Here is a 212547-nt window from a genome sequence, read left to right as displayed (position 1 = left end):
TGATGACTCAAGAGGTTGAACATATCTTTTAATATGTTTAACAGCCATTTGTACATTTTATTTTGTGAACTGTCCTCGTTTTGCTCATTTTTCATTGTGTTGGTCTTTTTATTATTGATTTGTAGGAAGTCCTTATTCTGCACACAAGCCCTTTGTCAGGTAGGTCTTTATTAACGTCCATAAGAATTTAAGGAATGTATGCATATCCGTGCATTTAGGTTTTAGTGGCAAGGATTCGAGGCAAAAAATTCTGTCATTGCAAACATTCTTAACGTAAGCAGTGTTTGCTAAAATAAGTTATAGTACTATATTTTCAACCGTCTATCTCAGAATGCTTTTTTCTTTTTAAATTTTATTTATTAGTTTTGGCTGCGTTGGGCCTTCGTTGTTGCGCGCAGGCGTTCTCTAGTTGAGGTGAGTGGGCTTCTCATTGCGGTGGCTTCTCTTGTTGCAGAGCACCGGCTCTAGGCGCACGGACTTCAGTAGTTGTGGCTCACGGGCTCTAGAGCGCAGGCTCAGTATTTGTGGCGCACAGGCTTAGTTGCTCCGCGGCGTGTGGGATCTTTCCAGACCAGGGCTCGAACCTGTGTTCCCTGCATTGGCAGGCGGATTCTTAGCCACTGCGCAGCCAGGGAAGTCTCTCAGAATGCTCTAATTAAACTACTTGTGTAACTGTCCCAATTGGAATATTTGGAGAATACAAAAATTCTGTTTTCCTAAAAGGGAAAGAGAATCACAGCAACATGCTTTGTGAAATGGGCGTGGTACTTAAAAATGAAAAAGATGGGGCTTCCCTGGTGGCGCAGTGGTTGAGAGTCCGCCTGCCGATGCAGGGGACGCGGGTTCGTGCCCCGGTCCAGGAGGATCCCACATGCCGCAGAGCGGCTGGGCCCGTGAGCCATGGCCACTGAGCCTGAGCGTCCGGAGCCTGTGCTCCGCAACGGGAGAGGCCACAACAGTGAGAGGCCCGCGTACCGCAAAAAAAAAAAAGAAAGAAAGAAAAAGATGAATGTCACATCCATATTTTAAAAAGCATGAAGGGAAGAAAGAAAAACCTCGACTTGTAAATCTGACCGGCTTAAAGGCAAAAAGCTGAAGTCACTGAGTAAGGGAAAAAGAATAGAAAACCTGGACAGGTACAGTCTAATCAGGGATACTACAGATGGAAGCCCTGTTGAAGCCATCTGAGTCCCTGAATTAATGACAACGAAGGCTGGAGGTGGTGAAAAGGAGCAGTTTGTCCTTTAGAGGCATCTAGAAGCTCTGGCTTTCTGACATAAGTTAGCACTATGGTGGAAGTTTCACGAGGAAACATTCACTGAGCAAAAGTGTATGCTCAACATGGAGGCAGACAAAAATCCAGTCCAAAGACATCACTAATTCAGAGGGAGGGAACAGGCTGATGCTGGCAAGCAGGTGAAGAGCAGGAGACCAGCTGCCTTCTTGTGGAGGGTTGGTGTGTGGGTTTCTTTGTTTTTCCGTTCGCTTGTTGTTTTGTTATGTTTAGCCCTCCCCAACACAATCCTGAAAGAACTCTTGCCTCAGAATTGCTCTGTCTCCACGTGGGATAAAACAGCACAGCTGTGACGCAGTCCCGTGTTCCCCTCTTACCTGCCCTGGAGCCTCTCACCTCAGTGCACCCCCATGAGTTTCAGAGTGGAAACAAGGTTTCCAGCCACTGAAGACTGCTCATACTAAGTGAGGTAAGTCAGAAAGAAAAAGACAATGCCATAAGATATCATAAGATATCATTTATATGTGGAATCTAAAATACGACACAAATGAACTGATCTACTAAACAGACACACAGACGTAGAGAAGTAGAGAACAGACTTGTGGTTGCTGAGGGGTGGAGGAGGGAAGGATTGGGAGTCTGGGATTAGCAAATGCAAACCTAGTATATGTAGGATGGATAATCAGCAAGGTCCTACTGTATAGCACAGGGAACTATATTCAATATCTTGTAATAACCTATAATAGAAAATCTGAAAAAGTATATATATACACACACATATATATATAAACTGATTCACTTTGCTGTACACCTGAAACTAATACAACATTGTAAATCAACTATACTTCAATAAAATAAAATTTTTTTAAAAAGAGTGGATAGGGTTTATGTAGCCAGGAAAAAGAAAAAAGAATCATGTCCCAAGCAAAAAGAAAAATGCAGAATACAGGAGTGGGGAAGTATGAAGCATGCAAATAGACCACCTTGGCTCTGTGGAGAGGATTTGTGTAACATCAAAAAAGATCCACATTTACTAGCATGAAAAGACGTTCTGGATATGCCAAATGGGAAAAAGCAAGTTGCAGTGAAGTATTCTTAGCATAATTTCATTTTTTGCAAACATGTGTTAATACATGTGACTTAAAAAAGACTGAAGGAATATATAGGAAGCTAGGTGCAATCTCCAGGGGCTAAAAATGGCCAGGGTCGCACATGAAGTCCCAAAATTTTTAAATTCTCTCTCATCAGAAGAAAAGGAAAAAGTTGAAATGAATATAAATTAAGAAATATTCTAAATCAGTAAGCTACAAAGTTGGGACCTAATTTGGTAGGCAAGAGTGAGCCGTGAGTAAATAGTGGATTTTGAGAAGCCTTAAGAGCTTTTGAGATTTGTAAATCTCTCAATAGCCCTTGATAGCCCTTTGCAAACATCTGCCAAAACAGCATTTTCTCTTAGCAGGCGGGGTGGGCAGTTTCCCCAGAGGTTTGCTAGGCCTCCTGTAGCCCTAGGGACCTGAGCCTCGGAAAAGCTTGCTTGGGCGTTCCTTTTGCCTGGTGGATTCACAACCGTTCATTGCAGAAGGAATTATAAGTATTTTATGAACCCAGAATGGAACAAAACAAAACAAAAATAGCCTCAAGATTTTCTACATTTCTTCTTGTTTAAAACAGGAAGAGTTGAGAGGCCTTTGGAAGTAAGCGTTTTCCTTTCCCCATTCTTTTGAGAGCTTTGCGGTAATTCCCACAACAAAGCAGGGAGGGAAGAGGTGGGGGAAAGGGTGGAGGAAGGAGGTTTCTTCCCAAAGGGCCTTCCATCCCTAGATCTTTCCTTCCACACCACAGGCTGCCAGGCTGTTAGATGTGGCTCCTTTAGTTCAAATCTGTAAATCGAATCAGCTAATTCAGCTGAGTCTCTCAGATGGAAAGCATTAAGAATGGGACAGTGGATTCCAAACCATAATCCCCAAGCTGCCGCAGTCAGCCGGTTCCTTGGGACACAGAAGTCTTCCTGTCTCCACAGGCTGAAAGGCGCACAGGCTGGACGCCTCCTCCAGACAGGCCCGAGCAATCCCCCCCCCTTCGCCCCCCCCCCCCCCCCCCCGTCCAGTCCCACCTCCGGCAGGGCCGGGGGCTCTGCCCGTACTCCTGTAAGGAAGCTCAGAAGTGGAGAATCCGACCAAACTGTAGTGCTTAGCAGGGGCACCCAACACCTCTGTCTCGGGCTCCCATTTTGCTCCCTGTCTTCTGGGGTGAATTGGCTGGGGTGAGGGGAGGCCCAAAGGTGAGAGTGTAGAAGGACCACCTACAGGAGTGAGTTCACAAACTACAATTGTCCTTGTTATCTCTCTATGCTGGGCAGGATAACACCCCCTCCCCTAGCTTCACTCCCTCTACCCCAGCAGTCCGCAACCTTTTTGGCACCAGGAACCAGTTTTGTGGAAGACAGTTTTTCCACAGATGGGGCTTGGGGGGAGGGGAGGATGGTTTCGGGATGATTCAAGTGCATTACATTTAATCAGTGCGAGCCCTGAGCTTGTTTTCACTTGCCACTTACTGATAGGGTTTTGATATAAGTCTGCAAGTAATTGATTTATTATGGTCAGATCTTTCTGCTAATGATAATCTATATTTGCAGCCGCTCCCCAGACCTAGCATCACCGCCTCAGCTCTACCTCAGATCATCAGGCATTAGATTCTCATAAGAAGCCGCACCCTAGATCCCTCACATGTGCAGTTCATGGTAGGGTTCACGCTCCTATGAGAATCTAATGCCACCGCTGATCTGACAGGAGGAGGAGCTCAGGAGGTAAGAAAATTAATTGTTGTTTTATGGCAGTAAATTTACAGTAATTTGTTAGCAGCAATAGGAAACGAGTCACCTCTACACTGTAGTTGGCTGACGGTCAACCACTGATGCGTCTGTATCAGGTGATTGACTCTTACGTGAATCAGTGACATTTGACCCTTTCATCAAACCCTACTAAGAGGCTTTATCGCATTGATCATAAAGGCTTCTGGTAAAATAAAATAGCCACTACAATAACCCCTGCAGCTCTCAAATTCCCAAACCCATTCAGAACAACTTGATAGCCACCTGGAGGCTCAACGGACATTTGATCTTCTAGAGCTTATCAAAGAGGATCTTTAAATTAAAAATAACTATTTTTTATCTTATTACCAAAGTAATACAGGCAAAGACATGAGAAAATGCAGACAAGCACAAAGAAAAAACATCAACACAAATCGCTCATAATCTTCATTCTGAAAATACACACACTGCTTTAAAAGTTGATATATCATGAATATCTTTCCATGCCAATGGTATTTCTCTGCAACACCAGTTCTCCAAGTGTGATCTGGAGACCCTGGGGGTCCCAGGACATTTTCAGGTAGTTCATGAGCTCAAAACTATTCTTATTTTAATTCTAATGCATTATTTGCCTTTTCAGTCTCCTCTCACACTGTAGTTTTTTTAGAGGATATAATATATATTGCAACAGTTTGAATGCAAAAGCAGATATGAAAATCCAGCTGCCTTCTATTAAGTTTGACATTCAATAGCACAAATGTAAGACAATGCCACTCTTCTCACTATTTTTTTTTTGTCTTGGAATATATATATATATATATTTATTTTTTTATTTTTTCTGCGGTACGCGGGCCTCTCACTGTTGTGGCCTCTCCCGTTGCGGAGCACAGGCTCCGGACGCGCAGGCTCAGCGGCCATGGCTCACGGGCCCAGCAGCTCCGCGGCATGTGGGATCTTCCCGGACCGGGGCACGAACCCGTGTCCCCTGTCGGCAGGCGGACTCTCAGCCACTGCGCCACCAGGGAAGCCCTATATACTTATTTTTCATAAAATATGTATTCATGTTACCATATAACAGAGTCTATTATTTTTAAATGAGATAATAATTATTTCTTAAATTTCCGTTTTAACTTCAAAAGTTTTGATAGATGTAGCACACATAAACAAAACCTCTTTGGAGCCCTCAATAATTTTCAACAGTGTAAAGGGGTCCTGAGACTACAAAGTTTGAGAACCTCTGATCTACAATATTAGTTTTTAATATCTGATTTAGCCCATTGCACTGTATCATAGTTCATTTAACCAGTAAGTAATGCTAAGAATAAGATCCTTAAAGTTAAATTTGTGTACACTCAATTATTTCTTTCGGATAATTTTCAGGGGTGGTTTTTGAAATGTATACTTACTTACTGTACAAAAATGGACTAACAGCAATAATGCAGTCCACCCCGTCAGCCAATCAACTCTTTCCATTCTTTCTGTTTTCTTCATCAACCAAGGGGAATGTGGGCATTTAAGATCCTACCAGCTTAAGACATTAGTACTAGGTCTAAAATGGTCTAGTACCATTTCCAAAGGAAAAGTACAATGGGCTCCAACTTAATAACTCTGGAAACTTTTAAAAAAGCAAATTCCCAGGGTTGTGGGAAAGAACTGAGTGCCATTCTCAGTCGCCTTTATCTACAAGCTAACTGTTGGTCACACATGCTTGGGCAGGCGTCTCCTGCCATCTGTCCAGGTGTCCATCCGTCCTCTCCCCTGGCCTGCGACCTTCTGGACCAGCACCCATGGCGCCCCTGCCCTCTTCTAGCGCTGAGCACAAAGCCGGGCGCCCACGAAGGGCTCGGCATTATAAGTGCACTGCGGGACGAAGGCTCTACTCTTGGAGACCCTTATTCAGTAGGTCTGAGGCAGACCCCGGAAGCCTGCGTTTTTAATAAATCCTGTCTCCGACGTCAGTGACGGGATTCAGGTATGAACTGCACTGAGTACCAGCGGGGTGCGTCAGTCCGGCATCCCCATAACGGGGCCGAGACCAGCTCCCAGGGTGGCTGTGAGGAGGCGAGGAGCTCCTGCACATCACGTCCCAGCTCCGGGACCAGGGCAGGGTGAGCCCGGAGAAGGGGCCGGGCGGCAGAGTCTGCGGGAGCCCGAGGCGGGCGGCAAGGCGCCGAAGACGGGGACGGTGAAGAGGAAGGGGGACAGCGCGCGTGGGCCGGGTGGGCGCGGCCGCGGTCGCGGTCGGGGCGGGGCCGGGTAGGGGGTGGGACCCTGGGCGCGCTGGGCCCGCGGGGAGCGTGGCCTGGGCGGGGCCGGGTCGCGAGCGGACAGGAGCGCCGGGGGGAGTGAGAGACGCCTCCTGGCGGGAGCTGGCGGCGGCGGCGGGAGCCGAGGGGGGCGGAGGGAAGCGGGGGGCGGGGGCGAGACGGCGGCGGGCTGGTCTCTCCCTGTTTTACGGCCGCGGCTCGGGGTCGCTGCGCGGAGGACTGAGTGGAGGCGCGGCCTGCCTCCCTCCATAGAGCGGCGCGCTCGCTCGGCCGACCCGCGGGGAACGAGAGCCAGGCTGCTACGCGGCGCCGCGGCGCACGGTGAGCGGGCGGGGGTGGCTGGTGCCGCTCTGGGACTGGAGGCCGCGGCCGGGCGGGAGGAGCGGGAGGACCGGGCCCGCGCGGCCTGGGCGGCCTCCGCGGCTACGAGGCGGGGCGGGCGTGGGGCGTGGCTCCTCCGCCGGCGGCCGGGGCCGCTGTCAGCGCCTCCCGCTCGGCTGCTGCGCTTTGTTCCCAAGGCCCCGGAGGGAGCCGCTCCCCTAGGAGGAGCTCGGTTACCTGCCTCTGCGTGCCTCGTTCACCTGGACGCCTGTTCTGGGGAGGTTCGGGGAGCGGGACGCAGACGGCCGTGAGGTGGGGGAAAATATCCCATTTTCAGTTGCTGTGGGGAGAAAACTAGCTCTGGAAGAATCCGTTTTCCGATGCCTTCTTTGGCCTCCATGAATACGTGCCGGTGGCTCCGGAGTCACCGGACTTGGGCGTGCGGTTCAGTAAAGCGGGCGGTGGGTCCTGACGGTCCCAGGAGGGTACCCCCGGCCTCGGCCACGGCCCCTGGGGCTTTCTCCTACAGAACCGAGCCACACGGGCACAGAGCCCGGTACTCTTCACCTTCTTCTTGCCTTTGCTTTATTGTTCATGCTAACACTTAGAATACAGGTTTACAGCAATCATAAAGGCCCATAAACGCACCTTTTATCCGTCTTACATCACTAGTCGTTTATTTAATTGATTCTGTTTGGGGGGTGTGTTTTAAACCCCAAGAAGTTTTATCTTCTCCTTTTTAAAAGTTTAATGACTGTTGGTTGTTCAGCCACTGTCAGAATTTGTGCTGGTCTTTCTTTCCTTTTTCTTTTTGGACTGTAATATTTTCTTCAATATCTTTGAAGAATCACTGGTACCTAAGGTAGAGAATTAAAAGAATATCTTCACATTTTGGTAAGTTAGAGTTCTTAATGCAGTTAATAATTTACTATTCCCTTTGTTATTCGCTAAATTATTTAAGGAGCAACTGTCCACTCCTTCCGCTGAGCTGCTTCATTTTGGCTAATTATGTTAAGAGACAAAATGAGATAGTAACAAGTAGACACTAGAATAATTTGCATTTTTAAAATTTGTCTTAATTCTAAGAATTAAAATATTGATAAATGTTTTTTAAATTATAATACAATATTAATAGTTTTTTTTTTGTTTTGCAAAGCAGTGCAGCGTTGAAACTACTTATTTGCTTTACATATTGATACTTTCAGGTTACTGATGGTATGTATACCTACACACACACACACACACACACACATATTCACTTTAATTTTCACAGTCACCATTTCTCGGTACTCTGAGGAATTTCAGAATTCTATATCTTTGAAGATGGCTAACAAGATATTACTGTGTATTGTAGCTTTTTTTTGAGTGTTTAAGTAATCTTTCATTGAGAATAATCTTTAAACAGTCACTCAAAAGTCTTTTAACACAATGAGTCTTGGTTTATTTATTTGATTTTCATTTTTGTATTTGTTTTTACCCTAGCATTTGCCTTTGAATTAAAGTTTTTGTTGTTTTTTTTTTCTTTTTGTTTGTTTGTTTAGCGTCCTGGGAGTTGGTGATTGTCTTTGAAGAAACATGAAGTCACGCTCTGTTGTTATGCTTACTGTAGCCATCCTGGTGTTCCTGACATGGGTCCCCATGTCACTGAGTTGTAACAAAGCACTCTGTGCTAGTGATGTGAGCAAATGCCTTATTCAGGTAGGACTAAGAGTACTTTTTTACTATTACAATATACTGTAGCGCAGACACAGAGCACATATATACAGATAGAGCATGTAAGGTCTGAGGTAATGAGCCATGACACTGGTCCGGGGTTTTGCCCCCATACTTCTCTTGCATACAAGCAATGTCAGACTCAAGGAGTCCAGTACGGAAAGTGATATCCAGCTTTGTAAACATGCTGTTACGAGGTGATGAGTAGCCTACTCGGATGAATTAAAGGGCTCCCTTGTATAATCTAGTTTACATAGCAAAGAGACTCACTATACTTAGAAAAAAAAATTTAGCTAGTCAAATCATAGACAAACTGTTCCCTAAATATAATACACTAATTGTCTGTGCTAAGTAACAAGTTACCCCAAACAGCAACTTAATGCAGTAAACATTTATTATTTACGCAGTTGCTGAGGGTTGGGAACCTAGGAGCAGCTGAGCTGGGGGATTCAGGGTCAGGGTTTCTCAAGGTTGCAGGTGTTGGAGAATGTGCTTCCAAGATGCTTGACAGTGATCTCTCTCTCAGCCATCAAGGCAAGCCTTTCTGAAGAGAAAAGTGAGGTTAAGTAATGGCTTAGTTTACAGAGCTATTAAGTGGCTGTGGAAGGTGGCCTGTATTTGAACCCGAAGCCTGTGGCCTTTCCATACACATACTGGTTATTACTGTTCTTAAAGTTGCATTAATTAGTGGTGAACTTCATGTCTTACACAGCTGTTCTCTCTTTTCCCATCCTGTTAGACCGTCAGCAGTCTTGGGTCTGTATTTATTAGCCTCTCTTCCAGCTGTTGGCTAAGAAATTCAGTAACCACACATATTAGAATTCTGTATAAAGTATGACTCAGCTACCTCTTAGCTGTAATCCTGACATGAGAGCATTTGTATGTACTAGAAGTGGTAATGATTTTTATAGATGAGAGGCATTATGTGCTGATTTGTGACATTTTGGTCCTCATTAATAGTTAAAATTTTGGGAAGCCTGGCCTTTATGTGAGTGTGGTGGTCACCATCTCATACTCTGTACCCTCACTTTGCATTTTAACCAAAACATTTAACTAGAGAGGTTGGTTGGTTAGGGTTAGGGTTTTCACTATGGATGTTTTTAAGCGTAAATAGAAGAGGGAAGAGTATAATGAACAGCAGTAATAATCAGCAGTTACAGCCATCATTCACTCGGGGCTACCCTTGCTTCATCTCTGTTCCCCTGCGCTGTTCACCCTATAGCTCTGTTTAGTGTCAGTCAGACCCCTGATATTATTTTATCATAAATGTATAGTCTATCTCTGAAAGATAAGAACTCTTGAAAACATAGCTATTAGCACTTTAAAAATTAACAATAATCCTTTAACATCACGTAGTTTTATACATGGAAGTTTTTTTTAATTTAATTTAATTTTTTTTTTTGGCTGCATTGGGTCTTCATTGCTGCGTGCAGTCTTTCTCTAGTTGTGGCAGACGGGGGCTACTCTTCGTTGCGGTGCGCAGGCCTCTCGTGGTGGCCTCTCTTGTTGCGGAGCTCGGGCTCTAGGCGCGCGGGCTCAGTAGTTGTGGCGCACGGGCTTAGTTGCTCCGCGGCATGTGGGGTCTTCCCGGACCAGGGCTCAAACCCATGTCCCCTGCACTGGCAGGCGGATTCCTAACCACTGCACCACCAGGGAAGTCCCTACATGGAAGTTTTGATATGGTACGTCTGCTTAGGCTTGTGCTGGCTGAAAATTTGGTAGTTTTCTCATGAAGTCCAGCTTTGTGCTGTGGTCAGAGGTGAATCTGTGCCACTTACCACGTTGTTTCACTGTATCTTCATTATTCATTATTGGAAATAAAGTCTCATAACAATTGCTATATTCATGTTTAGGTAGAAATTTACTTAAATCTCAGATTATTTTTTGACTCTCCAAGTCTGTAATTTCCATTATTCAAATAATTAAAAATTGGATTTTATTTGAAAGACCTTGCTTGGTAAGGCAGTATTTAAAGAAGAAAGCGTTTGGTTACTATAGATAAAAACTCTCAGAAGTTTTTGTTTGTTTTGCTTTTCAGTTTCAAATTCTGTAATACTTACAAAATGCTTCAAAAAGTAGAGTAAAAATTAAGTGTAAAAACTGGAAAATCAGGTGAAGCTTCACCTGCTTGTTAAATGGTGATTTTAGTAAACTCATTGGAAAGAAGGTAGGACTCTTTTTTTTTTTTTTTTTTAAACCACTAATTCACTGATGCAAACATTTCTGATTCCTGTTCCTTCAGAACTAGGAATCATCAAATCTTTTTCTGGAATAGTAGAGACAGTGCTTCTGGTGCATAGTGGCAGGGTGCTTGGGGTTAAAATGATAGAGGCCTCGAGTATTGAGGGTTTTCTTGTTCATTTATTCCTAAGCACTTATGACATTGTGCTAAGCACTTACTGGACATTGCAGTGAAATGTGATTGGTTCTACCATTTACCTGGTTTTATGGACTCCGCTGATTATTTCACATTCTGCCCTTTACTCTCCTTGCATTCCCTCACTGTGGCTGTGTGACAAACCACCCCAAAGGTCAGTGGCTGGAAACAACAACAACGTTTATTTTGAGCATGAATTTGCATCCTGTGTGGTGCTTGGTAGTTCATCTGCACCACACAACATTAGCTGGGGCGGCCTGAAGGCTGGCAGCTGAAATTACCTGAGGCCGCGCTGTCCACTAGAACTTTCTATGATGATAGAAATGGTCTACATCAGCCCTGTCAGGTACAGTAGAAACTAGTCACGTGGTTGTTAAGCACTTGAAATATGACTAGTGTGGCTGAAAAGCAGATTTTTAAATTTAATCATTTGAATTAATTTAAATTTAAACAGCTGCATGTGGCTAGTGACTGCTGTATTGGATATCACAAAGCTGGGCTAGGAAGATTGTTTGTTCTCTCTCTCTCTCACCCCCCTGGCCCCCTTTCTCTCTCCCCTCCTTTCCTCCCTCCCTGTCAGTAGTCTCTTTGTATGACTTCTCCAGCATGCTGGCTTAAGACTAGCCAGATTCCTTATATGTTGGCTCAGTGCTTCCAAGACCATGTGTCTCACGAAACACAGCAGGGGAAGCTGTATTGCCTTTTATGGCCACGCCATTGAGGTTATGGTGTTACTTCCATCATGGTGGTAGGCCCACCTGGATTTAAGAGGAGGGTACACAGGCTTGCCTCTGATGGAGAAGCACGAGTGTAACACTAAGGCGAGCTTAGTGGATGGGGTGAATGACGTGGCCATGTTTGGAAAATACAATCTGCCACATCTTCACTGTGACTTGACCGGCTGCGTGATCTCAGAGTTTCCTTCTAATTCTACATAGTTCTAGAGAAAGCAACCAACTATTATTATGTGTTAAATATATATTTTTTGTTGTTGTTGTTGTTGTTTTTTTTTTTTTTTTTTTTTTGCGGTACGCAGGCCTTTCACTGTTGTGGCCTCTCCCCTTGCGGAGCACAGGCTCCAGACGCGCAGGCTCAGCGGCCATGGCTCACGGGCCCAGCCGCTCCGCGGCATGTGGGATCTTCCCGGACCGGGGCACGAACCCATGTCCCCTGCATTGGCAGGCGGACTCTCAACCACTGCGCCACCAGGGAAGCCCAAATATATATTTTTTTAATCAGAGTATCTCTATATGCCTATTCTGGACATTTAATATGAATGGAATCATACAATATGTTGTCTTTTATGCCTGTCTTCTTTTATTGAGCGTAATGCTTTCACAATTCATCTATATTACAGTATGTATCAGTACTTTGTTGTTTTATGGTCAAATAATATTGTACTGTATGGATATGCCACATTTAATTTATCCATTCATCAGCTGATGAATGTTTAGATTGTTTCCACCTTTTGGCTATGCAAGTAATGGAGCTGTGGATATTTGTGTATAAGTTTTTATGTGGGTATCTGTTTTCATTTCTTTTGGGTATATACCTAGGAGTAGAGTTGCTGGGTCATATTTTCTATGTTTAACATTTTGAGGAACCACTAAAGTATTTTCCAAAGTGGCTGTATACATTTCCACCACTGTGTATGCAGGTTCCAATTTTTCTACATCCTCACCAGCACTTGTTATAGGCATCTTAGTGGGTGTGAAGTGGTTTTGATTTGCATTTCTCTAACGACTAATGATATTGAGCATCTTTTCATGTGCTTATTGGCATTCATATATCTTCCTTGGAGAAGTGTCTATTCAGAACCAATGCCCATTTTTTAATTGGCTTATTGTCCTTTTATTGTTAGGTTATAAGAGTTATTTATATATTCTGGGTACAAGTCCATTATCAGATACATGACTTGCAAATAATTTCTCCCATTTTGTGGGTTGTCTTTTCACTTTCTTGATGGTATTATTTGCAACACAAAAGTTTTAAATTTTGATGCAGTCTTATTTATTTATTTATTTATTTATTGTTGCTTTTGCATTTGGTGTTGTAGCTAAGAAACCATTGCCTAACTCAGGGCTATAAATATACTTGTCTATTTTCTTCTAAGAATTTTGTAGTTTTAGCTCTTATATTTAGGTCTGCAATTTATTTTGAGTTGATTTTTATATATGGTATTAGGTAGGGGTCCAAATTTATTCTTTTGTGTATGGATATCTAGTTGTCTCAGCATCATTTGTTGAAAATATTATTTTTTTCTCTGTTGAATTATCTTGACACTCTTGTTGAGAATTATTTGACCATAAATGTAAGAGTTTATTTTTGGACTCTCAGTTGTATTCCATTGATTTATATATCTGTCTTTTTGCCAGTACCACACTGTCTTGATTACTGTAGCTTTGTGGTATGTTTTACAGTCACAAAGTATGAATTTTCTAATTTTGTTGTTTTTCAAGATTTGTTTTTAATACTTTGGGCCCTTGCATTACCATATAAATTTTAGGGTCAGCTTGTTGATTTCTGTAATAAAGCCAGCTAGGATTTTTATATATAAATATATTTGACTTTATTAATTGGAGTAGTTTTTGGTTTACAGCAAAATTGAGCAGAAAGTGCAGAAGGATCCCATATACTCCTTTCCCCTACACATACCCACTGTTTCCCCTACTATTAACATCTTGCATTAGTTTGTACATTCGTTACAATTGATGGACCAATATTGACATACTATTATTAACTAAAGTCCACATTACATTACATTAGGGTTCATGCTTTGTGTTCGACAGTTCTATGGATTTGACAAATGTATAATGTCATATATCTGCCATTACAGTGTGACACAGAATTGTTTTGTTGCCCTAAAAATCCCCTGTGCTTCCACATGGCCTCTGCATCCCCCACTGCATTTTACTGTCTATATAATTCTGCTGTTTCAATATGTTATACAGTTGGAGTTATACAGTATGTAGCCCTTCCAGGCTGGCTTCTTTTCATTTAGCAGTATGCATTTATGGTTCCTGCATGTTTTTCTGTGGCTTGATAGCTTACTTATTTATATTCCATTTTATGGGTGTATCACAGTTTGTTTTCTGTTCACTCATTGAGGGACATCTTGATTACTTCCAGGTTTTGCAATTAAGAATAAAGCTGCTACAAACATCCATGTGCAGGTTTTTGTGTGGACATAAAATTTCAACTCATTTGAGTAAATACCAAGGAGCACAATAGCTGGATCATATGCTGAGAGTGTGTTTACTTTTGTAAGAAACTGCCAGACTGTCTTCTAAAGTGGCTGTACGGTTCTGCATTCCCACCAGCAGTGAGTGAGAGTTCCTGTTGCTCCACATCCACACCAGCATTTGCTGCTGTCAGTGTTTTGAATATTAGCTGTTCTAACTGGTGTATATTGGTATCTTGTTGTTTTAATTTGCAATTTCCTAATGACACGTTGAGCTTTTTTTCATATGCTTTATTTGCCGTCTGTATATCCTCTTTGGTGAGGTGTCTTTATGTCTTTTGCCCATTTTTAAATTGAGTTGTTCATTTTCTTCCTGTTGAGTTTTAAGAGTTCTTTGTATCTTTTGGATTAACAGTCCTTTGTCGGATGTGTCTCTTGCAAACATTTTCTCCCTGTCTGTGGCTTGTCTTCTTGTTTTCTTTTTCTTAAGATTTTTTTTGATGTGGACCATTTTTAAAGTCTTTATTGAATTTGTTACAGTATTGCTTCTGTATTTTTATGTTAATGGTTTTTTGGCTGCAAGGCACGTGGGATCTTAGCTCCCCAACCAGGGATCAAACTTCACACCCCCTGCGTTGGAAGGTGAAGTCTTAACCACTGGACCTCCCAGCAAGTCCCCTGGCTTGTCTTCTTAATCTCTTGACAGTGTCTTTTGCAGAGCAGAAGTTTTAAATTTTAAAAGTCCAAATTACCCATTTTTTCCTTTCATGGATTGTACCTTTGGTATTGCCAGCTATGATTTTGAGTGGGTTTACGTTGACTCTGTAGATCAATTTGGGAATTATTGCCATGTTAACAGTATTAAGTCTTCTGATTCATGAGCAAGGAGTGTCTTTCCTTTTGTTTAAATTTTTCTTTCATTTCTTTCAACAGTATTTTGTAGTTTTCAGCGTACAGGTCTTATACTTCTTTTGTTAGGTTTACTCATAGGTATTTTATTCTTTTTGATGTTGTTGTAAATGGAACTGTTTTCTTAATTTCATTTTCAGGTTGTTCGTTGCTTGTATGTAGTGTCGTAAATCTTAAGTCTGTTTTCACCTTATTCTGCTTTTTGGGAGAGTTCCTTGACTTTACCTTTGAACACTTTCTATTGAATTTTTAAATTTTAGCAATAACTTTAAAATTTTACTTCTTATTTTCTGCTTGTTAATTTTTCTTTTAACACTTTTACTTGTATTTGAATGCACTGTTTTCTCAGATATCCTGAGAATACTTACTGGAAGTTTTACTGATGGAGATGGAGGTGTGTCTCCACCCCTCACCTCCCCATTCTGTTACGTGGATTTCTCTTTCTTCCAAGATTATTTTTTTCTTTCAATTTATATCTCTTTCATGCAGGAGGCTTTCCTCAAATGTATAGTGTTCCTTAGTTGTCCATTATAGTTAGGAATGAAGCATAAAAGCCTGATTGGGGGCTTCCCTGGTGGCGCAGTGGTTGAGAGTCCGCCTGCCGACAGGGGACACGGGTTCGTGCCCCAGTCCGGGAAGATCCCACATGCCGCGGAGCGGCTGGGCCCGTGAGCCATGGCCGCTGAGCTTGCGTGTGCAGAGCCTGTGCTCCGCAACGGGAGAGGCCACAACAGTGAGAGGCCCGCGTACCGCAAAAAAAAAAAAAAAAAAAGCCTGATTGGGAGACTGTGTTTGTGGGGAGGGCTGACATACACAGACTGGAGGGTATCGCCTGAGGGACAGGGAAGCCCTCGATGCTGGAGTGTGTTTTCTGCTCTGAGGCTGATCATTTTCCTGCAGAGAAGTTTTTGGTTTGTTTGTTTTGAACGGCTGGTGTTCTTGCTGTGGTCTGGGTGGTGGTTGGTTGGTAGATGCTTGGTTCTTGTCTTTGTGCCCTAGTGTTGGGGGTTGCCTCTGTGGTCTGATAGAAACTTGAACTTTAGTGCCCTCTTTTATTCCTGTTCTCTTCAGTTGAGGAATAGATTGGCTATTGGCGTTTCATGTGCCAAGAACTGTCAGCTGGTGTCCTTAGGCCTCTTTGGTGCTTCTCTTAAAGGGGATCCCCAGAATTATATTCAAATTTGCAAATGTACTGTTTTCTAGGAGAAAAGTCCATAGCTTTCAGGAGGTTCTCAAAGTGGTTGATTGCCCTGAAAAGGTGAAGAATTGCTGGGGCTTTGTTTGCCATCACACTACTAAGTTATTAAAATTCCACTTTCACATTCAACAAAGTACGAGGCACGTTGACATTTTAGATGGCAATGATAGCTTTTCTCCTTAAACTTAGAGACAAACATGCACAGAAATGAAGGTGGGAGATAAGAACTTTAAGAAACGCCATGCTATAGAAGTGTAAAGAAACTTCCCTCCTAAGAGGGAGTTTCGCTTTTCTTTTAGTTATTTGGTTTGAACAACATCTGTAGTGTTGAAATGCTGTACTGTGAGGATAAGTTAGAACATTTGTTTATGTTGAGCCCTCCGCAACTCATGAAGTAACTAAATATAAAACATTTTCCCTGGAAGCTCAGGCTTGTGTAAATGTTTTTTACCAGCACAGTCATTCCTGCCTCTCCTACAAGTTGCTACGCAGAAGGGTGGTCCCTACGTAAATATTTATTTTGTGCTTCTGACAGGAAAGAAATGTAATTTTAACATCAGGAAAGTAATATTTTCATCTTGGTGTGTTCCTTTGCTCATATAATGAGTGGTTGAGCTGTCTTCTTTCAGGGGAAAAATGGTAAAACAGGATTTTGCTTTTAATAAGATCTTTACTTGTTTTTTCTTCTGCTTTTGTGAAAAGAGCATTTAAAATTTGAATCAATATTATGCTTCTACACCAGAAATCTCAAGACCCATTTTGTATTAACTGAAAAACCAGGGCTTCCGTGGTGGCACAGTGGTTAAGAATCCACCTGCCAATGCTGGGGACATGGGTTCAAGCCCTGGTCCAGGAAGATCCCACATTCTGTGGAGCAGCTAAGCCCGTGTGCCACAACTACTGAGCCCCGTGTGCCACAACTACTGAAGCCCTCACGCCTAGGGCCCATGCTCTGCACGCAACAAGAGAAGCCACCTCAATGAGAAGCCCGTGCACTGCAACGAAGAGTAGCCCCCACTCACCACAACTAGAGAAAGCCCATGCGCAGCAACGAAGACCCAATGCAGCCAAAAATAAATAAATAACTAAAAATTATTAAAAAAACAAAAACTGAAAAACTCCTTACTGATTTGTGAGTACTTTTAGGTAATATTTATGGTCATATTTAGGATGATGTAAACTTTATATTTCATGAAGATATTCAAACTTAGGTTCAGAGATCATTGATGCATTCTTTTAGCACTTTACTGGTTTTCTGAATATTTATTTAGTGCTTTTATATACTAAATCAACAGTCTGCTTTTTTCTATTCTAAAAATTGATTTAACTACTAAAGAAATCTTAGATTATCTGAAATAAGTTGGGATTTCAAAGTAGTTTCTCATTAATAATTCTAGTTTTTTTTAATGTATTTTGTTTTAAGTTAAAAATATAAATAGTTCAGGGAACATCAGGAATTTCTTAATCACAGCAAACTAAAAAATTAACTTTCTCTTCCTTTTTCCTTAATGAGTGCTAATTAAATTCCATATTAGTTTTTTTGCTACAGTTATCTTTTTTTTTTTTTTTTGCGGTACGCGGGCCTCTCACTGTTGTGGCCTCTCCCATTGCAGAGCACGGGCTTCCGGACGTGCAGGCCCAGCGGCTATGGCTCACGGGCCCAGCTGCTCCGCAGCATGAGGGATCTTCCCAGACCGGGGCACGAACCCGTGTCCCCTGCATCGGCAGGTGGACTCTAAACCACTGGGCCACCAGGGAAGCCCATACAGTTATCTTGATTTGTTACTCTACTAGTAATACTTTGGCATATAGTATACAATGTTCCCTCTTTCCTTTTATAAACACTACCTTATTTTCCTATAGTGTATTCTCTCTTTTTTCTGCTTCCCTGCTCTTAAAAGTTGTGACTCTAACTTATTTTTGTCCTGTTTTGCTTCAGTTAATACCTCATGAAAATCTCTGAAATTAATATCCCAAAGTAATGAGTTAGGAACATCCCTGGTGGTCCAGTGGGTAAGACTCCACGCTCCCAATGCAGGGGGCTGGGGTTTGATCCCTGGTCAGGGAACTGTATCCGGCATTCATGCTGCAACTAAGAGCCCGCATGCTGCAACTAAGAGCCCGCATGCTGCAACTAAGAGCCCACATGCTGCAACAAAGATCCTGCGTGCTGCAGCTAAGACCTGGTGCAGCCAAAATAAGTAAATAAATAAATAAATCTTAAAAAAATAAAAGTAATGAGTTAGACCTGATGTAATTTAAGGGAAGAGTAAGTTTTGTTTCCCTTCAAATGTTAGCAGTTAGAATAGCTGATAAGTTTATAAGTGGAGACTAAAATTTATTTTCACTGGCTGTTTCTTCACCTGTTGAATTATTACATTAAAACAAAGATGAAGGGGACGTCCCTGGTGGTACAGTGGTTAAGAATCTGCCTGCCAAGGCAGGGGACATGGGCTCAAGCCCTGGTCTGGGAAGATCCCACATGCCGCAGAGCAACTAAGCCAGTAGGCCACAACTACTGAGCCTGCGCTCTAGAGCCCACGAGCCACAACTACTGAGCCTGCATGCCACAACTACTGAAGCCTGCATGCCTAGAGCCTGTGCTCCGCAACAAGAGAAGGCACCGCATTGAGAAGCCCGCACACCGCAACTAGAGAAAGCCCGCGCAGCAACAAAGACCCAGCGCAGCCAAAAATAAATAAATAAATAAATAAAGTTAACAAAAAAAAAAACCCAAGAAAACAAAGATGAGGGCTTCCCTGGTGGTGCAGTGGTTAAAAATCCGCCTGCCAGTGCAGGGGACACGGGTTTGAGCCCTAGTCCGGGAAGATCCCACATGCCACAGAGCAACTAAGCCTGTGCACCGCAACTACTGAGCCTGTGCCCTAGACCCTGCAAGCCACGACTACTGAAGCCCGGGCGCCTGGAGCCCATGCTCCTCAACAAGAGAAGTCACCACAATGAGAAGCCCGTGCAACACAAAGAAGAGTAGCCCCCGCTCACCACAACTAGAGAAAGCCCGCATACAGCAACAAAGACCCAACACAGCCAAAAATAAAAACAAATAAATAAATAAATTTATTTTAAAAAACCAGAGATGAAGTGAAATCAAGAAAACACTCCCATTTACCATTGCAACAAAAAGAATAAAATATCTAGGAATAAACCTACCTAAGGAGACGAAAGACCTGTATGCAGAAAATTATAAGACACTGATGAAAGAAATTAAAGATGATACAAATAGATGGAGAGATAGACCATGTTCTTGGATGGGAAGAATCAACATTGTGAAAATGACTCTACTACCCAAAGCAATCTACAGATTCAATGCAATCCCTATCAAACTACCACTGGCATTTTTCACAGAACTAGAACAAAAAATTTCACAATTTGTATGGAAACACAAAAGACCCCGAATAGCCAAAGCAATCTTGAGAACGAAAAAAGGAGCTGGAGGAATCAGGCTCCCTGACTTCAGACTATACTACAAAGCTACAGTAATCAAGACAGTATGGTACTGGCACAAAAACAGAAATATAGATCAATGGAACAGGATAGAAAGCCCAGCGATAAACCCACGCACATATGGACACCTTATCTTTGATAAAGGTGGCAGGAATGTACAGTGGAGAAAGGACAGCCTCTTCAATAAATGGTGCTGGGAAAACTGGACAGGTACATGTAAAAGTATGAGATTAGATCACTCCCTAACACCATACACAAAAATAAGCTCAAAATGGATTAAAGACCTAAATGTAAGGCCAGAAACTATCAAACTCTTAGAGGAAAACATAGGCAGAACACTCTATGACATAAATCACAGCAAGATCCTTTCTGACCCACCTCCTAGAGTAATGGAAATAAAAACAAAAATAAACAAATGGGACCTAATGAAACTTCAAAGCTTTTGCACAGCAAAGGAAACCATAATCAAGACCAAAAGACAACCCTCAGAATGGGAGAAAATATTTGCAAATGAAGCAACTGACAAAGGATTAATCTCCAAAATTTACAAGCAGCTCATGCAGCTCAATAACAAAAAAACAAACAACCCAATCCAAAAATGGGCAGAAGACCTAAATAGACATTTCTCCAAAGAAGATATACAGAATGCCAACAAACACATGAAAGAATGCTCAACATCATTAATCATTAGAGAAATGCAAATCAAAACTACAATGAGATATCATCTCACACCAGTCAGAATGGCCATCATCAAAAAATCTAGAAACAATAAATGCTGGAGAGGGTGTGGAGAAAAGGGAACACTCTTGCACTGCTGGTGGGAATGTGAATTGGTTCAGCCACTATGGAGAACAGTATGGAGGTTCCTTAAAAAACTACAAATAGAATTACCATATGACCCAGCAATCCCACTACTGGGCATATACCCTGAGAAAACCAAAATTCAGAAAGAGTCATGTACCAAAATGTTCATTGCAGCTCTATTTACAATAGCCCGGAGATGGAAACAACCTAAGCGCCCATCATCGGATGAATGGATAAAGAAGATGTGGCACATATATACAATGGAATATTACTCAGCCTTAAAAAGAAATGAAATTGAGCTATTTGTAATGAGGTGGATAGACCTAGAGTCTGTCATACAGAGTGAAGTAAGTCAGAAAGAAAAAGACAAATACCGTATGCTAACGCATATATATGGAATTTAAGGGGAAAAAAATGTCATGAAGAACCTAGGGGTAAGACAGGAATAAAGACGCAGACCTACTGGAGAACGGACTTGAGGATATGGGGAGGGGGAAGGGTGAGCTTTGACAGGGCGAGAGAGAGTCATGGACATATACACACTAACAAACGTAGTAAGGTAGATAGCTAGGGGGAAGCAGCCGCAAGGCACAGGGATATTAGCTCGGTGCTTTGTGACAGCCTGGAGGGGTGGGATAGGGAGAGTGGGAGGGAGGGAGACGCAAGAGGGAAGACATATGGGAACATATGTATATGTATAACTGATTCACTTTGTTATAAAGCAGAAACTAACACACAATTGTAAAGCAATTATACCCCAATAAAGATGTTTAAAAAATAAAAAAATAAAAAAAAACCAGAGATGAGGGGGACTTCCCTAGCAGTCCAGTGGTGAAGACTCTGTGCTTCCACTGCAGGGGGCACTGGTTCGATCCCTGGTTGGGGAACTAAGATCCCACAAGTCATGTGCCATGCCCCCCACCAAAAAAAAAGAAGACCAAAGATGAGGATTTCATTGGGACACTTGGAAGTTTTCAAATATAATTTTAATAGGGAGAATAGTAAAGTCCCTATTTACCCGTCACTTAGCTTCACCAGTGGTCAGCATATGGCTGGTCCAGTCTGATCTCTTCCTGCCCCTATTTCACCTCACCTGGATGATTTTAAAGAAATGCTTTGGGGTACTTTTGTAGTAAGTAGGATTAAAATTTTGTTACAAGGTTTATATAAGAAATGGGTGTCGTTTGATATATTTTGGTAGATCATGTATGTACATGAACTTGTATGCTGATTTATTTAGCCAAAAGGATAAATTCTGTTTTCTGTATTTCACTTGTTTATATTATTTTCAAGGCAAACGTTTGAATTTATAAAGAACATGGTGATAAGATTTGGTTTAGATAATTCTGTTCCGAGTCTGAAAGTCTGTCTGATGGCCTCCTTAAAGAGTATTAATTTGTCAAAACAGATTTGTTGTAACGTAATTATAATTATGTTTATTGTTTTGAATAAAGGCTAATTGTTCGAGGGTGTGTTGTTTATATATTGGTTTTTAAATACCCATTTGACCTATGTAAGGGTTGTGAAAATAGTATCAGCACAGGTACAGTCTTGTTGGTTACCGATGCTTATACAGTGTTCATTTTCATAATTACCTTTGTTCTTACATTCCTGGGGGTTTTAGGTCAAGATATTATAAACATTTATAGTTTGTTTGATTTAATATTTAAGAACATTAATTTGTTTTTGAGTGTGGTTTTTTTTATTGTATGAAATTAAACTGGATCTTCAGAAGTCCTACTGCTTAAATTTAAAATGTTTACTTGCCATTATAAAAATATTTTGTTCTCAAAGGAATCCACAAAATACATAGAAGTAGAAAAAGGAAACTAAATCATTTATAGTCCTGTTTTCTAAACACAGACTACTCTTAATATTTGATATAGTCCTTTTTAGGTTTTTTTTCTATGTTTAGGTGATTTTTAACACCTAAACATAGAATAAAGGTTGTATATTATATATACAGCTTTCACATTTTGCATTTTTCACCAGCATTGTTTTATGTTTCTTTGTTTTTAAAAAAAGTATGTTAGTTTAGAGAAGTTTAGTTTTAGCTTGAAAGTAGAATAGAGAAATATATTTTCTGAACTACCTTCTGCACTGTTTTCTTTAATAACAGTTAACATTTATATAATGCTTTATGTTTTTCAGTTCAGATTTGTTAAAATAATAAATTTATGGACCACAGTGTACCATACTGGTCCTTCAGAGATGAGATGAGGTATTCCCTAATCTCCCAAAGCATTTTTGGGGTCACATTTATTGAGGTATGATTCACATACAGTATATTTCACTCTTTTTAGGTGTACATTTCTGTGATTTTTGATAAATGTATGCTCATGTAACCACTGCCACAATCAAGATAGGGAATATTTTCATCACCCGTAAACGTCCCTTCGTGCACCTAGGGAGTCAAGACTAGCCTCCTCCCCAGCCTCAGTACTTCTCCACCACTGATTGATTTTTGTCCCTACAATTTCACCTTGTCCAGAATGTCTTAGAATCGTGCGTTGTGTAACCTTTTGTGCCTGGCTGACTTCTTTCAGTTATAATGCTTTTGAGATTGACCCATGTGGCTGCGTGTCTCAGGGTCTCCTTTCCTTGGTCTTGCTGAGTAGTAAGTAGTTGGTTGTGTGGATGTGCCCCATTTCTTCATCCATTCACTAGCTGATGGATGTGGCTTGTTTCCAGTTTTTGGTGATTATGAATGAAGTTATTTACTTCCAGGTATAGGTCTTTGTGTGGATGTATGTTTTCATTTCTCTTGATTAAATACCTAGGAGTAGGATTGCTGGATCACAAAGTATCTGAAAAGCTGAGATTTGGTGTTACATGCTGCAGTTTACGGGCCAGGACTTGAATCCAGATTCTGTAAATCCAAGTCATTTGCTGTCTGCTAGACTATAACGTTGTTTTCAATGGTGATATTTCCCTGTTTTAACAACATTGCTAACAAAGCTCTCAGATTTTGGCAACAGTTAAAGAATGGAGATATTTATCGGCAACTTTACATCAGAATATAAATAAAAATTTCCCTCAAGTTATTAGTTTCCATCTCTGACCTGGAAATTTGGAAGCTTATAAAATAAATTTTAACTCTTAAAATCTAGGCTTAGTCTTAGATGAATAATTACCCCCCCCATTTATTTTGCATGGATTAAGATCTCACCAGAACCTTAGATGTATAGAGAACAAGATTTTCCATTAAAGTTGATTTAATAATTATATAAAATCTGTCTTCTGGCATAAAAAAATTGAAATTCTTTGTCATATTCAAGATTTTCAATAATACAAATGTAAAATACTTTTTTTTAAATTTATTTTTGGCTGTGTTGGGTCTTTGCTGCGCGTGGGCTTTCTCTAGTTGCAGCGAGTGGGGGCTACTCTTCGTTGCGGTGCGCGGGCTTCTCATCGCGGTGGCTTCCCTTGTTGCGGAGCGTGGGCTCTAGGCGCACAGGCTTCAGTAGTTGTGCCACTCGGGCTCAGTAGTTGTGGCTCGCAGTCTCTAGAGCACAGGCTCAGTAGTTGTGGCGCACGGGCTTAGTTGCTCTGCGACATGTGGGATCTTCCTGGAGCAGAGTTCGAACCCGTGTCCCCTGCATTGGCAGGCGGATTCTTAACCACTGTGCCACCAGGGAAGTCCCTTCATATAAGTTTTTAAAGCAAATTGCCAAATTATCTCTAAATACTCATTCCGGTCAACGTAGGATAGCTCAAATGTATAAATTTCTGTTTTCTGTTTAGCATAATGTTATCATTTTTTCCACCATAAATGTATTGAACGGTGTGATTGCACTTTAAGAACATCTAGCGTGGTACTTCACGATCCACGTCACTCTGGCTCTGACACGCAGAAGCAGTGGTGGCAGGAGCAGCCCTGTGGCAGAAGATCTGACGTCGGAGCCCAGCTGGGCTGGATCACTGACCCATCCCTTCCAGCCTTTCACCTGTACTCGGAGCAGCGCCCATACTTTCCCTGGACCTTCCAGACCAGGGAGGCAGATGATGCGATCATTAACTGGCCCAAGCAAAAAAAACAATTAAGTATTAAATCCCAACACACCGGTTTTGCAACTCTTGCCATTGATACTTATTTTACCTTTACAAACGATGATTAAACTTTGGCAATAGCACTTGTAATTGTATTCAGGTACTGAGAGTGAAAGATATAATAGTGCCTTTGATTAAACAACCTGAAGGGTTAGCTAAGTTTAATTATGGGCTCATTCTCTCTAAGAAAGTAATAACTATAATTATTGAGATGCTAAATTAATAAGAAATAAGCTTTATATTTCTCATCTCATTGTTTAAAAAGCAGCAATAGCTATCCAAAACTGGGGTCAAATCTCAGCCACTTACTAATTGAATGATGTACAAATTCATCACCTTATATGAAAATGAAGGTGAATAATACCTTGATAAAGGCTTTATGAGCTCCAAGATAATGCATATAAAACAGCACAGTGCCTGTTAATGTTACATAAAACCCACTTAGGAACTTTGGGGGAGGCTGTGGCAGGAAATAAGTGGAGACACTGGATCCACCTTTCTTCTGTGAACGCTGTGTTTGCTTGGGATCCCACGTTCAGCCGACTGAGCAGTGCTCAAGGTTAATCATAGGAAGGTTAGTGAATTATGTAAATAGCCAGTCCACACAGGAATCCCACATCTCAGCACAACCCTCTTTCTAGTTAATACGGAAGACTTTGAAGTAATAGTGACATGGAATATAATAATGGCGTTTCTGAAGGCGGTGATACAGAATGAGAACATGGACAAGCTGTGAAAGAGATGAAGTATTTAAGGCCTGCTTCTGAACTTTGGTACATAATATGTTCCATTATGGAGCCGTTATGTTGACAGATTTTTATTGATACAATAGGGAAATACTTTTTAAATCAGGAGAGTGCGCCATCATTATTTTGTTAGAAACGCATAGGAATTTACCGAAGTGGGAGGAACTTGGGTGCTTTTTCCTTCTACTCTGGTAGCTTTTTTTCAAAGTCTTTTATGATTTAAAAAAAAAAACTCTTAAAAATTTAAAGCATTCCTTTTATCTTGACTCTAGCCTCTTTAGCAAAGCCTTTCTAGTTATAGAAGATTCATTTATGTTCTCATAAATAAAACAACTAAAGTAAAGATTTCTTTTTAAGTGTCCTGAAGAAAAGATTCTACTTAATTTAAATGGAGTAATTTTTTATGTTTTTCTGTGATCCTTGATTCTTCATAGTTACATTTTGGTGTGTTTTTTTTCTTTTGTATTTCCAGTATGTGACTTCAAAGCACCTTAAAAATTTTTTTTTATATTTAGAAACATTCTTCCCAACCATAGTTTGCTAGCTGTCAAAAAATTTAAAATGTATTTCCAAATGTGTTTATGACCAAACTTATTTAATAGTGTGATTCTGAAGTACACATAAAGTGAATAGAAAGTAATGGATTTCTTGATGAGCTACACGTTTGTTATTCATAATTATTTACACATAGAAATTCATTGTTTCCTTTCCTTTTTTGACTTGAGAACATAGAAACAAAACAAATCATTTCCGCAAATTTTTTCTCTTTAGATTTGCAGTGAGGTTTTTGAGATCCAAAATGCCATATGTTAACTTTGCCTGTGTATTATTTTTCTCCTGGAAATTGAGAAGTTAAATGTGTAATACTGGCTAAAAAGTTTGTTTGAGGAGCTCGTTTTCATTATTTTCCAATCTCCTGGAAAGAATGCTTGCGTGAGTTTTGAAGAATACAGATTGTTTGGTACATTTTGAAGCTTATTTACTCTCTGAAATCTCATAATTTATGAAATCAAATTGGCTTTATTAAGACAGATTTTTCATTCTATTTTGTAGTAAGATGGAAAGAAAATATTAGTTAGCATTCAGCCAGTTTTAGCAGTAATTTTTACCAATGAAGTCTTAACCTGGATTTTTGTCTGTTTAATGGTATAGTAATAAAGCCTGTGTTTCAGTCATTTCTCCCATGTCTCGGCTTCTTAGAGCTTCTCACTTTGTATTCTATCAGTAAATTAAAAGTCATTAAGCATGTTACTTCAGTGCATTGTTCTGTCACACTGACATGTAAAAGTACAGGATAGGCATCTATTAAGAGGGTGTGAAATACATTTAATCTTAAGGGGTAGATAAGGCAAGTTCAAGTACCTTTTAATAGTCTGAGTTTTAACCTTCCATTAGTTAGCAGTCATCTGATGTTATCGTCCACCCTTTCATTCCAGTTTAAAACACCTCACAAAAACCTGACAGTAAAAGGTAGAATGAATGCTTTAAAGACTCAGATTTCTCTAATGTCCATTAAATCGACATTCATTTTAAAATTATTTAGCATAATATACAGTAATTAATTTAACAGGCTACCATTTGAAAGCTGTGATAGGAAAAAGGAGAGACTTATTCTTTGAATAAGTTTGTTACTTTCCTAATATGTTTCTCCTGAGCTATGTAGATAATGTAAATTTACACAAGATAGTAAAGGAATATTTTCTATGGATAATGTAAATTAAAATTTTAAAAAACTTTATTTCTTGTGACTAAGTTGCAACCTTTTTAAAACTTAAGAACAGGGCTTCCCTGGTGGCGCAGTGGTTGAGAGTCCGCCTGCTGATGCAGGGGACACGGGTTCGTGCCCCGGTCCGGGAAGATCCCACATGCTGCAGAGCGGCTGGGCCGGTGAGCCATGGCCGCTGAGCCTGCGCATCTGGAGCCCGTGCTCCGCAACGGGAGAAGCCACAACAGTGAGAGGCCCGCATACCACCAAAAAAAACACAAAAAACTTAAGAGCAAAAAGTATCAATATCCTTAACTCTGATGGTATTTTTTAAAAAATGTGTACTAAGAAAATGTTCTCTCACTCCAAAGACGACAGACAGGTTTTTATGGAGCAACAAGTCACAACATACAGCTTTGGCAGCTCTGTTTTTCTAAATTTCCAAGTAAGTTTGAGTTGGTGTGAATCAGTCATCACCAGTTTTATGATGAAGCACCTGTACTTCTCAGGAAGGCCGTGCCCTTTTAGTCCCTCTCTTTCCATCAGGCCTAGCAAGGTTACTCAAGGTGTGCATTACATGCATGTGGCCCGAGTATAGAATTCCATGGTACTAAAATATTATAATTTACATATATTAGGTCACAGCTATATACTGACATCAAACTAATGAATTAGAGCATAGCGCAAGTGTTTGTTTTTTTTGTTTTTTTTGGCCATGCCACACAGCTTGTGGGATTTTAGTTCCCTGACCAGTGATCAAACCTGGGCCCCCTGCAGTGGATTGTGGCGTCTTAACCACTGGACCACCAGGGAATTCCCAGCAAGTGCTGATTCTTGAAAGTGCTGTGTAATTGTGTAATAGCTAGGGGACTTTTTGAGAAAAGGAATTAAATGTCAGTGTTGCTATGTCTGATAAGGGGTTAATATCCAAAATATATAAAGAACTCATACAACCCAATAGCAAAAAAAAATAGAATCCAATTTAAAAATGGGCAAAGGACCTAAACAGACGTTTTTTCAAAGAAGATATATGAATGGCTAACAGGTACATGAAAAGATGCTCAATATCGTTAATCATCAGGAAAGTGCAAATCAAAACTACAGTGTGCTGTCACATCACACCTGTTGGAATGGCCATGATGGCCATCATTAAAAAGATAAGAGATAGCAAGTGTGGGTAGGGGTGTAGAGAGAAGGGAACCCTTGTGCACTGTTGATGGGAATGTAAATTGGTGTAGCCACTGTGAAAGACATTTTGGAGGTTCCTCAAAAAATCAAAAATGGAACCATCACATGATCTGGCAATTCCACTTCTGGGGATATATTCAAAGGAAGCAAAAACCTAACTCCAAAAGGTATCTGCACCCCCATGATCATAGCAGCATTACTTACAATAGCCAAAATATGGAAACAACCTAAGTTTCCATTGGTGGATAAATGGATAAAGAAGTTGTGGTATATGTATATAATGGAATACTCTTCAGCCATAAAAAATGAGGAAATCCTACCATTTGCAACAACATGGATGGACCTTGAAGAAACTATGCTAAGTGAAATAAGAGCAAAAAATCCCCAACAAACTCATGGAAAAGGAAATCATACTTGTGGTTACCAGAAATGGGGTCATGGGGAGGGGGAATTGGAGGAAGGCGGTCAGCAGGTACAAACTTGCAGTTATAAGATAAATAAGTACTAGGGCTGTAATGTACCACATGATGACTGCAGTTACTACTGCTATATGATGTATAGGAACGTTGTTAAGAGAGTAGATCCTAAGAGTTCTCATCACAAGGAGAAATATTTTTTCTTTTCTTTTTATTTTATCTATATGAGATGATGGATGTTAACTAAACCTATTGTAATCATTTCACAATAAATGTAAATCAAACCATTATGCTGTACACCTTAGACAGTGATGTATGTCAATTATTTCTCACTAAAACTGGAAAAATACCAGTTTGCAAAAAATTATGTCATATTAGAATGATTATCTCCAGTCGTCTAGAAACATAATAAGATGAATTTAATAGGGATAAATATGTGCATGTTTAACTTTTTAAAAATATATATAATATCTCATCAACCAGGGAAAGCCAACTGAGCCGTGTGGCCATGGAATTTCCCTTTAGGTTGGGTTTGTTTAGCAGTGACTCTCTGGTGGCCAGGGGAGGGGCAGAGGGAAGGCTAAAGGAATTACCTTGAAGCTTCATGTACAAAGCAAGCCATGTGGATTAGTTTTCGTGCAGTAACAAACCATCCCAAAGCTTCCTGACTTGAAACAATAACTGTTTATTTTGCTCTTGTTTCTGTAGGTCAGCAATTTGGCCTCTATCAGCTGGGTGGGTTTTCTGGGCTCATTCTTGTGTCTGTTGTCAGCTGCTGAGTTGGTTGGAGGCTGGCTGAACTGGGATGGCTTCAAGATGGACGGACTTGTCCATGTGGCCCTCTCCCAGGCTTCACATGGCAGCTGGGCAAAGTTCTAAGAGAACAAGTGGAAACACTCCAGACCTCTTGAGGCCCAGACTCAGAACTGACACTAAATCACTTCCACCAAATTCTGTTGGTCAGAGCAAGTTTCATGATCACTTCCATTCAAGGGGTCTGGAAATAGACCCTGTCTCTTGATCAGAGGAGCTTCAAAGAGGGTGACATGGGGAGGGGAAGAATCACTGCCTTCTTTGTAAACAGACTGCCACGCCAAGCACACTGTTTCAATATATTGTAGATCAATGAAAATAGTTTTTAAAACATGCTTTTATTCACACTTTACATATTGAGAAACCACAACTCCCACTACAGGTCGGCTGGCCATGCATTTAGATTAATTTGGACAGTGAATCTAATAGCTGGAAAGTAAGTTTTGTTCTTATGCTGAATTATTCGTTGAGGTAGTATGGGGGGTAAAGTTATGGGTTATAAAGTAAAATGTTTTCATTTTGTTTCAAAATAAGATAAAAGGATCCAAAATGTGTTTTCTGAATGTGTCCAAAAGAAAATCTAAATCTACTTAGATCTAGTAGTACTTAAATGTAAATCTGTCTACCTTGTAGATATTTATGTTCCTACAAATAGTTAATGATGTTGAATAAAAAAATTGTGCCAAGAGTAAATTACTATAAATGTAAATATTATGGAGTTTTTATGCTGCAGAAAATTAACAATTTTAAATATAGTTATTTGGAATTTAAAATTTGAACATCTGTCTCATTTCTAGGAGCTCTGCCAGTGCCGACCTGGAGAAGGAAATTGTTCCTGCTGTAAGGAGTGTATGCTGTGTCTCGGGACGCTTTGGGATGAGTGCTGTGACTGTGTTGGTAAGTTGACATACAGTAAAGTTTCTTAATATTTCACATCACAGAATCCTTTACTTTAAGAGACTTTAAATAATATAAATGTATTTTTTGTGCCTAGACTAGGTTTTTTGTAAGATACTGTAGGTGTATAGAACAATATATTATTGCATTTGCTTGTATTTAATAGTATTTACATATATCTGTATTTTTATAGAAAAGGTCTGGGAGGAAATTAAAAGCTCTTATTCTTGGGAAGTAGGAGTGGAGGAACAAACAGGGTTTTTTTGCTTTTTCATTTTTATACTGTTGATATATATATGTTTTTAAAAGCCATGCAAATTAAATTAGATTATTTTTTTTAATGAGAGGGGTCAGGGAGGGGGTGGTTTCGGGGGGAGTCGGGCTTGGCAGAGAGCAGAGTTGTTTGTTTGTTTGTTTGTTTGTTTTTCTTTTGTCTGCACATGTGGGATCTTAGTCCCCAACCACGGGTTGAACCCGTGCCCCCTGCAGTGGAAGCGTGGAGTCTTAACCACTGGACTGCCAGGGAAATCCCCTGTTGATATTTTTTTATAAGAAGTATGTGGTATTGTCACAAGTAAAAATAGGTACTTAGCATAATAAAAATAGACTATCTTCATTTATATACGACTTCATTACAAAGATCCTTGAGAAACCAAAAGCTGTTTTAAGGGCTTTCTGAGGAGCAGTCTCTAAGATGTATTACGTAAAAAAAAAAAAGCAAGGTGCAAGAGTATGTTTATAGAATGCTATCATTTGTGTTTTGGAAAGAAAATTTACGTGGACAGACTGTTGCTGGGAGAAACACTCATCCTCTCTCTGACCAGTTAACTCTTTAACCCTTTAAAACTGCAGTTCAGCTGTCCCCTTTTCTCAGAATCCTTCCTCATTTGACTGAGATAGGATCCTCTGTGCTATAAAGAGAATCTGTTTCTCTTTTCTGATTTTCTCTTAAGAGTAACAGCCGTAGCGCATTTCATCTTTGCTGTCCAGCATATTCCTCAAATCCTGTGGTTTTTAGGTCTGGATCTCTACCCTCAGGCTTTGTTTTGGGTATGTGTGTGTTTGTTTTGTTTTTACTTTTCCAGATGCACACAAAAATAGAGAGCACAGTGGACTACTATGTACCTGCGCCCCAGCACCAAGGCCATACCTGTTCCACCCGTCATCTGTGTGTCTATCCCTGCCTTTTTTGGTTGGATGACTATAAAGTAAATAAATAGTTTTACTACAACTCCAAACTACTTTAGTTATTCATCTCAAAAAAAGAGTAGATTTCCTTACATAACACAATGTCAGTACCACACGATTAACATGAGTAACAATACTTCCTCAGCATCTAATACCCGGTCCTACTCAGGTTGCCCTAGCTGCCTAAAGGTTGTTTATAGTTGTTTTAGTCAAAGCAAGATCCAACAGAGTCCACTTAGTATATTTAATTGTTAGGTTTCTTTTATTGTTCCTCCTCCCCTCATCACCTTTTAAAATTCCATTGACTTGTTGTAGGAACTAGTGAGTTGTGATGGAAAACATGCCACTTTCTGGATTTGCCTGATTGCTTCCTGTGGTTATTTAACTTGTTACCCTGTCCTCTCTATCTCCTGTAGATCTAAAGGCTGATCGGACTCAGGTTTAGTTTTGGGAGGTGGGGTGCAGTGTACAGTGTCCCCATTAATAATATCTCGTTGTCCCGCTTTCAGTGTTGCTAAAATTGGTGGGTGGGTTCAGATGGCGAAGGTTTGACAACTTCATGGTGAGTCCCCACCAGTCTTTCACCCAGTGGTTCCACCCATGGCTTTTTTATATATATTTGGCGTTTTAATCAGTTGTTGTCATTATTATTATTTTTTGCTCAAATTGTCCCATCTTTGGTTAGTAGGAGCCTCTTCAACTTGGCTCTTGAGTCTTTTTGACATGACTTCTGTCATCTTTGTTGGTTTCAGACAGGCTGTCCCGGGCTCATCTTATAAATATACATCATATACATCTTATACATTTATATCTGTTGTACAAAACATTCACTTGTTACATAAAACATTAATGCGTCTTGTTTTTTCTTTTTTCTTAATTGAATGTTCTGGAATTTCTTCCACATTAATATCATTTTTTGGTAGCTACCTAAAGCCCTGTTGTCGGCAGTAACACTTTATATACTCATTCATCCCCAGGTGGACATGTAGTTGCTTCCAGTCTTGTACCATTACAAATAATAGTATGATGAATAACCTCGTATAGATAGTCAGTTCTGTTTAATATTGCTAGATGTTGTCACATTCTCCTTCCAAAGGGGTTTATCGTTTGCATTCCCCCCAATGAGGCACATCTCTTCATCTCCACTGGTATCACCCTAGACCAGTTCTCCAGCAGATTTTGACTGGACTTGGAAACACTGTATTTTTGATGGATTTTGAACTTCTTCCTCTCTCCTTCAGAAACTCCAACTCCTTTAAAACACATTTTGTTGGATTTTTCCATCTCTTATCCCTCCTTTTGCCTGTTATCTTTGTATCCTCAGTCACTTCCCCCTCATTTATTAATAGCTTCAGTACCTGAATCAATGTCTCACTTCCACCACTAGACCCACTGCCCCTTTCGACAGTTCCAATGTGCGCATTGAAGATCCACCCTGGCCTTTTGTTCCTAGGCCTCCTTAGTGATGATGGTTTTTAAATCCACCCCACCGTCATTTACCCAACCCATAGGTTGGTGCTTAATTCCCCTCTTTCCTCACATCCAACATCCAGTTCAAACCAAACGATCCTCTGTTGCACTTTTAAAATATGACGTGTGAGAGGCACGTTTTAAAGATGTAATAGGGGATTGATCAAACAAGATAGGGCAGAAGACCAAGAAAGAGGAAAACATGGGTTGAAGGAAACAATAGCTTTAACCAGGAGTTAAGGATGGTTGTAGAATGGTAACTGTTCTTTCATATGATGGTCAGTCAGGTGCAGCCATAGAGGAGACACAGGAGAAGCTGAGGAAACAGCTTTCATCATGCTCCCAGGTCTCAGGGAGGGGTCACTGCATGCCACGCAGGGTCCCAGGGGAAGTGCCAGGTTTTGGTCAAGTGGGAAAGACAGGAGCAGAGGAAAGTGTTGGCAGTCTTCTTTTGGGGTTTCTGCAGGAAAGGCAGGGTGGGGCAGGGCAAGCAGTGTAGAAGTGGCTAGTCTGAATAATTTTGGTGGACTCTAAGCTGTAGGGGTGGTCCCTAGTTGTCTGGTACATGGCCCCAGGATGGTGAAGGCAGAGGAATATATTGCCTCCCGGGGTGTACTGGCCAGAGAGAGGAGGTCTGGCTCTGCATTGGTTCGTTTGCTGGATCCAAGAATTGCCTACCCCAGGAGGGGCAGGCTCTCTCCCACCAGAAAGGCTTTTTCTGTATTATACAGAAGATTTAAAGCATCAATGATACAGAGACCTAGGAGACAACTAGCCTGACTAAAGCAAGAAGTGAGGGTTCTGAGGGGCTTATCTCTGAGAAGGAACTGAGTTCCATAGGATATCAAGCATGTACTTGAGAAGCAGAATGATTTTTCAAGATATGCTGAAAGTTTATGTATGGTCCTCAAGAAAAGAAACTTCCAAGCATAGAAATTCCAAGAAAAAACAAAAGTTCAACAAGAAAATATTAGTCCATAAAGGAATTAAATATAGCAGTTCGTTTTCTATTATGAAAATTTTCACACATACACAGAAGTGGAGAGAATAGCATGATGATTCCTATATACCTGTCACCTACTTCAGCAGTTGTCAAGAATATGCCACCTTTGTTTCATCTATCCTTTTTCATTCCTTTCTCTTTCTTTGTGTGAAAGTGTTTAAAAAGCAAGTAACATTGTGGTAACCTAAATGGGAGGAGAGTCCAAAAGGAAGGGGATATCCATATGTGTATGGCTGATTCATTTTGTTGTGCAGTGGAGGCTAACACAACATTGTAAAACAACCATACTCCAATAAAAATTAATTTAACAAAAAAAGCAAGTTAGGGGCTTCCCTGGTGGCGCAGTGGTTGAGAGTCCGCCTGCCGATGCAGGGGACGCGGGTTCCTGCCCCGGCCCGGGAAGATCCCACATGCGGTGGAGCGGCTGGGCCCGTGAGCCATGGCCGCTGAGCCTGTGCGTCCGGAGCCCGTGCTCCGCAACGGGAAAGGCCGCAGCAGTGAGAGGCCCGCGTACCGCAGAAAAAAAAAAAAAAAGCAAGTTAGAAACAGTAAATAATTTTTACTCCTGCATTTTTCAATATCAATCTCTAAAGTAAATACAGACACTTGCCTTTTTAATCATAATGCCTTATGACACCTAACAAAATTAACAATAATTTCTTCGTTTAATCTAAAATTCAGTTCATGATCACGTTTCTCCTGATTTCTCAAAAGTGTGTGTATAATTAATTTGTTCAAGTGGATCCAGACAAGGTCCTTGTGTTATATCTGGTTTCTGCGTCTGAGTCCTCCTTTAATCCAGACTGGCCCCCTCTTTTTTTTCTCATGCCATTTGACATACTGAAGAAATAGTATCAGTTTTCCTGTAGAATATCCCACATTCAGGATTTGACTGTCTGCTTCCTTGAGATACCATTTAACTTGTGCCTCTCTCCGTATTTCCAGTAATTTGGAGCTAATTATGAAAGTTTGATTAGATTCAGGTTTAATCATTTTTTGCCAAGAAGACCTCATAGGTAATGGTTTTCAATATTTTATGGAGTTCAAAGAAAAGCTCATTTCATCTTGAAATTAGAAATATTTTCCTTTGGTTGTGTGACATTGGACAAGGAAATTCTATCATAGTATCTGTTCTGCAGTCAGCAGTGTTCATGGGGTCATGTGAAGGTAGCTGCTGTTTGCTGGTTTTCAACGTGCAGAATCAGTGTTTAATAAGACAAGATTTCATTATGCATAGGCAACAGAATGTGTAATAGTTATAAAATTTGTTGATGTCACAGGAGAAGTTGGGTAGGGAACGTGGAAAGGGCAACAGCATCCTTATCTGCAAATGAGGGAACGAAGCAACGTGGAATAAAAGTGAGAAGGTTAAGTGTATTTAAGATTACAAAAGAAACAAATAATAGTATTAGAATAATATAATTATTAGAAATATGGGAGAGAGATGGGGTTAGTATAAATGAACTTAATCTTCATTTTTCATGTAAGAAGATTAATAGGCAATGTCTATGGTTGTTTTTACTGCTACTTATACATTAATCATTTTTACTTAAATTCTTGTAGCAGTAACCACCAGAGAAACTTAGAACAGACTTTAAAAGTACAGTTTCGGGTGGGAGGAGGGGAAAGGAATGCTCTTTTCATTGTAAGCTCCTCTGGACTCTGTTGTTGCTGTCTAACCAGCACACTAAAAGAAAGGAATAACCCTTTTTCCCCTTAGTCTTAATTTCTACCCTTAAAATGTGGTTTCATTGAGTAAATTCTAACTTGACATATCCTTAGTTTTCAAATGTATGATGAAACAGGTCAGATTTATAAAAGAATTAAGCACAGATTTTAAAACCCCTTCGTATTTAGTTGTTGTAGACCAAGAACACAATAGTCATGAATTCTGGCTCACTGAAAGAAGTCGCATCGGGATTCTGGGCACTTAAAGGATTTGAGATGCTTGCCTTTTCAGTTGTTGCCATTTGTTTCCTGGTTTTTGGCCTCCCAGGCTGTCATGTGCAGAGCCAATTTCTTGAAAAATTTTAGTATAATTAGTATGTAAATTTTGGTAGTGAAACAATGCCACAAAGGAACAAACTTTCTCAAGTAAATGATAATGAAGAGAAATGACAGCTTCCAAAATAAACTTTATAGTCAGCTAAACAAAAGCTCCCTAACAATGATAAACTTCAGGGCAGTGGTGAGATGCTTCCCAGAAAGGTTTTACTAACCAGTTTAAATTATGGGTGGTTAGTAACTCCAACCAGAAAGTGATCCATTTTACATAGTGAAAATGGACAACTAAAGAATTTCCACAAAATGAAAAGGTTACTTTTACTGAGCAGGATAACTTCCACACTTCATTCGAAGAGCAGATTCCATGGTTCACCACCCTTGAAAGAACGCAGAACCTGAAGAGTGCTTTAGTGTGGAAATAGAAACAGAATCCGCTTGCCTAGGAGAACCTCTAGTGATGACCTCTGGACAAGAGCCTAATTAAAAAGAGAAGATAGATAAAAATTTTATAATGATACCATGGAAACATATTACCTAGCAACTGTTTACTTCAGGCTTCCTGGTTTTAATGCAGTGTATTGAGATTTCAATGAAAAATGCTTTTGGCCTAAGTTTGTTAAATGCACAAAACTCCAAAAAAGTTTTTTTTTGTTTTTTTTTTTTTTATGTAATGGAATCCCAGGATATGAGCACTGAAGTTTTTTCAAAGCCTCAGTAGATGTTGAGTTTAGCTCTTCTAACAGTTGGACTCGTTTCTTCACCCTTTCCTCTCTAATTACTAGTTTTTATTCATTATAGAGTCTGGCAGAAGAATATATTATGTATGTTTGCATAAAATAAGTATTCTAAGTATTATTTGCTTTTCAGTGGCACTTAAAGATTATTTCTAGAATGTGATTATTAGAGCAGTGGACACAAAATCAGGCTGAATCATAATCTTGTCTCTAATCCTAGATTATATAACATTGGACAAATTATGTAACTTATCTGAGCCTTTTTCCTCTTTTATGAGTAAAGGAGTCCGATTTGACCATTGAATCCGTGATTCTGTCACACAATCTAAATCATAAAAGTTGAGGTATATTGAAAGATATTATAAATGGTATGCACAACCTGTTATCCTCAGCTCTTGCCTTGTTCCTTAAACTAACAAAATGTGGAACACACATGAGAGAGTTTTTCCTTTTCCCTAAATTTATAAAGTACAGGAATTTATAAATTTGGTATAACTTTTCAAACTTTTAATGTGAGGAAAAGGAAAAACTTCATATTAGACCTAGTAGTTGCTAAACAAAAATGAAACATAATTTAGCTTTTAAAAGTGAAATGTTTCACAAAAGGAAATCCAGAGGGTTCTGTTTCAGTTATTATTGCTAGTAAACAACCTACCCCAAAACATAGTGGTTTAACACAGTAGTAATCATTTAGTTAGCTCACAGAACTGCATTTTGGGTGAGGTTCTTTGGGGTCGCTCCTTTCTGCTCCACACAGTGTCAACCGGGACAGCTCGAAGGCTGGGGCTCATTAAACATTTCCACAGCTCTCTCCTTTATAGAAAAACTCCTTGGAAAAGTTTTCTATAGTGACTAATTCTCTTCTGCTGTTTCCTCTTTTAAAAATAATTTTTTTAATAATTCATTTTGAAACAAATTCAAATGTAGAGAGAATTTGCCAAAAGGGTAAAAAGACTCCCCAGTTATTAACATTTTATTGCATTTGCTCCGTTGCTTGGTACCTCTGGCTCTCACCCTCTCCCTTCCCCCTGCCCAACACACACACACACTCGCACACTCATGGGCACACACTCCCATGAGACTCTTTTTTTGAAACTTTAGAATAAAAGCAAGCTTTACACACAATGTCCCATCACTGCTAAACAACCTTGATCTGGGCACATTGGTGTCTGCCAGATTTTTCCATATTGAAGTCACCATTAACCCCTTTGTAATTGATTAGTATTTTGTAGAGTTTTCCAAGAGTACATCAGTATGCTCCTCATCCAACCTCTACCCACCAGCCTTAGCATCCATTGACAACTCCCATCTGATCAAACACCTCTATGATGATTGCCAAATGGTGCTTTACTCTTTCCTTCATTTCGTCTACATTTATCCTTTGGCACTCTGCTAAAAGGAAGAGCTTTCCCTTCTCTTCCATTTTTTTATTCTTTTATTTATAATATAAGGACTCATCAATCCCTATTTTATTCATAGGGTGGTAATCCATTACTATCACTATTTATTTTAATGTTAAAATTGTCAGTTTGGCCAGTGGGAGCCCCTTCAGGTTGCCTCCTGTGTTGTTTTGACGTGTTCCATCATTCATTGATCACTTCCTTACTTTCTGGCACAGAAAGGTGTTCCAGGGTCATTTCGGACGTTCCCTAACCCAGCCCTGGAGTCAGTCTTTCCCCCAAGGAGCTCTGTTCCTCTTAGCCAAGGATAGGTATTTAGAAAACAAGATCTGGGCACTTGGTGTGCTCAGTGCTACTAGGGTGTCATTGCCTCTAGGCCCTCTCACCAAAAAACCTAGGAAGGTATCTATGTACAGTGTTAGAAGGCACCTGATTTTAATATGTTGGAGCTTGGATTGCAAGGCAGTACCAAAGAATATCTCATGACAGTCAGTGAGAAAAAGAAATTTTATTCTCTTTGCCTTCCTCGCCACCCCCCCCCCAGGTATGTGTAATCCTCGAAACTACAGTGACACGCCTCCAACTTCAAAGAGCACAGTGGAGGAGCTTCATGAACCCATCCCTTCTCTCTTCCGGGCACTCACAGAAGGAGACACTCAGTTGAACTGGAACATTGTTTCCTTCCCTGTTGCAGAAGAACTTTCACATCATGAGAATCTTGTTTCATTTTTAGAAACTGTGAACCAGCCACACCACCAAAATGTGTCTGTTCCCAGCAATAATGTTCATGCACCTTATTCCAGTGACAAAGGTAACTGCCAAAGTTGGCTTTTTCTCTCTTGCCCCCCTCACTTTCTCTGTGGTCTGTGAAGCCTATATTAACATTATCTTTTAGAGTAGCTTTTTGGTTTTGAGTGTGTATAGTCTTAAGTAAGTTCTGGACTTTAATAACCCCAATCCACGAGTATACAAGGAGGAGTTGTTCTCACAACTCCTTCAGACTTCTGGTGATAGAAGTTCTGTTGGAAAATAGATAACCAGGTTCTAATTTTGATATTTATTTGCATTATGCTTTCATTGTTCTTTTCATGAGATAGCAACAAGGCTGCTTACCTTATGCAGAGTTGTTCATCGTCAGGTAACATCCAGAGTGTCCTAGGAGGTAAGGTTTCTATAATAGCATTAGTGCCACGAATGCTGCCAGGTCATCAGCTGAATTTGTTAATGAGCAAGTTGGTATTACATTCACCTCATTTCCAAGTGTAGCCTTACCCCAGGCAGTGCTCTGCAAATGAGTGCTGTTGGTCAGAAGGGACACTGAATGAGAGAGTGACGTGTACAACTTGGAGAAGCATGTTAAGGAACATTTGTTAGTGAACACAGGTCATACCTTAACTTTGGAATGTGTAAAAGGCATGTAATTTTCATAATGTCTGTGATGTTTTCAAATTAAAGGCTCCACACAATTTCACTGTGGAAGAATAAGACAATTATGAATATTGCAGTTATTTCTTAAAATATGAGATGAGTTATATATAAACAGTATAATTTGTGCTTTTTTATTTGGCTTTTTTGTTGTGCCCTCCATTACAACCCTGTCTATAAAGTCGTATGAACTTTGGCCATCAATAGTAAAAGTAAAACAGCTTTTGTTGATAAAGAATAAGAATCCTTATTTCCTCTCAGGTTAAAGTACTTTATAAGACAAATTATAAATCTTGGGAAACATCAGAAATGTACCGAAATGTGTTTGCTACCACTTTCCCATCATTAAAATGTAAATAATCAACATGCTAGGTATTAAATAATTCATAAATTTTTCTCAAAGGTTATTCAAATTCATGATCTAATAAGCAGGAAGATAATTCCTGGAAACACCACCCAGGATAATTTCTAATAGCTAATGCTGAATTGTGCCACATTGCTAATCACATTGCATCATTTGAATTACTTTATTTTATTGTAAATTCTCAGTATAAATCTAGAACAGTGTTTTTCAAACTTGTTTTAGCTGGAGAATTCTCTCCTTATGGAAATCTTATCAGAAATGCCCAGACCCAAGTCTGACATCTGAGGAAGTGGTGAAGGAAGCCCTTTGTGTCCGAGCTGGAGTGGGAAACTCCCTTCTCAATGTGATTAACAGATGTGATCTTTTTTCCCCACACCTCACCTGTTGTCCTAGGCAGACTAGCAGCAAGAGAGCTAAGATAAATAACTGTTAATAATATTCAGCTAAGTGTTAAAGCCTTTCCTGCTTTTCCTATTTATTGTGCTAAAATCTTAATCTTTTATTTTTCAGAACACATGTGTACTGTGGTTTATTTTGATGACTGCATGTCCATACATCAGTGTAAAATATCCTGCGAGTCCATGGGGGCATCCAAATATCGCTGGTTCCATAACGCCTGCTGTGAGTGCATTGGTCCAGAGTGTATCGACTATGGTAGTAAAACTGTCAAATGTATGAACTGCATGTTTTAGAGAAGGAAATGGTATGCACACCAAAGCAATTTAGTCAAGGGTATGAAAAGCTATTCAGTGATGTCTACTGGTTGCACCTGAATGCCAGCAGGTTAGGAAGATGTGAAGAGTTTGGATTGAGTTACTTCTAAAGTATGACAAATCCGGGATTGTGTTAAATTATGTTTATAACTGCTCTTATTGATCTTACTGCCCGCTGGTAGTGATAAACCCTTTCTTCTAAACACATGTACAGCTTTGATCACGTGAGAAGCAAGTGCATAGAGAACACCTTGAGAGAGGAGAGGTTTCTAACACAAAGCCTGGTGTCATTTTCTTGTCACATTCCAGAAGCCTTTTGTGTCGAAGGTTTACAGCATGTTAACATAGTTATGATTTCTTCATTGTAACTACTCCTAGGACACTGAGTTTTTAGAGTTGTTTGCCATTTTTCACTGTGCCTGGTATTATTTACCTGTTCTATAAGTAGGGTAGATATCCAAATATATCACCCTGTGTTCTCACCAAAAAATCACCATACAAAGCTTAATTTCAGACCTCTTTATGTTGGTTTTAGAAGGTAAATGCTTACTGTATTTTACAATTTAAAACACTTCCACAGCCGAATCCACCCTACGCTACACATACCGACAAAGCTGTAGGGAAAGTTTCTCCTCCTCCTCCATCCCCGGCCCAGAGTACTGCTGTGGGTAGTGATGAAGCATCCTTACCAAGAATTGCAGGGCACACCTGTGAGGCTCTGTGCAATACACTGCTAGGGTATATAAGAAGGGAGAGCTTTCCTCTGACTTAAGGTACCAGCTTAAATAGCTCCAGGAAAGGGAAACCACTGCCAACCGGACTCCAGGGAAATTTTATGGAAATGGCAGGGCTGTGGCTAGCTGGACAGTGGGGATGAGGCCGCTCAGCCTTCACGCCACGTTCTCCAGTGGATGGGTGGTTGGAGGGGATAAAGCAGAGAATTCCAGGAATGAACGGGGAGGGTTGAAAATGCCCGGTATTCTAGTGGAAGCAAACTTAAAACTACTTACATTCATTACGTTGTTATTTTGTAATCTTTCCTTTAGGTTTGTATATAGATCAGGTGTTCTTGTTAAACAAGGGTTATCACACAGTAGGAGGTTAAGACTGTGAACTGCCGCCCACCCCCGCAAAATTCCCTGTTCAAGATGACATTAACTCTAAACACACTTCAGAACATTTGGGCAGCTTTTTATATAATGTTTCAATGAAGATAAGTTTAAATAGTATGTGCCCTTCGTGGTAATAAAATCTCCATCTTCAAGCATGAACCTGAAACGTACATATTTATATTCAGAGACTCTTAGCTTTACAAAATTACTAATTTCTCAAATAGTGTGTATTTGAATTCTAAGTAACTTTTAGGAATACCTCTTTGTATATCTAAATACTGTAGTATATAAAAATAAATAATGCTCTTTGTATTCATTATCTGGACAATGGTTAGTTACAAGATCATATGTAATATTATGATTATCATAAAATGTAAAGACTTGACACCTTTTCTGCTCTTTCAGATAACTCTAATGAACACTCAAGGTACTTTTAGCCTTTTAAAAAGTTGAAATTTAGCTCATGGATGTATTTTTTGGATGGGAAAACATTGGGATGTCCTTTTCTTACTTTTACCTAGAATGCCTTTTTTTACGAGTGCCTTGAAAACAAACATTAGCTCCCTTTCTTCATTAATACCTATAAAACTGAAGGTTTTCTTGAACTTACGAGATAATTTTAAGAAGTCTGCAGCCAGCTGCTTCATTTCAACTTTGCTGTTTTTCAGACTCATTTATACTTAGGAATAGAGGAATGCTTTTGTGTTTATTGACAACATACTTAATGTTTCCATAAATATGTCAACAAACTTTTTTAAACTGCATTTATCTTCCTTTTTAGGTATTCATTATTAAATTTTAAAATGTAATATCTCTTGTTGGGAGAATAATTTCTTGAGCCATGTTATGTTTTAACTGATTTTTCTTTCCTCTATTTCTCCAAATAGAAATTATCCCTAAATATAATGGTAAGTTGTATATTCAAATTTTACTTAATTTTTTGTCTTATGAAGGGGTTAAAAGAAAGTGTTCACCTAAACGATTCCATTTCCAGTTCTATAATGTACTTCAGGTTTTGAATAACAATATTTTTATAAATTAAAAGTATAACATTTGGGAAACTGATAGCCCCACTAAAATTTAGACCTTCTGTTACCATTCCAAGCACAATTCACTTCTATACTGAAGCTCTGATTAAAAAAAAAAAAAAATTAATCAAAAGTTAGGTTACCTTTCTTATAACTGGATCCAAAACATTAAATCTTAAGTCTGTAGGTATTATAAAAGCCATATACAAAAGGTTCTTTCCTCTAGTAAGACATGTCCTTGCTTGTTGGTTTTCCTGTCTCTCCCATCACATCTAATTATTACTGAAACTGTACTCATAACAGTGGCACCAAATCAAATGATAATTCAAATGCAATGTCTTTGTTTACAGAGATGCTATAAAAGAGAGGCCTCCATTTAGAAATATGATTTCTAAAGTTTCAGAAAACAAAATTGATAAAATGTTAGAATATTTGAATAACTATTTACAAATCAGAATAACATCAAAACGGAGAAAAGGAACTAAGACTTCTGAAAAATGAGGTAAATATAAATAAGCCACATATTTAAAGTTTGTTTTTAATAAAATCTTCGTTGAAGATTTTTTAATCTATTCTGCATTCCCAAGACTTTATGTGTATTGTATTTTACATGATCTACAATATATAAAATTATGTATTTTTTTCTCTGGTTGTTCCTATAAACAAAAAAGTATTTTAATAAAAAAATTAAAATGAGTGTGCCATGTTTTTGTTAACTTCAGCATAACAAACCAAAATAAGTTTGCCGTTTCTGTCTAGTGAGGTTATTGTTCAAGGGATCAGCCCAGGCATGCCTCCTCTCTGGACGTCCCTACAGAGTCTGCTGAAACAAAGGATCTTTCACAGTTTGCTCTCTGTTTTTTCATGGGCTTTATTCCAATATGGGGAAACCTTTGAAATGAAATACGTACCTTCTCCTTGCTTGCTCTGTGGGCCTTGTGATGCCAGCCAGCCTCACGAGAACTTCCTGGTGGTGGAAGGAGTCACTGAGAGAACAAGGTGGGAAGAGACTCCCGGCCGTTCCGCACTGACTCTCAAAGGGCAGTGTTACTGGAATTGAAAGCCCTCAGCTGTACACTCTTGAAATCAGTGTTATTTCACAGAATGTTTTGACAGCCTAGTGGAGGAGGAATCTGGAGAGGGGAAAATTCAAGAGGACAGGTTCCCCGCCTGAGTGACTTCAGGGATGATGGACCTGAGGGGTGGATTAGTTTCAAGAACGATAGTTCATTTGATTCGGAAAGATGTTCTTTCCGAATGGCGGGCAGTCGTGTGGAGCCGAGGGGAGAGAGGGTCAGAGTTGGGGGTGGAGGGGGTCTCTGAGCTTGAGGAGTGAGCAGGGGCCAGACCGTGGGCAGGCTGGTGCCCATGCCCGTCAGCTCCACCCCCGGCGTTTTAGTCCATGGAGCCGGTGGGCACGCCTGCAGCCTGTGGTTTAGGAGTTACGGCTTTGAGCCCTTAGAGATTTTTCCTAACCAACAGAAAATAAATTCATTTTACATCTTTTTATTTTGAAGTCTGTGCTGGAAGGATGGAGGCAGCAACAGCTGCAAGGTCTGGCTTGTGAGATGAGAGCCCTCAGTGCAGAAGCAAAGACAGAAGAGACCTCTGCCCTCCCCCGGGCGTGCTGTGACTCGCAGAAGGAAGCTGGGAAAATGCAGCAATGCCCTCATTTGACTGAAGGTAGCACAAAAGTTAGACACAGTCACCACTGCAGTATCTTTACAGCAGAAAGGATTGTATTTCCTGCCCTCTCCGCTTACCGCTTCACACTGAAGTCGGGGTGGTCCTGCCCCGGGCGGATAGCAAGGCCTCTGTGCTCCTTTGCCCCAGAGGGTTGAGTTGCCCAGTAGGAGGTAGGCACACAGACAACCTGCTTTTGTTTTCCAGAAGCCTTACCTGCTCCCAGGGATTCTGCTGGGGGAAGGGGAGAGAGTGAGCGCCTTGGCAGCCTGAGAGTGAAGAGAGGGCCTCGGAAGAGGCCTGGACCTCCCTGGCCGCGGGGCTGTGCCAGCCTCCACTCTCCCTGGACGAGGCTGGAGCCCTGGGCGGGCCCGCAGCTCACACAGGGGGCCGGGCTCCTGAGCCTGCAGGTGCCTCTTTCTCGAGGTTTCAGCTTAGGGATGTGAGCAGCCCAGCCCTGGTTGTCCAGGGCACCCACACTGGCCCCTAGGGCTCTGTGAGATGCAGGACAGGTGACCGCCTCTCAGGCAAACGTTGGATGCTCTGGGGCTCAGAGTCAGACTTTGATTTAAAGAAGTAAGGAGGCGCGACACGTGGTGCCCCGGGTTTATGGCCTCTCAGCCGCAGCCCTGGCAGCCTCGCTGCTCACACTACCTTCCCTCCTTCCTCCAGCCTCCCACCCCCACCGCTGGTCCTGCCCCTCAGCAGCACACCAGGTTCACTCCACCCTGGGGTTTTGCAGGAGCTGTTTCCTCTGCTGCGCCAGCTCTTTCTGCAGATTTCGGCTCCTTGTTCTGACTCAGGTCTCAGCTCAGATACCATCTCCACCACCATTTCTAAAGCAGCAGCCCCAGCCTGTGACCCCCATCCTGTTCCAGTTTTTTAATAGGCGGTGACCCCCCAAAGTGTCTACCAGCCTCTTGTTAATCATCTCTTCTCCTCAGCTAGCGTTGGAAGCCCATAAGGGAGGGGCCTTATTTCTCTGTTCATTGCCGCCCTAAACACAGTCCCCTGCGCCCTGGAGGGCAGCACAGACTGTGTTATGGATGAATGAACTCAGCAGATCCTATCAGATTTCTGCTTGAAACGGTGGCTCCCCGTTGGACTCAGATAAAGGCCCAGCTCCTCAGCAGGCTCTCAGGCCCGCAGTCTGGTCCTGCTCACCCCACCAGGCCCGCCTCAGGCCTCCTCATCTCACCCTGAAACAACAGAAAATCTGCACGCTAAAACATTTAAGTACCTGCAATTTTTCACTCGAGGTCAGGCAGTTAATATTCTGTACTTGCCTGACATGGGAAAAGTTCTTACTAATGTAATTTAGTAAATCAGTCAAGAAATAGTCCTTCAGCCAAAGTATGAAAAGAACTTTTCTGAAAGCCGATTTGACTCTCAAGCACGTGATATATTTTCTGAGGATAAAAAGATGTGCTTTGAGTTTTAATAAAGGGCATTATAAACATTCATCAACAAGGACTTATTCCTCAATTGCTGTATGTTGTACTGTCTGTTATTTTAAGCTTATTCATAATTCACAAAAGGGTAATGCAGTAATAATTTGTTATAATTTTTAATTTCCTGTATCCAGATAGATAGTAGGTGCTAAATGTGGGCGGCCAAAAAATTTAAGAACTTTGTTAGATCCAATACTTTGGCTGCAGGGAACTCAGGAAAACAGGTTATTTATTTTTACGTCCTTGGTGTCAAGTACAAGCACCTATGTTGAATGTTCCTTCTGAGTCTGATCTTGTATTCCCTGCCTTTGGACAAAGTTCAGGATCATGTTCTATATTTCTCTTAACGATTTTGGGTTTGCCTCTTGTTTAAGTGGCCTTTCCCCCTGGATTGTATCTGGAGATCTTCTTCCAGATACTGCTAGTAGATTCTTCAGGTTTGGGGTTTTTTTAAGAAAATAAGTTGGAGTATTGGTAATTAAACTTTTGAAACTCATGCCTATGGGTATTTGGGGAATAAAGCACGCACTGGTAGAATTGATGGCTGAGCTGGTCTGGGGCACAGACCCTCGCTGACAGGAAGCAGCAGCGTTTCTGAGTGTTATCGCCAAGGACTTTATTCTGAGGGCCCCTCAGCGTGTTTATGAGTCGGACGGACAAGGACATCGGCGGTCAGTAAGGCAGCGGTGATACCACAGGTGGTTGTAGTAGCCAAAGATTTTGCCAGAGGAGCGTTCCAATGCATTTAATTCCAGCGGTTGAACTTTTTACGTCTGGTTCACTCGTGGTGGCCCATTTCCACCTACGTTTTGTCCTTTTGGAGGAAAAGCTTGTGTGCATTCCCAGGAGACCTGGGTTACTGGGGAGATTTTCATTTGCTTCTGCAGCTGCTCCAGGGGGCTACCAACCGAGAAACCCTAGAACTATGTATGATATTCTACAATGTGCTTAAAACAGTAAAAGTTTATGTTCACATTTCCTTGTAGACAAATACAATATCTGGAGGGATTCACAGGAAGGTGAAAACCTTGGCTGCCTCTGGGTGGGCAAACGAGAGGCTGAAGGACAGCGTGGGAAGGAGACCGTGTCATCACCTGAACTGTGAGCCATGAGCATGAGTTTACCTTTTCAAAAAATACATAACTAAAACTTCAGTTTCAAAAAAGACACGAACAGAAGTATTTTTCCTTAAAAAGTCAATTTTGTAGCACCCCAAAGCTGGGTCCCTCTCAGTGACTAGCTACCCAGTCTCTGGTAAACATGCTAACATATGACGGAGACAAAATTGTGTGCCACGGGGAGTCTTGATAGTAACTGAAAACCCCCAAACTGTTGATCTAGTCACATTTTTTGACGGACGGACAATGACATATATTCAGTTCTCAAATTCTAATAAATTGCTTCCAAACAGGATCTAAGATTTGAGGGATAAGATTTTAGGACAGATAGTCCTGCAGTCTGTGTCTTTTCCTACCTGGGATTTACTTCTTTGTCCTTATAAGGGACTTGAAGAGTGTAAAGTCAGGCCACAGTATTCATTTAAACAGCCACGTCTCAACTCCCTTAAACTAATCAGAACCAACAAAAACATCAGCAAGAAACTCCAAACCTCGACTTTAAAATCCCATGAGAATGCTCTTGAAGAAGAATGTATTTGTGATTGAGTAAAGCTCACTGACCTAGGACTGGCCTCCGCTGCCACGTTTACCGTCTGTGAAACTACTGCCTTCGGGGCTTTTCTCCATTCCCTGTTCCTCCTGCCCTGATGGTGGGGCCTCCATGACATTCTTGAGTTGGAATGTCTTTGCTCGTGCCAGTTTATAAAGAGTTCAGTACACTTGGCAGGACCCGGTGACCCGGGGGGAGGAGGAAGCACCAGAGTATGATCGTTCTAAGGTAATTGTTGATTTATTAAAGCAAACCGTGCCTCTCAGAGTGTCTACAGCCCTCCTTTTGTTGAGTTGTCTGAGTCGACCTACCCGATTTCCTCCCAGGGACCTTCTGACACGAGTACAGACCTCGGAACATAGAGCTCGTTCCAGAAGGCCCTGGAGCACAGACTCTCAAGGGATTCCTGGGCCCTGGCAGGAGGCCAGGCAGGCTCCTGCTCCAGGCTCCAAAAATGGATCAGACCCCTTGAAGGAACACATTCTCTTATTGATCAGGAATCTTGAATGAAGTTGAAGAGGTGCAGGTGTTCGGCAACTCTGGAGACGAAATTCAAACCGCAGAGCCCCTGCCTTCCCCTCCGCTGCCCAGGGATGTGGGCTGCTGGGGGCCCCGTCTGCCATGCAGGTCACCTACAGCCCTGTCTTTGTGCCCAAGGCTCTCCCATTCTTTTTCTCTCTTTGATTTCTAGATGAAGAGAAAAACAAACATCCACTGAAAATAGGGGAAAGGAGAAAACTATTATGCATTTACTGCTTGATTTTCCTGATAATGATTTGCAAAATGGATGGGAAAAAAAACCCCATGATTCGATCATTTCTCAAATTCATATATTTCTCTTGAGAAATGGGTGCACTGAGCAGACAGGCCTGGCAGTCAGGGCTGGGGCTCTTCTGGATGCTTTCAAGGCCAAGCTAAATGCAGAGCAAGGCAGCGGCAGGAAGCTGGCCTCACAGCATGCTCTGCTGGCCTCTTTGGTGCGTGAGGGGGCATCTACCTGCCAGGTCCGGGGCCTGTGGGTGATGACTGCCCTCCGGGGGTGGTGCCACGGCACCATGTGGAGTTGCACCCCCCCCCATCATCCATGTTATAGTTAGGTTAGCATGTGTGCATTATCTGAGCACACCTGGAATTGCCCCACCGGTCACAGCGCTCAGAGGCCAAGTCACAGTAACCTCGGGACCTGGGTCCCTTGCTGGCTGGACCAGGGAGCATGGGTGTCCCAAAGCAGCCTGCTTCCCAGCAGCCGGTCTGATGGTGAGGTGGACCTCGGCTCTTCTCTCCTGGGTGTGGGGACCAGGAGCTGCTCAAAGAACGGTGGCTCGCGGTAGGGCCCGACCGACAGAATGACGTCAGGAGGACCAGCATGGCCCGATGGGTCCTGTGCACGCCGGAATTGTGAAGGGACAGAAAAGGGTGTTGCAGGCTGGCCAGTCCGAAGGCAGAGCAAAGCCTCCATGGCACAGGCTCTGGGCCTGCCTGAATCCAGAATGATCTCAGCCCCATGTTTTTGGCTTTTCCTGTATCCTTGTGTGGGTGTTTCCTTGCAACGAACCAATTTTCTTGAGAAATTTCAGTGAGTCTCTGTTCTTTACAGCCCCAAATCCCAAGTAATCCAGTGTTCTCCTAGTATTTTTTCTCTACCCAGATGTACCTGTGTACTTTTTCTTACAAAACCGGATCAGTGAAATGCTGTCTCTTTAAACTTGACAATATATTGTGAGAATTCTCATAAATATCACTAAAACTTCGTAGAATTTCCTCACCAGGTACCCAGACTTCTGAATAGCTGTCATCAACAGCGAAGTCCGGTCTGCTGCCCTCCTACTGGAAAGCGTCTGCCACAGAAACCCAGCACCCAGTTGGGTGAAGTTGGCCCCCCGAGCCCATCCAGCCCCAGTCCTGGCCACGCCTGGCCCGCCTTCTCCGGGCCTCCGAGACTTCTAGCAACAGTTCTCACTGTCTCTGGCCAAAACCAATTTTTCAAGAGCAGAAACATATTGGAACTGTCAAAAGAACATGAAATGAAAAAAAAAAAAAAAATGAAATGAGCCACAGAAAAGCATGAAGCATAACTTAAACAGTTCTACTTGTTTTGTGACATTTCAAAAAGAGCAAATCTGTCATCAAGGTAAAAAACTGAAACGGAAGCCGAGCACTTTGGTATCAAGTGCTTCACATGGTGAAGATGGCCCTAAAGCCAAACCATCTCAGTGGGCTGTCAAGTGACATGGGTCTTTCAAACAACAGGTGGTCACCCTCTGCCCATGCCTCTCCTGCTCCAGGGCCTCTGAACATCTGCTTCTGTAGCACCTTTGGTGGCAGCTGCACCTCCCAGGTGCCTTGGTGTCCCTGAAGCCTGGGACCCAAGGACCCTAATGCAGGGCGCCCCAGGGCCCCCTCAGACTCCGCCTGGCGGCCCTGCCTGTCCCTCGAGCCCTCGGCACAAGCTGTGTGGTGGCCTCTTCCCCAGCCACCATTGACCTGGGCCGAGCTCCGTCCTGATCCCTGCACTTGTGGGTTGTGGCCAGTATTGCTAAATGCCAAGATACCGGCACTACCGGCACTGGTGCTCATCCGTGTTTGTTCCTGACCCTTGTCGCTCTGGGATCTCTCTAGGGTCATCCAGAAGATTGGAGAAAACAAACCTCAAGGCTGTCGTGCTGGCTTTGTCCACGGCTGTGTGTCTTAGGGACACGGCAGGAGAAAAAGAAAAGTTGCTCACTCCCCACAGTGTCTGCATCTGCACAGCATCCTGGTGCTCACACGGTCACATAACTGTCAAAACTCATCCCAAAAAAACAACAACAAAAAACAAACCAAAAAAAACTCATCCTGCTGAACACTGAACGCCTGTGCGTGTGGCTGTGTTCATTATATCTTAAATTTTTTCAATAAAAAAGTGAAACCAGAGAGTAGCGCCACATAATATCCTGCCTAATAATATTAGGAGAGGATGCAAATAAATCAGCCTTTCCCCTGGGCTCTCTGAGTCGGCCGTTGGGCCCTGTGTCCCATCCCGCCTCTCCCATCTCTCACTTGGCTGACGTGCAGCCCGCTGGCTGCTCCTTCCGCCTCTGCTCCTCACACCTTCAACCCATCCTCCTCATGGCGCACCCCAGGACCTTTGTAAAATGGAAATATTTCCAAACTTCTGGCTTAAAATCCACAGTCACGTCTCATCTGCTCCCTAGAGGATAACATCCAAGCTCCTAACGGTGCACCACCCACCTCCGTGAGTGGCCCTTGCCCACCTTGCTAGCCTCTGCTCTCACCCCTGCCTGGCTCCCATTTTGTGCTCCAGAAACTAAACTGCTTCCAATTCCCCACATGCCCTGCTTGCCTCCTGCCGGAAATGCCCTTTCCAAAACCACCAAATTAGAATTGGTGCCAGGAGAAACACACACTGTGCTTATGGGCTTCCAAAACAGCGGTCAGGTTTTATATTTTCACCTTAAATCAGGACAGGTACCCAGTTTCACCTGTGAGCCAGATGTGATGTGAAGATGGTGCCCCAGGCGCGGGCCTCAGGCTGTCGTTTAAGCCCCAGCTTTGCCCTTGACCGAATGCACGTCCTGCCCGGGTCACTGAGCAGGTCTGAATCTCATTCCCTTTTATGTAAAACCAGGGTTACAAGCACCCGCTGTAAAGGAGGAGGAACCCATGAACTGTTGGGTGCAGCGAACTCTATAAACTTTTCAGAGACGCACAAATGGCAGCTTAAGGCGAGCTGCCTGCCGTGAGCGCGGGGCAGGAGCAGAGCCCACAGTGGGGCCTTAGTGACATTTTGTCAGATGGGTTCTGTTCGAGAATCCTGGGAAGAATTGTCTATGGCTGGCTCTGGCACGTGAAACACTCTAGTGGCTGCTCCATCAAATGCCGTAAGGATTCCTTCTCCAAGGGCATATTTCAGAACCTGTAGCGTCTGCCCCCAATTATGGGTCATGGTAATGCCCATCACACAGACACAGTGTGCTCCAGCATAGACAGGCTGTGGGAAAATTTTAGGGCACACGGTGGACAGAGCGCTGGACGCAAGAGAACCAGATTCTGAGCCCTCCTCTGTCACCAGCTCGACCTCCTGGTCTCAATTCCCTCACCTCCCAGGGCTCCACAAAACTAGTGCTAAGGGCCCTTCTAGTTCTTACATTCTGTGTGTGGCCGAGGTAAAGGTGCAAAATGGGTGCTTTAGAACTGAGTTTTGATTAGCATCTGTCTTTAGGTGACTCCAGGATCAATCGAGCCACAAATATTAACTGATTTACAATTATAGTCCAATCTGGCCATTCTCACCATCAATGAAATATACTGAGCTCAGTCTACCAGTTCGTATGCTGATTTCTTAGGTGAAATCTCCTTTTCGTAGGACTAAGAGGTCCTCCGTTTAAAAGGAATTAGTTAGAAACAGTTACAGTCAATGCCTCTGGGGAATGGGGCTTGACTGGAGGGGGACAGGGAAGCATCATGTCAGATCTTCCGGACTTTGCTTTCTACCTTCTGAATTTTGTGTTTTCTGTTTATACCAGTGGTTCTTTAAAATAGTCACATAAGTAGTTACTGATGAAGTGACTCTGTATTCGGGACTTGCAGGGTGGGGGGATGAAATGGGACCGGCCATGTATGGAGAACTATTGGGTGGGTGATGGTTACTCGGGGAGTTCCTTATACTGTTCTCTCTACCTTTGGGTATGTTTGAAATGTCCCGTAATGAAAATTTTAAATAGTAAACATTTCAATTTGTTGAAAAGCACACTAATGTCATAAACTGCAAGATTTTGCATTATTTCACCTTTTCCTTGAAAATTTTGTTACTGTAATAAAAACACACAAAAAATTCCTTGTAATGAATCAGTTAAATTATTCCATGAGGAATTAGAGTGAGAAACCAGGGATGAGACTAGAGTCAGAGGCCAGCCCCCACTGTAGATGAAATTTTGCATTCCCCCCAAATATATGTGTTGAAATCCTAACCCCCAACTTGATGGTGCTGGAGGGGGTGCTTTGGGAGCTGATTAGGTCATGAGGGTGGGGCCCTCATGAACGGGGTTAGTGCCCTTGTAAAAGAGGCCCCAAAGAGCTCCCCCACCCTGACCACCATGTGGGGGACACAGCGAGAAGACAGCCATCTGTGAGCCAGGAGGCACCAAATCTGCAGTCACCTGGATCTTGGACTTCCAGCCTCCAGAACCATGAGAAATGAGTCTGTCGTTTATAGCCGCCTGCTCCGTGTACTTTGTTGCAGCAGCCCCTAGTCCCTGCTGAGTGGCAGAGCAGGTTAGTCGGTCACTTTGGGACACGAGCTACCCTCCCGCAACCTGGTCTGTGCCAAGGTAGACACTGTGTCAGTCTGAGCACGTCCTCAGACACCAGGACCCCTGTGTTACTGACTGAGCAAAGCACCTTCGTTTGGGGGCACTTTTCCTGTCTCACTGACTCTTCCTTTAGGGAAACGTGGAAGAGATCGGGCCACTGACCACACAAGGACAGTAAAGAGGGGTCAGACAAGCACCATGAAGGGTGTTCTCCTCTCTGAATTGAGAAAATGGCTTTTATAACCACACACCTGAGCAAAAGCTTCTGTTTTCTGATTATCTGACAGTGAGTGAAGGAGTGAACATATAAACAAGGGTTTCTGGCATTGGGGGAACCAATGGAAAACCTGGGCTTCAATACCACTTGGAGCAGTTTCCCGCTGCTGTTGTTAAAAATTACACCACAAACTCAGGGCTTAAAACGGCATAAATCTGTTCTTTTCCAGTTCTGAAGGTCAGAAGTTCAAAATCCATGTCAACGGGCCAGGGTCAAAGTACCAGCAGGGGAGGTTCCTTCTGGAGTCTGAGAATCCCTTTTCTCGCCTTTTTCAGTTTCCAGGGTCTGCCTGTGTTCCTGGGGGCTCACAGCCCCTTCCTCACCTTCAATGTGCCTCACTCCAGCCTCACAAGCTCAGATGGCTTATTTGAAAACAGTGGGTTTGACTCTAATATTGGTTTTCCTTTGGAAGACCATGTCCTTCAGGATTTGACACGTTTGAGAAAGAAGGAAATCCACATCCTGGGACTCCTCGTCCTTCTCTTTTCCCTCTCCTCTCCAGAAGCTTCAGCATCCCTTTGCTTCTCCCTGAAGCAGTGATCCTCAACCAGGGGAACGAGAGTTTCTTTCTGGAATGAGATCTGTCAGATTTATTTAGGAGAGAAATATGTAAAAATGCAGATCAGGCTGTGACAGTATAAATCACAAATGGACACAAGCCTAGGCCAGTGGGGGCCACCCCCTACAGTGCACGATTGCCTGGGTGCATTTATTGTTTGCTGGTTATTTTTAATCTAACATGACTGATACCAGTGTGTTGTGGATGACAGAATCGAGCAGGGATGAGCTGCTTCCGTCCAGGTGGGTGGTCAAGGCTGAGTTTGCCTATCCACACTCAGGTGTTTCTGTGGCCCACACACAGTTGCGTGTTTTGGAATGCCAAGGCTTCCTTTGAATTCAAAGAGTCTGAATTCATTGCTTTGGGAAAATTTTACTCCCTCAAAAGGACTCCACATATCTCCAGGCAGGACCTGTACTTTTTGTGTGTCAAATAAAAGACACACACAGAACAGTGACTCTGGTTATCATGGTACCAAAATATGGGAGGGTGGGAGGCAAATCGTTATGATCCAACACCACTCTCCAACCAGGGCAATGCTCTTGGGTCAAGCATCCTTTCAAATTGCGTATTTGTGGGGCAAAAAAAGGAAGCTCCATTCGACAGCTGGAAAATTACTGAAAACTTGGACATTGGCACATGGCAAACAAAAAAAAAGAGAGAAAGAAAAACTGTTTGAAGTAAGAGGACAAAACAAATTTTGACCAGCTTCCTTGTTTAACAGCATGAGCCACCTCAGAATTTATGAGGTCCCCAAAACTAGGTTTGCATAATGAACAATCAGAGCATCTGTAAAGCAGCAAACACATGGAAATCAAGCAAAACCACATCTGCATAACAAATGCTGGAATATTGCTCTAAACAAAGGCTGGTCCCTGACACTTGATGAAAACCCAAGAATGCAGAACAGTGTGGGTGCTTAAAGCAAGTGGGGTCAATGGCAAGATGGTGAACAACCCCAAGTAAGCAAGTCTTCCATTTTAAATGCTTCTACCCCTAAATATGTTGTGCACATGTTGCATTCTTAGCCCAGGGAACTTGGCCATCCCTATGACAACCCCATGAACCACTGTGAGAAGTGTGAAGCCAGGGCTGTACGGTTGATATATCTTTTTTTTTTTTTTTGCGGTATGCAGGCCTCTCACTGTTGTGGCCTCTCCCGTTGCGGAGCACAGGCTCCGGCTCAGCGGCGCAGGCTCAGCGGCCATGGCTCACGGGCCCAGCCGCTCCATGGCATGCGGGATCCTCCCGGACCAGGGGTGAACCCATGTACCCTGCATCGGTAGGCGGACTCCCAACCATTGCGCCACCAGGGAAGCCCCTGATACATCTTTAAAATGGCACATCATGTCGGGTCTCTTTACTCTTAAATCTCTCCATGTAAGTGGCGTATTATCAGACAGTCCTTTTTTTTTTTTTTTTTGCAACATCTGAACATCTGATACAATTCATGACAATATTAAACTGGCAACATTTGTAAATCACTGATTCAGGCTCTTTTTTTTTTCTTTTACTAAATTTATTTTATTCACCAAGTGGGTTGTGGGCCCTCGCCACTGACCCTGAGTGGCTGGGCCACCTAGACCGAATTTGCCTAGAGGGTGGGCTGCCGGGTTCCTGCTTCCCCACCACGGTGCTCCAGTCTCCTCAGAGCTTCTTGCACTTTTGAGAAGAAACAGCTCCTGGATCAGATGTCTTCAGGGTGAGTAACCTTGTGAAAATGCACCTGTGCCTAAATTGTCTAATAACCTTGTCAGGCTTGTGGAGTCCCACCCTGGAGAGATAATATAATAGGTCACAGCTGCTGAGGTACTCAGAGGATCTGGTTAGAGTCCCGAATCCTGGGTCAGAGTCCCCGGGTTTTGGGTTTCTGCGTTTGTCTATGTTTGCCTATGTCTGACTGTTTTATTGCTAGGATTGGCCAATAGGGGTTGGCCCTTGGATGACTTTAGCAAAACTTTATTAAACCTTATAGTAATGAGTCCCCTGACTCAGGAGATAAGACATTGCTCCTGTCTAGAAACCTTGCCTTATGGAGGTGTCAGGTTTTCACCTGTGCCTAATATGATTGTCTGGTGGTATTGATACAGGTGTGTATTATTAATGGAACCAGACCTGATTACCTTGTTGGGGTGAGAAGGTAAAGGAGAAATGGGAGCTAGGAGAAATCATCTATTTCTGAATGGGTGGTCAGCATGGATTAAAAAGCACAGCTGTGTGTCTTTAGTGACTTAATGAAAGGCAGAGATGAAAGAGAAACAAAACAGGTGGGGAAATGTTATTAGACATTTAAGGAAGGTTGAGATTGTAAAGGCAGTAACAAAACAAACAAGGATTTTATATAACTACTTTCAGTTTAAATAAAAAATACAGTAGTCATACTTGGCCTACATTTAGCCAAGTGTAAAACAAACAAACAAAAAAATCTTCCAAACACAAACAAAACTTGTTAAGAAAAATTTTAGAGGGGTTGTTGAAAATAGATTCTAAATGGTAAAGAGGTCTAGAGGGTGGCCTGAGAAGGCTGAAGTATCTTGAAGTTGGAGACAATGTTTCTAATGCAGGTAATGTCTAAGAAGCATGTGTGTATGGAACTCTATCAGCAAGTTCAGTGCTTTTCTCTGTTTGTACCTGTCCTTTCTGGTAACAATATGGTTCTTTTTGCTATGTGCTTTTATTCTGTAAATTTTAACATACTATGTTCTTGGTCTGTATGACTTCCTACTGTAGATGGTATACTGGAGTTATGAAAAAGAAAATTATTTTCTTTTGTAGCATTGCCTGGCCCCAATATCAGCTGGAGTCAGGGGAAAAAATGGCCCAACATGTGTCTTTGAATTATAATACTATTTTACAATTACACTTGTTTTGCAAAAGAGAGGAGAAATCAGGTGAAATCAGCTTTATCCCCATTTCTTGCAAGGGAAGAGCCTTTATACAATTGGACACATTTTGGGTTTTCCTCACTGAAAATTTTTTTTTAAATTTTATTAAAGTATAGTTGATTTACAATGTTGTTAATTTCTGCTGTACCACAAAATGACAGGTATATTATATATATATATTCTTTTTCATGTTCTTTTCCATTATGGTTTATCACAGGACACTGAATATAGTTCCGTGTGCTGTACAGTAGGACCTTGTTTCTTATCTTCACTGACAATTTTAACACTCTTTTGTATGAGCCAAACTCATACAAAATTGAGGGAGTTAAAATTGAACTGCTTAAGTGTGTATATATATGCGTATGTTAAAAAGGAAAGTTTGCTGGGAGGAGCAAACATTGGCAATGGTACTAACGGCCAAGGGCTCAATGGAGACCTTGGGCTGAGTGTATTCTACCTGGAAATTGCCCAGATGTCTAGATTATCTTGTCTGTGATCTCTGCTGGGGAGGTAAAATATTTTGGTCATCTACCAGGAAGATTATACCCGTACATGCTCAGAAAGGAAGTGAGGGCTTGAGTATTTTACCCTGTATCTTCCTGAGTTCCTCTCTCAAGTTCAACTTTGGGTCTAAGAGAGCCCCTCACTTTCTTCAGGGTGATACCGTCACCTCTCCCGCCCTCCTCACCGTCCAAGGTGGTGAGTGACGTGGAGCCTGGACTCCCCGAGGCTCCTCTGCAACAGGCAAGCGTGCACTCAGCACACGGGGGAACTATTAGGAGGCTGTGGCCGCATCGACTGCAGTCCTGGAGCTGCCGGACAGACAGACCACTAGGCCACAGCTCTGGACACTCTCCTCTAGGGGAAAGCTTTCCACTGTCCCCTCGGTGAGCCTCTCGTCCGAGCTGCTCATCGTTGGGACGACCGTTCCCCAGTCTCTTGTCCCGGGGATTCTCACGGCCAAGCTGTGGATAGACGCCACCACATTTGCCTGCTTCTTTCCAGAAACCAAAGTAGGAGACAGAATTGGTTCCTAAATCCTAAGGTTCTTGTTTCCCCTCTGCTTTTGTGGGGAGTGAGGGAAGGCCATTTTCCAGAGATTTGCAGTCCACAGATTGAAACCCGGGTATCGATGAAGCCTTAACCTAGGGGCTGCTTGCTTGCCCTCTCTCTCTCTCTTTCTCTCTCTCTCTCTCTCTCTCTAAATGGCCATCCTCGGAGGGGCTCGCTCAGCCCTCAGAACCAGCGCTGAGGGTAGAGGGGTGGAGGGGCAGGCCCGGGTGTACCCAGGTGCTCCCCATAAGGAGCAAAGCATGCTCTGAGCCGCAGATGGGCAAACCTGGTGCTTCCCTCCGTCTCCCATGAACACAAGGGTTTCCCAGGTGCAGCCAATGCTGCAGCATCACGCAGACCTGGAGTTTCTGATGAGACTCTGGTCAACGTCGGGCGCAATCCACAGAGGCCGGGCAGAGGCGGCAGGTGTTTGTTAAAGGCGGTTGTTCCAGGCTCTTCTGTGGTTTTGCTGCCCAGAAGTAAATTGTATCGAGCACCACAATGGAGGAACCCGGTGGGCCTTCAGAGGATGGACTCCCCGGTGGAGACCACCGGGCTATCCTACCATCGATGGTCAACTCCCCTCGGGTCAAGTGTAACAGGTGCAAGTCCTGGGCTCCTGACATTTGACCTCAACTGGTTTTTCTAGGTTATTTTGTACATTTTTCATCAGCGGCAGAGGGAAGACCCTCAGAAAAAGCCTGTCTTGCCTGAGCCAGAGCCTAATGACCTCGACTTAGCACATCTGGCTCCTCCTCTTGCGCCTCCTGCAGCTCCCACACCATGAGAAGGGGGATCCCCGCCCGCGGAGTCCAGGCTTCCACCAAAAGTCCTCCAGGGGTCTCAGGTCCTGCCCCAGCCCTGCACCTTCCTTACCAGACAGTCAAGGGGATCAGTCTCCCCTCCCTGAACCCACCAGGGTATTCAATTCAGCCCAGGGGTCCTCTGCTTCAGGCAGGGCCATATCCGTGGAGACGAGTTCCTGCAGGTCCAGAGGATCAAGGTCAACCAGGGGTTTTGTATGTGTGCACACTCCCCCCTTCCTACCTCTGATCTATATAATTGGGGAAAACGTATTTAAAGCACAGCTTTCTGTATATGCCTCAGTGCCCTAGTTCCTTCTGGGAGTAGGATCTCCTTCTGGGAGATCCCTTCTGGGATCTACTAACAAAATTAAATGATTTCCTCACCAGAAAAAATAGACATTAAAGTATTCTCAGATCAGGCTTCCGCCCTTCAAGCTGCACTATTACTCCGGGGAAACAAGCCTCACCCAGGAGCCCCTGAAGAAATTCTACAAAAGGTAAGAGCATATGTTTGGGCTGGTAGGAGGCCGGGAAGAGCCTGGATGTCTGACCCAACAGTAGTAAAACTCCATCCAGGTGCCCAGGCTCCAAATTTAAAGCAACACCCTTTAAAGAGGGATGCAAAGGAAGGAATAAAGCCTCTGATAAGCACCTTTCTTAAATGCCAATTAATCGGACCTTGTCAATCCCATATAACACTTCCATCCTGCCGGTACAAGAACCTGGGACCAGAGATGACTGGTTTATACAGGTTTTAAGGGCCGTTAATGTGTAGAGGATACACATGCGGTGGTGCCAAATCCTTATACTTTGCTTACAACTTTATCTGGAGACTTTTATCTGGACTTCTGCTGGACTTAACAGATGCCTTTTACTACAGACCCCTAAGTCCCAAATTCCTGTAAGTATTTGCCTTTGAATGGGACGATACAGAGACTAATATAAAGGAACAAAATTGTTGAATGGGACTCCCACAAGGATGGAAACAGGCCCCCACCATCTTCAGGGAAGCCTTAGCCCAGGACTTAAGGGATCTCCAATTATATGAGGGAGACTTATTCTAATATATGGATGATATACTCATTGCTAGTAAAGCTAAGGCAGTTTCAAACCAAAATACAATCCTTACTTTAAACTTTCTGGCAGACTGGAGATGGAAAGTCTCCAAGGGACAAGCACAAATGTCTCCACCAATTGTAAAATATCTAGGATTTGAGTTATCAAGAGGACAAAGAGACTTATTGCCAGACCGAAGGGAAGCATGGGCTAGGGTGGCTGTACCCACCACCAGAAGGCAACCAGGAGGATGCTGGGAATGGCTGGGTTTTGTCATACTTGGATTCCTAACTTTGGACTCATGGCCAAATCCCTATATGAAGCTCTTAAAGGAAATGACAGTGAGTCATTAAGCTGGACTGAGGAAAGCTCTGAGGCATTCCCTACCATACAAATAATTGAAGTCTGTTCTAACAGAGCTGACCTGACTGATCAGATTAGAAAATTCAGATGTGGAAACGGTTACAGACGGAGCAGCTTCATGGACGGGGCTGTGCAATCATAGCTCATCAGGAAGGCCTAGGAGCAGAACGCCCTCCAGGTACATCTGCCCAGAAGGCCGAGCTCAGAGGCCCCCACAGAGCCCTGCATCTTGGAGCAAAGAAAAAGGTTTTTATACTGATTCTAAGTTTGCATTCTCTGTCGTGCATGCACATGGGGCCAGATGGAAAGAGAGGTCTACTAACATCAGGAAGGAAAGAAACTAAACACACAGAGGGGATACTGGCCTTACTAGACTCTGTTACAATGTGGGAAGAATAGCCACAGGACATTGCCTGGGCCACCAAAAGGCTGAACAGCCAAATTATTTCCTTTGCTATGTAACTATCAGGCCACAAAACAGGTGGCCAGAACCCAAAACCCAGATCCTCAGGCCCTAGCACTCATCTCAGGTGTGGACCTCTCCCTGTTTAAGGCTTAGCATTCAGACACAGATCCAGAGAGAGCAGACGCAGGGGGATTTCATGCTGACTCTAACTTCATGAGATTTAGATGGTGATCAGTACCGAACAACCACAGAGGCCCAAGCATTTAAGGGAAATAATTACTAGGGGTCTACATCAAGGAACTCATCATGGGAGGGATGCAACCTCTCATGAGCTGTGCAAGTTTATTATTGCTCCACAAATGCAAAGGACCATCCAAAAGGTAACACAAAATTGCCTGATCTGCACCAGAAACAATCTTAAAACCGGGCCACCCCCGATGATAAAAGAGGTGCAAACCTGAGAGACAGAACCAGGAGACGATTGGTAAATAGACTTCACTGTTATACGAGGGGCCGGGGGACATTGTAGATATTTGCTGGTGTTTGTGATACCTTCACAGGATGGGGTGAAGCTTCTCCACCCAGGACAGAGAAGCCTTCCTAGGGAACAAAGGCCTTACTCAAAGAAATGACCCCTTGTTTTGGGTTGCCTCTTTCAATTCAAAGTGACAGCAGAGGAGCTTTCAAAGCCAAGGTGACTCAAGGCGTGTCTCGGGCCCTTGGAAATCAGTGGAAGCTCATGCTTCCTGGAGACCTCAGTCTACGGGAAAGACTGCAGCAATGAATCATACCTTGAAAAAGACAGTCACCAAAGTGGACCAAGAAACCAACATAACTTGGGATACGGGCTGACCAGCTGCTCTGCTGAGGGTCAGATCAGCCCCTTAAAAGCAAGCTCCGATTGAGCCCTTGTTTGATGTTCTATGGGAAACCCTTCCTTAAGACCAAGTATCACTGCAGTCTTGAAAATGCTCAAGTGGTGACAGAATTAGATTTGATAAAATGTGTACAGTCTCTCGGTGCTACCTAAAACTTAAAAGTTTTTCCTCAAACTTGGAAAAATCAATGCCTGAGGATCAACAGGGCACACTCTCGAGGACAGGCTGAAGCTCTGTTTCATCTTTTTTTTTTTTTTTTCTGGTATGCGGGCCTCTCACTGTTGTGGCCTCTCCCATTGCGGAGCACAGGCTCCGGACGCGCAGGCTCAGCGGCCATGGCTCACGGGCCCAGCCGCTCTGCGGCATGTGGGATCTTCCCAGACCGGGGCACAAACCCGTATCCCTTGCATCGGCAGGCGGACTCTCAACCACTGCACCACCAGGGAAGCCCCTCTGTTTCATCTTTGTAATTACACAAGTGAAACATGAATTCATGTTCGTTGTTAAAAAAAAAAAAAAGGCAACAATATGGAAACACATGGAGTGAAAAGTTAAAGCCCTTCACACGCTCTTACCCCCTCCCGCTCCCTTCCTTACATCCCGAGTCTCTCAGAGTATTTGTACATTTGACAGACAGGACCCCCCAGTACCCCCTCCACTCCTAGGAAAACTGGTCCTGCCTTCCGCCTCCTCACTCACCAAGATCACAAAACCCAAAAGAATTTGATTCTGGAGCACTTCCCAGAGTGGAGAAGGAGGTGCGATTTTACAAAGGAAAGTGGTCAGGTAGACCCTCAGGAAGAGAAGGGGGACCTCAGCCCTGCTGAGCAGTGGAGGGGCAGTTCAGAGAAGGCGGGCAATGCGGATGCGGTTCTAGTGGAGGGGCCGGAAGATGGAAACTTTGGGGCAGGTGAGGAACATCTGAGGGGTGTCCCCTTAGACGAAGTTGGGGGCACCTATGGTCCTCCCAGAGAACAGCCTCCTCATTGGGATCAGCCTTTTCAAATTCAGGGGAATTTGTGTCTAACTTCCTCCTGTGATCGTGTCCATCCTACACCCCCATGGGTGGTGGGCTGGGGAGATCCCCAGGGGCCCCCCTCACTGGGCCTGTAGGCAGCTCCATGGTAGCCCCAGGGCAGCCCTGGGGGCTCAGAGAGGACCTCACAGAGTGGAGGGCAGCATGGGGCCTGGGCTACCCTGGACGGAGGGAGGGAGGAAGCCACCCTCCACGAAGTCCTCTATGGATTTGGTTAAAAACCAAAGTGCATCTGAGTAAATTTGAAAGATCTGTTGGCTTTATTCAACGATTCCTGAATCTAGCAGATACAAAGGAGTTCCGAGGAGCTGTAAAAAATGAGAGACTTTTCGAGGCAGAAGGGAGCAGGACAAGGAGGTTATCCATGGTGGGAAAGTGGGTTGATCACTTTCCCTTAGGTGACAGATGGCAGGGGTCTACAAGGCAGGTCACCCACCTATCTAAGCCATTCCTGATTTTTTTAAAAATAAATTTATTTTTTTATTTTTATTTTTATTGGAGTATAGTTGACTTATCATGTGTTTCAGGTGTACAGCAAAGTGAATCAGTTATACATATATCCACTCTTTCAGATTCTTTTCCCATATAGGTCATTATTATTATTTTTAACATCTTCATTGGAGCACAGTTGCCCTACAATGGTGTGTTCGTCTCTGCTCCACAACAAAGTGAATCAGTTATACATATACATACCCTCCCGTATCTCTTCCCTCTTGCGTCTCCCTCCCTCCCACCCTCCCAATCGCACCCCTCTAGGTGGTCACAAAGCACGGAGCTGATCTCCCTGTGCTATGCGGCTGCTTCCCACTAGCTATCTATTTATTTATTTATTTTTGGCTGTGTTGAGTCTTTGTTGCTGCGCGCGGGCTTTCTCTGGTTGCAGAGAGCGGGGGCTACTCTTCGTTGCAGTGCACTGGCTTCTCATTGTGGTGGCTTCTGGTTGCAGAGTACGGGCTCTAGAGTGCAGGCTAAGTAGTTGTGACGCACGGGCTTAGTTGCTCCATGGCATGTGGGATCTTCCCGGACCAGGGTTCGAACCCGTGTCCACTGCATTGGCAGGCGGATTCTTAACCACTGCGCCACCAGGGAAGTCCCCTGATTATTATTATTATTATTATTATTTTTTGCGGTACGCGGGCCTCTCACTGTTGTGGCCTCTCCCGTTGCGGAGCACAGGCTCCGGACGCGCAGGCTCAGCGGCCATGGCTCACGGGCCCAGCCGCTCTGCGGCATGTGGGATCTTCCCAGACCGGGGCATGAGCCTGTGTCCCCTGCATTGGCAGGCGGACTCTCAACCACTGCGCCACCAGGGAAGCCCCCCTGATTTTTTTTTATATCATTTTTATTCACTTTTTCTTTTTGAAAATAGGAGTAAACATGCAATGTATAGTGTCTATTTATATATTAAGATTCCATTCCTGGGAGAGTCAATCCTTTAATTAAGTTGTGTCTTGGTTTGGTGACATGGGGCTTAGCATAAGTGACTCCATTTGGGGCCTGTTGTTTTTATCAGCTGACATTTGTGTGTGTGAGATTCCATTTATTTTTTTTAAACCATGCATATACACACACATCTTCTTTAAAAAACGAATGGACTCATATTGAATTTACTTCTCTGTGGCTTGCTTTTTGCACTGAATACATTACAGTATTCCATGTCAGCATATGTAGAGCCGTCTCACTCTTTTTAACAAACATACTTTTATTTATTTATTTTTATAAATTTATTTTATTTTTATTTTTGGCTGAGTTGGGTCTTCATTGCTGCGTGCAGGCTTTCTCTAGTTGCAGTGAACGGGGGCTACTCTTCATTGCGTTGCGTGGGCTTCTCGTGGTGGCTTCTCTTGTTGCGGAGCATGGGCTCTAGGCACACGGGCTTCAGTAGTTGTGGCACGCAGGCTCAGTAGTTGTGGCTCATGGGTTCTACAGCGCAGTCTCCATAGTCGTAGCTCACGGGCTTAGTTGCTCCACAGCATGTGGGATCTTCCCGGACCAGGGATCAAACCCATGTCCACTGCATTGGCAGGTGGATTCTCAACCACTGCGCCACCAGGGAAGCCCAACAAACATACTTTTGAAATTAGAAGGTGGCTGGTTGTGCTCTTTCTGCTGCTGCTGCTGCTGATTTAGGTGATGGTGATGATCTAAATGGTGATAATTTAGAATTAGGAGGCAGGTGATGAAAATGATCTGCAGAGAGACTGGTGGGGCCTCCTACCTGGACTGGATGTGTGGTGACCTGTCCAGAAGGAGCATTGCTATTAACCAGGCTGTGTCCTGGGGGTGGACGGGGTCCCCTAATATCACTTGGCCTCAGCTTCTACATCTCTGCAAAGGAGGTGGGGAAAGTTGTGGAAAATCCCCAAATTCATCCTTTTGAAACTACTTCCGTTTTGTTTTAGGTGTCCATAGCACAAGCCTGTCAAACCTTTGACGACGTTTTAATGATGTTAAATGGCCTTCCCTTCCCTTTTATGCCTTATTCTCTTTTCTGAAAGAATCAAAGACAGACTTAGAATGTTTAGAATGTCAGTTTTACCCAGTTCAGTGCTTTTACAAGTGTTGCCAAGAAAGAAATTCCCAGATGCAAACATGTCAAAATGATCTTTGTGAAAGGGGGAGCAAAAGCATATTTCAAATGTTGGTGATCAGCAATATTCTTGAGATATAATTATAGCCTTTGAAATCACGTGTCTTAAAATTAATTGTCCCAAGATCACGGTTGGGCTTTTCTTTCACAGAACTTTCAAACAACCTCAAATGTAATGCTAACTGGTGGTTTGTTTTTCATAAGAACGGCACAGAATCTCCTTCCTAGTTAGCTGGTGTAAGTTACTAAAATGGACAACACGACGAATGTGGGTGGGGTCAGGCAGGGCCGGAGCGGATGTGCATCTGAGGTCCTGCCTCTGGCTTGGAGCTTCTCCAGGGCAGCTCTGCCCGCTCCCCCTATCCCCCCATCCCCCCACCCCCGCACCTCAGCTTTCATCGCTCTAACAACTGCTGAGACACCAGGGGAGACCCACGAGCCGGAAATGCAGACTCGAGGTCTGATTCTTCCTCAAGTTAGTGCAGAGGGGATTTCACCAAGTGTAGTTCGATTGACAAAAAATACCGACGTCATTTTTAAATTGTAAAATTGTATTTCCAGATTCTCACCCACATGGGGGTAACAAAGGACCCACGTGAATGGGTGGCTCAGCCCATGGAGTCTGAGATGGAGGAACTGACTGGGGGAAGAGGGAGACCTGAAAATTCTAGAGCACCTCCCACTCCTGTTTGAGTCCTGGATGACGTCACAGCAGCGACTTAACAAACCAGATTCATTGCCGCAGGGCAGCGCTTCCCAACTGAGGGTTGCAGGGGTTCAGTCTGTTAGAAGATAGTTGCAGTGAGCGGGGTCTACTCTTAGCTGCGGTGCTTGAGCTTCTCATTGCGGTGGCTTCTCTTGTTGCGGAGCACAGGCTCTAGGCATGCGGGCTTCAGTACTTGTGGTGCGTGGGCTCAGTAGTTGTGGCTCGCGGGCTCTAGAGCATCAGGCTCAGTAGTTGTGGTGCACAAGCTTAGTTGCTCCGTGGCATGTGGGATCTTCCTGGACCAGGGCTTGAATCCGTGTCACCTGCATTGGCAGGCGGATTCTTAACCACTGCGCCACCAGGGAAGTCCCAGTATTTGACCTTCTGATTTACTTAGTATGATAATCTCTAAGTCCATTCATGTAGCTGCAAATGGCATTATTTCATTCTTTTTTATGGCTGAGTAGTATTCCACTGTATATATACACCACATCTTCTTTATCCATTCATCTGTTGATGGACATTTAGGTTGTTTCCATGTCTTGGCTATTGTAAATAGTGCTGCTGTGAAATAGGGGTGCATGTATCTTTTTGAATTATAGTTTTGTCTAGATGTATGCCCAGGAGTGGGATTGGTAGATCATATGGCAACTCTATTTTTATTTTTTTAAGGAACCTCCATACTGTTTTCCATAGTGGTTGCACCAATTTACATTCCCACCAATGGTGTAGGAGGGTTCCCTTTTCTCCACACCCTCTCCAGCATTTACTGTTTGTAGATTTTTTGATGATGGCCATTCTGACTGGTGTGAGGTGATACCTCATTGTAGTTTTGACTTGCATTTCTCTAATCATTAGTGATGCTGAGCATCCTTTCATGTGTTTGTTGGCAACCTGTATATCTTCTTTGGAGAAATGTCTGTTTAGATCTTCTGCCCATTTTTGGATTGGGTTGCTTGTTTCTTTAATATTGAGGCTCAGTAGTTGTGGCACATGGGCTTAGTTGCTCTGCAGCATGTGGGATCTTCCTGGAGCAGGGCTCAAACCTGTGTGCCCTGCACTGGCAGGTGGATTCTTAACCCCTGTGCCACCAGGAAAGTCCCTCTCTCTTTTTTTTAACTCATTGATTTCTATTCTGATCGTCACTATTTCCTTACTTCTACTTAATTTAGGTTTGATTCACTCCTCTTTTGCTACTTTCTTGAGCAAGCTTTTGTGGGAATGTAAGTTGGAAGTTTAGATTATTGTCTTCCTTCTAGCGTAAGTTTTTAAAATGACATTAATTTCCTTCTAAGCACGGCTTTAGCTGCCTCCCTTAAATCTGACATTTTTCTTCTCATTCAGTTTTAGATATTTTCTAATTTTCCCTGTGATTTCTTCTTTGGCCCATCAGTTATTTAAAAATGTGTTAATTTCCAAATATTTGGGAATTTCTCAGATTTCTTTCTGTCGTTGATGTCTAATTTAATTCCATTGTAGAAGGAGACATATTTTGTATGTTCTCAATCCTTTTAAAATTTTCAGACACTTGCTTTGTGGCCTACCATATGATCTATTCTGGACAATGTTTCATTTGTGCTTGAAAAGAATGTGTATTCTGATGTTGTTGGTTGGTTTTCTATAGTTGTCAAATATTTCAAGTTGGTTGCTAGTGTAATTCAGGTTTTCTATACCCTTGTTGACTTTGTCTTGTTCTATCAATTGCTAAGAGGAATTTTAAATCTCCAACTGCAACTGTCATTTTCTCCTTTCTATTCTCATGGTTTGTTTTACATGTGTTAGAAATTCTTTCTTTTAAAAGGCTATATAATATTCCATTGTATGTATATAGTACGTTTTATTTACCCAATCATCCATCAATGGATACTTGGGTTGCTTCCACCTTTAGGCTATTGCAAATAATGCTGCTATAAACATGGATGTACAAATACCTCTTTGAGTCTCTGATTTCAGTTGAGTATATACTCAGAAGGGGAATTGCTGGAGCAAATGGTAATTCTGTGTTTAATATTTTGAGGAACCACCATGCTGTCTTCCATAGCAGATGCACTATTATAATATTCCCTTCAGCTGTCAAAGCCATGGTGTTTGACCTCCCACCACAAATCAAGTCCACCCCCTCCAGCAGCAAAGCTACTAGTTTTCTTGTCTAGCCCCACCTACACTAGTTAAAACTACACTAGTAAAACTATAGTTCTGGGGCAACAGGGCAGGAAAGAAGCAGCCTCAGGCAAGCAGTTCACAGACATCTAGAGTTCCTACCAGAATTTTTAGCAGTTTTCAAGAATAGATGTTTCTCAAATTGTTTGATTTCCAATGCCCTGAAACAATCGGTTGTGTTTGACAATTTTGTCCAATTTTATTTATACTTTCTTTGTGTGCAGAGGAATTGTTGACTGTGTCATATAACCAGCGCTGAAAGTCTTTTCCACAGTTTCTCTTTAAGTAGGAACCTGTATTAGTCAGGACCTTTCAACATTTAGTAAAAGAAATCCAACTGAATTAGTTATGACTTTTCGAATTTTGAGACACAAAAAACCCCCCAATAAAACTTATTTAAACAATACAGGAAATTTATGGCTCACAATTCTAAACAGTCTATAGGATCGTCTACAGGACAGGTCAGACAGGTGAGGTTTGACAGTGCAGCTCTAATGATGCAACAAATGCAAGGTTCTTCTTCTTAGTGCACATTTGACAGTACTGACTTCGTCTTCAGCCTCTTTTGGTGCCTTTCTCCTAAACCCTGTCCCTTCAGGCTTTCTTCTTGTAGGAGCAAAACAGTTGCCACCTTTCCAGACCTCATAAATTTACACCATACCAGAAGAGCAAGGATGCTGCAGTTTACTAGAAGCCCCAACCCAAGTCTCGGTGGGTCTCATTGGTTCTGATTGGGTTACAGGACCATCCCGGAAAGGCTTAGCCACCAGAGGGAACGATTATGCTGCATAGCTTAAATGGGAGGAATGAACCTCAGGAGGCAACCAACAAATTTGTGTTAGGCAACACAAATTAGCCCTAAATAATAAATAATTGCATTGGCTTACCCAGCTAGGTTCACATCCTCAAAGCACTTTAAAAGAGCTATACAAACCATGGCCTCTGAGGCTGAAGCCAGTCTTCATGCTGCCAACTCCCGGATTCTCTCCCCCTCCTTTCCCCAACCCCACACTCCCGTTTTGGCCTCATTCATTGTTGCTGCAGAAAGCCCTCTTTACGTTGTGAATAACATGGCCATCAGCAGTTACCACAGTAAAACTCTATCTTCTCTCCCTTTTCTGTGTCCATGCAGCAATTTCCAGCAAGGGCTCAATAGTGCCCGACATGGGTCAGTGCCCATCCCTTGGCCCAATCATTGTTGCCAGAGGCAGAGTATTGTACCTGGCAAGGTAACATGCCCATCCCAGTGGTCACAGGACACCGTTCTGTTGCCAGAGGGGCAATAAGAAAACTTTTCAAAAAGTCAGAAAACAATGGCTACCACACACAGACCATCTTGGTATCTAATTATAGGCTCTTCTTGAATGTCAGGCGGAGGGGGCTGAACTTGACCGAGTAAGAAATGCAGGGTACAAGGGAGAGACCTATTGTCAGAATGGAGGCAGGCTGCTTTGGGAGGAACTGGGCAGGATGGAGTAGAGGTCAGTCTAAACACGTAATGAAGTTGTAAAGAGAGTATCGCACGCAGGAATGGAAGTGATTGGGAAGGCCCATCCATCCCCAATCTTATCATCCCCGTAATAAAACTGCCAAACTTTATGAGACAAGAACACGTAAAAAGATCCCTGATTTCCAGCCATGCATTAGCAGGACAATTCTTGAAGCCTTTGTGAAGGGAAATGCGGTCATTTCCATATTCCTTTAGATCCAGTTCTGTCTGCAAGCTAACCGTGCAGAGGACCGCTCTGATTCAGGACCTCCTCGGTACATGGTGGGGACCCCGCTGCGCCGCAAGGACCAAGAGAGGTCCTCGTCGACACCCATTTTAGGAACGCTGAGGCCAGTCCCGATACAGAGTTCTAGACAAGTTTCTCCTCGGAAGCCCACGGCGCTTCCTGCATCCAAGCCCCCAGCAAAAGTCCCCACCCCAAGCCAGACTCCCCTCCCAGCCTGGGCCACGGAGAGCCCCACCCAGCGGCGGCTGGGCCGGCCTCCGGGCCGGTTTAACTGGTTAGGGCTGAAGCCCGCGGTGCAGAAGGTCTGCGCCTCCGTAGCTGGGGTTCAGGCTGCCCGGAGCATGGACAGGACTGCGTCTGCCCTTCTCCGGACCTCGACCGGCTCTGCCCCCAACGGTCCTCGCGGAGCTCAGCCCCCCGACCACCAGAAACTGCGCAGGCGCCGGCGGAGCTCTGGTGCGGCGCGTTCTCTCGCGCGCTCCCGGGTCTCCCCAGTTGGCCCCTCGGCCGGGCAGGCGCCATGCTTCCTGGGTGTTGTAGTGCGGCTCCCGGCGGAGGGCCGCCTGCGGACTGGGCGCTGGGTTTCCGAGGACTACCCATCCCAGCATGCCCCGCGCGGGGGCACAGGGCGCCGGCCCTGGACGGCCCCGGCCGTCAGCGCCGAGAGGAGGACCCGGGAAGCAGGGTGCAGCGGGAGGAGGGAGTGCGCGTGCGCTCTGGGCCGGCTCGCCCGGTTCTGTCCCAATCATTGTAAACAGGCGGAGGCTGGGGCGGGGTGGGAATGGGGCGCCCGAGGCCGGCCGGGGGCGCAGCGCAGAAGGCGGCCGCGGCGGCGGGCGGTCGCGAGGCGGCGGCGCAGGTCAGTGGCGGGCGGCGGGGCGGGCGGGGGTCGCGGCGGGGCCCCGCTGTCCGAAGCCGTCCGCGCGCCTTCCCGTGGCGTCTGTCAGGCGGTTGCGGGGCCGGGCTCTCGCGGGGCGGCTGGGCGGGGGCGTGGCTGCCGGGGGCGGCTGGTTCTGGCGGCTTGTCCGCTGCTCCGGCCCGCCCTGCCCGTTTCTCCCGCTCGCTGGTCGCGGCTCTTGGGTCTGGGCGGGGAGGGTGGGGAGCCGGGCCCTACCCGGGGCCCGGGCCTCGGACGGGGGAGAGGGACTCGGTCTTTTACATAATCGCGGCCGGGATGCTGACGGGTCTCCGGTGCGCGCCCGGTGAGGAGGGAGGGCTCGTGGAAGCGGCGGGGCTCCTGGGTGCTGCGAGGGCATCGGCAGAGCCCAGTTGGGAATTCTTTTCACAACTCCTTGTCAAGCGGGCTGGCGCCCAAAGGCTCTTATGGAGGTCAGCTGGGTGCGTGTGTGTGTTTGTTTATCGTTGTGAGAGTGAAACAGGTTTCGCCAGATATCCCACACCTCAGCCTTACCTGAAGTCCTTATGCTGCTTCAGGTTTGGGGATTCATGACTCCAGAGCCTCCGTCTTGAGCAAGCAGAGCATCTTTCCTCTAAGGCCTGATCGAATGCTTGAAAATAATTAAAATGTTAACTCGAGGGGTTTTGAACGTGCAGGTGCAAATACCGTCGTTTGGACGCTGAGTTAACACACCGACGAGCCTCATTAGGAGAGCTTTCACTCAACGTTCTGTTGGGTGGAGCGGGCTTGTCCCCGCGCTGCAGTACTTTGGGTGGCAGTCCATCATGCTGGGCGGTAGTTCACACAATATTCAAGTAGCGATGATGAGGAACAGGCCCACCTGTGGTTTGCTGGCCACGGAGGCAGCGCTTCTAAATGAATAAGTGGATCTGGGAATGAGAAAGGTAACTTCACTTTCTGCCTTCCGAATTATCTTGGTGACTTGATAATTCCTTTCTGAGTATCTTCCTGAGAATGAGTAATTGCTGTAAACTGTATTGGCAAGTAGTAGAGGTAGGAAGGAAGTTAGTAGAAGGGTTTCCGCTTTTCAAAGTGACCCATAGATGTAAGCGAGGTGGGCTAGTTTAACTGACCGTTGGGAAATAATTCTTTAAACAGAGTATCTTGAAGCTATGCGACATAATTTACTGTCTCTTTAAAGTAGTATTTCTCATTTTAAATCTTCCAGGGACCATTTCTCCCCTACTTTAGAAAAAACAGAAGTGGTATCAGAAAGTGCATATTAACTTTAATTTGTACAGGTGTTTGCTTGGCAAGGAGAGGTTGGGCCCAGAATGTAACCAAAAGTATGTTCTTTCTTTTTTGAACGAAAATGTCTGATAGGAACTTAGGTTAGTATATGTAGAGGGAAAAAGGGAAAATGCAGGTCATTTAGTGTAATTTCTGTGCATCAGGTACTGTGGAGACTTACAGATGCATGAGGCAGTGCCCCTGCCTTCAGGGTGGTAAGACTTTCTCACTTACTTGAACTTCCGCAAGTACAATATGTTTTTAAGGTTGCTTTGAGCGGAGGAAGGACGGGGAGTGCAGTGGGTGTTCAAAGGAGGCAGTGGTCTGTGTCTTGAGGGAAGAGGAGGAGAGACTGAGCAAGGGGCAGTGGTCAGGAAAAGTGTATGGGAGAGGAGGAGAGCAGTGAGTATACAGGCTTAGAAAGGATGGGCATTTAGGCGGGAGGAGCAGTGTGAGAAGAGCACGGGAGTCCGAACAGAGTGAGTTGTAGGATCTGCAGGTACGGCTGACGAGGGCCGAGGGTGGTGGCAAGATGTGAAACTGGGGACGTAGGCAGAGACCAAATTAGGAGTAGTCTTGTAGACAGGTGACGTAAGTCAGCCTAACCTCGAAGCAGACAAGAGTCACTGAGACAGGATGAAGAAGAGGTCTAAGCCTCTCAACCCATTGTAACTCCTTGCTGTGTGTCAAGCATTGTATTAGGTGCTTTATACTTTATGTCCTTGAACCCGAAGAAGGTTTAGGCATGACTGAGGCAGAAATCTTGGGAAAGGAAAGGAAGGCCAAGGGAAAGTTGGACAGGAGGAAAGAGAGCATTGCAAGAACGGGAAGTTGTTCTCTGCAGCTGTAGCATTGGGCTTACAGGGTAAGTAGCATACGAGGAGGGTGCACAGATCAGTCCTCAAGTACTTTGTGCCATTCTGAGGATTCTCGAGGGCTTTTCCTTTAGATAATAAGAGAGCTTATGGATTTTAACCAGGAAAGAGCCATGATAAGGTTTTCATTTTAGAAAGACCATTCTGGTTATTGTAGAGTATACATTTCAGAAGGGATGGAGGGACAAGGAGGATGCAGGAAGACTGGTGAGTTTTTGTAATAATTGAGGTGACAGGTAAGGGCCTAAACTAAGGTAGAATCAGTGGAGATGCAGAGGAATAAGTTAATAGCACAAATATTTAAGAGGCCGAATTAATAGGGTTCAGTGGCACTTGGATTTGGGGAGTGAGAGAGAAATAGTAGGATAAGATGACTTGGATTTTAACTTAGGTGATTGAATAGACAACAAACAGTAAAGTATGCTGAGACAGGGAATTCAGGAAGAGGAGCAAATCTGGGGAGGAACAGTATTTTAGCTTTTGGATACGCTGAGTAGGAGTTATCTGTAAAACATCCAGGTGGAAGTGCTTGTGTGTGGGTTTGGAGCACAAGAGAAAGGTCTTGATAGGAGAGTCATCAAGCTATCTTATAGGTGGTTCCTGAAGCCTTTGATTTAGGTAACACGGCGTAGGAAGAGTTTACTGATGGAGAATGGTCCTGGAAATAGGCCATGGAGGGCAATAGCATTTGAAGCCAGAGAGAAGAAGAACTGGAAAGGGAAATTCCTATGTGTTGAGAAACGCCGAGAAATCATGAGGACATGTTGTAGAAGCCCAAATGGGATCATTTCAAAAGGAAGCTATGCTTCACAACTGCCTCTCCAGAAAAAATAAGGATAAAGGAAGCTGTATTTCAAATGCTTTGAGAACTCGAATGAAACATGGATTTTTAGGAGTCTGTTGAATTTGATAACTAAGTGAGAGCAGTTTCGTAGCATCCTACTTAATGCTACCATTTGGGGAGGGAGCTAAGTTTGAGTTGAGTTAATGGGAGGTCAGAGAGTGGAGAAAGCAAATGCAGGTTATTTCAAGAATAAACAAATCTTAGCTGTGAAGGGAAGAATAGAAAAGTGTTAGCAGAGGGTAATAAAGGGTTAAGAAGGGAGTTTTAACTTGGCAAAGACTTGAGCCTGCTTTTCTTATGACAGCTTTATTGAGATATTCATATAACATAAAATTGATCCTTTTAAAGTGCACAATTCAGTGGTTTTTCGTGTGTTAAGAGTTGTGCAACCACCTCTACGATCAGTTTTAGAACCTTTTCATTACCCCTCTTCTTCATTGTCAGCCATTCACCATTCCCCCTGCTTCCACTCACTAGCAACCACTAATCTACTTTCTGTTTCTGTGGTTTTGCCTGTTCTGGACATCTCATGTACATGGAATCATGTATGTAATCATTTGTGACCGACTTTCTTTACTCAGCATCATGTTTTCAAGGTCCGTCTGTATTGTAGCAGGTGTCAGTACTCCATTCCTTTTTATTGCTGAGTAATATTCCACTGTCTGGTCATACCACATTTTGTTTATCTGTTCATCCATTGATGAACATTTAAGTTGTTATTTACTTTGTGGCTATTATGAATATTCCTAGTGTGAATGTGCAAGTTTTCGTGTAGAAATATATTTTCATTGTTCCTGGGTATATACCTAGGAGTAGAATTGCCGGGTCATGTGGTGACTTTTATATTGAACAGTATGAGGAACTGCCAAACTGTTTCCCAAAGCAGCTGCACCATTTCACTGTCCAGTGTAAGGACTCCGATTTCTCCATATCCTCACCAACACTTGTTATTTTCTGGTTTTTAAAATTTTAGCTATACTGGTAGGTGTGAATTGGTATCTCATTGTGGGTTTGATCTGAGTTTCCCTGGTGGCTGATGGTGTTGAATATCTTTTCATGTGCTTATTGGCCATTTGTATATCTTCTTTGGAGAAATAGTTATTCAAGTCCTTTGCCTATTTTAACATTGGGTTGTTCATCTTCTTGTTGTTGAGTTGTAAATGTTCCTTTACATATTCTGGATGCTGGACCCTTATCAGTATATATGATATGCAAATACTTTCTTCCATTCTCTGGGTAGTCTTTTTACTTTCTTGTTAATGCCCAAGGCAAAGGTTTTAAATTTTGATGAAGTACAATTTATTTTTTCTTTTGTTACTCATGATTTTGTTATCATATCTAAGAATCCGTTGCCAAATCCAAGGGCTTGAAGATTTACACTATGCTTTCTTCTAGGAGTTTTATTCTTATATTTAGTTCTTAGTTCTAAAACCTTAGTTTAGGTTTTAGTTCTTATATTTAGATGTTGATTCATTTTGAGTGAATTTTTGTATATGGTCTGAGATTGGGTCCATTTTTTGTGCGTGGAAATCAAATTATCCCATTCCCATCTGTTGAAGTGACCATTCTTTCCCCATTGAATAGTCTTGACACCCTTGTTGAAAATCAATGGACCGTAGATGTTTGGGTTTATTTCTAGACTCTTCAGATCGACTGTATAGGTCTATATATTTATCCTAATGCCAGTACCACATTGCTTTGGTTATGCTAGTTTTGTAGTACCTTTTGAAATCAGGAAGTGTGAGTCTTCTAACTTTGTTCTCCTTCGTTATTTTTTTGTGGCTATTCAGGGCCTGTTGCAATTCCATATTAAACTGAGGATCAGATTTCCATTTCTGCAAAAAAGGCTGTTGAAATTTTGCCGTGAATCTATAGATCACTTTGAGTTACAGCAATACATTGTTGTCTTAATGATACTGAATCTTTCAATCCATTAAAAAGGGGTTTATTTAGGTCTACTTTAATTTCTCTCAGCAGTGTTTTGTAGTTAGCAGTGTATGCCTGTTTCACCTCCTTGGTTACATTTATTCCTGTTTTATTCTTTTGGCAGCTAATGACCAGTCATTAGCTGATCAGTAAGCTAACAGAACAGAGGCTTCAGCTAATGATTGGACAGAGATTTCCTTAAACATTTAGTATCAAAAACATCTCCCGATATTTTCAGAGGGGTGCTGTGCATCTCTTGGGGGTGTACCTTCAGTACTCAACCACTTTACAACTCTGTCTTAGCTTTCATTTCCTGTTTGTACAGAGGTCAAGGTCATCCAGAGGTGAGGGTGGAGGGCTTTCTCCGGTAGGATAAACTCAGTGAGATCCACCGGAGACACATCAACTAGTTTAAGGACAAAGACAAGGAGAGAATCTTCAAAGTAGCAAGAGAGAAGTGACTCATCACATACAGGGGATTCTCAATGTCATTATCAAATACCCTCTCATGAGAAACGGTAGAAGCCAGAAGGCAGTGGGATAACATAGTCAAAGTATTGAAAGAAAAAAACTGCTAACCAAGAATTCTTCGTCTGGCAAAACTCCTGAGCATGTACATAGCCCTGCGCGCACACGTTTCTCCTAGATTTCCAGGAATTTGTTGAAGCTGTTCAAGGTCCTTGTGCCCCAAAACACCTCTCAAGGTTTTGGTCGTAGTGTTTGTCCCAGCTGTTACCTGATGCTTCAGGTGGAAGCAGCTAAAACCTCTGCCAGCCCCCTAGTGGCCTTACCCTGGGGGGGGGGTGGGTGGTGGTTCTGAGTTAGCATTTAGGTGAGATAAAGCAAGCCTTTTCAGCAGGCAGGTCTTCCAGGGAGCCTGGAATAATAATTTCAGTTTGTTTGCAAATGAGGTTTGTTCTGTTGAACCAGTGCTGGGAATGTGGGCTGTTAGTTTCAAGGGTGCCACTGATCTGGGAAGCCCAGGATAGGACTAGAGAAAGTTAAATACCACAAAGTTCTATGTTCTTAAGCAAGATTCAGCTGTTTTTCTTGAATAAGTGCTCCCTGGATTGCTGCAAGCTTTTGCTTAGTTTCCAGTGTTGTGAAAAAGTTGCTTCTGACCAAGTTTAGGTGCTTTTATGGAGGGGTGCAACTTTTGGAGTTCCTTAAGCTGTCGTTTTACGTCACTCCATCTGTTTATTTAGTACTCCATTTATTTTTAGGCTGCCTCTGTCACTATAGTTCAAGTGAATTTTTTGTAGACAGCATATAGTTGGGTTAGTATTTTCTCTTTCTCTGTTCTTTGCTTTTTTTTCTAAGGAATTTGAGGTGCTTGTAGAGATGTAACATAATAAAGGTTTTTTGGCTATCATAAACAGTGCTTTGCTTACTTTTGTGTATTTGGGGGCTAAGGTTTTTTAAAAATTTTTATTTATTTATTTATTTTTGGCTGTGTTGGGTCTTCGTTTCTGTGTGAGGGCTTTCTTTAGTTGCGGCGAGCGGGGGCCACTCTTCATCGCGGTGCGCGAGCCTCTCACTGTCGCGGCCTCTCTTGTTGCGGAGCGCAGGCTCAGTAGTTGTGGCCCACGGGCCCAGTTGCTCTGCAGCATGTGGCATCCTCCCAGACCAGGGCTCGAACCTGTGTCCCCTGCATTGGCAGGCAGACTCTCAACCACTGCGCCACCAGGGAAGGGGAGCTAAGGTTTTAACCTTAGGTCAGAATATTAATTTTTGGTAGGTGTTGCTAAATTGTCCTTCTAGATGTAACAGTTTACACTTTTACCAGTAGCGTGTAAACGTGTCTCTTTCTTCACACCCTCCCATTGTTGGGTATCAAACTTGTTCATCTTTAGAAAATTGGTGGGTGAAAAAGAGCTTCTTTTAAATTCCCTGTTTTTTCATTTTAAAAGTATTTGTGTGCTTCATGTTCAAATCCTCAACCGTTTTTCTTTTTTAAAAATTAATTTTGAAAAGTATTTGTCATGTCTAGTGCCAGTATTTTTTCTCTAAGTTTCTTCTGGGCTTCTTACATTTGTTTATGGTGTTTTTTAAAATGTGCTTACGATTTTGTGAAGGTCTTTTAAAATGGGAGTCAAGGAAGGAAAAAGCAGTAAAACTCTTCCTTTTTCACACTTTTATGGGGTGGGGGAGGATATAGTTTATAAAATCTCAAGTTTTGTCCAGATATTTTTATAGTGTTTTGTATAGTTAATAGCAAAGTTAAATATTGATTAATAATTATTATTGCTACTTACTGAGTACCAGGAATACCATTTTGTTTAGTCTTGGCAGTGCCATGCCAGGTAGATGTCAGTATTTACAGATAAGGAAGCCCAGCCTATGAAGGGTGATGGTACTTAGTCAAGCCTACGACTGTGCTGTATTACTTCCTGTTTACTGTATTCTCTCTCCATCAGGGTATCTCCCAGTTTCTTTACTGAGGAATAGGGGCCTGGGTGAGATGGAAATAATATGATTGTGTTTTCCTCAGCCATTAAAGAGACCACACCTTAATATTTTCTTGTATATTCTTCCAGAGATGTTTTATACACATACAGGCAAAGAATGTGTAAGTATGTATACATTCTGTTCTAAACAGTCATGATGTAAATTGTGGAACAAGGCATTTATTTGTCGAGTGCTTACTGTGTACCAGGCACTAGGCCTGTTTCTTTACATTTGATCAGTTTGAGTGAAGCCCTTCAAACTGATCACCTTGAAACGTTGTACAGATATTTAAATATGAAGCTTTTGCCTAAAAGGTAACTAAAAACAAAAATGCTAGTAGAACTCATTTGGAATTGCTTCAGAGCTGATACCTTGATGTAATGAAGCATGACCCTTCATTCCCAATTGAAGGTTAAATTAATTCAAAGGCACTACAAATTGAAAGCCAGATACTGTGACAGGTTGAGAATAAAAGTGCATGCCATTGCCATTGTTTAAAAATAAGGTGTGTTTTTCAGTTATAAAAACAGTGTTTTTGTGTGATTGGGACTTTCTCCTTAATCTTTTTATGAATAAGCTCTTTCGCCAACCTGCCAGTGATAGGTGCCTTTAGATAAATATATTTGGATAAGTAACTACTATTGAGAAAAAGGAGGGAGAGGGAGATGAGGGAAGAAAGCTCCCCTCCCCCCCACTGGGAAGAAAGCTTTTAAAGGAAAACTCATAAATTGAAGCTGTAATTTTAAGATGTTAGCAATTTTCAGTTGTTCCTTCCAAAGTAGAAATAGCGAATCAAGAACTTTGACTTTCTAGGGAGTTTCCTGGTGGCCTAGTGGTTAGGATTCCAGGCTCTCGCTGCCATGGCCCGGGTTCAGTCCCTGGTGGGGGAACTGAGATCTCGCAAGCCACGTGGCATGGCCAAAAAAAAAAAAAAAAAGAACTTTGACTTTCTGTGGAAAACTATGGGAGAAGAAAGTGTGAATATAAAAATGAAGAAAAAGCTCACTGAAGTCCATTTTGTTATCCCCCTAGAATGGTAACAAGCAATTAAAAAGCAGCAGATACCATGCTACATTTTTCAACTAAGCTTAGCATTTTAAGAAAATTAGCATATTATGACATCAGATTTTGCTTCCTCAGGTTACTTTTTTTTTTAATTCAGACTTTATTTTTTTAGAGCAGTTTTGGGGTCACAGCAAAATTGAGAGGAAGGTACAGAGATTTCCCATATGCCCCCGGCCTCACACGTGCACAGCCTCTCCCGTTATCAGCATCCCCCACCAGATGGGACGTTTGTTACAAGTGAGGACCTGACATTGACATGCATTGCCACCCAAAGGCCATAGTTTACATTACAGTTCACTCTTGGTGTTGTACACTATGGGTTTGGACAGATTTATAACAACATGTATCCATCACTGTGGTATCATACAGTATTTTCACTGCCCTAAAAATCTTCTGTGCTCTGCCTGTTCATCCTTCTCTCCCCCTCCTCCCCCAACCCTTAGCAACCATTGATGTTTTTGTTCTCTCCATAGTTTTGCTTTTTCCAGAATGTCATGCAATTGGAATCATCTGTTATGGAGCCTTTTCAGACTGGCTTCTTTCACTTCGTGATAGGCATTTAAGTTTCCTCCATGTCTTTTCATGGCTCGAGAGCTCATTTCTTTTTAGTGCGGAATAATATTCCATTGTTTGGATTCTAGCACAGTTTTATTTATTTATCCATTTACCTACCAAAAGACATCTCGGTTGCTTCCAAGTTTTGGCAATTATGAATAAACGTACTTCTGTAAGTTAGCTGCTGCCAACATCCATGTGCAGGTTTTTGTAAGGACATAAGTTCTCAACTCCTTGGGCAAATACCAAAGTCACCAAGGACATGATTGCTGAATTGTATGGAAGGAGTATATTTAGTTTTGTAAGAAACTGCCAAACTGTCTTCCTAAGTGACTGCACCGTTCTGCATTCCCACCAGCACTGATAAGAGTTCCTGTTGTGCCACATCCTCGCCAGTGCTTGCTGTTGTCAGCGTTTTGAATTTTGGCCATTCTAATAGATGTATAGTGGTATCTTATTTCTTTCTTAAGGTCATTTTTTAAAAAATTTGAGGTATAATTGACATGTAACATTATATTAGTTTCAGGAGTGCAACATAATTATTTGATATTTGTATATATTGTGAAATGATCACCACAATAAGCCTAGTTAACATCTGTCACCACACATAGTTACAAAAAAATTTTTTTAAATAATTTTTTAAAAATTAGATTTGTTGGGCTTCCCTGGTGGCGCAGTGGTTGAGAGTCTGCCTGCCAATGCAGGGGACACAGGTTCGTGCCCCGGTCCGGGAAGGTCCCACATGCCGCAGAGCGGCTGGGCCTGTGAGCCATGGCCGCTGAGCCTGCGCGTCCGGAGCCTGTGCTCCGCAACGGGAGAGGCCACAACAGTGAGAGGCCCGCGTACCGCAAAAAAAAAAAAAAAAAAAAAAAAAAAAAAATTAGATTTGTTTTAGTCACATTCATTGTTGTTTTAGTTTGTAATTCCCCAGTGATATATGATATGGAGCATCTTTTCATATGCTTATTTGTCATTTGTATATCTTTTTTTGGTGAGGTGTCTTCAATTAGCTTGTTTTCTTATTGTTGAGTTATAAGAGTTCTTTGTGCATTTTGGATAATAGTCCTATATCAGGTATATCTTTTACAAATATTTTCTCCCAGTCTGTGGCTTGTCTTCTCATTTTTGGTCTTAAGTCTCTTAATTTTTAAGTTCATCCCCCCACTCTTCCTCCTTCCCCTCTCTTTTTCTTTGGTATTAACTAAAGAAACTAAATTGCATATCCCCAGATTTTGAGGCTTAATCAGATTAAGTTTTCATTAGTTTATTTTTGCGAGGCTGGTGTGATTTTCTCTCTTTTTTGTCTGTGTTATTAGCAGTCATTGATCATTCCCAGTATCTATTTTTAAATTGCTTATTAAGTGGTGACAGTCTTTTATTTCTTTCTTTATTAGATGGAAGATTTTGATAAAAAGAAACTTCACTGAACAACACTTTGTATAGCAGATTCAGGATAAAATAAATGCTTCCCCCCCCCATTTACCAGTTATTCCAAATAATTACATGGTTCTCTAGCATCCTCCAAAGTGACCAATGAATTTTATTTTATTTTAGTATTTTTTTTTTGTGGTAAGTGGGCCTCTCACTGTTGTGGCCTCTCCCGTTGCGGAGCACAGGCTCCGGACGCGCAGGCTCAGCGGCCATGGCTCACGGGCCCAGCCGCTCCGCGGCATGTGGGATCTTCCCAGACTGGGGCACGAACCCGTGTCCCCTGCATCGGCAGGCGGACTCTCAAACACTGCGCCACCAGGGAAGCCTGAATTTTATTTTTGAGTATCATTATGAACTCATGGATTTAAATATACTTGATACTTTAGTTCATGGCAGTTATTAATTTTATTGGCACTCATATAGTCCCATCTTTGGCCAGTGGGAGCTTCTTCTAGTTGACTTCTGAGTCCTTTTGTCTTGATTCCAAGCATCTTTCATAACGTCTTTCTTTTGTGACACGATATCTCAGCCTCATCTTGTACATATCTTGCTCTTAGACCTGGTATCAGCCTAATGGAAATGCTTAATAGGATGCTGAATCACGTTGTTAGGCCCACACAGCTAAATTCGTATTTATGGCTTGGCAATTTAGCAACCATTTGAAAAAATAGTACACGATAGCTGAAAGAGAAAATAAATTATTTCACTCTTAAATAAGTAAAATTAGTGGTCTGTGTTTGCCTATTGGACACCACACAGCTTATAATACTTTGCAATCAGATTGGACAGCACCACCCTTATTTCTTGTTCCATGTTGATTTTTTTAAAAAATTAATTAATTAATTTATTTATTTTTGGCCGCATTGGGTCTTCGTTGCTGCGTGTGGGCTTTCTCTAGTTGTGGGAAGCGGGGGCTACTCTTCGTTGTGGTGCGTGGGCTTCTCATTGTGGTGGCTTCTCGTTGCAGAGCACAGGCTCTAGGTGCGTGGGCTTCAGTAATTGTGGCACACGGGCTCAGTAGTTGTGGCTCTTGGGCTTTAGAGTGCAGGCTCAGTAGTTGTGGTGCACGGGCTTAGTTGCTTTGCGGCATGTGGGGATCTTCCCAGACCAGGGCTCGAACCCATGGATTCTTAACCACTGCGCCACCAGGGAAGTCCCCCATTTTTTTTTTTCTTTAAATCATAGCTACCCCAGAAAACCCAGCTTCACAGAGGTATGCTGTTGAAAGGAATGTGCACAGTCTAATGTTGAAACTGAACTTCTTTTAGCTGGTAGTTTGTACAGTGTCTGGCAGATGTTGCATACCGCTCTGTTTCCTTCAAATGCAAGCTCCCCGTGGCCGGGATGAGTTTGCTTACAGCGCTCTGGGTGCCTCCGCGCACTGTCTGGGAACCATGGACTAGATACTTTCACCCAGTTTCTGTTGTAACCAATGGTGTGCATTTTAAAAATTATTAAATAACGTTTGTTGGTCTCCCCCGGCCCCAAGTTAACTTCTAATTTACTATTTACTTGAGAATAGATTTTGTGATTATGAAATGTGGCAGGAAAGACACCACCCTCCCCCCCAGCCAAAGGATATGTCATTCCTTTAAAAATGTGCTGTTTTACTGATAATACCAAATGATATTTACTGTTTTTTTCATAAGAAAACTTCTTTTTTGTCCTCTGAATTAGAGTGACTGCTGATGATAGCACCTTTGATTTTGTGTAAAGGCAATGTGGACTTTTCTCCCCATACTTAATACACATACATACTCCTTGATTTGGACAGCTGTATGTAGAACTGGATTGTGTCCTCTGCAGCCTTTCATCCCAGGCAGAAGGTGAGATTATTTCTGGCTGCTAGATCCTGTATGTTTTGGCTGCTCATTTTCCAGCACCTGGCATTCTGATCCTCAGAGTTTGAACGTTCACTTAAGTAATGGACATAATCTGTGCCCTGTAGATTTCTGTTTCATCTGGACATTGATTTTTACATTTTGCATTATATCGGTGTCCTAAAATAACTTGTGAATTTTTCATGTAAAAGTTATTGTCAGCCTTAAAAAGACATTCATACGTTCGTATTCATTATGATGAACTTCTGAATTTCACATCTTTTAAACTGATTTTACACACATATCTTATCTCAGGCATATTGTTTTAATCAGTGACACTGAGAATGTTGAGTGGAAAACATTAAATCACTATGTCATTCAGTGAATTTCTGTGAGTGGCATGTGAGATGCTAATTGAAAGTTTATTTGTTTGGATAAGCCCCTGGGGGTAGGGGAGAAACTAAAATAAAGATTAAGTTTGATGATCTATAAGGAGAGTACAGAAAAGAAACAGTAACCCAAGAGTAAAATCTCTACTGAAGTATAGACCTAAGCAAATGCTGGAAGATTTGAAAGGACTAATTATGTAACAGCCTAATGGGCTGACAGTTGGTCTGTGGGAGTGTGCATGAGAAATTACTCAGTCCTGTAACTGTGTATACTGGTCTGCATCACGGGGCACACGCCATAAACCTCGCACATATTTGCATGGCGAGGATTTCACTGTGAATGATAGGAAACCCTCTAAACCTTATCTCCCTCGTCTGAAGGATTATTTGTCTCACCTCAGTTTATAAACTTAACATTTTTTTTCTTGGATAGTAATATTCATGTTTTAAGAAAAATCCCTTGATGGGGATTTCTCTTTATATACCTGTTCCCTAGAGCATATAAAACTCTCTCTAAATGAGAAGAGCAGCTTACTGGGCCTCAGTGGTTTGTAAAACACCAGTGCTCTGGGTGCCTCCGCGCACGGAGGTTTACGCGGCAGGTTTACGCGGAACACCTGCCGTCTTTCTGGCAGTCTGGGATTTCGGTACCCGTCCGGCGGAGAACACCAGTGGGACCGGGCTCCACGGGGACCTCGGGCTGTGAGTGAGGAGCTGCCCAGCACACGGTGCTTCACACGTGTCCCTGTGACTCCACTGCCCGGGGACTCCCGGGAGCGTGTGCCTGATTCCTTGTGCCTTTTCCTTTGTTTTTTTGCTTTGTGTCCTTTCTCTGTAATAAATCGCAGCTGTGAGCATGACTGTGTGCTGACTTATGTGAGTCCATCTAGCGAATCGCCGACCCTGCGGGTGGTCTTGGGGACCCCCAGCCCAGTTTAAAGACTTGCACTGTTCCCCGCCTCGCTCCTGCACCCCTCTCGGCCTTAGTTTTTTCCTTTCAGCTAATTTTTTTGGTGTTTATTTCCTTTATCTAAATAATATCCTTAAGCTGCTGTTTTTGAAGATAGCAGTTCTGGATGTCTTGTGTTAACCTAGGTGTTAGGGTAGATGAGGATTTGGGTGTCTCAGACCTTCGCCGGGCCCCCTGCCCCCAGCCCCCCAGCATCATCCTACCCTGCACAGTGTTTGATTCTGTCAGCACCCATCGTTTTCATGGTGATGGTCACACAAATACTGTGTAACCCTGAGCCAGGCAGTAGACTACAATTTCATTTTCTCATCTACCTTTTCCTTTTTCTTAGAGTTAATGGTTATCTCTTATTTTTATTTGCTTTTTACTCTGTTCTCATGACAGATATATTCCAAAAGCTCCAGCGGTTCTTTACCAGGTCTTACTCTTCTTTTCCGCAGTCAGATGTCTGTGACTCCCTTTGTCCTTGGAGCCCTTCTTCCCCTGGGTCACAGGGACTGTGTCACTAGCTGATCACAGGCCTGCTTTTCATGGGGTTCCTTGCTGCCCATCAGGGTCTCATTTCAGGGCATCAGGATTCTTGAACAAGTGTACGGGGGGAGTACAGTCCTTGCCACTGTGTGCCTGGAACGTCTTTATTCTACCTGTGCACTTGAATGGTCCTTGGAACTAGCTGTCTTGTCAGAGGTTTGAAGATATTCCTTTATTGTCTTTAAGTTTCCAGTGTTCTTGTTGACAAGTTGATCGTGATCCTTTGTATGTAAGTTGCTTGCCCTCTTCCCTGCCCGGCAGGAGTCTTTCAGGATCATCCTTCTGTCCTCTGTACCCCAAAACCTCATGATGTGCTTTGGCGTGTGTCTCTTCATGTATGGTGTGGGGTGGTCCCTTGTGATCTGGACACTCTTGTCCTTTAATTCTGAGAAAATTTGAAGAATAAGAACGTGCTGGGCGTGCAAATACTGCTTACAAAGTTGGACATTCCCAGATGGTAGGTTAATGCTGGTTAGTGTTCAGTATGTGAGGTACTAATGAATCAGTGTTTGGATTCCCTTGTAGAGATTTGGGTTAGAGACTTAACTTACAGATTATTTTTAAAAACCGTAAAAATGAGGAAAAGCTGCTTCCAGTGACTTACAGCCTGGTATTTAATAACGAAAGTTTATAAATACTGGATTTGCGAACTAGTTAAGCAAGCTATGGGTTTTCTGGACGAGGCCTTTTTCTGTGTTGAATTATCAAGTTTAATAAATCATTGGAGTTATTCTCAAAAGCTCATTTCAGGAGACTTTAATTTAGCAATCTGTCTTTCCTACTTATATTGTTTGGTCCCTTTGCATGGGTGGATGATGATGATGATGTGTGCCGATTAATAGTGGCACATGAGCAGAAAAGACTATTTTAAGAACAATGCATATCCTAGTTCTTTGGAGGAGTGGATGTTTTTAAGCAATTGTTAAGTTTGAGTCTAGTTTTATGACACTTTTTTTTTGGCTTTACCTCAGTTATAACTGTCATAACTGTTCTTTTTATGTGAAAAATTTCATTTCAACGTTATAACTTTGGGGGGTTCTAAAGTAAAATTCTAGATGTATGGTTTTTGCTGTATACTTTTAATAGTTTTTGTTAGATATTGCAGAAGTAACCTTTTATATCTTCAGTTTTCTCTGGAGAGAGATTTCGCACAGGTACCAGCCACAGGCTTTCAGTTGAGAAAGACTGAAAGTAGACATTCCTGTTGTAGTGATTTTGGGTGTGGGGGGAGGTGGGATGCTGAAGGTAAAGGTGGGAGTAGCAACGTTTGAGAAGGAGAGTTCATATTTTTTAATGGCTCATGATCATCTCTATATAGCTTCCATAGCTTTTTTTTCCCCCCCATCTGAGGGATTTTATTGATGTTATTAATTTATTTTCAGTGATATGTGACGGCTTGGGTGGATCTAGAGGGCATTATGCTAAGTGAAATAAGTCAGACAGAGAAAGACAGATACCGTATGATCTCACTTGTATGTGGAATCTAAAAAACAAGACAAGCAAAACAAAATGAAAATAGACTCATAGGTACAGAGAACAAATGGGTGGTTGCCAGAAGGGAGGGAGGTGGAGGGTTGAAATAGGTGAAGGGGATTAAGAGGTACAAACCCCCTGTTATTAAAAAAAAAAAAAAGCTCCAGGGATGTAACATGCAGCATAAGGAATATGGTCAATAGTATTGAAATGACTTTGGGGACAGGTGGTCACGAGACTTACCAGGGTCCTCATTTCCAAACGGATGTAAATGTCTAAGCCATGGTACACCTGAAGCTAATGTAAGAGTGGTGTTTCAATAGAAAAAGTTTCAACAGATGTATACGTGCATGTAGCCCACGTGCCTGTCAAGAGACAGAACGTAGCCATCAAACCAGAAAGTTCTCTCGTGCTCCTTCGTGCTCAGTCCCTGCCTCTCCCCCACATCCCCACAACCACACGCCTCGATTCTTTTGACAGAGGTGAGTTTGCCCGTTCCAGAACTTCCTATAAATAGTCACACCTTATGTAATCTAGCGTGTCTGGTGTGCTGTCTTTTGAAGTTCATATGTTCTCTTCTATGTATGAGTAGTTTGTTCGTTTTAAAAAACGCTAATATCCCATTGTGTGAACATATTACAGTTTGTTTATCCAGTGTTACTGGAAATGCAGGTGTTTCTAGTTTTTATCTGGTATGAATAAAGTTACTTGGATCATGTCTGTGCATGAACATATGTTTCCATTTCTCTTGGGTAAATGCTTAGGAGTGGAATTGCTGGATCATATGGTAAGGGTTCAACTGTAAAAGATGCTGCCAAATATTGATGCTTTTCCAAAGTGGTTAAATGGTACATTCCCACCAGCAATATATTTAACTTTCCAGTGCCCCACATCCTCACCAATGTTAGGAATTGTAGTTCTGTTTGAATCTTAGCCCTTCTAGATGGTGTCTGTTGATAGCTCATTGTGGTTTTAATTTCCATTTCTTTGATGTTTAGTGATGTGGAGCTTTTTTGTGGGCTTATTGACCAGTCATATATTTTCCTTTGTAAATTGTTTGCTCAACTCTTTTGCCCATTTTTGTTTTGGATTGTCTGTTTATTGTTGAATTGTAGGAGTTCTTTATATATTCTGGGTGTAAGTCTTTTGTGAGGCGCATATACACAGACGGACACACACATACACACAGTAAATTGTTCTCCACGTCTTTGCCTTGACTATTCATTTTCTTCATAGTGTTTTTTTTTTTTTTTTTTGTGGTACGCGGGCCTCTCAATGTTGTGGCCTCTCCCGTTGTGGAGCACAGGCTCCAGACGCGCAGGCCCAGCGGCCATGGCTCATGGGCCCAGCCGCTCCGCGGCATGCGGGATCCTCCCAGACCGGGGCACGAACCTGTGTCCCCTGCATCGGCAGGCGGACTCTCAACCACTGCGCCACCAGGGAAGCCCCATAGTGTCTTTTGATGAGCAGAAGTGTTTGCTTCTGTTAAAAAGTCTACTTTGTCAATTTTTAATTTTATAGTTAATGCTTTCTGGTCCTGTCTGGGATATTCTTCTCCCAAGGTCTCAAAAATATGTTTTATTTTAGAAGTTTTACAGTTTTTAGCAGTTAAGTCTCGTGTCTGTGATTTATCATGAATTACACTTTGTGGGTGATGTGATGGAGGAGCTCACCACCTCTCTTCCCCACATGGTTATCCATGCCACTTGTTGAAGACTTTCCTTTCCCCCCGAATTCCTTTGGAACCTTTGTTGACAAACAGTTGACTGTGTACATGTGAGTCCCTGTGAATTTTCTGTTTTGTTCTTCTAACCTGTCTGTCTGTCCTTGCTCCAGTGCCATGCTGTCCTGATTACTTTTCTGTGGTGTTTGTCTGGAGTAGACCACTATTATCTGAAAGTTTTCTGTCTGGCAGAGCTGTCCCTTTCTGGTTGTTCAGCTGGAGAGGGCAGGCTTCTGTTGTTGTTTTTATCTGAGCCCGCCCATCTGTCTGGCTTCTTTTGCTGTAAGTCTGAGATGTAGAGACAAAAAGAAAACTCAGGGACCAGTGTTGGTCCTCGGATTCCGAGGTCCCTAGCCTGTCTGCCTTCTTGCTCTACCTGTCAGTCTGTTGTCTTCTCTTAGCTGTGTTCACCAGGAGGAATAGGGATACGTATTCTTTCTTAAGTGTTTACAAATTTACATCATTTCTCCTTTTGCCTCAGGAGTAGGAATTCCTAATTTTTTAATTTGTTTTATTTTCTTTCCTTTGGCTATTTATGCTGAAATTTACTGTGGACCATTCGAGGCCTCCCTCTTCTGCCCTCTTATTCATCGAGGTTCAGGCTTGCTGTGGCTCTCCAGTGCTCAGAACTGTCCCAGCGCCAGTGTGTTCTTTCCTCTGAAATCGCCCTCTATTCGGGCCTCACTCCTTCCTGTGTGCAGATAGCCGCTCCCCTTCCGTTCCTCCCAACTGTGGCTGAGTCAGGTCAACAGCTATTTCTCTGGAGTAGTTTTTGCAAGATAATCTGTTCAGTGCATCGTGAACAAAACTCTCTTCTTTGTCGGTTCAGTGTGGAGACTGAACTGTAAGTCACCAGCTGCTGCAGCAGCACAGAGCAGGGAATGGTCCAAACCTGCCTGGCATTCTGTTGTTCGCGGTCCTGCCCTCATTCCTCTTAGCCCCAGTGTTGTCACTTCCTGGCCTTGGACTTGGTGATGACCCATGCGTGGTGCCTGAGCCCCTCAGCTTGGCTCCAGTTGGCTCTCAGTTCAGAGCCACCTTGTCTTTCAGTGTCTTTTCTGTTGCTTCTTCGTGAAACTGCTCCTGTCCGACTTGTCTTCTTGCCGTTCTCATAACAAGCCCCACATTTCTGCTTGTGTCTGTAATGCCCTGCTCCTCCTGGCATGTGTGCCCTCTTGTGTGTGTGTGTGTAGAGGGCAGGTTACTGGAAAGAATGTGTGTTTCGAGTCAAGCAGATCCCAGTTTTATCTCTTATTGTGTGGCATAGGGTAAGTTACTTCACTTCTCTGAGCCTTAGTTCTGCAGTTTGTAAGCATGGAAAAACACTTTTCTCACAGGACATATAAGGTTAGTTAATGTATATGAAAGTTCCTGAAGCCACAGGAACTCAAATAAAATGTGAGTTTCCTTTCTTTATTTCTGTAATTAAAAGTTGAGGCTAAGGGCTGGTTCATTTCTTCTCATCTTTGTGTCATTAGCCGACACAGCCTGTTGAGAACATAGAAGAGACTAATTAGATTGTTAAGTAAACAAACATCTGACTACTTCCTGTGCAGCCTGTGCTGTGTGAAATGCTAGGACTCAGCGAATTATTGGGCAAGAGGGCCCTGTGCTCACAGGTCATTAAAGCCCAGCAAGGCCTGTGCAGCGCTGGAGGTGTGCTCCGCGCATTCTGCGGGCACAGGAAGGGGGCACGGCTTAGACTGGGTGGGGGTGGGCATGAGGGGGGATTCCTGGAGAAAGTGTGGCTGGTACTTGATCCTTTTTTTAAAACATTTTTTTTTAGGTATAATTTACATACCATAAGATTCACCCACTTAAAATGTCAATTTACGGTTTGTAACCATCACCACAGTCAAATCTAGACCGTTTTCATCACTCCAGAAAGATTCCTTGTGCCCATCTGCAGGCTTAATGTTAAAAGATGAGTATGAATTGGCCCTACAAAGATCCTGGAAGGAGGGCTGGGTTCCAGGGCGTGAGGAAGACAGCATGCAGGGAGGCGTACGACGTGGGTCCGTGAGGACAGGATGCCCGTCAGTGGTCCGTCTGTGTCGAGCTATGCTCCTTCCCCGCACCTGTGCCTTGGCTTCCCGGGTCTTTGGACCTCAGTTTCCTCACCTGTGATGTGTAACTGATAGGCTGGTGGGATCTTGGCTCTCTTTAAACTCTCAAACCTGGGCTGGTCAAAACCATCCCTTCGATTAAGGGAAGAATAGAATGTACTTTTAAAAAATAATAGGGCTTCCCTGGTGGCACAGTGGTTGGGAGTCCGCCTGCCGATGCAGGGGACACGGGTTCGTGCCCCGGTCCGGGAAGAGCCCACATGCCGCGGAGCGGCTGGGCCCGTGAGCCATGGCCGCTGGGCCTGCGCGTCCGGAGCCTGTGCTCCGCAACGGGAGAGGCCACAACAGTGAGAGGCCCGCGTACCACAAAAAAAAAAAAGCAAAAAAAAAAAAATAGCCAAAGTCAGGGCCTATGAAGAAAACCTAAAAAATTACAGTGATGCTTACAGCTCCTTTGATGGAATTTTTCCTGTTTAATGTTTTTCCTGATTAGACAAGCAGTAATGTATACTGGGTATAAAACTTATGAAATGCAGAAGAGTTAAAAATATCACTTATAATCTTAAAATTCACAGATAATTATTTTTAAAGTTCCCTTGTTCTTACAGTTTTTTGCATATGTTTATTTAAAAATTGATACTGTGCTATAAATAAAATTGCTTTCCCCACACTATTAAATATTGTCAAAAACACAATTTTTATGAGACAAAAAAAAGTGGCCTGTTCGTTTAAAAAAAACCCCAATAATAGTAATACAAGTAATAGATGGGCATGGTAAGGCTCAAAATATGTAGAAAGGATAAAACAAAGAAATCTTTCTCTCCCCCCTCCTTTTACAACTTCCAAGAGTTAACAGTTGTTAACTATTTCAGAAGTTGCATGTTGTGTGAGTTTATATTCCATTATTTGGATCAATCGTAATTTAACTGATCTTCCATTGATAGCCATTTAGATTATGTTGTTTTTGCTGTCACAGTGCTAAAATGCGTATTTTCATGTACACATCTTTGAATTCTTGTAAAAGTATATCTGAAGGATAGGTTCCTAAAAAGAGGAATTCTTGGATCAGAGAGAGCACATTTAAAGTTTTGATAGGGACTTCCCTGGTGGCACAGTGGTTAAGAATCCGCTTGCCAATTCAGGGGACACGGGTTCGAGCCCTGGTCTGGGAAGATCCCACATGCCGCGGAGCAACTAAGCCCGTGCGCCACAACACTCTAGAGCCCACGAGCCACAACGACTGAGCCCACGCACCTAGAGCCCATGCTCTGCAACAAGAGAAGCCACCGCAATGAGAAACCCACACACCACAACAAAGAGTAGCCCCCACTCGCCACAACTAGAGAAAGCCCGCACGCAGCAACGAAGACCCAGCACAGCCATAAATAAATAAATAAATATATTAAAAAATAAAATTTTGATATTGCCAAATTGGTTTTCAAAAATGATTGTGCTAGTTTACACTTCAGCCATCAGTGGATATTCTCCCAAATGTTTGATCACATCCTTACCAACACTTGGTATTAATCACCTTTTTTGTTCTTTGCCAGTCTGATGTTAGAAAAATGGTAACTTATTTTGTTTTTAAAATTGTAATTGTACTTGAACATTATTTTCATGTGTATATTAGTCATTTTTCTATGAACTGCTTCACATTCTTTGTGTAGGTGTCTTGATTTGTTGAGATTTTCATTGATTTGTGAGAACTCTTTGCTTTTTAGAGAAATTAGCTCTCATAATTTACACATCTTTTTTCACATTTGTTTGTCTTTTGACTTTGTTTATGGTCAGAAATAGTCTTATCACTTGTGTTTGTGGATTTTTAAAATTGCAAAATCACCTTAGAAGTGAGTGCAAAGAGAAACAAGTGATTCTAATAGTTTTTCAAATTAATATCATGAAGGCATTAAAGAGGAATAAGAACTAATCCAAGTAACTTTTAAACACAGTACTGTGTACCATCTAATGAAGAAAAAAATGCAAACAGATCTTGAACTTTTCTTACATTTGTCCTTTGGGTTTTTTTATTCTTTTTTTAAATTTATTTTTTATTGAAGTATAGTTGATTTACAGTGTTGTGTTAATTTCTGCTGTAGAGCAAAGTGACTCAGTTATACATATATATACGTTCTTTTTCATATTCTTTTCCATTATGGTTTATCGCAGGATTCTGAATACAGTTTCCTGTGCTGTACAGTAGGACCTTGTTGTTTATCCGCATTTCTTTGTAGTGTCCATTCTAGCGAAACTAGTGTGTGTGTATTTTAGGACTGAGCAAATGAGGGTTCCATTGTTTCTTTCAACATAATTCCAGTCCAAGATAAAATAGCTGTTATCCACATATGAATTGTCCAGTGCAGTATAGAACTATGGCTAATGATCTGTATATATCACTTTAATTGCTTTATAAATTTTGACACTGAACTATTCATGTGTAGTTATATTAACAGTCTTCTTAATTTATTATTCATGGTTGTTTGGCCATAACTTAAAAAAAATTAGGATTTTATGTTGGATAGCAATCCAAAATGAAGCCCATTACAATGGTGGGTTCTTTTTTAGAGGAAACTCTGTGTCCTACTTTGAGAACCCACTTTCATTTGGTTCATTTTTTTCACACTTGAAGATCCAGTGCTTTCAACCAACTCTTTGAGAACCGAAATGTGTGGTGCGCGAATGTAACTTGAGATGGCAAAATGAACAACTATTTTTAAAGGGGGGTTGTGAAGAAAAATATTTTTGATTTGTAAATGCAAGATTAGTTGCTGTTTTTTGTGTGTGTCTGGCGCCCTTATGTCTTGGTGGTCGTTGGGTGACTGTGATGTGCTCTCTCCCTCTGCAGGGGTGATGGGCAGGTAACAGACGCCCTCCTCACTGTCGTCAGGGAGGCAGCATGACCGAGTGCTTCCTGCCCCCCACCAGCAGCCCGGGTGAGCACCGCAGGGTGGAGCATGGCAGTGGGCTCACCCGCACCCCCAGCTCTGAGGAGATCAGCCCCACTAAGTTTCCTGGATTGTACCGCACGGGCGAGCCCTCGCCTCCCCACGACAGCCTCCACGAGCCTCCCGATATAGTGTCTGATGATGAGAAGGACCATGGGAAGAAAAAAGGAAAATTTAAGAAAAAGGAAAAAAGGAGTAAGTGCCATTTTCTCTGTGCTGTAGCTAAAGTTTAGATAAATTTCTGCTCTAATTATGTGTACCTGCTATCTTGTAGAAATATATCCAAAGACTCTTGTTTTATATTTTCTTTATTTTTCTGCATCTCAGTTTTTGTATTTTAGGGTGTTATTCTCACAAGTAAAAATACTGAATTTCCAGAAATGGTGAAGTTTTCTGGTGGAGGTTTCTTAAATTTTAAATAAAAGTATGAAAAGTAAATATTGAAATTTTGTCCTTATACAGTCTTACTCTCTTGGCGAGGTTGTGTAGGCCAGTTGGGGTACATGGTGAAAAAAGTATGTATTCGTTTTCTTAAGCAAATGCCACCATGTGTTCCATTTATGATTGCTGTTCTGTAAGGATGAATCGTTTAGACATAGCTTTTTAGCATGTTAAAAGCAAATCAGGTGAGTTATTTTAAGTAAGTGTGATTTTAGTTTCACGGTATTTTTAAGTTAATTTGTATTTGAAGCATAACATTTGGATAGAATGCACAAATTGTGTACAACTTGATGAATTATCACAAACGGATACACCTGTGCTAATTACTGATTGTACAAGGCTCTGGAAATAGAGCATTATCAGCATCCTAGAAATTGCCTGTTGCCCCTTCATAGGGGATGCCCAGCACATCTGGACACTGCCTGATTTTGGACTTTTGTACATGGAAGTAGATTTCCTTTTGTGGGTAGTTTCTTTTGCCCAGTGTTATGTTTGTTAGATTCATCCGTGTTATTCCATATGGCAGTAATTTGTTCATTTCTGTTGCTGGATTTTGCACTAATATACTAGAATTTATTTTTCCATTCTACTGTTATTGGTCATTTGGGTTGTCTTCAGTGTGTGTTATGAATCGTGCTTCTGTGAACCTCATTGTCCAAGTTTATGCATTTCTGTTGTGTGTGTGCCTGGGAGTGGAATTGCTCACAGGCCATGCTCATTTCAGTATCTGTAGATCCTGCAAAACAATTTCCAGAGTGGTTGTACCAGTTGACACTCCCACCAGTGGTGTCTGAGAACTCCAGTTGCTTTCTGTCATGGTATTATGCCCTTAAGACTTTTGCCATTCTGGTTGGTGTGGGGTTTGTGGTATCGGTACTTTAATTAGAGGGAAATGTATGCAATACCTTTAATTTTTGTTATAAAATAGCTTGTGAGGTAGTTGGCTAAAGAAAAGGAGAGTTTTAGATGTTAAAATAAAAAAGAACAGTGAAACCAAACTAGGATAACTCTAATATTGATACTAAGCAGTTATCAGTGTGAAACCAGGGCTTCTGACGCAGGGAAGTGGCCACCATCCCGAGATTAGGGAGTTTCCTGGTTCTTTTCTCCCCAGATGAGGCTTCAGTCCCAGCTGCCATCTGCAGAAAGAACTTAACAGCTGGAGACAGGAGAGCAAAGTGTGATGGGGATGATGGGAGCGTCTGAACAGTAGTGCATTTCGTGTCATGATTGGAGATTGCTTCACATTATAGGAACCAAATATGAAGAAACCTAAGCTAAGTAGAGTGTAAGTTAGAGGGCCTTATTCAGCTGATGAAAGAATGCTGTGCATTATATAGGGATTCTCTCCATTAGCCCTCTGTGTAGATAATACATAAATTAAGATAATAAATGATTATTTATAATAATTTGGTTTGCAAAAATTCCAATTGCACGTGTGTATAAAATAAAACCAGTTTCAAGGGTAACTGGCTCTCTGCTCGTCGCCCTCTTGTGGTCAGGAGACGTCACGGCAACGCCTCGTTTTAGCTGGGAAGCCATTGAATGAATTGCTGAGAGTACCAGGAGGGCTTGGCCATGGGGTGAAAAGCTAGGTAGCTAGGGCCAGGTGGCACTTCTTTGTCTTGTTTTCAGACATTGAAAATGGACAGTTTGATATTCAGCAGACATCTGACTCATGCTCCCTGCATTTCTTTGGCAGCTGAAGGCTATGCCGCCTTTCAGGAAGATAGCTCTGGAGATGAAGCCGAAAGTCCTTCCAAAATGAAGAGGTCCAAGGGGATCCATGTTTTCAAGAAGCCCAGCTTTTCTAAAAAGAAAGAGAAGGATTTTAAAATAAAAGAGAAACCCAAAGAGGAAAAACATAAAGAAGAAAAACACAAAGAGGAAAAACATAAAGAGAAAAAGTCAAAAGACTTGACAGCAGCTGATGTGGTTAAACAGTGGAAGGAAAAGAAGAAAAAGAAGAAGCCAATTCAGGAGCCAGAGGTGCCTCAGATAGATGTCCCGAATCTCAAACCCATCTTTGGGATTCCTCTGGCTGATGCAGTGGAGAGGACCATGATGTACGACGGCGTTCGGCTGCCGGCCGTCTTCCGGGAGTGTGTGGATTATGTGGAGAAGCATGGCATGAAGTGTGAAGGCATCTACAGAGTGTCAGGTATGGGGCTCGCACCACATGTACTGGTTTTTAAAGATTAGCTTCACTTCCACTTTTCAAAGGAAGGGAACAAATACTCACTTGTGAGGAAAATTGTGACACGGGTCCTAAACCTCATTCATTTCCTTGATCCTTCCAGTTGAACAAAGACCCTCATGCTCTGTGTGTGTGTGTGTGTGTGTGTGGGTGTGTGGTGGTGCCCCTCACCTGGGTGCCTCCGTGAGGCTGGACGTTGGAGGGTGGTCAGCGGGGAGGAAGGACATCTGGGTTCAGGACGCTTCTTGGCCACAAGACACAGTTACTGACAGTCGTTTAAGTATTTCCTGAGTTCAGCTGAGGGATGCACAATGTTCTTGCTAAAATGTTTAGATGTGGATACCTCTGTGTCCAGGCGCAGCTCTTATGTGCATTAGTGAAGTTGAGGTTCCATTTCTCTACGTTCTGTGTGTATGAAAACTTACATTTCATACTGGCAGGAAAGTAATTCATATTGGGTGTCTAAAATCAAGGAAAATGCATGCTGTCTAAAGTAGAAGACTCTATTTCTTACAGAGCAAGGTGGCTTTGTGTTGGTGTAGGATGCAAGTCCTGACCTGTGTGGCATCCGTGCTGTTGTCATCACGTTCCTGTGGTTCAGTGTCTTGGTCCTGGACCTTGAGGCTATAATATTCACTGTTGCTCATGCGTATTTCATGATGAGTTAAATCATACACATTTAGAATAAAGAGACTAGATTTACTTTTTCCATTTAATTGGTTCATGCACATTTCTAGAAGGTGGATTTGATATTTAAGCTTTGTTAAGAAAGGGCCAGCATGTTTGATAACTGGGGAGACCTTTACATAATCCCACAGATAACATGTTATCATTTAAGAGTGTTTTGGCTAAAATGCTACTATTTTATAGAAAATAAGATAAATGAATTAGGCACTGAATTTGAATTTATAAGTCCTTAGTTACATAAAAAAAACACATTTAAATGAATTTGAAACTTGCCTTTTAAGAAAAATTTATGATGGATTTTTAAAGATCTACACAGTACTAACATAGTTGCTTCTCTCACGTGATTTTGATAGGTGTGAAGAAATTTTGTTTTAGGTGAAAGTTTCTCTGAAGAGTTCCTACAGCTTTGTTCAAAGGATTCTTTTGTCTTTGACCTATTTTTGATGTTTGCATTCTTTTGGAGTCGGAGGTGTGGGACTCCTTCTCTGAATTCACGTGTCAGAGTGTTCAAACTGAGCCGCTCCCCTGGTTGTTGGCTCCTTGGAGGCCAAGCTTCTGCTTTGATCAATTTTTTTTTTTTTTTTTTTTTGCGGTACGCGGGCCTCTCACTGTTGTGGCCTCTCGCGTTGTGGAGCACAGGCTCCGGACGCGCAGGCTCAGCGGCCATGGCTCATGGGCCCAGCCGCTCCGCGGCATGTGGAATCCTCCCGGACCGGGGCACGAACCCGTGTCCCCCGCATCGGCAGGCGGACTCTCAACCACTGCGCCACCAGGGAAGCCCCTGTATTTATTTTTGAAGCTCTGGCAGAATGCTGCATTCACTCTGGACTACAGAGTTTATGGCTGTGACTTTTCTTTTTGAATGCTAACAGTATTGTTTTCTGGTGGAGAACTCTTGATTCTCACTTATCCATATATAAGTTCCAGTTTTAAAGCTAATCTATGATTTTGCATATGCTCTTTCTGTACCTGGAAATTTGTGCACTTTTCACTTGTGCAATTTTCTGGGCAGGCACTGTTGGGGGAAAATTACAAATCTATAAAATGTATGTGAGAGAGAGAGGAGGTTTTGGTCAAGAATTTCAATTAAAATTATCACACACCATGTTTTACTCAGTAAAAAAAAAAAAAGGAATTATTTTCTAACTTTTCTGCCTCAAAATAAAGATTACACAAAAATAAGATTCATATTATTATTTTCCTATTTGGAGTTGTTGATTTCATTTTGTCAGTGCTAGATTAAGTTACTGATTTATTGTGATGGCATTAAGTGGTTTTCACATAAGGAATGTCAGAGCCCAGATGTAAGCACTATTGATTGTAAAATGCTGCTCAGACTAGGTGACTCTCGAGCGTTTGTGTTTACCGTTACAATCTGTCAGCCTTAGTTTGTGGCTTGTTTCCAGTAATTGGCCTAAAGTTTTTTTTAAATTGAAGTATAGTTGATGTACAAAATTATATAATTTTCAGGGATACAACATAGTGATTCAATATTTTTAAAGGTTATACACCATTTATAGTTGTAAAATATTGGCTATATTCCCTGTGCTGTACAATATATCCTTGTAGCTTATTTATTTTATATATGGTAGTTTGTACCTCTTAATCCCCTACCCCTCACTTGCCCCTCACCCCTCCCCTTTCCCCTCTGGTAACCACTAGTTTGTCCTCTATATCTGTGAGTCTGTTTCTTTTTTGTTATATTCAAAGTATAGTTTGTTTTACTTGTTTAGATTCCACATATGAAGTATTTTGTCTTTTTCTGACTTACTTCACGTAGCGTAACACCCTCTAGGTCCATCCATGCTATTGCAAATGGCAGGATTTCATTCTTTTTTATAGCTGAATAGTATTCTGTTGTGTATAGTACCACATCTTGGCCTAGAGTTTTAAGTATTGAAAACAACAGAAAGCTACCTTGTGTTCCCATGAGCAATCAGTGTCACTGAATTATGTCACTTAAATGCACATTGGACTAAAAATCTAAAATACTTAGTGTCTGAAAAACATTTGTGTGTGTTTCTGTCCAGTAAGAAAAGCAAAACAATTCGATTTTAGTAACCCAAAATTTCACTTTTCTTTTATTGTAACCCTGTTTCAGATTGAGAAAACATGTAAAGAACTTAAACTTAGAAATTAGATGGGTATTATGTAATGAATAATTTTCAAAGAGTTTGTTTAGATAGTGAACTCACCTTTTGCATTTATGATACAATTTTTACTTATAAAAGAGTAGTCACCCACAACTTTTTGCAACGTGCTTGTATGTACTGAGTTGTATTTTATGTTGTCAGTCTTGTGACTAGTTAGGAAAAGCAGTTGGCCGCTCATGTAGAACAAGGCATATGCTTAGATTGTAGTTTAATTTTTGCCTGAATTTTTACCTACCTATCTTTAAATAAAGAACAAGTTTTTTTCCCTGAATCGATTGGCATATTTGCTTGATGTTTCTGTGGTTACTATGACTTTTGTTTTGAGCACTGAGTTTGTCCATTATCATTTAGCTTTTGGTTAAATTCATCCTCTAAGTGTAGTCTTTTATCTGCTTTAATGGAGGAATTGTATGAACCGTGTGCAGATTAACACTTCATATGGTCAGGATGGCCCTTCTCTGATCTCCCCCAGGGGTAGGCACACTGGGGAAGAAAGCTGTGTGTTGGATTTTTTTTTTTTCTTGATACTGTCTTTCTCTTCTGAATTCGAATGTTCTAAGGAATTAAATCCAAGGTGGATGAGCTGAAAGCAGCCTATGACAGAGAGGAGTCTCCAAACTTGGAAGAGTATGAGCCTAACACTGTGGCCAGTTTGCTGAAGCAATACCTGCGGGACCTGCCCGAGAACCTGCTGACCAAGGAGCTGCTGCCCCGCTTTGAAGAGGCTTGTGGGCGGAGCTCAGAGGGCGAGAAGGTGCAGGAGTTCCAGCGCCTGCTGGAGGAGCTGCCCGAGTGTAACCGTCTGCTGATCTCCTGGCTGATCATGCACATGGACCACGTTATTGCCAAGGAGCTGGAAACAAAAATGAACATCCAGAACATTTCTATAGTGCTCAGCCCGACTGTCCAGGTACACGGCCGGCCCTGGGGATGTAGGGAGGGTTTCCTGTTGCTGCGTCACATACCAAGCAGTGAACCAGGGACGGTGGGTAAGGGGTTAGCCTGAATGTTGGCCTTTTTATTTCACAGTGTGGACAGTGTTGGCATGTAAGGTAATGAGCATGTTGGCCTTTTAGCTACAGCTGTGAAATTTGAATATTGTCCAGTCTTTGGTGTGGTTTGTAAGCAGTTCCTGATGACAGTGATCTGTCCTTAGTGGAAGAGGAGCCCGAGGTACCTGCAGTTACAGTTCATCTGCAGTGTTTTAAGGATTTCAGTTACTTCCTCAAATAGCATTACTGCTTAGTCATATCACACACACATACAGACTCAGGCTCAAGGGGCCCTAACGTTATTCATTTGGTCAGGGATTTGACCTGAGGACTTCATGAAGAGGTGTATATAGAGTATTTTACAGAATCTTAATCTGAGGAGGCATTTCAGAGAGGTGGGTGGTGTGTTAGTTGGTGTCTCTTTACGACATAAATTCCTGGCCTTCGTTTTCTGCTGCTCACTTGGTGCTTGCGTAGAGCATGTGTTTTCCTTTAATTGGAGTTACTGATATTTCACTCAGGCCAAAAACAAAGGGCAAAACATGAGATGGGGTTATAGTTTTTATTTTAAGCCTTTTTAGCCAATATACCAGGTTATTATTGGTCACTGTTATAACACACTGTTACATATAAGAGTGTATTTTCTTTCACTGAAGATTCCTTCATTGCTTGTTGATTATTTTTGGAAGCAAAATGTTTCTCAAATTTCATATTAGTCAAGTTTTCAGAATTTGGTAAATATTACATTGTTACTTAATGTAACTGTAGTAGGGATGTTGGTGTCACAGAAGATTCAGGTGTGTTGTCAGAATAAGTTTTAGGTAGGAAATAATTTCTCGTATTAGCTTTTTAGCCAGCGTAACGTCCTGGTCTCTTAGCATTGGAGCATCTATTTAAACACGGGCTCTGGAGTCTGCCCAGAAGCATTCGTCTCTGGAGCAGGGGCTACCACACTCAGCCCAGCTCTGCAGCTGCAGGCTCCTTTGTTCCTTAGTAGATCCAGTTGCATGTGTTAAAATGTATCACAGTAACTTGAAAATGAAGAACATAAGATTTAAAAAATCAATTAATGTTATGGTGCTAAAACAGAACAGATTGATGATCATCGGCCTCTGCATCCATTTCTTGGCTTTTTCCCCGCAATTCCTCATAGTGCTGAGTCCATGACTTAACTCATACTTTCTCATTCTCTTCTTTAAATTGGCCACTAATTAGCAAAACATGTCTAGTCACTACTGAGGATGCACTTAGGCAACAGACACAAATGAAATGAAATGATAATTTTAATATTTTTCTTGCAAATCTTTTCTTTTTTTTGTTTTTAGATTAGCAATCGTGTCCTATATGTGTTTTTCACACACGTGCAAGAGCTCTTCGGAAATGTGACACTGAAGCAAGTGACGAAACCTCTGCGATGGTCTAACATGGCCACGATGCCCATACTGCCCGAGACCCAGGAGAGCATCAAGGAGGAGATCAGAAGACAGGTGTGTGCAGCCCCCCTCCCAGCCTCCAGAGCCAGCCCTCGCTCTGACCCCATGGGAGACTGCAGTGCTGAGAACGATGGCCTCCTGTTCCATGAACACTTCCTGTGTGTCTGGAGCTGTGTCAGGCACACTCTTCATGGCACACTGAAGCCAGAACTTCCCATCTGGCACTATTTCATGCCAGTTAAGGCAGAACATCATAGTGGACAGAGCACATGTTTGGAAATCAAAAGACCTGGCTTTAAATTCTTGCTCTGCTCCTAATTAGGCATGTTGCTTAACCTCCTTAAGCCTTGGGGATTGCATTTAAAAATGAGTCCTCTCCTAGGTTTGATGTGAAGATTACCTTAAATGAAATGATGCGTTAAAGATGTTCACCATGGTGCCAGGTATGTTGTAAGCAGTCCAAAAATGTTAGCTTATCTGGACAAGGCTGCTTTATTGGCCTTATTTTACAGATAAGAAGAATGAAATTTGGAGAAGTTAAATAACTTATGCTATGTCACCTGGTTACTAAGCTGAAGAGCCAGGATTTGACCCCAAATCCTTTGTTTTCCCACTGTGCTACTGAAACAGTGCCATTTGGTTGTGTGTGTTTAGCAAGCTCAGTAAGAAATTCAAGGCTAAGGCGTTTACTTATATTTGATAATTATTACATCTTTTGTTTGCATACAAGTTATCAAATCCCTGCTTGCCTTTCTTCCCTTTTGTCTGCTCTGAGCTCCCATTTCTTAGTAGTTGATGTGTTGGGGGAAGGGATGTGAATTGACTACTGGGAACCATTGTAAATTGATGGATTAGAACCCAATGCTCAGGCAGAAAAAATAAAGATGATTTTTCAGTCATAGCCTTGAAAAAACAATTCATGCATTATGTCATTTTTTTAATGATAATTGAAAAGTAGATTCTGCATTTTTAGAAATTGCATGTGGTTTTAAGATGACAAAACATGGAATCCTATACAGTGTGTGGTGTGTTACTTTCTAGGAGTTTCTTTTGAACTGTTTACATCGAGATCTGCAGGGTGGGATAAAGGATTTATCTAAAGAGGAAAGATTATGGGAAGTACAAAGAATTTTGACAGCCCTCAAAAGAAAACTGAGAGAAGCTAAAAGACAAGTGAGTAAATTTATTATTTTGGCACATCATGTTTATAATGAAATGTAAAAAGAGTGCACTGGAATCTTTTATATACCATTTTAAGTTATTTTTTTAAAGTACGACCCAATTTATATTGGGTTGGCCGAAAAGTTCGTTCGGGTTTTTGTTTAAAAAAAAGCTGAACGACCTTTTTGGCCAACCCAGTGTAAATACCTTTTGAGGGGAAGTTCCCTGATGGGAGATTTGTTCACATGTTCCTAGTTCTGGATTATTGATCCTTCAGCTTGGTATGAGGGAAATGCTTCATTTAATTTAGAAAGTTGAGTTTTTTAATTAAACAGACTATTTGGCTAAAAGATGTTTTGTCATTTCCTGCTTGGTCGTACCTGTAAACAGGTTTCCAGGCGTGAAAAGCAGTCAGATGGGGATATGTTTCAAAGACTGCAGGGGAGTTTGAGGGCTTTGAGTCAGAAACACACGGAGGTACCGAAGATCAAGAGGGGCTTTCTTTACCTGGTAACAGGCAGGGTGGTGTGTGCCTCATGATGAGCTTGGGGTTTGTGAGCCAGACTGTTGGTCTCCCTCTAGTTTAGTGTGTGTTGCTTGGCGCTGGGACTCTGAGTTTCCGGCCACGCCAAGGCTGAGGTCCCAAATCTCTGGACCCTCTTACAACCCACGTGCAGATTCAATGCCAGGGTCCAAAGAGCACTTGCAAGGAACATGAGTTAGCATTTGTCCGAGTGGGACAGCATGGTCCACGGTGGGTCGCACTTGCGGTTTTGCTGAAAGACAAGACAAACCCATGTTGCTTCGAGGGCAGCAGTTTGCACTTACGTGGGGATAGCTTTGTCAGGAAGGAAGCTGTGATGGAGTTTCTACACCTGCACTCTAGGACTAGCAGACACCCTCTGTGTATTTTTCTTCCTTTTTCCCCACTTGCCAGATTATCTATCTTTTGCTTCCAGTGCCTGTTTTTAATTAATTATTCCCTTCATGATTCAGCCTGGAATCAGGTTTTAGTGACAGACCAACCAGTCCTCCTGTGGTCACTGTCCACCATGTGGCATTGCCCATCAGCCTTTAATAAAGGGTCTCTGACTCAGGACAGGGTCACGTGGGCTCGGCTTCCTTTCTCTTGTTCCTGCATCTCTCTTGGATAAAGGAATTGTGACATAGCAAACCAGAGCCAATATAGAAAGGGATGGATTACCTCTACTTTGCCAGTTTCTTGATGCTGTTTTTTCATGTCTGCTTATTAATTCACAAAGTGCTCCAAAGGTTCCATCAAGTTGATTTCAACTTTGAGGAATAAATGACTTTTAAAGATAGAAGTAATATAACTCATTATATTAACAGACTAAAAATAAGAAAGCAGGGCTTCCCTGGTGGCGCAGTGGTTGGGAGTCCGCCTGCCGATGCAGGGGACATGGGTTCGTGCCCCGGTCCGGGAGGATCCCACGTGCCGCGGAGCGGCTGTGCCCGTGGGCCATGGCCGCTGGGCCTGCGCGTCCGGAGCCTGTTGCTCCGCGACGGGAGAGGCCGCAGTGGTGAGAGGCCCGCGTACCACAAAAAAAAAAAAAAGCAAGCACAAGATCATGTCAGTAGATGCAGAGAAAGCATTTGGCAGAATTTGACACTTAACTCATGACAGAAACTCGCAGTCACTGCCTTTCAGCCCGATAAAGGGCACTTAACAGAAAGAATCTCTGATTTACATTGTGCTTTAATGGTGAAAGTCTGAATGCTTTCCTCTAAGATTGGGTATACAAGCAAGGATTTCTGCTTTTACCACTTCTATTCAACATTGTACTGGAGGTCGTTCTAGCCAGTGCACTAAAACAAGAAAAAAAGGCATACGGATTGGAGAGAAATCAGTCTTTATACGTAGATGATGTGATTGTCCCTATATAAAATCCTAAGGAGTCTGTACAAAATCGAATGACTTTAGCGACATTGTAGCATACAGGATCAGATGTACAAGTCTGTTGTATTTCTGTATATTCGCAATGAACTATTGGATAGTGAACCTAAAAAGAAAAGACATAAATTAAAAATATATTTATATCTCAATATTGTTAAGATGTTAGGTTTTTACAAATTGATCTGTGGATTCAATTCCAATCAAAATCTAAACAGGTGATTTTGGTAGAAATTAACAAGCTCTTCTAAAATCTGTGGAAATACAAATGACCTAGAATAGCCTAAACAGTTTTGAAAAAGGAAAACATTGGAGGGCTCACACTACCTGATACTAAGACTTACTGTAAAGCTATAGTAATCAAGACAGTCTATATTGGATAAGGATAGATATATAGAAAAGAAAGTCCAGAAATAGACCAATACATGTGTGGGCAGTTAATTTTCAACAAAGATGCTAAGACAATTGACTAGGGAAGGTTTTTCTTTTCAACAAATGGTGCTGGAACAATTGGATATTTACATGCAAAAAAAAAAGAAGAACCTGACATCCCTCTTTCCACACAACGTATACAAAAATTAGCTCCAAATGAATCATACACTAAGACCTAAAAAAACTTCCAGAAGTAAACAGAGAAGAATCTTACTGACTTTGGCTTAGGCAGTGATTTTTTTTTTTTAATTTTATTGCAGTATGGTTGATTTACAGTGTTGTGTTAATTTCTGCTGTACAGCAAAGTACCTCAGTTATAAGTATATAGATTCTTTTTCATATTCTTTTCCATATGCTTTTTCACAGGATATTGAATATAGTTCCCTGTGCTCTACAGTAGGACCCTGTTGTTTATCCATCCTATATATATATATATACTAGTTTGCATCGGCTAATCCCAAACTCTTAATCCATCATCCCTCTCCTACCCCTCTCCCCCTTGGCAACCACAAGTCTGTTCTTTATGTCTGTGAGTCTGTTTCAGTTTCGTAGATAAGTTTATTTGAGTCATGTTTTAGATTCCACATATAAGTGATATATATGGTATTTGTCTTTCTCTTTCTAGCTTACTTCACTTAGTATGATAATCTCTAGGTCTATCCATGTAGCTGCAAATGGCTATTTTTATGGCTGAGTAATATTCCTTTATATATATACCACGTCATCTTTATCCATCTGTTGATGGACATTTAGGTAGTTTCCATGTCTTGGCTATTGTGAATAGTGCTGCTGTGAACATAGTGGTGTATCTTTTCGAATTATAGTTTTGTCTGGATATATGCCCAGGAGTGGGATTGCTGGATCATATGGCAACTCTATTTTTCAGTGTTTTGAGGAACCTGCACCAATTTACATTCCCACCAACAGTGTAGGGGGGGTTCCCTTCTCTCCACACCTTCTCCAACATTTATTATTTGTAGGCTTTTTAATGATGGCCATTCTGACCAGTGTGAGGTGGTACCTCATTGTAGTTTTAATTTGCATTTCTCTAATAATTAGTGATGATGATTTCATCTTTTCATGTGCCTGTTGGCCATCTGTATTTCTTCCTTGGAGAAATGTCTATTTATGTCTTCTGCCCATTATTTTTTCTTTTGCGGTACGCGGGCCTCTCACTGTTGTGGCCTCTCCCGTTGCAGAGGACAGGCTCCGGACGCACAGGCTCAGCGGCCATAGCTCACGGGCCTAGCCGCTCCACGGCATGTGGGATCTTCCCGGACCGGGGCACGAACTCGTGTCCCCTGCATCGGCAGGCGGACTCTCAACCACTGCGCCACCAGTGAAGCCCTTCTGCCCATTTTTGATTGGGTTTTTGTTTTTTTGTTACTGAGTTGTATGAGCTGTTTGAGTGATTTCTTAAATAGGACACAAGGTCCTTGAACTATGAAATAAAAATTTGGTAAATTACATTTCATCAAAACATGCTCTTCAAAAGATATTAAGAAGATGAATATGCAAGCCAGAGACTGACAGAATAGTTGCAAAAAACACACTTGATAAAGGACTTGAATTAGTATGTATAAAAAACTCTCAAGACAAACCAATTTTTTTAAACTTTATTTTTTTAGAACAGTTTTAGGTTCATAGCAGAATTGAGGGAAAGGTACAGAGAATTCCCATATACCCCTTCCCCCCTCACGCTTAGCCTCCCTCATTATCAGCATCTCCTGCCAGAGTGGTACATTTGTTACAATAACAAGTCAATTCTAAAAAGGCAAAAATTTGAACAGGCACTTTACTGAAGATTATATATGGATGGTAAATAATCACATGTGAAGATGCTGAACATCATTAGTCATTAAGGAAATACAACTTAAAATCACGAGATACTACTACACACCAACCAGAATGACTAAAATTAAAAATACCAAGTGTTGACAAGAATGTGGAGCAGCTGGAACTCTCCTGTATTGCTCTTGGTTCAATCATTTTGGAAAACAGTTGGCATTTTCTTTTAAAGTTAAGCATGAGGTTACCATCTGACCCAGCAATCCCACTCCTAGGTGTTTATCTAACAGAAGAAGGCATATACCCACACAAAGCAAATACACAGTGTTCATAACAGGTCTTGTTAAAATTGCTCAAAACTAGAAAGGACCAAAATGTCCATCAGCTGGTGAATGGATGAACAAATTGGGGTACATTCACGTCATGGAATATTACTCAGTAAACTACTGATAACAAACGACAAAATAGACGAATCAAAATTAGCAATGTGCCAGATAAAAAAGACTACTTACTGATTAATTCAGTTTATATGAAACATAAGAAAAGACAAAACCAGAGCAGTGGAAAGCAGGTTAGTGGTTGCCAGGGGCAGCAGATGGTGGAAGAGCCCAAGGGCACTTCGTGGTGATGGAGATGTTCAGTGTCTTGACTGTGACGGTGGTTACTTGACTGTATACAGTCGTCAAAACCAGTTGAACTGTATGCTTAAAATCAACCCCTTCCAAAGAAAAAAAATGTATTACAGAAGGTAATTTATGTGGGAGCGTTCCGGAAGTGGTGAGCACATTAAAATTGAACATTTTTCTTCCAGTGCAGCCACAGACTGAGATCCACACATTATTTTCAAAGCCCAGTTAGCAGATGCCCATATGTCCAGATGGTTCAGCTGACTGTGTCACTCTTATTTTTTCAGTTCTAGGAGGTGAGAAGGAAACTTCTGGACTGGTGATAGTGTGAATTTGTTGAATGTGTTAACAGTAGGCTGACCAGTGCTTTTCATTTCTCTCACTTGACAGGAGTGTGAAACCAAGATTGCACAAGAGATAGCCAGTCTTTCAAAAGAGGATGTTTCCAAAGAAGAAATGAATGAAAATGAGGAAGTCATAAATATTCTTCTTGCCCAGGTAAGCTAAACTTTTTCTTTATTTTGTAAGATTCTTTTTTTAAAAATAAAAATTATGTATATTTAAGGTGTACAACATGATGATTTGATACACCTCTACATAGTGAAATGATTACTGCAATCAGCTAATTAACATTATCCTCTCACACACTTACCTTTCTTTTGTGATGAGAGCAGCTGAAGTCCACTCTCGTAGTATATTTCCAGTACTCAGTACAGTATCATTAGCCATCATCATCATTATTAGATCTCTAGACTTAGTCATGCAACACTAAGTGCAACTTGGTATTTTTTGACCAATACCTCCCTATTTTCCCCACCCTCCAGCCCCTGGTAACCACTGTTCGACTCTCTGCTTCTATGAACTCGACTTTTTCTTAGATTCCACAAATGAGTGAGATCGTACAGTATTTGTCTTTTTCTGTCTGGCTTATTTCACTTAGCCTAATGTCCTCCAGGTTGATCTATGCTGTATTAAATGGCAGGATTGCCTTCTTATGTCTGATTAATATTCATGGTGTGTGTATATGTTTACGTGTTTTATTTTTTAAATATTTGTTTTTTTGGCTGTGTCGGGTCTTAGTTGTGGCACGCGGGATTTTTCATTGCGGCGCTTGGGCTCTTCGCTTCGTTGCAGTGCGTGCATGGGCTTCTCTCTAGTTATGGCACGTGGGCTTAGTTGCCCTGTGGCATGTGGGATCTTAATTCCCCAACCAGGGGTCGAACTGGCATCCCCAACATTGCGAGATGGATTCTTAACCACTGGACCACCAGGGAAGTCCCTATATGTTTTTTATATATGTTTATATATATATACGTGTGTGTGTGTGTATACATGTGTATTATAAATATATATATATATATATATATATATGTCACATCTTTATTCATTGATCCATTGACCATTTGGTAGTTTTCATATTTTGACTATTGTGAATAATGCAGTGAACATGGGGGGTGCAGATATTTCTTCAGTATCCTGTTTTCATTTACTTTGGGTATATATCCAGAAGTGGGATTGCTAGATCACGTGATAGTTCTATTTTGTATTTCTGGAGGAACCTCCATACTGTTTTCCATAGTGGCTGCATCAATTTACCTTCCCACTAAAACAGCACAAGGGTTTCCTTGCTCCACATCCTCGCCAGCACTTGTTATCTTTTGTTTTCTGATAAAAGCCATTCTGACAGGTGGAAGGTGTTATCTCATTGTGGTTTTGATTTGCTTTTCCCTGATGATCAGTGACACTGGGCATCTTTTCATGTATCTGGCCATTTGTATGTCTTCTTTTGAGAAATGTTTATTTAGGTCCTTTGCCCATTTTTTAATTGGGTTGTTTTCTTACTATTGCGTTGTTTGAGTTCTTTATATGTATGTTAACTCCTTATCAGATGTAGGGTTTGCAAATATTTTCTCTCATTCCATAGGTTGTCTCTTCACTTCTTTGTTGCCTTTGCTATGTGGAAGCTTTTTAGTTTGATGCAGTCCCATTTGTCTATTGTATATTTGTGCTTTTGGGGTCATATCTAAAAAATTATTGCTCAGACTCAATGCCAAGAAACTTTCTCCCTATGTTTTCTTCTAATAGTTTTATGGTTTCAGGTCTTATATTTAAGTCTTTACTCCATTTTGAGGTGATTACTGTGTATGGAGTGAGATAAGGTAAGGATTCATTTTCACTCTTTTGCATGCGGAAAACCAGTTTCTCAACACCATTTATTAAAGAGCCTGTCCTTTCTCCATTGTGTAGTAGCATCCTTGTCAAAGATCAATTGACCACGAATGTGTGGATTTATTTCTGGACTCGGTTCTGCTCCATTGGTGTATATGTCTGTTTTTTTTATGCCAGTACCACACTGTTTTGATTGTAGGATGATGCCTCCAACTTTGTTCATCTCGTTTAATTGCTTTGGCTAAAAAAAAGGGAGAGAGAGAGAGATTGCTTTGGCTATTTATTACAGTCTTTTGTGGTTCTGTATGAATTATAGGATTGTTTTTTCTATTTCTGTGAGAAACTCCATTGGAATTTTGATAGAGATTCCAATGAATCTGTAGATCACTTTGGTAGTATGGAAATTTTAACATTATTTCCTCCAATCCATGAACATGGGATATCTAAATTTATTGCCTTTTTTTTATGCTATTGTAAATGGAATTGTTTTCTTAATTTCTTTTTCAGATGGTTGTTAGCATATAGAAATGCAACTGATATTTGTATGTTGATTTTGTATTCTGCAACTTTATTAAATTTATTAGTTCTGACACTTATTTGGTGGAATCTTTATGGTTTTCTGTGTATAAGATCATGTCATCTGCAAACAGTCAATTTTAATTCTTTACAGTTTGGATACCTTTTATGTCTTGTATAATTACTCTGGCTAAGACTTCAGTACTATATTGAACAGAATGGGCATCTTGTCTTTTTTCTGATCTTAGAAGAAATGCTTTCAGCCTTTCACTGGGGTATAATGTTATCTGTGGGCCTGTCATATGAGCATATCATGTCACTGTGTATGTTCCTTCTGTACTCACTTTGTTGAGAGTTTTTATTATGAAAGGATGTTGAATCTTGTCAAATGCTTTTTTGAATCTTTTGACAATACTATGTTTATCCCTCATTTTGTTAATGTGGTATATCACATTATTGGTTTGTGTTATGTTGAACCATCCTTGTATCCCAGAGATAAATCCCAATTGATCGTGGTGTATGATCTTGTTAATGTATTGTTGAATTTGGTTTGTTAGCATGTTTTTTGAGGACTTTTGCATGTGTGTGCATCAGGGATAGTGGCCTCTTTCTTTTCTTGTGGTGTCTGTAATCTGGCTCCGGCACGAGGGTGATGCTGGCCTCGTAAAATGTGTTTGGGAATGTTCCTGCCTCTTCAATTGTCCAGAAGAGCTTGAGAAGGATTGGTGTTAATTCTTCTTTAAATGTTTGGTAGAATTCACCCATGAAGCTATCTGGTTCTGCTCTTTTCTTGGTTGGGAGTTTTTGACTACTGGGTCAATCTTTTTACTCATTATTGGTCTGTTCAGATTTTCTATTTCTTCATGATTCAGTCTTGGTGGGTTTTAATGCCTCTAAGAACTTACCCAGGAAGAAATGGCAAATAGAGGGAATCAAAACAACAACAACAACAAAAAAAACTTACCCATTTTTTCTAGGTTATCTAGTTTGTTGGCATCATAGTAGTATCTTATAATTCTTTGTATTTCTGTGGTATCAGTTGTAATGTTTTCCCTTTCATTTATAATTTTATTTAAGTCCCCTCTAAATCTAGGTAAAGGTTTGTCGATTTTGTTTATCTTTTAAAAAACCAATTCTTCATTTCATTGACCTTTGGTACTGCTTTTCTCGTCTCCATTTCATTTACTTTTGCTCTGATTTTAGTATTTTCTTCTTTTTGCTAATTTTAGGTTTAGTTTGTTCTTTCTTTAGTTCCTTGAGGTATACACTGTTTGAAATCTTTTTTCTTAGTGTAGGCATTTGGCACTATAAACTTCCCTCTTCAAACTGCTTTTTCTTCTGCATCCCTTAAGTTTTGGTATGTTGTGCTTCCATTTGCATTTGTCTCAAGATAATATTTGATTTCTTCATTGACCCATTGGTTGTTCAGGAGTGTGTTGCCAGACTGCTGATGGTCATTTTATATTATAATTTGAGAAGCTCAGCTACAGAGGTATGACTCTTTTAACCAAACTTATGAGAAGATTTAGAGGTTTTAGAGGGGCTTACTTGTTGTATTTGGCCCTACCTTTATGTGGTGTTTGCGTAAATGTTCAGCTGGAGGAAGAAACTACCTTTTGTACTGAGTGATTGCTTCTTACTGGAGACTGTTCTAGCTGTTTTATTTCATTTCATTTCACTCACACACAGGTCTTGAGTTATAGGTATTTCCTCTAATTTACAAATTAGTGTAGTTGTTCCATATTAATGAGATTGGACTTCAGTATTTTAAAATTTGTTCTTCCTGATGTCACAAAGTTTGAGATCCTTGAAATGTAACAGATTTTAGCTGATAGTCATTGCTAATAACACCTTTTAGATATTTTATTCTTTGCAGGTGAAAGTCAGTTGTTGGAGATGAATTGTTCGATTATTCATTAATCAATTTGGCAAACAGCTCTTGAGTTTCTACTGTATTTCCAGGCAGAGAGCTAAAGATGAGCTCTTTTCTTTCTGAATTTCTCACTCAATCTTACTCTGTTCTGGAAATTCCCAGAGTTTAACCAGAAAGGAATGAAGTTTTAGGCTCTGACAGCATAGTCAGTGCTCCCAGAAACTCACGTATGTGGGATACCTAAAGCCCTACAAGTTTCAATCCTTTTTTGTCACTTCTGAAAATACATTGTTTTGCCTACCAGGGACGTATAACTCTTCTCCCCTGAAGAGAGAATCAAGTCCCAAATATGTCTTTATTTCAGAGTTTTCAATCTGGTATTTCTTGGAACAATAGCTTTCCTAAGTGCACTGAGGTAAAGGATGAGCCTCTCTGCGTTTGGAAACACCTGGGGAATATGGATATCACATCTCCGAGAGAGATTCTTTATGCACATGGGAGGCTTTAGGTAGTTGACTTTAGAATTTGACCCTAGCGTCTTTCACATTTGATCACAGGTTCTTATCCTCTCGCTACCTGTTAGTTTGGGAAAAAATGCTGTAGACCTTTGCTGCCTCCAGCTAATTTCTGTAGCTTTCCATCTCTGTTACCTCCTAAGTTTTGTCTGCTTTGGTTCTCTCAGTAGGTTGAAAGGGCTATAGCTAGATCTTGGGCAGAGAGGGATTTATATCCCCTCAGGTGAGCTAATCAGTTTTAGAAAAGCGATCCTGTTAAAGGAGAACATCTACTGTTTAAATATCATCTCTGGGGACGTGGGCTGAGGAGGATGGTGGCTTGTGGTGAGGAAAAACTTCTTCTGTGAACATCTTTCCATCACTAGATCTACTTTCAGGTGATGCTGATACCAGCTTCTCATCTCCTGGGTCCTTCTTTCCTAGTGACACTGTCAAAGCCCACTGTGGCCCTAAAATAGATTCTCTCAGGGGGAAGGCATTCAGAAAGGACTGGGAAGCAAAAACACACGGAGTCACTTGAACTTTGTGCCCAGTGTGCTGGCGGCATGCAGGGCCTTTGCAAAAGAAGGATTCCTAAGTGGCATTTTATGTCTTGAGAAAAATCTAGTCATTCCTCCCAAACAACTTAGTCTACCTTTTCTCAAAGAAGCCTTTTCTTGACATTAGGGAAATGGGGTATTTTTTGGGTGTGCAGTACAACAAGCTTTCCCATAACCTGCGTGTTAGTGTATGGGGTGAAACAATTCAGGGTGACAGGAGACCCCAAAAGAGTGACATTTCCTAGACTTAGACTCTTCAAGGTGTTCACCAATGGTCATTATTTAGGAGAATGAGATCCTGACTGAACAGGAGGAGCTCCTGGCCATGGAGCAGTTCCTGCGCCGACAGATCGCCTCGGAGAAAGAAGAGATGGAACGCCTCCGAGCGGAGATCGCCGAGATCCAGAGGTGAGGGAGAGCCGCGGGCTGGTTTCCAGGGATGCCGACTGCGGCGCGAGCACAGGTGGCCAGCGCTCAGCCTTCCGTGTGGAGGCGTCAGAGTGACCCTTCAGTTTCTTCTTTATTAAGTCTTAAGGACGGTGCAGTATCGAGTGCAGCCATGGAAAGCTGGTCAGTCTAGAGGCAGACGACGGGCCTGTCTCTGCTGGCCGGTAACGCGCTTCCCGCCCTGTCCCTGCCCCCGCGCAGCCGCCAGCAGCACGGCCGCAGCGAGACCGAGGAGTACTCATCAGAGAGCGAGAGCGAGAGCGAGGACGAGGACGAGCTGCAGCTCATCCTGCAGGACCTGCAGCGGCAGAACGAGGAGCTGGAGGTGGGCGCGGGGGACCCGAGGCTGCACTGAGGTCGTGGCAAGCGCGGGGCTCCCGGCAGACGTGTTCTGCTTGCCGTCGGTGACCGACGGGCAGGCCGAGGAGGGGGACTTTGGGGGGTGTCCCACCGGGAGCGTGCAGGGCATACACGGTGTGGGGAGCCGGCAGCACGCTGACCAGTCTCCCTTCTCGCCCTCCCCTCCTCACAGAGGAGACCGAGGGCTGTGGGCGGCTTCCCCTCCCTCAGGCAGGTGCCAGGACAGACCAGCAATTCCACACCGGATCCCAGCTCGGGAGTCCTCTCCCCAGAGCTGCGGGCCGAGGCCAGGGGGCCATGGGAGACGGGCCAGCTGGCAGCACCTTGTCCTGCTTAGCATTTTACAGAGCATACGAACATGCTGAGTAGGAAAACGGTCCTCAGAACTTCAGCACTCGGCCTGTAGGTCAGGCTGCTGCAACGAAGGGAACAGCCCCCTGGTCTGAACAAGGGCCCCCGCCCCATCTGGCCGCCCACCAGGTCGGCACGGGGCCGCTCGGAGTGGGCAGGAAAGGAAGGGACGGGCCCCGGGAAGGGCACCGAGCGAGCGGGGCTGAGCAGCCGCCCCTGCCGGAGGAGGGAGGTCTGCGGGGCAGGGCGTCACCTGGACTTCGCAGACCGAGGGCGGGTAGCTCCGGTGTGGCGCCAGGTTTCTGTGGTCAGCGGGAGTTGTTGTCTGCAGCCTTCTTGCTGATGTGAGCACTGTTGTCCCTGTTCCTCAAGATCAAGAACAACCACCTGAACCAGGCGATTCACGAGGAGCGTGAGGCCATCATCGAGCTGCGGGTGCAGCTCCGCCTGCTCCAGCTGCAGCGCGCCCGGCCTGAGCCCCAGGCCGAGCCCGAGCCAGTCGCCAGGGAGCCGCCCCCGAGCGGCAAGGAGCAGCCTCGGCCTTCGCCCGGCAGGGACAGGAAGGAAACGCCCATCTGAGCGCCACCCGCCCGTCCGGAGCAGTGGCCTGGAGCCCCGTCAGCGCTGCCTCCACTGTCCCCACTGTAAGATGCCTCCTCCACGCGGGCGGTGCTCACCGCAGGTGACACGAGGACAGAGCGGCACGCGGCGCGGGCTTGTCGGGCACAGATGAGTTTCCAGCTAGTGTCAGCTTCTTTGAAGATTAATTTCCTTTGTTAAAATAACTTTTAACCCTTGAGTGGCTTCTTTTTAAACCAAAAATCGTCTTTCTTTCCTTTTTATTACGGCAGAATCAGGATTTTTCTCTCGTTCAAGGGGGAACCAAACAAGGCAGCCTCACTCCTGCCCGTGCCGTGTCCCCTTCCAGGGTCTCCGCTGCCCGCCATTCTCGCCTGTGCCTTCACGCCTCCGTGGTGCAGATTCTGTCCTGGGAGCCGCCTCACGTTTCCCGACTGGCCCGAGTGGCGCTCACGGGGGTGACCTTCCCTGCCCCACACCCTGGGCCCAAGTCACCACAGCAGCCTGTGCAGCCGCAGACACAGCTGCTCCGGAGCCTGCCTGCCGGCCAGGGTCCCCACAGCCACCCGGCTCCTGCTGCCTGGGCTCAGCAGATGCTTGTCGCTGGCTCGTGGGAGCGGCTTCCCGGGCCCGGGGCATCCACACAGAGGATTTGTTTCTCCAACCTGCCACTAGAACAGAACGTCGTGGGTTGCTTGCTTGGGCTAGAATGTAAGCATCTCTTTGCCTGAATAAGCCATATGGATGGGTAGCTATGCTCTTACACAAGATTTCAGATGTCAGTGTCCACAGGGGCCGGGTGAACTGCTGCTGGGTGCCCAGTTGACCAGGCTGAGCGATAGGAAATGGCTTTCCTCTGGAGTCAGCCGTAGTCCTGACCCCACCACGTCTCAGGCAACCCGAGGTGTCTGGGAGGCCGGCTCGTAGGCACTCGGTCCAGTCCCGCTGTGTCCGAATAAGTGGCTCCACGAGGTTGTCAGCTCTCACGGCTGTGAAGACAAACCCCACACACTCAAGGTGATGGAAACACCCCCTGCCCCTGAGGGCTCTGTCCTCTCCTCCTGGTTAGTATTTATTTTCAGCACCTGTTTAATGCTGTTTTTTATTCTCTACCTATTGCACTGTTGTGACTTGTTGGCCATTATTTGATTTTTGTACGAAAAAAGCTTTGTTATAGAAATCAGCATACTATTTTTTTAAATCTGGAGAGAAGATATTACGGTGACTGAAAATACGGTCAGGTGTCAAATACAAGTGTATAAAAGCCTTCTTGCCGTCCTGTCGGTCATGTTACATTCATTTTATATTTGCTGGCAATACTGAAGGGATTCTTTTGTGTTTAAACTCTAATTTCTATCGCAGTGTCATGAATTTTTAAAATTAGTATTTCATCACAGCTGTCTCAGTGTTGGTTAACTAATTTTTGCCAGGACCATTATTGATCAAGCAAATAAATTCAACAGCCATTTGAGGAAAAAAAAATTCCGTTTTTCGTAGCTGTTCTTTCTTTGAAATAACTGAGTGCCCTGTAGCTGGCAAGGAGTTGGTTTGATATTCATTCAAGGTCCAGGAGCGCAGAGAACCTCGTGTGTCAGCTCACATTGCATCCCTCACCTCAGCAGAGTCAACGCCCACTTGCTGGTCAGCAGGCTTTGCCGCCATTAGGACGACTCCTCCTCCTCCTCCACACTGGCTCGTGCTGAGCTGGCCTGGACCTGCAGCTGCTTCTGTGAGCAATGCCCTGGTTCCGGTGGGAGGTGAGCTCTGTCCTTCCAGGCGACGCACAGGTCAGCTGGCCTGATTTGGCAGAAAGGTTGGTCATGGCCAGGCCACTTTCCCGTAGGGGACGGCAGGGGTCAGGCAGATCACTGTCCTGGTGCTGATCACGCGACTCCCAGTTGACAGTTTCAGGTTCCAGTTCTGGGGAAGTGAAAACTATGATTTAGTCTCAGTTTGGTGACGTGGGGGCTTCGTTTAGGGCAGGGGTCCCCAACCCCGGGCCACAGACCTAGGAACTGGGATGCACAGCAGGAGATGAGCGGTGGACAAGCGAAGCTTCATCTGTATTTACAGCCACTCCCTATCACTCGCATTACCGCCTGAGCTCCACCTTCTGTCAGATCAGCAGTGGCATTAGATTCTCAGAGGAGCGTGAACCCTACCGTGAACTGCACATGCGAGGGATCTAGGGTGCGGCTCCTTGTGAGAATCTAATGCCTGATGACCTGAGGTAGAGCTGAGGCGGTGATGCTAGGTCTGGGGAGCGGCTGCAAATATAGATTATCGTTAGCAGAGAGGTTTGACTGCACAGAGACCATAATCAATTGCTTGCAGACTCACATCGAAACCGTATCAGTGAGCAGCAAGTGAAAACAAGCTCAGGGCTCCCACCGATTCTGCATTATGGTGAGTTGTATAATTAATTATTTCATTATATTTTACAATGTAATAATAGAAATGTAATGCTTTTGAATCGTCCCCAAACTGCTGCCCCACCCCGCCCCCATGGAAGAATTGTCTTCCATGAAACTGGTCCCTGGTGCCACAAACGTTGGGGGCCGTTGGTTTAGGGGACTCCATTTTGGGCCCACTATTTTGTCTTTAAACAATTATCCCCTTTTAATCAGACTCTCAGCCTGAGAATTGTGATCAAGATTTCAGGCACTGGCCCTGCTCCCAGCTGCTGCTCTGGAGCTCTCACAGCTTCTGCTGAGTCCGTGTGGGTTCACATTCTTTAAGCCGGTTGTTCTTTTTGTTCTTTTCTGATGTTCCAGTCTTAGGGAGATCATTTGCTTGGTGGTTAGCAGCTGCAAACATGCACTGAACGCTTTTGAGAGAATCCAGTGTGCCAGGGTGGCCACTGTGATTATTCCAAGCAGGATCATCCCATGTCTGGGGTCCCCAAGACCCTAAGCAATCAAAGTCAAGTAAGTCAAAGAAAGAGCCTATCGAAGGAATCATTTTCTTAAGCCATGTGGCTTGTTCAGTGATCTTACGGAGCTGAATTTCCACGTCCCCAGAAGTGTCAATCCAGGTGCAGCAGGTGGTGTTGGCCACAGCACAGATAACCTCATTGCTCAGCTAAAACGTAACCACGAGCTATCCTATTTTCAAGAACAACTTTGGCCAGAGAGTCTGGGGATTTTTTGCTGGGCAGCTCTTGCTTTAGCAGCAGATTCTGCAGTATCCTTGAGAGTTAAGGAGAGGTCCCTGATCATAGCCTCACTTGCACTTTCTCCTAGCCAGGAAAGTGGAGATTTGCTGAGGGAAGTGAATTTTGAATCATGAATGCCTTCTGGTAATTTTGGCTCGAGTCTGTGGCTCAGGAGTGGAAAGGTGACAGCCAGGGAGGCCAGTAAAATTTCAGGATCTGCAGCCTGCATAGGTGGTTTTCTTCTGGTTACCCTTGTCTGGTGTCCCTTCTTTAGCCTGGATGCAATATTCCCTGGGTTTGGGGTTGCTAACCAGAGGTGGGGAAGTGGACCCAGGGTCCTGATATGATAGAGAGAAGGCTGAGTTTCTTCTATAGAAACTGTCACTTTGGGAATCAGGGCGAAGTCTGTGATGGACAGAACTACCTGATCATCAGCCTCTTGGCAAGTCCAGCAGTTACTTGAAGGTCTTATTACCCACCTTGGCGATGGCCTGAGACAATGGCATTCTCTTTCCAGGCCAGAGCAAAGCAAAAGGTGAACAGAAGAATCAGAAAGGCCTTCATGGGGTAAGAGTTAGGAAAAGGATGATCAGGGAGGGAAGGAGGAATGGAAAGAAATGTGGAAAGAAAGGTTCTCAATCCTCTTGATCTGACATCTTGGGAAGAAGCATCCTACCTTGATGTCAGCTGCTCCTCTTCCCGGTCGGTTTGATTTGAGGTCTCCAGTGTTTGCAGGGGGCCAGATGTCCGGCAGAGTCTTTTTCAGCTGTGAAATACCCCTGAGGTTCAACACCTTGTAATTTGGCAGCGGTGTCAGTGGTCTTGATAGGGTCCGTTCTGTGAGCCTCAATTTTGCAAAAGCATCTGAGTAAAACAGTAACTGTCTGTAAATGACGAAAGACTTAAAAATGTAATCTAGTATCTATGTCTCACAAGGTGAGAGGCAAATCCTTTGAGATTTTCCAGGAGCCCTCTGGGAAACCTCAAAGTTTACTATGAGGTCAAAAAGACTCTTATTTAGTAATCTGATTTTAAGAGAATGTCAAAATATCAAACATTTGATTAAATAGGATCACAAATCATTATGATATAATAATGCATCAAAGTGACAGTATCAGATAGTAAATGCAAATAGAGAAGGTAAACAAAAGCTAGTGCTCCTTATGTTGAGAAGACTGGGTTTTGTTAAGAAAAGACCTGATAAAGACAACATGAAGCAGAGTCAGCTATTTTGGTAACGCACAAAATTTTTGCTGTCCAGGCAGATTAATTAAAAGGTAAAACAAACAACAGGGCTTCCCTGGTGGCGCAGTGGTTGAGAGTCCGCCTGCCGACGCAGGGGACGTGGGTTCGTGCCCTGGTCTGGGAGGATCCCACATGCCGCGGAGCGGCTGGGCCCGTGAGCCATGGCCGCTGAGCCTGCGCGTCCGGAGCCTGTGCTCCGCAACGGGAGGGGCTGCAGTGGTGAGAGGCCCGTGTACTGCAAAAATAAATAAATAAAAACAACAACTAGTTCTTTAAAGAGCACACCAATAATCGAAGATAACTTTGTCTTTTTAACAGAGGGAAAAATCACATTCTAATTATGCACCTGTGTAGTTTGATGATAAAACTTATTTTTTTAAAAAACATAGCCAAATCCTGCAGCCTATGGGGAAAAAAACACATTCACAGAAAGATAGACAAGATGAAAAGGCAGAGGGCTATGTACCAGATGAAGGAACAAGATAAAACCCCAGAAAAACAACTAAATGAAGTGGAGATAGGCTGCCTTCCAGAAAAAGAATTCACAATAATGATAGTGAAGATGATCCAGGACCTCGGAAAAAGAATGGAGGCAAAGATTGAGAAGATGCAAGAAATGTTTAACAAAGACCTAGAAGAATTAAAGAACAAACAAACAAACAGAGATGAACAATACAATAACTGAAATGAAAACTACACTAGAAGGAATCAATAGCAGAATAACTGAGGCAGAAGAACGGATAAGTGACCTGCAAGACACAATGGTGGAATTCACTGCCATGGAACAGAATAAAGAAAAAAGAATGAAAAGAAATGAAGACAGCCTAAGAGACCTCTGGGACAACATTAAACGCAACAACATTCGCATTATAGGGGTCCCAGAAGGAGAAGAGAGAGAGAAAGGACCAGAGAAAGTATCTGAAGAGATTATAGTCAAAAACTTCTCTAACATGGGAAAGGAAATAGCCACCCAACTCCAGGACGCGCAGTGAGTCCCATACAGGATAAACCCAAGGAGAAACACGCTGAGACACATAGTAATCAAATTGGCAAAAATTAAAGACAAAAATTATTGAAAGCAGCAAGGGAAAAATGAAAAGTAACATACAAGAGAACTCCCATAAGGTTAACAGCTGATTTCTCAGCAGAAACTCTACATGCCAGAAGGGAGTGGCATGATATACTTAAAGTGATGAAAGGGAAGAACCTACAACCAAGACTACTCTACCCAGTAAGGATCTCATTCAGATTCGATGGAGAAATCAAAAGCTTTACAGACAAGCAAAAGCTAAGAGAATTCAGCACCACCAAACCAGCTCTACAACAAACGCTAAAGGAACTTCTCTAAGTGGGAAACACAAGAGAAGAAAAGGACCTACAAAAACAAACCCAAAACAATTAAGAAAGTGGTCACAGGAACGTACGTATCGATAATTACCTTAAACGTGAATGGATTAAATGCTCCAACCAAAAGACACAGGCTTGCTGAATAGATACAAAAACAAGACCCATATATATGCTGTCTACAAGAGACCCACTTCAGACCTAGGGACACATACAGAATGAAAGTGAGGGGATGGAAAAAGATATTCCATGCAAATGGAAATCAAAAGAAAGCTGGCGTAGCAATACTCATATCAGATAGAATAGACTTTAAAGAATGGGGCTTCCCTGGTGGCGCAGTGGTTGAGAGTCTGCCTGCCGATGCAGGGGACGCAGGTTCGTGCCCCGGTCTGGGAAGATCCCACATGCCGCAGAGCGGCTGGGCCCGTGAGCCATGGCCACTGAGCCTGCGCGTCCGGAGCCTGTGCTCCACAACGGGAGAGACCACAACAGCGAGAGGCCCGCGACCCGCAAAAAACAAATAAACAAACAAAAAAAACGTCCCAGGGACTAAAATCTGATCACTTGTTAAGTTTCTAGGAAAAGAATTTTTAAGGAAAATAACTTCTGTCAGATGAGACTAAAACTAGGCCATTAGTTCCCTATGAAAATGGTCCAGGAATTAACTTGGGTTAGTGGAGTTCACAGCAGAAAAGGACTACAACAAAAATGAATCACAGTTGGTATTTTGTGTTTACAAATAGTCAAGATGTTCTCAAGGTCAAACCTCCACCAGGGCAAAACACTCGTATTCAAGGGGTCACAAAATGCCCAGTTTGGGAGTTTCTGGTGGAGGATTTGAGAGTCCAGCTTCTGGTGGGGAGGAGACACATGAGCCCAGGGCTGTGCCCCAGGCAGGTCACCCAGGAACACCCCTCAGCGGGGCCCCGTCGTCCCTCTCCATGCACCCTGCTCATCTTGATGCGTTTATAAAGGTGAACGCGGGAAACCTCGAGGTCCTGCTTACTCACATCTATTCCCAGGCTCACCTTCTGTAACTGGTTTCAGTCAGAGAATCGTCACCTTCCAAGAGGCATGGGTTCGGCTCTGAGCTGCTGGGAGCCTCCACCTTTTCTTCCCTGTCGCTCACTGCTTCCAGCTCCTGGAATCCTGCACAGAAAACGTTACCGCACAAGGAAAGCAGCACGGGTGTCCGGGGCCCGGGGCGCAGTGCTTCCTGTCGGGGGTCAATTTAACACCAGCTGCTCCCGCCTCCTGGGGGCATCCCCGACACACCGGGCCCACCCTCTGGGCCCCGGCACCCACTCCCTGGGACCTAGTGCTGCCAGGAGGAGGCCCACCCGGCGCCGGGCAGGGGTGCAAGCGTCCCGCACGGGCTGAGTTGCCAGGCCGGCTTTGTGATGGCTCCGAGGGCCTCAGCCCTTGCCAATTCAGGGTTCTAGAGGGTTCTAGACAAACTGCACGGGTCTGGCATCAGAAGTATCTCCAGGGCTTAAGGACAAAGCTCACAGGCAAAAAGGTGACCCCCAAGCCACTAAGAATCAAAGAGGAGGGCTGGTGGCCTTGGGGTGGCAGATTCAGGGAGGGACACTCACGTACTCACGAGAGCTCGCAGGCGCTTCCTCCCAGGCAGGGATGCAGGGACCGGGGACCAGGCCCGGCCAGAGGAGGCAGACGAGGAAGGGGCTGCAGGAGGCGGTGGAAGAGAAACACCAGCCATGGCCAAGGACGTGGGCTGAGCAGGAAGCTCCAATTTCGGGGGAAAAAAAAGTTTCCTCTTCACCCTGGTCACTCAAAAGTCCCACATCATCACAGAATTTCTCCTGAGATTAGCTACCCAACATCAGTTACCTATGAGGACATATCATTATTCATTTTTCTACTGTGAAATTAAAAGATTTGGTTACTAACTGGTTTGCAGGCTGTTTTTGATTCTGGGGCATCTGGAAGAACTGTGGAGTCGTCAGTGTCCCGCTGCCTCCAGGAGCCGGTTTCCTTCTGTCCTCTGGGCTTGGCGGCCATGACTCCATCCACACCTGCGGGAGGACCCGGGGCCACGGCGGGAGGGCTGCACTGTCGCCACTAAAGAAAGAGCTGAAATCAGGAGCCGATGGTCCAGCCTCGTCGTCTTTGAGCGCCATCAGTGATGGTTCAAACCGGGGCGGCCTCGGCCATTAAATGATGCTCGTGGCCTTCCCTGTCCACCGCCGTGGAGGGACCTGGCATCACGGCTCTTCGGGATCCGAGGGTGTGAGGACGCGGCTCGGTGACATGGGCCCGCGTGACGCCACACGGGAAGAGCTGGCCTAAATTCAAGTTCTTTACCCCAAAATGGACTATTATTATTACCACTGTTTTAAAAGACTGCAGCTATTAGTGTAGAATTCTTATTTATAGAACTGAAGTTTGGGGGAGGGGCAAAGTATATTATTATAGCTTAATAGCAGAGAACGTGCACCTCAAAAATTAGGCTAAATGACATCAAAAGAGATCTCACCCTCCTTCAGCCTCTGCTCTGAGGCTGATTGACAGATGCCTTCCCCAGCCGCCACCACGTACCACCTTCCACTCCACAGCCCCGCCCTTATTACCTGTGCCCCACCTTACCTGTGTTTACTGATTCATTTGTCTCAGTGGAATCTGGTCACACATTATTCCCAGTGCACAAATATCCAGCTTATAATGCAAGAGTAAGGGACCGAAGGCTCATCTGTAATGACATATACAGGAAGCAGCCTGTGTGTATCCCCAAATCTACCTGCCAAGGTTCAAGGCCCTACTCGGCTTAACTACAAACCTGGGGAGTCCCCACTAGCTGAGGAGACAAAACCAAAATCACAGAAGCACTGCGGCCGCTCAGAGGCCAAGGGTCTTCCAACCTGGGCTCAAAAAAGCAACGAGCATCTCTCCACAGCCCTTCATAAAAGCACATTCACGCAGCATCTCACCTGATGCAGACACGCGTGGGCAGGCAGGCTCCACCACCTCCCTTTGCACAGGCAGACCTGGGCTCGGAGGCCTCTCCTGGGAGTGAAGACCCCAGGGTGAGCCCCAGGTGCACGCCTGCCCTTGGTGGGGGGCTGCCCAGGAGGCCCCGCTGCCAGCCAAGAGCAGAACTGGCCCGGGGGTGTGCGCAGATTTCAAAGAAATTACCGAACTAGTTAAAAGACATATTTTAATCTAGTTTTCCCGTTTTATACTAAAATCATTCATACAGATCACAAATTGCATTTATTCGCAGATATCTAGAAAACAGTCAAAAGTGTATCTATCTCTCTGTATAGATCTTAGTAATAAATTTTATTTGAACAAGAGAACTTGTGCACAAGAGTTGAACAGCATGATTACAGACTGCGGCCCTCCCCAGGGGAGGCACAGGTATGTACAGTATGTGAGACAAAGTTGCACCTCAGAGCTGATCATGATCAAGTCAAAAACACCTGACATACAGTATACGTGCTAATAAATTTCCTTCAGGTCATGACCAGCATGAAAAAAAATCAGGACACAGATACTCAGCAAAGGCTCTGTAAATGTGCACAGCAATATGCTGCATTTAAGAGTTAAAATCAGACTCTACTTAGTGTTAGCATCAAGCCCTCAGGAGAAATCCAAAAAATATCTCCTTTCCCGTTCACACACTTGGGGCTGGACTGGGCAGCTGGCCGCAGACCCCACGAGGGCCTTGCCCGTGTGGACACAGTGAGGGTTAATACTGGAGGTCTCTTCCCCATCCCGGCTCGCGGCCGCCTTCTGGCTGCACTTCCACCTCTCAGTCATTAAATTAAACCAGCAGAAAGCAACGCAGGCCTCTGGGAGTTCCATCCCTTCCACAAGGAGAATGCTAGGCCAATTCAAGTTTCGTTCAGTCAGGAAGACAGAAGGATTTAAGGCTTCGGTGACGATTATAATCCTCTGAGAAATTATTTTCCCTTCAAGTCAAGATAATAACGTTTACTGTACTTTCTCTTGACTCTGAAAATCCCTGGTATCGGTGTAGGTAACTTGCACCTGCAATCAAGTCTGCAAGGGAGGAAGGTCCCCCACAGCTGTCCCAGGCCACGTGTGGTCACGAGCCAAACCTCAGCTCCCCAGAAGTGGGGAGACCCCAGTCCACGCCGTCTAGTAGGTGGAGGAGGCTGTGCTCATGGCATCTTCAGAGATCTTGGTGCTGGCCGGGTGGATGCTTGCAAAGTACTTGACGTCACTGTCACGGTCCATCTGAAGAGCCATGATGGTCTGCTCCACGGCCTCCTGGTGACAGCTGGCAGAGGTTAGGAAATACTCTGGAAACAGGAAGAGCAAATCACAAATGAAATTAGCTTTGTTGGATTATAAACAGTAACCCAAATTGATTTGTGTTCTATGAAAAAAATCCCCAAATGTAGGAGAATTAGAAGATTTATCTTGTTTTCTTTTTTTTTTTTTTTTTTTTGGGCTGTGTTGGGTCTTTGTTGCTGTGCACAGGCTTTCTCTAGTTGCAGTGAGCGGGGGCTACTCTTCATTGCGGTGCATGGGCTTCTCACTTCGGTGGCTTCTCTTGCTGCAGAGTACGGGCTCTAGGCGCACGGGCTTCAGTAATTGTGGCACGTGGGCTCCGTAGTTGTGGCTCGCGGGGTCTAGAGTGCAGGCTCAGTAGCTGTGGCGCACGGGCTTAGCTGCTCTGCAGCATGTGGGATCTTCCCGGCCCAGGGCTTGAACCTGTGTCCCCTGCACTGGCAGGCAGATTCTTAACCACTGTGCCACCAGGGAAGCCCCTATCTTGTTTTAATAACAGTCTAAATCTCATGATGTTTAATGGCAGCAATGTTAGTAAATATGTTAAAACTTGTACTTGTTACAGCTATTACTTAGCTCAGTAAAAGGAAAAACATTTCCAAGTACAAACCACACACACAAAACCAGAGTCCTCTCTGTTCAATATGATAAATTCCAAAGGAGAAAAAAGAAGCAACGTTAATTTGCCCATATTCTTTGAAGTCTATTACAAACTTCTTTCTGTGCTTTGTTCGTGAATTCACGCATTCAAATGATATTTATTAGGCATTTCTGGGGGATTACAATAAGTAAAACAACCTGAATCTTAAGGTGCTCATAATTTGCAGCAAAGCAAACGCTAAGGGGCACGTCTTCCGCCTAACGAATGAAACGCAGGAGGAAACTCAAACACGCCTCCCACCCCAATGGCAGCGACAGACGTTCACGTGGGACGAACCAAAGGCAGTATTCGTCACACGGTCCTCACTGAAATTCCAACTTTTCAAACTACTAAGTTTTAAATTATAAAGAGAAATTCAAATAGAACAGAACAGTGAAAATTCAACATCGCTCTCCTCACCCCTTAATCGTCTTTGTGTCCTTTCTCGACACAAGCCACCACTAACAAGTCGCAGCACGTTCTCGGACCAGACTATTCCTATGACCCCAACCCTTCCGCTCGGGCGCCCACCTGCCCCGTGTCCCCACCACCTACCCTCCTCCTCGTGGATCGCCCGCCTACCTTTTTCTAGCAGAGTTTGTCGCAGCGTCTTCGCGAGGAGCACGCGGACATTCGGAACCCTATCGTTTGCCAAGGTGAGCAGGTGTGGCATCAGGTGCACAGCGAACTGGTCCATGGGCAGGCACTCATCTTCAATGACGGTCTGGGGACAGAAAGACCTGCTTCAATCTGCCAGCTCAGTCGACCAGGCCGTAAGTAATACCAGCTCACAAAACCTTTTAGAAACAACTTAAGTGCCTCAGGTTTCAGTTACAGCTTTTTAAAACAATATTCCAGGCACTCAGGAGCTCAAAACAAAATGATACAGTTAAGTCCCTGCAGAGACGCACAGCTGTGACCTGCCCCATGGAGGCCTGGCATCACAGTCACGTTCACAGCCGCAGGCCCGCAAGCTCCGTGGACTAGGACGACGGCCAGGGCAGCACCGCTTTCGGGAGCTCGGGGGACGGAGTGGGGAAGGGTGAGCCAGATGGCGAAGCTCTGCCCTCAAGGATGAGAGCGAGGGTGTGGAGGGGGGCAAGGGGCCCAAGGAGACAGGCAGCCGGTGTGGCCGCACTCACCTGGCAGACAAAGACGAAGGCCTGCCGCCCGGACCACCGGGGACAGCGGCCGAAGCTCTCCACCAGCTCGCGGATGAGGTCCACCCCGAAGGTGGGCGGCGCGGCCCGGTGCAGCTTCCGCACCATCTCGCCAACCTAGGGGGGCACGCACTGGTGAGCCACACCTCTGCCCAGTGTTCTCACCAAACGTGTGCTGGGCTAAGGCTGTAAGAACTTGAACACGTACCAACTTGTAGGAAATCCAACGAACAGAAGAAACTTTATCTGCGCACAGATTCAGGGCAATGGGGCGTAGATAGTCATAAATGTCTCTGGGGCTGTATAACTCTAGAAGTAAGATCAGCTGTCTACAAAGTGAATTATAAAAATACAATTACAACTCAACAATAAACACGACAAATGAAAATAGGTTGCTCGTCTGAAGCGTGAGTCATCAAGGTCGTGTCTGTGAGAGGAACACATGCAGAGACCAGCGATTGGCCTGGACGCTGTGTGTCTGGATCTGCATCTAAACAACACACACGTTCAGGACACAAACACTGCGGAACTGTATCCACGGCGACGGACACAGAGCAAAGCACGTCCCGGCTGGCTCCATGGGGACACGGGACACGGTCCCGCGGTGGCTGCTGAGGACCTGCTGGGAAACTCCCGTCCACACAGCAGCCGTCTAGTGAGAAGGTGCCAGCAGCCTCAGGCAGCCTGCTGTGTACCAGTCAGGCTCCGGGCAGCTTCTCAGGGAGGCTCTGGTACCAGGGGTGGGGGACACGGGGAGGCCCCTCCTGCACCTACTCCCACCAAGTCACTGAGAACCGGGGACCAGGGCGTCCCCCAGCGGCCTGAGTGGAGGAGGCAACGACACCCTCCCAGGAGGACCACAGACACGCTGAGACTCCCACCTCCCGGACTGTGTGTCTGTGGCGGGTTACGTGTGCCACCGGCAGGAGGCAGACAACCAGCGCAGCGATGAGCCGCCCCGCCCGAGGGCACGCGGATCCCCCGGGAGGCGCCCCGCAGACCCCCTCCCAGCCTGGGGCGCACAGGGAGGCCTTGCTCTCAAGGAGCAAAAGCCTCCTGTGGCCGGTGGAGGGTCAGCAAAGCCTGTCCGCGCCCCCGCCCGGGCAAGGCCAGGCTGCAGCTGGAGACGGGATAGGAAAAGCCCGTTCCCGGCGTGGGGCCGCAGAGCCTCGGAGCCAAGCGCAAGCCTCGTCCTGCTGCGGGGGCGCGGGAAGCACTGCCCTGACCGAGCACGGGTCCAGGGCAGAGACACGAGCCCCGGGGCGGGTGGAGGCTCTAGGGAGCCCAGCACACAGGCCTCCCCAAGACCGAGGCCGAACCAAGGGGCAGAGGGCCTCCCCTCACCCAGCACCCGGCGGCCTCCACCATGGGGCAACCGCAGCCCAGGGCTGGGAGGGTGGAGGGGCACAAGGAAGGAGGGGCACGTGCGTGGGGGTGGGGGGGGAGGGGGGCAGAGGAGTAAAGGGATGCCGAAGCGCAGGGCCGGAGGAGAGTGGGGAACGCGGGGGCGAAGAGCCGAAGGGATACAGCAGCGGAGGGTGCGCAGAGAACGGGCCGAGGAGGCCCCCAGCCCCAGCTCCCATCATCAGCAGGAGGCAGTGGCAGCCCACGGCGGGACGAGACGAAGTGCAGAGCGCACAGAAGGTCATGTGGAGACACCACCGCCCAACCCAGCACCTGCTGCCTGGACGGGTTCTGCCGTCCACACCAGCTGCAGAGGAGGCCAGGCAAGACGGAACTCAGGGCAGTTATCCTGTCACGCACCGAAAGAAACTCAGCCCTAAACTCCACACCCAGCAAAGATACCTTTTGAAATTGCAGGTGAGGTCCAGAATCCAGAATATTTAATAAAGAACTCTTACAATTCAGCAACCCAATTTAAGACAAACAGCCCGATTAAAAAATATGCAATGGACTTGAATAGACATTTCTCCAGAGAATATATACAAATGGCCAACAGCACATGAAATGGTGCTAAACATCACTAAACATTAAAGAAATGCACATCAAGACCAAAGTGAGACGCTACTTTACACCCACTGTAATACTGGCTGCAATTAGAAAGAAAAAAAAAAGGATGTGGGGAAATGGGAACCTCATCCACTGCTGGTGGGGATGTAACACGCTGCAGCCATTGTGGACACGGTCATGCAGTTCCTCCACAAGTTAAACACAGAATTTCTGGATGACCCAGCAAATCCACCTCAAAAACCTTGTATCAGCACGTCAGTGCTCACAGCAACACTGCTCACGTCAGCCGGAAGGCAGAGACAACCCAGACGAATGGCTTAAAAGGTGGTGTGTTCACATCAGAGTATTATTCACAGCTGCCACGTGGATGGACCCCGGCAACACTGTGCTGAGTGAGGGAGCCGCGCACAGAGGCCGGGGGTTATGCGGCGCATCTGGAGCAAACGCTCAGAAAAGCAAACACGCACGGAGACAGCAGACTGATGTCTGCGGGGCCGCTGCTTATGGGCGTGGGGTGTCCTTTTGGGAGGACGAAATGTTCTACAACTAGATGGGGGGACACTGCACCAGCAGCAAAAGTGGTTATGTGTATTTTACCACAATTAAAAACAAGTGAAGGTGACATGGTCTTATAAAAAAAAGCTGAGAAAATTCACTGCCAGCAAGACCTGTGTTACAGGCAGTGTTAAAGGAACAGGATACCAGGCAGAAACTTGGACCCACACAAAGTGATGAAGAAATCCAGGAAAGGTAAAGATGAAGCAACACCCACCCCCCCCAAACAGTCTGATCAAGTATGAGAACTTACTCAGCCAGTTCAGCTCGAAAGCGCCAATTTCTACTATTGTCTGTCACCAAAAACTCCTGAAGCTGATAAAGATATTCTCTTCTTTTGTCAATATGAAGAAGCTGAAGAAACAAATAAAAATATTCACTAGGACATGGCAGAGACATTATTTCCTTTACCTGCCTTTACTGCTTAAAAAACCTCTAAATCACATGGTTAGTTCTTCTGAAGGAGAACAGATGTAGTAGGTACATTTGTTTTAAAAATTGGTATTAAGTCCATTTTCCCTGATAATCCCGTTTATCTTCAAGAGTCGTTCTGCCCTTTTGAAATACCTGCTTCTTGAGCCAGTGAGTGGCCTCTACTGTCCACTGTCCCCGGGCAAAGCTTTACCAGAACACTCTGTGACATCCTTGTTGTCACACACCCTCTGAAGACAGGGATTATGCTCCTACTCATGGTGTGAGCCCCGTGGACAGCACTGTGATGCCACACTGTAGGTGCTCAATAAATATCTGAGTGAAAAAAATAAATTTATCCCAATAACCGTTCTATAAATATTTAAGAGTAGGTTTATAGTTAACAAGGGGGAAAACCCTAAAAGTTGATATAAACAGAAGCAAATAAATTTAACTGTACATCAAACAGATAAGAGTCACACAGAAAAAGTCTAAGTTTAAACTCAGTATTCTGACCATATATCTTCATGGAACATGTTCCAATGACAGAAAGTGCTGAAGGAAATCTTGACCATTACCTGGTTAATTTGATGTTGGAATAGTTCTAAAACGTCGAATTGAGCAAATGACTAAATAATTTAACATTTCTGAAAACAAGAGTTTTTACCACAATAGAAAAGAAAAAAAATGTGAAAGAAGGAGAGGAAATGGTACTGGACTGGAAGATGCAATATAAACTAAATAATTTTTTAAACCCCCCAAACCAAAAAACCCCCTCCTAGCTCCTGTCCCCTGAAAAAGCCTAAAAGAAATGACGTCCAGGAGCAATGAGCACAGCTAGTTCCTGGATCTTGGTTTCTAAATCCCAGCTCTCCACCAGAAAAGACCTGGGCTCCTTGGGGAGATCCTGACTCCCAGCTGGAGAGAAAGGAGAAGGTAGGCCTGAAAGTAAGACGTGCCTGGCAGTGAGGGGGCCGATCGAAAGGACACAGGAGTGGCTTTAAGGGGCTCTTATTCGCCAGATTTGATGGTCAAAACAAATGACAGGAGGAGCTTCAAGACGGCGAAAGAGTAAGACGCGGAGATCACCTTCCTCCCCAAAGATACATCAGAAATCCATCTACATGTGGAACACCTCCTACAGAACACCTACTGAACCCTGGCAGAAGACCTCAGACCTCCCAAAAGGCAAGAAACTCCCCACGTACCTGGGTAGGGCAAAAGAAAAAAGAAAAAACAGAGACAAAAGAATAGGGACGGGACCTGCACCAGTGGGAGGGAGCTGTGAAGGAGGAAAGCTTTCTACACACTAGGAAGCCCCTTTGTGGGCGGAGACTGCGGGTGGCAGAGCCACGGAGGAGAGCGCAGCAACAGGGGTGCAGAGGGCAAAGCGGAGAGATTCCCGCACAGAGGACCGGGGCCGACCAGCACTCACCAGCCCGAGAGGCTTGTCTGCTCACCCGCTGGGGCGGGCGAAGCTGGGAGCCGAGGCGCGGGCTTCGGAGGTCAGATCCCAGGGAGAGGACTGGGGTTGGCTGCGTGAACACAGCCTGAAGGGGGCTAGTGCGCCACGGCTAGCTGGGAGGGAGTCCGGGGAAAAGTCTGGAGATGCCAAAGAGGCAAGAGACTTTTTCTTCCCTCTTTGTTTCCTGGTGCGCGAGGAGAGGGGATTAGGAGCGCTGCTTAAAGGAGCTCCAGAGACAGGTGCGAGCCACGGCTATTAGCGCGGACCCCAGAGACAAGCATGAGATGCTAAGGCTGTTGCTGCAGCCACCAAGAAGCCTGTGTGCTCGCACAGGTCACTATCCACACCTCCCTTCCGGGGAGCCTGTGCAGCCCGCCACTGCCAGGGTCCTGTGACCCAGGGACAACTTCCTTGGCAGAATGCACAGCGTGCCTTAGGCTGGTGCAATGTCACGCTGGATTCTGTCGCCACCACAGGCTCGCCCCGCATTCCGTACCCCTCCCTCCCCCCGGCCTGAGTGAGCCAGAGCCCCCAAATTAGCTGCTTATTTAACCCCGTCCTGTCTGAGCAAAGAACAGATGCCCTCCAGCGACCTACACGCAGAGGCGGGGCCAAATCCAAAGCTGAGCCCCTGTGAGCTGTGCGAACAAAGAAGAGAAAGGGAAATCTCTCCCAGCAGCCTCAGAAGCAGCGGATTAAAGCTCCACAATCAACTTGATGTACCTGCATCTGTGGAATACCTGAATAGACAAGGAATCATCCCAAATTGAGGAGGTGGACTTTGAGAGCAAGATTTATGATTTTTTCCCCTCTTCCTCTTTTTGTGAGTGTGTATGTGTATGCTTCTGTGTGAGATTTTGTCTGTACAGCTTTGCTTCCACCATTTGTCCTAGGGTTCTGTCTGTCCTTTTTTTTATTACTTAAAAAAATTTTTCTTATTTTTTAATCACTTTATTTTATCTTCTTCCTTCCTTCCTTCCCTCCTTCCTTCCTCTCTCTTTCTCACTCTCCCTCCCTCCCTTTCTCTCTTTCTCACTCTCCCTCCCTCCCTCCCCCTCTCTCTCTCTTTCTTTCTTTCTTTCCCCCCTTTTATTCTGAGCCGTGTGGAGGACAGGTTCTTAGTGCTCCAGCCAGGCATCAGTGCTGTGCCTCTGAGGTGGGAGAGCCAAGTTCAGGACACTTGTCCACAAGAGACCTCCCAGCTCCACATAATATCAAATGGCGAAAATCTCCCAGAGATCTCCATCTCAACGCCAAGACCCAGCTCCACTCAACGACCAGCAAGCTACAGTGCTGGACACCCAATGCCAAACAACTAGCAAGACAGGAACACAACCCCACCCATAAGCACAGAGCCTGCCTAAAATCATAACAAGGCCACAGACACCCCAAAACAAACCAAAGACGTGGACCTCCTGCCCACCAGAAAGACAAGATCCAGCCTCATCCACCAGAACACAGGCACTAGTCCCCCTCCACCAGGAAGGCTACACAACCCACTGACCCAACCTTAGCCACTGGGGACAGACACCAAAAACAACGGTAACCACTAACCTGCAGCCTGCAAAAAGGAGACCCCAAACACAGTAAGTTAAGCAAAATGAGAAGACAGAAAAACACACAGCAGATGAAGGAGCAAGATAAAAACCCACCAGACCAAACAAATGAAGAGGAAATAGGCAGTCTACCTGAAAAAGAATTCAGAGTAATGACAGTAAAGATGATACAAAATCTTGAAAATAGAATGGAGAAAATGCAAGAAACATTTAACAAGGACCTAGAAGAACTAAAGAGCAAACAAACAGAGATGAACAATGCAATAAATGAAATAAAAATTCTCTAGAAGGGATCAATAGCAGAATAACTGAGGCAGAAGAACGCATAAGTGACCTGGAAGATAAAATAGTGGAAATAACTACTGCAGAGCAGAATAAAGAAAAAAGAATGAAAAGAATTGAGAACAGCCTCAGAGACCTCTGGGACAACATTAAAGACACCAACATTCGAATTCTAGGGGTCCCAGAAGAAGAAGAGAAAAAGAAAGGGACTGAGAAAATATTTGAGAAGATTATAGTTGAAAACTTCCCTAATATGGGAAAGGAAATAGTTAATCAAGTCCAGGAAGCACAGAGAGTCCCATACAGGACAAATCCAAGGAGAAACACGCCAAGACACATATTAATCAAACTGTCAAAAATTAAATACAAAGAACAAATATTAAAAGCAGCAAGGGAAAAACAACAAGTAACACATACAGGAATCCCCATGAGGTTAACAGCTGATCTTTCAGCATAAACTCTGCAAGCCAGAAGGGACTGGCAGGACATATTTCAAGTGATGAAAGAGAAAAGCCTACAACCAAGATTACTCTACCCAGCAAGGATCTCATTCAGATTTGACGGAGAAATTAAAAGCTTTACAGACAAGCAAAAGCTAAGAGAATTCAGCACCACCAAACCAGCTCTACAACAAATGCTAAAGGAACTTCTCTAGGCAGGAAACAAAAGAGAAGGAAAAGACCTACAATAATAAAACCAAAACAATTAAGAAAATGGTAATAGGAACATACATACAGATAACTACCTTAAATGTAAATGGATTAAATGCTCCAAACAAAAGACACAAGTTCACTGAATGGATACAAAAACAAGACCCATATATATGCTGTCTACAAGAGACCCACTTCAGACCTACGGACACATGCAGACTGAAAGTGAGGGGATGGAAAAAGATATTCCATGCAAATGGAAATCAAAAGAAAGCTGGAGTAGCAATTCTCATATCAGGCAAAATAGACTTTAAAACAAAGACTATTATTACAAGAGACAAAGAAGGACACTACCTAATGATCAAGGGATCAATCCAAGAAGAAGATATAACAATTGTAAATATTTATGCACCCAACATAGGAGCACCTCAATACATAAGGCAAATACTAACAGCCATAAAAGGGGAAATCGACAGTAACACATTCATAGTAGGGGACTTTAACACCCCACTTTCACCAATAGACAGATAATCCAAAATGAAAATACATAAGGAAACACAAGCTTTAAATGATACATTAAACAAGATGGACTTAATTAACATTTATAGGACATTCCATCCAAAAACAACAGAATACACATTCTTCTCAAGTGCTCATGGAACATTCTCCAGGATAGATCGTATCTTGGGTCACAAATCAAGCCTTGGTAAATTTAAGAAAATTGAAATTGTATCAAGTATATTTTCCAACTGCAATGCTATGAGACTAGATATCAATTACAGGAAAAAATTTGTAAGAAATGCAAACACATGGGGGCTAAACAACACACTACTTAATAACCAAGAGATCACTGAAGAGATCAAAGAGGAAATCAAAAAATACCTAGAAACAGGGCTTCCCTGGTGGCGCAGTGGTTGAGAGTCCGCCTGCTGATGCAGGGGACACGGGTTCGTGCCCCGGTCCGGGAAGATCCCACATGCCGTGGAGCGGCTGGGCCCGTGAGCCATGGCCGCTGAGCCTGCGTGTCCAGAGCCTGTGCTCCGCAACGGGAGAGGCCCGTGTATAGCAAAAAAACCCAAAAAAACAAAAAATACAAAAACCTAGAAACAAATGACAATGAAAACACAATGACCCAAAACCTATGGGATGCAGCAAAAGCAGTTCTAAGAGGGACGTTTATAGCTATACAAGCCTACCTTAAGAAACAAGAAACATCTCAAATAAACAACCTAACGTTATACCTAAAGCAATTAGAGAAAGAAGAACAAAAAAACCCCAAAGTTAGTAGAAGGAAAGAAATCATAAAAATCAGATCAGAAATAAATGAAAAAGAAATGAAGGAAAGGATAGCGAAGATCAATAAAAGTAAAAGCTGGTTGAGAAGATAAACAAAATTGATAAACCATTAGCCAGACATAACAAGAAAAAAAGGGAGAAGACTCAAATCAATAGAATTAGAAATGAAAAAGGAGAAGTAACAACTGACACTGCAGAAATACAAAGGATCATGAGAGGTTACTACAAGCAACTCTATGCCAATAAAATGGACAACCTGGAAGAAATGGACAAATTCTTAGAAATGCACAACCTTCCGAGACTGAACCTGGAAGAAATAGAAAATATGAACAGACCAATCACAAGCACTGAAATTGAAACTGTGACTAAAAATCTTCCGACAAACAAAAGCCCAGGAGCAGATGGCTTCGCAGGCGAATTCTATCCAACATTTAAAGAAGAGCTAACACGTATCCTTCGCAAACTCTTCCAAAATATAGCAGAGGGAGGAACACTCCCAAATTCCTTCTATGAGGCCACCATCACCCTGACACCAAAACCAGACAAAGATGTCACAAAGAAAGAAAACTACAGGCCAATATCACTGATGAACGTAGATGCAAAAATCCTCAACAAAATACAAGCAAACAGAATCCAACAGCACATTAAAAGGATCATACACTATGATCAAGTGGGGTTTATCCCAGGAATGCAAGGATTCTTCAATATATGCAAATCAATCAACGTGATACACCATATTAACAAATTGAAGGAGAAAAACCATATGATCATCTCAATAGATGCAGAGAAAGCTTTTGACAAAATTCAACACCGATTTATCATAAAAACCCTGCAGAAAGTAGGCATAGAGGGAACTTTCCTCAACATAATAAAGGCCATATATGACAAACCCACAGCCAACTTCATCCTCAATGGTGAAAAACTGAAACCATTTCCACTAAGATCAGGAACAAGACAAGGTTGCCCACTCTCACCACTATTATTCAACATAGTTTTGGAAGTTTTAGTCACAGCAAGCAGAGAAGAAAAAGAAATAAAAGGAATCCAAATCAGAAAAGAAGAAGTAAAGCTGTCACTGTTTGCAGATGACATGATACTATACATAGAGAATCCTAAAGATGCTACCAGAAAACTACTAGGGCTAATCAATGAATCTGGTAGAGTAGCAGGCTACAAAATTAATGCACAGAAATCTCTTGCATTCCTGTACACTAACAACGAAAAATCTGAAAGAGAAATTAAGGAAACACTCCCATTTACCACTGCAACAAAAAGAATAAAATACCTAGGAAAAAGCCTACCTAAGGAGACAAAAGACCTGTATGCAGAAAACTATAAGACACTGATGAAAGAAATTAAAGATGATACAAATAGATGGAGAGATATACCATGTTCTTGGACTGGAAGAATCAACACTGTGAAAATGACTCTACTACCCAAAGCAACCTACAGATTCAATGCAATCCCTATCAAACTACCACTGGCATTTTTCACAGAACTAGAAAAAAAAATTTCACAATTGGTATGGAAACACAAAAGACTCTGAATAGCCAAAGCAATCTTGAGAAAGAAAAACGGAGCTCGAGGAATCAGGCTCGCTGACTTCAGACTATACTACAAAGCTACAGTAATCAAGACAGTATGGTACTGGTACAAAAACAAAAATATAGATCAATGGAACAGGATAGAAAGCCCAAGAGATAAACCCACGCACATATGGTCACCCTGTCTTTGATAAAGGAGGCAAGAATATACAGTGGAGAAAAGACAGCCTCTTCGATAAGTGCTGCTGGGAAAACTGGACAGCTACATGTAAAAGAATGAAATTAGAACACTCCCTAACACCATACACAAAAATAAACTCAAAATGGATTAAAGACCTAAATGTAAGGCCAGACACCATCAAACTCTTAGAGGAAAACATAGGCAGAACACTCTATGACATAAATCACAGCAAGATCCTTTTTGACCCACCTCCTAGAGAAATGGAAATAAAAACAAAAATGAGCAAATGGGACCTAATGAAACTTCAAAGCTTTTGCACAGCAAAGGAAACCATAAACAAGGCGAAAAGACAACCCTCAGAATGGGAGAAAATATTTGCAAATGAAGCAACTGACAAAGGATTAATCTCCAAAACATACAAGCAACTCATGCAGCTCAATATCAAAAAAACAAACAACCCAATCCAAAAATGGGCAGAAGACCTAAATAGACATTTCTCCAAAGAAGATATACAGATTGCCAACAAACACATGAAAGAATGCTCAACATCATTAACCACTAGAGAAATGCAAATCTAAACTACAACGAGATATCATCTCACACCGGTCAGAATGGCCACCATCAAAAAATGTACAAACAATAAATGCTGGAGAGGATGTGGAGAAAAGGGAACCCTCTTGCACTGTTGGTGGGAATGTAAATTGATACAGCCACTATGGAGAACAGTATGGAGGTTCCTTAAAAAACTAAAAATAGAACTACCATATGACCCAGCAATCCCACTACTGGGCATATACCCTGAGAAAACCATAATTCAAAAAGAGTCATGTGTCAAAATGTTCATTGCAGCTCTTTTTACAATAGCCAGGAGATGGAAGCAACCTAAGTGTCCAGCAACAGATGAATGGATAAAGAAGATGTGGCACATATATACAATGGAATATTACTCAGCCATAAAAAGGAACGAAACTGAGTTATGTGTAGTGAGGTGGATGGACCCAGAGATTGTCAGACGGAGTGAAGTAAGTCAGAAAGAGAAAAACAAATACCGTATGCTAACACATATATATGGAATCTAAAAAAAAAAAAAAAAAAATGATCAGAAGAACCTGAAGAACCCAGGGGCAAGACGGGAATAAAGATGCAGACCTACTAGAGAATGGACTTGAGGATACGGGGAGGGGGAAGGGTAATCTGGGACAAAGTGAGACAGTGGCATGGACATATATACACTACCAAACATAAAATAGATAGCTAGTGGGAAGCAGCCGCATAGCACAGGGAGATCAGCTTGGTGCTTTGTGACCACCTAGAGGGGTGGGATAGGGAGGGTGAGAGGGAGGGAGATGCAAGAGGGAAGAGATATGAGGACATAATGTATATGTATAACTGATTCACTTTGTTATAAAGCAGAAACTAACACACCATTGTAAAGCAATTATACTCCAATAAAGATGTTAAAAAACAAACAAAAAAACCCGACAGAAATAGATTACATTACACGGAATAAAAAAGTAATTCTAGAGTCCACACTGATATTAAAAACAACTTCCAAAAAGGCAGAGGAAGAGAAGGGAAAGGTTATCTTTACAGGAGATACTAACTAGTAAACACAGAAGGAATTACAAAGAACAGAAAATTAGTATTTTACAACTCACACAGTAACAAGTGATTCAGGCAAGAATCAGGTACAGATGCAGAAATGCAAAAGCACTGTGTGAAGGACTCAGGGAAAGAAATGTTCAGAGTTTGAAAGAATCGCCCACCGAGGAGTCAATAACCTCGATGGAAAAGTGAGCTGATCCATGGCCACGGGACCGGACTCAGCATCACCAGGGACCCAAGAGCCAACATCGTGCTACCCCTGACGCAACCCATTCAGAAAAACACCCAGGGACCTAGGTAGAGAGGCAATACTCTTGGCAGACAACACCTGTTTAACCTGAATCTAACTGTGTGACAGCGCTCAGGCAATTTCAAATTGGGGGGCATCCTCCAAAACCACTGGCTTGGCCCCTTCAAAAAGGTCCATGACATTACAGGTGAAAAGTCAGGGAAACTGTTCTAGATTTAAGATGGCTAAAGAGACGTGATATTTAAATTCTATGTGCAATTCCCCACTGGATTCTGAGTTGAGGGAACATTATTGGGGCAATTAGAGCAATTTCAATTATGATACTTCTGCACTTCAAACTTTACAACTACAATAGTTCTCCAGGATTAAACAATTTGTAAAGTCAGCGCTACTCCTGTCAGAGACCAGAGATCCACATCAGAGGGGTGAGGACACACCACAGAAGGCTTAATGTCCATGTAATCTCCTACATGTTAGTTCAGTAATTATGAGAAAAAAGGTACAAATGTTTGTAACCATGATCTAATGTCATTTAAAAATGAAATTTAGCGTAATTTTTAAATTAAACACTGAGGTGACACTAGCAAAACTGATCAGAACGGGACTATTTTTTAACCACATGGTACCATCCAAGTCATGGCTACATTTGTTACACAGAACATACAGAAACTTATCTCGATGGCAGCATAAAGTCAAAACTTTAACTCTACAGTAGAATTTTAGTGTGCTTTTATACAAAAGAACTTAAAAATTACCTTCAGAAAATCATGCAAGTGTTTAAGGACACCTATCCTGACTTCATCGAGGTCTTTTAAAAATCCATTAAAAATTGGAACCAGATCTGCAGCTGTCAACTGATCTCCAAGGATGACTGCAAGTTCGTGGATGGAGAAGGCTAAGGTCCTTCGAACTTTCCACTGCAGAAATAAAGACAACTGCGTCAGTAAGCTGATCACAAAGTCTTGGTACTTTAACTTTTGCACAATGTATGAAGGTTATTATATCTGAATGTTATTAATGTCAAGTTAAATCAGAATAAAATAGTAATAATAGATACCAAGTTTTAAATGCCTACTTTCTATCAAAAACTGGCAGAAAAATGCAAAATCCCTGCACAGTATATGTTATCCCCCTTTCACTTAGGAAGGAAAAAAATGCTTGGAGATCACTGGTGGTAATAAAGCCTGTGTAGCTCTCGGAGCACTGGATGCCCAATTTCCTGGCGTCCCACATGGATCGAAGGCTCGCTGGTGTGCCTCTCCCTGCACTGGCCCTCCCGACTCTGCACAGACTACCCTGGATTAAAAACAACCACAAAACTCGTTTTAAAGAACTGGCAATTAAAGAGATACAAGATTGGAAAAATCTCTTGCGGGCAGCCCTGGAAAAGAACACCGGAACAGAAATGTGCTCCATTTACAGGGGACTTTATATGTCAAAAACATCTTTTTCTTCATGTGGCCTTAATTTTAAAAAGTTTACTTTCTTATTTAGTTTAAAACTTTGCCTGCTGAGAAGCTGTTTAGAACAAAGGCTTTATCCCCGCCCCCAAACACAAGAACCTGTTCTTGAGATAATATGCTGTACCCATGTTCAGTGTATCAAATGGGAGAAGGCAGGATGTTTGGATAAGCCCTACCCATCCAGAGCCGTCCCCGTCACCAGCAGCTCCGAGAGTCCACAGAATAAAGGTGGAAAGCCGCTCATACAGAGGGTGAAACACTCGTTGGTCGCTGGCCATGTGTCCCACGCCCAGTTCCACCCCTGAGGGCTGAGCAGGGATCACCTTTCTCCAGAGGGCGGAGGACGGACTTAAACTATGTTCCCAAGGGGACTCTTGACTTCCAACTTGCCAAGTCAACTGAGATACCGAGGGATAACCATTCACAACTCAGTATAAATTAGTCTCAGCAGATGCCTTCGAATAACTGAGAGATGAAGGTCGCTGAAGGAAAAGGGACTTGGGTGTATAGAAGACAGACCCAAGGGCGGGGTGGGGGTTGAAGTCGGCAAAGCCTGGGAAAACAGCCACAAAGAGCCACAAACGACCAAGGGTCAATGTTTCCCATTTCTTGTTTCTCAAACGGGTGGTGGTGGTGGTGAGCACGTGTGCACAAACGGGCACGCACACACCCATCCACCTTCTCCCACCCGCACTGCGCTGCCCGCTGGGCCCAGACCCTGGCAGCCCGAACACGACTGCAGTTCTGCTAAGGTTGAAAAATATCAGGGAGGAAGCATTTATAACACTGTTTCTGGGGTAAAATGAAACCCTATATTCTCAGGAATTAATCTGCACGTGAACTTTAGACAACAGCCCCTTTGAGTTAGGAACCTCAGCAGGTCAAACGGGAAGCTAATTCTAGCACTTCAGACAAAAAAGAAGAGAGGCTGCTCAGGTGGAGGGAGGAGCCTGGACCCACGGGGGAGTGTTCTGGTGTCACTGGCAAGCTCTCTGCACGCGAGGGAGCGTGGACAGGGGCCCCGCACCTGCATGTCGGAGGCCAGCGTCTCGTAGGTCTCGCGCAGGCAGTGCCAGTTCTGCCGGCCCAGCGTCAGTGCCACGCCCGGCAGGCTGTACGCGCAGTGCTTGGCGATCTCCGTGTCCACTGTCTGTGCCCGGGAGGGGTCGGTCATGGAGAGATACTGATCCAGCAGGGCCTGGGGCACAACGTCCTAACCAAGAGAGAGTGCAGACTTTGTAAATTAGGCACACTTGCACCTCATATAGTAGTGAAAAACCAATCTCCAAGTTTCAGGTTTCCAATAACTGAAAAGAGATAAGAAAACACGCTAAGGGAGATACATGTATAAATGAATAAAAGCAGCTTCAAGGAGGAAAACAACAAACAAGATCTTAAAACAGAAAACAGCTTAGAGGATGATGAGAGCTGCTTACTAAATTTAAGAGATACATTAAAAATAAGATCAGCGCCTTTCAGTGCTGGCAGAGATTACAGAGTCTGGGGTAACCTACTGAATGAGGCTAACCTAGCGGATGAGGCTAAGCAGGCCCTCTTCTGCACTGTCACCAACAAGGATCTTAAAACGACAACAACAGCCGCCTGTAGATGGAAATTTAGCAATTATCTATAGAAACTTAAAGTGTACATACCTCTAACCACTTGTATAAATGCGAGGACAAGAAGAACATATCTACGATCTTGCTTATGTATGCGAAATATAGCTTTGGAAGGAGCTACAAAATAAAGATAAAACTGGCTGCTTTAGGGGAAAAGCAAAGTGGGTGCTGGAGGAGAAAAGCTAAGGAGGAAGCTGAATTCTGAAGTTTGTAAGCGTATTATCTATTTTTAAAAAATAAAATGGAAATTCATTAAAGGAATGAGACAATCTGTATGCACTGGCTTGAAAAAGCATGTTTTAAAACACTATGAATACCAACTCCATTTTTAATAAATAGAACAAACAAAAACAAAGGACTCGCCCCCTTTGACCTAGGCAATCTACTTATAATAATGCACAGACAGTCCCAGGAGCAAAGCACAGGCATGATCACGATGAACATGGCTTTACTTGTAATATCACAGCACACCTACACCTGGACGCCCGTCCCAGCCCTGCTCATGCGGGGCCGCGTGGGTGCTGTGCTGGGGGGGCGGGGGGTGGGGGGAGTCTGTGCTCCTGTGCAAAGAGCTCCAAGACATGACTCTTTAAAAAAGAAAAGAAAAAAGAAAGACAGGCGTCACCACATTCCAACGACCCCACACGTAAAGCCTCCGATTCGAGTCACCCTGCCAGCCGACAGCACTTTACAGTGGCTCTGGGCCGCCCTCCCACGTTCTCCTCTCTGAAGTCAAGCTCTGCCTTACAATCCTTGGCAACTCAGGCATGAAGACCCAGGCGTGATGGCCTGGCTCTATCTGTCTTTGAAAGAGAAAGGTGCACGCCGACGCGCGGGCGCGTCCGCCTAGGCGCGCTGAGGAAATACAAGAGGACCCATGGTCGCGGTCACCCTGGAGGGGAAGGGGTCACAGGTGTGAGAAGAGGAAGATTTCTGCTTATATTTTACTCGACTGCTTGAATTTTCTTATCAGAAGTATGATATATCAACCCTCATTTTCAAAACATTATCAGAAGGGCCAAATTTGGTGAGAAATGGGTTTAAAAGTGGACTTAACAACACCCACACAAAGTAAAGAGTTTTGGGTCACCTACCTGCACTTTAGCTCTCCTTTCCTCATCGGGGCTAAAACCACCGCTGGTGCCCGAGTCTGAATCATCATGAATATAGCGAAGGGCGGACTCCATATTCTGTTGGGAGAGAACGGTCACTTCAAGAACTGTCCTGTCTGTGAGTTCCCTTCATTTAAACCATCTTACTAAGTTACTCACCTTTCAAGGCCACCAGAAGATAAGAATACGTACCAATTCTTCATGCTTTTAAACATTTATAAACAGACCTAAGACCTCATAAGAATTCCCCTGCCTTAAATCAAACTTTCAGAATAGGTTGCTAAAGGTATGAAAATAAATTCCAGAACAAATGTAATTAAAAAGTAAATTTAGAAGTAATTTTGAAAAGGTCCCAATATCTAAAATTAGCTATCAATAAAACAGTATTTAGAGGTTGCTTTAGGCAACTGTTGTATGGTATGTCACACACAGTTTTTCTTCTACTATTTCTATTCCTGGCTATTTCTAATTTCACAAATATATTGGGCTGGCCCAAAAGTTCATTCGGGGTTGTCATGTGATGTTACAGGAAAACCCAAACCGACTTTCTGGCCGACCCAATACTTTTGTAACAGCCCCCGCCAACCCCAAAATGAAAACAAAACACCTTCTAAAACTCAGATAAAGTACTAAAATCTCCGATGATGCTAAGTGGTCAGGGTTGCATTCTGAAGCCCTGGTTTTACGCAAGACTTCTAGCTATACTGGGTGTCATCTAACAGAAAACAAGCCAGGAATCCACCGGGGCCCTGGGACCCCCGTGCCCCCATGCGTATGAGGCCCCCCTCCCTGAGCTCAGCGTCCAGGCCGCTCTGACCCGAGACCACCTGCCTCTGGCCACCAGCATGTGTTCCTTCTCCCGCCGACACACACAAGGGATGAGAACTACTGACACCACGTGGTGCTGGCTTGGTGGGGGGTCGGGGGGTTCGGGAAGGACGGTGCAGGACACAGGCAGGCGGGCTGGTCACAGTACCCACCCGCACACTCCAGGGTCCAGATAATCCCGCAACACGGCCTCAAGTCCCGGTCTTCCGCTCAGAACACCGTGCTGCTCGCTGCAGTGAAATGGTCCCATCAGAAACAAAGCACCCCTCCAAAAAGAAAAGGGAAGAGTTAATTACTCTTGATAAAGGGCTTTGTCTCCAGTAAGATTATTTCACTGCAGTGAGCCACACCCACACTGAAGCTGCGGAGTGGTCATGTAGACAGTCCCGGGCTGACTATTAACTCCAAGCTCTGGACATGACACTCATGTCACAGAGACAGGATGTGGTGACGATGACTTTTACTTTATGCAGAAGGGAGACGGAGAAAACCAGCGACAGACAGGACGTGGTAACTGGGCCGTGACGAGCACCACGGCTGCCCCGCGAACGGCACCGGGGCCACCCAGCTCACTGTGCACGCCCTGCGGAGCCCTCACCTCGACGGTCTCGCTCGTCAAAGGCCCGGCGGTGCCGTGGTCAAGTCTGCAGCCAAGGAGCTCATCCTGCGGGGCCCTCCGGGCAGCCTCGCTGGCCTCGTCGCAGGTGTCCAGGCTGGAGGCGCGCAGGGCGGCGGCCAGCACGTCCACCTGCGCTGTGGGCGGAACGACAGGCCTGTGAGCGCAGGGCCGCGGTTGCCCGGGCTCTCCCTGCGCAGGGTTATGGGATCAATGAGACGCAGTGCTTTTGGGACACTGCCATCGAAAAGCTGGAAAAAACCTCTACTGTGGTCAATCATTAGTTCTCCAAGGGAAAAAGTAGAACTCTAATATGCTTTCATGAGATTAAAAACGTTTACCCACTACTGTACATTATTCTGCGTTAGTATGAAAAGAGAGATGCTATCTAGTCAATTTCAGGGTCAGTGAACTATGTTTTGGGAACGCATGAGCGGGACTGGCGAGGCTTACTTACTAAGCTATCTTAGCAGGAGAGCAGTCACACAGACCCTGCCAACATAAAACAAGGGGAATTACAAAGATTTCTGTGGCTGTTACATTTAAACATCTCATATCTCATTCCGGTTTATTTTACTTTTCTCTAATTCTTTTTGAAAGTGAAATGAGTGACTTGTCCCAAACACAGGGATCCCAAACAAGCCCTGTCTCGCTCGCAGGAAACCAAAATGACAGATAACCAAGCAGCAGCCCTGAAGTGTGGCAAATGGCATCGTCTACGTTTTGAGTTACATCTTCTTTATGAGAAAGTCATTCAAAGTGAAGATAAAGCATTCTTCCTTCCCCCCAACATAAATGAGGAATTTAGCAAAAAGAAATCGTGTAGCATTACTTCAAGTAACAATCCACCTAGATGCTCAAAATATAGGAATTTATAAAGTTTACCTGCAAGTTTATTTAGTACAAAGATTAGAAAGTGTGCTCCCACTCTACTTAAAGATTATTAAAAAGCAATCAGTATTTTATTAAGATAACCTATTACCATGCTATAGCATTTATAAAATTCTAGTTAAGTATACAAGGTACCCAGCAAGAGAGACACAAGAAACATACGGGATGATGACCTAACTGAATAGATTAAACTGAAGGTGTCTAATCATGAAAAGTTACTCACGGAAAGCATCCTCATTCTTTTGGGGATTTCAGCTGCAATTTGTACTAATCTAATCCTTTACTCACTTCAGCTCCCCTTTTAGAATCCTCCAAATTTCCACAATGAAATCACAACAGAACTAAAGGAGGCTGACGGCCTGGAACATGCTTTTTGCCCCCGTAGACGCAGGCGGGGGGGTGTGAGGGTGGGCTCCCTCATGCATCGCGACCTGTTCCTGGGAAGCCTTTCACAGAACACGCCTCACACAGGCCACCAACCTGAGTAAACGACAGCCTCCTCCTTGTCCATGTTATTCTGTACCTTTAGGTTTGTACGTTCACAAAAGTTTCAGTGAGTCACACTGAGGTTACCTCCTTCAAAAGACTGGTACAAAGGTCATGAGGACGACCTCATGCCCACTCACAGAGAGCCCGTGGCCCCGGAGAACCCAGGCTTGCCTGAGACTCAGCGGATGGCTCCCCACGACCAGCGGAAGGAAACTGAAGCACAGGCCTTCACCATGTCTGCGTTTTCCTCACGACGCGGGCGGAAACCCCAGGATCAGAGCCCACGCGGTCCCTGGTGACTTGCGCTCAGAATCGGAGACAGCCTGGAACCTGGAATTTCCTGCCCCCCCCCGAAGCGCTGGTCTGGTTGAGCTCACCCTTTCCACCTCTGACTCTCGCACACCGTCCTGGAGGTTAGTCACAAGTTCCTAACAATTTCTTGCTTACAATCAATGAACAATATGATTTTTTCGGACCACAACTGCCCAGTGGACCCAGTTATTCCACTGGCCCTAACGAAACTGGAGGGAGCTCTGTACTTGCTGGCCTGGCCAGCTTCCCCTCTGCAGTCTGTGAACTGGCCACGGCCAATCAAACCGGCACCGGTCACTATTCAGCCGTGGCTCAATCCTGAATCAGCCTGGTGATGCCACACGCCAGGGAGTTTGGAAAAGGGGCTCTCTTTCACCTTCTTCCCATTTTACTACCCCCCTTTCTGTCCTTCCACATAGGATCTACTTCTGTCCCACAGCTGAGAAAGGGCCTTCTTTTTCTGACAGGAACATCTCATTCTAGCTCCTGGAAACACTTAAGTTTTTTGATTAGAGACCCGCAAAGAAAAAAAAAATTAATCTATCAATGCTTCAAAGAAGGTAAGAGTTAAATTGGTAAGACTGTGAAGCAAAGGCTGCCTTAGAGGAAAAAAAAACCCAACGCTTGCTCTTGTTTCCCATGACATTCCCACCAAACAGCATGGAAAAGAACAAGGGACCCAGTGGCTCGTGAAAGCAGAAACTCGACTCTGAGGGTCCACCCCACCCTGACGTTCCCCTGCCCCCAGTCAAGAATACACACACGCAACATAACTAGTTGAGTCCCTGGCCAGAACTCAGTTTCCAATTTGGGGTTAATTCTGCCTTTCAAAAAGGTAGACATTCTCTGACAGACTGCTCACAGCCACAGATTAGAAAAGAAAAAGCACCCACAGTTAAGGTACACCCTTCAAAAACCCAAAACACCTTCTAATAGTATGAAAAGTCAGAAATAGTTACTACAATTAACACGGGTTCAATATGCCCTCAGATGCTCAGGAATTCTGCAGCCGAAGCCCTCCCGCCCCCAACCCTGCCCACCGATGTTTTGCTGCAGAACATCTGACACAGGCAGTTTACACACTAAGTGTCTCACCCTCTGTGCTCTCTGAGGCTGGGATTTCTGTCTGGTCTGCTGCTGGTATATATTCACTGCCTGGAAGAGTAGCTGGCACATAATAGGTGCCCGATAAGTGATGCTGGATGAATCAGTCAATGAATATGTTACAGAAGTTTCAACATTATGGACAGAAAGAACAACATGACAAATTTAAACTGTAACAGGTGTAAGAGCTGAATTAGAAAGAGAACTGATGAAATCACAGTATAGTATTACTACTAAGATCTCAATCGCAGCCTGTGAAGTTCAAGTCAAACAGTGTTAGTCACCTTCTGAAACACCAAGTCATATCCTGAAACTCATATGTGTCCATGTAGGGCTTTTAAAAAAGCAAACTATGCATATTACTTTCAGCTTATTTGTTAAAAAAAAGAATTTAAAGTAGCTTATTCAGTATTTCCATTAAATATTTAGTAGGTGTCTCCTACGTGTCAGAGAACCGACTAGCAGGGGTGTACAGGGAGAGCTCCCAGAACGGGCCAAAGGCCAGTTAGGAATCTTTCTTCCATAAAGCTAAGGAGCGTACAAAAAACAAGACGTGAGAGTTACTGAAGTTTGATCGACTGAACAAAACTTAAGTTGACAAATAATAAAATTGACTTCAACAAAAAGCAGAAACCTGTAAAGACAACGTTTATCAAGAGCTGACCACCCCAAGATGTGCACATCTGAGGTGTAATTCTGTCTCCGTCCTCCTCATCTGGGGTGGAAGGGAGATGGCAAAGGCAAGATTCTGATGAAGATTCTAATTTGTCAAACAAAACCAAGCCTCAGTATTTGCTACATCACCAGGTTGTCATAAAATGCAGAATTCTGGGCTCAAGGTGGTAAAAATCAAGGGCAGGAGCCACAATGAGGAACTAGCGAGAGCAGTGAAGCTGTGAGGTTTTCAGAGAAAATAATCCACCGCGAGGGATAGAAAATAGGACATTCTACGGAAAACACTCATAAGGAGGAGGAATGAACTACTGGTCCACGAATGGCGAGGATAAATTGCAGACACAGACTCAAAAGAGGCTCACGGTGCCCGATACTATTCACAGCATTCTGGAAAAGGTGACTGTCTGCCAGTTAAATTAAAATAACTTTCAACCATCACGGATATGAATTTGCCTTTAATCAAACAAATCATTTAGTTTTTCTCCAAGCATAAAATTACCATAGGAAATCTTTAAAAATCATGATACGTTAAAGCCAAATAAAGATAACTGCTAATATCACCTCCACTGATGAAATTTTCCAAGTTTAAACACAACAAGGTTTTGCGTGTTTTAGAAGGACACTGAAGGTTTCCCTTTGTCTGCTTTAAAAATAGGTATTTTGCTAACATTGAGCAAACTGACAGTTTAGAAATTTTAGCTTCTAGAATGAACAAGGACAAAAAAAAAAAATCCACAAAGTGATAAAGGATCTGAAGACTTGCAGTTTGGGGATTTTTCAAAATTGTTTTTTGTTTTATGGTAACATTTCAGATTTCACTGGTTACCGTGCTCAGTAGGAGCTCTGATGTCGCTGGCATCAGGTTCCTACCCCCAGACCGTAAGTCACCCCCTGGCCCCGGCAGGCAGAGTGGGGTGGCCTGGGACCTCGTTCCCACACTCCTATTCCACTGAGTGAGAGCAACTTGTTATTTTCACACACAACAACCTTCAAGGCTGCCATTCACAATGGCAGAATCCAGGTGACACAAGTGTAACCCAATGGAACAAGGTCCAACTGAGAAACAAAGACACCAGCAGGACCCTCGCAAACGCCCACAGCTCTTAAAACACCACGTTCCATAGGCAGATACGTATCTTTGTCCACTGCTAACAGACTACAGTCTTTCCGTAAAACACAGCACTGCATCCGCTGTTTATAAAAAGGTTTATGAGATCCAGAGCAGAAGAGTTAAGGCAGGACTCAAGGGTTAAAACTGTAAAAACAGTGAGTGTGAACAAGTCAGAGAGCGATTTGTGAACCAACACATCTGTACATGCTACACTTAGGAACACAGTAACGGGCTCATCTGAAATGTATTTCCTAAAATTCAGACTAATCACATTTATCCAGACAAGAATACATGATGACAATGGTCAAAACAGATTTTTAAAAGGCAATTTTTCTGGGGAAAAAGTCAGAAAATAACATTTTTTATCAGAATAAAGAACCAACTCCCATACCTTTCACGTCGGGATCGTCAATGTGTGGCTCCAGATTTTCTATCATCTCTTCCAGTTCCTTTCTGGTGGCCATGGTGATGTTTGCAGAAGCCGGGGCGGTGGCTTCAGGCGTTCCCTCCAGCCCCTCGGGGCCGAGTTTGTTCCCAGAGCCCTGCTCCAGCTCCACATCTAGATCTATTTCGGGAAGAGGAGTCCTCCAGAAGTGGAAGGAGTTGTACAACTCCTGATCCAGGGGAGCTGAGTCCTGCGCACTGGCGCCCACCTCCAACCGAGAGGCAGACCTGCAGGTGCCGGGCTTTTTATCATCCTCATTACTAGCTGCCTCCTGATGAGGCTCTGAGGACAAAGGACAAGGTAATGAGCTGTCCCCTGGAGGCTTCCTAGGGCTTTCAGCACCGATGTCCGGGTCCAGCGCACCTTCCAGTTTGACACTGGAATTAAAAACAGTGGGGTCTGTAGGAACATCCTCTAGCCTGAGCTGTGCATCCTCTGGGACTTCTTCATCTCTGGTCCTTTTATTGTGTTATTTGGGAAAAAGAAAGTGAAAGTATAAAAATAATTACTGAAAAAAAACAATGAAAGATACTACATAAAGCATTTAGACAAGTATTAAAAATTACAAATTATCCATACAAATTCAGTAGTTTATTTCTATTACTGATAACGCTTCTTTTTCCATCAGTTGTTCTGTGCTCAGAGATGTAAACAACTGTGAAGTCTAGATATTAAAATATTATGTAATAGTTGGAGGAGATAACATTTAAGAACCCCGGGATTCTATAATACCATGCTAATTTCAATAATAAAAAAAACTAAAAAGAAACAGTAAGAAGATAAATTCTCACAATGCATTTTAAGCTAAATACATAGTAAAAATTATCTGATTTTTAGGATTATGGTATTGCCACTGTGCTCCAATGACCTATCAAAAAGCTGAGAATTAAAACCTCCTTGCTTACACAGAAAAAAAAAAAAAAAAACCTCTACACAGCATTAGAAAAGATCCTTATTTACTATCTTGCAAAATACATTAAAGTCCACTTAAGTGTAAATAGTTATTTTTATTCCTTCCACACTTTCGGCTCTACTCCCAAAAGTTTTCGCCCCTGCAGCCATGACTTAATTGACAGAGAGGTAGGTGGTACAAGCCCCGGGACCACAGCCCATGGGTCACCGCCATCCACCACCTACACAGAGGCTCTAACGGCCCCTCAGAGTTTATCTGACTCAATGACCCTTAACAAACGCATGCTGAGCACCTACTAGGAGCCAGGGAGCGACACTGGTGGTGAGGGTTCCTATGTGAATGAGGGGCAGCTGCTGCTCCTGAGATTAGCATCAGAGGCAAACGCTTCCTGCAGAGTGGTAAGGAAGGAGCAAGGACACCGAGCTTGGAGGCAGATGCGCCAGCTGCAAGGAAAGGCTTTCCAGGGAATGACAGGAGCCGTGGGTGGAGCAACCAACACGTGCTTAGGAGGCTAAGGGAAAACCTGCCGCATATGTAAAGGCAGGGGTGACAGGAGAGGTGCCACACCTTCAGGAAACGGCGATGAGTTTACGACGGCTCAGAGAGGGAACCAATGGAAAAGTGAAAAGTTGGCGGAGCCACTGCGCCCCACACTAAACACCTCCGGAACGTACCCTAGGGTACAGGAGACAAGGCAGGGGTGAAGAGAGTTCCATTTTGAGATGCGTTCTTTCAGAAAGGCCGCCCGGAAGCAGGACAGGAAGCGCGCTGGAGGTGCGCCAGGTGGCAGGGAGTGCAGCAGAGCAGGTGAGGAGAGGCAGGGATGCCCTTCTGAACAGGGCGGCGTGTCGGGGCTACAGAGGACGGCAACACACTCAAATGACGCCAACGCCAACACGACTGCTCACTTCCCGCTCGTGGGGCATGAGAAGCAAAGGGAGGAACCTGTGAAGATTTCCAGATTTCTGGCCCGAGCGACTGAACAGGTGCTGGTGGCACCGACTGCAAGTGAAAAACACCAGGGCAGTTTGAGGAGGGGGTTTCAGTCTGGATGGGCTGAGTCGGGATCTACATGGAATTCCAGGTGGTGACGTCCCTGGGAAACTGGTCAGAGCCCAGACAGACTGGAGGGCACCTCAGAAGGACTGGCCTGCATATGTGTCATGACAGTCGTGCAGAGTGACAAAGAGCACGGCATTCCTCCTGTACAAGAGGATGCTTCAGACGAGCATTCTTCAGGCTCAGAGAAAAAGGTCAGAAGAGGTGAAGAACTGAAAACACAGGAGACTGATGGAATCACTGATAAAGCAATGTCTTTCTGAGAAGGAAGACTAGGGGCTCGAGAACACAGGTGGACAGATTAAATGGGTGAAGAGACAGCTCTTTCTAAGAAACATGAAAGGGAACTGAGGATGGATATGTAGGTAAATTTGTCAGGTGAGGGTGGGGTGCTCCCCTGAAACATGGGCCCTTAAATATACACAATGAAAGACATTAAACAGGAGGCTCACCCGGCCTGTGCCCTGGAGGTGACGTTACCACCGACATGATATCCCAGTTACAGAGCCACCATATGTGCTCTCAGGAGATCACCAACTTCCCTGATTGCACTTTATCTCATAGTAATGTTCACACTGTTTTCAGAAACGAATTTTTTTAGAAACACGTGATTATTTAAAAAATATATTTTTTAGATACAGATAAAAATATTTAATACCTCATCTGAAAACATACCACACAGTGATAGCATTTTAAATTCTGGTGTTTCTCCACCATGCTTATAATCATAAAATACATAACATGCACACATAAACTGCGAGAACTCGAGTCTCACCCAGCACTGGCGCTGCAGATTCCACATTTACTCCTTATTCATAAAATGAGGGACTGGCCTCGATGTCTGTAGCATCCTTTCCCTCTCCAAAACAGTCCCGAAGCAAGTGCTCTTATGCAAAATAAGTGTCTTCTATATGTGTATGAATTACATGATATTTTCCAATCATGACTTTATTTTTTCTTTTGTTTTAAAAACGAGTGGGATAATGGGTAAAATTTGAATAAAATCTCTAGATGACAGTATTGTATCTATGTTAATTTCTTAATTTTGGTAATTAGAGTCTGGTTATGTATTAGTATCTGTGTTTTGAGGAGTGAAATATTGAAGGAAGGTAAAAAGAATATCACATCTAAAACTTATCTCAAAGAATTCAGAAAAAAATAATAATAAAGCAAGTATGGTAAAATGTTAACATTTGGAGAATCTGGAAGAAGTGTTTATGGGATTCTTTGGCTATTTTTACAGTTTTTCTGGTATCATGCAAACTGTAATTTTAAAATTATAGTAGGGACTTCCCTGGTGGCACAGTGGTTAAGAATCTGCCTGCCAGTGCAGGGGACACGGGTTCGAGCCCTGGTCCGGGAAGATGCCACATGCCGCGGACCAACTAAGCCCGTACGCTACAACTGCTGAGCCTGCGCTCTCGAGCCCGCGAGCCACAACTGAGCCTGCGTGCCTAGAGCCCGCGCTCCGCATCAAGAGAAGCCACTGCAATGAGAAGCCCGCGCACCACAACGAAGAGTAGCCCCTGCTCGTTGCAACTAGAGAAAGCTCACGCGCAGCAATGAAGACCCAACGCAGCCAAAAATAAATAAATAAATATTTTAAAATTAAAAAAAATAAGAATTATAGTAACAGGACATTGTTTGGTGGTGGTGGGGAGCAAATGGCTGAAACTTAAGACTTCACTTGTTATCTGATGAATTTAAGAAACTTCCACTTAAAATTCACAAAAAGAACCCAATTAAAAGGCCATTTAGTATGAAAAACTATTCCAAGGGCCTGAAGTTCCTGGATCACTATCTCATCTTAGCATTAAAATTAAATTTTAATATTCTCAGCAGGAAAAACAAAGAGAATCACCGGCCAAGTCATTCTATTTGCCTTATGAAAAATTACTAGTTTGTCCCAAGTTCAAACTCCTCGTACGGTTTTAAAGAGACAAAAACATTTTCCCTCGTGAAATTCTGGGAAGTATTAAATTCCGTACAAATAAACCGTCTGCTTCAAAATAAACCGTCAAAAATATAAATTCTCTAAATACATTTTTTCCTGGAGCTGGGTAACAGTCAGTGCACAATCAAGTGAATTCTGACATTCCTAACGGCCGGTCTGGCAAACGCTATCATACAAGCAAACGCTATTCTGAGGAGAATGGAGGAGACTGAGGGCTCGCATGAGGGGCGGATTAGCCCAGCTCCTCGCAGGTGTAGGGAACAAGTGCGGCAGAGCGTCAGCCAGAAACGCATCTCCAAGAGAACCTACACCTCCTCGGTGCCTATGTAAGCTGAGAGTCAGTATCTTCAGAGACCTGGTGACTCAAGACTGTGGCCTAGGAAAGTGCCCTGGGAACATCTGGTCCCAGACACTGCATCCTGAGATGAGAGCAGACACAGCCTCCAGGTGCTGTGACTTCATAATGGAGTCTCAACATCAGTGAAATACTTCCAGATTTGTACCAGTAACAATTTTACTTACACATAGTTAGCTTTAAGCTAAACTGACAAAAACTAGCAAGAGCAGTGCAGTTACTTAAGGCTTTTGAGATAAAATCTATTATTTTCTAACAATAACTCATTCTACGTTTATCATGTGCCGAGCATGTGCCAGGCCTGACGAAGGTGTCAGAATACACAAAGATAAAAACCAGGCTGCTACGCGGGGGGACCTGCAGTCCACTGGACGAATGTGTGCAAAATACACAACCAAGAGATATGACTAAAATCAGTGCTCGTGCACCAGTGCTATGAACAGCCAGGATGCAAAAGCTCTGAATTTCCTCCAAGATTCTTGGAGGTAGTTTGTCCAGACATTCTCTCTGTTAAATGAGGTGTGCATGAAACAGGATGGCGTCCCAGACAGAAAGAGGGAGAACCCAAAGAAGGCAATGTATTCGGAGAGCGGTGTAATAGCTGGTTTAACTAAACAGAAAAGAGGCTGCTCATTTCACATAACTTGAAAGTGCAAATCTGAATGCTTAACTCTGTTTCTGGAAGCACAGCTTTTATTAACACCTTCAAAGAAGTATGAACAGCCTGATCAAGGGTGAGTGAGAGATAAACCTGGTATTTTATAAAGTCAGAGGTTTATAATCAATAAATGCTTCAAAGAGTATTAAGTGATATTAAATGTTTCCAGGATCAGATGAAACACTACAAAAGAAATAAACAGTAGCAGAAATATATTGCCAAAAACTTGCTTATTTTGTGAGATATTCGTTTGAGAAATCTGAATTCTAGGAAACTGAGAGGACCTCGAGAACGGGAACCAAGTCCTGGTTCATCTGTCTACAGTCGCTGGTTCATAGTAGGTGCCCAATTAATTTTTGCATAATTAACCAATCAGTCAACCTTAAATAATGAAACTAGATTTAAGACAGCTCAAAACAAAAGCCAGTGCAGTATTTAAGAGAGGGCAAATTAGCTAATGGCTCTGAGATTAATAATACCTAGGACTACACAACAGCTTTTACAATATTTAACAGAACTCCTTTCTCAGCCAGGAACTGTCTCCTCCCTCCCTTACATCATTAACACAATTCAATAAAGTCTAATAATATACTGAGAATCCAATGCTACAAATAGTATTGACTTGACACTAAGACAGACCTCATTACAATGGAAGAGGAGTTAAAGTTTGTAGCTAAAAGATAATTAACTGCCTTTAATAGCTCTTCCAATAATGTCCTATACCGGCAGTTAGCAAAACTACCGGCCATGGTAGCCACACCAACTGTCTTTGTCAATAAAGTTTTACTGGAACACAGCTGAGCTCATGCATCATGGACTGTCTACGGGTGCTCCCACACTGCAGGAGTTCTGACGGAGATCGAATATATTTACTGTGTGGTCTTTTACAGGAAGTTTGCTGACCCCGTCCTAATAATTCTCTGTAGATTTATATTTTAACTTCCTAGACTCTCTCCAGATACAAAAATAAATAAAAGCTATGCAACAGTCTTCGTACAATTAGTACCATTAGGGAAAAGGTCGCTGACTTTAAAACTGAAGAGCAGGTAACACCTCTCCCCTCCCCACTTCATCACTCTGTCACATTCCCTGCAGCAGCTGTTTTCAAAACAACGGACATGGGCTTCCCTGGTGGCGCAGCGGTTGAGAGTCTGCCTGCCAATGCAGGAGACACAGGTTCGTGCTCCGGTCTGGGAGGATCCCACATGCCGTGGAGCGGCTGGGCCCGAGGGCCGTGGCCGCTGAGCCTGCGCGTCCGGAGCCTGTGCTCTGCAACGGGAGAGGCCACAACAGTGAGAGGCCCACGTACCGCAAAAAAAAAAAAAAAAAAAAAAAGAACCGACAGACTTTTCTTGTTAGGAAGACAGGTTTAGAGTGATTTTTCTTCCTTTACAAAATACAGTACCTCAGGTTTGTTTGGCTATTCAGCAGGATGGTAGGAGAATGGGCAAAAAGGTAGAACAAGGCAGCAGAGAAGAAAGGAAGAACTGCCAAATCAAAACACCAAGAAAACAAATATCACAGTATCAAGACCTACAGAAGAAAATGTCCATTAGCATCATGACAAGGGAGGACAAGGCACTCTGGTAACTCAGGCATTACAGGCAGGGCTGTTTCAGAAAGAGGCACTAACTGAGCTCAAGTGCACACCTGTCAAAGTCTGTGCGTTATTTCCCATGCACTAACTGAGGTCTGAACCGTTTTTCCCCTAAGGATTATATTAAAATAATTTTTTTTTTTTTTTTTTTTTTTGCAGTACGCGGGCCTCTCACTGTTGTGGCCTCTCCCGTTGCGGAGCACAGGCTCCAGACGCACAGGCTCAGTGGCCATGGCTCACGGGCCGAGCCGCTCCGCGGCATGTGGGATCTTCCCGGACCGGGGCACGAACTCGTGTCCCCTGCATCGGCAGGCAGACTCTCAACCACTGTGCCACCGGGGAAGTCCTACTAAAATAAATTTTAAAAACTAAAACTCAAGTAAAATTTTTAAATGCAAAAAAAATTAAAATCAGAGATGTCCTCTTTAAGCTTTATTTGAAAATCTGGTTGCCTTATTAAATGCTCTTAAAAGTTGATATTCTAGTTAGTAAGTGCACTAATTTGGTGCTAATCATTAAAATACTTTCCCCCTCAATTGAGAGATTACAATCATTATTCCGTAGACAGAGAATCCAAGATCCACAAAATTAACTAAAAAGAAAAATAACAGTAAGAAACTGACTATGTAGTAACGCATATTCTTAAATTAGGTTTTACTCCTTATAAAACCAAACCCTTTAAATTGTATAACCATTACTTTGTATATTCTAAATGTTAACAGATGGCTTGCTAGATAAATTATTAAATAAACTTACGCAAACATTATTATCAAATCTATCACTACAGCTTTCTATATGCCCAGCACCAAGCTAACTGTGTTACGTGTGCCTTCATCTTCTCATTTAAATATGTAATTAACCAAAGAGATGTTTAACAAATGTATTTAAAATAAAACTCTATTAAAATATTTACCAATTTTTGTAATCAAGAGAAATAGTAAACTCTCCAAAAAGAACATTATAAAAATACTGAAAATGAAAAAAAATGCTCACAAGCAGTAAAACTGGAAAGCAAAGTTTTAAAAAATCATACCTAGTTTTGTCTTCTACTGATGTATCTTCTGAACTTTTGTTTTCTTCTTTAAAATACTGGCCTGAGCTAGATGGATTAGCAAAGGTAGATATGAAAGGTCCCAGAGACTGAAAAGCTGCTTGCCGAACCTAAGAAGAATAAAAGGACAGGAATAAAACATAAATCCTTCTTCAGCTAGGATTTACAGTTCCCCATCAATTATTTTCTCCTTTTTACTTTTAAGTATTTTTATCTTGGCTTGAATATTTAAACCATGAGAATGTGAATATGAGACCCTATAAAACATTTGCATGGAACAGAAATTTCATCCAGTTAAAAAAAAAAAAAGTTAATATAGTAGTCTACTGTCTACTCCTAAAAGTATTAGCAATAACATACCTTAAATGATAGCAATAACATACCTTAAATGATAACATACCTTAAATAACATACCTTAAATTAGCAATAACATACCTTAGATGATGAATTATTTCTTAAATTATGAAATCAAAATCACATCTTCTGTAAAATGCATTCTTTTACAAAAATGATAATTAAACAAAACCTTACCCAACGTGAAGGATCACTGATCAAATTAATAAATAGTGCTGATAATTTAGTCCGTCGAATTTCTTGACATGTTGCACAAGAAACCGCCATGAAGCACTCAGCACAGGCCTTGCGGACTCCCCACACGTTATCGGAACAAAGCTGGAAAAACCTGGGCAGCTGTGCGAGGAGGATGGTGTTTCGTTAGGCAGACACACAGCAGGCTTCAGGAGTTACTTTTATTTCATTTTCTGCTTTCACAGCATTTAAAACATTAGATCTTCTTAATGAAATTTAGAAGACCCATTTAATATTAATACTTAGCAGTTTTAAATAAATCACACCCAATTCATTCCACTACTGACTACGGAAAATCAAAAACGCTCCGAACACGTACAGCTTAAATGTTATCCAAGAGCTTGTACTTAACGTTAACTATTCCGCATAACAGATGGTTTCAGAAACTCTTCAAGTACATTAACTTGTACATTAAGCATTTTTTATCCCAGGAACTAACCATTTAAAAATCACCTGCTGTAAATTTAATTTGTCATTAAAATACTTGAGGGTTGCAATAAAATTAAAAGATTCATTTGAATAAATAAGAATTGATTTTATAGAAATGGGAGTTAAAAAGGGATCAATGGTTCTTAACACATCTGCATTTTTAACAAACCGTCCTTAACAAACACAATTCAAGTGCCCAGATTACAGAAATTTAAACTCTTAAAGTCATATTATCTTTCTGGTTTACATCCATGGAATTGTATTAGGTTGGCAAAAAGTTCATTCAGGTTTTTCTGTAATAGTACAGAAAACCCGAACTTTTTGGCCAAACAATATTAATACACTTTGGGGGTAACTGTATGTATTTCAAACTTCACGTGCTACTTTGCAATGCACTGCTTTCTCCTTAGTTGTTGTTTTCTTTTTTTTTTTTTTGGCCACACTGCTCAGCATGCAGAACTTCCCCGACCAAGGATCAAACCCGCGCCCCCAGCGCTGGAAGCGTGGACCACTGTGGCGAGTCCAGTCTCCATAGTTAATTTCTGCAATACTTACCAACATTTCCTCAGTAGCTTGCTGGCCAACTACGCTGCAAATATCTCCAAAATTGGCAGCACAGACCTGACAACAAAAGCATCACTGACATTTCAAAATATTACAGCGTTCTTTAAAAATAATCTTTTAAGTTTCACAGATCAATATGGTAACCACTAGAACCATGTATTCTTAAACAACAACAACAAAAATACCTTTCGAACATGAAACATTCTGCAATCACAGCACATCTCACAAAACCTAGGGAGGATAAGACGCTCTGTGATGTCCTTCCCAACCATGGGAGCCATTTTGCACATTATCTAAAATAAATAAGAACAAAACCACACTGAATATATCTTCAAACTAAGACTCTTCCAGTTTGCTAATTTATTAAAAGTATATAATTTAAGGGAATATAAAATATGACATAATTACACTACATACATCACAAAAAATTCATCTTATTTATCCAAGTTGAAGACAGAAAAACAGATGTTAACTACTACCATTAAAATCAACCGATAATTATTAAAGGTACAATAAACCCTGAGAAAATCCTAAAAATTGCATTTTTACCTAAAGTTTCAATCTTATTAATCATTTTGCCTAATAAATTTAAGATTAAAAAAAAAAAACAACCTACACATTTTCCCGATAAGAGAATAAATGGTGAGTTTTCAGAAGATTATCCACAAGAAGGATCTGGATTTAGTGTATCTGCATTGCTAAGAAAGGACTATACAGAAGCAGTCCTCATCTTGCAAAGTACCGTTTTCTCTGAAACTCACGCATGTGGGGACCACGTCCTTACTCTGCAAAGCCTGGGTTCCAAGGGAGACAAGGACACAGATCTGATATGTGTCACACATGATTCAGATAACACAGTTTTGGGCAAAGTGAGGATGAACCTTTTGAAAACCAGCCCAACGCATTTAAATATCTGCCCCCACGCAGTTAGAATATAAAGAAATCTGACTGTCGTCATTTATCTATTATATCTACTCCTGGCCCATGCAAATATGACAAGAAGCAAAGGCATCTGGTTGGAAAGAAAAGAAAACTCTATTCATAAATGCATGACTGTCTACAGACCAAATCCCAAGGAATCTACAAAGAAGCCACTGGAACAAATAAGTGAGTTTAGGAAGTCCGCAGGACATATGACAGAATAAAAAAAAAAATGTACTTCTATAAATTAGCAACGAATAACTGAAAATGTTTAAAAACAGTATCATTCACAACAGTGTTAAAAAAACATGAAATCTAACAAAACACACACATGCTCTGTCTACTGAAAACAACCAAACATTGATGAAATGAAGAAAAGACCTACATAAACGGAGATCTGCCCATGCATTGTTAGGCTGGCACCATCCCTATCAGAGCCCTGGCCTCCTCAGAGTGGCAGGTGACACTGACATCCCCCAATCCCCAAAGCAGTGTTGTTTCTTGACTCCAGACTGTTTCTAGGCATCTCCAAGCCTGAGTTAACGATCCAAAGATACACAGTATCACTGATCTAGCATAATTAAATTTCTTAGAATGAATTATTCCCAAAACAAACAACTGGGAAGGGAGGGAATGCCAAACATAACAAAGTTAACACAACCAATTGTGAGAGAATCACAGGTTTCACACTAGCGCTGGATATAGCCTTTTATTATAATTATAATGTTTTACTATTCTTAAAACCCGTCAAAAATTATAATAAAGCAAGTTAAACTCTGCTCAATATAAACCAACATTTATGCCAAAACTGATTTCCTTTTTATTGAGAAGCTTGTGAAATTGTAAAAAAAAATCAAGTTTTGGAACTTGACAGAGATAGTGCTTTGTACAACATTATGAATGTACTAAATGTTACTTAATTGTAAACTTTAAAATGGTTAATTTTATATTATGTGAATTTCACTTCAATAAAAATGGTATTACTGAAAAATATCTAAATTTATTAACTGATACCTGAGTATCTAAAAATAAAATAATGGAATTTCCAATGGAAAGGAACTAGAGAGAAAATCTAATTCACCCTACGAACGATCCAGAAGCACTATAAAATTATTTTTGGCGTAACTTTTTTCATATCAACAAAATGCAACTATATTAGGTTTAAATAGCAAACTCTCACTATCCAAATAGATTTGAATAAATTTTCAGATGGATTTATCACTTTTCTATTTCATTATAAGAATTCTTACTTTCTGAACTGAGGAACCATAGATGTGAATTATAACAGATATTACTATATGTAATTCATACCCTATTTATGGTGGCTCTCAAATAATCAAAATATTTGCTAACCATGTCCAAAACACCAGAGAACTCACTATAATACTTGACTTTATTATGTGCATGACTTAATCTGTGTATTTTTCTAATAATAATTTATATCATATATTCCTTCCTGCAAAGACCATACTGTCAAGTACAGCAGCCAAGCAGCATCCCTCTTTTTCCTACTATGCTTACATGGTGCCTAGAAAAGTGCTCGACAGCAATTCAAGGAGCTCAAATGTTTCTTCATTCAATACAGGGTTTTTAAAATTCCACTGGTTATTTTTGCCATCTTATTTTTCCATTTTGATAATGAATTTACAGTTAACTTATTATTTTCTTGCTGTGTATCTTGCTTTCTCAGAGCCCAGTGATAGAGCCATCGAATTCCCAAGTGTGTCTGCACAGCATGGGGCCCCCAGAAAAGACACCTTTTCCCTTGGAAGCCTATGTCCCTTTCTAGCCCAGCATTGCATTTCAAATGTAATGATTTGTGGCTACTCTGAGACCCAGTATGTGTCAACCCTACAACATGTAATGCAGCGTCATATTTAACAAGCGCCTCCTATCGGTCAAGCCAGTAACTAATTCTTGCTGAGCTCTGCTTACAGCCACAGCTTCTGTCTTCACGTCGTCATTGCTGTCGGGGGCGGTCAGCTCTACGAGGACGGGGCACACTTTGGTCTCCACATCAAACCGCTCAATTAACTCCTGCTCCAGCAGGGCCAGCAAGGCCGCCTGACTCGTTTTCCTGACCTAGGAAAAAACAGACACGTAAACCAAGTACACACACAGTGTAACAAAGCTTAACACCTGAATTTCACAAATCTGCGGACTCCTCACCCAACTAGAGGGCGTTGACAACTGGCAAAACCTTGGCAATAAAAATCTGTGGTTATTCTGCAAAGACAGAACTTGGTAGGTTGTGCTGTAACAGATGAAGTGGAACAGAAAAGCCATTCTTGGAAAAGAGGTCTCGAAGCGCCAACCTTTTTGAGGGCCGCCTGGGAGGGCAGCGGGTGAGCAGCAGCCACCAGGTGCTGTTTGTTGCTGTGACCTCCCAGACTCTCCACAGCCTCATTTTGAAAAACAGAACAACACAGTCAAAGAGGAAGGAACATCCCAATGTGACCACCCAGTAGGCCGCCGGGAGTGCCCCAGACTACACCCATTTCTGTAAGAACGTGGGCAGGGCCCTCCTACCTGGTTATTCTGATCTGCGAGATATCTAACCACAATGGGTAGCAAGTACTTGGAAAACGCATACGGGATCGCAGGCCGGTTTTCTTGACAAAACAAGGCTATGTGAGGCACCTGCTCCATCAGCTCTGCTCTCACAGTTGGTTCTATGGAAATAAAAGAAAGGTGAGCTGAAGCATCCTCCCCAGAACCAGATCCTTGCCGGGAGGGGGAGTCCTCAGGAAATCTCTGGACTCTTCACCTCGCATCACATCATGAGTGCTTAGAAAATGCTCTGCAGCCTGCGATCCTTTTCACAGTCATGGCGAGGTCGACCCCATCCCAGATTCTGTCCTCAGAGCCTGCAATACTTCCTGTGAGGACCAGATCTGTTCACCTGAACTCACATCGACTATAACACGGCATCATCTTCAAACTCTGCTAGTTCAGAACCTCCAGGACAAGCCGTAACGACTGGGTCCTAATCTAAATGCAGCCAGCCAGTGGAGGGTTTACAGTTAGACTTAACTAAGATGATAAAGGGTCAGTGAATGCTAAAGGAAACCAACAGATTTAAAAAAACAAAAAAATCTGAAAAGACCCAAGTACATATGGCAAATTTAAATGTGACAGATATGGCATTTCAAAAAGATCAACTGTTCCATAGGTAATGGTAGGAAAGTCAGCAGGTTATATGAGAAAAAAAGGATAAGATTCCTATACTGCTCTCTCTACATAAATTCTAGGTGAATCAAAGTTCCAAATGTTGGGCTTCCCTGGTGGCACAGTGGTTGAGAGTCTGCCTGCCGATGCAGGGGACACGAGTTCGTGCCCCGGTCCAGGAACATCCCACGTGCCGCGGTGCGGCTGGGCCCGTGAGCCATGGCCGCTGAGCCTGCGTGTCTGGAGCCTGTGCTCCGCAACGGGAGAGGCCACAACAGTGAGAGGCCCGCGTACCGCAAAAAAAAAAAAAAAAGTTCCAAATGTTGTTTTCTTTTTTAAGATCAAAAGCACTAAAAGGCAGGCCTTCCCTGGTGGCGCAGTGGTTAAGAATCTGCCTGCCAATGCAGGGGACACGGGTTCGAGCCCTGGTCCGGGAAGATCCCACATGTCATGGAGCAACTAAGCCCGTGTGCCACAACTACTGAGCCTGCTTGCCACAACTACTGAAGCCCACGTACCTAGAGCCCGTGCTCCACAAGGGAAGCCACCACAATGAGAAGTCCGAGCACCGCAACGAAGAGTAGCCCCTGCTCATCACAACTAGAGAAAGTCCGTGCACAACAACAAAGACCTAACTCAGCCAAAAATTAAAAAAAAATTTTTTTAAATGGCAAAGGATATGAATACTTAGTTCATTAAAAAAAAATGCTCATCTTTAAAAAAAAAAATAAAACCACTAAAAGACAACATTTTAAAAAATGTTTAGGGAATTCCCTGACAGTCTAGTGGTTAGGGCTCCGCGCTTTCACTGCAGGGGGGCACGGGTTCGATCCCTGGTTGGGGAACTAAGATCCTGCAAGCTGTGGGGTGTGGCCAAAAAAAAAGTTGAATCTTGAGGTGGGAAGCCCTTTCAAGGCAAACAAAACCCCAAAATTAATTAAGACCAGCTACTTTCACTTTATAAAGACTTCCTTATAGACAACAGATGTAGCTAACAGGAGTTCTGTATTTTGAACCATGTACAAAACATATACTCAAACAAAAGTAAACTTAAAAACGAAAAAAAAGGGGCTTCCCTGGTGGCACAGTGGTTGGGAGTCCGCCTGCCGATGCAGGGGACGCGGGTTCGTGTCCCAGTCCTGGAGTATCCCACATGCTGCGGAGCGGCTGGGCCTGTGAGCCATGGCTGCTGGGCCTGTGCGTCCGGAGCGTGTGCTCTGTAGCGGGAGAGGCCATGGCGGGGAGAGGCCCGCATACCGCAAAAAAAAAAAAAAAAAAAAAAAAAAAGTGAAAAAAAAGGAGTTTGGGGTGGAGGAGAGGTAATATTAAAAATATTAAAGACTGCAACTTTCCCATATCTGATGGAGAGACAAGAATCCTCAAATTCATGGAAGTTCCCATCACAGTGGCTCTGACACCCCTCCGGCCCTTCCATTCCTCCCAAACTACTCCTAACAGTCAGAGGAATCTCCCAACCAGCCTTCCGTCACCCATCTTTTCCTCAAGTCAACCCACACTGCTGTGTTTCTGTTCTAAATCACAAACAAAGCAAACTCTCCGACTTGGCACAGTATAAATTTTTACAATCTGGCCCTCAACCGCCTTATTTAAGTCTCATTCTTCTAAACCGTAGGCCCAGTAAACTCACTGTTGGCCAAACGGGCCGCTGTCCTGAGCTCCCCAAACCTCTACACCTGTCCTTTCCTCTCCCAAGCCCCCTCCTCCCCTCCCACCCCATCAAACCCAACTCAAATGCCACCAACTGTCCAAAGCGGGCCCCAACCCTCCCCGGTATAATTTACTGTTAGTATGTCGGTTGCATTCGTTAAACTGTTAATTTGATGACAGGGATTCTTACTCATCTCAGTAAGGCTCCAGCATTTAATCTAGAACCTGGCATACAGTATGCACTGTTTTCACATTTACTGAATGAATTCAGAGTGTAAATGTCAAGAGAGATATTTATCAGGAACTCAACAACTTGAGATATATTTTAAAACACATGTAGAATATATGTAAAGAACAGCACCGTAGTTGGTAAACAGGTGGAAGAAAACAAACACAAATTCCACCTTAAAGAATATCTACATCTCTATGAAAGGAATGAACACAATGAAATGCAACAGTGCCAAAATTTTAAGTTACATTGTTTATCTCTGCTAAATCTAAAAATAAATTGTAAGTAAAAATCATAATTGATGAGACCCTCCTAAAACCATTCCGGAACAAGCATATACATGAGCAATTATGTACACAGAACATCATAATAAGATAGAAAATTAGGAAGCTTACTAATGTTTTTTTCTATAATAAAAAATATTTAAGGCTTACATAAATAGTAAACATATTCCCATAAAGTGAGTTGCTTACCAAAAGATGAGCTCATCTGAAAATTAAAGGATGAGAATTGTTGCCATGCCAAAAGTTTGATAAATTGAAAAAGAATACATTTTAATAAAGAGGTCATGGATTTAAGAAAAAAATTTTTATTTGATTTTTGAATCGTTTCTAAAATCAAATATAAAGATATGCTCAAAACAATATTAGGTAAAAATGGTAAATTTTATGTATGTTTTACCACCATAAAAAAAATTTTTTAAAAACATAATAAACCGTATTCTAAGCCTCAAAACAAGTTTACCTCTTTCTTAAGCAGACTCTCCTCCTCTTTTCACTTTAGAGACAAACAGCCTTAGTTTTACAAGGGGTGATAAACATTTTTTATAAGTAAAAATGCATTTTATATTTGCCAAAAAATTTACAGCCCACTCCATCCTTTTAATTTATTCAAAAATTTTTTTCAAAACAATTTATTAATTCTAAAATAGTATTAATGTACATGATGCAAAACAATGTTCTTAGTTTTTTCTTACAAGAAAATTTCAAAGTTAAACTAAATGGGCCTACTATAAAATGTTTGGATCTTAGTAACAGGTTTTTTTGTTTGTTTGTTTGTTTTTGCGGTACGCGGGCCTCTCACTGTTGTGGCCTCTCCCGTTGCAGAGCACAGGCTCCGGACGCGCAGGCCCAGCGGCCATGGCTCACAGGCCCAGCCGCTCCGCGGCATGTGGGATCCTCCCGGACCAGGGCACGAACCCGTGTGCCCTGCATCGGCAGGCAGACTCTCAACTACTGCGCCACCAGGGAAGCCCAGTAACAGGTTTTTATTTTCTTGTTACTGATGGGTCTGATAATTTACTTAGGAAATATTTCAAAGAAATCTCGCATTACACTAAGTTTTTCATTAGTTTTAAGAAACATAATTTAGTAAAAGAAACCTTTCTCTGCATAAATATATACCTGAATCATCAGCTAATCTGCTAATTCTTTCCAAAACAGCAATACAATCTCTCTCATCATCACAGACTTCCCTCAGTGTGTCCAGCAGACTCCGGGCCACCATTTGTCTACACAGAAAAAGAAAATTATATGATGTTCAGTGGCATTAATAGTTAGTATTTAGAACTTTAAAAGGCAGAATCCATATAGTTTAAAAGAAATTTTTCTTAATACATTTTGTAACATATATTAAGTCCCTAGTTTCCTAAGTGACAAATGCCAGTATGGATTTTATTTTAACAAGATGAGATTGATTATTTACCAAAATATGTTTCACCTTTACCTGATCTGACAAATTTCTAAGGTCACTGAAAATTTGTTTCAAGTAGCTACCTTCAATTATCATAAATATGGGAAAGTACAATCATTCTTCATTATATAAAATGTTATCTTTACATATTTTACTCAATGAGTTTTATACATCTGTACTCAAACAATTTTATTAACCAAGACTTTGAGATTTCCCCGAGAAGTCTGATACAGGTGGTCTGGGGGCCCTAGGTGGAGAAACAGTGCATTAGGGAGAGTGTGAGCGCTGGTCACTGCCGTGTCCCTCGCCCCTTGGCCTCCAGTCACCTGGCCCGCAGCAGACACACACCACCACCTGCTGGAGGAGGAACTGACGCCTCAGCAGTCACTTTAATGAACATTAAAATTATGCCTAACAGCAAAGAAGCAGTTTGTTTGTTTGTTTTGTTTTTGCCAAAAAGTCAAGAAGGAGTGCTGCCTGCTCACAGGACGGAGGAGTAAACGACTGTAAAGGCGGCCACGGCTGTGACCAGCAGTGAAGCTGGGTGACTCAGACCACGCAGTAATGACATCTACTTTCAACTGGATACTTCTGTTTACTGAAATTCATGCAATAAAAGCCACACTTGTGCTTCCACCTTAATGGAAAGCATACGCACATACCTGTTAAATACGTTCTCGCTCGCAGCATACTTGTCCAGTCTCCCCAAGGGCGTCAACATGTCATCTTGTGAGACGAAGTCCAGGGCTGAAGGTACAACAATCACATCAGACTCTGAGCTGCAGTCATCCACACCAACTATCAGAGACATCAGAGATACTCCTTGTAACACTGTCGCACTAAAAGGTACCCCCGCCTCTCTGAAGCAGCACAAGGAAAACTGCCCTGTGTTGTTCTTGGAGTGGCACAAAAAGTCACGAGAGAATCTCAGAATCGGTTCAGAAACCACGACTGACTGACGGATGCTTCTTCTCCTTTTCTACAGATATGTTCTAACTGCCCCTAGAAGCACAGGGGTCAGTAGAAACTCAGTCTGGGGTGATCAAGGAACAGAGTGATCAGAAAAGAGTGATCACACAGACCTGAGAACTTACACGTTTAACCAGAACACTAACAACTTGTAAATAAATGAACTGTCAAACACTGACAGTTAATTCTGCAAGGCAGTCAGAGAACAACTCACATTATATACAGAACAAAGACAAGAATGACAGCAGCCATCTCATCAGAAAGAATGCCATATGAGAAGCCAGAGACAGAAGAGCAACACCTTTAAAGGACTGAAAGAAAAAAAAAAAGTCAACCTACACCTCTATACCCAGTAAACAGAAATTGTTCAAACACAAAGGTGAAATAGAGACTTTTTCTGACATACAAAAGCTGACAAACATCGCCAGCAGCAGACCCACACTACAAGAAATACTAAGAAAATGATACCAGGTGGAGAGCTGGATCTTTACAAAGGAATGAAGACTAGCAGAAATGGTGAATAGGTGGGCAAACACAAAAGCCTCTTCTTATGTAAAAACATCTCTTTAGAAGATAATTAACTGTTTAAGGCAAAAGTATGTACTGTAAAATAAAGAAAAAAATGTATTGTGGGGTTTATAACATGTGTAGAAGTAAAATATATTTACAACAGCTCAAAGGCAGAATAACAGGGAGGTATATTGTCCTAAAGTTCTTTTATACATATTACGTGAAAGTAGACAGTAATAAGTCAAAGGCACATACTAATTATAAACTCTACAGCAACTATTAAACACCAAAAAAAACCCCCACCCAAAACATATAGCTAGTAAGCCAATAAAGGCCCTAAAATGGAATCATAAAAAATACTGAACCCAAAAGAAGGCAGAAAAAGAGGATAAAAGGAAAAAGGAAAAGATGGGACAAACAGATGGGAAATAGCAAGAGAGAGGAAAACCAAACAATATCAATAATCACATTAAGTGCAAATGCTCTAAGTAGCCCCGCTTAAAGGCAGAGATTGTCAAACTGGATTAAAAATAACACCTAACATGAAAATAATTCCTTACGTAGTACAGAAAAGTTTTAACACGTTATTCTGATCTACAGTTCATAGCAAAGTACCTTATATATTATGAATCAGAGCCGTAAGAACCACCCAGACACTCTCATTTGATCTATTTCCTCCTCTAAGACTGTGGAGCTGGCATGACCTCAAAGGCACCTTTATGCAGGCGCTAGGATTCTATGACTCTGACCAAACTGTTTCATCAGTCACACGCTTGTTAATCTTGAAGATAAACATTAATAGTACTGATTCAGGTCCATAAAAAGTCAGGGGCTTTTGGGAACAGTCCTAGAGCAGTGACAGTCGAACGTTGTCGTGTTTAAGACAAGCTTGGAGCACTTACCCTAAAATTCAGACCCCAGATCTCATATTCAGATCCTGGCTGTGCAGGTCTGGAGTGAGGCCCAGGAGCAATCATTTATAATAAATACCCGCAACTAGCTCAAATGCAGATTGCTGAACAACTGTATTCAAGAAACATATGCTGAGAGGGTTACAAACCATATTTTGCTTCCACTTACGTTACCACTCTACCCATTATGGTTGACAATTACTTCTGTAAAAAAGGGAGTGTTCCACTCCAGCAGAGGCACTGGGGACAAAGGTGCATTTCTATTTCCCAGAACTGCAGCCTCCTGCCAATAACTGTGGAGCCGTTTTGTCCTGAATCATCCTCTCCAAATTCAGGATTTCCTCATCAGCTCTTGATTGGACTGGGACTTTCCTGGTGGCGCAGTGGTTAAGAATCCACCAGTCAATGCAGGGGACACAGGTTTGAGCCCTGGTCCGGGAAGATCCCACATGCTGCGGAGCAGCTAAGCCCGTGTGCCACAACTACTGAGCCTGTGCTCTAGAGCCTGTGAGCCATAACTACTGAAGCCCACATGCCTAGAGCCCGTGTTCCACAACAAGAGAAGCCACCGCAATGAGGAGCCCTCGCACCGCAACGGAGAGTAGCCCCCGCTCGCCGCAACTAGAGAAAGCCCGCGCGCAGCAGCGAAGACCCAACACGCCAAAAATAAATTAATTAATTTAAAAAAATTCTTGATTGGACTAAATGGCTCTGCATTTCATATTTATGGAGGCAGCAAGGATGTGATTACCATGGCTACAGACTGCATACCTAAGTCTTACCCAGCCACCCTACAAATGCCTGCCACAGGTTACAAGAAGGAGTAACACAAAAATAATCCATAAAAACTATCACCACTAAGAAACAAAAATCCTACAGCATAAATGATAGTACAGTCAATAACATCCTCAGATAAAAAAGACAAAACAGGGCTTCCCTGGTGGCGCAGTGGTTGAGAGTCCGCCTGCCAATGCAGGGGACGCGGGTTCGTGCCCCAGTCCGGGAGGATCCCACATGCCACGGAGCGGCTGGGCCTGCATGTCCGGAGCCTGAGCTCCGCAAACGGGAGGGTCCACAATGGTGAGAGGCCCGTGTACAGCAAAAAAACAAAGCAAAACAAAAAAACAAACAAACAAAACACAAAACAGAGGGAGTAAACACAGCTATACTGCTGCAAGAATCATATAGCTTATGCAAAGTAGTACATTAATTTTAAATAGATTATGGTAAATTAAAGATGCAAATTACAACCCTTAGGAGTTCTCTCTAAAACATGCAAGAAAGGATGGCTAGAAAGCCAACCGAGAGTTAAAATGGAATGCTAAAAAATACTGAGTTAACCCCAAAGAAAGTCACAAAAGGAGCAACAGAGAAAAAAAAAGACAAATAGAAATAAGCAACCAGATCAATAATTACATTACTTATAAATGGACTAAACATTTAGGTCAAAAGGTAGAGAATCCCAAACTAATAACAAGGTAACAACTATAGTTGTTACTCAGCTATAGTCTGTCTACCAGAAACACATTTTTAAAGTCAAAATTTCAACCCATGGGTTGAAAGAAAAGGATTACAAAAAGGAGAGAGATAAAACATGAAACAGTAAGCATAAGAAAGCCAGAGTGGCTATTTTATTACCAGACAAAATAGACGAAGACAAGGAGCATTACAGAAGATGAAGAGAGACCTTTCATCACCCGACCTGTGCCCCAGCGCCCCTCCTTTCTGGGTCACTAAGTTGATTCTGGATTCTTGGACGTTACAGCAGCAAGAGACCCTTGCAGTGTTCACAGCTTTAAAAATCCAATTTCCTACACTGATGAAGTGAAGAAATCATGTCAGCTTTTAGTGTTATTTGAAATTTCAAAATGACTTAAAAGTAATGAAAACAATGATCACTTGAAATGTTTTTTCAAATTATATCTATGCTCCCCAAATTCCAGTGCTCCCTCTTCCCCTGTAAGTTTACTGTCTTGGGTAGCTGAAGGGGGACCAGGATGGAAAGGAAAAAGGAAGATGACCTAAAAGGTCAACATGAGACAGAATTCCTACACTTACGTAGGAAACCCTCATTTTTCAAAACTTAATATTTAGTTATAAAAGCTTCCATGAAGAAGGTAAATGACAAAAGTGTCAATGAAATCTTGTGTTTTTTAGTGAATTCTAACAGAATTCCTAACTGGAACAGAAACCTGGGATATGAACTGAAGTCTTATACTGAAGGGTTAGCCCATCTTGTCTCAAATCAGACTCAACAGATCCTACCAGTTCCAAATCAGGACAAGAATCAAATGTGTTACAATGCAAATTAAAGAGAACATCCAGAAAAACAGGACAAGAGAAAGAAATGATAAAACAAGGACATTTATCTTTGTTACTTGTAAAACTGAATCCCCCCCCCATCGCATGAAGGTAAGAGACCATGCAGCATAAGAGAGAGAGTCACCCCTGCATTTCAGGAAGGGCTCCATCCACTTTCCACTCCCCACACCAGCACCAGCTCCAGCAGAAACCCAGAGCCATAGAAACCAACATCCCATTCTTTTAAATTTAAGGAAAACAGCATCTAAAATGTAAAAATTTTAAAGTTGGACCCATCTGAAATTTTAAAGATGATTATCACTACACAGTTATAGCGACAGTGATGTGAAAAGGGCAGAGGCTTTTTAAAGTTAAGACAGATTTGGGTCCAAATCTCATGTTCTGCTCCTTGTGAACTATGCATGTGGACTTAATGCAAGTAATTAATTAATTTGGCTCCATTTCCTCACATGTAAAATACCTGTTTGTTGTCAAGACTTTAAGACACACAGACAAAGCTAACATCTATAACGCACCTAACATGGTGTCAGGCTAGTACATCCATGTTCCCTCGAACCGGCAATTCATTTGTTTCTGATACAGAGAATCTCATCGTAGTTTCCCTGTGTTTTTAAATGTTTTCATTCATTTCATTCAATAAGTAGGACGGCACATCTACTGTTTAAGTGCCAGGCACTCAACAGGGAACACAGATATAAAAACTAGACAGAAATTGTATGCATGTATCTATGTACACACATGTGTATATATGTGTGTGCAAAGACACAGACAAAAATATGCTACTAAGAAAGATGCACGGTGTAAGAGTACATACACACAACGTGTGCCGTCCACTGTTACACTTCTAGGTCTGCCCTGGTGAGCAAGAGAAGGCTTCAAAGCCCAGCCAATTCTGGGAAGATACACTGAGGTTTGCCAAGCAGGACAGAGGGCGGAACAGGGCGTCCTAAGCCGAGAAGCCCAAAGACAGGGAGTCGAGGAAAACCAAGTCATGTCTAGAAAATGAGTAGTTGTTCAGGACACGTGGGGCACAGGGTTCACACAGAAGTGAGGCAGGAGGAGGAGGGGACGGTGACCAACCAAAATCAACTTAGCCTTCTAGTTTTTAACAGAGTAACATTATTACATTTTGCAAACTCCTCCCACCTGGCTGGAGAAATCGCACTGCCGCCCTGTAACTGGGACCGGCGCTTGAGATTTTCTAAGCAACAATGGAGTTAAATTCAACCATTATCTCCTTTGAGTGACAATTCCGGGCAGCGGAGATACTTATTCAACTATGTTATAATAAAATGTGATTTAAATGATCAATTATTAATTAAAACCATCTTTTTTTTTTTTAAATTAAGAAAGAAGCAAAGATCGTGGTGTCTCTCCCAAGCCGAGCCGCCTGCTGGTCAGCACATGGCACTCTGAGAGCACCACCGCCAGCCTCGCCTCGCTCCCCTAACCATCATGGAAGCCCTTGGCCCCGCCAGGAGCACAACTTCTCACCTGAGGGATGCAATTCCAGCTCTGCCTGCATCAGCACCACGAGCCGCTGTCCTACTCCCCATCAACAAGGCTCAGGTATGCTCCACATTCGTGCTAATTTCATGCTCATTCAACAAGACTTCTGAGCCTACTCTTCTTAAAGCTTACACTTCTCTCAGACGTCCCAAACCTCTATTCCAAGTCCCCAGAACTACCTTCAAAAAATCACCTTCCATTCCTATCTTACTACCATACATGCATTTGATGCCAAGTCAGGAAAAAGAACGTGCCAGCGACCAGGAGCACAGGAGCGTGGGAAGAGCAGCGTGAGGGGTCACCTGTCCGCATACCTGCTTGAGGGCAGCGGGAGGGGGCGCAGAGGTGCTCAGCTGCTCTCACGCGCGCCTCAGAACAGCACCTCACCGCCCTGTCTAAACAGAGATTCTCCCACCACGGCCATAAACACCAAGCCCCTCACCGAGGACTCAACCAGAGAAACGACGTTCCCACACGGAGGGAAAGGAAAGGCTGGCTGCTGGCCCTGCACACGTGGCCGGGACCACACTTAACGGGCAACACAAGGTAATTAAGGGCCATTCTGACCACCTGGGCTTTTTCCTGAAACACTGAATCCAGAACTTAAGCCTGCTAGTCTCTAAAATGACTTTTCATCAGACTTCTTAAAGCTGTAGCTCACCTCCTCATCAAGACAAAAGCAATCTGTCCTATTTCTTTCACTCTTGTGACTCTTCTCAAAGATTGGCAATAATCTGCCAAAACTAGGGACAAGGCTGACTCCCCCATCCCAACACCCTCGTCTTAAATTCTCTTTTCTTGGATCTCTTGGAATATTTTCTCCCTTTCTAGACTATTCTTGCTTCTCTCTAACCCTTTTGTGTAGGTAGTTTCTTTCCCCCCACTTTGTCCTCCTATACACATTGTACAACACACACACAACCCTCCTCCCCTCGATAAGCCACAGTTTCCACTACCATTCACAGTGCAGAGGACCCCAAAGTTCTCCTGCTCTGACCCCCACGGCCGGGTTTGCAGGTACTTCAGAGTCTGCACCTCCATGTCACGTGTGTTCTGAAAACCAAACTGTCCAAGCCAACCTTGTAAAAAATCAGCTCTTCCTCATGACTTTCTGATTACCACCATTTTCCCCAGTAACCTGCAGTTCTCAAACTTGAGGCCTTCCGTTACTCTGTAAGGCACTTTTCTTGCCGCCACATCTGATCAGTCGCTAAGAACTAGAAATTCTACTTCTATGAAGTACTCTGTATTCCCACACCTCTCAGTTTCCAATACCCTAATTCAGAGGCTCTGATATCGTCTGCTTAGAGCAAACTGGGGTATTTGAACCCCATAAGGTACATGAAGCTTTCCCAAGGAATAAATCAAGCCGATAACTCCAAGGGCTATACCAGACCCCAACCTCCAGGAGTACTCCATCACAAAAATGTGCCTGGGCTGTGGATCGAAGACTTTCCCTTCACAACCTCCCACCTCCCGTGACCTCAAGGCTGCAGTGCTGCACTGCCCCCATGCAGAAAAGCCTCCACTGCAAAGCAAAGGGATCCTCTGCAACACTGATGAAGTGTTAAGAGTTCAACTCTCTAAAGGCTGTAATATATACTTTTACAAGTCAGGTATTCATTCTTCAACCCTTTGCTTTCAAAAAAATTGAAAGACCGATAGCTCATTAAAAGTAATTTAAAAATTTTTGACACATAGGTTGGAAGCAGTTCAAGGAAAGTAGTGGCATCGCTAGTAAAACCCTTTCCATCCACTTATCTATGTCAACAAAATTTCTCTGGGCTTATAGCTCTTACAATAAAAAGTAGAAATTGATGCTAAATACTGTCTTATTCTAGCAATAAATTATATTCACCCATGAATACATGTTACTTTTTAAAAGCTCCATCCATTTTATTAACAGACACCTATTTAATAAAATTTTGTTTACCAAGTGTTTATCATAATTTGCAATACATTCTGGTTGATCAACTGAGTATTAATAAAGAAAACAAAGTTTTAAAGTTTTTTTATGGCCACAGGAAATTAAAAATTTCAATTTCTCCTTATATCTTTGGTGCAAAGAAACGTGATAGGGTGATCAATAAAACTTGCAAGCATAAAAATATATTAAGGTAAAATTTTGTGCAGGAAATAGAAAGATCAAGGAGAAAAAAAGAACAATGTAAAATTCCCAATTTAAAGTTTATTCTTGAATTTTTGAAAATGGATGAGAGTGTGAAGTGCTACATTTAGATTCCATTTTTAAAAGTGATTATGACAGTTTCATTTTGAAAATACCTTTAAACTTGAAAATGTCTGAGAGAAAATTTCTGAGATTAGTTTAGAAGGTATCCAGTCATTAAGTGTGAAGACCACTGCTCTCGACTATCACGACGGTCAATCCACTTACTCCAGTCTCCTCAGCCTAACCCGGTTTGCAAATCAGAACCACTTCCACCTTCCGAAAGCCCGCCCCCTCCCCTCCCCCACCCGTCTGGATGAAGGTACCGCTCTCCCACCGTAATCCAAGGGCCCCCTGATCTGCCCCCACAAACCCCGCACACAGCCTGGGCGGGGGGCCGTTTTCTGCAGGTGCCTCACACTTTTCCACCTGCTCCATGTCTGCCCTCTTTACCATCTCAGCTTACAGTCACCCAGGAAGTTATTTCCTACTCTTTCTGATGAAGAGCTCTTCCTCCTACGAACTCCCCACAGCCTTGGGGGCCTGCGCTTTACTCCACCAGCAATCGCAGCGTTTTATTTTTTCTTCTTTATTTTTTTGTTCCCCCACCCCCAACCCGGCAACCGAAACACAGGTAAAGTCCCAGAAGACGAAGCCTGTCTTGCTAATCTTTTTATTACCTAAACAAACAAACACCAAAAATGGGGTCTAATGCTTCTCCAGAAGAATGCCTATTCATTAACATTTGTTAATGAGAAGGTAGTCCACAGAGACACCTGCGGAGACAAGGGTCTTTTAATAGCACTTAATCCTCCCCTAAGACACTCACAGACCATTAGCATATTAGCACCTTTGAGAAGTACTACACCCAAGAGAACTGATTAATTTGTACAACTTAACTTTCACCAAGCTTGATGAAAACATCCTTCTATTCTCCACACAGCCTCTAGGAATAGCCACTAAAACAGAAAAAAGCTGATGATCTGTCCTCCTTCAATCTTTCCCTTGATAATGCTAAGGCCACAATAAACTTGCCGAATTTTTGTTTGTTTCCCAAGTCCTTTACATCTTAGAAAATGAAAGATAACGAGACACACCATACAGATTTAATCATTTATAAGAGTTACCTTAACATTTGGGGCTTTAAATATTTTAACAAATAAACCAACAAACAGGAAAGGCAAGCTCTTCTGAAAAGCAGAAAGCCAGCAAGGAAATGTAACTGATTCAGGTAAGAATCATCTACACACACTAATACTAACGGGTGAATGTTTGCCTGGGAATGGGATATCCCCCAGCATCAAGTCACTTCTCTTACCAACTTTTGATACAGAAAAAAAAAAAAAGAGAGAATCTTTAAGTGGAGAAACCTGGTAGACATCACACCTTAACCAAGCTGTTAAAAATCAAATCCCCACCACCAACGATGGAGAACTGACATCAGGTGCCTTTTGAGATGAAGCACTGAGAAAATCACGGAATTACTTACATAGCATCTCTGCACACACACAAAGAGGAAGGGAGGGAGAAAGGAGCATAACCTGAATTAAATCACGGGGAAACAGATAAAACCAAGCTGACTCTTCAAAACTACCAACATCATGAAAGATAAAGGCTGAGAAATTGTTCCAAACTAAAGAGACATGACAACTAAATGCAATGGCAGGAGCCTGGATTGGCAAGATAGTTGCTATAAAGGACATTATTGGACAATCGCTGAAACCTGGGAATGAGCTACGACGTATTACATAGCTGATTTGTATCAATGTTACACTTTCTGAATTTGAGTGATTATGAGAGCCTGGCCTTGCTCTTAGGAGATACAGGCTAATGGTCAGGTCTACAACTTCTTAAAAAGGTGCAACAAAGAAATTAAGATTAAGAATAACCTATACATTACACTGTGTGTCTGTAATTATAATCGTATAGAGAAAACAAAGAGTAAACTGCCAAAATGTTAACAATGTTGAATGGAGGTGAAGAGTTTGGGGAATTAACTATAACACCTGTGCAACCTTTGTGTAAGTCGGAAAATTCTCAAAGTAACAATTTAATTTGAAAACAAATCATTTCATTATTTTACCGCAAGTTACAATACGTTTTATGGCCTTATTCAGCTTGGCCAGAAAATCACAATTCATCTCAGCAACTATATACTGAAGGCCTACTGTGTGCTGGGCTCTCTGCTATGGGTAAAGAATAAAAATGTTCCAGATATATATCCTCAAGCAACAGGTATGTCAAGTTTCAATGTGTGACAATATGCTTATCAGAAATCCTTTCTTCAAATATATTAAAAGTTTACTAAATTCTTAGAAATGATTTTTACTAGTAAATAAGTATAAATTTGTCCTAGAGCATATTTAATTTCACAACTGAATTTAAGCAGGAATAATGTGCTAAAGTTTACTCTATGAATATTTCAAAAAACATTTCCCTAAAGTATATATGCACATAAAAGAGGAAGGGGCATGTTTATCTACTTTCAAATTAGGTACCAAGATCACGTTTTCTATACAGCATTCTACTGGTCAGAGATGCAGCACATCAGAGCGTTTGCAGGTGTGGACTCCCATACATTATAGATGTGGTGTTTGTTTCTCCAGTGTGCAAACATTTTCCTTGCAGTCCTATTAACCCAATTGTTTTGGTTAGTAATCCTTTTTTCTGTACATAATCCAAACATAAAACTTGAGCTAATCCAGGTCCAAGTAATCACCAGTCCCCATAAATGAGGTACTTGAATTTATCTAAAGTCTTGAGGTTTTATTTCTACCAAAAACTAATTTGATAGATTTAAATGTGAAAATAATCTCTATCAAATCTGACTTTGAATACAACTTCAAAGCAGTATATAAATTTAAATATAAATTCAGCAATAAGATTTCGGACTGACCACTTCAGTAATCACGTAGTGCCAGGATCAGACATGTCAGATCACGCCAATGTTCTTGCCCACTTTTGCTCCAATGACTGACTCCCTTATATACGAGTGTTTTAAAACACAAAGAAAAAGGGTATATTGTGCTTCCAACATTCCCCATGGCAGGCACTACCTGGACAAAAATGATTTTACCCACCAAATACTTGGAACATGCTATGACCTTCCCATCGCCCAGAACCTCTAGGAGGTTAGATAACTAAATAAGGGACAAATTAAGGTAGGTCAAAACTGGAAGGCAGGAAGAGTACAGTAATAAAGAGTAATAAAGTAATAAAGACTGTGTCAGCCAGGTCTCGATGTAACCCAACACTTGCAAGGGAGGTGACTGAGCAAATTACTTAACTGCTCAGATAAGCCTCATCAGGTACCACTTCTGTAAATTTGTGGGGCTACACACCTCACCGGGGAATAGTGTCAGCAAGATTACAGCACAACACCCAATACACAGTATGACAACACATGGTAATTTTTTTTTTTTTTTGCAGTATGCAGGCCTCTCACTGCTGCGGCCTCTCCCGTCGCGGAGCACAGGCTCCGGACGCGCAGGCTCAGCGGCCATGGCTCACGGGCCCAGCCACTCCGCGGCATGTAGGACCCTCCCGGACCGGGGCACGAACCCGTGTCCGCTGCATCGGCAGGCAAACTCTTAACTACTGTGACACCAGGGAAGCCCAACACGTGGTAATTTTAAAAATGAACAAAATCCAGAAATTTCTCCCACTTCCCTTCTGCAGCAAGTTAAAGAACTATGTGAGAGGATATCTGAGGAAAAAACTTTAAAACCTACAAGGTCTGAATAGTATTCTACCCTCTGCCACCAAGCCGCGTGTGCAAGACCTTGGGCCCAAACTTTCTCATGCTTATAATGAGAAGGATGAATATATAGTCTGTCCTCTAGCTCTTGATTTCTGTAATTCTGGAATCATTGGCTCACGACAGGCATAGCACAATTCAAATTTTTAAAGTTTATGTGATTCTCTGGATTATACAGCAAACCAATTTAAAATATAAAATTCAACTTTTGTTTACCAATATTCTTGTTACCATTAAGGCTGACCCCAAATGGTGAAACGTGCTTATTAGCATGATAAAAAACAAGCAATATGTTGCTTCTTTTAATCTGGTGATCAATATTAAGATGAAAGTGAATTTAGTGATTATACAGGTGGGCTTTGTTACAGTAGAACCAGCAAGAAAATGTCTCAAGAATTTAATCATTTAAACTTTCATAAACTACCATACCTCACCATAATCTCAGATGTTCTTCTGTTCGCGGATTACAACATCACATTGCAGGTATATGCCTTGTGAGATATTTAGAGTTAAAATAAATGACACTGGGATGTCTTTAAAGTACTCTAGCTGCCTCCTCCCAACCCCTACCCACAAAAGTTCAGATGTTAAAGGAGAGTAAGTAAAAGGTGGGTGTAGGATGGCTCATTTGCTTTTGTGTATTTTCGAAATTTCCCATTTAAAAAGTGAACCGGGCTTCCCTGGTGGCGCAGTGGTTGAGAGTCCGCCTGCCGATGCAGGGGACACGGGTTCGTGCCGCGGTCCAGGAAGAGCCCACATACCGCGGAGCGGCTGGGCCCGTGAGCCATGGCCGCTGAGCCTGCGCTCTGCAACGGGAGAGACCACAACAGTGAGAGGCCTGCGTACCGCAAAAAAAAAAAAAAAAAAAAGAACAGTATTTACCTTAAAAAATCAATGTAGTGCATAATATTAAAAAACTAAAAAAGAGGGCTTCCCTGGTGGCGCAGTGGTTGAGAATCCGCCTGCTGATGCAGGGGACATGGGTTCGTGCCCCAGTCTGGGAAGATCCCACATGCCGCGGAGAGGCTAGGCCCATGAGCCATGGCCGCTGAGCCTGCGCGTCCAGAGCCTGTGCTCCGCAAAGGGAGAGGCCACAACAGTGAGAGGCCCGTGTACTGCAAAAAAAAAAAAAAAAACTAAAAAAGAAAAATATCATGAATGCAGAAAAGCATTTGACAAAATCCAACATTCATTCCTAATTTCAAAAAAGGTCTCAGGAAACCCAGGGGACTTTTCTCAACCTCATAAAGGGCATCTGTGAAAAAATAATAAATTGAACAGCGAAATTCAAACTTCCACGCTTCAAAATACACTGTTAGGACAATGAAAAGAAAGTCAAGGGATGGAAAATAATATTTGCAAATCCCATATCTGAGAAAGGACCTGAATTCGGAATATACAAAGAACTCTCAAAAAAAAAAAAAAAAAAAAAAAGAACTCTCAGAACATAGTAAGAAAACAACCCAATAAAAAAAGATTTGGACACTTCACCAAAGAAGATATACAGATGCTAAATGAGCACATAAAAAGATGAGCATTATCAGACTTTAAGGAAATGCAAATTCAAACTGCAAAGAAAAACACACTTAAGAGACTAAAGTGCCCGGCAAGGGTGTGGGGCACCTTGGACTCACACAGGCTGGTCGGGGCGGGAAGCCGTACAGCCACTTTGGAAAACAGTCTGGCAGGTTATCTGCCCGAGAGAAGGGAATGTTACATCCACACAGAGACTTGCACCTGAGAGAGCCGTGACGGCGAAGAACTGAAAGCAGTCCAAAAGCCTAGCAACATCTTAAAGACAGAACACCTGAGAGAAGTGATGCAAACTTGCTCAAGATGATACAGTGAATAAATGGCCTGAACCTGGCTCTAAGTTTATGAAGCCCAGCGCTCTTCCCCCTTCACTGAACTATACCGGGACATATTCCAGAAGCGCAGCACGATCAATGCTCAAATACTAACCAAACTGGTACCAATTAGGCCAGAAAAGGAGTCTGCTCCTAGGTCTGGGGAGAAAGGGAGCTAAGAAGACTGACTTGTAAGGAGAGAGTTGGGGACGGGCGTGGGGAAGTGGCCTCGGGGGACCTGCAAGCTGGGAGACTGTGCAAAAGTCCCCTCCTACAAGTTCTAGGGAGCACTGGCCTCTTCACCACCTTCACCAAAGTTGCAGAGGTGTGTCATCCGCTCTTCTTCCCAAAACATTAAATCAGGTTTACTTTCAGATCCAAGTTAAAAGCAAAACAACACCCCAATTCAAGCGCATAAACTGCCCACCCTCTCATGTAGCTGATGGCAAAAATTCTGTCATCAAGACAGAACAATGAAAAATTCCAAAACATAAGGCAAACACAGGGGTGAAGTAACAGTAGTTTAATAAACAAATATAAAATCTTTGTTTTGATGAGAGGAGGAAATGAGGCCAAAGGACCAGAAATATATAAACCAGTGATCAACACGTGGCAGACTAAGAACTCCACCCAGCAAGGGCTTGTTCTCTCTCACAGGTAGAAGAATAAAAACCTATGCATTTAGGTGTTGGGTCCCCCACGCCCCGGTCCTGCAGCTACAAGCCCAAGCGGCTGACACGCACGGTTACAGAGAACAAAGAGTACTCTCCCATTTTTTTCTTTTTTTTAGAAATTCTGTATGGGGAATTATGACCCAAGGCATCATTAACTGATTCTATATGCATGTGGGTACCACTAAAACCATTTTTAAGCACCTTTTCTAAGACACCAACCATATTATCTCTAAACAAAGACTTCTCCTGTCCAGTCTTGCTGGTAGCAATCAAAACATGCTACAAGTCTCATGACTTGCTCTCCCAAATCCCTATTTAACAACACTTCTAAATATTATGATTTTCAAGGGCACCTTCCTCAGGTTTTCGACCGACTCCCTGGCCACCACAGGACACAGCCCCAACCTTTCACTCCTCGCTTCCCCAGGTGGCGAGACTCTAAGAAGCTCATCAAACCCAGTTTTCAGAAACAGTCGAGGGCCCAGAGGCTCTGGACGGAGTTTAGTCTAGGTAGTTACACCCCATTAGTTCTGGATCCATCGTTAATTCACTGTTTCAAACCTGAAAAACAGTATCACGTAACAGGACTCCAAAACTTTAACAGGAAAAATTCTGTGCTGTGTCATATTCCAGAACACAGCTCCAAAAGCCCTTCAGCAGCATGCTAGTCACAGCTGAGAGAGGTTAACATAAAGACTTACACCTGAGCCTCATTTGAATCCCCTCCCTCTAGGTTAAATTAAACCTCAGGCAGCATGCTAGATTCATCTTCAAGGGTATTTATTCTAAGCACAGGTTCAAACAAATCGCCTATGCAAGCTGGGGCAGCTCGATGGTGTAAATTGGGCAATCTAAGAAAAAACAGTGTTTAAAATACAATATTTAGAATCAGGAGGCCTGGCTTAAAATTCTGGTTGGTACTTAGGAATTTTGTCCCCTGAGAGAATGATTTAGTCCCTCCGCATATCAGCTGACTTATTTATTAGTATCGGCACACCAGAGCCTACACGTCCCATGGCTACTGGGAAGAACCACCCGCATACAAAAGCTACTGCAAACCACTAAGCGTTACATCATCTTTCTTTTAAAATAATCTTCTTCAACATATTACTGACAGAAATTTAAATTTTAATCTAACTCCTGTGAAATTATTTTTACAAACGTTAACTCACCAAATCCTACTGTACCTTAAGTCCCATCTCACCTATCCTAGAAATCTAGCAACTTCAATGTACATCAAAATTGCATCTGTGAAGAACCGACAGTAGAAATTTGAAACTCTTTCTCTGAAAGTCTATCCAGAATTCTGCACTGACTTCCATCATTCCAGGCACAGGAAGGGTTCACCCAACTCGGAAGTTGCTCTGCTTTCACTCTGAAATTCAAAGTGTGTTTCATTGGACAGTATTGGAAGCATCCCTTTTAACCGAAAACAAACTTAGTTTTTCAATGCATTATTCTCCTAAACTTAATTTTTTTTTCTAAACTTAATTTTAATAGTACCTTACGATGATGATATTTACTTATCTTTATGACCTTTTGAGATGTACATACAAGGCGCCATTTTTCACACATTAGGATTTTGTTTCTTTTTCTCCAAGGGTTACCAGTCAAGTCCATCTCTGTCCAACCCTCTTCCAGTTCTACCCACTTTTCTACTGATTCTACACAGAGACTTGGGGGCTTAAAACGAAACAAATCAAATTAACGAACTGAGAGCCTCATCTCAGGGTCTGGCAATGCCCCCCCTTTCAAGATCTGGACCCCACCCAGGGCCTCCCCCCGGCACCCCAGCTTCTCATCACTTGTAGAATAGTATTTACTCTCTCTTCCGTCTTAGTCTAGGTTCTGCACTTAGGAAAGGTGACCAAGAATATAGAGCAGGAGCAAAGAACAACGTCTTCCCCTCTCAAAGGCTGACTCAGCCCTGGCCTGGCTGGAAGGGGCAGGTCTGGAGGCGGCCTCCACCAGCGCTGCCCAAGACAGAAGACCGGGCTCAGGAGACACAGCCCAGTTGTGCGGGCAGCCCAAGCCCCTCTCTAACGTCTCTGGTCCTCTCCCTTCTCCAGGATGTGCAGAGCCTCTCCATTCCCTGCCCGTCCATCTCGCCCTGGACCAAGGTCCCACCGCCAGGTTCCCCTCTCACCCTTCCTCCCTTCAAAACAGATGCCGAGTGGTCCTTCAGCTGGCCATATGTTCCAAGATCCCTTGTTCCTGAATATTCTGGGTAAAGGTTATCACCTGTAGAAACTATAGCAACTAAGAAAATAAGCAATTATTCTAACAACGACTTCAACCAAATTATAAATATGCAAATAAACTGTGCCTTCAAAGGTCGAAGATTTTATCCTAAATTAAAACACACTGGACAATACTGTAAATCAACTATACTTCAGTGAAAAAAAACCCCACACTGCGAATGAACTGGACCTTAAAAAAAGTTAACTGCAAGCATTAGTAGCAACTGTAAATATGTAAATTCTGTGGTGTAATGGTCGACATCAGTATTCCCTTCCCTCAACTTTCCTTCCAGCTTCCCTCACTCTTTACTCATAACAACAACACATAATAGTCACTATTTCCCTGCTACTATTCTAAGTGCTTTACATGCATTAACTTATGTAAGGCTCTAAACAACTCTATGAGGCAGGTAATATTAATTACAGCTGTTTACAAATGACAACACTTAGACACAGAAAAGTTCAATTGAGCTGCAGGAGTCCATCCAAAGTGACAACGCCAAGAACGGAACAAAGCAGTTCAGCTCCTGAGTCTTGTCTATTAACAACTGTGCTAGGATGCTTCTGACACCTTCATTGTCACACTTACATTAAAACTGCTTGTAAACCACTAGAGGGCACGGATTGTGACCATCCTTCACACTGCTCTATCCTCAGTACCAAGCAGAAGTCTGGAGGGTCCTGAGAAATCACTGTTGAGTTCTGCACAGGTAGGCTGCCCCTTCTAGACTGTGCCCCTTAAGGGTGAAGGGCCAAAGTACAGCTCATCCTTTAAGCTTTAAGTGTGCAATGGCACCTAAGTGACAATAAATGAATGATGGTCCGCGACACCTGCTGAAGGAAAGCGTCTTCTATCTGCAAAGCCTTGAACCTAAATACAAGCCTGAGAAGCCCCGGTCTGGAGACAGTCACCTCTCCAAACCTCTCCATTCTAACTTTGCAGAAAACCAAGCGCTGCCTTAACTAACATTTCAAACTTACCCGTAGGCAGCCCAGAGTCCTACGGTACAACGTTAGGGAAATGCAAGTGCTGTCCTTCACTACATGTGCACTGCTACCTTAACAGAGAGTTTTACTGAAAAAACATAAACCCAGACTTCGCAAAAGATAAGTTTACATATAGTTAATTCACTTTCGAAATACTTCTTTTTAGAGACTCCTAAAGAGTAAATTCCCCTCACTTCACTCAAAACCCCCAGTAATTTAAAAATTAAGCTTCATGTGGGCACGAGAAACCACATTAGACATGCTAAGGATTAACTCCACGGCATTTACAAGAGCAATTTCAAAGCGCAGCTACCTCGGAATTCCCGACTTGGATGATATTAGGGTCAGTGAGTCTCAGCACCGGGCGGGCTCTCCCCTAAGCCCCACACACGTCCCTCCCGGGTCACCACTTCAACTCGAAGGCAATTTCCAAATTATCTTCCGATCTCGGAAGAGCACATACGAGAGAGACACTTCCTTTCTGACACTCCTCCAGGAACAATGTCAAACTTTCTGCTTTTCTTGAAGCAAAAGACCAAGCCCTGAAAACTTCACTGTCGCCGGGAAAGCCGAGATGTGAAGATGCAGGAAGGCCCGGCTGAGTCGCCAACATTTGCGCCGAAGAAAGAGTCGGTGAAGCCGGACCATCCCGCCCAGGCCGCCCCTTCTGCCTCCGCGGCCACGGACCCCGGATCCCGGACCCCGGGACGGCGCGGCGCTAGGGCGGCCTCGGGAAGGCTCCGTGCGGCGGGCGGCGCCCCGACCCGCCCGCGGCCCCCGTCCCCGCCGAGGCGCCGGGAACCAACGGCCGCGCTCCCGCTTCCGCCGCCGGGGCTCCGCCCGAACGGCCGCCGGCCGCCCCCGAGACCGCGCCGAGGCCTTGGGCGCCCGCCGCCCTTCCTCCCGCCCGGCCCGGGCCCGGCCGCTCACTCACATCCGTCCGCGTCCTCCGGCAGGTCCTCCTGCAGCAGCGTCAGGTCTGCGCCGAAGGAGACAAGAAAGGCCGTGAGCCCGCCGCCCGCCTCCCGCCGCCCCGCGCCCCCGCCTGCCGCCCGCCGCCCGCCGCGGAGCCCGTACCCGCCATCTTGCGGCGCCCCCTCCTCCGCCGTCGCCCGGGGACCCGGGGCTCCAGGGGCGGTGCGCGCGGCGGCCGGTGGACGCGCGCGGGGGGCGGCGCCGCGGGGACGCGCAGGGCGGGCCGAGGGCGGCGGGCCGGGGGTGGCTCCGGACGCCGGGCGGACCCGGCCCGCCCCGCCCGCCTGCGCGCCGCTCCGCCTCCCGCCTCGCTCGCTCCGCCCGCCGGCGCGCTCTCGGCTCAGCCCGGCCCGGTGGTGCGCGGAGTGTGGTGGCGCGGCTACTGCCGTCGCCGGAGCCCCGCGCCGTGTGGCGGGCGGGGCGGGCGGGGCCTCCCGCGCGCTTTGTTGGGTCACCGGCGCCGCCAGACGGGCCGCGCGCACCGGGGGCCGCGGGGCCACCTCCGGGCGGGAAGCACCGCCTCCGCGCCGGCCGCCGCGAACAAAGCCGCGGGGACGGCCGGGCTTCCCCACTGGTCCCCCGCGTCCCGGCGCTGGGCTCAGGTCCGCTCCGCCGCCTGCGCGGTGGGCGTGCGACCCGGGTGTAGGAGGACGGGCGACCCTCGCCCCCGGGATTGTCGGGATTAATGAAGAATGGCCGGAACCGAGCACCGTGTACTGGGCATCCCGCAGGTGCTGGGGGAACGGCGCCTAGCATTAGCTTTTTGTCTTTAAATAATTTTGGTAGCCCTTGAGATGCTCAGCTGAAATGTGTAGCACAGACTCTATTATTCCACACGTGTTAAGTGATGAACGCAAGCTCCCAGTGCAGAGTGGGGGCCCAACCCAGGATTTCTGACCCACTTCCCACTGTCCTGTGTCCAGGAGTGCAGCCCACCTCCCCGTCTCCCCAAAGCCTCCAAGATGGTGATGCCCTCAGGGGAGACAACACAGGGACTTGTGTAAGTGATGCCACGTTGGGCTCTGGGGGAGGAGACGAAATTCTGAATAGTCTGCACGGTGGTCTTAATCAAGGACACTATATTACACCAGAGCCTCTGAAATTCATAATTCTGGGTAATAAAATGGGTCCCACGTAGCTATTCCAAAAACTTCCCTCTCAGATGTTACAGGATGGAACGCATATTGCATAGTATGTATTAGGCTTCTGAGAGTAATAAAAACTGGAATAGCATCTCTAACTCTAGGTGTGTGTCTAATTTTCTCAAACATAGAATAATTAAAACTAAAAGCCAAACGGGAACAATCTAGTTTCACACCCTTATGTGAATTCAGCTGATACTCTCAAAATGACAAGGAGTTATAAATTCACAAACTATCAATTGACTCAATCCGTGAGAATTTTGCCTTGCTGACACCCACCATTTTAGCAATTCTGGGTAGGAGGAGGAGGAGGACAGAGCATTTGGCTCTTTACACTAACTGGTGGTCTCCCTGCAGCAACACAAAATCGACAGAACGCCAGCTAGGCTTCAGCCCCTGGACACACAAAGGTGAAGAGAATGATCTGGACCATCTACCCAGTAAAGTCAGACTTAACAATTCTCAGTGATGGTGATAAAACAGAGGTTATGCACCAAATGCTAGCCTGGGATACAGATCAACTAATTCTGCCTTGGGTAGCGAGGCTGCACAGTGAGTTTTATCTCACGTTCTCTGGGAAGGCAGCCAAGGAGGAGGGGCTGGGTAGTTTTGTCCATATTGTTCAGGAGCTGTGCATTTGGTTATCGTCTTACCTGCATCCCATGTTACAGCAGGTCCCTTGAGGCAGCTCGGTTTTTAGACATTTCAGTGAGGATGTTCTTATTCACGGTTTGGCACAAGCATGTTTTTTACATTTGATGTTTTCTCCCACTCTCTAGTCCTTTCTCAAACATACAATAAAAATTTTTTTACACCAGTATTCACTCTATAAAAGGCACTGTTTCCTCCTCATAGAAAATGGTATTTAAAGAACAGCCATTATTATTCTATGCCCTTACCCCAACTGTACTTACAGTGTCACGCCTGTGGATGCTGGAAGCTGTGCGTCTAGTGGTCAGAGCACAACCCAGAGTCTGCTCTGCCCCTGAAATCTGCAAAATAGAAGGAATGTCACAAGTCACTTTTAAAAAGTATTATCCAACTATGGCTATTAAGGCCTGGATTTTTCAGAATAAGTCCTCTTCCAAATGATAGTGAAAACTTTTATGAGTAGCCACGGAGCCTTGGACATTGATAAATTTGACTCTTGAAACACAAACATAATAAGTATCATGGGGAAAAAACTGCTAATAAACAAAAAACCCACCTGACATTGCTTGCTGCTGTGTCATTTATTAATTTTTGTATTGGTAATTGAACTGTTTACTTTTTCTTTAGGACGATCCTAAAGCTGAAAGTATATAAAAGGCAGATCTTTTAGTTATTGTTTTGAATAATAAAAAATGAATGAATCTGAAAATGGAGACATACAATAAAAATGTTTTTTAAAGAAATTTTTAACCTTTGTTTTCATTCATCTCTGGGGTTTGTTTTTTTTTTAGCCAGGTTGATGTCCTCCACAAACTGCCACTCTCCAGTAAAAAGAATACTTTTTTTTTATTAATTGCCAATCTCTTACCCAAAGCCTCCTATACATGTTTTCGTAAATTGTATAAAGGTAAATATTTGAAATTTTAATCTTTCCTTTCTATGCTTCTTTTAAGCCTCCTTTAAAGCTCCATGTCAAGATGGCATTCCAAATTGTGAAATCTTAACTTTTACTAGAGCTTTCATAGTTTGGCTTTCTTTTTCAAAGACATTGGATCTCTTTTTATTCACATTGGCTAAAGATACATTTTCTCACACCACCTTAGGAAAAGAATAAAGACTAGAGGGAGAAAATAGCTACAGAACTGAACCCTGTCCAGAGTTCTCTCTACTCAGGCTCTCCTTTCTCCATTTACAGGAGTTGAAGGCTGCCCATAGATGCAACAGAACTTCAACTCTGTCCGTGATCAGCCAGACCACCAGTTTCTTAGCATAGGCTTGTTCTGAGCAAAACAGTGCAACCTAGAACCACCACTGTAAACAGAGTATAAAGGAAAGTAAACCCTCTGTTTCTTATCCACCATGTTAAGGACTCCAGTGCTTTTCACAGCGCTCCAGATTAGTAGAACCAAAAGGATTCTGCATTGAGGAATCTTGCGGTTATTCCAGCTGAGGTACGGCACCCATCCAATTTGTTCCACGCATTTTAAATTTATTAGGAAAACTAAGATGTGAAAATAGCATTACTGAATTAAAATGGCAGTGTTGGTTTCCTTTATGCCTTTCTTTCCAAATGCACAAAGCCTCAGTGGCAATCATGTTCAAAGCAAGGTGGAAGAGCCTGCCCCGATGTCTGGCAGAGTACGTGCTTGAGGAAACGTTTATTATTCTGAATCTGAATGGATGAGTCAAGTTGAACCAGGAAAAAACCATAAGCAAACCACATACTCAAACCCAGATAAGCTCAGTGATTAAACTATGCCTTGATTCTAAAGTCTTTTCATAGTACGTCTGCCCTCTGGTTCTATGATTCAGAACAAAAGTTTCTAATCCAATTTCACTTCTGTGTAACTAACTCCTTGTAACAAAATTCCTTCTGTTCCTGGTCCTTGATTCCTTCATTTGGTTTTAAAAAATAAATTAAATATATATATTTATTTATAAAATATACACATATATAGGCACCGTGACACAACACAATTCATACAAAAGATAACTACTCCATTTTTTAACTTTTTATTTTGAAATAATTACAGATTCACAGGAAATTGCAAAAAATGTACTGGGAGGTCCTGTGTACCCTTCAGCCGGCTTCCCCCAATGGTAATATTGTACATTTTGCAATATTTTTGAGATGTATGTACTAGGCATTATGTTAGGTGCTTTCATGTACTTTCAGATTTAACGCAAACAGCTCTGTGAAGTAGGTATTGATATTTACGTTTTTCAAATAAAGGAAACCAAAGCTCAAAGAGGTTAAAATTTTGACAAAAGTCAGATGGCAAATAGGGGGGCTGGGATTCAAACGCTGGAATCCTGATTCTAAATGATGCTAATAGGATTTGTATATCATTATGCTCATGACTTTTCCATCAAAATTGTCTCTCAGCCAATTTCTCTGGCATCAGGAAAGCCTCTGTCCTTTCACATGTACGGTCTTGGTATCATCTTTTTTTTTTTTTACTTCCATTAACACATCAGGCCCTTCTTTCTTTTATTATTTAATTTTTATTTTCTTTATTTTTTTTGGCTGCATCGGGTCTTAGTTGCAGCACACGGGGTCTTAGTTGCGGCATGCGGGATCTTTCTTTGCAGTGTAGGCTCTTCGTTGTGTGCAGGCTTCTCTCTAGTTGCGGCGTGCGGGTTTTCTCTTTAGTTGTGTCATGCGGGCTCCAGGGCGTGTGGGCTCTGCAGTTTGCGACACGCGGGCTCTCTCACTGAGCCCATTAGCAGTCACCCACCACTACCACCCCCACACACCACTAGCCCCTGGCAACCACTAATCTGTTTCCTGTCTGTACCAATTTGCCTGCTCTGGACCTTCTATATAAACAGATTGATACAGCATGTGGACTGGCTTCTTTCACTTAGCATCATGGTTTCAAATTTCACCTATATCGTAGCATGGATCAGTATGTCATTCTTTTTTATTGATGAATAATATTTCTTTGTATAGATATACACCATGTTATTTATCCACTCATCAGTTGATGGATATTTGGGTTGTTTCCACTTTTTAGTTATTATGAATAATGCAACTATAAACATTCACATGCAAGTTTTTATGTAAATGTATGCTTTCAATTCTCTTGGGTATATACCTAGATTGGAATTGCTGGATCATATGGTAACTTTAATATTTTGAGGAATTGCCAACTATTGTCCAAAGCAGCCACACCATTTCATATTCCTGTCAGTAATGCATGAGAGACCCAGTTTTTCCATATCCCCTACATCAAATGTGGCTCTTCCAAAGTAAAGCTGTCTTTATTCACAAATGATGTGATTGTATATGTTGAAAATACAAGAATCTGCAAATAAACTTAAAATTAAGAAGTAAATTTAGCAAAGTCACTGCACACAAGGTCAATTCTATAATTATGAGTCAGCACCCAATAGTTATACACAAAAATTTAAAATTTGATGTCCTTTGCAATAGCATTTTAAAAAGTAAAATCCTGGGCTTCCCTGGTGGCGCAGTGGTTGAGGATCTGCCTGCCAATGCAGGGGACACGGGTTCGAGCCCTGGTCTGGGAAGATCCCACATGCTGCGGAGCAACTAGGCCCGTGAGCCACAACTACTGAGCCTGCGCGTCTGCAGCCTGTGCTCCGCAACGAGAGGCCTCGATAGTGAGAAGCCCGCACACCGCAATGAAGAGTGGCCCCCGCTTGCCGCAGCTAGAGAAAGCCCTTGCACAGAAACAAAGACCCAACACAGTCAAAAATAAATTAATTAATTAATTAAAAAAAAAAGTCAAATCCTAAATGGGGGGAAAGGATAAAATTAGGAGTTTGGGATTAACATAGACACACTATTATACGTAAAATAGATAATCAACAAGGACCTACTGGGTAGCACAGGGAACTATATTCAAAATCTTATAATAATTTAAAATGGAAAAGAATCTGAAAAAGAATATATGTATAACTGAATCACTTTTCTGTACACCTGAAACTAATACAACATTGTAAATCAACTATACTTCGATTTAAAAAAAGTCAAATTCTACAAACAAATCTAGAGAAAGATATGCAGGACCATTATATAGAAAACAAGAGAAATTACTGAGATAAATTAACCTATTAAATTCTTAAAAATATATATATAAGGCTACAGCAAGGCCACAGATTAGAAAATTCAATTTTGTAAAGATGTCAATTGTCTTCCAAATTGGTTCACAGATTCAATTCATTCCCAATCAAAATCTGAGCAATTTTTTGTTGTGTGTGGATAGTGACAATCTGATTCTAAATGTCTGTGTGGAAATGCAAAGGGCCAAGGCAAAAATGCAAAGGGCCAAGGCAAAAAAAAAAATACAAAGGGCCATTCTAAAAAAAAAAAAAATTAGAAATGCTATTACTAATTTTGAAGAACAATATGGGAAGAACTTCCTCTATTGGATATCTATGCTTACATCCAAACTACAATACTTAAGAGAGTGTGGTATTGGAGTGAACATAAACAAACAGACTGATAACACAAAATGAAGAGTCCAGAAGCAGACCCACACACATGTGGATGCCTGATTTATGATAACAGTGGTAACACAGAGTAGCAAGAGACAGACAAAAGCAGTGCAGCAGAGCTGGGAGCTGGATCAACTGGGGTGTCAGATGAGGACAAAAAATGAAACTCGATGCCTACCTCACTCCATATACAAAAATCAATTCCAGAGGAGCTGAGACACAAATATGAAATGTAAAGCAATAAAGCTTCAAAAGAGAGGAAAGGTGGGGGGAGGGATAAATTAGGAGGTTGGGATTAACATATACACATATATATAAAATAGATAATAAACAAGGACAAACTATATAGCACAGGGAACTCTACTCAATATTCTGTAATAACCTAAATGGGAAAAGAATCTGAAAAAGAAAAGATATGTGTATATGTATAACTGAATCACTTTGCTGTACACCTGAAACTAACACAACATTGTAAATCAACTATACTCCGATTAAAATAAAAAGGTTCAAAAGATAACACAGGAGAATATCTTCCTGGCCTTGGGATAGGGAATTATTTCAAACACAATAACACTGACCATGCAGGAAAAAGATAAATTGGACCATATTAGAAGTTCTGTTACCCAAAGACACTATTAAGAGAGCACAAGCTATCAAGTGGCAGATAACTGCAACACACATAACTGAAAAGAGTGTATCTTCAGAATAGTCACAAAACTACAGGTCATTAAGAAAAGGACAGACAATCCAATAGGAACCCAGGCCATATATGCAAACAGGCAGCTCATAAAAGGGTATATCCACATGGCAAGTAAACACATGAAAAGGTGCTCAATCTCACTTCTCATCAGGGAAATGTAAGTTAAAACAATGATGAGATACCATAAAACACCCATCAGAATAAAAATAACTTAAAAGGTAATATCAAGTACTGTTGAGAATGTGGAGTCTTATATTCCTATTGACGCTGTAACAAATTACTAAAAATTTAGTGGCTTCAGGCAACTCGAATTTATTATCTCAGAGTTCAGTGGGTCAGAAGCCTGACACAGTTTCACTGGGCTTATGGAGGCGTCAGAAACTGCACTACTTTCTGGAGGGTCTGGAAGAGAATCCATTTCTTTGCCTTTTTTGCTTCTAGAGACCCTCATGGTCCTGGGCTCTTGGCCTCCTTTCATTTTCAAGCCCGGCAAAATTGCATCTCTGTGTCCACCCTTCCACGGTCACATTTGCCTCTGACCCGCTTCCTTTCTGTTCCACATTTAAGAACCTGTGATGACACGGGCCCACCTGTGTCATCCAGCATGATCTCTCTCCATCAAGATCCGTAACTTAATCACAGCTGCAAAGTCCTTTTGCCACATAAGGTAACATATTCACAGGTTCCAGGAACAAGGACATGGACATCATTTTGGGCAGGGAGAGGGGTGTGGGCATTATTCTTCCTTCCACATACAGCAACACGACTTTTATACAATGCTCTTCGGAATGGAAATTGGTACAACCACTTTAGAAAATATTTGGCAATATTTACTAAAGTCAAACACATGCAGAACCTATGATCCAGCAATTCCATTCCAAGGGACATGTACATTCACCGCTATTTGTAACAAGCCCACAAACTAGAAAAAATCCAAGTGCCCATCAACATTAGAATGGGTAAATAAAACTGCTATATTCGTGTTATGGAATGCCACATAGCAACGGAGATGAATGAACCACGGCCACACGCTATAAAATGAATGCCTCTCACAGACGTACTGCTAATTGAAAGAAGCCAGATGCTGCAGAATACATTCTTTGCGATCCCACCTATTCAAAAGTTTTAAATGGGCAAAACTAACCTTTGGTGTTAGAAGTCAGTTTAAAGGCTGCCTTTGGGGGCACGGCTAATGACTGGAAGAGGGCCTGAGCAGCACTTGAGAGGGTATTGGGAATATTCCATTTCTTAGCCTGAGTGGAGGCTGCCTATGAGTGAACGCTCTGTGATAATTTTTCATGCTATGTCTTATGATTTAGGCCATTTTTTTCTGCATGCATGTTTTACTTTGACTTTTAAAAGTTTACTAAGCACGCAAATAATGTGAATGCACTGAACACTACAGAACTGTACACTTTAAAATGGTTAAGATGGTAAATTTAATATTGTATGTCTTCCCCACACACACGATTTTTAAAAATGTATTTAAAAAAAAGAATTTGCCTCTTCCTGAAAAATCTGGGTGACAAAATCTAACCCAGCACCAGCACCTAAGAACTTTAAACACTCTGAATTTTTCTCCATATCATCTTTAGGGAGAAATAAATGAAGAGAAGTAGGAGGAGAAGGAGCGGGAGGGACATGAAGGGAGGAAGAGGGGGAGGAGAGGGGGGAGGGGCGGGGGAGAGGGGGGAGGGGCGGGGAGGAGAGGGGGGAGGGGCGGGGAGGAGGAGGAAAAGCAGAAGAAAAAGGAGGAGGAAGAGGGGGAGGGGCGAGGGACGGGAAACCAGAAGAGGAAAAGGAAGTATTTACCTGACTTAATTTGATTATTTAGTACTACTTTTGTTTTTGAAGCAGGGCTCCCCAGGCAGGTTAGAGGCACCGCGCGCACCCTTGGTTTCTTCCCTCCCCTTCGGGTCCTCAGCCGCCCGCTTAGGATGCTCAGGCCCTCCCTGCCCCCCAAGCCCCTCGGGTGAGAGTCCCCGAGCCTGAAACTGGAGAGAGAAGGAAGTGCTCCCGCCTCCATCCAAAGGCAGGGGCTCCGCGTCCTGGGTCGGTGGATGGGGAGCAGTCGCCACACCCCCTTCCGATGTGGTTTCCAGGTCTGCTAAGTGTAAATTGTAAAATACAAGTGCCTTTCCCGCGGTCTGTTGTGAGGGTCGAAGGAGTGAATACCTGTAAAGCGTCTTCACTTTACAGTGCAGACCGCGGCTGCACGTGGTGAGATGCACAGAGAACCCTCAGGTCACCGTCCGCGCCGCGCACTTGCGCATCCACGTCGCCGCTGTACGGGGCAGCGTGGGTACCTCCAGGTGAGCTCTGATGGCTCCCTATCTTTAGCTGTCACTGCGCCTCAGCAAAGGGAAAGGATGCCCACCCCAATTTAACGCTTCGCCGGATGGACTGGGCGCCCCGTGCTCACGCAGCTTTCACGTCCATCCTTCTGCCGGTTTAGCAATAAATAACGCGTATTTTAGGGAGGTAATGGCATTTGACTCCAGCCTTCGTGCTTTTAACTTCTGCGGGATTTCAGCCAGGCAGTGGAGGTGGGGGAGCCCCCGCCGCTCCTACGTCATTTCCGGCATCCCCGAGACTGCGCAGCTCAGTGACCACGTGTGCGCCCAGGGCCCCAGCGCATGCAATCAATGTGACAATGTCAATAATAGGAGTAACCGTGATATGGATTTGTTATTATCTGAAGATGCCCTTTCAAATATAATTAAGCAGCCTAAATATAACTTGGAGGAAAATCTCCTTATGTGCTTCCTGTTCTGAAATTCTGTCAAAGAGCTACATAAATTTATAACTGCCAGAGTGAATGCTGCAATATAAATACTGTGAAAGCTATTATTTTACAGTGTTTTAGATAGTTAATTTGAGAAAGAACATTATGTACTTTTGGAGCCAATAAATTTATATAAAAATTTAATTACGAACATAAGGTAATAGTGATTATATCATGATTCCTAGCTTTTCAGAGTTTTGTTGTACTCATGATCCTATGATTAAACAAAATAATCTGTAAGAACTGCTTTTGATTTTTAAGTTTTTTAAAACCCCCCTTTAAGCCAAGAATCTTTTCCCCCAAAATCCTATTTGAAAGCTCTCCACTTCTCATGAGAGTGACATTAAAATCATAATGTTAACTCTGCCATCTCAATTTTACAAGGAGAAAAAAATCCAAAACAACATACAATAAACCCATAATGAACTATCTTTAATCCAAATAGATACACTAAAGTGTATAAACAGTAGGGAAAAAATATTAGAGAACTAGGTATCCCAAATCCATTTTTTTCCTTCTAATAAACTTAAAAATAGATGCCACAAGAATACTTCCAAGAAAACAATTTCTTATAGATTTGAGGCCACAGAAACCACAAATTAAAATAAAAAGCTTATCAAATTTTTTGTTATGGTCTGCAGCCATTTTTTTGGTAGTTGAAGATAAGGTATTTTTGAGATTTTCCTGGGTAGTCAGTTCCTTCAAGCAAATAAATTACGGAAAACCATTTTCCCCAATTACATTCTGTTATGCACAAAGATTAGTGCTGTCATTCAGTGTACTGGTGACAACTGAGTCTCATAAATGTGCAGTCGAGTGACTACAGAAGTAGTATAGATGACAACATTGACAAATTTTATTTCTATAATATAATGTCAAACTTTAAAATATTGGTTACTAAAATATTTAAGGGTAAAATTATCTTAATAATGTTTTATAACATGCCATTTATTTTTGTACTTCAGAAGCTTAATCTGTGATGGTGATTCTGAGCTCCTGCCTCAGCTTTGAGTGAAGCTGGAGTTCTCCCGGCTTCGGTTGAGTGTTGTTTTTAAGATCTGGTCATTTGGCGTTTGGTCATGATATGTATTCAGGGCACTGTTCAAATGTACATAATGAATAAACATGGTGTGTATGTGCATATTGACGTGCATGTCACATGATTATCTACAGTTTCTTTCTATTTTTCAACACCTCCCAAATCAATGTGGGTTGATAAGAGACATTAGCCTGTGATTATAAGATGAAAATATTTGGTATATATATTAAAAAGCTACAAGAAGTGAGTTTTCTTGAATGACAGTAAAACTTATTTTATATATTTAGTGGGCAACAGACTTCAATAGACATAGAAGATATACGCACGTGAAAAGATGTTCAATATCACTAATTATTAGGGGAATGCAAATCAAAACCACAATGAGAGACCACTTCTCACTCATTAGGATGACTATTATTAGAAAGGAAGGAAGGAAGGAAGTAGCAAGCATTGGCAAGGATATAGAGAAACTGGGACACTCATGCTTTGCTGGTGAGAATGTATGATGGTGCAGCTGCTGTGGAAAACAACATGTCAGTTTCTCAAAAACATTGAGCACAGAATCACCATATAATCCAGCAATTCCACTTCTGAGCATATACCCCAAAGAACTGAAAGCACATACTCAAACAGATATTTGCACACCCATATTCACAGTGGCACTATTCACAAAAGCCAAAAGATAGAAGCAACCCAGGTGTCCAGTGATGGAGGAGTAGGTAAACAAAGTGTGGTCTGTATGTACAATGGACTCTTATTCAGCCTTAAAAAGGAAGGAAATTATGACACATGCCACAACATAGGTAGACCCTGAAGACATTCTGCTAAGTGAAATAAGCCAGTCCCAGAAAAGAAATACTGTATGATTCCACCTATACGAGGTGCCTAGAACAGTCAAATTCATAGATAGGGTTTCAGTCTGGGGAAGATGAAAAAGTTCTGGAGATGGATGGTGCTGGTGGTTGCCCCACAATATGAATGTACTTAATGCCACTGAACTGTGTACTTAAAAGTGATAAATCTTATCAATAAAAAATTTATGTATTAAAAATGTATATGCAGTATATACATTTATTTGACTACCCTGGGCAGGGTGAGAATCAGGGGATCCTGAAGAGGTAAGGGGGAAAGAACACAGATGCAGGAGCTCTGGCTTTGAGATAAAGCATTTTCCTAGCACACCATAATGATGCAGTGGAAAGAGATGTTTCTCTGAAAGATCTCAATGCCCCCGCTGGCCCAGCACCAACCAGTGGACCAGGGCCCAGGGCTGGCACCCAAGCTGAGACAGATACACTACGTGATCATAGACCGGGAGGACTTGGGGCAGGGGTGCACACCGGGGTCTTCAAGAGGGTCCCAAGGTTAAAAACTGGGCCACATGCAAATACCAAGGCCAAATGGGCCTTGACTGGATCAAGGGGAGAGGGAACTGGATGGGAAACGGTAGATGAAGTGGTGAGAAGCCCGACCGCCTCTGCTTAGTGGCGGACAGAGCTGCTGCGCGTGGATCCACCTGGGAGAGCATGTAGGCCCCTAACTGAGGTTAGTGGGTTAGCGAGCGACGATGCCTTTAGGGCGCGGTGCTGGGCGGGAGGCTTTATGGACCTCAGCACAGGAAGCAGAGCCTGGGAAGGGCCCAGCCTCCCACACTCTGCTCAAGGCTTCTCCGCCTCCTGGCCTCCCTGCCTCCATCTGCCCAGCTTGAACTTGGAGTTTTCCTCCCTGAATTACTAGACGGAGGACCCTTTGGTTGGTGTCCACAGCTTTCAAGTCACCTCTCAAGGATATTGTATCTCGGGTCTGTGCAGGCCTCTGGACTCAGGCCCTGAAACCCCACAAACCAATCCAGACCAGCCCACCCAGGACCCCACGCCTCCTTCGAGGGCAGAGTTTAGCATCATTCTTTTTAGTCAAATAGCATTAATGCTCACTGGAGATGTGGAAGGATAAATAAACCTTTACCTTTATCTCAATTTATTCTGAGAAGTCCTGGCTGGGCAAAAACAATAACTGGTCAGAGGTCCTAGGTGAAGCGTGCTCCCCAGGCAGCCCCGGCAGCAGCGCTGGGGGGACTCCTCCTCTGTGGATGCAGTCACCTAGTAGCGGGTATGTCATCCTCCGGTGTGAGAAGTATGGGGGTGGGGGAGACGGTGGAGGCGGGAGGAGGGGCTTGGCAGTCGCCTCCACTCTCTGCAGGGGGCGGGTTTATGAGCAAAATGCATCAAAGATGCAGTGACTTAAACAACTACGGCCCATTGGTTGCACCCAGGATCTTGCCTCTAGCTCCCCACCCCCTGTGACCAAGCCCCAGGTCAGCTCACCACGGCCTCTGGAGACCAGCGACCTGCCAACCCGGTCACCTTGGCCTGCAGCTTCCTCCTGAGATTCTGCTGAAACTCAACACAGCTGTACACCAAAGAGCAGCGAGGCAAGGCCTGTGGTTGCTCCCACTTTATGGACAAGGAGACTGAAGCTGAGGGACCACATGTACCTAGTCTTGGAGGCCGGAATTGGCGACACCTCAGGAGAGCACTGCCTGGTTGCGTACGGGGACCGTGGCATCTTCCTACCTCTCCCAACAAACAAGACCCTGAAAATACCAACCTTCCAGGTTCCCCCCAGATTACAAGCTCAGATGTCCACTGAGAGATGTAACTGAATCAAAAAAGTTCTGCAGGGACTTCACTGATGGTGCAGTGGTTAAGAATCCGCCTGCCAATGCAGGCGACACGGGTTTGAGCCCTGGTCCAGGAGGATCCCACATGCCACGGAGCAACTAAACCTGTGCGCCACAACTACTGAGCCTGCGCTCTAGAGCCCATGAGCCACAACTACTGAGCCTGTGTGCCACACCTGCTGAGGCTGTGCACCACAACTACTGAAGCCTGTGCACCTAGAGGCTGTGCTCCGCAACAAGAGAAACCACTGCAATGAGAAGCCAGCGCACCACAACGAAGAGTAGCCCCCGCTCACCGCAACTAGAGAAAGCCCGTGCACAGCAATGAAGACCCAACGCAGCCAAAAATAAATAAATAATAAATTTATTTTTTTAAAAAAAGAATCCGCCTGACATTTCAAGGGACACAGGTTCGATCCCTGGTCCAGGGAGATCCCACATGCCGTGGAGCAACTGAGCCCGTGGGCCACAACTACTGAGCCCACGCACCACAACTACTGAAGCCCACATGCCTAGAGCCCGTGCTCCACAACAAGAGAAGCCACTGCAATGAGAAGCCTGCGCACCGCAACGAAGAGTAGCCCCCGCTCGCCACAACTAGGGAAAGCCTGCGTGCAGCAACAAAGACCCAATGCAGCCAAAAATAAATAAATAAAATAAAAATTTTAAAAAACCTTCTGCAGTTTTTTTGGGTCACAGTCACCTGACATTTCTTTCAGGGGAGGGGGTGGGGCTGAGGACTCCAGGCCAGACTCAGATGAGCAAGCAGGACAAGAAAATAAGGCCCTCAAGGCCATTGTGAACGACACAGAGCACCACGTGTCAATTTTATCAGATGTCCAGTGTGGTGAGAGGACACCAGAAACGACATGGACCCGGTGTCCAATCATACCTCCCCACTCACTCTGTCACCCGTGAGCTTCACTTAGCTCAGCTGTATAATGGGAACAGGACTGTCACTAGGGTGGCTGGGACGATTAGATGACCTGATTTAGGGAAAGGTTACCTGCACCTGACACACAGTAAGTGTGTAATAAATGTTAGTTTCCATATTCGTTTGCTTCTGTTCTCACCGCATGCCTGGTAATGGTGTCACTGTGCTTCCCAGGACACAGGGAGCTGCAGCCTGGTCAGTAAGACAGCTGTTGGTTGCTATTTCACTTCCTCATTAGCTACTACAGGTCACTACCTACAAAGGACATTTAATTAATAGGATTGCCCGGGACTTCCCTGGAGGTACAATGGTTAACACTTCGCCTTCCAATGCAGGGGGTGAGGGTTTGATCCCTGGTCGGGGAGCTAAGATCCCACATGCCTCACGCCAAAAAACCAAAACATAAAACAGGAGCAATATTGTAACAAATTCAATAAAGACTTTAAAAATGGCCCACATCAAAAAAAAAATCTTAAAAAAAAAATAGGATTGCCAGAGTCCAGAACTGCTGAGTGCCTGATAAAATCATCCTTTCTTTTTTCATTTTACCGTCTATGAAGCCCCTGTGTAAGTTATTACAGCCCCTCTGTTGTTAAGCGAAACAGCCTGTGAGATCCAAGGGCAGGTGTTAGTTCCCATTTACCAATGAAGATGGGCCTGATGCTTTGACCCCGTAGAGACCTCGCTTAAGAGGTGTGGGTGTCAGTGGCAGAGTCAGGGCTGAAACCTGGTCCTTCTGGGTTTCAGAAACTCAACCCTTCTGTCTCAGTCAGAAGTTTTAAAGTAGGTGCAAACTTGAAAGTAGGTCTGTAGGCAACATGGAAGAAAAAAGGAACCTCAATTTTGAATTTTTAATAACTGTCATCATTTCTAACTTACTTTCAATCTTTGCTTAATGTACATGGACCCTTTTTTTTTTTTTTTTTTGCGGTACGCAGGCCTCTCACTGTTGTGGCCTCTCCCATTGCGGAGCACAGGCTCCGGATGCGCAGGCTCAGCGGCCATGGCTCACGGGCCCAGCCGCTCCGTGGCATGTGGGATCTTCCCGGACCAGGGCACGAACCTGTGTCCCCTGCATCGGCAGGCGGATTCTCAACCACTGCGCCACCAGGGAAGCCCCCCATGGACCCGTTTTTTACTGTGATTTTTTTTTTCACTTTATTTTACATAAACGTTTCCACATGAGCTGATTTAAAGACTTAGTGGAATTCGCTGAGGGCCTAGTTCTTTGTCTGTTTATAGGTTCACCTCTAGGGAATCCCAGTTTAGCAGGACGAACAGATTCCTTATAAACAATTTTGGTTAATCCATGACCACTGACCCCTGATCACAGTCTATTGTGAAAAGTCTATTGGAACCGCACACCTGGAGTTTGTCTGCAGGTCTGGCCATGCAGTGAAAGAGCTCCTGGGCTGTGTTTCCATGTCCGGCCCCATGTCTGCTGGCCATGCTGCCACGTCTGTCTCAGACCTGAGGACCAGCACAAGGATGTGTGAGCGATTTCTGTAGCGTATTTATTTAAATTGTTTTGTTGACTAAAGATGATTATTTAAGGACATAAGGTATTTCAACAAGTATCATATTGAGTAGATTATGTAACTGACATGCTTGAGTTTACCAGGAATTCACTCTCAGGTTAGGGAGCCTAGCTGCCTGCCGAGTACCTTGCACGGTTCTTACATCAGTGGTCCTCATGCTGTAGCTTCTAAGAATCCCCTGGAGGGCTTTTCAAAGCAGATTGCTGGGCACCACCCCAGAGTCTCTGATTCAGTGGGTCTGGGGTGGGGCCCGAGAATGTGCATTTCTGACATCTGCCGATGCTGCTGGCCACACTTTGAGGACCAATGACACACAGAAAGCTTGTGATGAAAGCATGGACTCATCTCACAAACCTGCATTGAAAGCAATTGCTTCTTTGCAAATTTGCAGACTTCCTCTTCTGAACGCATACTACTTTGCAATGAAAAAGATTAAAAAATAGAAGGGGTAGTAACTTGAGATTTTCAAAATTTCATGTCATAAGAATGTATGATTGTTTCCATACGCGACTCCTCTGCATTGAAAGAAAAGGGAGCAAGAAACCAAGAGACCTGTGTCCTAAATCCCTTCAGACCCAGCTCAGCAGCCCCTGGATGAGAAAAGCCTGGGAGAGGCTGCAGGATTGGATTAGGGCCAAGCAACCAAGCTCTTCAACCCTAACTAGCAGCAGTGTTTACAGCTTTACGTTAAGAATGCAAAGTATAAACAACAAGGACCTACTGTGTAGCACAGGGAACTATATTCAATATCCTATGATAAACCATAATGGAAAAGAATATGAAAAATATATATGTGTATAACTGAATCACTTTGCTGTACAGTAGAAACTAACACAACATTGTAAATCAACCACACTTCAATAAAATAAATATTAAAAAAAGAATGCAGGGCTTCCCTGGTGGAGTAGTGGTTGAGAGTCCGCCTGCCGATGCAGGGGACACGGGTTCGTGCCCCGGTCCGGGAAGATCCCACATGCCACGGAGCGGCTGGGCCCATGAGCCATGGCCGCTGAGCCTGCGCGTCCGGAGCCTGTGCTCCGCAACGGGAGAGGCCGCAGCAGTGAGAGGCCCACGTACTGCAAAAAAAAAAAAAATTATATAAAAAAAGAATGCAAAGTAGATGAAAAAGACAACAATTGAAAGACACTGCATTACACTTCTAAAAAGCATCTGTACCTTTGGGAATGCCGAAGTGACATCTAGGATACGGCCTCTCTGATCTTCTTCCTTGCAGGGGAGGAATCTCTGTTTTCACAAAATTAAAGAACAACGATATTGCTCTTTTTGGTAAGGTTCACCTGCGAGACACACAGTATCTGAACTGAATCCATCAATCATGGGGCGTGCTCTCAAGTCAAGGGAGGAGAAAATTCCCTGGAAGGTCCCCAAGGTTGCTGGTCTTGCCTCGGATTAAAACCTTTCCTTGGAGTCCTACAAATCAAGGAATGGGGCTGAGCTATTTGCTGTTTAAATACCACAAGCAACCTACTCTGGCCACATATAATCAACTCAGAACACACAAAATGTGGGGTTGAAGGAACAGTGGGGGGCCCTAACCCTCGCTGCCACCTGTCAGCTGTGTGACTTTAATTCACTTATTTGTTAATTGAGAAAACATGTAATTATTATGGACTCGTATCTGCCAGGCACATAGTTTACAAAAGGGACTTAAAATTTTTCTTTTGTAAAATAAGGATCACTCTCGCCCGCCTCCCCGCTGTCGGGGACCACGTGCTGGGAGCCTCCAGGGTCTCTGGACCCAAGGGTCTTCTTCTCTCTCTCTGTCCCCTGATTACAAGCCACCCCACAACTGTGACCTCCCTGTGACGCTCTGAACTTTAGGTGTTTGGGGAGCCCGATGATACAATGTAGTGAAAGTGCCTAGGAACTGCTTCCTCAGGTACCACACACCAAACTCACGAAGCTACTTTAAAGAACTTTCTGCGTGAAACACGCCCCGACAGGGCGCTAGGCAGGGGATCCTGTCACCTGTGGTGGATCGCATGCATGATTACAAATAAAGCCCTCCCTGCAGTCCCCACAAAGCCCCTAACAAACTGCCTTACACTTAGTGGGAGCTCAACTGTTTATTGACTGAAACCCAGCACCCTCAAATCTAATGCTTTTAAGCAGTTGTTGTCCAAAGGAATTTGCAACTGTTTTTAAGAAGATACTTATTAATTTTCTCTCCCGGGGCCTATCCTCCCCAATATTTGAAACAAACAAAATGTCTCTTGAATTAAGCATGGAATTCACATTTTCCATCTCATGCTGACTCCATCTTTAGAAGTGAAATTACAATTTATTTCCACAGAAAAGAAAATATTGGTGGAGGTACAATTAAGGAGAAAGATGTGAAAGGCGAAGTCCTTAAATTCCAGACATCATATCTTTTTAGTAAATTCTTTTGTAAACAGCGGTCAACTCAGCTAATTGGAGAACAGTTATCATAAAGCCAGACCACAGGTGTAATCCCTACCTGGGGTTCCAGTACACGGATCTGCAGCCACAGACGCTCCTGGGCCCCGGGGAAGCTGTCGGTCACTAAAGAGCCTGCAGCTGTGCAGACCTCTGTGAATGTCTGGAAAAAGCCTGTCTTTGGCTGGCAGACTAATAGCACTTACTTTGTATTCTCATAAGTGGAGCCTCGTTCCTTTATTATAATACAAAGAGATTAGGACACCAGTGGTCTTCAGTCAGTAGGTGACCCAGCAAGAGGCAGCGAGCCCTTCTGACATGAATCTGTGTAAGCACCAGACCTGCCCCAGTCGTCCAGCGTCTTCCTTAACGTATTTCCTCGTTTCTCAACTTCCCCAACAAAAAAGTCACTGACAGAGCTAAATGGATAATTAGTGTGGGTAAAATTTTTCTGCCGAGAAATCAGGGTGATAGTAGAGTGAGAAGATGTTTAACCTGAATATAATCACGTTTTAACATATAACTTCCAGATGATCGAAATACAGGGGATAGAGGAGCAAATTACACAGCCTCTGGAGAAAACAGAATTCTAGAAAGTGGGAGAATAAATGGGTCAGCAATTCACATCAACGAGTGACTGTCAAGATTAAAAGCAGAGAGTACTGTTCTAAATTAAAGGAAAAAAAATTTTTAAACAACCAAAGGTAAGCGTAACCTCAGTTGAAGTTTGGTTTGAGTAAACCAGCTGTCAAAGACAATTTGATGCAATTGTGAAAATCTGAGCATAGGCTGAGTATTAGCTGGTCAGAGGGGAATTACTGCTAATTAGGTTTCGTGTGATACGGCTGCTACAGTTAAGTAAGAAAAACTATTTTCTAAGAATTACATTCTAGGTATTTGAAGATGAAAGAACATGTCTATAAAAAAACTTTCCAGCAAAAGAAAAGAAAAAGATGAAGAAAACATATGAATGTTAATTGTTAAATCTAGGTAATGGGTAGATAACACTATATTCTTCTCTGTACTCTTCTGATGTTTAAAATTTTTTCAAAATAAAAGGTTAAAAATATACTAGATTTCATATTATGTTTAGTTTCCTGGCTTTCTCATGTGTTAGCTGTATGAGGCTGCACAAGTTATTTAAATTCTCTGAGCCTCTGATTCCTCATTTGTAAATTGGTGATAATGAGAAATTCAAAGTTGCGTGAAGGTTTAATCATATGTATGTGAACATGCTTCATAAATGGGCAAAGCTCACAAGTTTTGCTCCTTCTTTTCGTACACTTGGCTTTTTAAAAGTCTTGAAATAAACTCTGGATTGCAAAGAGGTTCAGCAGCTCTCCAAGTGATTCAGGTGTTTGTATTAATTAGGGTTCTCCAGAGAGAGAGAACTAGTAGGATATAGCTATATATCTATCATCCATCAATCAATCGATCTATCTATCCATCCATCCATCCATCTATTTATCTAGCTAGCTATCATCTATCTATCTATCTATCTATCTATCTATCTACCTATCTATCTACCTATCTATCTATACCAAGGGAGACCAAGAGAGAAACAGAGACAGAGAAAGAGAGATACATTTTACGGAACTGGCCGCTATGGAGGCCAGCAGGTCCGGATCTGCTGAGCTGGCAGGCTGGAGGCCCAGGGAGAGATGGTGCTGCAGTTGGAAGGTAGGCACTGGCAGAATCTCCTCCTCTCCATAGGACCTCAGTCTTTGTTCTGAAAAGGTCTTCAACTGATTGGATGAGACCCAGCCACATTTTGGAGGGTCATCTACCCAACTCCATCTATTGATTTAAATGTTAATCTCATCTAAAAAATACCTTCACAGCAACATCTACAATGTTTGACCAAATATCTGGGTACCGTGGCCTAAACAGGTTGACACATAAAATTAACCATTACCGTGTTTAATAAATAATTGATTAATGAGATAGCTAGTGTTTTTCTCTGTACAATTCTGTGCAGTTGCCCAAAATTGGTCTGCTGTCGGTGCCATTCTGAGTCACTCGATGTCATAGCTTTCCGACTGGCAAGAAATATTTAGGGGTTAAAACAATACACCTAAATTTAATTGGCGCCTTTCCTATAACTTCTTATCCAAAATTTACCCTCAAACAGAATATAGTAAATTCCTTGTTTTCCATGATGAGAATGACCTATGAGAACAAGGGTCCTTCTGTCCCTGCACTGTTGTAACCGTGGTAACTGTAGCCTTGGTAACAAGGGCGGCAGAGGAAGGGCTCGCAGCAGAGAGTCATGAAGGAATCCATGATGAGGGGACGGAGCAGATATCAAAAGTGCAGTTAGTAAAGCGTGATCAGGATATCACATGGATATATTCTATGATAAAATGTGGCTGCAGTCCACATGCATAGAAGAAATTCCATTTCAGTTTAATCTGAAACATTTTACTTTTTGCCCAGACATTTGGAGACCCGGGTTATTGAAGTAGCAATTGTTAAGTAAAATATGAAGATCATGTCCAAATATGTTCTTCATGGAATGTTTCATATGGATGGAATGCCATACCAAACATTGACATAATTTGTCTCTAGTGAGACTTCTCAGGGGAGCCAGCCCCAGGGCTTTCTAGTGGGCAACTGTACAGGGTGCAGGACTGCCTTTCCCAAAATATCTCCCTGTCATCTCAGGGCATAAAATTCCTGAAGGGCCACAATTTGGGGTATATTCCTTAAATCTTGAGAGGATTTTAACTCTCTAGCATTCTCAATCCAAACGCAAATACTTCACAATGATAATATGTGAAACCTGTTGTTCTAATACTTCAGCGGGGATCAACTCAATCTATCAATTGACTCACCAGTTAGATGTCTCACATTTTTTTTTCTTTATGAGGACTTTTCCCAGTTTTGACAATTCAGAAATATCCATAATCAATTCTGCCCTTGTAACTGTAGAGGAATCCAATTCTGTGAAAGCCATTGAGTTTGTGTTTCGTGTTTCTCTCTTTTTCCCCCTTATACGTTCAGTTAGATGTACATTAGAAATTGTCTGTTTCCACGGAGGGGTAGGGCAGTGTCCAGGGCTCCCGCTCAGGGAGGGGCCAGGGCTGTGGAATGCCGTTGGATGACTTTCCGCTGACGTGTCCTTGGTAGTTGCTAGGGTATCGCCCATATGTTTATACATTTATATAAAAATGACCTAAGGGATGAAGAATCAGCACCAGCACTTCAGGGATTGGAATCTTTTTCAGAAACCTATTAGATTTCTCTTTCTTCAGTCCTTCCAAAGTCAAAAACCATACATTGTACAGAAAATAGGACCAAGAAACATTTATATAAATTCACAGTTGTACTGTTGGATTCTCATAGAATGTTATCATATGAGCAGATATTACACTGGGAAATATAATTTAAAAAATAAATAAGCCCCAAACCTGTAGGAATAGTTTAATGTTTCCCAATTGTATGTTAAGGTCTATTGTGAATATATCCACCTCATAATACCCATCATATAAGTTATAATCTCAAGCTGATACACAACAACTTGCATTTTGACTAGAAAAACTCCTGTTTGGTTCCCTTTCCTGAACAAAATTTTACCATATTATACTAGTTGTAAAATCACTCAAGATACAAATGGTTTAACAGTGATAAAGTCATATTCTCTGAGAAAAGAGTTTTCATGCCCTAATTCTATTTTTTTGGTAACAGGGACATTGGGAATTGATAGAAAGAGTGCCTTATCTCTGCTACAACCAGAAGCAGCACGATATCACATTCTCTGGGGCAGCTCCTGAGTGCACAGCTCCTAGAATTATGATGAAAATTAAATGGAACAATGTATTCAAGTTCTCAGCCAAATGCCTGGCATATTTCACTCTCCAAGTCTTAGTTTCTCTTGCTTATCCTAAGGGATTTGAAATTTGTATATAGAATATTTGAAAACTAAAATGATCATATAGATGGGAATTTTTATGAATCAGGCAAAATTCTGCTATTACAGGTCAAGGTGTTTCCTGTGTTTGTATTTTACATTAAATTAAATCTATTAAAACGTTTTTAATGAAGGGACTGAAATCCTTTCCCTTCTTCTAAGAAGGCCAACCTCTTCCAAGAAAGTGCAACCTTGTCGTGTTAAGATCACGCACATATTGCTGCCCTTTTGTCAAGATAAAGGACACACTGTATGCTACAAGTTCAAAGGTGCATCTATAAAGCAAATGTGCCTATAATTAGTATGACAAACATTATTTGCTAGGCAGAAATACAACCATTTTGTCCTCTAAGCTGATACTCAGTTGTTTTGGGAAATGATGCATTTTAGATGTTTAATAAATCATTCACAGAATTAGGTATCCGCTGTAATTCAACAAGTCAACAGGCTTTTCTTTAAAAATTTAAAACAATTTTAAAGTAGCACAGACCTCCCTATTATATACTGATACTTACACAAAGCCACAGGTATTGGAGGAAATCTCTTGCCCTTTGCAGTTTTCTTCTCACACGTCCTTTTATACTAAATGTTTGGTGTGGCTCCTGTTCTGATGGATGTATAATCTCTTAAAAACCTATTCTGTGTTTCCTAACAATTCATTTCACGAAATATTGGCTGACATGGTGTTGCCTCCTGTTACAAAGACACCGAGCTATCAGCTCCCTGCCTTCACAAACGGCTGTTGTTCCCCACTGACCAGCCCCCAATCCCTGCTTCCAGAATTCAGGCCCAACAATGTCAGAGCTGTACTTGCTAGTAGTCATCCAGGTAATTTCAAGATGCCCATCTTTTAGAATGTGCAAAAAAATGGAAGGTCTCAATATAAGATTCTCTCAAATACCAGAGTAAAAAGTTAGGCAAGATATCACCGTCTCAATTTCTGTAAAATAAAACCCAGGCACTATCACAGACGATAGACTGGCACCAACACCAAGCCATTCATATTAAACAGAGAGAATATTGACTCTAATCCCTTTAGAATGGGTGCTACTATCCAGAGTTCACAGTTGTCTTTCCTGATTTGTCCTCTATTAGATTTTTCCTCTGACCTTATGAATCTTCCTCTGGTTTAAAGCCTGCTTGTTAATGGTTCTCTGCACAATTGTATCCATTTTTGTGCTGAGGGCTGCAAAAGTCCACTAGGTTTGGGCACCAAGGACAAGTGAGTTGCTGGATATCTCTTGTGCCTCGTTTACTCCTTCCGGCCAGGAGAACAGAAATGCTTGGCACTACGTGTGCTCGGGGGAAGTCCAGACAGTACCGAAGGCCGTGGGGCTGCCATGTGTTGCTGTTCTGTGAAATGTCAAAGTGTAGGGCAAATAAGAGGAATGAGCCACATGGTTGCCCCCCCCGACCATCTCTTATGAGAAAGTCAAATGTAAGTTGACTCAGCATTGGCAGTGAGCAGAAAGTGGGCTGCAGAAGCTGAGGGGGCTGCTGGAAATGAGGGGGACGTCACTGCAGCCGTTCCGTTCCCTCCTGGCTCCTACAAATGGTGACTTGCATGAATGCAAAGGAGGAAGTGAAGCTGGGGCTTTCCACCACTTCTTGATACCCTGGAGCCAAAGTCCTTCCAGCCTAGACTCAATAAAGAAACACACAAGGCTGAAGGCCGTAGGATGTACCATCCCATTTTGGACTATGGACACGGAGGGGCAGGAATATCATTTACTGAGTGTCTGCTGTAACTCAGACCCAATGCCCATGTGGTACTCATAATAATATTGTGAGGAAGTACCACCTCCAAGGACAGAAAATTGATGAGAAAGTTGAACCACAGAGAGGTTAAGTAGCTTGCCAAATTATGCAGAGTTAACAAGAGTCAGAAGTGAGTCTCACCCAAATCTGATGATGAAGCCTTCAGCAGCTTTAATCACTAGGAGCGTGACTGGAGTAATGGAAAAGGTATAGACTTCAAACACACAGAGTTTAGGTGGAGGTCCAATTCCCTTACCCATCACCTTTCCTGCATCCCCATCTCCTTTTTCCCTCTCTAGCATTTACAGTGCTGAAACATGATCTTGAGCTGCCCGCTCACTTGGTCTGGGCCCGACTTTCCTTGTCTATAAACAGGTGACAAGACGGCAGCACTGACCCAAGCGTAGGCCCGTCGGGACGGGGCCTACACACAGCCGTGCTTCGCTGTGGATGAGCTGTGTGCTTTCGCTTTCTCTGTGCACTGACTCAGTGTTTGCTGTTCTGATTTGACTTTACAGAGACCCTCACGTTGTTCCGGCATTACTGCTTAATATGGTGTGAACTGGGTAGTTGTGTATCTAGCTCTTATCTTGTTCTTAACAATACATGGAATGTCTCTCTTCTTCAACAAGTGCCATTATGCTTCAGACCACTTTAAAGCAAGAGAATGTTCTGGCAATGGCTTATAGACAAAGTGAGTTAGCCCTGTGTGAGCCCTGTGGTGCCTTATCTTGGCTTTATAACTATCCCCGAACACACCTGTCCTTGTTCAAACTGTAGTAGGAGGGGCCTCAGGCCAGAACTCCCTGTGTTGTCTGTTTGTTAACAAGGCATGGAAAGGAGATTAATTCCGCCAACCAGTCCTGTGCTGATAAAAACTCAGAGGACCTATTCCCTACAAGAAGTACAAATGGTACAAAAGTACCAATTCCCATAAGAAAAGTTTCCGATCTAAGGTAAGGACGTTGACCAACATAAGTGCTGTTTTGTTTTTTAATTATTTTGTTATTGGACTTTATTTAATTTTTTCACTTTTGATTTTATTTTGAAAGTTAAAGAAGTTACTCTTTTAATACTACTCAGCCATAACAAAGAACAAAATAACGTCATTTGTAGCAACATGGATGCAACTAGGGGTTATCATACTAAGTGAAGTTAGTTAGAAACAGAAAGACAAATATCATATGATATCACTTATATGTTGAATCTAAAATATGATACAAATGAATTTATCTATGAAACAGAAACAGACTCACAAACAGAGAACAGACTCGTGGTTGCTGGGGGGGCGGTGTGGAGGGATGGACTGGGAGTTTGGGATGAGCAGACGCAAACTATTATATATACAATGGATAAACAACAAGGTCCTACTGTACAGCACAGGGAACTGTATTCAGAATCCTACGATAAACCGTAATGGAAAAGAATATGAAAAAAAGAATGTGTATATATGTATAACTGAATCACTTTGCTGTACAGCAGAAATCAACACATTGTAAGTCAACTATACTTCAATTATAAAAATTCACTAGAACCACTCACAGAAAAAAATAAAAAAATAAAAGAAGTTACTCTTTTATTCTCAGTAGTTCAAGGGGTCCCAGGGCAACCTTGCTCCTGGTAGTGAGGATGTTTAACAGAATGGGGACTGTTGGTTATGCCAGTCAGTCTTAAACCTCTGGCAGCTCATTTTTCCTGGCAGTGATGGGATGACCACTACATTAAGACCTATTATTATTATTACTTTTTTTTTTTTTGCGGCACACGGGCCTCTCACTGTTGTGGCCTCTCCCGTTGCGGAGCACAGGCTCCGGACGCACAGGCTCAGTGGCCATGGCTCACGGGCCCAGCCGCTCCGCGGCATGTGGGATCTTCCCGGACCGGGGCACGAACCCGTGTCCCCTGCATCGGCAGGCGGAATCTCAACCACTGCACCACCAGGGAAGCCCAAGACCTATTATTTTTAATAGTCGCGTGATCTCACACGCTCTAGGTACCTCTGCCTGAAGCATAATCATTCAGCCAAACAATATTCACTAAACCCTTACTCTGCGCAAGCCCCAGTGTTTATCACCATGGAGGATGCAAGAAACAGGGTCGTGATTCCTTCTTAATGACACTTAACTTCTTTTGGGGGGAGGGATTGAACAAAACAGGAGGTGTCATAGGGCATATGTCATATAATTAACTCCTAGGGGAAAAAATGTAAACTTGTGATTTAGAAGTTCAGAAGAGAGATGGACCCATGACAAATTTCATTCACTGGATCACAAATTCATTCAGTCACTCAACCAGTGGGGATTTACGGACTCGTGCTTAGGTGCTGAGGGAATTTCAAGACGAATAAGAAAAGGTCCTTCCCACTGGACTTGCAGTAAAGTAGACAAGCGAAGTCATGTACACAAATAACTATAATTCAAACAAGGAGGTAATAAGTGCCGCAAGAGACATAGAGATAAATGTGCTGGAATTTCTGATCACAAAGGGACAACAGCTTGGAGCCAATCCAAGAAGGCTCAAAAAGCAGGTATTCAGATGGAGCCCTGCAGCAGGGGCAGGGCCTGCACATGTGGAGATGGTTAAAATCACTCCCGCCAATGGCACCCGGACAATGTCTTCTTAAGTTGGACATTGGCATTTGGAATATATTTTGCATGGAAACAATACTCTTATCTGGTCTTTGGTCTCCCCGGCCTGTCCACAAAAGCTCATTTAACCCACAATGTATGTGAGGAATATAAATATATTCTTTCAACTACACATAGATATTACATCAGGGTTCCTGTGGGAAAATTCCAGCTGTGCGAATATTTGAAGCCAGGCACACATTTCCTGCTCTCCCGCTGTGGGATCAGGGCCCACCCCCGGCTTCCCCCCCAAGACCCCTCAGGCCTCCAGCCAACACATGAGAACAGTGAAGGCTTCTGTGATGGGGGAGTTTTGCAAGGGAGGCTCCAGGTTGTGCGGTCTGGCCCCCTCATCTGTGGGGAAGGAAGGTGGGCGTGGGGTCGATCAGAGCACAAGTGTAGGAGCCGGACAGACTGGGGCTGGTATTCCAGAGGGTTCCAGAGTTGATCCTCGAACACCTTTTTGATCCTGAGGTTGCTCATTTGTAAAAAGGGGGAAATTGTCATCGACATGTGTAATAGTGCCAACTTCGGAGTAAGGTTTCAATGAAACGTCTAAAATACCTACCCCGGGGACTTCCCTGGCGGTCCAGTGGTTAGGACTCGGCGCTTCCACTGCCGTGGCCCCGGGTTCAATCCCTGGTCGGGGAACTAAGATCTCTCAAGCCACGTGGCACGGCCAAAAAAAAGGGGGGTGGATTTTAATAAATAAGTAAGTAAGTAAATAAATAAAATGCCCAGCTCTAGCTCACCACAAGTGTTTAACAACACAGAGGGATGAGTCATCTGGAAATTGTGATGCTGCCTATTTTAAATAGCTTTGCAAAAACCCACTTTCCTGCCTGTACCTCGAGTTCACTTGTCTCTACTCCAGAAATGAAGAAGGAACTGCAAGAGACGCTCCCAGTGTTGGCCAGAATCTAGAACATTCTGGAGATGATGGCCACACATATGCATGAGTCCTTGGTAAATGGTAAGATCCAGGGCACATGGGAATCAGTGTTGATACAAGTCTGGCTGTCAGAGATGGTTCCCAGATTTCCCAGCCGCTGGCCAATTGCAGTGCTTCCAAAGGGAAGGGAAATCAGACAGCTGGGAGGGACCAGAGAAGCAGGTTGGGTAAGGGAGCTGAAACAGGGGCGCATGGGTATTTTTATTTAAAACTGGTCAAGTAGAGTCCTCACCTTTTACAGACAAATACTGAAACATTTAGAGATGAAGTGATAGGATGTCTAGGACTTGCTTCCCTGGGGGCCAAATAGTTGAGGGTGCAGATAAAATTGGCCATCTCTCTTCTTTGGTATAGGCCTGACATGTTTCATAGTAAAAAGATTAAAGATGACCAGATAAATAAAATCACTTATTGTATAATGGGGCAAATGTTCACATGTGTCCTGTGCTGTGCCCCCCACACCCTGCCAGCAAGGCTGACCTAACTAGCAGCCCCTGATGCATCTCCCCTGGTCCTGCCCCTGTGCCCTGGGACCGGCTCCTCCCCACCGGGGAGTGTGTAAGCAGCATTGTGGAGGAGGTTGGCTGTCCCTGTTGGGTGCCCCGACCCTGCTGTCTTTATCTTCCTCCTCCCTTTGGCCCTGCCTTGAGCTCAGGACTCCTGTGTGCTCTGCTTCCTGGTCCCCGACACCGGTTTGGCCAGCTGCCTCACTGATGCCTCCAGCACCCAGATGTTTCCACCCTTCTGACTTCTCTTTTGAATCTGGAACCTGGTGCTTGAGCTCAACCCAGTCTCATTCCTGGTGCTTCTTGCCCCCCTTTTCTCTCAGTTTGGGCACCTCACCCTGTCTCTGTGATCGACTGGTGCTCACAGCTCAGACTGACAACAAAAGGTGGAACGATTACATTTTTTCAACCCAAAAAAATAATGTGCATTCCATTTCCCAGTAGTTTTATTATGGAATTTTTAATTTACTATTTCTTTTGCTTTAAATTGATCAATTTCAGCCATCTTAATGAAATCATTCTAGTAAACCTCTGAAGCATTAGAGTACATAACATCTACTCATTTCCTATTGCTGCTCGAACAAATTGCCACAAAATGGGTGGCTTAAAAAACATACATTTAATGGAGCTGGAGGAATCAGACTCCTTGACTTCAGACTACACTACAAAGCTAGAGTAATCAACACAATATGGTACTGGCACCAAAACAGAAATATAGATCAATGAAACAGGATAGAAACCCCAGAGATCAACCCACACACCTATGGTCAACTAATCTATGACAAAGGAGGCAAGGATGCACAATGGAGAAAAGACAGTCTCTTCAATAAGTGGTGCTGGGAAAACCGGACAGCTACATGTAAAAGAATGAAATTGGAACACTCCCTAACACCATATGCAAAAATAAACTCAAAATGGATTAAAGACTTAAATGTAAGAC

General features: G+C 43.2%; 4 protein-coding genes across 16 annotated transcripts; 2 read left to right on the top strand and 2 right to left on the bottom strand.

Moving 5' to 3' along the window:
• The first annotated feature begins 6382 nt into the window (after positions 1-6382).
• Positions 6383-43231, top strand: TWSG1 (twisted gastrulation BMP signaling modulator 1). Of its 3 annotated transcripts, XR_016387438.1 has the most exons (6): positions 6383-6631; positions 8173-8329; positions 29994-30093; positions 38437-38703; positions 40192-42414; positions 42885-43231. XR_016387438.1 is itself a non-coding variant. In XM_022551333.3 (5 exons), exons 2-5 carry the CDS (start codon positions 8207-8209, stop codon positions 40371-40373), a joined length of 672 nt encoding a protein of 223 aa, XP_022407041.1. In that variant the 5' UTR covers positions 6383-6631; positions 8173-8206; the 3' UTR covers positions 40374-43231. The 3 variants fall into 3 exon arrangements, 2 of the variants coding, with proteins under 2 accessions (XP_022407041.1, XP_089750366.1); XM_022551333.3 differs by having other exon boundaries at positions 40192-43231; XM_089894240.1 differs by lacking the exon at positions 6383-6631 and adding an exon at positions 6697-7525 and having other exon boundaries at positions 40192-43231.
• A 19854-nt stretch (positions 43232-63085) lies between these two features.
• LOC149747597 (uncharacterized) lies at positions 63086-92376 on the bottom strand. The gene is made up of 2 exons (XM_089894241.1): positions 92267-92376; positions 63086-70018 (listed from the first exon to the last, which is right to left on the bottom strand). The coding sequence occupies exon 2, from the start codon at positions 69906-69908 to the stop codon at positions 69435-69437; it is 474 nt and encodes a 157-aa protein (XP_089750367.1). The 5' UTR covers positions 69909-70018; positions 92267-92376; the 3' UTR covers positions 63086-69434.
• Positions 69446-114804, top strand: RALBP1 (ralA binding protein 1). Of its 7 annotated transcripts, none has more exons than XM_030764283.2 (10): positions 69447-69615; positions 92267-92561; positions 94510-94968; positions 98405-98754; positions 100162-100323; positions 101311-101442; positions 106579-106686; positions 112087-112208; positions 112449-112572; positions 113331-114804. In XM_030764283.2, exons 2-10 carry the CDS (start codon positions 92318-92320, stop codon positions 113535-113537), a joined length of 1908 nt encoding a protein of 635 aa, XP_030620143.1. In that variant the 5' UTR covers positions 69447-69615; positions 92267-92317; the 3' UTR covers positions 113538-114804. The 7 variants fall into 7 exon arrangements, with proteins under 7 accessions (XP_089750360.1, XP_030620143.1, XP_089750361.1 ...); XM_022551415.3 differs by lacking the exon at positions 69447-69615 and adding an exon at positions 69910-70018; XM_089894231.1 differs by lacking the exon at positions 69447-69615 and adding an exon at positions 70354-70488.
• A 7757-nt stretch (positions 114805-122561) lies between these two features.
• On the bottom strand, positions 122562-183759 carry PPP4R1 (protein phosphatase 4 regulatory subunit 1). 5 transcript variants are annotated; one of them, XM_022551411.3, is made up of 20 exons: positions 183606-183758; positions 183463-183507; positions 165298-165433; positions 164347-164453; positions 160408-160550; positions 159814-159960; positions 157143-157250; positions 156949-157014; positions 155908-156066; positions 155359-155486; positions 147736-148247; positions 142745-142899; positions 141301-141396; positions 139615-139800; positions 137880-138041; positions 128138-128238; positions 125567-125687; positions 125341-125475; positions 124781-124922; positions 122562-123566 (listed from the first exon to the last, which is right to left on the bottom strand). In XM_022551411.3, exons 1-20 carry the CDS (start codon positions 183610-183612, stop codon positions 123403-123405), a joined length of 2820 nt encoding a protein of 939 aa, XP_022407119.2. In that variant the 5' UTR covers positions 183613-183758; the 3' UTR covers positions 122562-123402. The 5 variants fall into 5 exon arrangements, with proteins under 5 accessions (XP_022407119.2, XP_022407120.2, XP_089750355.1 ...); XM_022551412.3 differs by having other exon boundaries at positions 165298-165382; XM_089894229.1 differs by lacking the exon at positions 137880-138041 and having other exon boundaries at positions 183606-183759.
• Between the last annotated feature and the right edge of the window lie 28788 nt (positions 183760-212547).

Source organism: Delphinapterus leucas, chromosome 14, assembly GCF_059928025.1.
Source record: "Delphinapterus leucas isolate spDelLeu-1000000601 "Yukka" chromosome 14, BTC_Dleu_Yukka2, whole genome shotgun sequence".
Taxonomy (NCBI): Eukaryota; Metazoa; Chordata; class Mammalia; order Artiodactyla; family Monodontidae; genus Delphinapterus; species Delphinapterus leucas.
Note: the sequence above shows the minus strand (reverse complement) of the source record. Positions and strands in the feature narration are given on the sequence as shown.

Bases quoted from the DNA above. Each gene is read 5' to 3' on its own strand.
- TWSG1 (XM_022551333.3), top strand. From the start codon at position 8,207: ATGAAGTCACGCTCTGTTGTTATGCTTACTGTAGCCATCCTGGTGTTC. The intron at 8,330-29,993 runs GTAGGACTAAGA...TCTCATTTCTAG, and splicing joins TGAGCAAATGCCTTATTCAG to GAGCTCTGCCAGTGCCGACC. The intron at 30,094-38,436 runs GTAAGTTGACAT...CCCCCCCCCCAG, and splicing joins TGAGTGCTGTGACTGTGTTG to GTATGTGTAATCCTCGAAAC.
- LOC149747597 (XM_089894241.1), bottom strand. From the start codon at position 69,908: ATGATTGGGACAGAACCGGGCGAGCCGGCCCAGAGCGCACGCGCACTC.
- RALBP1 (XM_030764283.2), top strand. From the start codon at position 92,318: ATGACCGAGTGCTTCCTGCCCCCCACCAGCAGCCCGGGTGAGCACCGC. The intron at 98,755-100,161 runs GTACACGGCCGG...TTTTGTTTTTAG, and splicing joins TGCTCAGCCCGACTGTCCAG to ATTAGCAATCGTGTCCTATA. The intron at 112,209-112,448 runs GTGAGGGAGAGC...GCCCCCGCGCAG, and splicing joins GAGATCGCCGAGATCCAGAG to CCGCCAGCAGCACGGCCGCA.
- PPP4R1 (XM_022551411.3), bottom strand. The intron at 165,434-183,462 runs GTGAGTGAGCGG...TGTCTCTGATAG, and splicing joins GCCGGAGGACGCGGACGGAT to TTGGTGTGGATGACTGCAGC. The intron at 125,476-125,566 runs GTACGTGTTCAA...GTGCCCCCCTAG, and splicing joins GTTGGATTTCCTACAAGTTG to GTTGGCGAGATGGTGCGGAA.